This window comes from Neofelis nebulosa, chromosome 6 (genome assembly GCF_028018385.1).
Source record: "Neofelis nebulosa isolate mNeoNeb1 chromosome 6, mNeoNeb1.pri, whole genome shotgun sequence".
Lineage (NCBI taxonomy): Eukaryota > Metazoa > Chordata > Mammalia > Carnivora > Felidae > Neofelis > Neofelis nebulosa.
Genome location: NC_080787.1, coordinates 38,709,400 through 38,990,748, shown reverse-complemented (window position 1 = coordinate 38,990,748; position 281,349 = coordinate 38,709,400). Strand labels below are relative to the sequence as shown.

The 281,349-nt window shown below is 50.1% G+C and overlaps 7 protein-coding genes and 2 long non-coding RNA genes across 22 annotated transcripts in view; 4 read left to right on the top strand and 5 right to left on the bottom strand.

Annotated features, from left to right (window-relative positions):
• MTCH1 (mitochondrial carrier 1) overlaps window positions 1-15,689 on the top strand; it is an 18,659-nt gene extending 2,970 nt beyond the window's left edge. Inside the window, exons 2-12 of one of the 2 annotated variants that reach the window (XM_058733761.1) lie at window positions 1,182-1,266; window positions 5,323-5,429; window positions 5,970-6,047; window positions 6,428-6,485; window positions 6,833-6,884; window positions 8,448-8,507; window positions 10,924-11,017; window positions 13,114-13,161; window positions 13,363-13,430; window positions 13,710-13,785; window positions 14,848-15,689. In XM_058733761.1, the coding sequence (XP_058589744.1) occupies window positions 1,182-1,266; window positions 5,323-5,429; window positions 5,970-6,047; window positions 6,428-6,485; window positions 6,833-6,884; window positions 8,448-8,507; window positions 10,924-11,017; window positions 13,114-13,161; window positions 13,363-13,430; window positions 13,710-13,785; window positions 14,848-14,919 (798 nt within the window). In that variant the 3' untranslated portion in view covers window positions 14,920-15,689. Of the gene's footprint in view, window positions 1-1,181; window positions 1,267-5,322; window positions 5,430-5,969; window positions 6,048-6,427; window positions 6,486-6,832; window positions 6,885-8,447; window positions 8,508-10,923; window positions 11,069-13,113; window positions 13,162-13,362; window positions 13,431-13,709; window positions 13,786-14,847 lie in introns of both variants that reach the window. The other variant, XM_058733760.1, reaches the window with a different exon arrangement.
• A 5,901-nt stretch (window positions 15,690-21,590) lies between these two features.
• Window positions 21,591-31,602, bottom strand: PI16 (peptidase inhibitor 16). Of its 2 annotated transcripts, none has more exons than XM_058733758.1 (7): window positions 31,304-31,602; window positions 26,965-27,186; window positions 24,787-24,896; window positions 24,428-24,516; window positions 22,862-23,539; window positions 22,511-22,650; window positions 21,591-22,179 (listed from the first exon to the last, which is right to left on the bottom strand). In XM_058733758.1, the coding sequence occupies exons 1-6, from the start codon at window positions 31,463-31,465 to the stop codon at window positions 22,529-22,531; spliced, it is 1,383 nt and encodes a 460-aa protein (XP_058589741.1). In that variant the 5' UTR covers window positions 31,466-31,602; the 3' UTR covers window positions 21,591-22,179; window positions 22,511-22,528. The 2 variants fall into 2 exon arrangements, with proteins under 2 accessions (XP_058589741.1, XP_058589742.1); XM_058733759.1 differs by having other exon boundaries at window positions 21,591-22,064.
• Window positions 31,603-40,567: 8,965 nt separating this feature from the next.
• LOC131514129 (uncharacterized) lies at window positions 40,568-46,153 on the bottom strand. Its single transcript, XR_009262948.1, has 3 exons — window positions 42,734-46,153; window positions 42,023-42,167; window positions 40,568-41,926 (listed from the first exon to the last, which is right to left on the bottom strand). It is a non-coding gene; the product is annotated as an uncharacterized LOC131514129 (long non-coding RNA).
• An 11,828-nt stretch (window positions 46,154-57,981) lies between these two features.
• C6H6orf89 (chromosome 6 C6orf89 homolog) lies at window positions 57,982-103,511 on the bottom strand. Of its 8 annotated transcripts, none has more exons than XM_058733756.1 (10): window positions 103,361-103,511; window positions 92,282-92,365; window positions 87,848-88,010; window positions 86,564-86,771; window positions 85,665-85,878; window positions 71,144-71,298; window positions 70,877-71,016; window positions 69,580-69,709; window positions 66,390-66,537; window positions 57,982-63,354 (listed from the first exon to the last, which is right to left on the bottom strand). In XM_058733756.1, the coding sequence occupies exons 4-10, from the start codon at window positions 86,750-86,752 to the stop codon at window positions 63,260-63,262; spliced, it is 1,071 nt and encodes a 356-aa protein (XP_058589739.1). In that variant the 5' UTR covers window positions 86,753-86,771; window positions 87,848-88,010; window positions 92,282-92,365; window positions 103,361-103,511; the 3' UTR covers window positions 57,982-63,259. The 8 variants fall into 8 exon arrangements, with proteins under 8 accessions (XP_058589739.1, XP_058589738.1, XP_058589733.1 ...); XM_058733755.1 differs by lacking the exon at window positions 103,361-103,511 and adding an exon at window positions 96,396-96,561; XM_058733750.1 differs by lacking the exon at window positions 87,848-88,010.
• On the top strand, window positions 67,855-76,692 carry LOC131514128 (uncharacterized). The gene is made up of 4 exons (XR_009262947.1): window positions 67,855-68,101; window positions 69,597-69,651; window positions 70,286-70,390; window positions 75,814-76,692. It is a non-coding gene; the product is annotated as an uncharacterized LOC131514128 (long non-coding RNA).
• A 7,420-nt stretch (window positions 103,512-110,931) lies between the features above and the next one.
• PPIL1 (peptidylprolyl isomerase like 1) lies at window positions 110,932-131,018 on the top strand. The gene is made up of 4 exons (XM_058733747.1): window positions 110,932-111,243; window positions 114,254-114,408; window positions 128,930-128,998; window positions 129,600-131,018. Exons 1-4 carry the CDS (start codon window positions 111,188-111,190, stop codon window positions 129,818-129,820), a joined length of 501 nt encoding a protein of 166 aa, XP_058589730.1. The 5' UTR covers window positions 110,932-111,187; the 3' UTR covers window positions 129,821-131,018.
• Window positions 131,019-143,733: 12,715 nt separating this feature from the next.
• CPNE5 (copine 5) lies at window positions 143,734-238,789 on the top strand. 5 transcript variants are annotated; one of them, XM_058733743.1, is made up of 22 exons: window positions 143,734-143,872; window positions 158,794-158,834; window positions 159,603-159,649; window positions 185,600-185,703; window positions 187,077-187,116; window positions 187,334-187,410; window positions 188,382-188,441; window positions 190,502-190,549; window positions 190,849-190,912; window positions 202,681-202,784; window positions 207,699-207,803; window positions 215,997-216,038; window positions 218,096-218,171; window positions 223,385-223,438; window positions 226,627-226,688; window positions 231,531-231,577; window positions 233,137-233,318; window positions 234,163-234,290; window positions 234,524-234,626; window positions 235,256-235,313; window positions 235,759-235,832; window positions 237,049-238,789. In XM_058733743.1, exons 1-22 carry the CDS (start codon window positions 143,778-143,780, stop codon window positions 237,265-237,267), a joined length of 1,830 nt encoding a protein of 609 aa, XP_058589726.1. In that variant the 5' UTR covers window positions 143,734-143,777; the 3' UTR covers window positions 237,268-238,789. The 5 variants fall into 5 exon arrangements, with proteins under 5 accessions (XP_058589726.1, XP_058589725.1, XP_058589727.1 ...); XM_058733742.1 differs by having other exon boundaries at window positions 190,499-190,549; XM_058733744.1 differs by lacking the exon at window positions 190,502-190,549.
• Window positions 238,790-241,397: 2,608 nt separating this feature from the next.
• Window positions 241,398-242,999, bottom strand: LOC131515399 (galanin receptor type 1-like). The gene has a single exon (XM_058736144.1). It carries the CDS (start codon window positions 242,499-242,501, stop codon window positions 241,398-241,400), a length of 1,104 nt encoding a protein of 367 aa, XP_058592127.1. The 5' UTR covers window positions 242,502-242,999.
• Window positions 243,000-246,896: 3,897 nt separating this feature from the next.
• RAB44 (RAB44, member RAS oncogene family) lies at window positions 246,897-280,947 on the bottom strand. The gene is made up of 14 exons (XM_058733741.1): window positions 280,855-280,947; window positions 276,341-276,558; window positions 265,911-266,022; window positions 264,752-264,920; window positions 263,377-263,523; window positions 262,632-262,722; window positions 262,131-262,226; window positions 260,133-260,320; window positions 258,086-259,560; window positions 254,036-254,117; window positions 252,747-252,861; window positions 251,595-251,696; window positions 249,072-249,148; window positions 246,897-247,123 (listed from the first exon to the last, which is right to left on the bottom strand). The coding sequence occupies exons 2-14, from the start codon at window positions 276,545-276,547 to the stop codon at window positions 247,033-247,035; spliced, it is 2,952 nt and encodes a 983-aa protein (XP_058589724.1). The 5' UTR covers window positions 276,548-276,558; window positions 280,855-280,947; the 3' UTR covers window positions 246,897-247,032.
• Between the last annotated feature and the right edge of the window lie 402 nt (window positions 280,948-281,349).

Here is a 281,349-nt window from a genome sequence, read left to right as displayed (position 1 = left end):
GCTGGAATTTGTTTTTTAAAGAAGGTCACCGTCGTGGAGGGTTTTTCATCTATAGTCCGTAATCTCTCCGGTAGCTCAAAATCACATCGACAGGGGACAGCCAGAACTTTCAAAAACACTTGACTAAGGTGAAGAAGGGAGGAAATTAGCCTAGGAAAGCCCTGGAAGCATACCTAGTCCAGTTTTTAAGACAGAACATCCCAACTCTGCCATTCCTGCTCCCTTCCTCATCCTAAAGGAGCTGCTGTGGTGCAGGGGCTTGGCTGGCCTCCTTTGAGGGTCACGGCTTGTGTCCTGGAAGGGGCCTTCTCCTATTCCACTCAGGTGCTGGTCTCCCAGGCACCTTGCTTTCTCCCTGACAGCAGAGTCTCTCTCCTCATCAGTTGGCAGCATAATAAATGGCCTCACCCTTCAGGAGAGAGACCCCACCTCCTCAAAGGTGTGTGGGTGGCTATGTCCTTCCCTCCCCCCAGCACCCCCCATCGTGCCATGAGTTTAATGGCTACTGTCATCATAACCTGCATCTATACAGCAAGAATTATGATAGCCCTACAGAAATGAGGGGGGTCATTCTGTCACAGGGCCATGAAGTGATCAAGATTAGAATACAGATGAGGAATTGTTTGAGGAGCAGCCGAGTTTGGAGGTAACAGTTTGCTCGGCCTGGGAGCGAGAGCGACTGATTTGTCAGCGTCTGTGTTGGGTGCAGAAAGGAACCTGAGTGTGGGCCGCACTCTGGGGTGGAGCTGAGCTGTCCTGAAGTTCAGGACCGAGGCGGGGGTGGGATGTGTTTTGGAGTTGGCACACTGGGGATTGAGGTTGGACTGAAGTTTTAGCCCAGAGATGGGACTTAACTGAGATTTATTCTGAGATGAGTGCAGGGTTTGAAGCACACAAAAACACTGGAAATGTCTGGCATTTGAAGGTGAGAATGTTGGGGGATGGGGTGACTTGGATTATGGTAGGGGGTAGGGATCTGGGACTATACGCTTCCGTTCATTGGGAGCTTACGTGATGCTGACGGTTCTAGATTCTGATGACGTTTCTGGTATGTTTTGCTGGGGAAACCAGCAAGAGCAGCATTGGAATTTGTAGAAGAGGCAGAGGCCTGGGGTATGAGAAGCGGTGAGCCGGACCAGCCGTAGAATCTGACCTTGCTTTTGTATTTGTTGATTCTGAAGGTGGGTCATGAGCCGATGCCCCCCACCATCGGGACCAATGTGCTGGGGAGGAAGGTCCTCTATCTGCCCAGCTTCTTCACCTATGGTGAGTGTGCTTTCCAGGCAGGAGGGCCCGCGCCGACAAAAAAAAGCGCGTCACACGTCACAGGGGGAGCAGGCCCAGCTGGCCCCGGGAACACACAGGACAGCGCGACACCCATGCTCAGAACTGGCGGGGATCAAAGAGTGACCAGAGGCAGCAGGGTTGCTGGGGCAGGAGCAGGTGAACAATGCAGCTTTGGGCCAACTACTCTGCCAGCAGCTGCCAGCCGTCAGCCCAGGCAGCAGGAGGGGCCGGGCCAGGACACTGGTCCCTGTCATCCCTGCCGCTCCAAGTTGTGCCTGGAAGTGTTGGGGGGGAGGGGTCCGGGGAGGTTTCCTTTTGATTTCTGAGCAGTCTGGGCTGTTACCAGTTTTCCTGCTTTCCTTTTAGTCCAGCAGGAGGCCTGTCGGGGGCTTCCTGGGTTCTTTTCCTTCTTCCTCCTCTTTCCCCTGCATCCCTCAGGCCGTGGACCCCACTCAGGCACCTCCACACAGGGGGCACAGGGCCGCCAGCACACGCTGCATTGCGCTTCACGTCTGGCATGCCCCGACCCGCTGCACGAGCTCGGGCAGATCGCTTCACTGCTCTGGCCTTGTGCTTCTAGTCTGCAAAGCTGTGTCTGCTTCTTCATCCGGGCCCCTCAGGCAAGCAGCCCCCAGCCCCCTCCCCGGCTCTGCTGCCTGGGAGGTCTGTCCACCAGCGGCCCGCCACACTGGAGCTTGTCCAATGCCACCTGAGCCCACCTGGCCGCCTCCACTGCTCGTCGCCAGACCCCCAGGTGCCAGCTGGCCAAAAGCCTTTCAAACCCATTATCGCTGCCTCTCTCCCAGTCCCTACCCTCCTTAGACTTCTTTAAATGTGCCCTTGCTTCTCCATGTTCCCAGCCGGCTGATACCCTCAGGCTCCCTCCACTTCGGCTCTTCTTTCTTGTTTGGTTAGTCTAGAATGTTCTCTGAAAATCTTTTTCTAATTAATTAACTAATTATATATTTTTAAGCATTTATTTATTTTTGAGAGACAGACACAGCGCATGAGCAGGGGAGGGGCAGAGAGAGAGGGAGACACAGAATCCGAAGCAGGCTCCAGGCTCTGAGCTGTCAGCACAGAGCCCGACGCGGGGCTCGAACTCACAGATGGCGAGATCATGACCTGAGCTGCAGTCAGACGCTTAACCGACTGAGCCACCCAGGCACCCCACCTTTCTTTGTGTGTGTTTTGAGAGAGAGAGAGACAGCTTGAGTGTGCATGCGCGTGTGAACGGGAAGGGGCAGAGAAAGAGGGGAACAGAGGATCCGAAGCAGGGCCTGCGCTGACAGCAGAGAGCCAGATGTGGGGCTCCAACTCAGTGTGAGAGTACGACCTGAGCCGAAGTCAGATGCTCAACCGACTGAGCCACCCAGGCGCCCCTGAAAATCTTGCTGCTGAATAACCTGTGGTTTTGCCTCCTGTCACCTTTTTTAAATTTCACACACTCTTGGCAGAATCTGATGTCCTGTTTCTCTTCCATTTTTGCCACCATGACATTGAGTAGTCTAGGGCCAGGCAGAACATATCATTTTGTGGGGAAGTGTGTCCGTATTTGTTTTTATTTAAAAACCGTCAGTGAAGGGGGGAGGGAGAAGGCCCAGAAGTAGGCACAGGAAAGCCAGTGTACAAAGCTAACACTGGGTTTGTGGCCCCTCCATTGTGGCCTCTACGCACGCTCTAGCCGAATGAGGGACCCCAGGTCAGAGCCCAGACTGTCTCTACTTGTGTCACACAGTCATTCCCGGAAGGTCTCACGGTAGAGGGGTCTTGACCCACATTTTGCCTCTTGCAGAGATGAGCAGAGCTCTGAGGTGCCCCTGCTCACGCCGCGTGTGTAAATGTTGTTTCAGTCCAGATGTTGTAAACAGATGCCCGTTAGGCCGCTTTAGACACCCTGCCTGCTCTCCCGTCAGGGAGGGGGCTCAGCTGTCTGCATGTCTAGATGCTGTCTGGACAACATCTACTCCTCCCCATGTCATGTTGGAAAGTGCCATAGATGTCGTGACATTCTTTGGTGTAACAATGAAATTCCTGGGGCGCCTGGGTGGCTCAGTCGGTTAAGCGTCCAACTTCGGCTCAGGTCATGATCTCACTGTCCGTGGGTTCGAGCCCCGCGTCAGGCTCTGTGCTGACAGCTCAGAGCCTGGAGCCTGTTTCAGATTCTGTGTCTCCCTCTTTCTCTGCCCCTCCCCTGTTCATGCTCTCTCTCTCTCTGTCTCAAAAATAAATAAATGTTAAAAAAATTAAAAAAACAAAACAAAACAAAACAAAAAAAACAGTGAAATTCCTGGAGAGAAACCATGGCATGACGGAGCCCCTGGCCGGCTGTGGGACCTTCTGGGCCCACAAAGGCCCCTGGAGGAATTTTTGCCTGCCTTCCTCTGCTCTGAGAAACAGGAGTTCCTGCTCCTTTTTTACTGGTGGGCAGGTCAGCTAGAAAGAGGTTAAGTGACTCACTCATGATCCCTCTAAGACTTTTTCCTACCTGGCTCTCTCTTGCTGGCTGGAGCTCCCCTCCCTCAAAATAAACCTTTCTTCCCGTGGTTCACTCTGAAGCAGGGCACCCTGCTGTGTCACCCAGTGTCCTGTCCCCTCCTACTCTTCTCTTTCCAGTCCCACCCCTATCTCAGGAAGCTAAATATGCAGGGAACAGGTGCTCCCGGCCCCACCATGAGCCCTTTCTAGCAGCGACATTGAAATGCTGGGTTGGCAGACATGTTGCAGTGGAGAGAAAGGTGCATTTGCCGGTTCCTGCCACTGCGTGGTGCTAAGGAGCTGAAGTCAGGTCTGGAAGGGGAGCACAGTGAGAGAAAGTTCTGCTAGCTTCTAGGTATGCAGGTTTAAAAAAAAAAAATGATCGTAGTTTAAAAGTTGATACTAAAATAATGACACATTGGAGCCCCTGGCTAGCTCAGTCAGTAGAGCATGTGACTCTTGATCTTGAGGTTGTAAGTTCGAGTCCCACGTTGGGTATAGAGATTACTTAAAAACATAAAATCCCGGAGCGCCTGGGTGGCTCAGTAGGTTAAGCCTCTAGCTCTTGGTTTCAGCTCAGGTCATGATCTCACAGTTCGTGAGTTCAAGCCCCGTGGCCGGCTTCATGCTGACAGTGCAGAGCCTGCTTGGATTCTCTCTCTCCCTCTCTCTGCCCCTCCCCTGTTCGTGCTCGCTCGCTCTCTTTCAAAGTAAATAAAAAACTTAAAAAAAAATAATGAAACATTAAGAGAGGTATCCTTTTAGAGATCCTAATGAAAAAACACTGATTCATACAGGTAGGGTCTACCTTCCCTGACTGCTTAAGTTTTTTCTCTAGAATAGTTCATTGGTGCCTGTTACTTCTCCACTAGCTATGTTGTTTCCCCACCTCATCCCCTGCTGTGAGTCATACATGCTAACAGGTACTAAGGTGGGGCCTGGGTGCAGCACAGGGTAAGGGTGGTCCTCTTCCTGGTATGCTCAGGGGACATTCTTGAGCCTTTCTTCTGGGAGTTTTTCCTTTTTCCTCCCTTAGGTTGCAAACTTCATCATTGCCTGCGGGCACTCTTTTTCCTTTTTTTCTCTCCCCCAAGAAAAACTGTTTCTTAATTAATGATTTAGTCATCTCTACACGCAGTGTGGGGCTCGAACTCACAACCCCTAGATCAGAAGTCGCATGTGCCTCCAACTGAGCCAGCCAGGCGCCCCAAGAGAAACATTTCCTTTTATAAGCAACAGAATTGGTTTGTGGGTTGTAGCAGTTAAGTTGCTGAGTTGAAACACTAGCTGAGTTTGCCAAGTCGATTTTTCAAACTTAAAACAAAAATTTGTGACTTTGGCAAAAATACATTTTGAAGGTTTTACAAAAAGAAATGGGCTAGAGAAGACTCTGGGGTTGGGGCCTGATTGCTTGTGGGCTTTGGACAGCTGCCCCCTTCCGTGACCCAAGTCAGCATGTGCTGAGGGACAGGCTGCATCTGGTCTGGGTGTGACTGTGACCGGGGGTGGGTCTGTCGGGGCAGGGGATGTGACACTGCCACCTCTGCTTTCTTGTAGCCAAGTACATCGTGCAGGTGGATGGGAAGATAGGGCTGTTCCGAGGCCTGAGCCCCCGACTGATGTCCAATGCCCTCTCCACTGTGACCCGGGGCAGTATGAAGAAGGTGAGCCTGGGGGGCAAAGCCAGGATCGGTTGCCTGAGGTTCTCCCCAAGCTCCCTGGTGGCCCCAGAGGCAGCCATGTGCACTGGTCCGGTTTCTCCTTTCCCAGGGGACACCCAGGCGCCATAGCCAGGCTCCAGACCCTGGTGCGTCAACACCTCCTTGATTGGGAAGTTTCCCGTCCCTATTCCTCCCGCTTTCCCCCAGCTGTGACAAGCTGTGACCGCAGGTCGGGGGAGAGGGGTCCCCTCCCCCACCCCCGCCAAGCTCCAGCCCTGGGGTTACCAGAGGTGAACCTAGCTGCAGGGAAAATAGTAGGAGCTGATTCCTGCCATTCCTGTCCCTTAAGAGTTACATTGAGGAGGCATAGCTGAACTTTGCTTTTGGCAAAGTTTTTTGGGTTTGGGGGGTTTTGTTCTTGTTTTTAATTAAGTAAGCTTTATGCCCAACCGTGGACTAGAACCCACGACCCTGAGATCAAGAGTCACATGCTCCACCGACTGCGTCAGCCGGGCGCCCCACTCCTTTGTTTTTGTACCTCAGGTTTTCCCTCCGGATGAGATCGAGCAGGTCTCCAACAAGGACGACATGAAGACTTCCCTGAAGAAAGTGGTGAAGGAGGTGGGCATCTGGGGTCGGAGAGGGACAGGCCCCGGAGGGGAGTCTGATTGTTTCTCACTGCCGAGTTGGACAGGTCATTGAAGAGACAGGGTTGGCTCTTCACTCCGCATGGGTAGGGTGGGACATGGAAGGAGCCCCGGCACGGCCACTGCAAGGAATCCCAGAAAGCCTGTCAGCCATCATGGGGCCTGGCCTGAGACCCAGCCGCACCCCTGGGCGGAGGAAATGGGGGGTGGGTGACAGGTGGGGCTATCCGAGGTAGACTGGCCCCATCGGGGGCTGTGGGATCCCAGTTTGTCCATTGTAAGAGCTTGTGTTCCCCTTGAGGGCCCATTCGAGAGAGAGGCCAGACCAAGCCCCTGCCCTCTGCTCTCTTCCAGACCTCCTACGAGATGATGATGCAGTGCGTGTCCCGCATGCTGGCCCACCCCCTGCACGGTGAGCCACCCCTTTGGAGACTGCCTCTCACCTGTGGGATAAGCCCTTGTGGACTGAAGCCGGCGGCGGTAGAGCCCTGGGAAGCGTAGTGGGGTGGGGTGTTCCCCCGGAACCGCACTGAGGAGAGATGGGCGGGGAGTCCTGGCCACAGGGAGCAGGGGCCCTTCCCGGGCAAGAAGAAATGGGATGCTGTGGTCACGGGGTACGACGGGGAAATCCCAGAGGCCCTCCTCCCCTGCTGCGCTCTGACACAGGCCTTGGGCAGCGGCCGCTGCACCGGGCACCCCACAGCTGGGTGCCCCGGGTTTTGGCCACGACATTACCTGCGTGTGTTTCTTTTTCCTCAGTCATCTCAATGCGCTGCATGGTCCAGTTTGTGGGACGGGAGGCCAAGTACAGGTGGGTAATTCTTCCCGGACTGGCAGGAGTGGTCCTGTCACCCTTCAGAGTCTGCCAGGACAGGCCGTGCTGGGGTCAGTTGCTGTCCCTTCTCTACTCTCGTTCTAACGTGCTAGCTTCAGAGGAACATGGCAGTGGGCGGCCATCGACAGTGTCCAGGGGCGTTTTCTCCCCTCCATCCCATGTCCGGGGCTGCCCTGCAGAGGGGTGAGTGGGAGTGGAGTTGGCTTGGACCGTGCCACCTGGGACTGCACTGGGGTTCCATCCTGGACCCCCTAGTTCTGCCCTAACCATTTCTCCAGCTCTCACAGCTCTGCTGACTTGTAGGTCTTTTCATCTTCTGCTAAGAGGCAGTTCCACCCTGTGGGCGGGGGCCCACTCCCTTGCTTGCTTACCGAATACCTCCTGGCATCTGCCGGGCCCGCAGTGAGCTCAGTGCCGTGGGGGCAGAGCTGTGTGGGCAGAGCTCTTCCCCGGGACGGTTATGCCCTCCTGTCCTCCTTGCCCCGCGAAACCCCGTGGAGGACAGCAGGCAGATCCTAGAGGCACGTGGCAGGAGGACACATCTCTGTTACCCTTCCCAAGACTCTTCTCTCCTGGCTTCAGTTGTTTCCGGCAGCTGTCCTGTGGGGCCGCTTCCCCAGGCAGCTCGGCTGCCATGGCCTCATTTGAGGTTCACTAATGGGAGGTTGGCCCATTCTCCCAAAATGAAACCGCGAGGTTGGTAGACACGACCATGAGGGGATGGTCTGGCTCAGAGCCCCAGTGGCCAAGAAGAAGGGCTGGGGGCCTGGCAGGGCTGGGTGACTTGGGAGCAACCTCGGCTCCCATCGTCTCTCTGTTAAACTTCCCCTGCCACTTAGGCTTTGTAGGGCCTCTGCTCAGGATAGGCCACTTCGCGTTGCGAGCCACAAGTCGTAGAGATTGCTCTTAAGCCTGCTTTGCGGCTCTTAAGCCTGCTTTGCGTTTCATACCTGACGCCAGCCTGTCCTTTGATCTCCAAGCGCCTGCTGGGGAGGGCCAGGTGACTTTTCCCAGGCTGCATCGGGGCCTTCTGCTACAGGACCTTCTGCCTCAGGTTCCTTCTCTGCCCTCTGGGCAGGTGGTTCCCCGCTCGCCACCCCTCCTGCTCTCACGCTGTCGGGCATGTAGTCTTCTCCGCTGGAAGGCTGCTGAGCCAGGGATAGGCACTAGGGCCAGGCAGGAGAAGGTCCCGTTACCTTTGCAGCAGCCCAGACTGGAGGCCAATTCCCAAATTCCAGATCCACAGCAGGCAGTAGTAGAGAACCGTTAGGCTCCTATCCTGGGGTGAGTGGGTTTCCCATCCCCGTGAACTGTGTCAGTGCCCCTCACTCCTAGACGAGAGCTCTCTCTAATCTTCTCCACTTGGTTTCTGCCTGGTAACACAGAATCTCCTCTCTGCATCCCAGCCCGGACTGGATGGCTTTGAGCAGGGATGGTGGGCTCTCCTCTCCTCTCCCCCTCCCCCCCCCCCACCCCCCAGGGGTGGTCTTCTCCACAGTGACTGGGTGACCTCGTACCCCTGTCTTGCCTTCTTCACAGCGGCGTGCTGAGCTCCATCGGGAAGATTTTCAAAGAGGAGGGGCTGCTGGGATTCTTTGTGTACGTGAGTTTCTGTACCCCATAGCTGGCCACGTGGCGTGGCTCTACTAACAGACACATTCTCAACCTCCCAGGCTGTAGCTGCCAGGCTCAGACTAACCACTGGGCTCCGTCCTGCCTGCATAGCTGCATTCTGGCTCCGTGCAGCCCTGGGGCTCGCGTGAGCCAAGGATTGTCAGGACCGATGCCGTCCCGCCCTTTGCAGATCACGGCTCACACAGAAATGGTACTGCGTGTCCCGCACGCTGCGGAGAGGGACTGACGGGCCCCTCCCCCAGACCCCGTCCATTTGCCCTGAGGCCGATCTTCAGGAGCCAGGGCACTCTATCTAGGGTATTCCACATGACAATCCATACTTCTGGCTTCTCCTGAAAAGTCGGGAAACCCGGCTCTGCTGAGCCTGTGTTTGTGCGGAGCGGCCAGAGGCAGGGCACGTGATCTCCCGAGGACCGCGGATCCCTGCCCTCCTCGCTGTCTTGCCTCCGCCTTAGTTCACATGCAAAAGAGAAAGACCAAAAAGACTATGTCCAGACAGAATAAACCACAAGCAGACCCAAGAGCCAAGCCTGACATGTGGCTTTTGTTTGGCCTTGTTAAGACTTTGGCAGTGACATACGTGTCTAAGCACGGAGTCCTCTGTTCATTGTGGCTTTATAGTTGGTCAGGAGTTTTTATGCAGGATCTCTCATGTAACCAAGAGACGACCATGTAGGTGCGTGTGTGTGTGTGTGTGTGTGTGTGTGCGCGCGCATATGTAATATATAATAAATGGTTCTCACCAGGGGGTGATTTTTGCCTCCAGGGGACATTGGTCATGTCTGGAGACATCTTTTGCTTGTCACAGTTGGCATCTAGTGGGTAGAGGCCAGGGATGCTGCTAAAATAAACATCCTGCAACGCAGAGATCGGCCCCCCAAGACAAAGAATTATTTGTCCCTAAGTGTCAATAGTGCCAAGATTGAAAAACCTTGATCTATACACACACTCACACACTCCTATATTCAGGTGTGTGTGTGTGTAAGTAAAATGAATATTTGATTGTGTGACTGGTACATCAGACCGTAAAACTACATGGCCCCACCTCTGGCTGTTTTCATACTCACTCTGTGGTCCTCTTCTGGTGTGTGAAGAGCTTCTGACACAACACACGCTTGCTCATTGGGTTCTTCTGTTTATCACATATTTGCAGACCAGGTGATACATATGTGTTACAGGACTGAGGAGGCACCAAAGCTTATGTGAGTGGTTAGTCTGAGCACAGGTTGGGGCAGCAAGATTGCAGATGGCATTCTTGAAGTTCATTTTAGTCACATCCCTTCAATATACATTTTTTTGAGCTTTGCAAATATTTTTTGAAACATTAAAAACATTTTTTTAGTGTTTATTTTTGAGAGAGAGACAGACAGACCGTGAGCAGGGGTGGGGCAAAGAGAGAGGAAGACACAAAATCCGAAGCAGGCTCCAGGCTCCCAGCTGTCAGCACTGAGCCTGATATGGGGCTCGAACCCACGGACCGTGAGATCATGACCTGAGCCAAAACCGAGTCAGATGCTTAACTGACTGAGCCACCTAGGTGTCCCTGTCTTTTTTTTTTTTTTAACTTGTTTTTTTTTTTTTAACGTGTTTGCATGTTTAGATATTAAGGACATTATTTCAAAATATTTGAAAAGCTTGGATTCGAGCCCCACGTCAGGCTCTGTGCTGATATCACAGAGCCTGCTTGGGATTCTCTCTCTTTCCTTCTCTCTCTGCTCCTCTCCTCACATTCGCATGTACATGCACTCTCTCTCTCAAAGTAAATAAATAAACATTAAAAAAAAAAACCCCACAAATAGCACACAGGACCTATTGATCTCAATCTGGCTTTTTGCCCTCTGCACCGTATCTTAGGGACCTTCCATCGCGTTTTGTAGAGCTGTTTAATTCTAAAGGCCATCATTTTAACTGTCAGTCCTCTTTGCAAAAGCTTGTATGGAATGGCTTCAATGGAACATTCTAGGGGTGAAGACAACAGACGCATGGAACAGAGTGTTTTGTGAGAGTTGATTAGGTAAAGAGGCCAGGAGAAAACTATCAATGTGTAGACCCTGTTTCATAATCTGCATATGAAAATCCCAGATTTAGCAACATTCACATCTTGAGGCCGGGCCTCTGTAGTTTGAAAACCACTTGTGAGACCGCAGACTTACTGGCATCAGATGTGGTGTGTGACACCCCCACGGAGAAAAGCACACTGCCTTCCTGGCGTGGGTAGCCACTGGCCCACATGGCCCCTGCAGGCTGTTGTCCTGAGGCGGTACTTTTGGCTATGCTGAAGTTTTCAGCTTGGAACATCCCTGCCTCCTTCCTGGGCGTGGAGCCCCCAAGAAATGTTCCCCTCCCTCCCCTGCTCATCTTTGCTCACCTTGTTTTTTAGCGGCTTAATCCCTCACCTCCTTGGAGATGTGGTTTTCTTGTGGGGCTGTAACCTGCTGGCCCACTTCATCAATGCCTACCTGGTGGATGACAGCGTGAGTGACACCCCAGGGGGGCTGGGAAACGACCAGAATCCAGGTTCCCAGGTTGGTTGGAACAAGGACTTGTCAATCTTTCCGTGTACCGCTGATGCCCAGGGTCAGGGGCAGACTCGAGGACTCTGGGATCTGAGCACCAAGGTCCTGAGGGCTAGGGATTCTCTGGGGAGTGGCCTAAGAGGGCCTCTCATTGTCCCGGGGGCAGCTTTGCTTCTGGGGAGAGTGGGCTCCAGAGAGGAGATTCAAGATCCGCAACCAGACCTGGAGGAGTTCGTGGAATGCATGTCCTTGGGCAGTTTTAGAAATAAAACGGATCCCAGCTTATCCGAGGAAATGATCCAAGTAGGAATCAGGAAATCAGGACACAGACCAGCTAATAACCCTCTACCTTTTGCTTCAGGTTTCATGCTTAATGTTCACTCTTTTGTGAACATTATGGTATTTGATCCCAACAGCACCCCATTTGTGAAAGGAACAGGGCAGGTGTAATGTCCCATTTTACTGGTAGAGAAGTTGAGACCCAAAGATTGAGAGGCTCTCCAGAGGCACTCGGCTAGGACTCAGCAGGGCCGGGACTGGGTCTTTCCCTGTGCTCGGCTGAGGGTGCTTCCTCCCGCCTCGAGGTTTTTTTACTTCGGCTAGGAAGTATACCTTATAGGCACACCCCACTCTTTTGTTAGCAGTGGTCCATACAGCCTGGTCTGCACAGACCTCAGCAGGCTAGGTCAAGCATGAGGAGGCTTTGATCCTTGTAAAAGGCACTTGTTTCAGAAAGGTGTCTGGGGACCTGGTGGGTTGACAGGTTCTGCCTGAACCAGGTTGAGCTGGGGAGCAGTGATGGGCAGGTAGCCAGACACGCTAAGAGCAGGGATTGCCAGCCCCAGGAGGATAGGCGGGCTGGGGGCCTGTCTGTCAGAACCACCTCGTGGTGGGGGTGGGGGTTCATAGCCTGCATATGTCTGTGTCTGGGCATGTGTCGTGTGGTGAAGAATGTCCCGCCCCAGCTGAGAGCCTCTGCTCAGGGAAACCAGGGCTGGCCTTGGGTAGGTGAGTCTCGCTGGCCTTTCAGCGTAAGCAGGTTCCTAAAGCTCCCTGGAGGCCAGCTCCCACTTGCAGTCAGAGTGGCACACACCCAGGGCCCTGCCCTTTCTCAGGGCCTTGGGGAGAGGGCGGGCGGCGTGTTGCTGCTGTCACGTGCAGAGCAAGGCGGGGACAGCCGGGGCATCTTAGTGGGGGGAGGGGTGGCCCACAGCTGGAGGGTTTCCCCTGAGTCCAGGTGGGCGGGTGTTTGACCAGGGGCTGCCGCACTTACCACCAGCACAGGCAGTCACCAGCGTCGCGGAAAGGGCTTTGCGAGCGCTCTTCTGCATGTGGCTTAAAGGCCAAGGCGAGGTTGCCTGTGAGGCAGCAGCGCAAGCCTCCGTCTGGGGTTACTGGGCATCCGCCTGACAGGATGGCCACGCCCCAGGAAGCCGAGGCACAGGTAGTCACCCTTCCTAGCGAGGGGCCATCCCCTGGACAAAGAATTCAGATGTTGGGGCTCGGAAGGGGGTGAGACTTTGCTAAGGTGGGAGGGTAGCAGTAGGCTTCGAGTTCCCCCTCGCCTTTTGCTGCAGGACCAGGATTCTGTGTCTGGGGAGTTCGGGGGGGTGTCTGTCTTTTCGTCCACCTGCTGACCACCGACTGTGTGCCAAGCCCTGGACACTGATCGAGGCAGACCCAGGCCACGCCCTTGGAACTCACGGCTCGTTGGGGTACACAGGCCAGTGGCCAGTGATCCCGTTTACGTGGCCTGCACCTGTGCTCACCATCCCTGGTGGGCTCTCCAAAGCCTTGTCAGTCCACTTACCCCACTTCTGTCTCTCAGAGCTGCCCTTGGCTCTGACTACAAGGCCACGGAAGCCACCGGCGGGCCCTAAAAGGGAACACTGTGCAGCAGTGTGCGAGGAATCGAGCCCAGAGGGTGTGTGAGGCCGGTGTGCGGGGTGAGGTGGGGGGGCCGCAGACCAGGTAGCATGGGGCGAGGGTGCTTGTCTGAAGTCTGCATCCCGAGGTACCTGTAGCAAACCGGTCTCCCTTTCTTGTCCCTCCAGTTCAGCCAGGCCCTGGCCATCCGAAGCTATACCAAATTTGTGATGGGGGTAAGTCGAGCCAGCTGCTCAGCCCGCTGCCCTTTCCGCTGCCCTGTGGGCCTGGGTTGGGCTTAGGAAGCCAGCTCTAATGGTGGCTGGAGGCAGGCCTGGGTGTAGGGTGTGGGGACAGCGTGTCCTCGCTCCCTGGGCCGGGGTACGGGCTGGTGGCGGTGGTGGGGTCGCTGCCATTCATGTCTCCCCGGATCTCAGATTGCGGTGAGCATGCTGACCTACCCCTTCCTGCTGGTCGGTGACCTCATGGCTGTGAACAACTGCGGGTAGGTGTGCACCCCTCCCCCCGGCACCCTGCCAGGACCGTGGGGGGTGGCGGTCCAGCTGAGTCTGTCCGGTGCTCTGCTTTCTCCCGACTGCTCTGTGTGTAGGCTGGGCCCCCGGTATCCTGGCATCCTCCGGGATTCACTGCCCCCCTTGGGGATGAATCTGGGATTCAGGAGGTGGGTGGTGGCAGCTCCGGGCCACCCCTTGAGACCTCCTGTCCCTTGGCTGATCCGTCTCCTGTTGTTCAGTGGGGCTGACGTGCTCTCCTTCCTGGGCAGGCTGCAGGCCGGGCTCCCCCCGTATTCCCCCGTGTTCAAATCTTGGATCCACTGCTGGAAATACCTGAGTGTGCAGGTAGGCAAAGCTCCTAACAGAGGAGGTTCCCCCCACTCTTCCCCCACGTCAATCAGGTGAGACGGTTTTGTGGACTCGACGCTGCGTGGGAAGACAAGGGATCGTCCTGGGGTCCGGTGTTGTCAGTAGGGAGGATAAAGAACGGAGACCTTTGGCGTAAGGCATCTTCGTTAAATTTTCACTTTATTTTAGAAAAGATGTGAGGTCATTAGATCTGAATTTGCTTATAGATTTTACATTAGACACCGTCTCCTTTTCTTCCTCAACTTTTAAAGACTCATACTGTGAGGGAGCCCATGGGGTAGGTGGTGAACCTGAAGCCCAGGACCTTAGACCTCGAGTAACACGGCTGACAACGCAGCGGCCAGGAGCACTTCTGACGAGCAGCTGCTGTGTCCAAGGCTGACCCCTCCCTTCTGTGGGTCATCCCTGGTGTCCAGGAGAACCTGAGGCTTGAACTGGGCCATGCGGCGAGGGTGCCCGTCTTGGGATTTCATGTTCTCTGCCCAGGCATCCTCTTGCTGGGCTGCAGCCCTTGGGCCCAGAGGTCAAGGATCCAGGTGTCTGGCTCAGGGCAGATCCTTGCCTTTTCCTAGCCTTGGTTTGCCTCAAAGCAAAGTGGGGCAGCAGTCTGGGGAAGAGCCGGCACACTGACAGGCCTCAGGATCGAGAAGAGGACAGGTGGGAGGAAGCAAGGGAGCAAGAGACACAGTTCTTCCCAGCGGCTCCCATCAGGTCTACGTCACATCCCATGGGCATTAGGGAGTCCCCGAAGTGTCTGAAGCCAGAGGGCAGCGAGTCTCCTCTATGGGGGTTTCCTGCTGAGTAGCCCCAGCGACATTGGACACCCTGTGACGTGAGGCAGTCCGATCCCTCGTGCCTCAGCACGTGGCATATTCTGACACTGCCCTCTAGGATTGCAAGCCTGCGCCCTCCACCCCTGCCTGACCCTGGGGTCTCTGAGCTGCTGGACCCTCTCTTGTCCCCTGCTGGCCTTGCTCAGGGGCAGGATGAGAAGCTTGGTGGCCCCTTTCACTGACCTGACTGTTGCTTCCAATCCAGGGCCAGCTTTTCCGTGGCTCCAGCTTGCTTTTCCGCCGGGTGTCCTCAGGATCGTGTTTTGCCCTGGAGTAACCTGAATCGCCTGAAAAAACATGCTGCGTCAGCCTGGCCACCGGGGGTGGGGCCTGACCGTGTCGGGCACCTGTCAGATGAGTCCAACCCAACAACACCTAGATGTGCTCCAGCCAGCTGGGCTTCGGTTTCCGTATTTACCGTGCGTCTGTCCAGAAGTGGGGGTTGGGTGGGGGTGAGGCTGCACCCAGTGGATTGGTTACCTGTTAGGTCCGGGGAGGGTGGGGCAGGCCTAGGGCATTCGGGCAAAATCCCCTTCCTTCGCTCACGTGCCAAGTCTGCCTTGTGAAGGGGGCCAGAGAATGGCTAGTGGAGGCCCAGGTAGGATGGGAAAAGGCTCACGGGGTCAGCTCCCACCCCCCCACTCATACCCTCGTCCGCCCCAGCCTCATCCTGCGCCTCAGCTGGGAGCGTTGCCCCCCCTGCTTTGTAAATACGGCGGGATCCGCTTTCATGAGGCCGCCATCATGTCTAGGCCTGTGCGAGAAAGCCCTTGCCACGTTCTGCCTTCGTTCTTCTCAACACTACTTTTCTGATGCCGAGGCGGGCACCTTCTGAATGGGAAATCATGTGACTGCTCAGAGTGTGTCTCCCTCATCAAATGCTCGTCGGTTTAATGGTGATGCCTCACATGCAGGATCTGGTTACCTGTGCAGTTGTGAACACCCAGAAGTTAGGCAGGTCAGTGTCTCTCGTACTATTCGGTTTAAAAGTTCCCGGTAAGATTTGACCTTTTCTCCCTCAAATAAATGTATCGGTGGTGATTTGGAGTTTTGTGGAGAGTCCGTTCTTTTTAATTTCTTTAATTTTTATTTACTTTTGAGAGAGTGTGAGCAGGGGAGGGGCAGAGAGAGAGCGGGACACAGAACCCGAAGCAGGCTCCAGGCTCTGAGCTGTCAGCACAGAGCCCGACGTGGGACTCGAACTCACGAACGGTGAGATCCTGACCTGAGCCGAAGTTGGACACTTAAGCCATCGCCTGGAGAGGCCCTCCCGGCTTCAGAAAATGTTCCACCCAAACCCCTGTCGCCTCAGCACGGTTTGCGGATGACATTCTTGGGTTTTATCAAGAGTCATTTGGCGTGGTTACAGCAGAAGGGGTAGACACGGGCCCAGCTAAAGCACCAAGCTCTGTTTTCTCTGGTAAAGGCGGATCTCCCTTCAGTTTGTCTGCCCGGTGCTGGGGTTTATAAACCCCCAAAACTTACAAATGGAACCTGCTGGCCTCTGGGGACCATGGGCTTCCATCTGATGGGGCTTGAATACCAGCTGAGTTCCCCGAGTGTTTCTCTGCCCTTGTTCTAGAGGACTGGTTTCAGAGAGTTGGGGTCTGGTGACCGTGGTCCTGCTTCTCACAGGGACGGGAAGGCCCCTGGGATGCTTTTGTAGAACTGGTTTTCCCCAGTGGTCTAGTAACAGTTGTCTTGCAGGCAGTTTGCTTTATGTATCCCTGTTCCCCAGGAATTCAGGAGCATGCCCGTGTGGGTGTCCTGTAAATGTCCGGTGGCTGAGGCCACTGAGGTCTCTTACTCCCTTCAGACTGCTAAAGCGGCAGGGAAGGGGAGCACAGCGGGCCAGGCCTTGCTGGCACCATTTCCTTCCAGAGAAGGAAGGCCCTTCAGAGGCACGTCTGCCTTGTGGCACGTCACCTGTCTCCAGCCCGGTGTGGTTTCCCCCCATGACACTGACCACTGTCGCGGGGTGACTTTTCTTCCTGTCGCTTCACCTTCAGCTCCTGTGTTTGCATTGATTACCTCCTAAGGCCCCTGTGGATTTAGGGGCGCTTGGACTTGGGCATTTCAGGGCCCAGACTACATTTCCCAGGCTGTCTTCTGCACCCAGAAACAGCAAGAAAATCCCCCTGGGATGCTCGGTCTCAGGTTTTAGGTGGGCAAAGTACAGGTTCTGCCCCTCCTGTTTTTCAGGTCAGTATTCAGATGTAGGTGTTTTGTATGTTAACTTTGTTTACTCTGTTCCGTGTTTGAAGGCTAACGTCTCACCCACCATCCGAGCCCCTGGTATTTCCCTGTCCGTCCTGGAAACTAAAGTGCGACCAGGTTTTTAGCTGAGAAAGGAGATTGGGTTGGATTGGGGCACAGCTGGGCTGTCAGCAAGAGGAGGGGTGACAGGGAGTTAGTCTCCATCCTCCCCTCCTGGGAAACCTAATTCTGAAGGACAAAACCGGGAAGTCCTCTGCTAGGCGTCCCGAAAGGCCTGAGTTGGTAGTGGTGGCCTGTGCTGGGTCCTACCAGAGCCCTCGTTGCTTTACCGGTCCCCAGATGCCTGGGGCCGTGCAGCATAGTGCTGGAGCAGAGTACTCCCCACTCCGCAGAGGCCTGGAGGCCGCAGAGTGCCAGTCAAACTTCCTGTCATGACAAAAACATTCAGAAACCTTAGAACTTCCTCACCCTGATAAATGGCATCTATGAAAAACCCATCATTAACATTAGACTGAATGGTGAGAAACCTAACGTTTTCCCTCGACGCTCAGGAAAGACAAGGATGTCTGTCTTGCCATTACTCAACATTGTACTGGAGGGTCCAGCCAGGGCAAGCAGGAAAGTGAATTAAAAGTTATCTGGGGGGCACTTGGGTGGTTCAGTGTCCAACTCTTGATTTCGGCTCAGGCCATGATCTCACAATTCATGAGCCCTGTGTCGGGCTCTGTGCTGACAGCATGGAGCCTGCTTGGGATTCTTGCTTTCCCTCTCTCTGCCCCTCTCAACCTCAAGTGCTCTTTCCCTCTCTCTCTCTCTCTCTCTCTCTCTCTCTCTCTCTCTCAAAATAAACTTTAAAAAATAAAGTTATTTGGGTTAGAAAGAAAGAAGTAAAACTATGTCTGTAGACAACATGATCTCGTACATAGAAAATCCTAAAGAATCCACCAAAAATACATATAAACACTTAAGTGTTTAAACACATAGAAATAACATAATTCGGCAAGGGTACAGGTTATAAAATTGATACACAAAAATCACTCATACTCCTTTACACACACAGTTGAAGAAAGTGAGAATGAAATTAATAAACAATTTCATTTATAATAGCATCAAAAATAATAAAATGCTTATGAATAAGTTTTACCAAAAAACCGTACAATTTATACTTTGAAAATTACAGAACATTGTTGAACAAAAGTAAAGACCTTAAGTGGAAAGACAGCCCATGTTCATGGATTGGAAAACTTAGATGGCAGATTACACAATCCCTATCAAAATCTCAGACGACTTTGCAGAAATTTGACAAGCCGAAACTAAAATTCATGTGGAAATTCAAGGGATCCAGAACAGCCTAAGCAATCTTGAAAAAGAACAAAATTGGAGGGCTCATTTTGCAGTTTCAAAACTTACTACAAAGCTATGGTAACCAAGATAGTGTGGTACTGGCATAAGATAGACATATAGATCAATGGAATAGAATCGAGGGTCCAGAAATAAACATTTACATTTAAGGTCATTTGGTTTTGGACAAAGGCAACAAGACAATTAAACGGAAGAAGAATCGTCTTCCACGAAAAGTGCTTGGACAACCGGATGTTCACATGCATGAGAACGAAGTTGGACTCCCACCTCACACCACATAGAAAAATTAACTCAAAATGGATCAAAGGCTTAAATATAAGAATTGAAACTATAGGGGCGCCTGGGTGGCTCAGTTAAGCGTCCGACTTTGGCTCAGGTCATGATCTCGCGGTCCCTCAGTTTGAGACCCGCATCGGGCCCTGTGCTGACAGCTCAGACCTGGAGCCTGTTTCAGATTCTGTGTCTCCCTCTCTCTGACCCTCCCCCGTTCATGCTCTGCCTCTCTCTATCTCAAAAATCAATAAACGTTTAAAAAAAAATTTTTTTTTAAATTGAAACTATAAAACTCTTAGAAAAAGACATAGGCATAAATCTTTGTGACCATTTAGGTAATGATTTCTCAAATATAACACCAAAAAACAGCAACAACAAAAAAAATAGATAAATTGGATATCATCACAATAAAAACTTGTGTTCAAAGAACATCCTAAAGAAAAATTGAAAAGACAACTCACAGAATGAGAGAGAATGTTTTAAAATTGTATATCTGGTAAGGGACTTATCTAGACTGTGTAATTCCAATAGGGGCATTCTGGTGGCTCAGTCGGTTGAGCATGTGACCTCCTGGTTTGTGAGTCCGAGGCCCACCTAGGGCTCTGTGCTGACTGTGCAGAGCCTGCTTGGGATTCTCTGTCTCTGCCTCTCTCCGGCTCACCCACGTGCGGCTGTCTCCCTCTCTCTCTCTCTCAAAAATAAGTAAACATAAAAAAAAAAAAAAAAAGAATTGGGGCGCCTGGGTGGCTTAGTCGGTTGAGCGTCCGACTTCGGCTCAGGTCTGTGAGTTCGAGCCCCGCGTCAGGCTCTGTGCCGACAGCTCGGAGCCTGGAGCCTGTTTCGGATTCTGTGTCTCCCTCTCTTTCTGACCCTCCCCCGTTCATGCTCTGTGTCTGTCTCAAAAAAATAAATAAACGTTGAAAAAAAATTAAAAAAAAATTTCTACAACTCAATAATAAAGACTTGAATAGATCTCTCTCCAGAGCTAAATGGCCAATAAGCACCTGGAAAGATGCTTGGCATTATTAGCCATCAGGGAAATCAAAATCAAAACCACAATAAGATACTGCTTCACACTCACTAGGATTGCTATAATTTTAAAAAGATAACAAGTGTTGGCAAAGACGTGGAGAAATGGAAACCCTTGTTGCTGATGCAAATGTGAAATGGCGTGGCCGCTTCGGAAAGCTATCCGGCAGTTCCTAAAAAAAAGTTAGAGTGGGGCGCCTGGGTGGCGCAGTCGGTTAAGCGTCCGACTTCAGCCAGGTCACAATCTCGCGGTCCGTGAGTTCGAGCCCCGCGTCAGGCTCTGGGCTGATGGCTCGGAGCCTGGAGCCTGCTTCCGATTCTGTGTCTCCCTCTCTCTCCGCCCCTCCCCCGTTCATGCTCTGTCTCTCTCTGTCCCAAAAATAAATTAAAAAAAAAAAAAAAAAAAAAAAAAACGTTGAAAAAAAAAAAAGTTAGAGTGACCACGTGACCCGCAGTTACCTACCATACGATACTGCTCCTAGATAGATACCCAAGAGAAATGAGAACATACATCCACACAAAAACTTCTACACGCATGTTGATAGCAACATCAAAATAGCCCCAAACTGGAAACAACCCAAATGTCCACCAACTGACAAATGGATAAATGAAAGGTGTTCTATTCTAGGGGATATCACTGGGTGATAAAAAGGAATGAAGTAACTGCTTCATGCCACCACATGGATAAATCTTGAAAATGTGTTACGTGAAAGAAGCCAGACCAAAAAAAAGGCCACCTGTGTGTGATTCCAGTTACACAAAATGTCAGAACAGACCAATCCAGAGACAGTGGATTAGTGGTGGCTTAGGACCTGGGGTGTGGGGCTTCTTTTTGGGGTGATGAGAACGTTCTAAAATGTTCTGATGGTTGCACCACCCTGTGAGTAAAAACCACTGAGTGGTCACTTTAAATGGGTGAATTTTATATGAGTTATATATAGTTATTTTAGAACACACACGACGGAGAGGGACAGGGGAGAGAGAATCCCAAGCAGGTTCCACACTCAGCACGGAGCCTGATGCGAGACTTGATCCCCCGACCCTGGGATCATGACCTGAGCCAAAATCAAGTGTCAAGACGCTCAGCTGACGGAGTCACCCAGGCGCCCCTATATGAGTTATGTCTTAATTTATATCTTTAAGATATCTTAATATATTGTATCATATATACATGTACACATACACATAAATACGACCATATAATATATATTTACAGTCACCACACAGCCTGACTTGTATGCTTCCTGTTTTAACTGCTCACACTCGACAGGCGCTCTCCCCCTCCCCACCAGCCCCTGCTTGATCCCAAGCTGCCCTGTCACCTGCTGCTAGCCGCACCTCCCCACCCCCCCACATTTGCGCTTTCCTGCCGGACAGCGCTCTGCACAGTCCTGCCGTTGTCCCCTGGGGGAATGTGGCTGAGACTCCAGAACCCTTTCTTGGGATTCCTCCAGGCACCGAGGGCTGGCAAAGCCTTCCGATCTTGTGTGCCAGACGGGCCTGGGCGACAGCACCCTGCAAAGAGGTTGTATGCCACTCCTTGCTTCTGGGTCTAAAACCCAACTAGCCTCCACTGGTGACTCCTGGAGCTGGGGGATCCAGCCCCTTGGCCCTTTCTCCTTCCCGCAGGCTGCCTGAAGATGTGAGTTGTGGAGGGGGATGGTTTTTATTTTTAAAAAAATTTTTTTTTTCAACATTTATTTATTTTTGGGACAGAGAGAGACAGAGCATGAACAGGGGAGGGGCAGAGAGAGAGGGAGACACAGAATTGGAAACAGGCTCCAGGCCCCGAGCCATCAACCCAGAGCCTGACGCGGGGCTCGAACCCACGGACCGCGAGATCGTGACCTGGCTGAAGTCGGACGCCCAACCGACTGCGCCACCCAGGTGCCCCGGGGATGGTTTTTAGGAAGGAAAAGAAAGACGCCCCGAAGGACTGGATGGTGTGTGTGGGGACAGGAGGTGTGGGAGAAGGAACCGTTGCCAGTGGTTGGGAGGGGAACCTCCTCAGGGCCTCTCAGAGAGCCCTCCTTTTGCCCTCCACCCCTCACAAGCACAGACACTCGGTATTCTTACACAGGCTTTTATTCAGGAGTCAGGGGCTGCTTCCCTTCCCTGGTCCCTGCCTGCTCCCCCCCCCCCCCCATAGAACCCCATTCAGGTGGGGCTTGTCCTTCATCTGCCCCTCACAAACTCCCCTCCGGGGCTACACCAGCAAGTAGGGGGAGGGGGCGCTCAGGAAGAACCCCCTACCTGCAGAGGCAGACAGTTCTGGCAGGGCCGGTGGGCAGGGATCTCTCTTCAACCCCCACCCAGACCCAGGATTGAGGTGGGAGGGGCAGGAGGGGTCCAGGCAGGGGGTGCAGTCATAGGTGGCAACCTGAACTCATAGCCAACCAGGACTCGCACCCGAAAGGCATCTGTGGATGAGGCGTGCCCTGCAGCCTTTCCCTTCCAGAAGGCCTTCAGCCAAGAAGCGTCTTGTTTGGGGGTGGGGGACAGGGTGGGGGAAATGGCAGGAGGACAGCTGATCTCTTCACCCTGGGAAGGCAGAAGGTCTTCCTGGAAACAGTCTCAGACTCAGATGGCTTAAAGAAGAAGCCAGGGGACTAGGAGGGGTCAAGGGGTCTCTGGGAAGCACCGATATCTTCTGTCCCTGAAAGAGCAGAGACGTGACCACAGGACAACGGGAGAATGGGCACAAGTGGCCGCAGGAACACTGCCCAGCACGGTCTGCAGCTAGCTAAGGGGAGACCCCCACAGAGGCAGAGGCACTCCTGGGGCAGAGCCAGGAGTTGGCCTTAGGCCTCCCGAGAGCACAAGGTTACTGGCTTGGCGTCTGGCCAGAAGCTGGGGTCAAGGCTGGGGGGCCGGGGGGGTGGCTACTGGGCCACAGAGCAGGACCTTCCCAGGAAACTGTGGCCTCTTGCTTGGAGAAAGACCATCTGGAGCGGGCACAAGGCCAGGGTCCCCCCACCAGGCCTTGCCTTTGAGTGATGACCCCTTCAGAAGATTCCAGCCAGCACCAGCAGAGGCAGGAGCAGCAGCCCCAGAAGGGGGCCCCAGATGTGACCAGGGCCCGACTTCAGCCCTGACTTGATGCTAGGCTTTTCAGGGCCCTCTGCGCCTGTGGGGAGGGAGAGGGCCTCAGCCTGGAGACAGCTCTGCCCGACCTCCCACCCTCCCTGCCAGGCGTGCAAGCGGGGGCCCAGCAGCCAGGGAGGAAGCTCTGACTCAGAGGGTGCATGCCCCGCTATGGCCATAACACCCATGCTGGGGGCAGGGCGCCGACATTCCAGAGGAAGACGGGGAAGTGGGACGAACACTACAGGTCTTACCTGGCAAAGATGACTGCAGGGCCAGGGTTCGCCCACCCACGGCATTAGAGGTGGCAGAGGTATTGGGGGAGTTAGACAGGGACTTGGAGGAGGTGTGCCCCACGTGGTCCAATGTGGCCGGCAGCCCACCTGTCTTGTCCTGGACTGGAGAAACTGAGGCCAAGACCTCACTGGAAGGAGACAACTCGGCCTCGGCCTTGCCTGCTTTCTGGGAGTGGGGTCGTGGCTCCCGTGTCCCTGTCAAGAACATCTTGGGGTGCAGAGAACTCTCTGGGGTCTTGGGGGGCATTCTTGTCCTGCTGGCCTCTTTGTCTGCCAATTGGGAGATGGGATCATTGGTCGATTTGGGGAAGGTTGCTGGCCCCTCATCCAAGGCAAAGGGGCTGTGAGTTGCCAAAAAGGAAGGGACCTCAGTTGTTAAGGAAGGTGGAGCCTCTGTTGCCATGGAGAGGGAATCTTCCGTTGCTAAGGGAGACGGGGCCTTGGTTTCTACAGCCGGAAGAGCCTTGGTTGCCAGGGGGCCCGAGACCTCTGTTACCAAGGAGGATGGATTTTCCGTTGCCACGGAAGAAGGGATACCGCTTTTCCTAGAACTTGAAGCTTCCGTTGCCAGGGAAGATGGGGCCTCAGTTACCAGGTAAGGCAAATCCTGAGCCTCCTCCGGGTCTCTGATGAGTTCTGATAAGAAACAAGGCTTTGGCATTAGTGCTGTGGCAGGACCCTGTGTCCGGAGCCCCCCGGCAATCAAGATGAGGCGACCAAATGTCTGACGATGACACACAAACACATCCTCTCCAGCGACTATGTCCTTCATTCATAATAAATGATACTTATTTTAAAAATATTTTTAAATTTTTTTAAGGTTTATTCATTTTTCAGAGACAGAGAGACAGAGCGTGAGCGGGGGAGGGGCAGAGAGAGAGGGAGACACAGCATCAGAAGCAGGCTCCAGGCTCTGAGCTGTCAGCACAGAGCCTGAGGCGGGGCTCGATCTCACAAACTGAGAGATCATGACCTGAGCCGAAGTCGGGACACTTAACCGACGGAGCCACCCAGGCCCCTAAATGATACTTTTTTATAACCTCGTTGTCTTATTATGACGTTGTAACAGTGGCTTCTCCATCCTCCTCCTCCAAATCCTCTCCGCGCTCACACAATCACTTTTTCAGGGGACTCTCCAGCTAGGTGCCTGTGCCCGACGCAGGCCGGGTCCCTTCAAGTCCACGCCCACCGTCGGGCTCCGCCCACATGGGGGGAACATTTCCCTCTGGTCACGCCCACCTCGCCCGGCGCTCGGGAGCCGCCGGACTCTCCTCTACCCTCCACTTGGGGGGTTGAAAACCGGTCACTTTGAATGACAGGGGGCCAAAGTGGCTGAGCAAGGAAGGCGAATTGGGCTTGGGAACCCGCATAGGGTGGGCCCGCCAAGGGCCCCCGGAGGTCGCATCCCGCCAGGCCCCTCCCCCTGACCGTGCACCTCTTGGAAGTCCCGGGAGGCTCTAGGACCGTCCTGTAGGCATCCCTTCCCTCCCCTTCTTTCTCCTCCCCACTTCACCCCCAACTCACCACAGAGGGAGTTCTCGCAGCGGTAGCCGGAGGGACACAGGGAGCACGGAGTCCCTTCCTGGTAGGGCCTCTTTCCCTTCACGTTCCCCCTGCGGGAGGCCAGGACTGTGCTGGGCGCGGGGGGCGGTCCCTACAAACCCCTGTCCTTATCCCTCATACACACACCTAGGCCGGTATTACCCCTGGGTCTTACTTGCTCCCAACTAACTTGCTGGGTCAATGAGAGCAGACTCCCATCGGTGCCCTCACAGCTCCCCCAAGGGCCCCAGATTGGCCCCCTCCCACTTTCTTAGACTGCCAACTCAACCCTCCCCTTGGCCCTGCTCATCCCCTACCCCCAGGACTCCCTGGGCACTCACGGAGGCTCATAGTTGCAAACCAGCAAATGGATATTGGTCTCCTCAACACCCTGGAGCTTCTCACAGAAGTGGGAGCCACAGCCAATCCTCTCTGTCTTGGCCCAGACCACCTGAAGGAGGGCAAACTCAACAGTTTAGTCTGGGTGGGATTGTCCCTAGCTAGTGTCTCTACACCAGTCTTCTATGGGTGGGGAGAAGAGGATCCCTACAACCTGTGAGATCCAAGTCTGAGGACGTGCAGCTTCAGGACAAAACTCTAAACAGGGATTTTGCTGGGTGGGGAGGGGAGGGGGCGGTGGTGTGGAATTTGTCCTGAACGATCTAGTTCCCCCTGCCAACCACACACATTGTTTGGACAGGCCTCTCTGAAAACTTTCCCTTTGTATATACCCTCATAAATTCTTCTTGTGCATTTTTTTTTTTTTGCAATTTCCTGTGCATTTTTTTTTAATTTTTTTTCAACGTTTTTTATTTATTTTTGGGACAGAGAGAGACAGAGCATGAACGGGGGAGGGGCAGAGAGAGAGGGAGACACAGAATCGGAAGCAGGCTCCAGGCTCCGAGCCATCAGCCCAGAGCCTGACGCGGGGCTCGAACTCACGGACCGCGAGATCGTGACCTGGCTGAAGTCGGACGCTTAACCGACTGCGCCACCCAGGCGCCCCTCCTGTGCATTTTAAACAGGGTACATGCAAAGGAATGAATCTCAAATGGGAGAATCTTGGATATCAATAACAAGCAAAATCCAAGAAACAGAAGAAGCCATTTTGGAAGCAGAGCTTCCCCCAAATCACAAGTAAGCAGGGATCTGCTCTGCTGTTTCTAAGTCTGGGCCCCCTACCTGCTAGAAGGAATTCTGTCTTAAGTATAAAATTTTTAAATTCAAAACTTTCGGGCACTGCCATGGGCTGAGACCAGCAGCCTCCCCTTGTTTCTAGGCCCACTCTGCTCGGGAGTCGCTCAAATGGAGGCCAGTTTTTGCTCTGAGATCTAGCTCTGGCTATTATCCTACACACAACCCCAGGATTGGGGTTGTTCTACTTAAGTCAGCTGAAGGTACCAGTATGGAGCATCCCCCAAGCAGAAATGACCCCAGAGTTCATGTGCACTCAGCCCTGGAGAACATGGGGCTGGAGGTGGAGCAGCCCCACTCCCGCTGGGCACTGATGGTAATCCTTGCAGGAAGATCCCGCGTGCGCACGCGCGCGTGAGCTGTCGCGCGCGCGCGCTCATGCTGGGGGTAAGGGAAGTGTGAGAAATTGCAGGGGACAGAGGGAAGGGAACCAGGGAGGGTTGCTGGGCACTTACAACCTCTCCATCTGGGTGGATGATACTAGGATTCCCTTCCCTAAAGAGTAGCACTAAAAATACCACTCAAAAGAAGCCCTGGAAAGTGGAATTCGTGGATATGGGTGGGAAGATGTTTATTTAAAAAAAAAAATTGTCATGGTATTGTTTGAACAATGAGCATTGGGTGGAGAAAATAAGAACTCAAGAACACTAATGTTAATTCCTCTACACACCCATACACACACCCCTACAGTACCCCCACCCAACACCTCTTATCTGCAAACTCCAACTTTCAAAGTGCAGTGAGAACCCTGACGTAAGCAAAATGTGACTGTGAGGAGCAGGAAATGCTCTCGGAGTCTCCCTGGAACCTTCGCTCAGTGACGATTTGCTCTCATTTACACATAGTTTTAAAAGCAGAAGAAAAGTTAAACACACACAATAGTCTATTTGCTTTATCGGTCCCTGGCAGAGTAGAAGCAGCAACTTAGACGCTATGAGAAATGACAGAAGAGGGACAATGAGACAGAAGACCGCGGGCACAAACAGCCCTGCCTAACTTAGGTCGGACAGGACCGCTTAGACGTCGATCAGGATTGCCTAGAATAATTACCCTCCACGAAACTGGCTCTGCGACACTTAACTTAGGTCACCTCAGTCCGGGGAGGACGGGAGGGGCCACATAGATTTTCAAACGACTAGTGGGTTTTGGAGTCAACTGAAAATGGTTTAGGCAGTTTAAGAAGCGGACTCCCAGGCGGTGAAGGGACAGGTGGCCTCTGCCCCGCCCCGCCCCGCCCGCTGCTCGTAAGCCCCGCCCACTAGTCATGTAGCCCCGCCCAGTGCTCTTGTGGCCCGCCCCCGCCCACCAGCCCCGCGGCTTCGCACCTGCGTGTAGTGGCCGCACATCTGGCCCTGGTCGCAGGTGGCTGCGCTGAGGTTGTAGTGTTCGCGCTCGTGGTGCCACTCCTCCATGGCCAGCGGCACGTCCAAGCCCTCGTCCGTGATGGCAAACAGGTTCTCCCCGCGCCGCCCGCGCTCCTTGTTGTGGCCCCACACGCACTTCTGCGCGTAGGCCTTGGCGAAGGCGGCCAGCTCCTCGTCCCACCTCTGCGGGGCAGGTCGGAGAGGGAGGTGAGGAACGCCTTGGGCTCGGTGGAGGTGGGAGAGGGTTGCGGGAGAGAGAGGTGAGGATACCCACAATTCTGGGAATCAGAGAAGAAGGTTGAAGGTGTCCTGGGGGCCTCTGGGGGCCGGAGACCCTCCCCTCCTCCAGGGTGACTCTTGGCCAAGATCAGGAACAGGTCTGTGCTCCTGGCAGGCTTCTGTGGGGGTGGGGGTGGGGGATGGGAGGGTGCCACCCCAGGCCATGGAGTGAGCTAAGCTTGGGACCATTTACCAGCTGTGTGATTTTAGACAGAGTGCCTGACCTTTCTGAAGTCTCGTGGTGCTTTGGGAGGAATAAATGAGATGATGTTTGTGACACTGTTGTTATTAATTAATATTAATATCCTCCTGTGTGAAAGGTGGCGGCTGTGCCCTGCCTACCTCCCAGGACTGTCTGCCTGCTCTGAAGACCACAGAACGTCCAGTGAGATGTTCAAGGGCTGCACTGTTGATCCAGCCCCTCCCAACCCCTCACCCTCCCACCATAAATATGATACTCCCCTCTCAGGTCCCACTCTCCCCTTGGGGTCGCCCAGCCTCCATGGCTTTACCAGCTCTAGGCTTCCCTCCCAAGGGCTATTCCCAGGTGCTCTCAACTCTCGTCAACTGACAACCCCTTTCCCCAAGAAAATTAAGTGTCCCTGTGTGACCCTTACGGAGAGGCCTAGTTTCAGAGCCTTGGTGTCTCAAGGAGCTGTCAGATCCCAACGTCCCGTCCTTCAGGCGGGACTTCAGGTGAGGCAGCGGGAGGGGGCATTTTAGGTTAAGGGACCTCTGAGTTCTCTGGGTCCCCAGCCAGGAGGACAGGCCCAGTGTGGGTGGGAAGACGGATTAACAAAGGATTGAGGAGGAAGGCCTGGATCCCATTAAACTTTGTCCTTGGCCTCTCCTAGAAATGGATGGCCTGGCGGCAACTCCTGTTCCACCCTCTGGGGGCCCAGCCAGCTGTGGGAGCCAGACGGCCTGTAAAGTGTCAAGAGCTTGGGCGACCCTGAGAGGAGTGGGGGATGGGGCTCCTCACCCACACAAGGTTCTCAGGAGCAGCTGCCTGCGCCGGGGGGGGGGAGGAGGGGTGGTCACACTGGACTGGGACCCCCCCACTTTGTGACTATGGGTGAATCCCTTTCCCTCCCTGGGTGTTTTTGTCCCAAATCACTGGTCCCGGAGCGTCTTCAGACTCTGGGAGTAAGTAAGGGCAGGTAGGGAGAGGGAAAGGGCAAGGTACGGGGAACCTGGATCTGGGTGTCTGGGATGATGTGCAGGGCTCCAGACTAAACTGCGACCTCCTTCAGGGTATGTCACCCCAGTGTCTGGCACAGTGCTGGCTCATAGCAGGTGCTCGATACGCATGTGTCAACTGTTGATGACTGAGACAGACCCTGCTGAAAAGCGGTCTCCCTACTGAGCCCGGCTGTGATTCCTGTTCGGGCTGGCTGCGTGGAGTTCTGCCAGTAGAGTCGTTCCTGTGGGTCTCAGGTCTTCTCAGTCTTCCAGAGACCCCCGTGGGTATTTGAGAGTCACGGCACCCACCCACATTGGACACATGGTCACCATCTGAAAGCAAGTCCGTTCATTCATCCACTCATTCAACACACAGTCTTGGGCACTGTACCAGCCTGGAGGTGAGAGCAAGGACCTAGAAGCCCAAGTTCACATTGTCATAAACTGGTGATTGGGCCACCGTGTGCTAAATGACACATATGCAATGGGTACTATAGAGGCACCAAAGAGGGCCATTAAGAGGAGACACTAAGCTAAGTGATAAAACTGAGGCATTGGTCAGGTGGACGGGGAAAGACATCTGAACCGAGGCACAGCACAAGCAAAGGCATAGAAGTGAGATACAACGTTTTGGCTGGGGAAGGAGAAGCTGTTGAGGTTACTGAGGGAAAAACTGAGCAGGAGAGGAGGCTGGAGGTGTAAGCAGGGGTCAGACACACAGAGAGAGCCTTCTCAGGAGCTGGAGGTCTATCCCGAGGCGGTCAGGAGCCAGTGGGAGCCATTGAAGGGTTTTGAGCAAGGTCAGGTCCCTGTGCTGGATTGTTCATTCTGGAAGCAGAGGCCGGAGGCTGGGGGAGCAGGCCGAGACTGTTTTAGGAGCCCTTGGGAGAAGTAATGAAACACTGGATCAGGGTTGTAGGAAGGAATGAGGATGGGGAAGTAGGGTTCAAGGAAAATTGAACCCTCTGGGAGGTAAAAGCGGTGATGATTAGATGTGGACGCTCAGGGAGAGAAAGGCGTCCATGATAACTGCCACCTGCGTCATCCTGGATTCATTCCCTCTTTGGTTAATCTAACACTTATGAGCCCTTACTGTGTGCCACATGCTGTTCTAAGTGCTTTATAAATATTCACTCATTTGATCCTGGCAACCGTCTTACAAGGGACTTGCTATGTAGTCATCATCTTCAATTTACAGATGAGGAAACTGAGACACAGAGAGGTTAAGGCACTTGGCCAAGGTCGCACAGCTAATACATGGCAGAATCAAGGTTTGAACCAGGCCATCTGTCTCCAGAGTTTCTGTATATACCGCGTGCTGAGGTCGAGCCTGAGCCTTGTCCCAAATTTATCCCGGTGTCCCAGGCCATCCCCTCCTCCCATCACTTCGCACCAGACAGCACCGTATCCCCTGAATATCCAAACTGCTTTCCAGAATGTGGCCCCACCCCAAGGTCCACCTCTGTCCGCAAAGCAGCTCCTGGCTTGGGTAGCCAACAAGACTGTAGGGCATCAGGGATCTACAGACGGAGAAACTGAGGCTCAACAATGAGTTCCAGGCCTCAATCAGGGAGCTACTGACAGAGCAGGTGCCAGCCTCCCGTGCTCCTCATCTATCGTCTGCAGTTCCTGGTTGCCAGGCCGACAGGGGTTGAATGGTCCTGCTGTGTGCATTTCTAGAGGCCTTCCTTGACCTCTGTCATACATCATCCCATCTGACCCTCAGGGTAGGAATTGCCAGTCCCAAGTGATAGATCAGGAAATGGAAGCCTTTGAAGGTAGAGGGACCGGTCCAGAATCACTTCGCCAGATTGAACGGAGGAATTAGAACTCCAGTCTCGGACCCTCAGGCTCACTGCTCTCTTCCCCAGGTGTGACCTTGCTCTGGGCCACTAACTGTGGCGTCCCTGGACACTGCCCAGGAATCCTCCAGGTTGGCCCGGAGGACGGCCAGTTCAGCCCTCAGGGAGGGCAGGAAGGGGGTGAATTTCTGATTTTATCTTTTTTCATCTTGAGCATAAACACCCTGCCTTCTGACCCTACCATCAAATAACTCTCCCTCTCGACAGAGGTTACTGCCACCCAAAATCTGGCTTCCATCATCTATAGGAACGTCCCTGTATGCTGACAATATTTGCATGTGTCCCCACCAATATACAATAGTATTTTTTACATGTTTAAAACCTTCTGTAAGTATGGCCTACTGTATGTATATATATATATATTTTAGATTTCATCCCCTCCCAGTGTTATATCTGTGAGATTCACTCCATGTTGATATATATGTAGCTCTAATTAGGATCCCATTTTACAGATGAAAAGCTGAGGGTCCCTACCAGTTTAAGGGACCCAAATCGCGGGTCTTGTTGCGTGACCGAGACAGGATTTGAACTGTGTGATCCGGACTGCTTCCGGCTCCTGTTCTCACCCACCTCCGTAGACCATCCCTCCTCCCTAGGTGCTGGGGCCCTTCCTGCTGCCCTTGTTCCTCCTCTCATTGTATTAGGAACTTCCTGTGTTCCCCCAATCAGGGGCACCTGCATTTTAGGAAGTGCTGGGAAGGAGTCACTGGAGTGGGAAGCTGGGGCTCCCAGGTCTGGCTCTACCGGCTGTGGGACCTGCAAGCCCTGCTGAGCCTCAGTTTCCTGATCTGTATAATGGGGCTGCCTCTGGGGACCTGTGAATTGCATAGTATCAGGAATTCTGTCACTGACCAGAGAGATGAGTCTCTGAGGGAGCTTCAACCCGGGGGTGGGAGGCATTGGGGGGGTCCTGGCTCAGCGCCCCTTCGGTCTGGGCAGGCGAACGCTGCCCCCCCCCCCCCCCTCGCCGCACTCACCATTTGCAGCATGTCAGCGGCGGGTGGGGACGCCTGGGCCCGGTAGAGGTTGTGCAGCTCCACCATCACGCGTTTCTCATCATCACTGAGGGCGCCGGCGGGGCCCGTGGTGGCCGCCAGCAGCAGCAGCAGCAGCAGCAGCAGACTGCCGGAGCTGTGCATGGTGGCCAGTCCTCTCCGCCTCTCCCGGCCAGGGGTCTGGCGGCCGGATTTAAAGTCCTCCCCACGCAAGCACCACCCTGGCTGGAGCGGCGGGAGGGGCTGTCTGCAGGGCCGGCCCGGCTCACACAGTGTCTCTGGGAGGGCTGGGTGCTTGGGTCCTGACCAGAGCTGAGTCCACTCCCGGCATTTATCTCCCCTCGGAGTCCTTGGCAACAGCCTCCTTTCTCCCGTAACAGGGGCTCAGGCCAAGAGCTCTGTGCGGTCCACAGTCCCTCCTGAGTTGTGGAAAGGTCCCCCCCGGGGGGGCAAAATAGAGCAACCCAAGTCACACCCACTGGGCGCCCGAGGACAAGCAAGAGGAAGAAAACCACACGGACCCCGTCCCTGAGGATTGGGGAAGATGAGGAAACTCTATTTGACTTACGGGAGCACGGAGGAAGCCAAGATGTGTTCGGTAAAAGGAACGGGCCAACCGAAGCCTAAATCTTGACTCTGCTCCTCTGCCAGCTGAACTGTTGGCAGTTTTGTCAATTGAATCAGTGGCCGTAATAGTACCTAACTCATCGGGCTGGAAGGAGGATTAAATGAGATCAAATGTATGTGAAGCATCCAGTAGAGTATCTGGCACACAGTAGCCCTCAGTAACCGTAGCCAACGATTACTCATATGGCACGGCCTTGACCAGCCCCCAGCCCCATGGCGGGGTGGGAGTGGGGTGGGGGGTGGGTGGGCAGGACTCCTGCCCACGAGAGAAGAGACTGAGGTGTTCCCACTCTGGCTGTATCCTGGAATTGCGCTTTTCACTAGGGAGCAATGTTGGCTTCTGTGTGCCTGTTGAATGCATGTGCTTGAGGTGCTCATTTGGAAGTGGGATGTTGGGACCTTTCCTGCTCTGAATATCGAGAAAATACAATGTGTCTGTTTTTGAAATCAAGAGAGAGCAGAAAAGCAGAGGCATGACTGAGCTGATGCAGCAGGAGTTGGGGTGGGGGTGGGGGGTGGGGAATTGGAGGGGAAATGGGCCCGGTGGCCAAGCACTTTGATGGTAATGACCATGCAGGGGCAGGGACCAAGGTCTTGGCCTTCCTGAGGCAGGAATCTGGAACCAGTACTCTTGAGTTCAGCTGGGATTCTTTTTTTTTTTTTTTTTTTTTTTAATATTTTTAATGTTTATTTATTTTTGAGAGACAGAGTGCGAGTGGCGGAAGGGCAGAGAGAGAGGGAGACACAGAACTCAAAGTGGGCTCCAGGCTCCGCGCTGTCAGCACAGAGCCGGGTGCGGGGCTGAAACTCACAAGCCGTGAGATCATGACCTGAGCCGAAATTGGACGCTTAACTGACTGGGCCACCCAGGTGCCCCTCAGCTGGGCTTCTTAAAGGCTGCCCTCTCAGGGAATGGGGACCTAGAAAAAGTCTACTCTTTGGCATTGGAAGATGTCAAGAAAACCTGTTACTGCTCAGGTCTCTGGGTAAAAACAAAAGCAAAAACAAACACAAGTTGGATCACACACACAGACACACATACCTGTTAGAACTAATATAGGAACTCAGCAAAGCTGTAAGATACAAAAACAACACACAAAACAAGTGGTATTTCTATACACTAACAATGAATAACCCAAAAGGAAATTAAGAAAACAATTCATTCATAATAACAATAAATAGAATGAAATTAGAGTAAACCTAACCAAGGAGGCAACATACTTGTACATTTATTTATTTATTTATTTATTAAATTAATGTTTATTTATTTTTGAGACAGGGAGAGACAGAGCATGAACAGGGGAGGGTCAGAGAGAGGGAGACACAGAATCTGAAGTAGGCTCCAGGCTCTGAGCTGTCAGCACAGAGCCCGACGCGGGGCTAGAACTCACGGACCGCGACATCATGACCCGAGCCGAAGTCGGCCCCTTAACCGACTGAGCCACCCAGGCGCCCCAGACTTGTACATTTAAAACCACAAAACACTGGGGTGCCCAGGTGGCTCAGTTGGTTAAGTGTCTGACTCTTGATCCCAGGTCATGATCCCAGGGTTGTGGGCTCGAGCCCTGCATCGGGCTCTGCACTGAGCATGGAGCCTGCTTAAGATTCTCTCTCTCTTTCCCTCTGCTCCTCTCCCCCACTCATGTGCATGCTCTCTCTTCCCCTTCTCGCTAAAACAAAACAAAACTAACAAACAAAAACTACAAAACATTGCTGAAAGAAATTAGAGAAGACATGAATAGGTGAAAAGATATCCCATGTTCATGGATTATAAGTTTTAATACTAAAAGCAATTTATAGAGTGCAATCCCTATCAAAATCCCAATGATGATATTTGCAGAAATAAAAAAACCCATCCCCCATATGATTCTAAAATCATATGTAATCTCAAAGGACTCCAAATAGCCAAAGCAATCTTGAAAAAGAAAAACATAAAGTTGGAGGTCTCACATTTCCTGATTTTTAAATTTACTTCAAAGCTACAGTAATCAAAACAGTGTGGCATTGGCATAAACACAGACATGTAGACCAATGGAGTAGAATACAGATCCCAGAATAAACTCTTGCATATATGATCAAATGATTTTTGACAAGAATGCCAAGACCATTTAATGGAGAAGGGATAGTCTTTTCAACAGGTTGTGTGGGAAAAACTGGATATCCACATGAAAAAGAATGACGTTGGACCCTTACTTTGCCCCATATACAAAAGTAAAAATAATCAACTCAAAATGGATCAAACACCTACTCGTAAGAGCTAAAACTACAAAACAAGAGAAGAAAACATGGGGGGAAACTTCATGACATTGGATTTGGCAAGGATTTTTTGGGTGTGACACCAAAATATAGGCAACAAAAGAAAATATAGATGAATTTCATCTCAAAGAATGAAATAAACACAGTGAAAAGGCAACCCATGGAAGGGAAGGAAATATTATCAAATCTTATACCTGATAAGGGATTAATATATATTTAAAAACTCCTACAATTCAAGAACAAAGCAACCCAAAATTTCTGATTAAAAAATGAACATAGGATTTGAATAGACATTTCTCCAAAGATATACAGGTGAGCCAAAAGCACATGAAAAGATGCTCAATGTCTAGTCATTAGGGAAATGCAAGTCAAAACCACAACGATGGGGCACCTGGGTGGCTCAGTCGGTTAAGCATCCAACTCTTAGTTTTGGCTAAGGTCATGATCTCATGGTTCTTGAGATGGAGTCCCACGTCGGGCTTTGGGATGACAGCACAGAGCCTGCTTGGGATTTCTCTCTCTCCTTCTCTCTCTGCCATTCTCTCTCTGCTGCTTTCCCACTTGTGTGTGCATGCCTGCGCTCTTTCTCTCTCTAAATAAATAGTTAAATAAACTGAAACACACACACACACACACACACACAATGAGATATCACTTCACACCCATTAGGATGGCTGTTATAACAACAAAACAACACTCCTCTGAAAATACCAAGTGCTGGCAAAGATACAGTGAAATCGGAACGCTTGGGCATTGCTCCTGACAATGTAAAATGGTGCAGCCACGTGGAAGACAGTATGGTGGTTACCCAGAAAAACGAAACAGAATAACATTATGATCCAACAATTCCACTTCTGAGTATATATCCAAAAGAATTTAAAGCAGAGATTTGAACAGATATTGGCACATCAGTGTTCATAGCAACGCTATTCACGACAGTTAAAAGATGGAAACAACCCAAATGCCCATCAAAGAACAACCAATAAACAAAATGTGGTATATACATACAATGAAATATTATCCAGCCTTAAAAAGGAAGGATATCTATTGGGCACCTGGGGGCTCAATCAGCTAAGCCTCCGACTCAATCTCAACTCAGGTCTTGATCTCAGAGTCGTGAGTTCAAGCCCTTTGTCGGGCTCCATACTGGGTGTGGGGCCGACTTAAAAAAAAAAACAAAAGGGGCGCCTGGGTGGCTTGGTTGGTTAAACGTCCGACTTCGGCTCAGGTCATGATCTCATGGTCCGTGGGTTCGAGCTCCGCGTCGGGCTCTGTGCTGACAGCTCAGAGCCTGGAGCCTGTTTCAGATTCTGTGTCTCCCTCTCTCTCTGACCCTCCCCCATTCATGCTCTGTCTCTCTCTGTCTCAAAAATAAATAAACGTTAAAAAAAAATTTTAAAAACAAGACAAAACAAAACAAAAGGAGTGGATGAACCTTGAAGACATTCTGCTAAGTGAAATAAGCCAGACACAAAAAGATAACTATTGTATGATTCCACTTATATGAGGGACATAGACTAGTCAAATTCATAGAGACAGAAAGTAGAACAGTAGTTTCCAGCGGCCAGGAGGAGAGGGAAATGAAGAGTTATTTTTTTAATGCATACAGTTTCAGTTTGGCAAGATGAAAAGGTTCTGAAACTGGATGTGGTGATAGTTGCAGAGTGTGTGAATGTGCTTTAATGCCACTGAACTGCACACATGAAAATGGGCAAGAGTAAACTTTGTTATGTTATGTGTATTTTACCACAAACAAAACTTGGTATTTTATTTAATTTATTTAGTTTTTATTTTTTTTAAACGTTTTTTATTTATTTTTGAGACAGAGAGAGACAGAACATGAACGGGGCAGGGGCAGAGAGAGAGGGAGACACAGAATCGGAAGCAGGCTCCAGGCTCTGAGCCATCAGCCCAGAGCCCAACTCACAGGGGGCTTGAACTCACAGACCGTGAGATCGTGACCTGAGCTGAAGTCGGACGCTTAACCAACTGAGCCACCCAGGCGCCCTATTTTTTAAAGTTTATTTATTTATTTTAAGAAAGAGAGTGTGAGTGCGTGTGAGGGGAAGGGGAGAGAGAGAGAGAGAGAGAGAGAGAGAGAGAGAGAGAGAGAGAGAATCCTAAGCAGCACAGAGCCCAACGCAGGGCTCAATCTCACAAACCCGTGAGATCATGATGTGACCCAAAATCAAGAGTCGAACGCTTAACTTAGGTGCCCCAAAACTTAGGAATTCTTAAACTGGTCCAAAGGAGGATGGATATTGAGTAGTGGTGGTGGTGGTGGGAGTGGTCTTAGCAGAAATAAGGGAAAATCATGTCTGGAGGGAGCTTTCACAACCCAGGCCACTTGGGTCATCCACGAGGGAAAACAAACCCCCACTTTAGCGCACAATCAGAAATTATAAAACACACAGGGAACTGAGCTATGGTGAGCAGCAGCATGCAACACAAATGGGAGGGTTTCTGTCCCCCAAATTTAAGATAATAGAACAGTCTGGAAGACTTTCAAATAGCTATGCTTAAGATGATTAAGGAAATAAATAGGTTGCTGGAAAAAGGAGAAGCCAGGTTTAGGAAGTAGAGTGGAGCGTGAGAATTTGAAGAGTTGAGGAAAGTGGGTCAGTCTGTCGGGAGGAGGAGGGAGTGGAGGAGAGAAGGGTATGAATCACCAGATTCCACCACAGCCCAGCCCGAAAGGCAGCTCTCCCAAGGGGCTTAGCTGATAAAGCTGTGAGATGGTATCTTTCCTCTAGGGACAGGAGAATGTGGCAAGTCCCTGAAAGCTGCTTGGGCTTGAGATAGAAATAAGGGGACTTAGAAGAAAACTTCCCAGGGAGTAAAGTGCTGAAGACCCCGCCTGGGAGGGGCTGGACAGAAGTGGGAAGGACACAGTTCTCAGACACTGCCTGGGTGGAAGCAGGCACCACACTCGGGCTGCCCTGTGTGACAGGGAAAAACAGCTTTGTATTCGTTCACTCGTCATTCATTCATTCATTCATTCAACAAAGATTTGCAGCGTTTCCCCACTGTGCCAGGTGCTGAGCTGCGTGAGAAAGATAGACCCAGTCCCCACTGTCATGACGCAGGAGATGCACCAGGAAACATGGATAGTGTTGTGGGTAAGAGTGTGGGGCTTTCCAGGTCGGTGACCTTGGGCAAGCTATTCCCCTGCTTGTTAGCCTCAGTTTCCTCATCTGTATATTGGGTTTAGAACAGAACCTACCCCATAGGATGTTTGTCAGCATTAAGTGAGTTAATACATGGGCTTAGGATAGTGCCTCACACATTCTAAGTGCTCATTGAGTTAGCCAATATGAAAGTATCTATTATTATTATTATTATTATTACAGGTGGGAGAATTAACAGGGCCTCAAGTTGTAGCAGGAAAAAAAATACAGCAGCCTACCCTGCCTTTTCCCCTGAGCAGCTGCATGGGGAGGACACGGGGGCAGGGGCGCTGGTGTGAGTTGCGGGGGGGTGAGGGGGGGCGAGGGGGACAGAAAAAGAGGAGCCTGATTTGCTGGAGAGGGGAGGTTGAGATGGGAACAAGGGCTGGGAGGCTGACCACGGCCAGTCTCAGTGTCTGGGGACAAGGGCGTGCCGCTCGAAAGCCCCATTCTGCAGGTGCACATTCCCAAGTGGTTCTCGGAGTCCCTGCCACGTGGGCGATCTCATTTATTCAGAGGACAGCTCTGAGGTGGGTCTCAAAATCACCGCACACAAGGGACCTTGCTCAGAGAGATAATGTCCTTACAAGTGGGGGGCGGGACCAGAGCCTGGGACCTGCCGCTAGGGGGAGCTGAAGAGCGGGAGAGCAGGAGAGTCAGAGGCTGAGGGCCAGCAGCCAGGAGAGCAGAGTGAAGACAGGAGGTGAAGTTCCAGGAAGTGGATAGGGAAGGAGAGGGGGTGGGAGAGGTGACAGAATCAGGCACGTGGAGGATTGGCTGCGGTGTACATCAGCTGTGTTTTTATCTATAAACCATGATTGGGAGGAAATACGTATTTTCTTCATTGCTTTTAAGTTTTCATTAATATAAGAGGGAGGGAGCCAAAGCACAAGAGACTCTTAAAAACTGAGAACAAACTGAGGGTTGATGGGGGGTGGGAGGGGGGGAGGGTGGGTGATGGGCATTGAGGAGGGCACCTGTTGGGATGAGCACTGGGTGGTGTATGGAACCCAATTTGACAATAAATTTCATATTAAAAAAAAGTAAATAAATACCAAACTGTTAGCTCTGTATGGCTAACTTGTGGACAGAATATCAAGCACTTTCTCAAGGGAATATTAGAAATATAAAGAATATTGTTCTAAGATAGCATCATTTAGACTTCTTTATGGAATCGATTGAGTTTCCACTGTTCTAAACTTGATGGAGGAAATCTTTCCCGGTAGGTGGCTAACACTTGTCCGGTATGTTAAAAAAAAAAATTTTTTTTAACGTTTATTTATTTTTGAGACAGAGACAGAGCATGAATGGGGGAGGGTCAGAGAGAGGGAGACACAGAATCTGAAAGAGGCTCCAGGCTCTGAGTTGTCAGCACAGAGCCCGACGCGGGGACCGCGAGATCATGACCTGAGCTGAAGTCGGACGCTTAACTGACCGAGCCACCCAGGCGCCCTGTTGTCTGGCATGTTTTAAAAGGAAGTCTATGTGTCTCCTGTCACCTGGGCTTATTTCACCAAAGAGAAAATAGTTGTGAGCTAACCTTTGGAAAACCTCTAGATTTCTATTTCTTTTCCAAGGAGTGTTCCGCTGTTTGTGAAAAGGAAAACTAAAGAGCCCAAGTCACTTATGTGTTTTAAATAAATAAATAAGTAAATAAAATAAATCAAAAATTTTTTTCATTAATATAAATTTATACATATATTTATTTCTAAGTAGAAATGTATATAAATATACATTTATTATTATTTCTTTATTATTATGGGGTTATTATCTACACATATTTTATTTTTAAAATTTTTTTTTTCAACGTTTTTTATTTATTTTTGGACAGAGAGAGACAGAGCATGAACGGGGGAGGGGCAGAGAGAGAGGGAGACACAGAATCGGAAACAGGCTCCAGGCTCCGAGCCATCAGCCCAGAGCCTGACGCGGGGCTCGAACTCACGGACCGCAAGATCGTGACCTGGCTGAAGTCGGACGCTTAACCGACTGCGCCACCCAGGCGCCCCTATCTACACATATTTTAAATCAAGTTTCATTTCATATAGCAGTGTCACTCCACCACGAAAAAGTTAAGCCAAAGAGGGGGAAAAAATTCCACCTCTAGTATTTTCTTTTTATCTCTGAGCAGGTGATACTCAAAGTGTGGTCCATGGCCTGATGCCATGGTGCCAGATGTTCGTTACAGCTCGTCAGCACAACACATGCAGAAGACAAGAGTGAGCATTGAGAAGCTCCTACAGCAGTGTAGTTGTTCTATGCCTGTGGAATCTGTGATTTTTTTTTTTTGAAGTTTATTTATTTTTGAGAACGAGACCGTGTAAGGCTGCGTGGGGGAGGGGCAGAGGGAGAGGGAGAGAGAGATCCTAAGGGGAGCGGCGAGCCCAGTGCGGGGCTTGAACACACGAACCATGAGAACATGACTCGAGCCTAAATCAAGAGTTGGACACTTAATGGACTGAGGCTCCTAGGCGCCCCTGGAATTTGTGATTTAAAAATCGGGGCTTGTGGGGCATGTGGGTGGCTCATTTGGTTAAGTGTCCAACCCTTGATCTTGGCTCAGGTCTTGATCACATGGTTGTGAGTTCAAGCTCCTCTTTGGGCTCCATGTGTGAAGCCTATTTAAAAAAAAAAGAAAAAAACTAAAGTAAAAATTGGGGCTTGTATTTTGTATATCTTTTTTATTTCATTTTTCTTTTTAAAAAAATATTTATTTATTTATTTATTTATTTTGAGTGGGGGTGGAGAGAGAGGGAATCTCAAGCAAGGCTCCACAACGTCAGCGCAGAGCCCAACATGGGGCTCGATCTCACAAACCTTGAGATCATGATCTGAGCCAATATCGAGACTCAGGTGCTTCTCTGTCTGAGCCACCCCCAGGGGCCCCCATTTCATTTTCTAATAATTTTTATCTGGAAATAATCATAGACTCAAAAGAGTCACAACAAGAACATAGAGTTCCATGAATCCTTTGCCTAGATCCCCCTAATGGTGACACCTTCTATAACTGTGGCACTATATCAAAGCCAGGAAATTGATGTTAGTACAGTACAGTTAACTGAATTACAGACTTTAGTCAGATGTCACTTATCTGTGAATGTGTGTACGTGTCTGTGTGGGTAGTTCTGTGCAACTTGATCTGCTGGTGAGGCCTCAGTGAGGATCTCATTTGCATTTCCTTTTTTTTTTTTTTTTAATTTTTAAAGTTTATTTATTTATTACTTGTGAGAGAGAGAGAGAGCACGAGTCGGGTAGGGGCAGAGAGCGGAAGAGAGAGAATCCCAAGTGGGCTCTGTGCTATCCGAGCAGAGCCCGACCCGGGGCTCGAAATTACAAACCGTGAGATCATGACCTGAGCTGAAACTAAGAGTCGGACTGAGCCACCCAGATGCCCCCTCATTTGCATTTCCTGGTGGATAATGATAGCGAACATGATTTTATGTGCTTCCTTGCCATCCTCTTTGGTAAAGGGTCTGTTCGTGTGTCCAATGCCCATTTCCAGCTTGGATTGGTTTGGGTTTTTTCACTGTTGGATTTTGAGAGTTTTTAAAAGTATCGGTCATTTGATAGATGTGTGTTTGGCATTTGTTTTTATGGTATTTCACCAAACTGTTGGTTCGTGGTGGACTGGAAATTTTACAAAAACAAACTGGTCCTTCACCTGGGATGGTTTGAGAAGCACAGCCTTGGTATGTTTCCCTTCTCTTTCCTTAAGGCAACAGCACACATACAGTGTTGCCTCCTGACGTTTCCCCCCAGATAATTTGCTGTAAATAATTTCTCCAGCTTGCTTTGTATCTTTATGATTACCATTTTCAGTGTTTGCAAAATATGCTGGAGAAGGACCGCGCTGCAGCTTACCCAGTCAGGTGTCACGGTGAGACCACTGGGGGACTCAGGGACAGCTGCAAGCGACTCACCTTTGGGCACGGGGCTTTTTCTTATTTATTTATCTTTATACATAACTGTTTGTTTTGTTTTAATTTTTTAAATGTTTCTTTATTTTTGAGAGAGAGAGTGACGGAGTGTGAGTTGGGGAAGGGCAGAGAGAGAGGGAGATACAGAATCCAAAGCAGGCTCCAGGCTCCGAGCCGGCAGCACAGGGCCCTACACGGGGCTCGAACAGACGAGCCATGAGATCATGACCTGAGCTGAAGTTGGATGCTGAACTGACTTGAGCCACCCAGGCGCCTCTTTTTCTTAGATTTTGGATGTTATTTTTTAGTTCTCATTCTCACCAGCGTAGCTTGGCTTGCTCTTTTATTAGCATTCCGGGTGCTGGTTGCCACATTCCTTATCTGCATGAAAACAAAAGGTCCCTGGTGCTGAATGGAAATTCCCCTGGGAGCATGGCTTTCATAGTCCCAGCCACCAGACGGTACAGCAAGAGCAGAACTTTACCTTCGTTTCATCCCAGTGGCTCCAAAGCAGGGGTAGCAGTCGGTGAGAAAGACACAGATCCTTTGAAAGGACAGACATGCGCCTCAAAGAGCATCAGGGAACCGTGTACTAAGGGTCAAAGCCAGCCTGCTCAAAATGCTGAAAATGGATGGTCCTGAATAAGGGGATCACAGAGAAGATGCCAGGCCTCCTTCCCTCACACCCAATCTGATTTATGCCCCTCCCCCTGCACCCCAGGCCACCCGCTCACCTGGAAACCGCCGTCCTGGTTTTTCAGACCCGTGTTTTGGGCAACTGCCAACACGCTATCTCCTTTCCTTCTCCTCCTTCTGGTCCTGAATCAAAGAGTCGCCCCTCTTCTGGTCTCCCTCATCTTGCTCCTCACTCTCTTCAGCCTGAAGCAAGGGATGTGACATCTGCAGCTTGTCACGAACCCCCCCGGGCAGATTCACCCGAGCCCCTCCAAGGCCCCTCTACCTAGTGCTGTTGGGAAGTGAACTGAGTCAGGAATGGCTCCATCCAAAGTCAAGTCTCTACTGCCATTATGGTGCTTTTGTGGGGTGGCGTGGGGGGGCAGCTCTGGAAGCCAATTTCATCCCCCCGTACTTTCCCAGCTTGTGGAATAACTTCCTGCCTTTGCCTCCCCTTACCCCCAAATCCTGGGCCCTCACACCTCCTTCCCGTCATTCTGCCACAAACTAAAAATGATACCTCTGTGTGGAAACCCTTAGCGTTCTTTCTTTCTGAAGCAGTTTCGAGGACCCTTCTCCTCAGTCTTCCCCCTAAGATGGTGGGGAGTGTGGGTGTCCCCGGGGAAGGGAGTCACCACAGAAGGGCCACCTGGCTCCTGGGAGCCGGTGGGTCTGAATTCCTGAGGGCACGGGCCTCATCACCTAGAACCCACAGTATCTGCACCTCTAGGACTCTCTGGGAAGCCCACCTTCTTCATACGATGAGTTACCTTTGTGATTCTGGGTCCTGCCTACAGAAAGACAGGGCTCAGGAGGCACCTGGGTGGCTCACTTGGTTGAATGTCTGACTTTTGGTTTCAGCTCAGGTCATGATCTCGTGGTTTTTGGAATGGAGCCCCACATCAGGTTCCACAATGACAGCACGGAGCCTGCTTGGGATTCTCTTTCCCTCTCTCTCTGCTCCTCCCCTGCTTGTATGTGCTTTCTCTCTCTCTCTCAAAATAAATAAATAAACATAAAAAATGATAATAAATAAAAACAGACATTTGAATGACCGAATTCACTTAAAAATAATGGCAGGGGTACCTGGGTGGCTCAGTCAGTTGGGCATCCGACATCGGCTCAGGTCATGATCTCACAGCTTGTGGGTTCGAACCCCGCGTCAGGCTCTGTGCTGACAGCTCAGAGCCTGGAGCCTGTTTCGGATTCTGTGTCTCCCTCTCTCTCTGCCCTTCCCCCACTTGCACACGCATGCACTCTCTCTCTCTCTCTCTCTCAAAAATAAACATTAAAAAAATAAGAATGGCAGTCTCAAAACTTGCCTCTACAGATAGGACTGATATGTTAAATATAGTGCCCGCCCCCGTGTGAGGGCAGAAGCAGGTCGGAGCCACCCAGGCTCTAATCTTGTCATTCACTAGCTGGGCAAGTCATTTACCCCTCAAACCTCACTTCATGCGTACGTAAATGAGATAACACGAACCTCAGAGAATTTCTGGGGAGATTCAACAAAATGAAGGCCAGGGCACCTGGGTGGCTCAGTCTGTTAAGCATCTGACTTCGGCTCAGGTCATGATCTCATGGTTTGTGAGCTCCAGCCCCGTTTTGGGTGACCCCAATTCTCTCTCTCTCTCTCTCCCTCTCACTCACTTGTACTCTCTGTCTCTCTCTCAAAAACAAATAGTAAAACAAACAAACAAACAAACAAATAAATAAAATGAAGGCCAAACACTTGGCACTTGGTAAACAGGAACTGTTTTGAATAGGTGGAAAGAGGCAGGAGTTTCCCAAGGGCTGAATGGGATCTGCTACTCTCCTGGTCTGAAGTTGCATGGCTCAGGGAATGGAGGCTGGGGGCTCTGAGGAGAGGGCATCACCCCCAGGAGGGGACCACAGTGTATTACCCCAAAGAGGAAAGCTTAGCTGCCTAGCTGACACCGAATATTAACCCGGCCCCAGCTTTTTGCAAGACTCACAGAGGCTTCCTCTCTGTGCCCCCCCCGCCCCCCCCCCCCCAAAAAAAACCCAAGCTCAGCCAATTCCCAAAGCTTATGGCTGGGAGCCCTCGGCCTCAGCAGGGGTGGCGTCTGGCCCAGACCTCTCCTGGTCTGCTGGCTTCTTGGTGCAGAAAATTCCTGATGGAGCACAGCTGTCCCAGGCCTCCCCAGGACTCTAATGGGACATAAGTGGCCCTCTTTGATGCTGCTGACCTTTCTGTCCCACGTGTCTTCAGTCAACTAGGACCTGTCAGCTTAGGGTGACTTGGGCCCAGTTCTATGCTGAATTCCTTCTCGTGAATATGCATGCACCCTTAGCTTAAAACTTCCACTGTTCTGGATCCATAGTGCTTTGGGACACGTCCCCGGTGTCCTCCCAACTTTTGCAAGTAAAACCCTTCCTTTTCCCACTCTTTGGCTTGGTTGTGTCTCTGCGCTTCACACCCACCAAGAAGGGGATCCAACTTGGGGGACCGTATTTTGGATACCCGGTTAGGACATAACCCTTTGGGGTCCTCCAGCTCTCAACAGGTGACAGACACGGTAGGCAGCTCACCGAGGTCATGCCGTCTGTGTTGCTGGGGAACCTGCGGGGAACGGCATAGGAGAATTCCTCTTGGCACCTAATTTGTTAGGTACTTGCAACTCGACTCACTGAATGGAGTCAGTGTTCACTCTGGACATCTTTTATTATTATTATTGTCATTATTATTGTTGTTGTTTATTTCTGAGAGAGAGACAGAGAGACAGAGCATGAGCAGGGGAGGGGCAGAGAGAGAGGGAGGCACAGAATTCAAAACAGCCTCCAGGCTGTGAGCTGTCAGCACAGAGCCCAACGCAGGGCTCCAACTCACGAACTGTGAGATCATGACCTGAGCTGAAGTCGGCCACTTAACCGACCGAATCACCCAGGTGCCCCGAGTGTACACTTTTAAATTATCAACTGGGAGAGCTTACCTACCAGCTTTCTGGAGAATGGAATTTTCAGTGTGCTGAGAGCAGCAAGTCTGTGTCTCCACTAACCCTTATTATAGACCTCTTGGCAGCTGGAGACAAATTCTTTGCAGAGATCCAAGGATATGGGGAACCAGACATCAATCCTGTCAGACCACCTGCTAGGGTGCCTCCTGGGTTACTGGAAGCCTTTTGGGTATACCCCAATGACAAAGAAAACTTGTGTTCTTTTGTAATACTGCCTGGCCTCCGTACCAACTAGGAGACCAGGAGAAGAAGCCAGGAAATGGCTTGTTAAATTATAATACCATACTTCAGTTAGACCTATTTTGTAAGGAGGAAGAGCGATGGGATGAGATCCGTTATGTACAAGGCGTTATGGCCCTCCACAAGAATAAGGGACTACAGAAGAAAGGTGGGTTTAAGCCTATCCAACTACCTAACCCAAAGGGTAAGACCATGCTCTTTTGGAGGGACCCCCGAAGACCCCATAGACTTCCCTTTGCCCCAAAGATCCTTTGCCCTGAAGTCCCCAGCCCTCAGCCCCATCTGCAACTCTGTCCCCTCCAGATCCTGAGTCTCTGCCAGATCCACCCTATTTCCTCTCCAGACCCATCTAAACTGCCCCTACCTTTACTCAGATTAGGGAGACTAACAGCAGACTCCCTGTGTGCAGCCCCCCAACTACTATGCATGGTAACCCTTTTTCTTTAAGTTTATTTATTTTTGAGAGACAGAGACAGCAGAGGAAGGGTAGTGGAGGGGCAAAGAGAGAGGGAGAAAGAATCTGAAGCAGGCTCCGTGCTGATTTGGAGCTCAAACTCAGGAACCATGCGTGAGATCATGACCTGAGCTGAAACCAAGAGTCAGATGCTTAACTGACTGAGCCAACCAGGTGTCCCATCTACTGGAGGTTTATAATATGACTTCCCTAGGACCCATATCCCTAAATTGGGCCCATTCCTAGCCACTGCCTTAAACAGGTCAGGAGTCTAATCCCTGACTAAGAGGGACTTGGATTTTAAGTCCAAGCAACCCTATAATAGATGGGAATGGTCTTGGGCATACTATCTGTAGGGGCCTTTCCTGGTTCACTGAGATCCCAGAACTAGAAAAGTCAATCAAAAATATGTCCATTCTTGGGTGGATCAGTCAGTTAAGTGTCTGACTCTTGGTATCAGCTCAGGCCTTGATGTCAGGGTTGTGAGCTCAAGCCCCACATTGGGCTCTATGCCCAGTATGGAGCCTACTCAAAAAAAGAAAAATATATATGTATATAATGTTATATATATATATACACACACACACACATATGAATATATATATGAATACATATATATACATATATGAATATATATATGAATACATATATATACATATATGAATATATATGAATACATATATATACATATATGAATATATATATGAATACATATATATACATATATATATATATGTATTCATATATATATTCAACAATCTTGGAAAGCAACAGTAGTGGCAATAGAATATGAGGAAACTGACCTCAATGCTCTGGCTGAGGTCGTATCAAAAAACAGGAGGGTCCTAAGTGTCCTAACGGCCAAGGCAGGGGGTCCCTGTGGTCTCCAGGAGATGAATGTGGTTTCTACATTAATACCTCTAACCAAGTTGAAGAAAGCCTAGAGGTCATAAAAAGAACTATAGAAATATTAGGAAAACACTGGACCTGGGACTCAATCTTTAACAGTCTACTTGGGGGATGGTTTTCATGGTTATGACCTTTGATGGAGCCCCTGTTAACCCTTGCTCTACTTATATTGTTTGGCCCATGCATCTTCAGACTCCTGGTAAACTTTGTCACAAATTCAGCTTGTTCTGTGACAGCAGTCCCCACCTTTAGGAAACACCTTTAAGGAGAACAAAACTTGTTTAGCTTTAAGGAGAGTTCCACTCTTCTAGCTGGGGAGACCACACACCCATTCTTGGCAGGAAGCAGCTACAGAAAAATGACCTTCGACCTATACCCCTCAAGAATGAGGAGGGAGATATCGCAAGGGGGGATTTTGTAGGCAGATAGGATTAGGGGTCCCCAGAAAAAGAAAGACAAGACATCGCAAGAGAAGTCATTTTAGGCCCCCAGACATTTAAAAAAAATTTTTTTTTAATGTTTATTTATGAGAGAGAGAGAGAGAGAGAGAAAGCAAGCGTAAGCAGGGGAGGGGCAGAGAGAGAGGGAGACACAGAATCTGAAGCAAGCTCCAGGCTCTGAGCTGTCAGCACAGAGCCTGATATGGGGCTCAAATTCATGAGCCATGAGATCATGACTGGAGTCGAAGTCCGGCTTTCAACCGACTGAGCCACCCAGGTGCCCTGACAGTGTTTCTATAAACTTAAGAAAAGTGGTGGTAGAGAACACTGGCTGGGTTCTTCCACTCCTGCTCAGCTGTGGGCCTCAACTTCCTCCTGTATCCATGAAAAATGAGGGGGGTAGTCAAAGAATCTTTTGGATTTGGTCTAGCTCTGCCCTTGGTGATTTTGAAGATGGTTCTGCTTCTTTTTTTTTTTTTTTTAAGCTTATTTATTTTGATAGAGAGAGAGAACAAGCGAGCACATGAGTTGGGGAGGGGCAGAGAGAGAGGGAGACAGGGATCCCAGGCAGGTTCCACGCTGTCAGTGCACAGAGCTTGATGTGGAGCTCAAGCTCACAAACAGTGAGGTCATGACCTGAGCCAAAATCAAGAGTCAGATGCTCAACTGACTGAGCCACCCAGGTGCCCTTGAAGATGGCTCTTGAGGCTGGAGGAGTCTTGCCCACAGTGGAGGGGAGAACGTGCAGTATGTACCTGCTCTGTGCAGGGACAGAGCTGGGCACTTCACTCACATGGTCTCAGGTACCTTTATATTGACCCTCTGAAGATAAGATTAGCCACACTGAACGATGAGGAAACCAAAACCAGGGAGGTTATTGGAACTTTCTAGTCACTGCAGTAGCAAACCAAAACCGGGAGTCCTACTGAGGTCTCTGGCTCCTGAGTTCCCAGCCCTTCCACTCCAAGGGACAGCTTTCCGAGGGGTGAGGAAGCCCAGGGTATGTGCCTGGGTGGTTGGAAAGGAAGGGCTATTAATCTATTGGTTTTTAGATTAATGCTGTGTTTTCTTGTATATACTAGGTTTTCGTTAATTTAGTTTTCAGTACTTTCTTTTGGGGGGTGGTGGGAAATTAGTTTTTTTTTTTAATTTTTTTTTTTTTACGTTTATTTATTTTTGAGACAGGGAGAGACAGAGCATGAACGGGGGAGGGTCAGAGAGAGGGAGACACAGAATCTGAAACAGGCTCCAGGCTCTGAGCTGTCAGCACAGAGCCCGACGCGGGGCTCGAACTCACGGACCGCGAGATCGTGACCTGAGCCGAAGTCGGCTGCTTAACCGACTGAGCCACCCAGGCGCCCCAGTTTTTTTTTTTTTAAACAAGAAAATGGAATATGGTAGGTAGTTAAGAAAATATGAGTTCCTGACAGTCTCAGCTCTAGCTGGTGAGGAGAGTCCTCAGTTATGAAAGAGCAAAGATGAGGCTTTTGTAGCAAGTACTAAATAGGTTGTGTAAATCAATACTTTGTTAATACGATAAAATGTTGACATTTGTTAAATTTTAGTGGTGGGGACAGATGCTGTTGGAATGGAGAATGTACCCAGATGATACGGAAGCAAACAACAGACCTGGCCAGAGCTGCGACATTAAGCACACAAGACATTGAAAAAAAAAGGCATGGTAGTTACACAAATATATGCAAAACAAAAAACAAAAAACAAAAAAACCAGGAGAGGAACATGTGTATTTAACTGATGAAAACCAAGTCTAGAAGAAAATGTCACCCAAAGAACAGAAAAAAAAAAAAAAAAAAAGCCCCAATAGCATTCTGAGCTATAGAAAAATTAACACCATGCTTTCGAGAAAGTAAGCAAAGATAAACTGACAGGATGAGATAAGGGAACAAACACTTTGACAAAACTAGTGCATCAGAAACTGGATATGGCTGGAGAAAAAATAAATTGATCTAGAGGGAAAGCTTGAGAGAATTATGGGAAATGAGAAAAAAAGACAAGTGTTAAACAGAGAGAACACTATAGTTATAAAAGATCAAGACAATGAGGGGCACCTGGGTGGCTCAATCAGTTGTGTCTGACTCTTGATTTTGGCTCAGGTCATGATCTCATGGTTGTGGGATCAAGCCCTGTGTCAGGCTCTGTGAGACCATGCAGAGCCTGCTTAGGAGTCTCTGTCTCCTTCTCTGCCCCGTCTCTCCACTTGCTCTCACTCTCTCTCTAAAAAAAAAAAAAAAAAAAAATCAAAATCAAGACAATGAAACAAAGGAATAAACAGAGTCTGAAACAAAAACCCAACAAATGGAAAAGAAAAAGTATTCATAAAGAACATACAAGTTGTTAAGAGACTGGATCCGAAGAGTTCTCACCACAAAGAGAAATTGTTTTTTTTTTTTTTTCTTTTTACGGCATATACAGGAGATGATGGGTATGAAATTAACCTACTGTGGCAAGGGTTTCACAATATCTGTAGATCAAACCATCATGCTGGACACCTTAAATTTCTACAGTGATGTGTATCAATTAGCTCTCAATAAGACTGGAAGGAAAAAAAATACACAGCATCTTCTCCCCAAAGAAGCATGGAACTGCTGCTCAAAAGAGCACACTTTGTTCCAGGGAACACTAACAGATAACAAGAAAGAATTTTTCAACCATACAGATTAAAAGGGGGCTCTTAGGCTGGTCTGTCTGGTCCCTACCAGCAGACAATGCTGCTATGTGACAACAGTGAAATGTCTCCAAAGTTCTGAATAAAGGACAGTGTGATGCAAGAATGTTTTACTCGGCCAAGTTGCATTCAAGTAGAAAAACCACGGAAACATTCTCAAACACAGAAAGTGCAGCATTCATGAGCCATCCTTGAGGAACTTGATGATGCAATTTAGCCAATTAAGGGTTTGAAAACAATTCAGGAATGAAAAGGTGACAGTAAAAGTACTGGTGGTGAGTCACAAATCAGCTTAAATATACGATGAGGTCTAGGGGCGCCTGGGTGGCGCAGTCGGTTAAGCGTCCGACTTCAGCCAGGTCACGATCTCGCGGTCCGTGAGTTCGAGCCCCGCGTCAGGCTCTGGCCTGATGGCTCGGAGCCTGGAGCCTGGAGCCTGTTTCCGATTCTGTGTCTCCCTCTCTCTCTGCCCCTCCCCCGTTCATGCTCTGTCTCTCTCTGTCCCAAAAATAAATTTAAAATGTTGAAAAAAAAAAAATATATACGATGAGGTCTAAATAACTTTGAGAATTAAGGTTCCTGAGCAGAAGGCAATGCACAGATTTTCATAATGTCAGTATAGGTAAGATTAACACAAATTGAGAAGCTAAGAGATAAGGCGACAGAAAAAGCAAGCGGTTTGCTCATCTTCAGAGCCTTGAACCATGCCAGCTAAAAAGAAAGCCTTATTAAGAATAATTCTAGTTTAGGGGCGCCTGGGTGGCGCAGTCGGTTAAGCGTCCGACTTCAGCCAGGTCACGATCTCGCGGTCCGTGAGTTCGAGCCCCGCGTCAGGCTCTGGCCTGATGGCTCGGAGCCTGGAGCCTGTTTCCGATTCTGTGTCTCCCTCTCTCTCTGCCCCTCCCCCGTTCATGCTCTGTCTCTCTCTGTCCCAAAAATAAATTTAAAATGTTGAAAAAAAAAAATATATATACGATGAGGTCTAAATAACTTTGAGAATTAAGGTTCCTGAGCAGAAGGCAATGCACAGATTTTCATAATGTCAGTATAGGTAAGATTAACACAAATTGAGAAGCTAAGAGATAAGGCGACAGAAAAAGCAAGCGGTTTGCTCATCTTCAGAGCCTTGAACCATGCCAGCTAAAAAGAAAGCCTTATTGGGGCGCCTGGGTGGCGCAGTCGGTTAAGCGTCCGACTTCAGCCAGGTCACGATCTCACGGTCCGTGAGTTCGAGCCCCGCGTCAGGCTCTGGGCTGATGGCTCAGAGCCTGGAGCCTGTTTCCGATTCTGTGTCTCCCTCTCTCTCTGTCCCTCCCCCGTTCATGCTCTGTCTCTCTCTGTCCCAAAAAATAAAATAAACGTTGAAAAAAAAAAAAAATTTAAAAGAAAGCCTTATTAAGAATAATTCTAGTTTAGGGGCGCCTGGGTGGCGCAGTCGGTTAAGCGTCCGACTTCAGCCAGGTCACGATCTCGCGGTCCGTGAGTTCGAGCCCCGCGTCAGGCTCTGGGCTGATGGCTCGGAGCCTGGAGCCTGTTTCTGATTCTGTGTCTCCCTCTCTCTCTGCCCCTCCCCCGTTCATGCTCTGTCTCTCTCTGTCCCAAAAATAAATAAATTAAAAAAAAAAAAAAAAGAATAATTCTAGTTTAGGGGCACCTGGGTGGCTCAGTTGGTTAAGCGACCAACTCTTGGTTTCAGCTCAGGTCATGATCTCACAGTTTCATGAGTTCGAGCCCCACGTCGGGCTCTGTGCTGGCAGCATGGAGCCTGCTTGGGATTCTCTCTCTCTGCTCTTTCCCCACTTGCACTCTCTCAAATAAATAAAACTTTAAAAAAAATGGCACAATGTCACTTAAAAAAAAAAGAAGAAGAATTCTAGTTTGTTTGTTTAGTGAGCTCTACACCCAAGCTGGGGCTCAAACTCATAACCCTGAGATCAAGAGTTGCATGCTCAAGCAACTGAGCCATCCAGATGCCCCAGAATAATTCCAGTTCCTTTTATTTATTTATTTATTTATTTATTTATTTATTTATTTATTTTATGTTTACTTATTTATTTTGAAAAAGAGAAAGAGCAGGGGAGGGGCAGAGAGACAGGGAGAGACAGAATCCCAAGCAGGCTCTGTGCTAACAGCATGGGGCTCAAACTCACGAACCCATGAGATCATGACCTAAGCCGATATTGAGAGCTGGATGCTTAACTGATTGAGTCACCCAGGCACCCCATAATTACAGTTTCTTAATGTTTCTTATGATCTTAACCTCAGAGTTCTTTTAGGGACTGAGTTCACACACACATACACACATACATATATACATATATACACATAAAACATATATATAGATATATAGATATAGATATGGGGTTTGTTGCTTGTTTTTGTTTTTGTTTTACAGGGAAGAAATGCCTATTTCAGTTTTTCTTCTGTTAGATTCACATAAAATTGCTCTCTTTTATTTTTTAAATAGCATGACTAATTCAATTTTAATAAAAGCATTTCTATCTCACCTAGCTATGCTAGAATACTGCTCACCTCATGTCATTAATTATCTCTGGGTGGAGATTTTCATAAGATCACCCAAATTCTCTTCAATTCTTTATAAGAATGCATCATTTTTACAAAAATAATAAAGTCTTTATTCTGGAAAAAATAAGACTGGTGAAATATCTGTCTTCAACATGGTGTCTGGAGGCTTGTCAGTTTGATTTACTAGGAAAGCCTACAGGACATGTGTCATGTTGGAAGAATGTGCACAAGAAACTGGAATCCAGACTGAGCAAAAGAAAGGACATATCAAAATTCACAAATATTATCACGGGATAGGAATTATAACTTCGAATTAACAGCAACCCGGATGCAACTTGATCTACAGATTCCACACAACCCCAATTAAAATTTCAGCAAGTTGTTTCGTGGATATCGGCAAATGATTCTAAAGGTGGGTTTTTTTTTCTTTTTAAATACTTTTTAAAGTAACCTCAACACCCAACATGGGGCTTGAACCCACAACCCTGAGACCAAGAGTTGTGTGTTCCACCAACTGAGCCAGCCAGGCGCCCGAGATTCTAAAGTTTATATGGAGAGGCAAAGAACCCAGAATGGCCAACACAGTATCGAGGAGAAGAACAAAGTCAGAGAACTGACATCACCCGACTTCAAGACTTACTATAAAGTTGCAGGGATCAAAACAGTGTGGTATTGGCAAAAGAATAAGACAAAAGTGGGGTGTCTGGTGGCTCAGTTAAGTGTCCGACTCTTGGTTTTGACTCAGGTCATGATCTCACTGTTCGTGAATTCAAGACCCGCATGGGCTCTGTGCTGACAATGTGGAGCCTGCATGGGATTCTCTCTCTCCCTCTCTCTCTGCTCTTCCCGCACTGTCTCTCTGTCTCAAAATAAATAGATAAGCTTTAAAAAAATGAAAAAAAAAAAAAAGAATAAGACAAAAGATCGATAGAATACAACAGAGAGCCCAGAAAGAGACCCACATAAATACAAGCAACTGGTCATTGACAAAGGAGCAAAGATAATATAGTAAAGTGAAGGTAATTTTTTCAGCAAATGGTGCTATTAAAATAACTGGATGTCCACATGAAGAAAGAAAGAAAGAAAGAAAGAAAGAAAGAAAGAAAGAAAGAAAGAGAAAGAAATCTAGACTCAGACCTACACTCTTCATAAAATGCAAAACTATACAACTCCTAGAAGATAACATATGAGAAAATCTAGATGACCTAGGTTATGGTGAGGACCCTGGGTACAACACCCCAGAGGCATGATCCATGAAAGACACAATTGAGAAGCTAGATTTTATTAAAACATAAAACTTCTGTAGTACGCAAGACAGTGTCAAGGGAATGAGAAGACAAACCACTGAATGGGAGAAAATATCTCTAAAAGATACAACTGATCAAGGACTGTTATCCAAAATATACCAAGAACTCTTAAAACTTAAGAATGAGAAAACGAACAACCTGATTACAAAATAGCCAAAGGCCCGAACAGACACCCCAGAGAAGAGGTTACACAGGTGGGAAGTAAGCATATGTCACAGAGAATTGCAAATTAAAACAACAATGAGATTTCACGACCCAACTATTAGAATGGCCAAAATCCAGGACATGGACAACACCAAAAGCTGGTGAGGGTGTGTTGTAACAGGAACTGTCATTCATTACTTGTGGGAAGGCAAAATGGTACAGTCATTTTGGAAACGTTTGGCAGTTTCTTACAAAACTAAACATTATTCTTGCCATATGATCCATCCGTCATGCTTCTTTGGGTATTTATCCAACAGAATTGAAAACTATGTTTATACAGGGGCACCTGGGTGGCTCAGTCAGTTAAATGACTGACTTCAGTTCAGGTCATGATCTCACAGTTTGTGGGTTTGAGCCCTGCATCAGGCTCTGTGCTGACAGCTCAGAGCCTGGAGCCTGCTTCAGATTCTGTGTCTCTTTCTCTCTCTCTGCTTCTCCCCCATTCGTGCTGTGTGTGTGTGTCTCTCTCTCTGTCAAAAATAAATATTAAAAAAAAAAAAAAAAAGAAGCGGTGTCTAGGTGACTCAGTTGGTTAAGTGTCCGACTTTGGTTCAGGTCATGATCTTGTGGTTCATGAGTTTGAGCCTTGTGTCAGGCTGTGCTGACAGCTCAGAGCCTGGAGCCTGCTTCGGATTCTGTCTCCCTCTCTCTCTGCCCCTCCCCTGCTCGCACTCTGTCTCTTTCTCAAAAATAAACATTTCTTAAAAAATCAAAAAAGAAAAAAAAACTATGTCCGTGCAAAATGATGCACACAAGATGTTTATAGTAGCTTTGTTCATAATTGCCAAAACTTGGAGGCAACCAAGATGTCTTTCAGTAGCTGAGTGGACAAATAGACAATGGTATACGCAGACCACGGATAATTGTTCAGCACTAAAAAGAAATGAACTAGGGGTGCCTGGTTTGTTCAGTCAGTTAAGTGTCTGACTTCAGCTCAGGTAGTGATCTCGCAGTTGGTGGGTTCAAGCCCCGCATTGGGCTCTCCGCTGTCAGCACAGAGCCCAGTTCAGATCCTCTCTCCCCTTCTCTCTCTCTGCCCATCTCCATTTGTGCTGTCTCAAAATAAATAAACTTGGGGTGCCTGGGTGGCTCAGTCGGTTAAGCGTCCGACTTCGGCTCAGGTCATGATTTTGTGGTGAGTTTGAGCCCCACGTCGGGCTCTGTGCTGACAGCTCAGAGCCTGGAGCCTGTTTCAGATTCTGCGTCTCCCTCTCTCTCTGACCCTCCCCCGTTCATGCTCTGTCTCTGTCTCAAAAATAAATAAACGTTAAAAAAATTTTTTTGAAAAAAAGATAAATAAAAATAAATAAATAAACTTAAAAAAAAAAGAGCTATCAAGCCATGAAAAGACATGTAAGAAACTTAAATGCATATTTCTAAGTGAAAGAAATCAATTTGAAAACGTTGGGGCGCCTGGGTGGCTCAGTGGGTTGAGTCTGACGTCGGCTCAGGTCATGATCTCACAGTTTGTGAGTATGAGCCCCACATTGGGCTCTGTGCGGACAGCTCAGAGCCTGGAGCCTGCTTCGGATTCTGTTTCCCTCTCTCTCTGCCCCTCCCGCAGCTCGCGTGCTCTCTCTCTCCCAAAAATAAATAAACATTAAAAAAGAAAAGAAAAGAAATAGGCTGCCTGACATTCTGGAAAAGGCAAAACTATGGAGACAACTATCTGACATTCTGGAAAAGGCAAAACTATGGAGACAGCAAAAAGACCAGTGGTTGCCAGGGATTAGTTAGCAGGGAGGGAGGGATGAATAGGCAGAGCCTAGCGGATTTTTAGGGTGGTGAAACTATTCTGTATGATACTATAGTGGTGGAGACATGTTATTATACATTTGTCCAAACCCACAGAGTGTGTAACACCAAGAGAACCCTAGTGTGAACTATGGACTTTGGGGATAATGAGGTGTCAATGTAGGTTTGATTCCATCAGTAGTGGGGGAGGTTGTGTTGGTGGGGTGGGGGGCGGTCAGAGGGTGTATGGGAACTCTTTCTGCTCAATTTTGTTGTGAACCTGAAAGTGCTCTAAAAAAATAAAAGTTTTTTAATAAAAATAAAAATAAAAAAAAAGAAAGAAAAGAAAGAAAGAAGAAGAAAAACCAGCCTGGATGTTTCCAGGAATTACAGATGGTTCCGTAGGGGCGAGGCACAGTAACTGAAGAGGGGAAGCAAAGGTCAGGAGTGGAATGTGCTGGAGGGGTTGGCCGGGACGTACCCTGTGGGGAATGGAGCATCACTGGGGAGTGCTGAGCAAGGGCGTACGGGGGCAGGTGCCGTAGCAAGGGCACCGTGGCAGCCCTGTGGGTGAACTGAGATGGCAGATATACCCACGAAACAGGCAACGACTGGCAGAGTCTAGGCGTGGAGCGGCAAGGCTCTAAACCAGGACAGGACATGCAACAGGGAGGCAGAACTCTCTAGAGCTTGGTCCTGATCAGAAGCAGAGGCCGAGAGAAAAGACAGGAGCTCTCTGAGGCTGCCACAGTCGTTCTGGACACAGTGAACTAGAGGCACTTTGGGAGACAACTGGGGGAACGAGCTTGCGACACTTGGGTTTACAAAACTAGGGCTCGGGCGAGAAGCGTGGGCGGGGAATGTAGGGTGGAGGTGACTCGGCCCTGGGTGGAAGGGAAGGCACAGAGCCGAGGCCTTGCAGGGAGAGGGCGGAGGGTCGGTAGGAGAGACCAAAGTTTCAGAGTCAGGTGGAAGAAAGCAAATTCTACACAGGAGACAGAAGTGGAAAAGAGGAGGTTCAGGAAGGGAGTAGTGAGTCTCACAGAAGCCAAGGGAAGCAGACGTTCTCCACGAGTGTCAAGTGCTACAGAGAAAGAAGGGCACTGAAACCTGGTGACTTTGTCACCTTTTCACATGAGATCAAGCCCTGGCCCTTTTCTTGTTGAACTCCAGCTTCTGAGTAGGCAAATGAATAGTACCGTGGAATGGGTTGAGATTCGAATTTTTGAAGAATATGCATTAGCCGGAGCAAAGAAGGATGAATGTTCTTGTTTTAAAACAAGTATTTTTGTTTTTTTTTTTAATTTTTGGGACAGAGAGAGACAGAGCATGAACGGGGGAGGGGCAGAGAGAGAGGGAGACACAGAATCGGAAACAGGCTCCAGGCTCCGAGCCATCAGCCCAGAGCCTGATGCGGGGCTCGAACTCACGGACCGCGAGATCGTGACCTGGCTGAAGTCGGACGCCCAACCGACTGCGCCACCCAGGCGCCCCCAAGTATTTTTGTTTTTAAAAAATCTTTTTTTTATTTATTGAGAGAGAGAGGGAGAGGGAGAGAGCACGTGCGAGTGGGGGAGAGAGAGAATCCCAAGCAGGTTCCATGCTCAGGCACCCCAAAACAAGCGTTTCTAAAATGAACTCTAAGCTTCTTGACTTAGAATCCAAACAGTCATTAAACAGGACAACTTTATTACCATCGGTAAGAGAACAATGGAATAAACGGGGGCGTCCACACCTTGGAGCATCAACCGTTAAATAGGAAGGCTTGGAGCTACACCAGGGGACTTCAAGAGAACTCTGTGAGGTACTGAGTAAGAAAAGTGACAGACACGTGCCTGGAATACAGTCACATTTTAGATAAAGCAAGGACAAGAATCTTGATTCAGGATTATGATTAGAGAGCATGGAGGAAGCCATGGAAACACGCGCACGGTTGTGTATATGTTACACAGACCTGATCAGGGAAGGGGGCGAGTCACATGGGGGAGAGGAAAAAGTCTCTAGCAAGCAACCAAGGAAAGATAGGACACTAAGCAGTATATAGGAAACAGTTCTATTTATGCATTTATATAAAACTGTGTAGATAAAAAAGACATTACCAAAAAGAAATTACCACACCAAAATGACTTAACTCAAACGTGCACCGAGTAAACAGAGGGCTGAGAGTGGCCCTCATCAGTGGCAGCTGGCTCACGTGGGCCAGCAAGAGGCCTGGCTGTCCCCCTGTGAGGACCGAGGACATCCACAGGTGAGGCGACACTATGATGACATCCGGCCCATGTGCAGCCAGCCGGGGAGACAGAAAAGGGCATGCGGGGTCTCATTTGAATTCTGGGCGAAGTGCAGGGATGTGGAGAAAAGAGGAGTCTTGTAAAGCTGGGAGAGAATTTTAGGGAGGACCAAGGCCGGGGCGGCGGGGCGGGGGGAACAAGTGACCAGGCCCCTGGGGCCTGCCTCATGAGTAGGATGTGGCTAGAGGTCTCCTCAGTTATGGGACAAGAGAGAACTGGAAATTTAAGAATGACACCGAGTACAGGACAGTTTTTATCAACCAACATACACACTTTTAATTGCAAAAGTAAAAACTTTCATTACATAAAACTTTAATTTACATACATTCTTTACACAGTGGAAGTCGTACGAGTTTGCAGCACATTAAGTTACTGTCAACATTCTGCACTGGACACATTTTAGAACAGCTCACACTATTCGGAGCACGTGTGCTTGGGACAGGTGTCCATCTGCCTCTGGCTGCCAGGACCTTCCCCGGTTCCCCGAAGATGCACGGCAGCTGTCCTGCCTACCTCCGCCCCCCATCTGGTCCCCCAGCCTCAGTGTCTGTTGCTGCCTCTTCCACGGGAGGAAGCGGGGAGAGAGACCACAGCTAGCTTCTGAGGGTGAAACTGTAGCAAGAAGTTTGGAGGGGAAGTTGCCTGTCATGAGACTAGGGGTTCCTGGGGATGCCATGTATCTGTCTGATCCTGTCACTGATTCTTGTGCATAAGTGAGAATTTGTTCCTAAGAGGGCCAAAAGTGCCCCAAGGGGCTGGAATTTGAAGGCTGGGACACTGCTGGTCTTTGAGTAAAGGTGGCTTCACAGGATGACCTCACCTACCCCACAGAGGTGTTGTGAGGAAATGAGGGCAATCAAGCTTGGCACAGAGCTGAGGTCTGGACTCCCCGGATTCTGTCGGAAACTCTAGACTGGTTTCCCTTCTCTACACAGGTGCTTGCAGCTGGGGCTCACGGTTGGATTCATGCCGCCGACAGACGTGCTAAGTGCAAGAGAAACGGTCGGGTCAGCCCCAGGCCTCCACTAGGAGTTACATAACATTTCTTCTCTCCACCATTCTGAAAAGCTCTGGACATTTCCCAGTCTCCGGAGAGAGGAAGATGACAGATGTATTTAGCTCTAATGCTTAAATTATGCAGGGCAGGGAAACCAGACACTAAGGGACCTGGACATCAGACAAGCTGGCTGGAGGACCTCTCACCAAGGCCAGCACTGCGTCCAAGGGTGGGCCCGACTTGGGTGTGGCGCACAACAGGGAGAGCACCTGTCCATCTTCTTGGAGATGCTTTTGTGGAAGAAGCCGCTGGACATTGGGAGGCTGGGGGTGAGGAAGCCAGGGAGACGCACGCTGATGGCGACACAGCATGCTCCCAGAGCCTCCTGGTTTTCCTTTGCTATAGGGCTATCTCTATAAGCACCGGCACTTTCCTAGCCTCCTGGCCCTGGCACCATCAGCTCTGTGCATAATATGAACAGCTCCAAACATGGAGAGAATCTCAGTCTAGAATGCCATCTAAAGCACATCTGTGGCATGGCCTTCCTTTGACCAATTTTAGTGCGTGATGGGTCACCGCTGAAAGTTAATGAGCAAAGAGTTGTGAACTCAGGAGAGTTTCTCCCCCATCACTAGGAGAGCTCAAAAGCCTAAAAGACCCCTCCGATTAATAACGGATTCTCAAAAGGTAGCCAAGGTTGCCTCTCTCCATGCAACCAGACAGGCAGCTTTCTCTTTCCCCTACAACTTGGGCTTCTCCTGTGGGCAAGGATTAGATAAGAAGGGAACATGTGCTCTGGGGTTTTGAATGTTCATCGTGGAAGCCACTGGTTAAGAAGCAACTCATTCCCGACTATATTAGAATGACTGAGGCCGTCACCTGCAGCTAAGGAACTTTTGATTTTTATAAAAATAATTGTTCCTCCACAGAGGTCTATGCTGGAATTTGGGAGAAGGGAACAGAAACGAGAACTGAAAAACAAGTGAGGTAAACTCTAAGGGGACCCACAACTGGAATTGGGCAGAGTCCCTCTTCTGGTCACACATCTGGAAACATGTGGGGATGGGAAAATGGCTGGACACAGTTGTGTTCCAGCCACACTCACTCTTAAAGAGTTTTCAAACAGGGAGGGAAAAAGTGAAAGGATTTTTATAAAAGTCATCTGGTTAAACTCTCTCCTCTTCCATTTCTGTCCAAGACAGTTTTGAAAACAAACCCTGAAGAGTTCCCGGCTTGCTGACCCCCTCCCTCAGTCCTCCTCCCCAATGGGGGCACACCCGAGACAATTAAACCCACATCTTCATTCTTGGGCACCACACTGTGCTGAAGCAGGAAAATAATACACTGCAAAACCAACTACCTATTGGCCAGCAGTTAACTGGTCTGAGCCCTAGTTGTCTGCAGGACTGAGTAACGACTAAAGGAGATCACGTATATGGAGACACTCTTAGGATGGACTGGGCAAATGTTACTCCTTTCTCTCAGAAAATGAGCCCAAATCTGCTCACTTCCTAGACTGTTTTGTTTTTCACCAAATAAGTAGATTCTGTTTTGTTTCGTGTTTTTAAAGATTTCATTTTTCAATAACCTCTACACCCAACATGGGACTCAAACTTACAAACCCTGAGACCAAGAGTCTCACTCTCCACTGACTGAGCCAGCCAGGCACTCCCTAGATTTCTGTTTTCATAAACCGTATTATTTTACTTCCGCTCTTCCCTAAAACAAGTTGGAGATAAGGGAAGAAGATAAGTTCTGCCTCTTTCTATAAGCCTGAACCAGTACAGCGTCTTGTCAATACTGGACTCCTCTGGACCTCAGGACATCTGGAGGTAAGCGCTTCAGACTGCTGCCAAAGCAACCTTCCTCCCCACAGAGCTGATCTGGGGATCCAAGTCTCTACTCTGGGAACCTACAAGAAAGCGAACCTAACCCATGTGCGGAGGTCACCACTGTGTCACCTCTCAGTAACCACTCAACAAACTTGCGAGTCCCTGCGGTTTTGTACTTACTGTGGTGGTGGAGGCGGGGGGTTGGTTAGGTGGCCCCACCATGCCTCCCTACCCTTCTTCCTCATCTTGATGACCCTTTTTCGCGCACCAGGTCATGTGGAAGGACTTGTGCTGCTTCCGTTGGGGAGCTGGGGGTGGGGGTGGGCGAGCAGCACCCTCACACAAAGCCTTGGGGAGAGACGGACTGGCTGGCCACTGCGGGTCATTCCTGTAGGAAGCCGTTCCTGTACCCTGCTTATCAGAATTGCCTTGAGGATAAGGCCAATTACTTCTATGTATCCAGTAATTAAGAGCAGAAAACCCTCTGTGGAAAATTTCCTAACAGAAATCTACCCTCAGTTCTGAACTGGGTAGACTTTAAGTAATATGAGTCGGAAATGCATGAAAAGTCTCAGCTTATCTGCGGCTACACCATTTTTTGTTGAGCTCGACAGCTCAGGGGCTTGGGGGACTCCCCAGGGGACACTTCAGAAGAGCGACACATGCAAGAGCGACAAGAAGAAAACTTTTCCTAGTCTTTAAAGTTTTGAGTTGAAGTGGGTATTTTATGAACATTCGTGGTGTGAAGGGCAGGTGGGAAATGGGGAAGGAACACGGGGTGATTCAAAACGACAAAACAGAAATCTTAACCATCAAGATAGTTTCTTTTTCTACTAAGGAACCCTCTCTTTTGTTAACCCGAGGGGCCTAATTTAAGAAAACTCTAAAGAACTTGTTTACATATAAGCCTTCTCCATGCGCAGCAGGGGTAAGGACACTGCAAAGGCTCTAAAAGCTTGCGCAAAGCTGGCCTTGAAATGATCCCTCTGATTTCAAACCTCTTAAATCATAACGGCTTAGCAGCATGACTTTAATATGGACAAAAAATTTTGTTTTTCCCGCATTAACCCACACAAGGCGCGGACTTGTTTAAGAAAAAATTCCCTCAGGTACCATTCATCCTAGTTTCATTTAAGTCCGTGGAGGCAGAGTATTTCCACCCTGAGCTCTGTGAACCATGCTTCTCCTTTACAAGCTCACAAACCAGCCCCTCAGGGACTTGATGATCCCCACTGCTGCTCATGAGAGGTGCTGAGAGAGGGCCCAGGGACATCCTTGGAGGTGCAGGGGTACGTCCAAGGATGAAGGGGACCCCGCAAGGAGTCACACATTCTGCCCTCACCACCGCCTGCCATTAACCCTGTCACGGACACCTGGATTCATCTGATTTCTGCAATTCGGAACCAGGAGCCACAGTGTGGTTTTTTCCTTCAGCTGGGTGATGGCATAGGGCCAGAGGCCAGGTATCTAGCAGCATCAATAAAAGAATAAAGGGGGGGGGGTAAAAAAAAGGAAGAAAACTATGTCCTCATTTACACCATTTGGTTAATACACACTAAAAGCACTTGGAGAAAACAGTGAGCATAGTGAACCACCCAACTGAAAGAACATAGCTTTATACTGTTACAAATAATAAAAATACCTCACCTTGTTTCCCAAGTACAAAGAGAGAAATTTTGAGACAGAGGATCCCACAGTCGCACACCCAGCTGGCAAACACGTGGGGTCTGGAGCTCCTTCCCCAACCACATTACAACATCAGCTTGACACATCTGTAAAACATCTTCCCTGCGGAAAGTTGGACCCTAAAGATCAAACCCGGGGAGGTGCCCTCTCCCCAGGCCAGCGCTCTAACTCATCCCCTCTGAAGACACTTGGTAAAAGCGACCCAGCTGACAGAAGCAGTGCTGCCTCAGCAATAAAGGGCTCTGCCGAGGGAGGACCAGGAGTCCAGCTTCTGAGAAACCATCCAGATAGGCGAGCGGGAAGGGAAGGGAAGGGAGCTGGGGGTGGGGGCTGGGGGGAGGGGGGGCCGGCATGAGAACCTGATGAGATGGAGGAAAGTATTACCTCGGCAATTACCATTTCAATTATAATCAGACTCCAACCTGACGTCACTGAGACTCCAAGGGCCATGGACACTGGGAAGGCAGTGCATCTCTTGAGTGCAATGACATTACTTAATCTTGGTTCTAGATTCCATTCTGCTTGGGAAACTGCAACAGCTTCTTTAATTGACCATGGCTTTCCATAAAAGTATCGGGTGGTGTGGCCAGGAAGACAGGACAAGCAGGCCCACCACCTCGTAAGGGATGGCCCTGAAGTCAGGACCTGCTGGCTACCCTCTCTGTGGCCAGGGAGCCAGCAGAGGGGATCACACCACGTAAGTAAGGGAAGGCATCAGCCCTGTTTCCTGCCTGAGGGGCAGCCTCAAGGCTGCGGTTCCAGAAGGTGTGGAAGAGCCCAGTCTCTCACAGACAGGTACCAGCAAAATCCCGGGGCCAAGCAGGGAGGCTGGAAGAGTCGGGAGGGCCAGGCTCTGGCCATTGCCTCCAGCATACAGCTGGCTCATACACGCATGCATAGGGCAGATAACTAAGTAACCTTAGAAAGTGGTTTCCTCGTTTCTGTTTTTATTTCTCCCCTTTCGATCTGGTCTTTGGACCTCAAAGTTGTTCCTCTGTACAGTTCTTGTTTCCTATAGTTCTGAGAGGGTGGTTCCATCACAGATGACCAAAGGCTGGACCCCTCTGGCTGTAACGTAGACCTTCCAGTGGGTGGCACCGGCATAGCCTTGAAGGGAAACAGCAACAGGAAAGCAGGTGAATGGCAGGGACTGGGCACACCTGTGGGCACGAACAAGGCAGGTCTGCCTGGCATAAATATGCCGTTATTGGTCCTCTCTGTAACCGGATGTCCAATGGGAGCCACTACGAACCCGAGTGCTTCATCACCACCACTCACCTGGCTAACTATGACTCACAACTCAGCAGATTTACAAAAGCAAGATGCTCTAGATGAGGCTGGTGCTGGGCATCAATTCTCAGACCCATCTCATCTCTCTTGGCAAGAAGATACGATGAGTTCTGAGGGAAGTAGGACCCCCCCATCCAAGTCTCCTAATGTTATCGGTCACATGGCCTCATTATAGAACATCCAGAATCGCTCAGACCAGCGCTTCCTAAACTGTGTTCTGCAAATAGTAACACGCTGTTAGGATAGTCCAATGGGTTCCATGGTCAAGGAAGTTTGAGAAACACTAGGTTCCTCTAAGGCTTCTGGAGACTTCTGTACACTAATGTGCACTAGGTAATCACAAGACAGGCAGTTCCCCAAATCAACTGATCCAACAGCCCTATTTGCCAAGGGCTTTTCTAAGGGGCTCCTGTTCCCATCCCTAGGGTCATCAGTGATCTGAAGAACTGTTTAGGAAACACTGACCCTACACTATTTGAGTGGAGTAGGAAGGTAGACTTAAAAGCTTTAAAAACTTGGAACACTTCAATAAACTCCTGATGGAAAATTTTCTAGAGTGCGACATACCTTACCCATCATTAAATTGAGAGCACTGAATAGAATTTAACCTCTACTTAGTGACTCAAGAAAGGCCACTATGGGGGTGCGTGAGTGGCTCGGTCGGTTAAGCGTCCGACTTCGGCTCAGATCATGGTCTTGTGGTCCGTGAGTTTGAGCCCCGCATCTGTGCTTGCTTTGGATTCTGTGTCTCCCTCTCTCGCTGCCCCTCCCTCGCTCATACTGTCTCTTTTTCTCAAAAATAAACATTAAAAAAATTAAAAAAAGAAAAAAAGAAAGAAAGAAAGGCCACTATGGCAGTGACTCATCAACCACGGCAGGTAGGTGATGAAGCATTCTTGAAAATGCTTCTCATCACAGGTTTTCTGGTGATGTGTATTCCTGTCCCCTTCGTGTCTGCCTTCAGAGGACAATGCTTACTTCGGCAAAAACCATAGAACCCACTTGTCACAGTGCCATTCTTTAGGGCCCCCCAAAATGCTAGAGCTGCCATCTGTCCTACAAGCACTGAATTATTCTCCTTTGCTGTCAGGGTCCGCTTCCTGTGCTCATCTGTAACTGTGGCAGCCGCAGCCATCGCTTCTATTTCTGCCACTGCTTCAGAAGCTCACTGTCCTCCCCAGCCCGCCCTACCCCGTTCTTCTCCCAGACCTGCCCTCTCCCTCTTGTTGTAGTCAGTTCCCCATCCCTTCTCCACGTTGCTGTCCTGCGGCTGGCCTTTCATGCCCACAGGGCTCCTTTCCTTCTCGTCAGCAAGCCAGCCAGTCACAGCCCGGCAGGTTATCATGCCCCGGATTTTCGGCTTTTCATCACTATTCCCACCAGCCTTTGATGCTCAAAGCTTCTTTGATCACTGCCACCCATCCATTTATTCCCTCTAATTCTTTAATTGGCATTCTAGAGGTTTGTGAGATCCAGGAACCTAAAATTTGGATAACTAAGGTGTTTCTGTAGTTGTCTGAACTGTCTGGCATTTGCAGAACATAAGACAGAGACTTTTTCAAGCATAACTACGCACTCTCAAGCCCAAATGCCATCCATACAGGCTTGTGCAATAGACATGCCTCATGGAAGGGTCACTCTGCTACAGGAAAATAGCTTCAAAAACAATTTCTACACAAAAATTCTCTTCTTTGCAGTAATTCCCAGGGGCCAGGCCAGCTGTGCTCCATTATCAGTTAACGCTTAATTTGTGCATGATTTTCATTTCTACATTGAAATAAGTTATGTAACATGGATTAAAGCCTGTCATGGTTTGCAGTCTGTATCCTACTTCCAAATGGGTGAAAGGTTTCCAGGGACTGGGGTCTTCTAAAGAGGTAAAATTAAAAGAAATCAATTGGAAAACCAGTCTGGGCTCTGTCAGGGACCCTAAGCTTCCCCCTAGGCTTTGTGAGGCAGGAAAAACACAGAGGGCAATAGTGATACTTACTATCTGCTTCCGCCAAGAAAACTCTACTGTCAAACTGATTGCTACGGACAGCAGTTGATTCAAACTTGCTTCCTTGGAAAGGATTTTTAGAATATAATGCACAGAATAAGCCACAGTTGGGAAATCATGGAGCCAACGGTGAGTCATGACTGTGAGGCTATGACTTGGCAGTGGGACCCACACGGAAGGGAATATTTCCTCATGGGGTCATTGCCCTTACATACTGCTCGCACTGTGTTATTAGCAAAAGAGACACAGAGAGGGTTTCCTCAAATCTAGAATTGTACCTCCCCTGGCCTGCCCCTGGTGAAGGAGACACTTAAAGCTTGATGCTTTGCCTAGGTGATGGGAGGAACTTGGGATGGTCACCTCTCCTCTCTGGGTCTCAATCTCTCCTCATCTGTAAAATAAAGGATTGCTCTAAAGATTTGCTTCTTTTTTTTTAATGTTTATTTTTGAGAGAGCATGAGTGGAGGAGGGGCAGAGAGAGAGGGAGACAGAGGGTCTGAAGGGGGCCCTGCACTCTCGGCAGGGCTCAAACTCACGAACCGTGAGATCATGACGTGAGCTGCAGTTGGACGCTCAACCGACCAAGTCACCCAGGTGCCCCTAAACATTTTCTATAATGCCTTCTAACTTGAAGTTTCTAAGACCAATGGAACACATCGCACATTCTAAATATATATAAATCGAGGCCCTTCTCTGCTACATTTCCTTATTAGTTGTTCTACCGAGCATAAATACTGACTCTGTCCATAAAGGAATGCTCTTTTTGACTCTATTTAATTGAAGCTTTCTGAAGGCAATATTTAATTCTTAGAATATTTTCTGAGTTAAAAACTACAAAGATCCTGAAACTGACCTTGCCCCTGGGGGCCCCACCTACCAATATCCCCTGGCTCTAGCGGCATCGCCACGGACTGGCAGTGTCTTCGGCACTGGGAGGGAGGGATGAGCTGCAACATGGCCTCGCCGCTGCCAATGATAAATAGGTCATGCATTCTATGCATCTGGAGAGGAAAAAAAAAAAAAAAAACAACAAGGAAGAAGAGGAAGGAAAAGGAAACAAAATAAAACCCAGTGGCATGGGAGATGAACGTACACAAATCTGTCTATATATGGCTCTGAGTTTCATACCAGCCTAAGCAACAAAGAAAACAGAACCAATAACACAATTCGCGATTATGTCCGAAAGACAAAAACAAACTAGTTTCTCCTAAGCATGGCATCTCCTGATCTTGAGACCAGGGTGAAATCTCTTCTGTGGGTTCTCATAAAGAGACATCCTCAACAAATAGCCCGAATGTAGATCTGGCACGAGCTTCGTAATTCATGACTACTTCTAGCCACAGCTCCAAAGCAGGCTAAAGGCAAATCATCTCAGTGCAATTTAACAGAAGTCTAGCAGAGGCCAACACATAGTGGTCTAAGTATACAGTCTTCTGAGGGTCTGGTGTGAGCCAGATTTTAATTTTTTTTATTTTTCTAATATTTATTTATTTTTGAGAGAGACACACAGAGTGTGAGTGGGGGAGGGGCAGAGACAGAGGGGGACACAGAATCCGAAGCAGGCTCCAGGCCCCAAGCTGTCAGCACAGAGCCCGACGCGGGGCTCGAACTCACGAACTGTGAGACCATGACCTGAGGCAAAGTTGGACGCTTAACCAACTGAGCCACCCAGGTACTCCAGCCGGATTTTTTTAGAGAAACAGACAGTCTGCATACCCTTTGGGCAACGTAGTATCATTTCTAGGATATTATTTCTTACTGCCAGAGTTTTGATGAGAATTGAACAGCAGGAAGTTCAAGTTCACTCTTTCGGGCAAGACCTAGGTAAGCAGATCTATCCTGCTACTGACTAAAAAGTAGTGACAGTAAGATTGGCCTCAGAGTTTGAATACCAAGGAGACAACTGGGCTATGCACGCCCACAGGTAACTACTGCACCGTGAGGGATACCACTGCCTCCAATAGGCATTAAGGGCAACCTGCTGTCTCCCAGGAACAGCTGCGAAGGTGGCGTTGGGGTAGGCAGGGAGTAGGGACAAAGGGAGAAGCTGACCTTGCTCAGGCTCCTCTTCCTACCTAGATGGTGACAGAAAACCTTCAGGACCTCCCCTCCCTGTCCCCTCCAGGAACAGCCTTTCTGTGTCCGCATAGCACAAGGGTCCTAAGTCTGACTCCCTGGGCCGTGTCCTGATTTTCTCTTCACCACTTGGGCTTCCAGAGGTTTGGTTTTAGCTCCATCTTCTTGTGTCTCCAACCCTGGGCTCTCTGTTGCTCTCAGAGCAGGCCGTGGCCACGACTCCGTTTCCATGGCAACACTAGAGCCATTCAACTGCCACTGTCATGACAGAAGGAAGACTAACTAAGGAGGACTACTGGCTTGCAAATGACTGGCAGAAGCCCTGACATCTGCGGTCTTGAAGAAATTCCAGAAGACCAAAACCAAGTGGATGTATCTCTTTTTCATACAGGCCCGAGAGGGGGCAGAACCAGGTTCCTCCCCACCCAGGATGGGAAGAAATGGACACCAGGATGGAGCAGGCCAGCCCTGGGCAACACCGTGGACTGGGTGAGGTGGGCCTTGGAGCCCTTCACGTCTTTCCCCAGTGCCTCGCCTCTTACAATCAGACCCCACTTCTCATCTTCTATCCCAAGGTTGCCTCTGGGATCCCAGGCGCACAGACATGTGACTTTACCAGGGTCTAGGGGCCCAGGGATGTGGACAACAGGGCGGAGTAACGAGGCTGAAGAAAAAGGAGAGCCTGGGCCAGGGCGGGGAGCAGATGCTCTAAGAAACCAGACTCTCAGGATTTTTGCCTATTTGGACCACTCCCCTTCCCAAAACATGCTTGCGAACCACAAGATGACTCTGATAGGCGTCTGAGTAACTTAGTATTTACCCTGTTGGCGGGGTTCCTCGGAGTCCCTGTTAAGCAGACTGGTGAAATTAACTTCAGATTCAAGTGGGAAAACCAAGATAAAGATAAAAGCTTTCGCCCCGAATTGTATCATAATTATGAAGATGAACTCATACTGGGGCCCGGAGTTCTAGCTGGGGACAGCAGAATAAACGTCTTTAAAATCTGAGGCAAGATCCCAGCACCTCCACCCTACTGCTGGCAGACAGAAGTTCTCACTCCTAGACAAAATGATTGTTTTTATAGGCTTTGAAATTCCTTTAACACGATTCAGCAAATCTGGAGCCAAACAATAGTATTGGGAGGTTGAAAACACAACCCGGAGTTGGTAGGGGTCACAGTTTGGGAAATTTCATCCTTTTAATTCTTCCAAACCAATCCAAACTCAAAAACGGTCCTCAGGAATGAGACTCAACAAAAGGGCAATTCAGAGAAAAGTAAACAGACACAACTCAGAACGGCTTTTACCCAGTCCACTCGCCCCAGAGGGGTAAAAGTGGGCTCTGGGTACTTGGCCATGGACTGAGCAAGAAGTGTTGCCACCCAAACTAGTCTGCCTGCCTTGGCCACGTGCCCATCAACCCTTTTGTCCCCAAACCTCTCAAGCTTCCTGCTTAGCTAGTTCTCTACCTGAAGTTTCTCATTTGTTTATTTCTGGGGAAAGCCAACCTGGGAATTGGGTGGGTAGAGCCCTCCTATTAACTTCCTGTGTCCTTGGGCAAATCATTTACTCTCTCTGGGGCTCAGTGTCCCTAGCCACAAAATGAGTAAGTTGGGGCATTCATTTACGGTTTGCCTGCTTTACACTTTGAGGTAGGGAACTCAGACTAACTGCATGCTTGGGTCCTTTCAAATTTTAGGATTCTACTTCCTAATGTAGAAAAGTAGCTTGCCCCCAAGTGTCTAGAGCAGGAAACAGATCTGCAAGGTAACTAGACTTTAAGCATGCCTTCATAACAGGGCAGGCCACACCAGGTCCCCTGGCAAGCAATAGGCGGAGAACTTCAGGTCATGTGGATGTCCCTTCAAGTCACCCTGAGTTGACACGTAGGGAAGGAAGGGAGTATGACATCAGCCCAGGGGCTAAGTGAGGAAAAGCCTCGACCCAAGTCCTCTCAAAATGTCCTACCTTACTACCCACAATAGGTTCCGGTTGAAGAAGGAAGCACTTTTTTATGGAGGCATCTTTTGGAAATGGCAGGTAGGTGAAAACAGGAAAAAGCTCACGTAAAATGTGTGATCTGTTTAGAGGTCTTCTCCTGTAAAAGTTTGGAAGAGACAGAAGTAATTCAGCTGGGCAAGCCGGCCTCTATCTCCATGACTAACAGAGCTAAGCACGGTGGGAAAACTGTGGGCGGTGGGTAATGAGGGAAAAATATCAGGACAATATCTTAAGTATCAGGTTCATGAGGAACAGTCATGCCAAATCAATTACTGTGACATGCACAAGCACACACACAACTCCACAGCCACGATTTGTACGTGTGGGTGGGATGTTTATAAAATCCAGCTAAAACAACATATAGAGGAAGGAAATAAACGGTCCATTCATTCTATCTTGGAAAAGAGACTGAAGTAACAGGCCAGGCGGGAGAACAGAAGGGAGGAGGAACGGGCAAAAATCATGAACCTAAGGCACTGTGGCATGCGGTGGGAAGCCTGACTAGTTAAAGTGAGTATTCAATCATGCAAATCAATGCATAAGTAAGAAATCAAATAAAGGTTTAAGAAAGACAAAAGCATTGAGAAATTATCTAACAAAAAGGTCCAAAAAAAGCCATTTTAATTCTCTTTTGGAATGGTTCTAGATGGAAACTGGCTTTCTTTTCTTCTAGACAGAAACCTTCACCCCAAAAAACAGACCATGTCTTCTATAGGACACAGGAAGAAATGGGAAGACAGACCTGTGTTTCAATCCTGCCTGGGTGACCTTAAGCAAGGTACTTAACCTCTCTGACCCCCACTTTTCTGATCTGAAAATGACAATGATAATTCCTACTTCCTAGAGCTATTATGAGCATCACCAATGAGCAACAGGCACTAACCACCATCCCACACTGCCTGGCACAAACAAGGTGCCAGGACATGAAGCTTCCCTTCCATTCTTCAGGCTTTCTCGTTAGCCCTCCGATGCTCAGGAGGCATTCTGCGTAAAAACATGCGCAGAGATAAACTGTGATGCTATTAGGCAATGTCAGTGTCCACTCGTGGTGACAGCCCTTTCGAGGCACCTCTTCGACTTCATCCTCTTTATCTCCCATCACTGGTTTTTCAACAACGAGCTCCTGAGTATTGTCTGACTCGAAGAGGGTACTGTAGAGTGTTTACACAATGCGGGGCATGGGAGGGTCTCAGGGGTACTGTTTGGACCTTCAGTCTGCCCCCTTGCCACCACACGCAGACAAAGTGCCCTGTCCCGCACTCACCATGGATAAGGAAATGGGAGCCACCGCTCAGGAAGGCAGCGCCACCACTTGGTGAAAAGCCCTTCGGGGAAGCCCTCCGCCACCTCGGGGTACTGGCACAAAAAATGCTGAAGCTCCTCTGGCAGCAAGAGCTGGCCCGTCTTGACAAGGTGGACAAGAGCGAGACAAAATAACACAGAATTACTTATCAGGAATGTCACAGAGCTTGCTGCCTTCTGGGCATCGAACAGATCATCTGTCAGGGGGAGAAGCGCGTTCCTTGCTCACCTTGATCACCAGAGGATGGAGTCTCTCAAATTTCTTCGGGGTGTCTTCCAGGAGCATCACCTTGAGGGGTAATTTCTGAGCACAGCCACTGCAGTTGGCAGGGATGGGGTCCGACTCATTCTGCTCACAACTGTTTGCCCACCAAGAGTCAAAGTCTGCGACAGGAAGGGAAGTGGAGAAGGCAGATACAGGAAGAACACAGCGGGTAAATCTAGTAGCCTCAGCAGTGAAAGCAAAAAGGAGAGATATAATAGTAATTTTTAAAAGCTAACAATGATAAGTACTGGTGACCTCTGAAAAGATACATATGAAATAGGTAGCCTCTGAGGAAGGGGCAGAGGGCACAGGGGATGGGGTAGGAAGGAGAGGTTATGTTCTTCTTTATAATCTTCTATACTTTACAGAAAATATTTTTTTAACACGTATATGTATCTCCTAAGTCAAAGCAGCAACGTCGACCAGTTGGTATATTCAGTGACGTGGGGCTGGAGAGGTAAATCTTCCACTGTTTTCTAACCCGTGACCCAAGCGTCTGAAAGTCTACAGCACTTGGGGGAGGGGCCGGCAAAGGTCCCATCATCAGTGATGAGCCCCACTGCGTGTCTTCTCCAAGTGGAGGCCAGGATGACTCTGGGAAAGGGAGAGCAAGAAAAGGGTGCAGAGAGAAGGGATGGAGAGGAGACGGGACATTTCAGGGGCCCATCTCTGGAGCGAAGTGAGTTGCATGTGCCCATCAGACAGTGCTCTGTCCCGGCTCAGAAGTGGGTAAGGGCTACTAACCATGGTTTCTACCCCTCCAAGGGCTGCAGGTTGGTCAGCAAGGGAAGAAGGGCCCACCAGCCCCTGATGTGAGTGCTAGTTGCCTGCCCACCCCCTATCCCTGGCTGGTCCTTCTCTGAAGGGTTGGCTCCCTCTTTACACATCCCTTCTCAGTTTCCCTCCCTTCCTCCTCCCTCCCTCTGACACTGTTCTGTTGATAGTGTTATTGCATTATTTCTTGTTTGTGTTCTGTTCCACTCTGGGTTTCATCTGTGTTCTTGGAGATTGTTCTTATGATAAACTCTAGTTTGGATCCAAAATGCTTTCACCAGATGGTTTCTGATTAAAACCCAATGGAAACCGAATCGGGAGAAAGCCTAGAACAAAAGATAAACAGACCACCAAATGGGGCTGAAATGAAATCAATTCTCTGAACCAATAAACACACTTGGAAAATGACTCTTAACCAGAAAACATTTGCTGTGGCCGGCAGCAAGGGCTTTTTCCATGTTTTCTTAAGGCAGTAGTAGCAGGGCGGAGGAAATCCCCACCAGGGAAGGACTGTGTTTGTTCTCAGCACGTCTCCTGAGGACCCTCCAAACACCCTCCATCTCCTGCAGACAGATCCTGTGTTCCTTGAGGAGGCTGTCACCTCCCCTCCTCACCTGCCTTAATTGTGGACAGACTGTCACAGCCAGGAGACAATGCTGCACCCTTAAGCCTGCCAGGGGCCTCCAAGGACACCCGGGAACCCTTCAATGGCACCTGTTTTGGTGGCACACTGAGGCTGCAAAGTTATCCTTATTTTTCCTTCTGGAATATTTTCAAATGTTCCTGATTAGAGGTCAAATATGAATTCCTGCCTAAATACAAGAACTTTGGGTAATGGACATACAGTGAGGCATAAATAATCTAAACATGTTATACTTATACAGCATTTCAGTTTCCAAAATCCTCACGAGGGAGAGGGAAGGAAGGGGAAAGTGCCAGGCCCGGTGCTGGTCACCATCGCGTGCTGTATCATTTACCTGTTGCTGTAGAATTACTGAGGAGGCAGCGCTATTCTCCATTTACAGATGAGCAAACAGAGAGTGACAGGAGACAGGCGCTAACCATGAGTTCCCAACTGGGGAAGAGCACAGAGGGGGCGGCAGGGGAAACGAGAAAAGTAGCTGCGGAGGAAGGCCATGATGCAGGCTTCCAGGGCATGAAGCACATCTGACTCTGAGCAAAACAAGGAACCATCAAAGGCCTTGGGCAGGGATTTCCTGATGCTTTAGGAAGGTTATTCTGGATTGTGACTAGAGTGAGAAGAGACAGGCTGGGCAGAGGACGACTGGGTTTTACTTTGTTTTTGTCTTTTTGGCGGTGGGTGGGGTGGCGGAACTTGTCCTGTGATGAGAGGTGAAATAGAATGAGGTAAACTGAGGCAGCAAAGACAAAATCTACAGATCTAAGCAGTACTGCAAAGGGGCACCTGGGTGGCTCAGTCAGTTAAGCGTCTAACTTTAGCTCAGGTCATGATCTTGCGGTTTGTGAGTTCAAGCCCTGCATCGGGCTCTGTGCTGACAGCTCAGAGCCTGGAACCTGCTTTGGATTCTGTCTCCCTCTCTCTCTGTCCCTCACCTGCTCGCACTGTCTCTGTCTCTCTCAAGAATAAACGTTTTTATTAAAAATAAAATAAAATAAGATAAAATAAGGTAAAAATAAAATAAAATAAAATAAAATAAAATAAAATAAATAAAATAAAATATAAGCAGTGCTACAAGAATGCCTCTGCAGCCGAGACTGCCTGAATGCACCTCGTCTAAGAGAGCCCGGACACAGGAGACGCCAGACACCTGCAGATTCATTATGACATTTTTCTGCGGTCATGCGTCATATTCTGACGGAATCAGTTAGGTATGGCAATCTCCCCAGGAGATAAGAGTCATGTGTCAGGAGAAAGGGGGCATCTTCTCTCAATTTATAAAGGTGCCTCAAGAGCTAGCAGTGAGCAGTTCTGAACCTCAGAGCACAGACACATTATTTTAACTGTAACTTAGTTAATTTCAGTTTTATTCTGAACTTTAGATATTCTTGGGATTTCCAGGTAGAGATGCTTTCAGAAGCAGGTGGAAGAAGAAAACCCTGGGAAGAAAAATCAGGAAAGAAAAAGAAAGAATAGAGTACTAAAAAGTGGACTCAATAAGGTGGCAGAATATAAGACATTCACATCCAGACACAGGAACATCAATTACTTCTTACTCTCTTGGCCACAGTCATTTAAAAATTGGAACGGGGGGCGCCTGGGTGGCTCAGTCGGTTAAGCGTCTGACTTCGGCTCAGGTCATGATCTCGCAGTTCGTGAGTTCGAGCCCCATGTCAGGCTCTGTGCTGACGGCTCGGAGCCTGGAGCCTGTTTCAGATTCTGTGTCTCGCTTTCTCTCTGCCCCTCCCCTGCTCATGCTCTGTCTCTCTCTGTCTCAAAAATAAATAAACATTAAAAAAAAAAAATTGGAACGGAAAATGGCCTCTTTCGCAACCAGCAATAAATTTAACAAGAAGGGCATAACATAAGACCTGAATAAATAAACATATCATACCGCGATCTTGGGCAGGAAGGCTAAATACTACAAAGACGCCAAGTCTACCCAAAAGTATATTCAATAGAACTTGGATAGGTTCCCACCAGAGTTTGCTTCTGATGAAGGTAGGAGTAGGGTGAGGCTGTGACAATCTCATTCTGAAGTTCATCTACAAGAGTAAATGTATAAGAACAGGCAATAATCCATTCCCTGCCCCAAGTAACTCTGGAAATAAGTTAAGGGCCAGAAGGCATTCTAGGTAATACAAATGAATTACAAAGTATGGTCACTGCTTAAAATCTATAGAGGACACCCCCCGCAGGCACAGATACCATTAAAGAATACATTAAGAGGGTGCCTGGGTGGCTCAGTCCGTTAAGCATCTGACTTCAGGTCGATCTCGCAGTCCGTGGGTTCAAGCCCCACATCGGGCTCCATGCTGACAGTTTGGAGCCTGGAGCCTGCTTTGGATTCTGTGTCCACCTCTCTCTCTGCCCCTCCCCAGCTTACCCTCTGTCTCTGTCTCTCAAAAATGAATAAACTTAAAAAAAAAACAATTAAAAAAAAAGAATACATTAAGAGCCTCATATGATACACCTCAGGCAGATGGTGGACCTGAGGACCCTCACCCCTCACTGCTCATGAGTCACTGGACGGCTCGAGCCTCTCTCCATGCTGGGCATAAAGAAGGCAAAACTGGAGGGAAAGAGCATTATTTTATTTCTCCATGTAGATAAAACATTAAAAAAAAAAAAAAAAAGGCGCCTGGGTGGCCCCATCGGTTGAGTGACCAACTTCAGCTCAGGTCATGATCTCACAGTTTGTGAGTTCAAGCCCCGCGTCAGGCTCTGTGCTGACAGCTCGGAGCCTGGACCCTGCTTCAGATTCTGTGTGTCCTCCCCTCTCTGCCCCTCCCCCAGTCATGCTCTGTCTCTGTCTCAGAAATAAATAAACATTAAAAAAAATTAAAAAAAAAAAACCAGCTTTATTGAGGTTTAATTCCCAGACCATAAAATTCATTCATTTAAAGTGTACAATTCATTGGCTTTTAGTATATTCACACAGTTGAATAACTATCACCATTATCTAATTATAAAACATTTTTATTACCCTAAAAAGAAACCCCATGCCTATTAGTAGACACTTCCCATTCTAACCCCCCTGCCGCCAGCCCTAGGCAACTACTCATCTTTTAGTGTCCATGCATTTGCATATCCTGATATCTCAAATAAATGGAATTGTACAATATAGGGTCTTTTTTGTCTGGCTTCTTTAATTTAGCATGTTTTCTGGGTTCATCCATGTTACAGTGCATATCAAATGTTCTTTCCTTTCTATTGTCAGGTAATATTCCATTACGTGGATATACTACATTTTGCCTATTCATTCATATGTTGCTGGACATTTCTACTTTGGGGCTACTACGGACAATGCTTCTATGAACATTTGCATACAAGTTTTTGTGTGGACATGTGTTTCCAATTCTGCTGTGTACACACCTAGGAGTGGAATTACTAGGTCACTTAATAACTCTGTGTTGAATTTTCCAAGGAACTGCCAAACTTTTCCAAAGCAGCTGCGCTAGTTTACATTCCCATTATCTGCGTATCTTTTTTTTGGAGAAATGTCTACTCAAATCTTTTGCCCATTTTCAATTGGCTTATTCGTCTAATATCGTATGGTAAGAGTTGTAGACAATAAAGTGTTGAATAAGAAAAAAAATGAGGAAGTTGCGCTACTAAGTATAAAAACGTATAGCAGCATCCTAGAAAGCTACTGTGATTCAGAAAGTACCGTCAATCCTCATTATTTACAGACTCTGATCTGTGAACCTGCCTACAGTCTCTGAAATTTATTTGTAACCCCAATCAATTCCTGTGGTGATGCAGAGGGGCGAACTCCAGCTGAGGTGGAAGGAGACAACACTCTACCTTTTTGCTTCACCTTCGAACTGTAAACGAGTGTCCTTTTGGCTACTTGGTGCCACGGTTTTCGCATTCTTATTGTGGTTTTGCAGTTCAGAATGGCTCCCAAGGATGCTGTGTGTTTGTGGGGACGGGGTATATGGGAACTCTCTGCACTTTCTACTTAACTTTGCTATGAACCCAAAACTCAACAAATAGTTCACTAATTAAAAAATGGTCTCGGAGCACAGTGCTAAAGTACTCTTTAGTGCTCCTAAGTGCAAACAGGCTGTGATGTGCCTTCCAGGGAAAATACATGTGTTGGGTAAGCTTTGTTTAGGCAGGAGTTATAGTGCTTGTTGACGTGAATTCAGTGTTAATGAATCAACAATATATATTAAATAAGGTATCTTTAAACAAAAATATACATAAAACAAAGTCAGGTATTCATCACTTGATGAAAATGTGCCCAGAGACTCTCAGGAACCTAACTCTGATTTTCCCTAGGGGCAATGGGTCAGTAATTAGTAATTACTAATTAGTAACTAGTGCAAACACTAATTCAGTGTCTGCAGGGACTTCATAAAACATAACTACAGAAAATAATGAGAATTGACTGTATCTTCTTATAAAGCAACAGAAAGTTTGCATAGACTTTATGAAACATAACTATTGCAAATAATAAGAACTATGTTCTTGTAAAGTAACAGACAAAAAGTTTAATAACACAGAATAAAGAATGCAGTAACAAATCCAGCACAGACACACACACACACACACACACACACACACACACACACACGTGAGAATATCTGATTTGTGATAAAGGTCAATTTCAATTCAGTGAAGAAAGGATGAATGCAATAAATGATGTTGGGACAATTCACAGTAATTCACAGAAAAATAAATATAAATGGTCTACAAAACATATGAAAAGATATCCAACTGCAATAATAGTAAAAAAAAATACATCTTAAAATAAGATACCATTCTTCAGTTTTCTAACTGGCAAAACAGTGACAATATCCAGTCCTGGTGAGCAACATACTGTTAATGAAAGTTGGTATAAGTTTATGAAGACAATCTGGGTGGTATTTATTAAAATTGAAAATGCCCTTTAACCCAGCTATTCTACTTCTAAGAATCTATTACAGGAATAATAGTATATGTATATATGGGGGCACCTGGGTGGCTCAATCAGTTAAGCATCCAACTTCGGCTCAGGTCATGATCTCAGTTTGTGAGTTTGAGCCCTGCATCAGGCTCTCTGCTGTCAGCACAGAGCCTGCTTCAGATCCTCTGTCCTCCTCACTCTCTGCCCCTCCCCCATTTGCATGCACACTCTCAAAAATAAATTTAAAAAAACTTTTTAAAGGTACGTATATATGAATGTCCCAGGTGCATTTTATAACAGCAAAAAAACAAAAAACCAAAAAACTAGAAATTTAAATTATGGAACAGTCACAGAATGGAATAGTATAAGATCCTGAAAAATGTGTGTACTGGGTTGAATAGTGTCCCTCTCAAATTCAAGTCTTTCTGGAACCTCAGAACGTGACCACAATTGAAAACAGAATCTTTGCAGATGTAACCAATTAAGATGAAGTCGTACTGAAGTAGAATGGGCCTTAAACCTAATCTGAATGGTATCCGTATGAGAAGGTAAGAGGATACAAAAGACATATGGAGGAAAGATGGCCATGTAAAGATGGCCGCAGAGACTGGGGTTCTGCTATCATGGCCAGGGGATACCAAGGATTTCTGGCAATCACCAGAAGCAGGCAAAGAAGAATCTTCCCTAGAGGTAGTACAGTCTTACTGAGATCTTGATTTAGGGGAGAGAGGCAGAGGGAGAAAGAGAGAATCCTAAGTAGGCTCCAAGCCCAGCATAGAGTCCAACACGGGGCTTGATCCCTGGGATCATGACCTGAGCAGAAAACAAGAGCCAGATGCTCAACCAATTGAGCTATCCAGGCACCCCAGATTTACTGTTGTTTTAAGCCACCCAACTTCTGGTAGTAGCTGGAAGTATTTACGCAAGCTACATAAGACCTTTCTCTATGTGTGCGTGTGTACCCAAAAGTATATCTATCTGTACAGCCATGGAAAAACTCAGAAGGATGTGTATCAAATTATTACCAGGGGTTGGTTTGGTGGAGGAGTTAAAGGGATCAAGAGAAATTTTACTTTATTAAAAGTGTATTTTTAAACATAAAAATCTTATACCTTTTTATTGTCTTTGTATGGGTTTTATGTATTTTTCAAATAGAAATGTCTTTGGAGGCCATGAAAACTTATGAAATGGAGGGTTCAGTCATCTTAAGAAGGCAGGCCTCTGGAGAGGTACTCTACAGGAGCAGAGACACTGGCCAGGCTGGCGTCCAGCAAAGGAAGAGGGGAAGTAATGAGGAAAAGGGATCACTGGAATGGGGTAACTTATGCCACCCTTCGGAACTAGGGGAGCCAATCTTCAAAAGGAAGAGCTACTTTTGATTTCTCTACAGCCCTGAGATCACCAAGGTGGATAAAGAAAGTGTTTATATTTTGGTGGGAAGGGACTGGGGAATCGCCAGGCAGTGAACTGTCTGGGTGTGTATGGGGTGTATGGTCGGGGTGCTTCCTCCCCTTCCCACAAAATGCCCCAAAAAGGAGGAGTACCCAGACTTCCAACTTGGCCTCTATCTTTCCAGATAGGATGGCTTCACCTGATATGTTCGCTATACAATCGGCTGGAACCATGATAGCACAAAGTGAGCAAAATCCCATCCTGGAAAATAGCCAGCAGCACAGAGCAGACCATTCCATGCCACTCCAGGACAGAGCTCTTCTCCGGCCACCTTACCTGCTGCATGTGCCTTCTTTCCAGCCTTCCCTCTCTTTCTATCCACTCTTCCTGCAGCAGCAGACAGAAAGGCCCATGGAAGTTGGATGGTAACTTCCTAACTTTCTTTTAATGTCCAAGGTTTCTTTGCTCCAAAAAAAACCTCCTTATAATAGCTATTTTAAATTTTAAAAAAGTGTGACAGAGAAGTGAAACCCCACATATTACACACATACACTGGAATATTACTCAGTTATAAAAAAAGAATGAGATCTTGCCATTTGAAACAACATGGGTGGACCAAGAGGGTACTGTGGCTAAGTGAAATTAAGTCAGACAGACAAAGATGAATACTATATGATTTCATTTACATGTGGAATCAAAAAAAAAAAGGGGGGTGACTGGGTGGCTCAGTCAGTTGAGCGTCCGACTTCGGCTCAGGTCATGATCTCACGGTTCGTGAGTTCGAGCCCCCGTCGGGCTCTGTGCTGACAGCTCAGAGCCTGGAGCCTGCTTCAGCCTCTGTGTCTCGCTCTCTCTCTGCCGCTCCCCTGCTCATGCTCTGTCTCAAAAATAAATTTAAAAAATTAAAAAAAATTTTTAAAAACAGGCAGCAAGAGACTCAAAAAAACAGAACAAACTGATGGTTGCCAGAAGGAAGGGGGATAAGAGGAATGGGCAAAATGGGTAAAGGGGGCTGAGATACAGGGTTCCAGTTATGGAATGAGTAAGTCATGAGGATGAAAGGTAAAGCATAGGGGATACAGTCAGTTGTACTGTATTAGCCTTGTGTGGTGATAGATGGCAGCTACACTTGTGGTGAGCACAGCATAAAGTGCAGACTTGTCCAATAACTATGTTGTACACCTGAAACTAACGTAACACTGTAGATCAATTATACTTCAACTTTAAATTTTTTTAATGTTTATTTATTTTTTGAGAGAGAGACAGACAGCATGAGCAGGGGAGGGGCAGGGAAAGAGGGAAACACAGAATCTGAAGCAGGCTCCAGGCTCTGAGCTGTCAGCACAGATCCCGACGTGGGGCTCGAACCTGAGCCGTGAGACCGTGACCCGAGCTGAAGTCGGATGCTTAACAGACTGAGCCACCCAGGTGCCCCTATACTTCTATTTTAAAAAATGGACTCTAGAGGCACCTGGGTGGCTCTGTCGGGGTCCGACTCTTGATTTCAGCTCAAGTCATGATCTCACGGTTCATGAGATAGAGCCTTGCACTGGGGTCCATGCTGACAGTGCAGAGCCTGCTTGGAATCCTCTCTCTCTGCCCCACCCCTGCTCACAGATGTGTGTTCTCTCTCAAATAAACTTAAAAAAAAAAAAAAAAATATATATATATATATGTATGTATACATGTACGTGTGTGTGTATGTATGTATGTGTGTGTGTGTGTGTATATATATATATATATATATATATATATATATATATATATTTAAGTGGACTCTAAACGTGAGACTTTAGGTTAGTCAACCCCCTTGCATATCAAGTTTCCTCATCTTTGGAAGGGACAGAAAAACGGTAACTACCTCTGTAATTGTTGTAAGGACTGAGAAAATACACAACATAGTACATGGCACAGTGCCTCCTACACAGTAAGTGCTTGACATATTTGTTATCATCACCTCAAATTTTATTTGCAAATAAAATAGTAGGGCATTTTCTGAGGTCCAAGCAGTTCATCTTTGGGCACTAGCCTAGACTCTGCTTTGGTCCTCAGTTCTAAGTCATTGAATGATCTACTCCTAAAACCACTTGATATTGCTGGATCGACTCCAACCTTCCCTTGAAAGGTCATGGATATGTAAAGTTCCAATTATGCAGCAGAGATACAGAGATACACTTTTCCATTGTATATGAGACTATCTCAGACCTCCTCAGCATCAATGGGTGTCATAATTAAAAATTATAAATGCCTAGGGGCGCCTGGCTGGCTTAGTCGATAAAGCATGAGACTCCTGATCACAAGGTTGTGAGTTCAAGCCCTGTGTGGGATGTAGAGATTACTTAAAAATAAGATCTTTCAAAAAAAATTCTTCTTTAACGTTTATTTAGTTTTGAGAGCGAGAGACAGAAACAGAGTGTGAGCAGGGGAGGGGCAGAGAGAGAGGGAGACACAGAATCGGAAGCAGGCTCCAGGCTCTGAGCTGTCAGCACACAGCCCGAAGCGGGGCTTGAACCCACGAACCGTGAGATCATGACCGAGCCAAAGTCAGACGCTCGATCGACTGAGCCACCCAGGTGCCCCAAAAATAAAACCTTAAAAAAAAAATTACTGATGTCCCAAGTAAACAAATTGGGCCTAACATGCAGGAGCCTGGCTTGGCTGAGGGCAAAGATAGCAGACAGTGAGTGTGGTGTGATGGAGAGAACACCATACTAGAATTAAGAAATAAAGGTTCAAGTGCCAGTGAGGCATTTTTAGCTGGGTGAACAAGTTACTTCACCTTTCCTGTCCTCAATTCCCTCTTTACAAAACAAGGCTATGTACTAGATCAGTGCTAAAGTTCCTCTTTAGCTCTAAGACTCAGTGATTCCATGGAAGGATGAAAGCCAAGAGGATGGCTGGTAGGATCAAAGTGGACATAAAGATATGAGGTCGGGACTGGGGGGCCTAAGAATGTGACCGTGAAGGGAAAACTATGGGTTAATCAGATAAAGGATTAAGTCAAACAAGTCACACATTACCCATAAGGCTGTAGACTGGGAAGATGAGCTGGGCGGAATGCCTAGGAAAAGACTAGTTCAGGAAAATTCTAAAGGGCCAGAGCCCGGAGGATGGTTTATCTTCGGACATGCAATGCCAGCCAGAAAAACCTTGCTCTGGGCACCAAGGAGTGGAAAGGAGGCATCTGGTGAGCTGAGAGAGAGCACAGAACTCCCAAATCAAACTAAAAGCTAGATTCTGTGGGTATAGTGTATAGCGACACCCTACTCACAGCAGAGGCTAAGAGCTCAGACTGCGAGGATAGGATGGGTTTGAATCATGGTTCCATGACTTAGTAGCCTTAGGACCTCGGGCAAGTGACATAATGTCACTGTCCCTTGGTGTCTCCATCCTTAAAACGGGCATACAACCAGAACTTCCCTCCCAGGGATAATGTAAAGATTAAATGAAGCAATATATGGAAAGCCCTTAGAGCGGGGCCTGGCATCTGGTAAGTACTAAATAAGTGTCAGCTTATTTATTTTCTGCTGCAGAGTGGGAGGCTGACGTGAGTCACTATGGAGTCCCTCCATTCTTCTCATCAAGAGAATTCAGGAGCAGGGTTTCCTACCCAAGGCTGAAACCTAGAAAAAGAACCCCACCTCTGCTGCCTCTTGTTCCCTGGGTGGAGTCAAGAGGAGAAACTACCAGAGGTCAGGTATTCACCATTGCTCCCAGTGCCCTCGGTCATTCCCAAGGCGCCACTGCAAGGAGTGTCAGATGATCCAGGGGCCTTTGACAGGCCAGCCCTTAGGAAACAATATGCTTGAGAGCTTTCCTTTAGGGAGCTGAATCTGCCATGCCATGTTCCCTCTACATTTACTTCAAAGGTACTGCCAAGTAATTCTAACTAAAAGGCAGTTGTTCATTGGTACCATGATATCAGGAAGGATAATTTTTTTTTTTCCTTTTCTAGCCCTCTTACAGGCCCAGCAGTTCCTATTTCTTGTACCTAATTCTCCTCCGTATGTTTCTATTTATCCCTTATATTATTATGCATTCTTCAGTTTCCTTCCAAATGCTATGCAAAATGCTATTAGTTGTACATGCCCACAGCTTCCCAGAATGATCACACACAAGAATATATGGTGCATCGATATCCACACTGGTAAGTAAAAGCAGCACTTTAATAGTCAACAACATTAAAGAGCTAAAAACCACACCCTTCCAATGCTCTCTCCTTACAACTGAGCTCCAAGAATTCAGTTGCCACCTGCAAGGCAAAATACTCATTTGGAGTGAACCCAATAGTTAGGCTTATTGACAAGACACGAAGGTTTCTTGAATTATTAGACTCTGATTTACAGAATGAGCAATAGTGGTCCATCAACTGTCACTTCCTAACTCAATAGCCTAAGGAAATTTCCCTTACAGGACAGGGAGAAACAGAGTAACCGCCATCAATTTGGTCCTAAAAACTGCTGACTTGATCTCTATGTGCCAAAGGGCAGAAGATGCCTTTAGGGAGGCAGTGAGAGGAAGACAGGAAAGGAGGCTGATGCGTTGATGCGTGTGAGGTGTGAGGAAGGAGCATCAGGCTGGCCTGACAAGTTTCTCTGGGTCTTTCCCCCATGTGCTCTGGACCTTTCTGACAGAGGAGTTGGAAACATCACTTTTTTTTTTTTTTTTAAGCTTTGTTGATGACATTTCAAAAATAGAAGGAAATTATATCTGGAATTAAAAACTCTATACATATGAGCTAACTAAAAAAAAAAAAAAAAAAACAAAAACCAAAAAAACCTCACAAGGCTTTTTGCTTTACAATGTTCCCTTCCTCTGATTTTAGCATAATTTTGAAAATCTTTCCATAATTTCCTCAAGTGTACAAAAATAGCTTTCAAAGGAGACTCAATACAAGGGATTTTTATGACTGATTAGATCTTGGCTTAAGGAGTGACATTATAAAGGTGCCTGGGTGGTTCAGTTGGTTAAGCGCCTGACTCTTGATTTGGGCTCAGGTCATGATCTCATGGTCGAGGGATGAAGCCCCATGTCAGGCTTTGCACTGGGCTTGGAGCTTGCTTAAGATTCTCTCTCTCTATCCGTCCCCAGCTTGAGCTCCCTTCCCCTCTCTCTCTCATACTCTCAAAAAAAAAAAAAAAAAAAAAAAAAAAAGTTAAAAAAGAGAAAAGAGTAACATTATAAAGTGTAGCTTCCACTAGGAAAATTTTTCTGAAGGCAACATTGAGGAGAAAGCATGCTTCCTAAACAGTTTAGATTCCAGTTATGTTGGAATCTAAAGGTTTCAGAACAGTTACACAAACACTCCCATAATACACTTCTGAAATTAATTTCCATATTCCTTTATCCGGGCAAATAAGATGAATACCACCAAAATAATAAAATGCAGGGCACCTGGGTGGCTCAGCTGGTTAAGCACCTGACTCTTGACTTTGGCTCAGGTCATAATCTCACAGTTCATGAGTTTGAGCCCCACATCAGGCTCCGCACTCACAGTGTAGAGCCTGCTTGGGATTCTTTCTCTCCCCCTCTCTCTACATCTCCTCAGCTCAAGGTCTCTCTCAAAATAAATAAACTTAAAAAAAAAAAATAAAATAAAATGCCCTCTGTTATTTCTCAAAAAGCAAATTTCAGGGGCACCTGGATGGCTCAGTCAGTTAAACGTCCAACTTCAGCTCAGGTCATGATCTCGAGGTTCATGGATTCAAGTCCCACATTGGGCTCTGTGCTGACAGCTCAGAGCCTGGAGCCTGCTTCCGATTCTGTGTCTCCCTCTCTCTCTGCCCCTCCCCCACTCGTACTCTGTCTCTCAAAAATAAACATTAAAAAAAAAAAGGTAAATTTCAAGTCTTATCACACGTTACAATCTTCGCAAAAGGAAACTCCTCAAATGGTATGTCAGACCAGAAATTCCTGTGCTCCCACTGATACACTGTTACTAAATTTAAATGTTTCTTAAATTCAACTTATCGGCAAAACTGCACACTTAGGAGCACTAAGCATACCGTGAGGCAGAGAAAACACTATACTGAAAGAGTAAGACAAAGTGGGACAAAAACCCAGCCCAACAAGCTAAGGACTATTCGAGGATCTGGTTAAAAGCAAGCTGGACTCAGATGTTTTCAATAAATCAATAGCTATTTATTAAAATATCTATTATGGATAGGGATCACAGGAGAGAAAAGGGTAGAATAAGATACACTGAAATTTTCCTTATAAACAAAAATACTCATCCCCACCATGTGTGCTTTGGAATCAAGGGGTTTGCATTTGGCTCCCCCAGGAGTGTTTTTCTGGCAAGTTTCTTAATCTCTCTGAGCCTCAGTTCCTCAATCTGCAAGACAGGGACAACAAACCAAAAACAAAAAAACAAAACCCAAAAAAACCCCTATCAAATAGAGTTTTAGTGGGGACTGAATTAAATAAGACAAAATTGAGGGGTGTCTGGGTGGCTCAGGTCGGCTGAATGTCCGACTTCAGTGCAGGTCATGATCTCACAGTTTGTGAGTTCGAGCCCCGCGTTGGGCTCTGTGCTGACAGTTCAGAACCTGGAGCCTGCTTTGGATTCTGTGTCTTTCTGTGTCTGTCTGTCTGTCTGTCTGTCTCTCTCTCTCTCCCCCTCCCCACTCAAGCTCATTCTCTCTCTTTCAAAAATAAAAACAAAAAAAAATTTTTTAAAGACAAAAGTGGGAAAGTGTCTCTCATTAGATGTCAGTACATGTTATTTCCTTTCCCATCATACACTGTCAAGAACACCGTGTAAGTAGTAAAATGCAGGATTCTACCTGGAAAGGGTCTGTCTTCATCACCCCCATGCAGAGGAACTCCCTTATTTTCTGGCATATACTTCTTGGTAATGGGCAAGGACATCAGCCGAATGTGATGGATGAGTGAGCGCCAGGTGTGAGCTCCAGAAAGCACCGGTTCAGGTGGTAATGGGCTGAAAGGTTGAATCACAAAGTAGGCAGTGAGCAAGATTAATCCCAGGGTTACAAGGACCTATAAGGGAAGACAGGAGAAGGATTAATAATTGTCCCAGCAAACAAAATACTTTAATGCCAAGAAAAAAAAGAAACAAAACAAACCAAAAACCCCAGCCTCTTCCATTATTTTCACTATGCCTTAGGAACTAATCCATTTTCATAAACAAGCCATTTGCATTCATTTTTTAAACCTTTTATAGTTTCATTTTTTAAATTTATTTTATTTATATTTTATTTTTTTTAATATAATTTATTGCCAAATTGGCTACATTCACTCCTGAATGAAATACATTTAAAGTTTGAGAACTATGAGAACTGCAAGGCTCACCAACCTTCTTCTTTTTTTTTTTTTCTTTTTTAAGTAGGTTCTATGCCCAGAGTGGGACCTGAACTCACGACCCGGAGATCAAGAGTTGCATGCTCCACCAACTGAGCCATTCAGCACCAGGCTTCTATGGGGCTATGTCCTCCATTAAAAAGTATACACAAATACAGTTTAATTATAAATATATAGCTTTCATCATGGATATTTAACAAAATGGGTCAAATTTCCTAGTAACTCATGGTAACAAGAGCAAAGGCCAACTTATTCATAGGAAAACTAAGGTTAGATGGTAGAACAGTCAACAGTAAAATTTGGGGAGAAAGTTGAAGAGTTTGTGCTCTGTTTAAGGAATCTCCAAGTCAAAACACGTTTTTACCTTATACATGGCTATAAGGAGAGGATACTGGGGTGGTCCCCTCTGAGGTTCATTCTTTTCCAGCAGCTGTCTGATAAATTTTTCAATTGCCTTCTCTGACATGCCACATTGATGGCCTGTCTGTCTCACCAAATCAACAGTCTCTGAAAGTTTGTCATAAATGCTGAGCTCATTGGCAGCAAGATCCATGTCTTCCAATACAAAATCCCTGAGAGAAAGAAAGTAAATGTAAAAAGAAAGATGGTTTCTTTAAAATACCTTCTTCCTCCAAGTTACTTCCTTTATTTTTTTTTAATTTTTTAATGTTTTATTTATTTTTGAGAGAGAGAGAAAGAGCGAGCAAGCAAGCAGGTGAGGGGCAGAGAGAGACGGAGACACAGAATCCGAAGCAGGCTCCAGACTCTGAGCCGTCAGCACAGAGCCCCACGCGGGGCTCGAGCTCACAAACTGTGAGATCGTGACCTGAGCTGAAGTCAGACACTTAACCAAAGCTGAGCCACTCAGGCACCCCTCAAAGTTACTTCACTTAGAACAGAGCTTCATGGGAAGGACCTGTTTTCCCCAATCCACTGCAAGCCAATGCTTTTGTAGAACATAACGAATGTCTAGATTAGGTCAAGTTAGTACTACACAGCTTTTAAGTGTTCCTTAATTGTGGGCTAGTAACACAGTTTACTGGTTCACAGACACTTTGAGGAGCACTAGTCTACAGCACAATAAATCCCTAATGGGACTCTGAAACACTAGTGCCAACCAAAAGGATTATTGAAACCAATCACAGGTGGTCTGCTACTGGTAATTTACTTAAAAAGAAATGCAATATGGAGTGTTGTTGATCCATTATTTCTTTGCATTTGTATTAGATACACCTTTTAGCAACAGAGGAGGAACTAAGCACTGCAAGATTTACTATGGGGAACGTACTGACACGTTTTGCTACTGGCAGAGCAAGAATTTCAGGCAACACAAAAACCATGGCACTGGGACTGTTCAGACCTTGCAGGCTAGAGTCCTCATACTTTTCTGCAAATATAGTTTTAGACAATAAAGAGCATTTTACTTGTATTTCATATACTTGAAAGACCTAAGATCTTTAACTAATTTCAAAATTCAATTTGTTCTCATAGTTACTTTAAAGCCAAATTGTTTCACAGCGGCCACAGAAGAAAAGGTAGAAACTAAAGTGGCAGAGTAGAATACTCTCTTGTAACATTTGTAACATGCAATCAAATCGTTCTTTTTAAAAAATGCTTGTGTTATAAGACAACATCTTCTGTCACTTACCAAAGGAAAAACAGTGCTTGGGATTTATGCTCTTTTATTGGTCTCTTTTTCCCTTACATGTAGAAGTCGTCTTATTTCATATATGTCACGCCCAAAGTGCTTCTAACCCCAGAAAGCACTGACGTGGAACAACTCTATTTTTTCAGTAAGGAGATGCTGCCACCTGTAGAGCCAAGGACAACGGTCTTGCAGCTCCTGCAGCTCCGTGGAGAAGAGCAAGCACCTCAGCCTATCTCCCCTTCCAGCAGCACCTCCTGATACTGACGGTTTGGTCCCTGGTAGGGCTATTAACCCTTTAGTTCACTAGTTCTTAAGTGTGCCTCCACACTGGAGTCACCAGAATTTTTAATGAATGCTCATACCAGGGCCTCAACCCAAACCAATTAAATAAAACAGTATTGGATTTCCAATGGTGAATTAACAGGCAGGTAATCTAGACTGAGGAATTGGTTGGGGAGGGGCGGGAACCGCCACACGCTAAAAGGCTAAATCCCTTCCCCAAACTCTTTGCTCTTGCTCAGACTGTGTTTTCCCTAGGCCACATAGGCTTTCATTTCAAGGTTCAGATAAAAGGATGGTGTCAACTCTATTTAAAAATGTGTATTTTCGGGGCACCTGCGTGGCTCCGTCGGTTAAGCGGCCGACTTCGGCTCAGGTCATGATCTCGCGGTCCGTGAGTTCGAGCCCCGCGTCGGGCTCTGTGCTGACAGCTCAGAGCCTGGAGCCTGTTTCAGATTCTGTGTCTCCCTCTCTCTGACCCTCCCCCGTTCATGCTCTCTCTCTCTGTCTCAAAAATAAATAAACGTTAAAAAAAAAATTAAAAAAATAAATAAATAAAAATGTGTATTTTCAACAAATGGTGCTGGGACAACTAGATATCCACATGCAAAAGAATGAAGTAGGACCCTTCCTTCTACCATACACAAAAATTAACTCAACATGTATCAAACACATACGAGCTAAAACTATAAACTCTTGGAAGAAAACACAGGGGAAAAAGTCTTCATGACCCTCCATTAGGCAATGGCTTCTGAGATACGGCGCCAAAAGCAAGAGCAGAAAAAGAAAAAATAAATTGGACTACATTAAAAATTAACAATTTTTGTGCTACAAATGGTAACTTTTAGGAAAGTGAAATGACAACCCATAGAATGGGGGGAAATATACGTAAACTCTATTTCTGATAAGAGTTCTAGTCCCACGTTGGGCTACGCACTGAGAGTGCAGAGCCTGCCTGGGATTCTGTCTCTCCCTCTCTCTCTACCCCTCCCGTGCTCTCTCTCTCTCTTGCACTCTCAAAATAAATAAATAAACTTAAAAAAAAAGTCAGATAATAAGTTGGGAGATATTGAGCATCTGGAACTCCTGTACACTGCTGGTGGGAATATAAAATGGTGCAGCTGCTTTGGAAAACAGCTGGACAGTTTCTCAAAAACTTAAGCAGGGTTACCATATGATCCAGCAATTCCACTTGTTAAGTATGAACTCAAGAGAATTTATTTTTTTAAAAAAAATTTTTTTTTTAATGTTTTTTATTATTTATTTTTGGGACAGAGAGAGACAGAGCATGAATGGGCGGGAGAGGGGCAGAGAGAGAGGGAGACACAGAATCCGAAACAGGCTCCAGGCTCCGAGCCATCAGCCCAGAGCCTGACGCGGGGCTCGAACTCACGGACCGCGAGATCGTGACCTGGCTGAAGTCGGACGCTCAACCGACTGCGCCACCCAGGCGCCCTGAACTCAAGAGAATTTAAAACATGTTTCTGCACAAAAATTTGTACATGGATATCCAAGCATTATTCATAATAGCTCAAAAATAAAGCGATCCAAATGTCCATGAACTACTAAATGGATGGATAAAATGTAGTATATCCATACAATAGAATATGATTGAATAAAAAGGAATAAAGTATGGATATCAACAACATAGGTGAACCTTGAAAACCTTAAGCTAAGTGGGAGACAGTCAAAAAAGATGACATGTTGTAAGACTGTATTAATAAAATGTAGGGGCGCCTGGGTGGCGCAGTCGGTTAAGCGTCCGACTTCGGCCAGGTCACGATCTCGCGGTCCGTGAGTTCGAGCCCCGCGTCAGGCTCTGGGCTGATGGCTCGGAGCCTGGGGCCTGTTTCCGATTCTGTGTCTCCCTCTCTCTGCCCCTCCCCCGTTCATGCTCTGTCTCTCTCTGTCCCAAAAATAAATAAAAAACGTTGAAAAAAAAAAATAAATAAAATGCAAAAAGTTAATAATAGAGGCAATCCATAGAGACAGGAAGTAGATTAATTAGTGGTTATGCAGACACAGAGTGGAGAAGAATGGGAACTGACTGTCGGTAGATCCAAGGGTTTCTTTCTAGAGTGACAGAAATGTTCAAAACTTAAATTGTGGTGACAGTTGCACAACTTTGTGAATGTACTAAAAAACACTGAATTGTACGTTTCAAACAGGTGGATTTTATGGCATATAAATTAAATTTCAGTAAAGATGTTTTTAAAATGTGTATTTATAGGACCTACAGCTCAGGGGTTAGAGCACTGGTCTTGTACAATGTATTTTTATAGAATTTGAACTTACCCCTGCTATGGCATTTATTAAACTATGCTGTTATGATTTTGGCTAAGTCACTTGGTCTATTTCCTCACCTAAAAAAATAAAGGGACTGAACTAAGAGGTTTTCAAAGTCCCCTCTAGCTCTAAAATTTTAAGGGCATTGGAAGGCTTTGGGAAGTAGAAAAACTTCAATTCACTAGAAACTAAAGACTTCTGTCCAATTACATTGAATGACCACTTCCAGTTGTGCCATCCTAAATGCAGGCACCGTGCTAAGCACACAAGAAACATGATCTTAGTAAATCATCACAGCAATCCCAAAAGGTAGGTGTGATTTTTTTTTATTAAGTTTTTAATTTTAATTCCAGTATAGTTAACATACAGTATTCTATTAATTTCAGGTATACAATATAGTGATTCAACAATTCTGTACATTACCCAGCGCTCATCATGGTAAGTGGACTCTTAATCCCCTTTACCTATTTCACCCATTCCCCCCACTTCCACCAACCTCCCCTTGGGCAACCACCAGTTTGTTCTCTATAGTTAAGAGCCTTTTTTTTTGGTTTGTCTCTTTGCTTTTTGTTTTGCCAAAAGGTAGATGTGATTAATCCCATTTCACAGATGTTGAAAGTAAGGCTCAGAAAGGTTCCATAACTTGCCAGGATGTGGAGTCAAGTGTGCCTGACTTCCAAGTTGATGCTTTTAACCTTTATGCATGCTGCCTCCCTTACCAAGTATTTTCCTATTCTGAGCTGGCAGTTTGGAAACCACAACACCATGCCCCTCAATTATCACAAATGACTGGCTGAGAACTGGACAAGTGATCAACTACAATGATTCCTGGAAAAAGAATAAAGCGATAACTTATTACAACATTTTTCACATCTTGATTTTGTGACTAGTGATTCCAGAGATAGCATTTTTTCCTGTTGAAATTAACAAAGATATTCCAAGCAAGCAAGCAAGCAAGCAAGCGAGGATAATGTTTGTTCAAAAAAACTACAATAAATTACCCAACGACATCCAGTCAAAATCCACTAAAACTCATTAAAGGACTAGAAAAGAGAGCAGGGAGAATTCTGGAAAGGATTCCAGTAAAAAATTCTGAAAAGTATTGGAAGGTGGGGTACGTGTAGGTAATCCCTCAGGCAGAAGAGAACATCATATTGGTGGGCCTTTAGGAGAACCGTGAAGGGAACAGAAGTACAAGTGAGGTTCAAAAGAAAATCAACTATCACCATTTCTGATGACTACTTCACAACCTTTGTAAATCTCTGCCTACTTTCAGGACACATAAAAACCTCACTAAACCCCCAGTTTTTATCACAAAAACAACAGTTTTTGGTTTTCTTTTTTTTTTTGGTAATTGAAGTATACAATGGTATTACGATACTGACTATATTTTTGCAAGCTGTACATCCTTTCTCCTTGAGATTTTGACATATTTCCAAAGTTACTGGAAGGGTCTTTACCAATAACTTCATAAAGTTTCTAAGAGCACGTGGGGATCTTCATAATAAGCCCTCTTTCTGGCTTTCGTTAGACAAGTGGTCCTCAACTGGGGGCAATTCTGGACAGGGACATTTGGAAAGTCTGGAGACATTTTGATGGTCACATTTGAGGGGTACTGGCATCTAGTAGATATGATGTCAATTAAGCACACACAAAAAATCTTGTCCCTTTGGGTTGGGATTTCATACCAGCAAAGCAGCTCCCTTGCTGAGATTTGAAAGCCTTCAACACAACGATTTGTATTAAAAACAAAAAACAAAAAACCACACACACACACAAAACAAAAAAAACCTCAAACACAAAGTCATGGCTTAGCATCAAGTATGAGGGCACTGACTGAAATCAGCTGAGCAAAGGCAATTCCTTTACCTCCAGAAAGAAAGAAGATCCAACTCTAGCAGGAATGAGCTTTGCCACAGAGGGAAGTTCCAAAGAGTGAGCTTGACTCTTAACCTGCAAGGGCACAGGCAGGGTCACTAGCAGAATTATAAAAATCAAGGTATCATGCACCACCCTAGACATCCTGACTTGCCAGAATCTCTGGGAGTGGGAGCCTGGTGCAGAAGTATTCAAACTCTTCCCTGATGAGAAAAGGCACACTCCCAAATGGGAGACACTGCTCTAGAACAGCCGTTCAACTAGGGGTGATTCTGCTCCTCAGGGGACATTTGGCAATGTCTGAGACATTTCTGACTGTCAAAACTGGAGGGGCACTACTGGCATCCAGTGGGTGAAGACTAAACATCCCACAACAAAGAACTGTCCCGTTGAAAATGTTAAGAGTGCTGAGGTGAAAAAATTCTGCTTTCAAGGGAGGCCAGGGTGGAGGCAAGGGGGGGGGGGGGGGGCGATAAGCCAGGAGGCTGTTCACTTCTGAAGGAGCATCTCAGGAATAGAAGGAAGCCACTGACAGCTCTGATGAGATGTTCTCCACAATTCCTTCTGTGTCTCAGTCTAGGAAAAAAACAGGACAGAGGCATAACCGATAGGATGACTCTAACAGAACTTACAATAAAAGTTTGTTTACTGCAGAAAACAGGTTAAGAGGTCCAACTAAATGCGAACCTCTCCTTTGTCCTGTTTAATACAGAACTTCTTTATGGTTATAAATATGTCCTAAACACTGATTTGACAGTGAACACCTGGAGGTGCTCAGCTTTCCAAACTAAACAGCTGTGCCAGCTAGGCAAGTCTAAGATGCAAAATAGATGCATCTAGCTACACAAAAAGGGGTGGGCGCCTTGGGGGCTCAGAAGGTCGACTCTTGAATTTGGCTCAGGTCATGATCCCAGGGTCATGGGACTGAGCCCCAAGGTGCGGTCCGTGCTGAGCATGGAGCCTGCTAAAGATTTTCTCTCTCTCTCCCTCTGCCCCTCTCCCCTGCTTGCATGCTCTCTCTCTAGAATAAATAAACGTTATTTCTACCTGCTTGTATCCTCATCTTTTCCAGTTTCTATCATTAAAAAAAAAAAAAAAATCCTTTCTCTCTAGAATTCCAGTGCTCGTGTTCTCCCTCCAGAGCCAAGTTCCTTAAAAAAAGAAAAGAAAAAAAAAAAAAAGGCATCACTTCACCTTCGTGTTTCTAAGGTCTCCATGTCTTTATTAACCACTCAAATCACATTTCTGCCCCCCTCACACCACTAATATAGCTCTCAGGTCACCAATGGCTCTCTACATGCCAAGTCAAAAGGACGTTTTCTCAATTACTACCTTAACTGACCTCTCCACAGAAGTTCCTGTTGCCAGCCATTTCCTCCCTCAAGTGCTCTCAAACCTTAGCATAATTCTCTTTTCTCAGAGACCATACCCCGAATGCTGGTATTCGTCACAGTTGTCCTTGATCTTCTCATTCCCTCCCTGGCTTTAACTACCAGCTATTAGTGATTTCCAAATCTCTTCTCCAGTCTAAAACCCTCCAGAACTCCAGACCCATCCATCTATCTATATACCAGACACTCTGGCAGAAATTTCCTTCTGTTCCCTATATGCAATGTGCCCATAACTGACTTATTATTCCTGCCCCCCCACCCCCGCAACCCATTTCTCCTACTGTATTGTTTTGTAATTAATGGAAACACCAGTTCTCCATATTTAAAACCCCTCCTTTTTCATCACCACTAATGAACCAATCACTAAATCCTCGATTCTACTCCCTGTATAGTTCCCACATTCATCATCTCCTTTTTAGCTCTACATTAATGGTAGTCAAGGCTCTCAACATCTGTCCCGTGGACCATCACAAAGATAAATTTAATCTCTATACTGCCAGTTCTCCTTCTCCTCTCTGATCCATCCTCAACTCGCCCCACAAATTATTTTTCTGAAACAAATCAGCTAATGTTACTTGTCTATTTAAAGCAACTTCCTTGAATCCCCATGTCCTGCTGTGGAACAATTTAGCAAGGTGGTTAAGAAGGCAAATGGACTTGGAAAAAGCTAAATACAAACACTAATTGTTTGTGAATCTTCCACTACTGTATAGTCATGAGACAGTACTTAATCTAAGCCTCTGAGTTTTCATCATTTTATAAAATGGGGATAATTGTGTCTTTCCAACACTGCTGTGAAGGGATTACGAGATGATGAATGTAAAACATTTGTCCCAATACCCAAATTTAAGACTTGGTAATTTTAATAAGACGAAGTTCAAATTACTTAGCTTCCCATTATGACCTGGTCACTGCCTACCTGTTCAGTCTCATTTCCTATTCCTTCCTCACGTTCTTCACTGCCATCCCATTTTACGTCTTTTTGCTTTTGTACAAACAATTGTCTCTGCCCACCATGGGGAAAAGCCCCCATGCTCTTCCAATCAGTGAACTCCTTATTCCAGCCTTGATGTTTGTCCTCTGAACCCTAAACACAACTCTGATCACTTTGTATTATATTTATTTCCATGTCTCCTCACACTAAATTGTTCCTTGTGTTAAAAAGAAAACCACAGGCCCAAAATGGTGTCACTTAGGTTAGGGCCCCAAGTGAGCAAACCAAGACTTAACATCTAACTGCAGTTTCAAATCCCTTGGAAATGTGACTTTACCCAGCCAACATGGAATTTCCTGGTCAGTGCTAGAACATTTACTGATAAACCCCATTCCCCCTTAGAATGACCTTGCCTAAAAAACCGGCAATGCCTAAAAAAAATAATTTCCTTTACTTCACTCTCTACCTTGAAAAGCCTTTCCTTTCCTGTAGCCCTTTAGGAGCTCCTCTCTACTTGTCAGATGGGATGCTGCCTGATTCATGATTTAATTACAGCAATTAGATGTTCAAAATTTACTCGTTTGAATTTTTTGTTATTTAACACTTGAAAGCAGAGATAAGTGGAGAAAATATCAGAAGAAACTAACAACAGACATGGAAATTCACCTCAGAGTCATGGAACCTGATCAGTATCGTCTGAACAAATTTATACAAAGGAACTGATCATTCTGTTCTCAAACTAATTTAACTAATGGTTGGTTTATTTTACCATTTATTCTTCTTATTTTTAAAAATACATCAACCTAAGGAGGGTTTAGGTGAGAATAGGAACCTCTCATTTAGAGAATCTCTGTGGTGTTGCCAGGTAGCTTGTTAGAGGAACAGGGATTAAAACTGGATCTTGAAAATTGTTTTGGTTCAAAGCAGAAAGAGCCTAACATGGACACTCTTTGGTATGCGAGTTGGACTAAGTGAACTTTAGTCAAACTTCAACGTAGCAAAGTTGAATTTAGGTTAAAGGATGTTGTTCCTTAGAGAGAAATTGTGATAAACCCTGAACACACGATTTCATTAAGGGAGAAATGCCCATAGAGGATTCCACCATGGAAACAACCAGATGAGCAACCTGAAAAAGTCAGAATAGTTAAGCATCCGGGAGTAGTTTCTATTATCAAGCGATGACTAAATACTTTAAATATACTCGCAAATACCAAGGCTATACGAGCTCTTAAATAGGAAAACCTGTGACCAGCAAGGTTAGTGGTCTTAGGAACACTAGGCAGGAGATTTTTGTAGCAAATGGTGATTACAAACACCCCATTATCGGGTCAATAAATCAAGTCATATAACTCTGAAATCCTACATGCTGTTTATCGCATACAAGTCCACACTTTATTAGAAAAAGACGTTTCGAAGGGGGGCGGGGAATCAACTCAACATACTAAAAAATTAGGAATTTTGTCAAAAGGGCAGTGAAATCTAGACTTCGCTAGCACCGATGGTGTTCTGGACACTGCTGTGACACCTGCGAAACAAGCCCCAACAGGGTCGACCTCGCTTTGCTCGACCCCGCGGAGCCAAGGAAAAGACGTCTTAAGGGAGTCGATCCTGGGGGAGCTGCCGGCGGTGCTGTCAATCTGCGAAACCCCAGAGGCTCAGAAAAGAGGTTCGCTCAAGGGCAAGAGGAAAAGGGCCGCGCGAGGGTGTCACGGACGGGAGCGGCGGTGAGGCTGTCACAGGGCGGCCTCCCCCCTCCCGGCCTCGGGCCCCAGTCACTCACAAGCGGGGCCCGCGCCCCCTCGGGCTCCTCCCGCCTCGGGGACTTCAGCCTCCGGGCGAGGAGGGTAAGCCGCCAACCTCCTACTTCCGGGCGCGCAACCCGGAAGCAACTCCCATGCCACAGGCGAGGCCGCGCGTGCTAGGGTAGCTCCTTCCTCACGCCTCGCGCTTGCGTCAGAAACAGAACCGGCGACTTGGCCGCGCGCGAGCGCGCGAAGTCCCGCGAGCTCTGGAGAGTGCGGGTTCCTGCTCCCCCTGGCGTCAGGTTCCTCCTGCTCGTCCCCTTTCAGGCCTTACCAGGGTCTGTCCTCTTCCGCGCTCGCGCGGATTTAGCAGGTGAACTGATTCATCCAACGGCCTTTGATTGCCCCCCCCCCCTACTCCGTGCCAGGCAGCGTGTTAGGCATTAAGGAGTGGGAAGGACAGGTAATGGAGGGCAGGCCCTTACCTGTGGGAGCTTAGTTTTAATGAGAGAAAGACAACAAACATTTGGTTTCCAACTTTCCGGGCTAGCGGAGCAAGGACAGCAGGTGCAGAGCATGCGTTCTCCTCTTCAACCTCTGTCCCAGGGTAACCTGGCTTTATAAGGCATTTGTATTACAGGTTCTGCGCCCCCTGGTGGGGAGTGACGCCGTGACAGTTCCCCTTGTAGGAACCTTGTAGGGTCAAAGTTCTCCTCCACAGGTAGGTGGCGTCTCCCCAAAGATGTGAGGCAGCTTCCATTAGAGACCGCCTCCTGCATGGCTCAAGACCCTCCTTAGAAAAAACTGTATCCTCGGTGACTCCTCAACCCGCGTCTCTTCCATTATGACCGTGTACTGGTGGTTTAATAAACCACTTCTTGCTTGGTACCTCCCTTCTGTCGTTATTCGAGCGCGGATCCTCCCATAAATCTTTCGAGGGGAATCCAAGAACCGAGACTTCCACTGACACCATGCAAGCTTTCCGCAGTAACATCTTTTGGTGCCGCGACTCCGACTGCCCAAGGTAAGACAGTCCTCACCCCGTTGAGGCTAGAGGATCCCTATCTGATTTACTTTCTCGGAGGTCAGCTCTCACTCAGTCTGCAATTTGGCCACTACTGTTACTGTCTGTAGTTCTTCCTCTCCTAAACCACTTCTGCCATCACTCTCACAAAGTCTGTGCCCCTCAAACCCCGAGGACGTGTTGTATATATGTGAAAGCCTCTCCGTCTGCTGGGCCGGTCCATTTTCATACTCATTCAATCTCCTGGATGATTCATCTAACCAGTAGTTCTCCCTCTGTGTTGTTGCCTCAAATCACACCTTCTTACGTGTTTCCCTCCCCTTCCCTTTCCGGAAAGATGGTCTCAATCAGCCTCTGATACTTAAATCCAAGGTGGGTACATGATAATCACAGTCTCCAGCGGGAGTTTATTTCTAAGAGGGTAAGGGCAAATCTTTGTGTCTATTCCAACTCCTCGAGTTAATACTTTTGAGAGGAAATCTACTCCTGAAAACATTGTTGCACTATATGCTAACTAATTTGGATGTAAATTTAAAAAAACAAACAAACAAAAAAACCTGAGAGGAGCCTGGGATGAAATCTGGAAATGGAACCACATAGATGTTGAAGGCTGGGGCATACATCCTGGCACTCAGGGACTCATTAGAGGTTATAAAATATACCAGATCCCTCCCTCATGGGCACCTCAATTTGGGGGAGGCAAGTAAAGAAAGGACAGGCTGCAATAATACTAATTTGGGCTGTGCGCCTCACCTGAGGGGACATCCTTGAAGGGTCGTTCTTCAAAGGAGGTAGAAAGGCCACCTCTCCTCTTGATACACAACATTCCAAGGGGACACTCTTGGAATACTGTGTCTACTTCTTCCCCTTCTCTTTGCTATTCCCTTACATATGGGAAACCCGATGGCAGTTCCCGGGGTTCACCACTGGGATGCATCCTCACTAACTGGGATAAGTTTGACCCCCAACCTTTAAAGAGGAAAAGGCTCATCTTTTTCTGCAATACAGCATGGCCCCAATATAAACTAAGAGATGGGGCAACAGGGCCCTACAATTGGACACTGGATTATAACACCATCTTAAACTAGACCTATTTTGTATAGACCAGACAAAGTGGTCTCAGTTCCCTTAGGTCCAAGCCTTTATGTTAAACAAACCTCACGCTTTTCAAAACCTGCAAAATTCAGCTGTCCACTTTAGATTTCCTCACAGGCCTAAGTCCTAAGTCCCCTCCCCCACCACCAGAGGAGGCTTCCCCAAGCCCCACCAAATCCTACCATAGCCCAAAATGATGATCCATTGCCCCATATCCAAGACCACCAACACTGTCAAGTCCTAACAAGCCCCTTCCAATTCTGTGTCTCCTCCAGGAAATAGTTGAGCCAACCAGAACCACCATGTGGGTCCAAACTCCCTTCTTTATGAGTGATCTCCAACAAATCCAGAAGGACTTGGGAGATTTTTCCTAGGACCTTGACAGTTACATGTCAGGACTTCAGGGTTTTATACTAACTTTTGATTTGTCCTGGAAGGACATAGTGCTCATTCTCAATCAGACTCTCTCCAAGGCAGACTGAGATAGAATTGGGGAGCCCACCATCTAATCTGGGGATAAACTTCATAGTTCCAGTGCAAGGTATCTGGCAGATAACATGGCAGTTCCAATAACAGATCCTCATTGGAACTATGACACTGCACAAGAGCAATGGTCCCAAGACCATCTTATAATCTGTCTAACAAATGGAATGTCAAGATGCCAGTCAAAGCCAATTAATTATATAACAAGCTGGCTTTCATAAACCAGGAAAAGGAAGAAAACCCCACAACCTTTATGGAAAGACTGAGAGAGACTTCAGCTAAACATACTCTTGATCCCAGATGAGAGGCTGGTCTTACAGTTCTTAATGGTCGACTCATCACTCAGGCCACCCCAGATATTAGGAGGAAGCTCCAAAAATTATCCCTAGGGCCAGACATCCCAAGCTCTGAACTCCTTAAGGTGGTCAATTTTGTGTTCTATGGCCAGGACCAGGAGAAGGAAAAAAAAGGGAAAAGAAAAAACATAAGGATCAGAGACAGGCTCAACTCCTGGTGGCCTTGCAATGCCAGCCATCACCCCAGGGTCACCCCCTCAAAAGGGAGACACCAAAAGGAGCCTGCTACCATTTCAAAAAGGAGGGACACTGGAGAGATGTCTGTTCCTTAAGCTCCCTAATATGGCCTGTCCTAATGTCCTCAAACAGGACACTGAGAGACTGCCCCACTAATGGGACAATCAGGGGTTCAGCATCCCTTCAAGCTGTCACCACCATGGATTGAGGCAACCTATGGCACCAATGGGCTCCTCCACTCACTGTTTCCCTCATTGTGACAGAGCCCAGGGTGACCCCTTGACATGGCAGGTAGGACAATTTTCTCTTGGACATGGGAACCACTTACTCTGTCTTATCCTCCTTTACGGTAAGCTTTCCTTCAACTCCTGTCTGGTTATGGGAGTGAAGAGCCTACCAACAAAGCTAACCTAACATTCATATATTCTTGGGACTCAGTCAGTGCCTTTGAGAGGCTCTATGGGAAAAACAGGTCCTACTAAAGCCAGCCCACTCAAACCCAACATCCCTGGTCCAACCAGGAGATAAGGTCCTAATTAAAACCTGGATAGATTGAGCTCCTGGATCCCAACAAACGCCTTTATGGAAGGGACCCTATACTGTTCTTTTATCCACCCCTACAACCATCAAGGTCCCAGGAATCTCCAGCTGGATCCATCTCTCCCGAGCCAAGCCTGCTGTGACCTCTAACAAAGAGGACAACCCTGATACCTCTGAGTATACCGGTGAGCCACTGGAAGACCTCAAACTGCTCTTCAAAAACGGGCCATCTCAGATAAATCCTAAAATCCTCTATTCTGTTATGTCCAATACCTTAGTGTAGTCCTGCAGGGGGACTTCCAAGACTATACCCTTAAAGAAATCCGTAGGTATGGTACCTCTTTGATCACAAGCCACTTCTGCCTCATGCTGCCCCGTAGCCCCCCTCACTTAATACTGCTCAACGCTATCTCAACAACACCAATTCTAATTCCTCTTGCTGGATATGTGTGGGACCCCACTTAGCCATTGTAACTCCCGCACCTGCTTCATTGTGGGCCACCACCAATAACCCCATTAGTTTCACCTATACCCGTCTCTGGGTACCAACATGGACCTCCCAGCCCCACGTAAGTGCAAGAAACTTCCAAAGAAAGGTCATGGAACACAGCACAAAAATCCTAAATGCTCAGGGGCCTCGCCCAACACCTGCTATTTGGGGACTGTTATATACTCAACTTAAACTCTCTAATATGACCTTCCCAATCTGTGTTAGTACTAACCCAACATCTGGGACCCCAGTGGGTTTTATTCCCTTGTCTCCCTGCCTTTATAATTTCAACCTAACTTCGGCACGTGAGTCATTCTTTTGGGAAAGTGTTTCTGATTGCTACTTTAACACTGTTAAAGAGGAGCTTTTGATAAGGATCCCAGAACATATGTTCCAGGAGTTTTTCCAGCAGGGGACAAGGCTGTTAATAAGGTGTATTGAAGAAGAAGGAGGTTATCTGGGCTGACGGGTGGCCCTGACAATATTGAGACATGGAGGACCAAGGACGGGGGGTGATGGTGACCTTTGGGGGAAGGTTAAGAGTGGGTCTTTTAAGGGTCACCTAGGTGGCTCAGTTGATTAAGCGTCTCACTTCTGCTCAAGTCATGATCTCATGGTTCCTGGGCTCAAGACCCACATCAGGCTCTGTGCTGACAGCTCAGAGCCTGGAGCCTGACTCGATTCTGTGTCTCCCTCTCTCTCTGCCCCTCCCCTGCTCACACTCTCTCTCTCTCTCTCAAAAACAAACTTAAAAAAAAATTAAAAGAGTGGGTCTTTTAACGGTGTTAAAGTAGCAATGCAACTCTACAACATCTAGTCATGACCTCTTTGCCCACCTTCATATTGGCTTTGGTCCTCTTTAGGGCCACTGCTGGCCCTAGGGGAGCCCCTTTTGAAAGTGCCTTTATTTTCTGTTCTAACCAAGGTTCACCTGTGTCCTCAGAAGGGACTCTATTTTTGGAACTCAAGCATATGTGACCCTTTCAGATGGTTGGAAGGGCACTTGTTCTTTGGCCTGGTTAGTTCCAGATGTATCCCTCATAGGAGTTACTCAAAGAGTTTCCCTCTCTATGGTAACTGAAACACCCATATCCAAGCAGGAGGTCCTTACACTCCTCTTGCTAGGGGCTCTCCTAGGGAGCAGCCTTATGACTGGCCACAGGGATCACGAGGACTGTCCTCCACTCTCTCAAGAATTAGGCAAATCCATTCAAGAAACTATGTAAGTCTTGGCAACCTTAGGCCACCAACTCAACTCACTGGCAGGTAGGACAATTAATTTTCTTTTAGACACGGGAGCCACCTACTCTGTCTTAACCTCCTTTACAGGTAAGCTTTCCTTCAACTCCAGTCTGGTTGTCCTGGTGGTCACTCTCAGGGGTAGTCCTCCAAAATCGAAGGGCATTAGATAGCTCACTTTAGCCCAAAGGGGCACATTAGTCCAGGAAGAATGTTGCTTTTATGTCCATCAGTCAGGTTATTCAAGAAAGTATCAAAAGACTTCAAACGCAAGCCCATCGTCTCCTATCAGCAAGCACATCCACCATCTCCCTATCCTGGGGTCTTATGTCATGGATACTTCCCTTCATGGGACCTTTCCTTTGCGTGATCCTTTTGCTTTTTGAACCATGTCTTCTTAATCTTATAACTAAGTTCATCTCCTCTTGTGGTAGACAAGACCAACTTCACCTCTTACTGCAACAAGGATATCAGCCCCTTTCAAGAAAACATCAAGACTACTATAGCCCCTGGACTGGAGTGGTCAAACCTTCTGAGACCAGGACACAAGCCCTACTCCACCCTATAACCTCATACCACCTCCTCATGGCCCAGACAGATATCAAAGAGTGAAACCCTAATGAAAACACTGCCTGTTCAGTAGGAAGCAGCTACAGAAGCTTGACTTTGGTCCTCAACCTGAAAGATTTCAGAGCCCCAAGTCCTTGAAGGGGAAATAACAGAGTAGGCACTTGGTTAGCTATGAGCTGGAGGCAGGGAAGGCCATAAACAGGTTACATTTAGAGACCTGAGGGCAAAAGGTTCCCAACTTTCCAGGGCTCTAAGACCCAGAGCAGCAGGTACAAGGCTTGTGCTTCTAACTCTTCTGCCCCAGAGTAACCCTAGACTTCATTACAATGCATTTGCATTAGTTTGCCATCCCCGTTGGGAAACGGACATGACAGTTTCCCGAGACAGTTTCGACAGGAACCTTGCAGGGTCAAAGTTCCCCCTACCGGTAGGAGTGAAAAAACAACTGTAGCCTCGGGGCAGTCGCCAACTCCAGGCCTGCCCACTCCATCCTGAAAGTGTACTGCCCTTTAAAAAACTGCTTTGTGCTTGCTACCTTCCTTCTCACGGTCTTTATGCCAGTGCGGATCCTCGTGTAAATCTTTTGTGGGGAATTCAAAAACCGAGACTTCCACTGACACAAGGCAAGCTTCCACGGGTAACAATTAATAAAAGGTGTTTCGAAGGGGGGCCAGGAATCTACTCCATATACCAAAAGATGAAGAATGTTGTCAAAAGAGCAGTGAAATCTAGACTTCGCTAGCACCGATGGTGTTCTGAACACTGCTGTGACACCTGCGAAACAAGCCCTCACAGGGTCGACCTTGCTTTGCTCGGCCCCGCGGAGCCAAGGAAAAGACGTCTTATGGGAGTCGATCCTGGGGGAGCTGCCGGCGGTGCTGTCAATCTGCGAAACCCCAGAGGTTCAGAAAAGAGGTTTGCGCAAGGGCAAGAGGAAAAGGGCCGCGCGAGGGTGTCACGGACGGGAGCGGCGGTGAGGCTGTCACAGGGCGGCCTCCCCCCTCCCGGCCTCGGGCCCCAGTCACTCACATGCGGGGCCCGCGCCCCCTCGGGCTCCTCCCGCCTCGGGGACTTCAGCCTCCGGGCGAGGAGGGTAAGCCGCCAACTTCCTGCTTCCGGGCGCGCAACCCGGAAGCAACTCCCATGCCACAGGCGAGGCCGCGCGTGCTAGGGCAGCTCCTTCCTCACGCCTCGCGCTTGCGTCAGAAACAGAACCCGCGACTTGGCCGCGCGCACGCGCGCGCGCGAAGTTCCGCGAGATCTGGAGAGTGCGGGTTCCTGCTCCCCCTGGCGTCAGGTTCTTCCTGCTCGGCCCACTTGAGTCTTTACCGGGGTCTGTCCTCTTCCGCGCTCGCGCGGATTCAGCAGCTGAACTGATTCATCCAACAACCTTTGATTGGGCCCCCCCTTACTCCGTGCCAGGCAGCGTGTTAGGCATTAAGGAGTGGGAAGGATAGGTAACGGAGGGCAGGCCCTTACTTCTGGGAGCTCTTAGTCTAAAAGAAAGACAAGCAAACAAATCATACAAATAAACACACAGCCCACTCATAAATATTTATTGGAGCTTACTCTGTGTGAGACATTGCCAAACTCTTTTATGTTTGTGAAACCAATTCAACAACCCTATCATATAAATAGTCCCTATAGGGGCGCCTGGGTGGCGCAGTCGGTTAAGCGTCCGACTTCAGCCAGATCACGATCTCGCGGTCTGTGAGTTCCAGCCCCGCGTCAGGCTCTGGGCTGATGGCTCGGAGCCTGGAGCCTGTTTCCGATTCTGTGTCTCCCTCTCTCTCTGCCCCTCCCCCGTTCATGCTCTGTCTCTCTCTGTCCCAAAAATAAATTAAAAACGTTGAAAAAAAAATTTAAATAGTCTCTATAGGGGCCAAAAGGCAGGCCACCCAAAGACGGACACTTTGGCATTTTGGCATGATGATTATTTTGAATTAAAAGCAACCAAGAGGCACCTGGCTGGTTCAGTTGATAAAGCTTGCAACTCTTGATCTCAGGGTGGTGAGTACAAGCCCCACATTGGGCGTGAAGTCTACTTTAAAAAAATAAAAGCAATAAAAACACAGCAGATTTAGGAAAAGCTCTCTACCTACCCCCTCAACTGCCTGCCTATACCAGAAAGAACTATTAATAGAGATCCCTCTTTACCTAAGAAATTTATAGGGCGATCTTTGTTTTGCAAACATCTGTCGCCTTACTACTAATAGAACAAGGCCTTCCTCTCCTTTGTATTCCCAAGTTCTGCCCCTCTCCTTAGCTCAGGATGTCTCATGTTGGCTATCTTTGGAATTTCGTGTGTGTGTGTGTGTGTGTGTGTATGCGTGTGCATTCTCCACATTTATGAAACTAAATTTGATTTTCTCTTGTTATTCTGTCTCATGTCAGTTTGGTTCTTTGTCCAGCTGGAAGGACCTTGAAATGCAGACGAAATTCTTCCTCCCTGAAAATTTATCCTCATACCAACCAAACTGAGGTTTATGGAAAGTTTAACTTGCTCAAGATTACACAAAGAGTAGTGGGGTCACAATTAGAACCCAGGCTACTTATTTTGCCCAGTCCTTAGTGCCAAGATCCTAACTTTTCTGCTAGAGACCTGCCATCAAAATGCTACTGGGTTCATACTAATAAAGCTAACTACAAAGGCAGTGTGATACTGATGCAGGAATAGGCAAACCAATTGTGCAGAATAAAGAGACCAAAATGAGAACCACACACATATATATACACTTGCTTTATGACAAAGAGGTACAACTGAGGACTGAGGAAAGGATAATGTTATCAATAAATAGTTCTGGGTCGGTTATATATACATATAGGAAAAAATGAAACTTAACTCCAACCTCACACCATACACCAAAATAAATTCTATGTGTATTATAGCTCTATATGAAAAAAAATTGAAACAATAAAACTTTAGAGTAGCTCTGTCCAATACTGCCATGCAAGTGACTAGTGAGTACTTAAATGTGGCTAGTCAGAATTGAGATGTTCTGTAAAAGATAAATTGATACAGTTTACCATACTAAAATTAGACACCGGAGCACCTGAGTGGCTCACTTGGCTAAGCATCCAACTTTGGCTCATGTCATGATCTCTTGGCTTGTGAGTTCAAGCCCCATGTCAGGCTCTCTGCTGTCAGCATGGAGCCCACTTCAGTTCCTATCTCCCTCTCTTTCTGCCCCTACCCGGCTCATGCTTTCCCTCTGTCTCAAAAATAAATAAAAACATCAAAAAAATTAAATTAGAAACCACCTCTCATCATCAAAAGATACAAGGTACTGGGGCCTGGGTGGCTCAGTCTGTTGAGCGTCCAACTTCAGCTCAAGTCATGATCTCGCGGTCTGTGAGTTTGAGCCCTGCATCAGGCTCTGTGCTGACAGCTCAGAGCCTGGAGCCTGCTTCAGATTCTGTCTCCTCTTTCTGCCCCTCCCCCACTTATGCTCTGTCTCTCTCTGTCAAAAATAAATAAACATTAAAAAAAAAAAAAAGACACAAGGCAGGGCTTGATCTCACGACTGTGAGATCTTGACTTGAGCTAAAATCAACAGTCACTCAACCAACTGAGCCACCCAAGTGCCCCAGAAGAAACAATCTATAAAAAAATTTTTTAATGTTTTTTTAATTTATTTTTGAGACAGAGAGAGACAGAGCATGAACAGGGGAGGGGCAGAGAGAGGGAGACACAGAATCTGAAACAGGCTCCAGGCTCTGAGCTGTCAGCACAGAGCCCGACGCGGGGCTCGAACTCATGGGCCGCGAGATCGTGACCTGAGCTGAAGTCGGCCGCTCAACCGACTGAGCCACCCAGGTGCCCCTAAACAATCTTTAAAGATCAGTTTGGCATAGCCAGAAAGAGCTTGAATGCTAACACTTTGACCTGTGGGCAGTGGCGAGCCACTGAAGGTTTTTGAGTGGGGTTGTGATGGGATCAGAGTTCTGTTACGGCCATATAAATCCCGTGGGATGGACGAAGGCTAGATTGGAGGAGGAAAAATTAACTTTGGAAAGTTCAAGGGAAAAATAACTTTGATGGTCTAGGTAAAAGGAATGGAAGAACGAGAATCTGCTCAAGGAAGATTTCCCAGGTACAACAAATCAGGTTGTAGAAAGGTTCAGGGGAGGAAGGCAGGGGAAAGGCTTGGGCTCCAGCCCACACTAAATCCTGTGGGCCCTGCAGCTTGTCGCCTCCTCCTGTTGGTCACTCAGAGCCCTCCACTCTAAAACCTGGCTGGTGAGAGAAGAGCTCATGAATGTGAAAGTGCTTGGCAATCTGGAATGTGTGTGGGGATGTAGCTGAAAGAGGGTGAGGAATCAAAAGATGTGTGATGACTAGGACAACAGTGACTGGGGCACAGGAGGAGGAACGGTTTGGGGGAGAGGATAGGGACGGAAATGATGGATAAACATACTCATTTCTTTAGTCTGGGCTTCTGTTGGCATTTAGAAAAACCCTTGAGAAGGTTTCCAGGTAGTAACACTCTGTGCCACAGAATTAATTGCTTGTGGTGACTTAGCTCCGCCCAGCCACTGGAGGCTCTCTCTGTTCAGGTTCCAGCCTGGACCAGGCCCTGTGGGAATGCTGAACTGAACCGAACTTGGACGTGGTCCCTAATGTGGGCTCTTATCAATCTACTTGGAGAGAAGAGAATGTGCACAAGCGGCTAGACAACAATGAAAGGTGGCAGAGGACTAAAGACCAAGAAGGGAGAAAGGGAGAGAACCTACTCGCAGACAGGAAGAGAGGATTTCTGAAGAAGTTGGGACCCAGGCATGGGCAAGGTTTGGGAAGCATTGCAAGGAAAGGGAATGGCCTGAGCAAAGGCCCAGAAAGTGGAAATGTAGGTGGCACATTTAAGGCATGGATGAAATGGTAGGAAATCAGGCTGGGGAAGTCAGGGTGAAGGCCCTTCAAGCCCAGGCCAAGTGGTTTGGGACTTTATTTAGTTAGTTTTTATAAATTATTTTTTAAATGTTTATTTATTTATTTATTATTTATTTTGAGAGAGAGCACACAGGGAAGGGGCAGAGAGAGAGAGAGAGAGAGAGAGAGAGAGAGAGAGAATCCTAAGCAGGCTCTGTGCTGACAGCATAGACGGGGGGGGGGGGGGGGGGGCGGCGCTTGATCCCATGAACCCTGAGATCATGACCTGAGCTTGCAATCAAGCTTAACCAACTCAGTCCCCAGGCGCCCTGGGGACTTTAACAGGCCAAGGGAAACCATTTCACATTTCTTGGCAACGTGACATACAAGATATCTTGGGAGGAAAGCTTTGGCTGGTGTGTGTGTAGGATGCATTAGTGGGGAAAAGCCAAAAGGCAAGGAACCCCCACAAGGGGGCTTCTAAAATAAGCCTGGTGTTAAAATAAGCCTGGTAATTTGGGAAAAAAGAATTGATAAGTCTTGATGATGTATCACTTACAGGGAGCAGAGAGAAAGAGGATGATCTTCAAGTTTCTAGCCCCCAAAATGATGTTTCTGTAAGAGTTTATAATTTTGTTTTTAATAAAGCACATTTATTAAGAAGACAAATTAAGCTTAACAGAATAGATGAAGTAAATACAAGGCACTCAGAGTAATTTAAGGTGGACTATTAGTTATACTCAGAAATCTCTGTTAATTCCTCCCTGAAGTCACCCAATGTTCTCTTGGGGACAAAAGGCCAACAAATACAGAGTCTCTTGGGGAAGGATTTTGGAATGAGACAAAAAGACACTGACTTATTCTTGTGTAAAACTCCAATGCATCCTCACTGTGCCCTAAGGCACCCAAAATAGATAGTAAGGAACTACATGAGATCCAGAGAAAGGTAACTCAAATAGCAATAGACAGAATGAACCAATGATAAAGACTTTTCTGTCCAGCTCAAGGGTCATAAAGAGGACATGAACACGAGACTGCAGAAAGTGTAAAATTTATTATACCTTATCTTAGCCCAGCACTCATCAGCGTAAAATGTAGTTCTCTGCCCATTATTAATTCAACAAAACCTGAACACCCTATTGTTGCATCCACACGACTCCTGAAACAGAATGCTACGGGCACCAGTGACGGTCACAACAAAGTTTATTACAATGAGAGGCAAGGCCGACCTATCGGGACCAACACTCTTGATAAGAGTGTGGCCCCGGGGGCGCCTGGGTGGCGCAGTCGGTTGAGCGTCCGACTTCAGCCAGGTCACGATCTCGCGGTCCGTGAGTTCGAGCCCCGCGTCAGGCTCTGGGCTGATGGCTCGGAGCCTGGAGCCTGTTTCCGATTCTGTGTCTCCCTCTCTCTCTGCCCCTCCCCTGTTCATGCTCTGTCTCTCTCTGTCCAAAAAAAAAAAAAAAAAAGTGCGGCCCCGAACAGCCGGGGGACAGAGTTTTTATAACCAATCACATTGTTTTATCATCACCTGGGAACAAAACAAAGAAACAGGTTCCAGATGAGTTAACAGTTGCCTAATGAGGTGTTTACTTTAGACTTTCTGCCTCTAAGTTGCAACCAGTGGATCTCCTTGACCCTGCCTCTGATGCTCTTTTCTTTGAACTTTTGTTTCCTTAATTGGTGAAGCCTAATTTACAAGGGTATGAGGCGTAGGTTACCAGAGCAAAGCAAGGCTGTTATCTCTTAACCTTCAGTGTCAACACAAAGCTGTTATTTTTCAAGCTAAGCATTAGCCCTACACTACAATTTAACCCTTACACTATTCTCAGTACTCTGCGAGAAAGGCACAGAAATGGAGAGGCCCAGCCTGCTCACTGTCTAGTTGATCTCTACAACACCGTATAGCCTTATTCCTACCTGACAATTAAGGGAACTAGGATTGAACTAACTATACGCAGACACTCACAGCTGTGATACTGAACAAGTCACTTAATCTTTGTAAGGCTCAGTTTCCTTAAAGTAAAAAGGGTATAGTAACATCAACTTCATGGAGTTTTGAAGATTAAGTGGATCACTGAAATAGTAATTAGTAAAAATGCATCATACACAAAAAATAGTTTGCAAACTGGAAGCACTCAAACCGAACATGGAATGAGGTTCGGAGGTATATCGTTATGAAGCAGCTTATCTGGTGAGGAGATAGTGTGGCTTTTTACTCTTCCGATATTTTATAATATTAGAATTTCCTAGGGATAGGGATGGGTTAAAAGTAGTTACTTCATGGGTGCCTGGGTGGCTCAGTTGGTTAAGCGTCTGACTCTTGATTTCAGCTTGTGAGATCGAGCCCCACATCCGGCTCAGCACTGATAGTGCAGAGCCTGATTGGGATTCTCTCTTCCCCTTCTCCCCTGGTGCACTCTCCCTTTCTCTCTCAAAATAAACTTAAAAAAAAAATAGTGGGGCACCTGGGTGACTCCGTCGGTTAAGCGTCCAACTCTTGATTTCATGATCTCACAGTTCATGGGTTTGAGCCCCACATCAGGCTCTGTGCTGACAGTGTAAAATATTTTTTAAATATTTTAAAAAGTTTTAAAAAGAGTAGTTACTTCATATCAATTTTGAGAACAGTTTAAGTTTTGTTTTTGATTTTCAGAGGCATTAACAAGAAGTGGCCCAAGTTTCGCTTATTTTACAGAACAAGCTAAATTAAGGTTTGCCTATATGACTAAACTGGTTTGCCTGCTCAGGAAATTTTCAAGTCTGGTCTCCATTTGTGTTTGATTTTAACAAGGTGAAAGTACACCATAGTTCTTAGCTCGATGCCTGACATAAAGTAAGAACTCATTTAGCCATCGTTATTTTTTTTTTAATTTTTTAAAACTTTATTAACATTTATTTACTTTTGAGAGACAGAGCACAAGCGGGGGAGGGGCAGAGAGAGAGGGAGACACAGAATCCGAAGCAGGCTCCAGGCTCTGAGCTGTCAGTCAGCACAGAGCTCGACTTGGGGCTGGAACTTGTGAACCACGACATCATGACCTGAGTTGAAGTCTGACGTTTAACTGAGTCACCCAGGCGCCCCGTAGCCATCATTATTAACCAGTGTGCAAAGCATCTACAACATTTACTTACCCCATTTCTTTCTCCTCCTCCCTCCAAACCTTGCAGGGCCTCTACTTTGCTTCTCTTTGACCCTGAACAAACCTCCCTAACAACCTTCTGTCCCATATATCCCAGCCAGTCACTCTAAGCCTTGCGTTAGCCCTCATCTCTTTGATCTTCATTCTCATCTCTCTCCCTTTCCTTCTTTCTCATTTTCTTCCTGACCCTTTTCCTCTCTCTGTCCCAGACTCTTTGCTCTACTTTTTGGAGTCTTAAGGCTCAGGTTTGCTGTATGGCTAGAGACAAATGAACAAGTCATTTAACTGCTGGGTCTCGGTTTTCACATCTGAAAAATGGGAACAATAATATCTACTTTACAGGATTGCTCTGTGGAGTAGATAATAAAATGTAAGTGCTATGTAAATTGTACAGGGCCTTACAAAGGTCAGATACTGGCACCTCTCATTTCTATTCCCTTTCATTCTACTCTCTTTCAAGTCCCAGCCCCTTTGTGGAACTAAAACTTCTTCCGATGGAAAATTAGGACATAACTCCAATCGGAGTGCAGATTTTCTGGTTCTTCCCGCCTTCCCCGCCTAAACGAACCAATCAGAGCTACGGGAGAGTGTCGCACTCTTCGCTTGGAGACCACCCCCTACAATGGAGCTTGCGCTTTTCTCCGTCTCTGCAGCCGTTCTGTTTTTGCTTCACATACCAGCTTCTCCGCCTTGGAAGTGGGGTCCTTCTTCCTTGTCTCAACTCCCCAAATCTTGCCATAGCAAGGGTTGAACGGCAAGGACCGGAAGTGTGCGCAGCAGCGGCGGGTCCCCAGGCATCGACACCGGAAGTAGCAAGTGCTGCTGGATTGCGCGCGCTGCGCTATGGCGGCGATCCCCCCAGACTCCTGGCAGCCGCCCAATGTGTACTTGGAGACCAGGTGAGAGGTGTCGGGCCTCGGGGCTGGGCTGGCGGTGGCGACGCGGACCCCCGGCTTTGCCGCGGGGCTGGGTTCCGGGTACGCTCCCCCGGGAGGCCGGCCTCCACGTGGAGAAGCGTAGAGCGGCGGCCGTAAGGGCAGCTTGAGCGCTGAGTGGGGACCGCCACCTCCCGCGTCCGAGCTCCACACTGGGTCTCCCTGAGACCTCAGCGACAGTGGCCTGGTTGCCCTCCTCCCACCCGGTGGTTCATTCATTCATTCAACTAGCGTGTGTTGAGGTTGCAAGCCAGCGACGTTGGATCTGGAATCAGGTTAGAGGTGCCTATGGGGCGCCTGGGTGGCTCAGTCGGTTGAGTGTCGGACTTCGGCTCAGGTCGTGATCTCACAGTTCTTGCGTTCGAGCCCCGCATCAGGCTCTGTGCTGACAGCGCAGAGCCTGTAACCTACTTCAGAATCTGTGTCTCCCTCTCTCTCTGCCCCTCCCCACTTGTGCGTGTGTGCACTCTCTCTCAAAAATAAATAAACATTTAAAAAAAAAAAAAGGTGCCTAAGACACACACCGCTTTTGAATTTCAGAGTTGCGGTCATCTAGGTGGGGCTTGTTTATACAGCTGTTATAGTAACTACTAATGTTGTAAGCAGTTTAGTTGCATTAAACTATTAGAAAGGCACAGGGAGAGACACATTTCCCCCAGTATCAAAGAGTGCTATAACTGAGCACTAACTAGCGAGTGCCATGCCCCTGACATATAGCATCTCATATAGTTTAATCCACTTAATACCCACATGGGTATTATTCCACCTTCTCTCCAGTTTTAGCAGGAGAAATGCCAGACTTTACAGATGAAATGATTTGACCAGACTCATACAGCAAGTAAGTCGGGAAACCTCATTTGGAGCCTGGTCCGGCTGCCTCACATGCTAGGTTCTTTAGCTCCATTCATTCCACTGCCTCTTTGGAAGAAGTCCAAAGTGATCTTAAGAAGGTAGTACAAATAACCTAAGTCACTTCTTACTTCTACAACACTGTAAAATTAAAGCATGGTAGCCTGACATTCAAGATTATTATTTTTTTCATCTGGCCTTTGCCTTCCCTCTCTGGCTGCATCTTCTGCCATTCCCACATCAGTAGCCAAGGACCAGTTACTTTTTTTCTATTTTCTGCTCTTGCTCGTGCTGTTTCCCCCCGGAGCACAGTTCTCAGATGCTGCTTTTGCTCCCTGGTCATCTTCCCCACCACCAAAATCCTACTTCAGGCCCCAACGTGAAAGCAATTTTTGAATTCACCTGTTCACGTTTTTTTAAGTTACAAAATAAATCAAAATTTAAATCCAAGCAGTGTAAAAGTATATAGAGTAAGTGAAAGCCACCTCTTCCTGTAAAAACAGTAAATAGTTTGTTGGATGGCCTTCCACATCTTTCTCTGCGAACATCTAAACATCTCTTTTGTGTTGTTTCTTTTATCTTTTTGTTGTTGTTTTCTTATTTTGAAAGAAGGAGGCAGCAAGTGAGGGAGGGACAGAGAGAGGGAGAGACAGAATCCCAAGCAGGCTCTGTGCTGTCAGCGTAGAGCCTGACGTGGGGCTTGAACTCACAGACTGTGAGATCATGACCTGAGTCAAGATCAGGAGTCAGAGGCTTAACCGACTGAGCCAGATGCCCGTCTCTTTTATGTTGTTTCTTAAAAACAAAATCATGTGATCATACTGTATATATGTTATATATATATGTTTTTTTCTGTAATTTGCTTCTGTTTCACTTGCTAATACAGCTGCCCATAGTGTGGATATTTTGTATTTTAGTCACTTCTTTGAAGGACACTTAAGTTGCCTCTTGTTTTTTGTTATGACAAATACTGACATGAATATCCTTCCACATACTGTGTCCTTTAGCAGCATGTTTGTGAGTTTTGTTATAGAATACTTAGAAGTTGAAATTGCTCTCAAAAGGTATGTTGATTTCATAACTGTATAGGTATTTCCTGATTGCCATTCCAAAAAGTTATTCCCTGTATTTAAAAAATATGCACCAGAATATAAGCTCCATGAGGGAAAAAACCGCCTAAAACCATGCCTTACACAGAGTAGGTGTCGATCCCTGCTGAATTGTTAGTAGGGGATGAATTGCTGGTAGAAGGGCTTTTTTTAGAGAGCTATGTTCTAGCATATACCACATATATATATTTATAGAATGCTTATGCTGTGCTTGGCACTGGCTATCCAAACTATACATAGTTGCCTCAATTTTCACATTGTTGGAGCTTAAGATCTAGGTGAGTGATGGAGTAGAGGAGAGGGGAAGGCACCTAAGTCTTTTACTTTTTTCCTGAGCAGTACTTGGGGGGCGGGGGGAGGTAGAGGGGAAGGGCTCATTCCATTTGATAGGTATAGAGATGTGAAGTAATCAGGTTTTGCATTTGTTGCACCCTCTCTTAAATACACACAAACTGTACCTTTTTTTCCCATTAAAATTTTTACGAATAGTTAATATATTTACATGGTTCAAAAATACAAAAGTTTAAAAAAAAATACTCATTAAAAACCATCCTGTTTCCCATTTGTCAAATTTCTACTCCTACCCAGAAACTTATGCATGTTTAAATAAATACAAATTCCTGATATAATAATACCTTCTTTTTAAAAAATGACAAATTAAGTATTAAGTGAAATTTTTTTCCAAATTGAGGGTTGGTTATACTGGTTTCCCATGATCAGTGACTTTTTTTTTTTTTTTTTAATATATAAGGCTAGTTTGAATTTTTAGTTGTCCACAGTTATTTTGTTTACAAAAAGTACCAGAAGTTCCAATGTGTTTTACTCAAAGAAGATACCTGTGTTTTTATTATTTACATTGTGATGTTTTCCTTTGCTGAGCATGAGATCTGATGTTTATTACAATTTCATGACTTACATAAGTTTGAAAATAAAGAGTCCTGGATCAGTCCCATAATATTCCTGTTTGCTGTGACCTTGTTCTTGACTAGAACTCTACTGTCCTCCCCCTCCTGCAGCATGGGAATCATTGTGCTGGAGTTGTACTGGAAGCATGCTCCAAAGACCTGTAAGAATTTTGCAGAGTTGGCACGTCGAGGTTACTACAATGGCACCAAATTCCACAGAATCATCAAAGACTTCATGATCCAGGGAGGTGACCCAACGGGGACAGGTATAGTTAAGCCGATGTTAGTTGTTTGTTTTTTTAATTTTAGAGCAAGCAGGGGAGAGGGGCAGAGGGAGAGAGGGAATCCTTTTTTTCTTTTTTAATGTTTATTTATTTTTGAGAGAGAGAAAGAGACAGAGTGTGAGCAGGGGAGGCTCGGGGACAGAGAGATACATAATCCAAAGCAGGCTCCAGGCCCCTAACTGTCAGCACAGAGCCCGATGCGGGGCTTGAACTCACAAACCGTGCGATCATGACCTGAGCTAAAGGTGGATGCTCAACTGAGCCACCCAGGTGACTGAGAGAGATTCTTAAGTAGGCTCCATGCTCAGTGTGGAGCCCAATGTGGGACTCGATCCCACGACCCTGGGGATCCTGTGACCCTCAGGGATCATGACCTGAGCTGAAATCAAGAGTCCGACACTCAACTGACTGAGCCACCCAGGCGCCCCAAGCCAACATTAGTTGAATTCAGTGAAATAGGGCAGGCTGAGAGAGGAGCATGTGTGGAGGGAAAAATCAAGAATTTGGTTTTGGTTTTAGACATTACATTTGAAATAGTTGTCAGGTCTTCATTTAGAGGTGTTGAATAAGTGAAGGGATAGGAGTATGGAGTTCATGGAGGGATCTGGGATGGAGGTATGAATTTGGGAGTTACTGTCATTTAGATGGGATTTATTAGTGAAATTGGTGCATGCTAACGTGAGTTTCAAGGCCCCTTGCTTCTCAGTCTGCATTTTCTCTCTGCTAATTTCTGCTCCTGCTTTTTTTGCCTTTAAATAAGTTCAATAATCTTTGTGCCAGTCTTTTCTTAATCTTGTTCTTCTTTGTCATTTTCAGTTGTTCTCTATCTATCCTTTATAACCAGAGGTATTCAATGTTTTTAATGTATATGGACACATTTAAAAATACAGAAGATATAGGAAACTAGACAAAAGAACACGAAGATCATTTATACATATACTTCTTAAAGATTTCTTTTTTTCTTTTTTTCTTTTTTCAAGTTTATTTATTTATTTTGAGAGAGCACAGGTAAGAGAGCACAGGAGAGGCAGAGAGAGATGGAGAGAGAATCCCAGGCAGGTTCCCCACTGTTAATGCAGAGCCTGATGTGGGGCTTGAACTCACAAACCATGAGATCAAGACTTGAACTGAAACCAAGAGTCAGATGCTTAACTGACAGAACCAGCCAGGTGCCCCCTTCCTAAAGATTTCTAGCCACTATTAATTATTCCCACAATATCCACTTCTCAGAAACAATTGATGTTAACTGTTGGTGGACATTATTCTAGAAATCTTTCTTTTCAGATACCTAGTTAAAAAGATGGATGAATGGATGGATCACTAGCTAAATAGAGATGATTTCAAGACAATAGACTATGTCATGCATGTTATTGTTTTGAAAACAAAAAAAAAAACATTTAATTTTGTATATACTTAACAAAAATTGATTTCCTGTTATGAAAGGTGAGGCAGTCAGTACTTAAATTTTTACCCATTCCTGTTGTTTAGAAAAAAACTCAGTTTTGCCTGCATTCTGTGATGGGAAAAACCTAGTTCTTTCCTCCTGTGTTTTTCTCCCGCATGTCTCCCTTACTGCTAACACAGATCACTTCACTTCTGACACAAATGTATTTAGGTTTATCACCCCCCCCCCCCCCCCCCGCCTCGGCCGACAAGCAATTCTATGACACCAAGTGAGTGTCTTAGATTAACTCAGTTCCCACAAGTTAAGGCCCAGTCCCCACAAGATTGCCCCTCTTCCCCTGGCCCCCCTTTAGTCACAAGCCTAGGTTCCAATAACCCCCTCCTTGGGGTCCCTTAATTTGCCAGAGCAGCTCACAGAACTCATGAAGACGTTTACCAGTTTATTAAAGGACATGATGAAGGATACAGATGAACAGCTAGATGAAGAGATGGACAGGGTGAGGTCTGGGAGGGTCCCCAGGGCAGGAGCTTCTGTTCCTGTGGAATTAGGGTACGTCACCATCCAGGGACGTGTTTGCCCACCTGGAATCTCTCTGAACCCTATAGTATTGGGATTTTATGGAGGCTTCTTCATGTAGACATGACCAATCGTTATCTCCACTTCAGCCCCTTTCCCTTCTCTGAAGAAGCAGGGGTAGGGGGATGGGAGGCTGAAAATTCCATGCTTCTAGTCATGGCTTGGTCTTTCTGGGGACCAGTCGCCATCCAGGAGTCCACCTGCCTCATTAGAACAAAAGATGCTCCTAATGCTCTTATCACTTAGGAATTTCAAAGGGTTTTAAAAGCCCAATTTCAAGGACAGGTCAAAGACCAAATGTTAGAACAAGAGCTGCCCCTAATATTTTTATCATGTAGGAAATTACAAGAGTTTAGGAGCTCTGTGCCTGGAACTGGGGACAGAGATATATACACATCTATATCTCTTCTGTTACCTCACACCTACACTCCTCCCTCCCTTGCTCTCAATTTTTGTCATTAGTTTTATTTTTCATCAGGGCACATTTTCCATTCAGTGCCTGATTCCCTCAGCTACAGTATGGGTTCTACATTTCAGAGGGTTCAGTGTTTACCCCTAGGCTTTTCTGTTCACAAGTGCTGGAGGGCAGAATTTCCTGCTGAGTGGTTTGTATTGCAGGCGCTGGAGGGTGTTACATTTTTTTAAATTCCATCATGTTAGAATTTGAAAAAGACCGTGACTGGGTATTCTGTTTTTGGGCCACGCTCATTCCCTCAGATTTTTTTAGACAGGTCTGTTCTGTTGACTTCTGGTTGTAAACATGGCTTTGGAGAATATGGAGGCCAGATTTACTCCTTCCTTCAGCTCTGGAGAAGTGTTTTGATTTGTATTTGTGAATATTTTCTCTGTCACTTGCTCTGATTTCCTAGTTCCAGAAACTAGTTATTCTTTGTTTTATGACCTTTGCTTTTCACATATGTTACATTACTTTTATTTTTAAATTTTTATATGTTTATTTAGTTATTAAGAATCTTTTTTTTTTTTTTAATGTTTATTCATTTTTGAGAGGGGGAGATAGGGAGGGGGACAGAGGATCCAAAGCAGCCTCTGCGCTGACAGCAGTGAGCCCAGTGTGGGGCTCAAACTCATGAACTGTGAGATCAGGACCTGAGCTGAAGTCAGATGCTCAACTGAATAGGCCACCCAGGCTCCCCTATTTATTTTGAGAGAGCGAGAGCGTGAGCACATGGGAGCATGCGTGCAGGGGAGGGGCAGAGAGAGGGAGAGAGAGAATCTCAAGCAGGCTCCACACTTAGCGCGGAGCCAGAAGCGAGGCTCAATCCCATGACTGTGAGATTATGACCTGAGCCGAAATCAAGAGTCAGATCCTTAACCGATTGAGCCACCCAGGCGCCCCTATTAGATTTCGAGTGTGTGAAGTGATGTCTTTCTGTTTTGTCTTGCATCCACTGAGATAATCTTAGACCTTTACTCTGTGCCTTATTCAACTTGTGGTCATGTCTGTTCTGTCCTTTACTGCTCTGATTGATTTATTAGCACTGTATTGGTGTTATTGGGCTCTCAATCTGTTTCCATAGCTCTGCAGTCATTTCACTTTTTTTGTTGATTTATTATCTTGTCTTTGAGCTTTTGTTTTATTGGATTCTTATTTCTATTGAAGCATCTGTAGCTTGAGACAGCTGCGGAGAAGCCCTTGGACTATGTTTTCTCCCAGACTGAGTTCCTGAGGTGTTTTTTCTCTCTCTTTTTTTTTAAATTTTTTAAGTGTTTATTTAATTTTTGAGAGAGAGAGAGAGACAGCGTGTGAATGGGGGAGAGGCAGAGAGAGGGAGACACAGAATCTGAAGCAGACTCCAGGCTTCGAGCTGTCAGTATAGAGCCCGACACGGGGCTCGAACTCACAAACTGTGAGATCATGACCTGAGCCGAAGTCCGACGCCCAACCGACTGAGCCACCCAGGCGCCCCATGAGGTGTTTTTTCTCTTACAACCCTTCCTTTTTTTCTCTCCTTCCATTTGTTATAATACGTTTGCATAGTTTCTGTGCCACTTCTTTTCATCTTATCTATGCTTAATGTATGTCGGCACTGATGCTGTTTGTACTTTTTATTTGTTCAGATACAGTACAAGTGGATCCTCTTTGTCATTGTCCTTCCCATTCCAGATGCTAGGTTGCTTTCTCTCCATTCTGTTCTGGCCTGATGAGGTAGTGGGAGAGCTAATGCTGAGTGAGCACCTTACGTGAGGGCCAGCCTCTGTTCTGTTTCCCCAGCCTCTAGTAAAGCCCTCTCCCTGGAGACCTCTCCCCCAACCCTGGACTCTGGGTAGTCCCCTGAGAACAGCTGTAGTGGAGGAGAAGGATCCTCCTGCCCTTTTTCATTCATAGCTGGGTCTCTATAACAGGAGAGATTGATAGAAAAGCATACAGATTTGTTTGTTCTAAGTTTTGATGACACCGGAGCCTTGATAAAGAATTGAAGACCCATGGGCTCAGTTGGTTGAGTGTTTGGCTTGATTATTTCGGCTCAGGTCATGACCTCAGGGTCATGGGATTGAGCCCTACATTGGGTTCCATGCTGAACATGGAGCCTGCTTAAGATTCTCTCTCTCCTGGGGAGCCTGAGTGGCTCAGTCAGTTAAGCTTCCGACTTCGGCTCAGGTCGTGATCTCACGGTTCATGGGTTCGAACCCCGCATCGGGCTATGTGCTGACAGCTCAGCTCCTGGAGCCTGCTTCAGATTCTGTGTCTCCCTCTCTCTCTGCCTTTCCCCTGTTCATGCTCTCTGTCTGTCTCTCAAAAATAAATAAATGTAAAAAAAAAAAAAAAAAAAAAGATTCTCTCCCTCCTTCTCCACCTCCCTCCCTCCCTTTGCCCCTCTCCCCTGCTTGTGCTCGCTCTCACTTTCTCTAAAAAAAAAAAAAAAAAAAAAAAGGACCTGAAGAAATGGTTATACTTGAGTGTTTTTGTGCTGGGTTTGACAGTGTTGTGCTAGGGTGGTTTCATTGTTTGAGTGTTCTGTGCTAGAGTGGAAACTTGTGAGAAAACATGCTAGGACGAAAGGGGTCTGAACTGAATGTAGTAAACATCAAGGCTTGTTCGTTCAGCTTCCTCTTGGGGTCCTTCTGTCTTAGAAATGGGATGTTCTTTTCCCCAGGTATAATGAGGGCACCTTTCACATGAGGGTCTTAGGACCTACTCCAAGGGAACGTCACAGTGTCCTTCTTGTACCTGATGTCTCTCAAATTCCTTCAATTTGAAATATTCAGTGTGCCCAAGTGCCATATTTTGGGGTAGCTTGTCCTGAACCCCAGCATGGCCCGGTGCCCCCCCGCTTCCCCAAGGCGGCCATGGCTGGTGGCCTGCCATGCCGCTGCTGAGCCCCCCTGTGGTATGCACAGGCTTCTGTCTTCAGGGACTTCTCTTCAGTTTTTTCAGGGTTGCTTACCCACTTCTTCTGTTGGCTTCTCAAAATTGGAGGCTATTTGTAAGAATTCTCTGGGTTCCACACTCTCTTTCCTGCTTACTACTTTTAGGGAGTGCAGGCAGAAGAATCTCTCTTTCCTTGGCTTACTCTTCTCAGCATTTTTGTACTAAGTTTCTTTCCTTTTTCTTTGGTTGATGCTGGTGAATTTGGGGCTTGGAAAAAAGTGGAATTTTTTTTTGTCTGTTTCATCAGGTATGGAGGGAGTCTAAGCCTCCCTCACTCCTCTTTCTTTATCTGAAAGTGTCCTGTCAGCACTTTGCTGTACTTTCCTGTCTTCTTCCTCTCTCTTGTTACGAGATAAAATTTTAATTCATAACGCCAGTGAACTGAGAGAGTCCATGATAAATGTACAAGAATTGGAAGTGACTCAGATGTGAGTTGTTCATGTCAGAGCTTCCCTATATTTCTGTAATTGCTCTGCAATCCTTCATAATGTCACATTTCCATGATGCAATTTTAATGAAATGGAATCACTCAAAAGATTTCCAAGTAATTGCTTCCAGCCTCAAGTGTAATGAATGATTGAGCTGGTAGGTCTGTGGTAGAAGGCAAACAAGGTGAGGCCCTCCTGGGTCACTAATATGAACTGCTAGCTGATCAGGCGACATGTTTTTTGCTAAATATCTCAGGTGAACAGCATGACGCATCCTGGGCTCTTCAGCAAGTCGATGTACTATTTCTGTCCCTCCCTGTTCCTTGGTCTGGCTACTCTGGAACTAACTATCCTTTCCACAGTCTTTCTTAAGCACCTTTGCCTGGTGTTTTCTCAATTCAGATACCTTTGAATTCCTGCTGCGTTTATTTATTAAGTTTTATTCATTTATTTTGAGAGAGAGAGCATAAGTTGGGGAGGGGCAGGGAGAGAGGGAGAGAGAGAATCCCAAGCAAGCTCTGCATCGTCAGTGCAGAGTCCGATGCGGGGCTCGAACCCACGATCGGTGAGATCATGGCCTGAGCTGAACTCAAGAGTCGGACGTTTAACCCACCGAGCCACCCCGGCACCCCACTTGCATCATTTTAAACTATTTTTCCTCTTTAAAATTTTATGCTGGCTTTTTCCTTAGCTGTCTTTTTTATCTGCTTCTACTAACTTCTTCCCTTCCTCTCCTCCCTGTAAGACGTGGCATCCTGTCAGGCTCTTCCTTTCGCTCTTCACGCTCTGCAGTTAGCCTCGCCGTGCTCACCAGCTGGCGTGATCCCGGTGATTAATTGCATGCTGATTACGCTGCACATCGCCCTCCCTCTGACTCCTCGTCTCCTTTTGGTAGCCCCAGGAACATCTGAAATCTAACCTTGGAACAGCCAGCTCATTGTTAATTGTATTCATTTGGTGAATATCTGCTCAGAGTCTGCTGGGTATCCTGTGCTGTTCCAAGTCCTGTGAAGAGACTTAAGCAGTGGAAGCCGAGGCATTTTCTTTTACTTACAGCTCTCCCTCCTCTGCCAGGAAGACAAGATGGTTCTTACAACAAACAACAATAGAGGTGTGCCTGGGCGGCTCCGTCGGTTAAGTGTCTGACTTTTGATTTTGGCTCAGGTCGTGATTCCAGGGTCGTGGGATAAAGCCTTGTGTTGGGCTCTGCGTTGAGCATGGAACCTGCTTAGGATTCTCTCTCTCTCTCTGCCCTTCCATCTGCTCTCATTCTCTCTCTCAATCTTAAAAAGGAAAAGAAAAGAAAAGAAACATCTATAAGGTAATATAATATGCAAATTTATGGTGGTACACTCTGGGTTATATATATGACATAGGTTGGAATAATTCATAATAAGAGAAAAAGTACAGTGGAGTGGAATTAGCATGGATAGAGGCATATTGTGAGGTGGGCCTTGAAAGAAATGTAGACTTTTAACTCTTAGGAGGACAGGGAAAGGCATTCTAGATTTAGGAAGAAGAATGAGTAGAGTAGAGGCACAAGTGACAGAGACGTGTTGAGTGTGAAGGAGAGCGCAGCACCCCAGATGTTGTGTCTCACATGCTGGACCAGCCACCTCTCCATGTCCAGGACAAATGTGTACAATGTGATCTCTGAGGTCCTTGAACTGCATGTTTAGGGGACAGTTAAGGAGCTGTTAGGGACAGAGTGCACAGAGTAGTTAGAGATAGCATGGTGGATAAGATCAGACCAGTTCACGGAGACTCCCAGACAGGAGTTCAGATTTGATCTAATATTATTCTGGAACTATTTTGGGACTCTTGAGTCTGGGATAAGAAAAGTAAGTGAGGAAATTTAATTCAGCCATGGTAGATGGCAAGGTCATGGAGTGTGGGATGAACAGGGTCGTAGAGCCTGGTGGGCTTGGGGTTGAATCTTGGCTTCACTTGAACTTACTAAATGTAGACGAGTTGTGTAAGCTCGTTGAGTCGTCTTATCTATACATGCAGAGTGTGGTTGTGTTCACCTCATGGAGTTGTTGTGAGTCGTAAATGAGCCGATGTTTGTAAAATGGTGAGTACAGTCTTGACCCAAAATAGGAGCTTTAAAAAATGTTATTCTTTATTTTGATTGTTAACTTACTTAACAAACATCTTTTGGACCTCCTGCCATATTCCAGGCATGTTCTACGAGCTGGGGATACAATAGTAAATTAAGGAAGCCCTGGTGAAGTTCTCATTCTAGTGGGAGAGACAGTGAACAGCTAAGTACATAATACACTATCACCATCATGACAAATGATGTGCAGAAAATGCTGTAGTAAGGGGGTAGAGCAGGAATTCTCAGCCTTGGCACTGTTGACGTTTGGGGCTGGATAATTCTTTGCTTAGAGGACTGTCTGTGCATTGTAGGCTCTTCAGCTGCATCTCTGACCTCTCCCTGCTAGAAGCTAGTAGACCCTTCAGTGTGACAGCCAAAAATGTCTCTACACATTGTCTGATGTCCCTAATGGGGAAATTCACCCTCAGTTGAGAACCACAGGAGTCACGGAGGTGTTATTTTGGATAGCGGGATTAGGGAAGACCTCATTGGTAAGATGCATTTGAGCAGAGCTCTGAATGAAGTGAAGTAGTGAGCCTGAGACTGTCAGGGGCAAGGACACCACAGAGGGAATAGCGATCAGAGGCCTTAGACCAGAGGATGCTTGGCAAGAAATAGCACAGACCAAGTGGCTAGGGCAGGTGAGTGGGGGGAAGAGTGACAGAAGATGACTTTGGAAGGTAGCAGGACACCAGGTCATGGAGTCTCATAAGTGGTGAAGACTTTGGATTTTGTCCTAAGCGTGATGAAATGTCACCAGAGGGTTTGGAGCAGAGGACTGCCATGATGAGGCTTGTTTTAAAAGGGTCCCCCTGACTTCCATGTGGAGAACCAGCTGGCTTGGAAAAGAGGAGACAAGGCTAGAAGCAAGGAGACCAATTGGAAGCTTGTGAAGTTTATCAAAGCTAGAGTTTTTTGTATTTGGCCTAGGGTGATAGTGGTTCTGTCGGTTCTGATCCTCTGGGAAGCAGATGCTAAGACAGAGTTAGACATTCAAGAGCTTGATGGGAGTAACGCCTGTGAAAGTTAAAGGGGCAAGAGAGCAGTGGTTGGAAGGGGAGGTCTTCACACATCAGTGCAGGTCTAACATATAAAAAAGGACAGGGGGCAGAGGAGAAGGAGCCAGTAGGGGAAGGGGAGGAGTCACCACCAGTAAGGTGGGATTTTTAGAAGGGTGACATCAACTGTCAGATGCTGCTCACAGAGCAAGCAAGGTGAGGCCTGAGGATTGGCCATTGGATTTAATGACGTGATGGTCACTGATGACCTTGGCAAGAGCCATTGTAATGGAGCGGTCAGGGCTCAAGTCTGATTGGAGCGCATTTAGAGGCAGGAGAGGAAGCCAAGACACCAAGTGTTGCCAGCTTTTTTGAGGAGTTTTTCTGTGAAGGGGCGCAGAGGAATAGGGATACTTGGAGCGTTATGTTTAATTTTTAAGACCTTTTTTTTTCCTTTTTTTCTTTTTCTTTGTTTTTTTTTTTTTTTTTTTTGCTGATAGGCCTGGTCTACTAGAAAGAAAAAAATGGTACAGCAGAGGGAGGAATTGTAGTTGCAAAGTTCCATAACGGTAAATGGGCTCCATTAGGTACATGGTGGTGGGATAGTCACAAGAACGGTTTATTAACGAGGGAAGAAGGAAGGGAAATGGGTGGAGATGTGGGAAGGGGAGTGGATTTGGTGGTGAGAGCACGTGAAAGTTCTCTGCCTTTTTTGTCATTGAAATAAGCAGAGTTACACTCAGAGCAAGGAGCAGTGAGGGAGTGGTGGAGGTTTGCCGATTGAGGAACTGCAAAAACCCATGCAGTCTGACTCCTAAGGTGAAGTATTAATCACTACCCTACAGTTGCCTCTCACAGGAAAATGCCCAGGTTGTCTCCGTTAAAGATAGCTCAGGGGCGCCTGGGTGGCTCAGTCAGTTAAGCGTCCAACTTCGGCTCCGGTCATGATCTCACAGTCTGTGAGTTCAAGCCCCGCATCAGGCTCTGTGCTGACAGCTCAGAGTCTGGAGCCTGCTTCGGATTCTATGTCTCCCTCTCTCTCTGCCCCTCCCCTGCTCGTGCTCTGTCTCTCTGTGTCTCAAAATAAATAAAAACATTAAAAAAAAAAAAAAAAAGATAGCTGATCATCGCTGATAATACAGTGTTTGCTCCATGCTTTACACTGCGTGGTTTCTGTGCATGATCTTACTTAGTTCCTGTAACAGTCTTAGGAGACAGAAGTACGACAGAAGTACTTCTACTATTCCATTTTTCAGACAAGGAAACTGAGGCTTTGAGAGGGTAAATATCTTCCTTAAGGCTACACGGCCAGTTGGTGGTGGAGTTGGAATGGAAATCTGGATCTCTCTGGCCCCAGAGGCAAGTGAGGAAGACAGGACTCCTAAGACCCGTAAAGCTTCTTGGAGAGATGTAGCATTGTTTCCCACGTTAGATCTGGTATCTGGCATTTGCCCTGGTAATCCAACAGCAGCAGCTCCACCTGTTAGTTCCCTCTTCCAAAGACTGTTACTAACAGTGATTGTATCAATTTGGAATGCTTTTGGCTGCACATAACAGAAAACTGCACCGGCTTAAACAAAGAGAGCTTTTGTTTTTCTCGCATAAGAAAATGTCTGAAGGTAAGCAGTTGTAGGCCTTGGTTCACCTGCCCAACAGAGTTGTCAGGGACCCAAGCTTACTATATCTTTCCATTCCATCATTGTTAGTGTGTTGGCCTTGGATCTCAGACTTGTCTTATGGCTGCAATATGGCTGCTGCTGCTCCTGACATCACCTCTGCTTTCAAAAAAGGGAGATGGGGAAAGAGCTATGGGTGAAAGACAAAGGAGCGTGTTTTTCTCCCTTTTTATTAGGAAAGTTCTAGCTTTCCCAGAAACTCTACTCAGCAGGCTTCTGTTTGTATCAGTAAGTCCGAACCAGATCATCTGACTACCCCTAGCTGCAAAAGGCACTGGTCAGTACCTGCTTCTCCTGTCCCTGAGGTTGAAGTAGGCCATGGAGAAGGGGTTAGAGAAAGTTAGAAATGCTCAGAGAACAGCTAACCTGCTGTTAGATGCTGTCTTGCCAGAAAAGAGGTTTTGATGGGTTTGGTCAGTTGCCTTCTGGAGTCAGGTGCCCCAGGCAGAGCTTTCATGTAGGCCTCTTCATGGGTCCCTGGCTCACCTGTACTGCCTTGGGACTGGTCCCAAAAGGGGCTGTGGCATGGGAGCGATGGGGTAAGTAGCACCAAGTATGGTCATCTTTGAAACCACCGTGTCTTAGATGCCGCTCCAGTTCATCGTGGGAGTTTTCTGCCAGGCAGTGAGCAAGAAGAGACATCGGAGGGGTCTTGGGGAGAAGGAAATATTTTTTTAAAGCAGAAGATCATAAAGAAAAAGATTGAGGGATTTCAACTGCGAAAAATTCTGTGCAGCAGAAGATCCCATCAAAAGAGTGATAAAATTTCGTCCACCGGAAGAAAGTATTTGCAAAAGCATTAACTGACCAAGGATTAGTATCCAAAATATTAATCCTAATAATATACAAATCATATATATATATATGAATTATATATATTATATATATGAATTATATACATATTTTTATATATATGAATGTCAAACCACTTAGTAGATAAGTGGCTGTTCACAGAGGAGGAAAGCTAAATAGCCAGTAAACGTGGTGTTATGCACACCTTCAAGGAAATGCAGATTAAAGCCCAAGAGATCAGACACCTCTCAGACTGAGGAATGTTAGAAAGTCTGGCTAAAGCACCTAGAGCAGTAAGAGTGAGCACTGTGGGTGGGAGTGCACATTGGGGCCGCTTCTGGCAAGCTGTTGGAAGAAATCTGGTAATGGGGAAATACTCAAACCGTGACCCTGCCTGTCCATGAGGTGTTGTCCCTAAGAGCTCCCGCACTTGTCTGAGAGAGGCGTAAGAATGATTACTGCAGCATGGTTTACAACAGCAGAAACAGGAGAAGGATCCCAGACACCCATCGACATGAGGAAAGGTAAGATTGGTGTTACAATCGCACAGTTGGAACGAATACTACAGAGAGCCGCATGGAACAAAATGGATAAATATGGCGAACAAAGAAAAGCTAATTGCAGAAGAATACATAGAGTATAATACTATTTATATAAACCGAAAAATATGCACAGCAGCAATGCATTTTTTTAGGGTGCATACTTAGGTAGTAAAAAGGAGAAAGCACGGAAGGGACAGACTCCTGGCCAGCATAATGGCTACCTGAGAGGAAAACGTGATTCTTTGAAGTAGTTGTTAGCTGGCGGGGAGGTGGGTGCAGAGGGCAGGGAGTGTGTGTGCATGGTGTCTTTGACTGGATTGACCACACTCTTCCTGAGCGAGGGTGCAGTTTGTCTCATTATTCCTTGTCTCTTTTGTACATCTGAGATATTAAATACCTTGAATAAATGTTGAAGAGAAGGGACAGAAGAGTAAAAGAGCGTCCAGAATACAGAGTTTACAAAACAGATCAGTGCCTGTCGCCATTGTATCTGTACTAGACTCGGCACACAGCAAAGTTTTGACTGCAAAGCTTCCAGATTGTCAGCTTTATAAGTGATCGTTGGCATCTGGGTACCCTGCTCTGCACTGGAAAACTCTTTAATCGTGGCTGTCCCCCTACCGTCTCTCCCCTATTCCACATGCCCAAAGGAATGTTTTGATTGGAATTCTTTGTCTTTCTGACATTTTGTTGCAAACCCTACTGGGTTGAATTAGATTATGAAAAGATAACATATTGTGTGTAAATGGTGCTGTGGAGCCCCACACTAGTTGCAACTGGTCAGACTATGCCTGGTGAGTACCGAGGGGCCCCCGTGCTCTTTCCTCTCCTCTCCTTCTAATGACTTAACCCCCGGGCTTCATGTGTGACTCTTGACTGGCCCATCCCTTAACCCTCTTGTTCTTGGTGCCATTTATGTGATGGCTTTCGGTTCCTAGAGGGCAGGGGCCCTGAGGTTTCATCCTGGAAGCCCCCGGCTTGCAGGGATCCCACTTCCAAGGCCCAGCCTGCGACGAACAGCCCGCTACTGAACTTCGCCCTCCGTTTGCTCACTCAAGCCCTGGATTTAGGGCTTGACCACAGTTTGCGCCCATGGCCCTCTCTTTCATAGTCAGCCCTAGCACTAACCACCCCCTCTGCCCCCAGCCTCAGGTAGGAACCTTGACTCTGTAGTCTGAGATAATATATTGGTTACATGATTGCTCTTGAGAAGTAAACTGACAGGTTGGAATTTTTGGAACACATTTTTATAAAGTCTGGTATTTGGGTACTTTCCCAGAAGCATAGGTAGCCTGGGCCGGGTGGGAGGTTTCCCTGAGTCTGTTAGGATTCACTCCCATTCTTCTTTGCGTGAGAAGTGTTTTCTTCCAGCACCGGGGGCTATGGTAGGCTGTCTGTGGTGGAACATTCTAAGTACTGCAAGGGATTTTCACCATGGAAACACCTTAGCTGGCCCCTGGGGCCTGGGAGGAACATGGTGCGTTAACATCCTACTTTCATCGCAGGCTGTAAGAGGAGGTGAGCTCCCTGTGTCTGGGCTGTTTTCTGGCTGCCAGGCAAGCAGAGTAAGCTGATGAACCCAATGTTCACTTTGTTCCAGGCTGTTTTGTCTTCGTTGGTCAACTTGGAGAAACCAGAGTAATTCACAAGTAATATTTTTTTGCTAAATAGTTGATGAGGCGAGTTGCCTCCTATTAGGACATTTTTTTTCCTTTGGGAACACCATATTTATTGTATCATTTTGCTCTAAGAACAGAACCTGGGTGCCAGCGCCACACTCTCGTGGACATAATATAAATAGCGTAAGGTGGTGATGTTGCTAGCAAAGCGTTCCTAATCTCACGTCTCTTCATAATCTCCTTAGTGATGCACGACCTCTCCTCTCCACGGACTCTGCCTGCTGTGATATTCCTTTCTGCCACATTGCCACTTTCCACTCTGTTTTCCTTAAGCTGGAGATCTTTGACTTAAATGAATGTTACTTTCCTTCATCTAGGTTCAGGACGGCGAGTAGCTCTTTAAGTCTTGTGCCATCTCTGGTCCATTAAACACGGCTGCCTACAGTTCTGAGTTGGTAGGCCACAGAGGCCTGTCGAAGCTCAGCAGGGAGGAATGTTGCTTGATCAGCAATGTCTGTGATGGGCACCGGGTTAAGGCTTGGGGCGCTCCTGTCTAAAATACTCATAAAAAAGTTAAAAATTAAGAAATCTCTTAATCCATCAAATTATAAATGGTAGTTAAACTGTAGATAGTTAGGTTATAGGGGACTTTAATGTCCTATTGATAATGTTCTATGCTTTCTGCATATTTGACAGTGAACACGTATTACTTTAATAACCAGGAAAAAAACACTCTTGGTGTTATTTTGAAAAGAAACCTCTTACCTGAATGAAACCAGTGATCCGAATGTGCTGTGTCTGTGCTTGATCCTGCTGCTGGGCTACGTAGTTGCAGTATACTTAGCAGGGGCCAGGTGTGCTCACTGCTCTTTCCTTTTGTATACTCCGAAGAATCTTTTGACCCTGAACCATAATTCTTGCCGTGAGGTAGAGCGTGGGACTAGCTGACTGGCTTCTTGTCTTCTAATCTGGCAGGTCGAGGTGGTGCATCTATCTACGGCAAGCAGTTTGAAGATGAACTTCATCCAGACTTGAAATTCACGGGTAAGTAAAGAGTCTGGCCGGACTGGGTAGGAAGAGGGAGAGGACTTTAAAAGCTTGCCCTTGCCTGTGATCCAGGGCGCATGCCTGACACCGTGGTGTGGTGCCATGCCGCTGCCCAGCTACGGCGCCACAAAGAGCCGTGGTGGATTAGAGAAGATGACGCCTCTCTCAGGGTCCTGAGCAATTCACAGTGCTGGCCTGAGTGTTCTAGCCTCTAATTGTTGAATGTTGCTGTCATAAACTGGGAGTTATATTTATATACTATGTGTCTGTAGTTCTGCACTATAACTAAAGTCTGCTTTCCTCAGAGAAGGAGGAGACCTGGCTGGGATTTGGAGGGGAATCAGGAACATGGCCCAGCAGTTGGTGGGGATCATCATGGACAGAGAAGCTGGGGAGTAGGCAAAGACCAGGAAGATGAGGTTGTTGGGGTAGTGCAGTGATGGCCTTTGGTGCAAAGGCGGAGAGCCTGCCCTGAGGGCAAGATTGTTGGGGTCACGTGGTTGAGGACAGAGGCCAGAACAAAGTCTGGGATGGTGTAACACGCTCCAGGCTGGAGCTTTGGGGGTTATTCATACTCTTTCTTCCTTTTTCCCACCAGGGGCCGGAATTCTCGCAATGGCCAATGCGGGGCCAGACACCAACGGCAGCCAATTTTTTGTGACCCTAGCCCCTACCCAGTGGCTTGATGGCAAACACACCATTTTCGGCCGTGTGTGCCAGGGTATAGGAATGGTGAATCGAGTAGGAATGGTGGAAACGAACTCCCAGGACCGCCCTGTGGATGATGTGAAGATCATTAAGGCATACCCTTCTGGGTAGGCTTGCTGCTTTCTTGGGCACACTCAGGTCCTCTGAGATGGCCTCGGTGAACCAGCTTCCAGATGACCTAGAATGACACATACTTAAACTTCATTTTGGCCTTGCAAATCACAGAGCTAAGGAGACCTAGGGTCTTGGGTGAGTTAGAGATGGAAGCATATTTTTATTTTCTTTTATTTAAATAATTTTTCTAAATTTTATTTTTGAGAGAGAGCACGCTCACAAGTGCGGGAGAGGGGCAGAGGGAGGGAGAGAGAGAGAATCCCAGGCAAGGTCCACACTCAGCGCAGAGCCCAACGTAGGGCTCGATACAATGAACCTGGGATTGTGACCTGAGCCAGAATCAAGATTTGGACGCTCAACCACTGAGCCACCCAGGCGCCCCGGAAGTATATTTTAATAGGATGCTTCTTTTCTCTTCCCCCGGTGCCTCTGTTGACAGAGCATTCACAGAAATGCTCATAAGTAGTCATTCACGGGGAACTGCCTATTGCAAATGAGCCCCTCCTTGGTTGTGTCTGTTCTGATACACTTGGAACAAAATGCAGCCGGCTCTGTCATTTCGTGGTGCCTAACCAAACTTCTTCCTGCAGAGATTTATATTCTGGCCTACACCGCAGTCTTCGGTGGCTGACAGCCACAGAATTCAAAACCAAGTAGTGTCTATCAGCCTTCTTAACTCCATGCACACCCTATTTCAGTCTCCTACATTTGTTCTTCCAGGGAATGTATGCATCTCTATATATATTTTCCCTCTCAAAACCAGAACATCAACACTGCTGTTTCTGACACTTAGACATCCCACGCAAAGCCACGTTGGATTTTTGCCAAATGAAAAATGCATCCAACAATCAAGTTTCTAAGAAGGTGTCAAGTGGGGAATGATAATGTGTAATAGTCGAGAAAGGAATTTATTAAAAGCAAACAGAAACACTGACCATTTTTTCCCCAGGAAGGAGTAGAACTCTGTAGTGAGCATAAGGGTAGACTATGAATTCTCCTTAAAAAGCAGTATTGTCATGAAGGAGAGGCACCACTTAAGTTTTTTTTAACCTAGGACTAGAGAAACTGGATAAGGGATTTTACATGTTTTTTAAATCTTTCTGATTTTTTTTAATGGGGGGTGGTAACAGAAAGGAAGTCGCCATCTATGCAATACATAGAAACTTCCAAAATAAAGTGCCACTGATGGTTGAAATTGCTTCTGGGCTCTGATTTTAAAGACCATATGAAGTTTTAACAGCCATTTTAACTTGTGAACCATCTCAAGTAGGATTGTAGGGCTCATCTTCAACATTTCACATTTTGGGTTTGTGGGTCTCCAGTGGACTTCTATTCAGGAGCAGGGCGGACTTTAAAAAGGCAGTATCTAAGAAAGAATTTAAGTGATATCCACTGGCATTTCTGAGTGAGGGGGAATTGTGTAGATTAGCCAGGTGGATGTGCTGAGAGACCTAAAGCATCCCTTGAACTTGCGGGAAACCCACCTTTATGTTGTTACGGACCCAGAGGTGGTATGTAGTGTGGCTTCCTTAAATTGGCAGCTGCTTGATTGAAGAGGGGATTGTAGCTTTAATCTTCTTCCTTGTCATTCCATAAATTTTGGAAATGATGGGTTACTTTAGGGAATGACCAAAAAGTTGTATTCCTCAAGCCTTCCCCACCTTCAGCCTCTTTCTCCATGCTTCTCTTTCTTTCCTCTCAACAACAAAAAAGCAAAACCCAACAACAAACTATGTAAATGACTTTATTAACTTTTCAGAGATGGTGTTGGGCAAAGTACTGTTCTAGACTCTGGGGAAGTAGAAACTTCTTTTGCCCTGAACTGGGCAGACATCATTGGACCCACCTCTAAGAGCAAAGAATAAGACATCCATCCACTTAACCTCCCCGAATTACAATCCTGAGAATGCCCGTTTTCACCCAGGTCGTGGGAGTGGTGGAAATGTACCATCACTGCTCAGAGAAGGAAAGAAGGGCCTGAGTACAGTGCACTTGGCATGCTTTACCATACACAAGAATAACCGGGAGCCTGCCAGAAAGCAAGTTGGGATTCAGCATCTGTCCAGAGAGTCTGTATTTCTGTCCAGCTCCCAGGAGATGGTGACTGCTGGTCCAGACATCACACTTTGAGTAGTGACATCCCAGAGGTCACGTTTGTCCAACATGACAGTGGGGGCGGGGGAGATTTTCCTAAGCGTGGGACAGTCCGCACCATAACCTGATCTGCCTCCCCGACCAGTGGTGGCCTTGGAAGAGTGAAGAGATTCAAAGCACAGGATGAGCTTTAACTGCTTCTGGCTTTGGCTGCTGAGATTAAGCTTGTAGAAACAGTGCCCTTCTGCCTTTTATTCCCACTTTACTACACCGGACATCAGACCATGGTGTGTGGCACTGAGTCCCCGTGTGGGCACCAGCGTGGGTAAGATGCGGTATAGGTTGTAGACATCACAGAAAATGCAGGGGAGAGGTCTTCAGCAAATACGACATTGAAGAAAAAGGGCTCTGAAACCAGATTGCTGTTCAGATCCCAGCTTCGCCATTTTGCAGTGGTGCGAAGGACAAGTTCCCTAAGTTCTCTGTGCCTTAGTTTCCTCCACCATAAAATGAGGATAATAGCCCTGGCCTCATAGGGTTGTGAAGATTTAAATGAGCTAGAACAGGTCATCTGAAAAAGCACCAGCATTTAGAAAACAGCTACAGTTATTACCACTGGCCCTCAAAGCCACCACACCCCTCTCCTACCTCTTGTACAGCTTCTCCCTCCCACTGGGCTAGCCTCAGAGAAAAGGTTTTGTCTTATTCCCCGCTGGGAGCCCCCTCAGCACCTTATGCAATTCTTTGAAGTTATTGCTAAATGAATCAAATTTAGAATTGTTCTCTGTCAGGAAAAGATTAAGATCCATTCGCTGAAATAGCTTCACCGCATCTCCAAACCCAGATTTTAGCTGGTATGGCAGCAAAACCTTTCCACTAAGCCCTCTGGAAGTCCTCAGCTTGATTTATTTTTGGATTGTGTCTCCAGAATATGTCAAAATAGCTTTCCCCGCATAAGGGAAATGATTCCTACCCCCAGATCCTCGAGCCAATCTGAGACGTCACTGTGGCCCCTTCTGGCACCACATTCTTGCAACGTGTGGAGGAGGAAACATTGAAAAGCACATTTGTTTGAGTGGTGGAGTTTACTGCCTACAAAGTGCTTTGTGGCCTCAGAGCCTTGTTGCCTATAGGAGTAGGTTACTTACTCTAGGTAAATACCAGGATAGGGATTTTCCAGCAACATTCTTTTGCAGATAAGAGAGAAGCAAAGTGCAGGGGAAGAGAACATGTTAGGGTCTCACTCGAAGGTTGGCTTGGTCTGATTTTAGAAATTGGATCCTCCTTTGTTCTTCCAAATGGGTAATTCACGATCCCTAACCGCATCTGAAACCACAGGTAGCCAGTTGGGGGCAAAGTTTGTGGACAGAGAGATATGAAGCTTTTGTGTGACCTTTGGTGAAGCCCTTTACTTCCGGAAGTTGGTTTCCTTATTCATCAAGCGAAAATTAGAAGTAGTCCCCTGTTAGCCCCAAATTTCTGAATCTAGGTCATTCTGAGAAGATAGCTTCGGTTGCCAAGTTTCCATTTAGCATGCTGTTTTGGAAGTTCGCCACTAGAGGCCGCTGTGAATACAGTTTAGCCTTGCTTCGGAAGGAAAGGCCTACCCATGCCTTTCGCGATTTTACTAAGCCAGGCCTGCCACCCCTTGGATATGGTAAACCAGCAACTATTCAGACTGCAAGAGGCCAGAATTGAGATGTCAGCCTGGCACTAAGTCTATCTGTTGGTACGTGCCGACCAACCCTCTTTCCTGTCTACTGGACTAGATGGAAGAGAAGCCCACTGTGCATGGTAAGATTGGCTGAGTCCTTGTGACCACAGGGCCCAGTTCTATAGCATGCCTCATTAAAAAGAGCTAGTTCCCTCTAATATTCAAGCTTTACTGTTGAATTCGTTCATTTAGCAAGTAATCCTTGTACCATTTTTTTTTAAATTTTCTTTTTTTAGTGAATATTCATTTTTGAGAGAGACTGTGCAAGCAGGGGAGGGCCAGAGAGAGGGAGACACAGAATTCGAAGCAGGCTCCAGGTTTCGAGCTGTCAGCACAGAGCCCGACACTAGGCTCAAACTCATGAACCGTGAGATCATGGCCTGAGCCAAAGTTGGACATTTAACCAACTGAGCCACCCAGGTGCCCCCTGGTACCCCTTTTATGCCCAGTAACAGCAAATATTTTCAAAGAATCAGAAAGTCAACCAGAAGGAAGCTTGAAATGAAGTTACCATTGCCCTTGTTCCATGCTCTGTGGAAGCTTCTTATTTGTATTTTTCTCTTAATTCCCCAAATCAACCTCTAAGGTTGCAAACTGGAGACCAAAGGTAAGTAGCACAAAGCCTTGTCCAGAGTCAAGGAATGGATAGGATACCCGGTCCAGGGTTGCATGGCTAGTAAAAGGCCAGGGCTCGGACTTGAACTTGGGAACTTCTGATCCCAAGTTCAGCCCATTTATCTCCACTTTTGGCATACAGGGGAGGAAGATGACCAACAGATAAAGAGAATGATCTAGTGGCAGGGAAGGGGTTGGATCCTGAATCTCTCGCTGGCCTGACCAATCTGCTGCTGCGTCCTAGGGTGTCCCCAAGCGGGGCTGGCTGGGAGGCTCCGGGCTTAGCTGTCTCGAAGTTCCTTCCCAGCAGCCTGAACCAGGCCTGTGGAGGCACAGCAGGAGGGAAGGGAGTGGGGAGGGAACACAAATGACCCTAATCAGTGTGTTTATTGGATCATAACTGTATTAGCCTCACAACTCAGCGAATCTCACAGAAATCACTTTCCTCTCCATGAGGATTTAGCCACAGTTCCATTAAAAGCTGCTGGCCCACGTGTACCTGTGAGGAAGCTCTTGTACAGCAGAAGCAGCGGGGGAGGAAGGAGAGGCAATATTTCTACTTCCTCATTACGCTGACAGGGAAAATGGCCATTTCACATTCACTGGATAAGAAAAGCCCCCAAAGGAAAGGGAATCCAAGGTTCACATTGTCTTTTTGGCAACATTCAGCTCTAAGAAGATGTTCTCTTTGTGCCTCCCTTTTTGAAAGCATTTGTGATGCTGTTTAAGATAAAACAAGAGTCGGGAAGGATCTTGTGTTTGGGGAACATACCAGGTGCCAGACGCTTTACACGTATTATTCCCTTGAAACTCTCTAAAGGCCTATGAACGAGGCCTCGTGATGTCCCATTCACAGGTGCATCCATTTCATGGGTGAAGGCTCCACTCAGTTGGCTGGGCCTTGGCGGGGCTGAGCTTCAAGCTGGGGGTCTGTGCTCTCCCTCTGCCATACCCCAGACTCCCATAGTGACAGCATTTACCTTTGTTCCCTCCTTGCACTCACAAAAATATAGAGACTGGTTTTCACGCGGGCCAGTGTGTGACCGTGGCAGCGTCCTTCCCCAAGCCTCCATCTGTGGAACGAGGGGCCCAGACTAAACCCGCTCTGGTCTAAACTCCGATGATTTGATGAAGGTATTTTTCTCGCCCAGTAGCTTCCAGCACGTCCTTATCTAATTAGAATCTCAAACCAAACTTGGGGGGATGGTGGTATGGGTATTATTCCCATTTTTAAAGCTAGGGCTACTTGAGAGGCAGAAATGCAGTGAGGGGTTCAAGGTCACAGCATGAATGGAGAACCCGGCACTCTGCCTCCAGCCCCCAGGCATGCACGCAGGCTGTCAGCAGCAGCTCTGGGAGCCTGACATCTGAGCCTCACCCTGGCTCCTGATAGAATTATCAGCGAACTGGGGAACACATACTTCCCGTAATCAGGGCAACTTTTCTTAGCCAGGGGTGGAGGAGGCAAGATGTGAAGTGTGTCTGATGAGCTGCTCTTCCAGTGCAGGGTCTAGAATGAATAAAACCCAGGGAAATCATGGCAGACAGCTGGAGATTCAAGCAGGCGAGCTCCAGGGGCAGGGCCACTGGGACTTTAGCTCCTGCACAAAGCCAGTCTCATGGCATTTTGTGCACGTTTCAGTCTTCAGCAGCCAGGCAGGCAAACGCGGGCAGCTTGGCATGAAAATTAATTTAGACCTTAAAAGAAGTGTTTCATCTTCAGTGGCTTTTCAGGCTGCCCCATTACAGGTGCAGCAAAGGGAGATGTGAGGGAGCAGTGGTGACAGAGGACCTGAGGGCTTGGGTGAAACCACAGCCTTGTACCCAATGGCCTCAGGTAGGGAGGGGCAGAGAGTCCTGAGGCCGAGGCAGACCCTCACAGCAGCTCGGACAGGGGAGAAAGGAGAGGGGTTTCTGGGAATAGAATCAGCTGAGGCCAGCCAGGTAAAAATCCAGCTACTCTGACCCTCACCCAGGCCTGAGCCTGCCAATCGGGAATGTGACAAGCGTGTTGGTGGGAGGCTGGGCCTTCAGGGAGGGACATAGTTTGCTTTTCAGCTTGTGAAGAAATGTGAGGATTCACTCTCCATTTCCCAAGATGCTCAAGCAAGAGGAAATCAGCTTACATCAAGTGGAGACAGTTCAAGAGGCCCAGGAGCAGACTGGCTGGCTGGTCATAATGTATTCAAATGCAATTAAGTCCAGTGAAAAGAAGGAGGGAGGCTGAGGCCCAGGAAAGGCCACACTGTGGAGGACCAAAGTCAAGGCCTTCAGGGCACGTCCCCTGCTAGTGGGGAGAGGAGAAAAAAAATCTACCTAAGAGAACAGTTTTGGAGGTTCAGTGGAAGGACAGGTTGGAAGGACCTTGGCTTTTATTGTGGAAGGCCCAGAGACGGCACATTTGTGTTTCTCAATCAACAGAAAGTCAAAGGGACCCATGTCTTACCTGAAGGAGCCGAGGTGAGAGCAGATCCCTGAGACTCCTTCTAACCAGAGCTCCTGTTAATTTTTTTTTTTTTTTTTTTTTATCTCTAGTTTCTGTTTATTGGCAGAACAGCCTTGGGCAAATCTCTTTCCCTCTCAAGGACTCAGTTCCAGATCTGTAAAGTCTGGGTAAGTTGAATTATCTTGAAAGTAAGCAGCAGTGAGCTTTCTAATATCGCAACTAACAATACCAAGTTTAGGGGCGCCTGGGGGGCTCAGTCGGTTAAGGGTCTCACTTCGGCTCAGATCATGATCTCGTGGTTTGTGGGTTTGGGCCCCGCATCAGGCTCTGCACTGGTGGTGTGGAGCCTGCTTGGGATTCTGTCTCCCTCTCCCTCTGCCCCTCCCCCACTTGTGCTTGCTCGCGCGCGCTCTCTCTCTCTCTCTCTCTCTCTCAAAATAAATAAACTTAAAAACAAAAATAATGCCAAGCTAAATACTGTATTAAATATGGGGGCACTGGTGACAGACAGTAATATCTACCCTGGACAAAGTGAGAAGTGGAAGGGTCAAGCCCCCGAGCATAGATCATATGGTGCAGACCAGTGAGGGGCTGGAGACCTGGGCTATGCTGGCGGACATTGAGGTTCCCGGTTGAGGCCCTGAGTGAGGACTAGAAGGAGGCGGCTTGGTGTTGGGCAAAGGGGCTTTGGATCCACACAGTCCTGGGTTTGCATCCTAAGGTCGTTTACCTGTGTGAGCTCAGACAAGTTGGGGTACTGAACTACTTCAGACCTCGGTTTCCTTATCTGTAAAATGGAGCAGATGATGCCCATTATTCTACAGATTTCTAGAACGTTAATTCAAAGTGATTGCTCCAACCCCACCGGACAAGCTTTTGAGGAGACAGGGTCTCCCTTATCTCTATATCCCTGGTAACCAACTAGTCTAGCTCGTTTGGGCAGCTAGTTTGGCACGGGGGCTTATTTGCCAAATGGGACAGTAGCATCATGGAATTAGTGTGAGGGTTAAATATGTGACAGATGTTAAATTCTCACCACGGTGCCTATTACATGGCAGGTTCTCTGTAAAAAAACAAATATATAAATTCCTTCCCTTCTCTGTGCTACTACTGGTCAAGGGGCCCAGAGATTCTCGATCTGACAGTTGTCAAACAGTTTAACAACTGAATTCATCATAGATGCTCAATAAATGTTTGCTGGACAGAAGGCAAGATGTGCATCGTGGGGAAGACCCAGGCCCTGTTTGGGACTTCTTGGTGGAAGTCCGGGGTTCTTCATGAATGAGTCGATGTTTCAGAGGGAAGGGGCAGACTTTTCCTTTAGTCATCTGACCGACTGAGCCCCTGCAATGTGCCAGGCACCGTCTTAGCGGTGGGAAGTCCTTGCCTGCATAAAACTTACATCCCGGTGGGAAGCAGACAAGGATAATGCTATAAGGGAAAATAAAGAGGACCGGGGGACGAGAGTGACGAGGCACTGTGTTAGGTAGTGTGGCCAGGAAAGCTTCCATGCAGAGGGGGCATTTGGGCAGATACCTGACAGACTGGGCTGAGGGAACAGCAGGTAGAAAGGTCCTGAGACAGGAGTCGCAGGGCCAATGAGGAGGTCGGTGTGGCTGGCATGGGGTCAGTGAGGGGAAGAGACAGATGAGATGAAGTCAGAGAGGTCACAGGGGTGGGGCCCACAGCCTCGTAAGTCCTTTCACCACAGAGTGAGATGGGAGCCAGGGGGGAGCTCCAGCAGAGCGCCGCAACTTGACTTTGGTTTCCGGTGCCTCTGTGAAGATTCTGGTCGCCAAACTGTAAGGGCTGGGAGGCTCCCCTCACTTGGAAAATCATGAGTGGCTGGAAGGAAGAAGAGAGCAGAAGTGAGAGAGGAAGCTAGTGCCCACTGGGCCGCCGCAGACCCCAGGGCAGGGAAGCGTGGGAGGAGTGGATCCTAGGGCAAGAGAGGCTGCTGGGCTGGCAGCAGGAGGGCCTGGGGCTTCTCTTTGCCCATGGACCCAGTTAGCTGGCGCTACGATCTGGGGAGAAGTGGGAGGGAGGGGCGGTGCGGGGTTCTGGTTGGGATAGTAGGGCACCCGGCTGGAAGACTGTCACCCTCTAGGAGGAAAGGGGACGAGAGGTGTGGAGAGCTCTGTGTCCGGCTTTAGCGTCCTCCTCTACTCCGGCAGAGCATGGCTTCTCCCCACACCTCCCAGGCAGGTCCTCACTGCTCTTGGGTACCTGACCTTGCTGTTACTGGTGGAGTTCCTTATCAAGGGAAGAGTTCAGGTGACCTTGAATGCAGCGTTCGCCCTCCCTACGCTTCTTAGTAAAAGAAGGGGTTTAACTAGATGGTCTCCAACCAAGCCCCTTCTAGCATTTCTATTAATGGATGGAATCAGACACTACATCTCTCCCACCTCCTTACTGCCATGTGGTTTCAGGTTTCTGCCATGCCCTCTATCTTTCCTTTTCTCTCCAGGGCTGCCATGTGTGGTGGTGGAGGGTGTTCACTGCACAAGGACACCCAGCCAAGGGAGTAAGTAGAGGCTCAGACCCGCCCATGCCCTGCTTAACAAGCCACGTCCCCTGTCTGGCTCAGGGTTTCATTTACCCAGAGTGAAGAACACATTTTTCTAGTCTGTCCCTGTCCCATGCAGAGTCCTTCTTCTGCTCTTCTGGGTCCCTGTTCTCCGACCATCACCAGTCTCCACCAGGGCAAATCTGAGGGCGGCATTTACACGAAGTGTACTGAGAGGGTGGACAGCAGCTGCCTCCCCTGTGAGGAACTCTGCCTCCTAAACCCCGTGGTGCTTTTCCTCTCCTTATCAATGCTGCGAGTTGCCTCTCGAAATTGCTCTGCCGTCATTAACACCGCGGATTAGGTCAGACGAGCGCGTGTGTGCAGTCTTAGATGGCAAAGGCAAAGCGCTGATGCTGATTATTCTAGATCTTCTGGGCATGGCCCATTCCGTGCTCACGGTTCTTAATCAGAGGGACGCGCGTCGGTTACGTGGCCGGGTGGGCCAGGGCCGTGGCTGGTTCTGATGTGGCTGCCAGGCCCAGACAACACGTCTGCAGCACCTGCCGGCCTGCTGGCATCACAAGTGACCTCAGTAGAAGAAATGGCCCATCGGATGGCATGCCTGCTGGCTGCTTTTGAACCATCAGCAATTCATTCGAGCAAGGACTATGAGCATTTTGCCCTGGGCCTGAACACCAAGTTTTGTGTTCTGGGGCTCACTCTGTTGGCCATGTGGCTGAGGGGTATCTTCCAGACCACCACTCCTGAAGTGCTCCCTTCTGAAAAGCTTCTGGAGGAGGAGGAGGAGGCCAAGACCTGTGGCCTTGCATCATGGCCCCCCACCTCCTGGCCTCCTGTTCTACCCCCACCACCTTCACCCTAGGCTCCAGCCCACACCGTGGTCTCCCTCCGGCCCTTGATCGTGCTGGTTCCCTGCCAGGAGCGCCCGCTTAGCCTTGTCCTGCAGGCAGAAGCTCGTCATCTGTGGCAGCTGCTGTCCCGGCGATGCCCTGACCTTTACCACTTCAGTATGTTCCAGTCCCACATCCGGATGCCAGCACCTGCATTTCTTTGCCTGGAGCTTTCTCTGGCCTCTGGAACCTGCATGTGCCACTCTGTGCTGGGCAGAGGCCAGAAGTGCCAGGGAATTCCCCCCCCCCCCAAACAGGAACCCCCAGCCACTAACAAAAGTTGGTGTATACACACCCCTGCTCTCTCACCCCTGTGGCGGGCTAAGTCCGGGGCGTGTTCTGCCAGAGCTCCTCAGTGCGAATGAGCCCTAGCTGCCCGGTGATAACCGGCTTGAGAAACCACCCAGGACTGCCCACTTACCTGTCTTCCTTCCGCGCTCCCCACAGCGTTTTCCTTCGTCTCCCAAATAAACTACTCACATTCAAATCTTTCTCTCCGGGTCTGCTTCTAGAGGAACCAAACAGACATCATCTTCAATGCCCTTCTCAAGATCACCTCCTTTTTGCAGTTTCCCCTGACCCTCCCTTGTTTCCACTTTTGAGGCAAAACTGTTGGCCACTCTTTGCTTTTAAAATGTTTATTTTGGGGGGGGGGGGGCGCCTGGGTGGCTCAGTCCGTTGAGCGTCTGACTTCGGCTCAGGTCATGATCTCGCGGTCTGTGAGTTCGAGCCCCGTGTGGGGCTCTGTGCTGACAGCTCAGAGCCTGGAACCTGCTTCGGATTCTGTGTCTCCCTCTTTCTCTGCCCCTCCCCTGCTCATGCTCTGTCTCTCTCTCTCTCTCTCTCTCTCTCTCTCTGTCAAAAATAAATAAACATTAAAAAATGTTTATTTATTTTTGACAGAGAGAGAGAGAGAGAGAGAGAGAGAGAGAGAGAGAGCACAAATGGGAGGGGCGGGGTGGGGTGGGGAGACACAGAATCTGTAGCAGGCTCCCATCTGTCAGCACAGGAACTGTGAGATCATGACCTGAGCCGAAGTCAGATGCTCAACCACTCAACGGCTTGAGCCACCCAGGCACTCCTGGCTACTCTTTTCTCTTCCAAGGGCCTTTATACCTACCTCAGCAGCACTCCTCAAGTCTCACTGGGGTTTGTCTGTACCATCTGTCTGCATGTCCTGGGGCCCCTATTAACCTGAGGATTCTGTGGGGACAAAGTCTTTTTTTTTTTAGTTTATTTATTTATTTTTGAGAGAGAGAGTGCAGGAAGGGGCAGAGAGAGAGAATCCCAAGCCGGCTCTGCGCCTTAGTTTTAATGTTTACCATAAAACATTACCATACCAGTTTTGTGGTATGGGTATAATATTTCAAAATTTAAAAAAATTTCAAAAAAAAATTTTTTTTTCAAAAAAAAAGAATCATGGTGTCTAGCTCAGGGTAGGCTCTTTGAAAATAGAATGGTGGTTATCAAGAAGTTTCCCAAATGGCCCCAGCAGTGCGCCAGTCACACAGTAGGTACTCAGTAAATGCTGGTGGAATGAATGGATAACGGTCCACAAGCAGGTTTGCAGCACTGTCTGGGAGAGGTATGGGGGGATGGGAGGGTGGTGGGCAGAGAAATTTCAAGCCCAGTATTGCATCCCTCAGGAAAGGAGGCTGGGATTATTCTCTGGGGAGGTAGGGCTAAGGGTCAATCCAGGAGTGGGGCCCTCAGACCCCAGTGTGCCCCACTGCCATGGGAGTCCCAGCGCCTCTGCCCCTTGGTGTCAGTCCCAGGTGGCAGAAGGAGTCCAGCCGAACTGACGTACGGGTAAACGAAAACACTTAACCTAGGCCAAGGAATGTGTTCTTATACTCATCTTTGACTTTGGCTGTATCTGATGTTCTGGGAATCGACTTCAAACAATCTCTGGACTTGCCAGTTAAGGCCCGGCTTGCCAACGGCATGCCCCCCCAGAGGGCGTGACTTTTCTGCGTCCAGCCTTCTGGGCCTCCCCCAGCCCTCCCCCCCGCCCCCCCCCCCCGCCCCCGCACGGTATCCGGTGGTGGGCGTAGAAAAGTGGGCTCCATCTCTGCAAAGCTTTGACAGAGGCTGAGGAGGGCCTGCGGGGGATTTTCCGGAGTCTCAGTGCAGCAATCTATGCGGGCAGCCCTAGGGAGATGCCACAGCTCACAGTCCTGGCGACCCCTGGTCTGGAAGGGCCAGGCTGAGGCAGGGTGGGGCCCGTCCAGCCCTGAAGACATGAAGGGGTTGGTTCAGGAGGGGTGCCACCTGAGAGGTGCCTCAACTGTCCCCACTCTCCCAGGACAGGGATCAGAACCCTGCACACAGCAGGCGCCTACTCAGCGCTGGCTGGATAGGAGCCCAGGGAGCCCCGGCCACCCTCGCAGTCTGGTGGAGGAAGCTTCTAGACCCCAGGGGCTGGCTCAGCTACGTGGTCACGACGGGCCGGGGATGGGGAGGGCGCTGGCGTGTGGCTTAGGTGGCTGACTCGGTGTGGCCAGAGGAGGATGGGGGAGCGCCCAAGCACCGACCCTGCCTGGTCCTAACGACCCTCCTTAGGAAACCCAGGAGGCCCCTCCGGGCACCGGGGTCGCCCCCACACACCTCCGCAAGAGATGTGATGCTGTTTATAGACTGACGCGCGGCCCCCGGTGGGGCGCACCCTCAGCAGAGAGCTCCCCCAGCCTTTTGCGGGAGGATGTCTCTTTTGCGCACGTCACTCCCACCCAGCCCGGCGTAGACCCTTCTCAAACAGACGCCCGGCGGTTCACAAAACCCTCTCCCTCTTCCAGCAGGAAACCCCTGAGGGGGGAGGGGGTGGGCGCGGAAGGAGACGCACACGGCCCCGACCGTCTCTGGCTCACCCCCCACCCCCCAGGCTGCCAGCATCTGGAGCCGCGTCCCCACGCCCGCCACGCGCGCACACACGCACACACACAGACTCACGCTCGCACGGACACACTCACACCCGCGCGCAGACCCCGCCCGCGGCCCCGCCCCGGCCCCTGCGGGCGCCCCCTCCGGCGCGCGCGGACCCGGCACGCAGCCCGCCCCGGCCGGCGGGAGGCGGCGGCTTCGGGCAGATTTGATTTTCCCGCAGCCCGGGCGCCCCGGAGCCCCAGCCGGAGCCGAGGAGGTGGCGCGCGCAGCCGGGTCCCCGGCCCCGCTGCCGCCCGCGCCGAGACCCAGCGAGGGGCGGCGCAGCCCGGGCGCTCCCGGCGTCCGGCCACCCCCGCGCCCGAGCCGGCCCCCCACGCCCCTCTCCCTCTCCCTCACCCCTTCTGTTCCCCACCCGAAGCCGCACGCTCCTCTCCCCAAACCCCTCTCCACGACTCCGCGCGTGCCTCCCGGTGCCCTCTCCCCGCGCCCCTCCGCCTCTCTCCGCTGCACCCCAGCTCCCTGGGCACCTCGCCCCTCTCCGCTGCCCCCGCCCCGGCCTCCTCGTCGCGTCACCTGCACCCCCTCCTCTACCCGCGGCCCCCGCTCCCTCCGCCCCCCTTCCCTCTCTCACTTCCCACGCCCCCTCTTCGCGCTCCTCTCTCCTCCCTTTGCCGCCCAGCGCCGGCTCCGGAGTTGGGGGAGAGCCCAGGGTTTCAGTCGCTTTGGAGGAGGCGTGAATCGCGCAGGGATTGACTAATTTGGGGTGGGGGGCGCGGTAGGCGATGGAGCAGCCTGAGGACATGGCGTCGCTGAGCGAGTTCGACTCCTTGGCGGGCAGCATCCCGGCCACCAAGGTGGAGATCACCGTGTCCTGCAGGTGAGCCGCCCGCTGGCCGGGTCCCCCTGCCCCGCCCCTGGACCCGGAGCCCCGCGGCTCCTGCCGTGCGGACCCTCTACCCTCGCGCGCCCCCTTTCAGAGTGTCCTTGCCTCCAGGATGCCCCCCGTGCGTGTCCAGCAGGAGCCCCTGCCCAGCCACGGGTGATGACCGCGGAATGGGGGGAAGCCAGGCTTGGGGTCCTATCTCGGAAAGTTTGCACTCCAGGCTGTTGCTGAGAAGAGATGTGAAGACACAGGAACAGGGGTCCGGGCGCCCGAAGCAGGAGAGGGAGGTAATGAAAGGCTATCCCGGGGTCTTGGCACAGGTTATTGCCGATCAACTCTTGTCCAAATGATGAAGTGAGTGATTTTGCCCCATCCTCCCCAGGAATACCCAGCCTCCGCCTTCTCTGTTCTTTTCTCTCTTCTCTCTGCTCCTTTGCCCCAATATCCTCCTCTCCACCCCACCCACCCACTACCCTAGACCCCAGGGTTTGAAGCTTTTCTTCATCTCCAACAACAGAACCGGCGGAAAAGGATCAGATTGATTCATTCAATCAATGGATAACTGAGCTATGGATAACTGCTAACAACTTAAAGTGGCACCATTAAAATAAACAATAACTTAGGTACACAAAATCTTAAGCCAAAGGACTAGGACAGCGAGTGTGGAATTTTAGAGTCCAGCAGGGGAGGGGAGGTGTGTTTTTATGGGCTACCACCCCCAAATCCTCAGTCATGTCACACAGACTTTGGGGGTAACTTCTCCATCCGAGAGCTGGGTCTCTCCCAGTTTCTTCCAGGCAGTATGGGGTACCAGTGGAGAAGGGGGATTCTTCTCTAATGGAGTCATCATCCTGTGGCTGGCCTAGGGTCACTGCCTGGCTGGGCTGTGAGGGGTACTGTGGCCCCGGGCATAGCCCACCTTGACATTCCCCTGGATTTGCTGTTCCTCCTACCCTAGATGATGCTACCCAATAGCATTTCCGCGGTCCTGGCTGTGCCCTTGTTCCAAATCACCCACTCCGTTTTCATCCAGGCCCCTCTCTGGTCAGACCCTTCCCTCACCCTCGTGGCCTCTCAACTCTCATTTCCACAGTTGTGGCCCTGGGGGCCCTGTAGCCAGACCAGAGAGCTGGGCTGAGGTGCGGGAAGGGGAGGGACTGGGATTTGAGGGTGTGTAGGAGGGAGGGCCCGTGAGGTGGAGCATAGCCCCCCCTCCCATGCCAGGCCCTTCCTGGGTCTCCTGTGATAACGCCCACATGTCTCCCCGTGGTCCCGCACATCGCTGTCAGAATTCTCTCCTGACTCCATTTGCATCTTGCCATCGCTCTGCTGGGAGATTCCTGATGGCCCATTAGCTCCAGTCTCACCTCCTCAGCCATCAATAGTTGCCACAGCCTGCCTTTCCTTCCCTGCGGAGCACACATCCCTGCGCCTGACGCTCCCTCCCAGCTTGTCAGGCTTGTGTCAGGGCTGTCTCCAGATCCTTGTCACCACCGGGCTCTGAGCAGCCTATTCCCCATCCTGAATTCACCCCTCTTTCATCTCTGCCAGTTCATGTCCCCCCATCCTGAAAAGCCTGTTCTCATGCCCCCCACTTGCAGCCCTCCTGCTCACCCATGAGACACCCAGTCCGAATCACACAGTCTTCTGTGTCCCCTGGGTCCTGGGTACTCAGCCTGGCCCAAGGGGTCACTCACATACCGAGCACTCCACCTCTGAAGCCATCTCAGGTGTGTAGGCTCCACCCCTCCTCCCCCAAAGCAACTGTCTAAGCATTTGAGGACGGGGATCCCCACCCTGGCTCAGACCTACGAACCCTCTACTCCAGTGGAGAGGAGAGGAGGCAGAGGGCACGTGGCACTGTGGCTTTGGAGTCAGACACCTTGAAACCGACTCAGCTCCACCCTTTGGGGCATGCTTTTCGCCTCTATCACCCCCGTTGGTCAAGTACAAACAACGAAACCTGTATTGGAGAAATCTTATTTGCTGAGGTAGCGCCTCTGCTTAGAGGAGTGGTTGGCATGCATGTTGCACATACGTAACAAATGCGGTTGGAAGAATTACGGGAGTAGAGGATGGGGACGCACCCAGCACCTACTTTGCACTTGCTTGGCACATAGTCGGTGCTCAATAAGTAGGTACGATGATTACTGTGAGGCAGCAGCACTTGGCCCCTCCTGTTTGCTCTCGGAAAGCGGAGGGGTCCAAAGGACTCAAGGTTTTTGCCTAAGAAATACCCGGGGATCCCCCTGAGTTCCTGGGGGATGTGGTTTGGGATCGGCCCTGGCATCTCAAGGGATGTGATCCATCAGCCCGACTCAGGCCCTGCTCCTGGTCTGAAAGCCACCCAGAGGGTGGGGCCTGGTGCCGGTAGGAAGGATGAGGAGGCAGGAGTCACCTGGAACAGAGGGGAGGCCAAAAACCAGTCTGGGTGGACTTGGAGTTGTAAATCCATCTTTACCTCCAGCAGGTCCAAATATCTAGGTTCTAGAAGAAGGAGAGAGAGAAGGGAAAAGGGGAGGTGGGAGAAGAGGAGCAGAGGGAGGAGGGAGAGCTGCACAGAATGGCTTTCTCCAGCATATTCTAGACTCCATGGTCATAAGTCTTCCTCCCCAGTATCCCGTGGTCGGCACTGACTGGGTCCCAGGAGAGGAGGTTAAGGGATGTCCTGCGCTGAGCATCTAGGTGACCCCTTCTGGTGGGCAGGGACAGGAAGGCAGGCAGAGGGGTTGGTGGGGTGAGAACTTCGGGGGGCTTTGAGAATGGGCAGCTCAGGTTGAGGGGCCTGGTATTTCAGGGAACTGGAAACTAACATCCCTGGGATCCAGTTCCCTTCCAGCTCCGCCCTGCTCCTTAGGAAGGTCCCAGCCAACCCTGCAGCCCCAGGAGCTCTCTGCTCTTGCCTGGGAAAGACCTGATGCCCTGCCACGCCTCTCCTAGGGCACTGCTAGCTGAGCAGAGCTGCCTGGTCCAGGGGCACGTCTGACCCCCTGCACAGGACCACCATGGAGGCCTAGCCAAGCCTCCACTGAAGGCACATGACACTGTGAGATGGACGTATTTGGGTCTCTCCGCTTTGGGTGGTGTATCCCTTGGGCTGATCTATGGTCTACGCGCAAACAATTGTTTTCACTGACTTTAGTAAACTCAGGTTCAAATATTATAAAGCTTCTGGTCATTTGGCTCAATGGTTAGGAACATCAACTGTGGGATCTGTCTGCCTGGGTTCAAATCCCAGCTCTATCCTTGTGACGTTGCATAAACTACTTAACCTGTGCCTCTGTTTTCTCATCTGTAAAAGGTGTGCACTGATTCTTATCACAGTTATGAGGGTGAGGTGGATTAGTCCATGAATAGTAATTGATTTGCCTAGTATTTGACACATGAGTAAATAAACATTTGCCTTTCTAGTTGGATCCCAGGGTTTGTGTGGGTCCTGGAGATCTGATCCATGGAGAGATTTTTATTCACCCCTCCCCGCCTCAGCTTTACTGAGATAGATTTGACATACTGTGTACATTTAGAGATTCTGAAGGGTTGTTTTGGGGGTAAGTAGAGGAGATGGTTTGTGGGACCAGATACCGGAAGACGTTGTAGAAAACGTGAGCCGCAAGCTTCTCCTTCCTCTGATGGTCTGTTGCAGACCTTTCCTGACGATTAGCCTCCCTGCAGACCCATTCCAAACTCAGCTATCTTGTGTCCCATTCCCCACAATCCTCACTACTTTTGAGGTCTCTCTGTGCAGGGATCCGGACCAGTGTGTTAGAAAGAGCGATTTGCATTTTTTATGTAACAGGAAACCTTTGCACTTCCACAGGGTCCTGCGGGAAGAAGGAATGCACAGTTTCACACGGTGGGGCTCTTGGAGCCCATAGGGAAGACAAGGAGGGGAGAATCCAGAAGGCAGACAGTTTGCTTGGCCAGGCTGGAATCTCTCAAGCAGCGGCCGGGCCCCTGCCAGCGGGTGGGGTTGGAGGGCAGTTGCTGTCTCTGCCCCGAAGATGTTTTCTGCTGTCTGTTCAAGTTGGCGTTTTGCTGCCGAGCCCTGAGAGGCAGCCTAGCTCAGGAGCTGTGCCCTGGACCTCTCTCGGAAGGGGTGTGAATGGGCTCTGAATGCTTTCTTCTGACAGGCGCTGGGAAGGCAGCTCTGGGGAAGGAGGAGCCTGGGGGCAACGTGGCAGCTGTCAAGGCCAGTGTTAGGAAAAAGATTACTCCCAGGCGCTTGGTAGTGGAGCCAGGGGAATGAGTGGAAATTACTGAGTGCTTACTACGTGCTAGGCACTTCACATCTGTATTAGGCTGAACCGTATGCAGTGGCCTGTATTCTGCTGTTTTCGATCGACTCAAGCAGCCATTTGGTTCAAACTAAGATCATGATGTTAATTTTCGGTGGCTGCATGACGAATTACCGCGCGCCCAGCGGCTTACGACAACAGCCGTTTATTTTCTGGCAGTTTCTGTAGGTCAGATGCTTAGGCATATAGCGCACCTGGCCCCTCTGCCCAGGGTCTCGCCACGCTGAAATCAAGGTGTCTGCAGGGGCTATGATCTCATCTGAGGCTCGGGGCCTAAGCCAAGCTCATTTAGATGGTTGGCAGAATCCAGTTCCTCGAAGCTGTGGGATTAAAGTCCTGTTTTCTTGCTGGCTCATGGATCAGGAGGGTTCTCAGCTCCTAGAGGCCGCCCTCAGGTCCTAGCTGTGTGGACCTGTCACAACATGGCGGGTCCCTTCTTGGGAGTCAGCAGGAAGGTCTCTTCCCCAGTCAGCCATGACAGAGTCTTACGGAAAGTAGCAGTGATCGCCGGCATGAGTATCGTCATATTTCCAGGTCCCACCCACACTCAAGGGGAGGGGATTATGCAGGCTTGTTCACCAGGGGGCAGGACTCTTGGGGACCATCTTCGATTTCTGCCATCGCAATTACTGTATCCTTTTAACCTTGCAACAATCCTATAAGGTATTCAGAAGTAGTTTCCCTTTTTGCTGATTAGGAAATCAGAGCTCAGAGAGGTTAAGGGACCTGCCCAAAAGGTTTCAGTTAGCACATTTTGGAGAATGGGATCCAAATCCAGTTTCCTCAGACTTCAGAACCTTGAGGGCTTCTTGAGGTTGGGGATTGGGGTCTCCATGAGGGTCATCGTAGGGGCCTGGGTGCCAACCATAGTAGATGTCACCAAGGAGTACGTGCTCTCTCTCCAGGGATGGGAGAGGCCTTCCTTACTCTAGAATGCCTCTGGCTCTGGGAGGCAAACCCAGAATGGGAGGAATCTCCAGGGAGCAGAGACCAGAGAGAGTCATGGGATGGCAGTGAGCTTTCCATGGCATCCAGACCATATGGTGGTAGCTTCCATTCCTCCTCTCCCAGCCCACAGTTCTTGCTTGGACCCAAGGCCATTGCTGGAGATGACTTACCATTGGGAAGAGAGGGTGGGAGGAGGTAAGGGGAATAAGGCTGGAAAGCTTTGGAGCACAGAGGAGTCAGGTTCAGCTAGGAATGTTTCAGCTATGGATAACAGAAAATCTGGTAGTGGCTCAAACCCCAAATATATATATTTTTTGTCAGATCACAGTGAGTCTGGAGGTAGGTTATCGCAGTGCAGGTTTGTCACCTCACTTTGCTACCAAGAACCCAGCTATCTTTCTACTCTGCTGCCATCCAAATGGTGGACCTCCTTGTTACAAAATGGCTGCACCTGTTCCAGGCATCACAACCACATCCAAAGATAGGAAGCAAAGCATGGGGCCAAAGGCCTCTGTTTCACAAGTTCTTTTATCTGAAAAACACAATCCTTCCCCAAATCTCACCAGCCTTCCCCTTCTATTTCAGTGGCTAAAGCTATGTCTCATGTCCTCCTCTAGAGGACTAGCATATTAGTTAGCATGGGCTGCCATAACCAAATACTATAGACTGGGTGGTTTAAACAACAGAAATTTATTTCCCACCATTGAGGATGTTAGTCTGAGATCAGCATAGTTGGGTTCTGGGGAGGACTTTCTTCCTGACTTCAGATGGCCACCTTCTCACTGTGTTCTCACGTGGCAGAGAAAGAGAGAGCAAGCTCTCTGGTGTCTTTTCTCATAAGGACACTAATCCCATCACGAGGGCCCCACCCCCATAACCCTAATTACCATCCGAAGGCCAATCTCCAAATACCATCACATTGAGGATTAGTGTTTCAATATATACATTTTAGGAGGTACACAATTCAGTTGATAGCAACAAGGGATAAGAATCTACCTTCTAGGATTCCGGGTGTTTCTATCAGATACCTCAACCATTGTGGATTCTGTTAGCAGGAGGAGAGTGAGGAATGCTTGCTGGGTGGACAGCCATGACCTCTGCCACAGGAGGCTTTCCAAGTGATCCATATGTTACCTGAGTTCCCTGGGGGTACTTGGAGTTTGGTATCTCTGAGGACTAGCTCCTTAGATTTTCCTGCAGTCAGGGGACAGCCTGTGTTAGGTGACTGGGGACTGATTCTCCAAGCACAGCTTGGCCAGATCCCTGACTATCTCTGTTCTTGACAGTTTCCTGGGCAAGAAAAAACAAAAAACAAAAAACAAAAAACAACCCTGAAAACTTAGTGTGATAAGTTGGCAAACCTTCCTGGGCAAAACATTGCAAGATGGCTCTGTCCTCTAATACTGCTCACTTCTGGTGGCCCAGCATAGTGCCTGCAGGTCCCAATAGGAGAGCTTTATGCCTTTGGATCTTGAAGAATCCTGGGCAGGACACTGAAAGTCAATGCGGTTCCTGGCTTACCCTCTCCACAATCTCAGCCAGCTCAGTTAAGATCTCTAGCCTCAGTCTTTCCATCTGTTAAATGGGGAGAAATATTGGTCCTGTCCACATTCTATAAGATTGTTATAAAGACAAACGAGATTATATTTGTGAAGTTCTGTATAAACTGGGATGTACTAAATAAAATTAATAATGGTAATAAGTACCAATAACTGAACACTACTGATACATTCATTTGTTCAACAATTGGTACTGATCCTCATTTGCTATTGAGTCTGAATAGTTTTTGTTTATTTTATTTTGAGAGAGAGAGAGAGAGGCCAGGGGGAGGGGCAGAGAGAGGGGGGTAGGGAAAGAATCCCAAGCAAGCTCCGTGCTGTCAGCACAGAGCCCGATGCAGGGCTCATTTCCACAAACCGTGAGATCACCCAAAACCAGGAGTCAGACACTTAACCACGGAGCCACCCAGGTACCTCGAGTCTTCAGAGTTTGAAGTGCTGAGGATATAGTGGTGAACAAGATAGACAAACTCTCTCGTTGAACTCACAGTGATCTGTGTGTGAGGGGGTGGGGAGGGGGATTATAACAAATATATACATTTTTTTATTAAGCCAGTAATGTCTGATAGAGATAGGTGTTCTGCAAATAAGTCTGTGGTTGTTGGGGACACTACAGACAGGATGAGCGGGTAACATCGAGCTGAGAGCCAAAGGATGAGAAAGCCAACTGGGGAAGAAACCGTAGGGAAGGTGATTCAGAGGGGGAGAACGGCAAGTGCAAAGGCCCGATGGCAGAAGAGACCTTGGTATGCTCTCAAAACTGCAGAGAGGCCAGTGTAGCTGGAGCGGTGTGGGAGATGGGGAGGGAAGAAAGCCGAGCTTAGAGGGGAAATGGGGGATGTGGGTCACGGCCTTGTGACCAGCGCGAAGGGGTTGGGTATTTTAACAGCACCTGGCGGGGGGGGGGGGGGGGGGGTCGGGTGGTTAACCGGGAGTAATGTGATCTGATACATTTTCTAAAAAAACTTTTCTCTGGTTGCTGTGACGACGGGGGCAGGGACTGAAGCACACTGCTAGGCAGGAAGCTACTGCCACATCCGAGTGAGCGAGCGAGAGACAATGCTGATGGTGGTGTGGGGTTTGGAGTGTGTTTTTGAAGTAGAAACGGTTAAGACTTGATGAATAGGACTGGTGGGGGCATAAGGGAGCGAGGAGTCAACGTGCTTCCTGCCTTCCTATTTTAAGCTATTGGTTTCACAACTGCAGAAGGCAGGTATGTGACCCCATACGCAGATGAGGAAACTGAGGGTCAGTAGCTTGTCCAGAGTCACAGAACTACCACGTGGCCGTGTGGAGATTCCAGCGTGGCTGCCTCTGAGGCCAGAACTCAGGCTCTCTTCCTTTGGCCACACAGCATGGGAGGGACAATTATTGCAGTAATTAATAATAGTCATAATAATAATGCAAACAGCCCCAGGAAGGAGAGCTCTTTAAGCCGTGTGCAAATTGCTTTTTAGACCTTGGTGAGGTGGCTTGGCAGGGAAACAGTGCACGCGGGTGAGGAGCGGGATCTTAAAGGGGGAGATGGGCAAGTGCCAAGGGCTGGGTGCCAATATCCCTTTCTTCCCCAGCTCCCTCCTCTTCTTTTCTTGGATTCCTTCTGCGTGTGTGGACGGAGAGCAGGGCAGGAGGAGACAGAAAGCCCTCCAGTTCTCTCCAGCCATTCCTTTGGAAGCAGCCCTGCTGAGAGCCAAGCAGGACACAGGGGAGAGTGAGAAGGGGAGGGGGCGCTGCTGGCCAGGATGGGGTTTGGGGTGGCCCTGGGTTTGGAAATGCAGACACTCCCCGTGGCACCTGTAGCTGGGTTTGGGCGTCAGACTTCAAGCTCAGCGTGTTCCCTGGCAAGTTGGGTGACACTGGGCACCTCTGTCAGCCCCAGCACCCTGGCCTCTAGAAGGAGGCCACGTCCACTTCCTGGCATTTGATACGTAGGGTGAATAGGGTGTCACAGGTTAAGCACTCGGAGCAGACTGTCTCTGTGATTAATGTCTGCCAGCTCCCACCCTCTTCGCCTGCCTGGGGTGTGGGCCAGATGTTTGGGGTCGAATGGCTCCGCAGAGAAATGGGGTGTTGCTGGCAGGCTCTTCGGGGCCAGGGATCTCTGGATCTTCTCGAGATTCCTGTTTCTCCCCGATGGTGGCTCACGTGTCCCCAGTCTGCTCTCCGTAAGGAAGGCCGTGCAGCCGTATTGGGCAGTGGTGAGCAGGCAGGGGCTCAAAGTCCTGCTGCAGCCCGTTTAGGGGGGCAGAGCATGAGGCGTCCCTAGAGATCCTACTTCATTCTCCACAGGCCTTTAGCGAGCACCCATTGAACTCCAGGCACCGAATTGCAGCTTACTACAACGTTAGACACTCTTCTAACTGTTTTGCATCTATGAGCTCTGTTAATTCTCAGAAAATCCCAAGGAGAGAGGGACTCTTATTATCCCTACTTTACAGATGGGGATACTGAGGCACCGGGAGGTTAAGTGAGGTCATCCACCTAGTAAAGGGCAGAACTGAGTTTTGGACTGAGCGGTGAAGCTCCACATCTGCTCTCTGTGCTCCCCACCTCTTGCCAGACGTTGGAAGGATGCTTAGGGAGAGTTGCTGGGGAAAAGATGAACCAGGTTTTTGTAACTCTTTTAGCCTCAGGAACCTCTTTGGGAATCTGATGACAGCTCTCCAAAAAGAATGCATCCAAATGTACCAATATGCCACGTTTTCCTTCCAGTTTCAGGGGGTCCGTGGGGACCCCTGGTCCAGGAAAAGCTGAGGGTGAGTGCTCTTAATGTGTTTCCCACTATGCCGTAGCTGGAGTCATTGCTCAGAGCATCTATACAGCATTTTTGGGCTTCGCTTAGAGACAACCAGGGATGTGTGATGGTCAGTTTACCCAGCAACTCAGCTCAAGAGCAAATGTGTCTCCCCCTCAGACTGGGGCTCCCTGAGACAGGGCTGTGTCTCCCCTCAGACTTGGACTCCCTAAGGCAAGGCTATGTCTCCCCATCAGACTGGGGTTCCTGAGAACAAGGCTGTGTCTCCCTCCCCTCAGACTGGGACCTCCTGAGGGCAGGTTGTATTTCCCCTCCTTAGCCTGGGGCGCTCTGAGGGCAGGACTATGTCTCCCCCCTCAGACTGGGGCTCCCCAAAGGCAGGGCTGTGTCTCCCCCCCTCAGATTGGAGCTCCCCGAAGGCAGGACTATGTCTCCCCCCCCCTCAAACTGGGGCTCCCTGAAGGCAGGGCTGTGTCTCCCCCCTCAGACTGGGTATCCCTGAGGACAGGGCTGTATCTCCTCCTCTCTCTGACTGGAGAGTCCCAGCCTATACTCCCTACTGTTTTAAGTCTCACAGATGGGAGGGTGGCTCCCGTCTTTGGCACCAGGTAAGAGGTCCTATTTCCGCCCTTTCAGTGCTCTCTCCCTTTGCTGGGGCTTTGGAGACTTCTGACCTCACCACTCAGTGCATAGTTGTTTTTTCTGGCTGCCACCGAGAATCGAAAACGATTCCTTGGGGGAGAGGAGGGAGGAAAGGGGCCCTGGGCTCCTTCCCCAGCCTTGATTTCAGGAACAAAAGAAGCTAAACTCCAGGCTGCTGTGCGGGCAGCTGAAGGGTTTTATGCTGTTTTGGGGAAAAAACACCTTTTGCCTGTTGGAAAGAATTTCTCTTTGAGCTCTCCCAAGACAGAAGGTGGAGAAAAAGCACTTATGGTCTGGTGTGGCCGAGCCCTGTGGTCGGGGCCCTGCTTCAGGCCAGACCTGGTCTCCTTCCACCCTGCTTCTCACTGCTTCTCACCGGCTGTGTCTGTGGGCAAGTCAGTCACTGTCCCTCAGCCTGCGAGTCCTCGGTGCCTCGGGGTGAGGGTCACGTGACAGCTTTCAAGCTCTGTGTCTGTGTACATGGTTGCGGTGGGGGAAGCTGAGGCCCTAAAGACCCCAGTGTGCCAACATGCAGTGTTTGGAGTGCTGCCATCAGAAACATGGTGTGTGGATGTGGGTGTGTGTGGTGGGGAAGATAGTTGAAACATGACTTCCAGGAGCCCATCCAGACCAGCAGAAACCGGGCTCTGGGCCTAGGGCCCAAGAATCTGCCTTTTTACAAGAGGGGGCAGGGGTGAGTCCCAGGAAATGAGAGGCTCATGGCTTGTGTGGGGAAGCCACCATTTCAGGGCCATAAGAGTAGGCTCAGCGGGCCCTGAGGCTTCTGTTAGGACAGGCCCTTGGGGTCAGGCACAGATAGGGGCAATTGTGGATGATGTAAGGGATCAGAGAGGGGTGTAGGGTGCAGGGACTTAGGCAAAGGGGCAGAGGGGCCTTAAGCTGAGTGGGAGGGAAGGTGGGGAGGCCAAGGAGGGGCCTGAGGCTGGGGTGAGTGGGGTTCCTGTTAGCCAGTAGGAGATTCAACACATACAATGGGGTGCTGGGAGTATATGTGTTGGGGGTGGGCTTCCTTGGTCAGGTGAGGGCGGAGGTGGCTCGTGTCGCCCATCCTGTGTCTCTCTTTTTCACCAAATGAACCTGAACACCCGCCAGGAGAGTGGCCGCTCTGTTCAGCCCTGAGCCAATGATGACTGACCCTCTGAGCAGCCTCACTAGGCCCAGGTGCTCCAGCGCAGTCCTGAGGGAGGAACCAGTTTAGCCCTACTTTATAAGTGGGGACATTGAGACACAAGGAAGGCAAGAAACTTGTCCAGAGCTGGAATGTGAACCCCGCTTGTCTGCCTGCCGCCCATGCACTTAACCACTAGGCCGTACAGCTAAAAGAGAGTCTAGGGGCCAGTCCTGACTGAGCAGATGCCATGCGGGTGGGAGACAAGAGCCTTACCCATGTGGCCATTCCTCTTGGTCTTCCTTCATCCAAATTTGCCAGCATCCTGCTCTGAGTCACATGCTGGGCTGGCCTGCAGCAGAGGTGGGGTCCCTAGCATGGAGGAGCACCCAGCCAGTGTGGGAGATAGATGTGTCCCTCATTTTGCAGCCCAGGGTGTGCTGAGTATGGACATGGGGCCCTACAAGTCAGGGGCTGCACACTACAGGCCCAAGAGAGCTCTGGGGAGGGGAGAGGAGATGGTTGTTGGTCAGTGCCTGTTCAGGGAAGGCAAAATCAAGGACGGATAAGAATTGGACAAGGGTTTCGTCATCCTTGGGTGTCCAGGTCAGGCTAACCCAAGCCCCAGGGCTCCGTGAGAGTCCAGAGGTTACAGGGCAGGGAGCCACTGAAGCTACATGACTGGTTCTATTTCTCAGTCTAGGTGGGAACATGGGCAGAGCCACCTCTGTCTCTGTCTCTGTGTCCTTCCTTTTCTGTCTCTATTTCTCTGTATCTTTTTGTCTCTCTGTCTCTCCGTCTCTGTCTGTCTGTCACACACGCATGCACACACACAGACACACACACACACACACACACACAGACACACATGCTGAAATCCATCATCTCACTAGCCTAGATGTGACAAAACCTGAGTTCCAGACCCAAGCTTGGAGGAGACCCAGACCTTAGAGAAATGAGATGTCCTTTCTCAGAGTCTCATATTCCTGATTTATAAAGGAATTGGAAAAGGTGACCTCAGGTCCCTTCTAGCTTGAACATTCTAAGGTTTTGTGCAATTATAGAATTTCATTATGGAATTCAAAGATAAATTCCAGCACTCTCTTTAATAATGTCCTGCCCCCCCCCCAACCCTCTTTATTACTCCTCACCACGCCTCATGTTCTGCCCACTGTAGAGTCTCATCTTTGGTGTGAAGGCATTTTGCCCTTTGCTGAAATCAAGATAGACCCTTCTGCACACTGCAGGAGGAGGTGGTCAGCCCACGTTGGTGTGGATGCATGTACTTAAAAGTGATGTCTTACCTGTACTCCCCCTGCCCCCTTCAGGGCTGCCTTTCATCATTTCATCTGGTGCTCACTGCGGTGGGCTGGGAGGTTTATCAGATGATGTCCAAAGTGACAGCTGTCCCCAAGCAGATCTGGTGCAGGAGTGGTGGAGGCCAGCAGAGGGGGTGTGGGTGTGGGTGGCGGCCTTTAGGGAAGAGGCCCCTGAATGAAGGCTGGAACAGAGGGTGGGGATCTGGGGATCCCTCTCTCAAGGGCATCTCTGGGAGTCTTGGGGATTCATGAGCGTGATCTGGGGCCTCCCCAGCAGCAGGGGTGCCATGTGCTGGCACCTGGTTGCCACTGCATCTGTCCATTCATCAGCTGGTCTTTGGCTCCCACCTCCCACCTCTGGCATTGACTGTGGGGTCAAATTGCCCAGATAGACTGTCACTCCTGATGGCTTTGGTGACAGTGACCCAGGGTAAGGCCTTCTGCTAGATCTTTCTGGCTCTACCACTGCCTATTCCCTGCAGCTCCTTGGGTTTCATTCTCCCCTCCTAGGAGAAGACGGAACAGATGACCCAGAGGGCTCCATATTCTGACAGTTGGAGTTGGGGGTCAGGAAGCCACACGGACCGGTGTCTATTGTTTCTCCTTTCTGAGAAAGGAGTTCATGGAAGGAGTGGAGGGACAGGGTGAGAAGACCCCTGGGGACATCTGGAAGGGAGGTGGGACAAGGCTAAGATGGCTGGCAAGGCCAGAGTTTACTTTATTTATTTTATAATGTTTTATTTATCGTCGAGACGGCGCTAGTGGGGGAGGGGTGGCGAGAGGGGGACAGAAGATCTGAGGCAGGCTCTGTGCTGACAGCAACGAGGCCGATGTGGGGCTTGAACTCAGGAATCACGAGATCATGACCTGAGCTGAAGTCGGACGTTCAACCGACTGAGCCACCCAGGCGCCCCGGGCAGGCTTACTTTAGGGTAGTGTAGGAAGGAACAGTAGCTTGCAGAGGCAGGAGGGCTCACAGAAGTCTTCCAGGGGTGGGGGTGGGAGCCCTTACACGAGTCAACAAGGTCTTTGATGAGGGGGTCGCCCACTGGGCTTCTGGGACTCGGTCCCACTGGAGACTTGGGAGCACGCCTGGGATCTGCCTGGCATTGGGGGGTGGGGAGAGCAATGAAGAACTGGGTATTTACCCCCAAGTCCTGCCCATCATCGGTTGAGGGCTGACCTGGGGAGCATACACTTCCTGGTAATTTGCAGCTGGCTTGCCAGAGAAGGCCCTTGGGAGAGAAGCAGATGCCGGAGGAAACTGTGGGTGTGTACAGGAGCTAGAAGGGCTGAGGAGATAGATAGGGTAAGGCATCTGCAATCTTCAGGACTGGTTCTATTGTCTCCATTGTACAGGTGAGGAAACAGAGGCTCAGAGAAGCCGAGTCACGTCCCAGCCAGAAACTGAGTTTCCAGTGGGCTGTGTTGCTTCCTGACAGCAGCAGGTCACTATGGAATGAGGGACACAGATGTTCAGGACATACCCTTGCCTGATCCTTCTATGCCTCCGCTTCCGCATCTGTCCGATGGGATGATGCCTACCCGGTACTGACCTCGCAGGGCAGCGTGTGAATTGGGAGCGAATTTACAGGACACTTAGCATCCATCACTGGGGTTCAAGAGCGTGTGATAGCACGGAAGCGGGGCAGGAGGGGCTCGCCACCCGTTCAGGACCTCTCGGTCCCCAGATGTGTCCATCGTCCTGCTGTAGTGCCTTCAAGTCTGATTATCAGGGCCATGTGTTAGCTTCCGGGGACCCTGTTCAAATGAGTCTGTATCCCATGGCTCCAAGTATCATTAATCTATCGGCATAGATGGGAGGGTTGAATAAACTGGCTGTAACTAGAGCCCTCAGAGAATGGGACACAAGGTGGCTAAGTTTTGTTTGCTGGATTTTACTTTATTTATTTATTTGAGGTAGGTGACAGGAGAATTCCTGGAACAGGCTAAGACATTGGGCAGAGTGAGGTTTGGCTCAAGAGTGAGGTCCTGCGGGATCCAGGGTACCCAGAGCGTGTGTGGCTGGTTGGGGTGGGAGGTGGGGAGCCCCGCTCCTTAGGAGGCTGAGCTGAGGGACCTCCAGGGCCCGCCCGCCCTTTGCCGGTTTTAATGAGCACCTAATGATCTTGTCCTGAAGGAGCCGTCTTCTCTTCCGGTTTTGCCTGCAGCGGGCCTGAGGCAGCCTCTGCGTCTCACATCGGCCTGAATCCCCTGAGAGCCTCCTCTCTGGCTGTGCTAACTTGTCTTCTCTCCCCACTCTTTCAGGAACCTTTTGGACAAAGACATGTTTTCCAAGTCCGACCCACGTAAGTCCTGCTCTGACAATAATAACAGTAACAACAACAGCAACGACATTCCGACCGATTGCGGCGGCCGACCCTGGAGCCCTTCCTGCGTGCTATGTGCCAGGCACCACTCCGGGTGCATCCAGGCTGTTTAGTGTTTTACTGATACTGTCTGGAGGAGAACTGGAGAGTCTGACCCTTCCCAGCCTGCAGGAACTGGTGAAGATTCAACACAACCAAGGGGGTTGGCAGGGATCGGGGTGTCTGAGGCCAGGAGTTCTTGGTCCCAGGGAAACCGGTACATTTTAGAGCCCCAACTGGCTGTGGTCTGGGGCGGGGAGGGGCGGGGATGAGCGCTGATTTTGCAGTCCAGGGAGCTAGCCCTGAGCAATGCCAGTCAACTGTATGATCTCAGACAGGTCATTGGCCGCCTCTGAGCCGCAGTGTGCCCATCAGTGAGGTGGAGCTGGTGATGGTACAAGGCCTCATGAGACTGCCTTGGGGTCTGAAAGGATGTAGATGTCCTCTCCCGTCTCTGCGACTCAGTCCTCCATGTGCCCTCCATCACGTTCTGGCCTAACCTCCTCCAAAAGGGTGCCTCTCCCAGACACGCTTATGTTCTAGGCCCCTTCTCCAAGCTGACCGCCCCCACCCCGGCTCCAGACGTAAACGGTGCGACCCAGGTCAGAGTCTCCTGAGATGCCTCCCCCTCCAGAGCTGTCCCCATCCGGGGCCCCCACCTTCCTCTTGGCCTGGGGTCTTAACCCTGTTTTTCTCCTTTCCCCACAGTATGTGTCATGTATACTCAAGGGATGGAGAACAAGCAGTGGCGGGAGGTAGGTGGCCCCTTGCCCACCCTGGAAACATTGCCTGGCCCTCATTATGTGTCTGTTTGTCTAACTCTGGAGACATCCCACCCGATGTGTTTGGGAGCGCAACATCTGAGCCCCTGGGAAGGATAGCAAGGCTTGAAGAGCATGGAGTTTTGTCCCTGCTATGGCAAGAAGAAACATGGTGGAGGGAAAAGTTCCTGCCCTCTGTGTGCCAGTCTGAGGGAGAGACAGCCCTGCCCTCAAGGAGCCCCAGTCTGAGAGGGAGACACAGCCCTGCCCTCAAGGAGCCCCGGTCTGAGGGGGGAGACACAGCCCTGACTCAGCAAACCCCATTCTGAAGGAGGAGACACAGCCCTGCCCTCAGGGAGTCCGGTGTGAGGGGGGAGACACAGACCTGCCCCCAAGCAGCCCCAGTCTGAGGGGGAGACACAGCCCTGCCCCCAGGGAGCCCCAGTCTGAGGGGGAGACACAGCCCTGCCCTCAGGGAGTCCAGTCTGAGGAGAGAGACACAGCCCTGCCCTCAGGGAGCCCCAGTCTGAGGGGGAGACACAGCCCTGCCCCCAGGGAGCCCCAGTCTGAGGGGAAGACACAGCCCTGCCCCTAGGGAGCCCCAGTCTGAGGGGGAGACACAGCCCTGTCCTCAGGGAGCCCCAGTCTGCGGGGGAGACAGAGGGAATCCAGGCCCAATAAGAAAGAAAGATCTTGTGTGGTGGCCTAAGATGTGGATATAGCAGCTGGCGCCATGTCTCATCTACACCAGCCTTCCCTTGGTTTCTGACCAATGTGATCGTTCGGTTAGGTGATTGCCTTGCTTGGAAACCTTCAGTGACTCTTCTCTGCTTTGAATCAAGTCCCAACTCTTTAGTCTGCCTTCCAAGCTCTGCCAAGAACCTGGGGAGTCCCTCCTGGACGACAGGGCCAGAATGAGAATAGCCAGTAAAAGCCTCAGTAACTCAGACTTGATTAACAAACCTCCTTCCTTGTCGGGTTGGCCAGAGCGTCACCTGCCCTGCTTCCTACCCCTGCCCCCGTGTGGGGCAGGAGCAAGTGGCCGAAGGGGGTGAATTTTATCCATAAAATGTGTGGGAAGTATTTCCACAGGGGCTGGGCTAAACTGTACCTTTTTCGCCCTCTCTGAGACCCTAAGCCAATTACAGTGTAAACCAGATTGCTGGGGGAACGTTTAGCCTACTTAAGTGAACTAATTACTTTTGAGGCCTTTTGGCCGAGCTTCACAGAAAGCAGCAATGTGTTAATGTCGTAGTGATTCATTCAGGAAAAGTCTGGACGGGCCTCTTCCTAAGGGCACTGCTCTGCTAGCGATTAATTACATTCAGTAATTGAGACGTGTCTCCATTTGGGTCAGGGTCCCTGACTGTCCACCTTGTATCGTTATCCCCTCACCCTCAGGTGGAGCAGAGGAAAGGTGGGAGGCCTTGGTGTCAGGTACCCCTGTGCTTTGTTCCTGGCTCCAGCCCTTTCTGGAGGCGGGATCTGGAGCAAGTTGCTTACCCTTTCTGTGCCTCAGTTTCTACATCTGTAATATGGGGATAACACCTACCTGGTAAGCCTGTGGTGAGAGCGGGTGAAACAAGGTGGGGATGTAATGTGCCTGGTGGGTAGTCATTGCTCAGTAAATACCCTTGTATGGCATCATTCAGAGTGGTCAGAGCCACCCGGTCCCTCCCCCGTCGGGTAATATTTGCATCGGTAAGCATTTATGTGTCCCAGGCAACCTATCAGGTGCAGTGGGGAAAGAGGGAGATGGTCAAAAAAATAGAGCCTCACCAAAAGCTGGAACTATGGAGTTTGCAGCCTGGAAGGGGAGATTCACATGTGTGAATAATCCTAACAGAGGAAACGGTGACAGAAAAAAGTATCAGTGGGAATAAAGTGGGAGTTCAGAGGACAGAGAGAGTTACAGCCAGGACACCATGTTTAGCTACAGCACTTTTTTTATTTTTTAAAGATTTATTTATTTTTTGAGAGAGACAGCACAAATGGGGAAGGGGCAGAGAGAGAGAGATGGACAGAAGATCCGAAGTGGGCTCCGTGCTGATAGCACAGAGCCGGATGCAGGGCTCAAACTCATGAACTGCGAGATCATGACCTGGGTGGAAGTTGGATGCTCAACTGACTGAGCCACCCAGGCGCCCCTAGCGAAAGCACTTTGATGGCTCATTGGACTTTCATTTATTTAAAAAAATTATTTAAATGTTTGTTTATTTTTGAGAGAGTGTGAGCGGGGGAGGGGCAGAGAGCGAGGGAGACACAGAATCGGAAGCGGACTCCAAGCGCTGAGCTGTCAGCACAGAGCCCGACGTGGGGCTCGAACCCACGAACCGCGAGATCATGACCTGAGCCGAAGTCGGACGCCCAACCGGCTGAGCCACCCAGATTCCCCTAGCTAAAGCACTTTGCTAGCTCATTGGACTTTTTTTTTTTTTTTAATTTTTTTTTTTTAACGTTTATTTACTTTTGAGACAGAGAGAGACAGAGAATGAACGGGGGAGGGTCAGAGAGAGAGAGGGAGACACAGAATCTGAAACAGGCTCCAGGCTCTGAGCCATCAGCACAGAGCCCGACGCGGGGCTCGAACTCACGGACCGTGAGATTGTGACCTGAGCTGAAGTCGGACACTTAACCGACTGAGCCACCCAGGCGCCCCTCATTGGACTTTTAAAAATCCAGTGTGACTAAACACAAGCCATCGGGCTAAGGGGTGCATGCCATAGAGCAGAGGAGAACATGGGTCAGAAGGAACTTCCAGATCATCCGCTCCACCCCCTCATTCTATAGAGAGGGACAGGCCTGGCCTCAGGTGGTGGAGGCAGGGCACTAGGCCCCAGTGCGGTGGGAGCACCCACCTGGAGGAGCAGGGTTTCACGGAAGCTGGGGGACATGGCACAAGGGCCCAGCAGCAAAGATGGCGGTAGAAGGGAAGGCACAGCGGGAGGCCGGAATGAGCAGGTCAGTCCAGGTCCTGGGCAGCTGGAGGAGCTAATAAGGGGCTGTTTATAAAGGAGTCCTCAGGGTTTAGGGAAACCAGCGAGGGGTGACGAATCATGAGGCTGGCAAGAGCAGAAAGCTGTTACTACTAAAGGCCTGAGGAGGTAAGGGGACGCAGAACCCCAGGGGGACTTCCTAGGAGGAGCGGGGGCCCCGGGCAACCTCACTCTCTTTCCACCCTCTGCTCTCCTGCCAGTGCCTCCCCGCCCCGGCCCCCGGTGTCACCCCACTGGAAGACCTAGGGTAGGGGACTGTTGACGCAGTCCACACAGGTCTGCCTCCCGGGCACAGAGCAGGGTGGCCAAGAGAGTGGATCCAGAGGGGCAAAGGGAGACAGTCCAGAATGGACAGCGAGCAGATGAGCGAGGCTGGCAAAGTACAGGAAGAGGCAACTCAGGGAGCTCATGGCGGTCAGGCTGGGGACAGCTGGGGTCACGGGGTCAGAATGTCAGAGCAGGAGGGTCCCTAGAGATCAAGGAGGCCGCCCCATGGACAATCAACACCATACCCAGCCTTCAGGGGTGATGGCGGCAGAGTTCAGCCAGCTGGGTACCCCTAGGACACAGGCTTCAAGCTATTGCTGGAGAAGGGGAGACGCACTCAGACATACTGAGGCCCTATTTCTTTGCCTAATTCTCTCTGTGACCCACAGAGGAAAGTATCAGGAATGGGAAATTTATTTTTTTTTTTTTTAATTTTTTTTTTTCAACGTTTATTTATTTTTGGGACAGAGAGAGACAGAGCATGAACGGGGGAGGGACAGAGAGAGAGGGAGACACAGAATCGGAAACAGGCTCCAGGCTCCGAGCCATCAGCCCAGAGCCTGACGCGGGGCTCGAACTCACGGACCGCGAGATCGTGACCTGGCTGAAGCCGGACGCTTAACCGACTGCGCCACCCAGGCGCCCCAGGAATGGGAAATTTAAAGAAACATCCAGATCCATCTCTGAAGCTGCCCCCGGGATGGCAGACTGCTTTTGTTCATAAACAGGAACCGATTCCCACCTGTTAGTTCATTGCAAAACGTCTGTTAGTGGAACCTCGGCCGGGAGGTAATCATCCAGTGACCAAGAGGAGTCAAGCGCAGGCACAGCAGTCTCTCCAGGCAGGGTCCAGACCCCGGGTTCCCACAAGGCTGCGGAAGGATGAAAGCTGTTCTCTCAGCCCCTGGCTGCCGGGTTTCAGCTGATTCTAACCGTTTGGGTCATTTCAATGCCTTCTGAGAAAGCTCCATCTTCCAGAACCTAAATCTGTCAATGCATTTTATGAAAATTGACTCCAGATTGAGCACTACTTGCATCAGAGTTTGCCAGGGCCTTCTGGCTGTCCCAGGGAAGGCAGGATGACCAGGTAGGAAGGGTCCCAGAAACATTCTCACCGGGAGGAGGGACGTCATAGGGAGCGCCTCTTAGTTCCCCATTTAAAACGTGTGTGATCAGGTGATCCCTGCCCCTCACTTGCCAGGCAGCTGTCCTGGCCAAGGGCCCCTTGGAGAGGAGGAGATGGTATTATAGAATCTTAGGGTGTCCCGCTGATCGAACCACACCGCCTGTGGGGCATGAGCTCTGGCGGCCACACCCACACATCCCTGCCAGAGCGCTATTTTTGAGCAACCTCAGTTCCTGGAACATTTCACGCTGGCTGGGAATGACAGTTCATCTCTAAATGTCAACAAGCATGTGTGGATACCTACTGTGTGCCAGGGTAGATTGCTGGGGACACAAAGGGGGCATGAGACAACTCTGTCTACAACCAGAGAAGCTCATTTTCTTAATTTTTTTAAAATGTTTATTTATTTTTGAGACAGAGAGAGACAGAGCATGAATGGGGGAGGGTCAGAGAGAGAGGGAGACACAGAATCGGAAGCAGGCTCCAGGCTCTGAGCTGTCAGCACAGAGCCCGACGCAGGGCTCGAACTCACGGATGGTGAGATCATGACCTGAGCCAAAGTTGGATGCTTAACCGACTGAGCCACCCAGGCGCCCCTCTTAATTGCTTTTTTTTAAAATTTTTTTTTAACGTTTTTTATTCAGTTTTGAGAGACAGAGAGAGACACAACACTAGCGGGGGAAGGACAGAGAGAGGGAGACACAGAATCCGAAGCAGGCTCCAGGCTCTGAGCAGTCAGCACAGAGCCCAACGTGGAGCTCGAACCCACAAACCATGAGATCATGACCTGAGCTGAAGTCAGGTGCTCAACTGAATGAGCCACCCAGGCGCCCCTCTTAATTTTTTTTTTAATGTTTATTTCTGAGACAGAGAGAGACAGAGCATGAGTGGGGGAGGGGCAGAGAGAGAGGGAGACACAGAATCCGAAGCAGGCTCCAGGCTCCAAGCTGTCAGCACAGACCCCCGACATGGGGCTCAAACTCACAAACCGTGAGATCATGACCTGAGCCGAAGTCGGTCGCTCAACGGACTGAGCCACCCAGGCACCCCTAGAAGCCCATTTTCGATTCAGGAAGGTATAGCAATAATGACAGTAATAGCAATAAGAATGTTAACAGCAAACACATCTATAACAGTGCTGCACGGAGCACAGTTCTAAGTATTTAGCAACTAAATCCTCACAACAACCCCATGCAGAAGGTATTATTACTATTATTATTATTGGCCCATTTCACAGAGGAGGAAACTGAAGCACAGAGTTTAAATGTGAAAGTAACTTCTAGAACATGACGTTGTAAAAACTATAATAGTTATATATAAAGGGCAGAATTCCACTCATCCCAAATTCGACCCTCCTTAGATGCACACAATAAGTTGATTTTCTCTTCCATGTGCTCTTTCTCTCAGTATCGGAGGACAGCTCAATATTTTGGGCAGATTTAGAATGTGACCATTTCTATCCGTACTTCCTCTTTCTATCACTGTCTTGTGTCCCTTTTCCAGTCTGGACACACTCCCTGGAACACGTGTCCATTCATCAGTGTTCTTCCCAGAGTGGGTGTCCTGCTGCACCCACTTAACTTATCTAGTCCAGAGCATCATGGGTGTGCTCCCTCCTCACTGGGGCTTGAACTAGACGGTCATGCTCCTGCCTCAGGTCCCTGATTCTGTGTCTGTTTCTGAGGGTCGTACATCTGTCGTGCTGTCTAGTATTTCACCGGCCTTTCTGGCAGGTGTTTCTGACTTATTTCACCTTGAGTGTGGGGCTTCTGTGTCTTTTTCACACGAACTGCTCTCCAGACAGGATTCCCCCAGCTCAGACTTCGCGATTGAATTTTTGAACCTCAGTGTGAGAGTTTACATTTATCTTCATTTATTCAGTAGATTTGTCATTTGATAGGTTCAGTCTGTTGTATGGCTGTGAAGATCATGTTGAATTACGATCGTGCATTCAGCATCTTGATTTGGTCAAGATCAAGGTCCTGGGTTGGCTGCCATTGCTGTCCACACGAACGATGCGGGGTTGAACGGGATAGAGCGTTGTGGTCCTCCCCTGGAGACCTTTTCCCAGATTGACCTCGTTTCTCTAGTTGCTTTTTGAGGTAGGCTGTTCAGCCACCAAGGATCTGCATAATCTGGTTATAATCCATCCCATGTTTCTAGATCTGTTTTCTAAGTGCTTCGTGAATAACAGTCCAGTGCCTAGTCAGACGAGGCTCTGAACTTGACGTCTGGAACCCTGCATTCCCATCTCCACTCTGAGATTTCTGACTATGTGACCTGGGCGAGATCTTTATCTTCTTAGTCTCAGCTTACTCATCTGTCAAATGGGGCCAGGAGTCTTTCTTCGAAGGACCAGCTAACATCACACTTGTGCAGATGCCTCAAAATATCAACTGCAGTGTGCCATTGCCCAACTTGAGCGCCCAGGCGCTCTGTCATAGTGGAAACAGCTATATTTGGAGACCCTGTGGACTAAGTCCCCTCCTCAGCCTAGAACCCCAGGACCCAGTTGGCTCCAAGGAGTGAGGGCTTCCAGGAAGAGAAGGGCTTATAGGGAAACATGTCAACCTTGTATGGGAAGGGTCCTTCATCAGGAGGGGCTCTTCCAGGAAAGGGTGGACCCAGGGGGGCCTTCATCATGGTGTCGAGCCCAGACAGCATTGTAGCATCCTACACTGGCAACCCCCTGCCCCGCTGATGCCTTTGTTCCCTTGGTGTTTGTCCGGGGGTGTCTCCTCTTAGTCTGCCCACAAAACCCTGATTCTCTAAGTGGTGGCCTGTCTGGCTCCTGCCCCCTTGCACAGCCCCATCATCTTCTCTGGCTCTGGCCTTGAAGGTCATCCCCTTGCTCGCCCCTGGCAGCCAGCACTTTTTCTCTCCCCTTTAGCTCCTTCTGAACAGAAAGGGGCTTTTTTTCCTGGTTCCAATGGCTCTTAAAATCACGGTTCAGGAATTCACCTGTTTCCCAAGCCTCTGAAACAAAACATCAACCTTTTTTTTTTTTTTTTAACATAGTGGGTTTTTTTTTTTTTAAGTTTATGTATTTATTTTGAGAGAGAGAGAGAGAGAGAGTGCCAGGGAGGGGCAGGGAGAGAAGAGGGGAGAGAGGGAGAGGGAGGGGGAGAGAGAGAGAGAATGCCAGGGAGGGGCAGGGAGAGAGGAGAGAGAGAGAGAGAGAGAGAATCCCAAGCAGTCTCCGCACCGTCAGCACAGAGCCCGATGCGGGGCTCGAACTCACGAACTGTGAGATCATGACCTGAGCCGAAATCAAGAGTCGGATGCCACCGACTGAGCCATCCGGGTGCCCCAAAGCATCATCAACTTCTCAGCCTGGAGTTAGAGCCTCTCCCACTCGGACTACCCTAAAAAATGGCTGTAAGAGAGGAACTGCCACTGAGGAAGCCCCTGCCGTGTGCTCTGCTGGCTCACCTCTAATGCTGCAACCACCCGTGAGGAGATCCTATCGGCCCACGTCCCTGATGGGAAACTGAGGCTGGAAAAGTTGAAGTGGCTCGTGCAAGGCCACTCTGTTAATCGGTGGAGGCTTGGGATTCAAATGTGCTGTGAAGCCACCTAACCCCGGATATCTGTCCGCAGCTGTCAGGCCTTTGGGGCAGGTGCCAGCAGCCTCCCACGGTCAGAGGTGGGTGCAGGCACAGCTCTGCTTCCACACAACCTCGACACCGGAGCCTACGCAACCATGAAAGCAGGACTCGGGCTGATTTCTGCCACATGCACCAGCATGCTAAGGGGAACCATATGGATTTGCAGTTTGAAAATCTGAAAAGAAAAAAAAAAAAAAAGTTGGCAATTTCATATAGTCTAATGGTTACATGAGACTCTAATCTAATATTAGCATGCGGCCCCCTGTTCACCTGCTTGTCCTTATAAGCTCAGTGAGGTTCCAGGACCTGCTTTTGCCTGAAAGGTTCACTGGAGGCAGGCGGAGAGACGACGCTCCAGCACTGGTGAGGGTCGGGCAGCCTCCGCTGGCAGGCGAGCCCGGACGGCGTCAGAAGCCCAGGCCCACCCCCAAGGCGTGAGGTCCCGGCCGTGCGGCACTGCAAACCATTCATGTGTCTCTCCACACCTTCCCGTTGGCTCTGAAAAATGACTGCCAACTTCCCTTTGTTAATAGGGGTCCTCTGGTGCCTGGGAGATCCTGTATCTGAGGTGAGGCCTCCTAGTTAGGGCTTCTCAAATGTAACCTCCACTCCTGGGATGGATGAAACGCACTCAAAAAAAATAATTTCACGGGCACGTGGGTGGCTCAGTCAGTTAAGCATCTGGCTTTGGCTCAGGCCATGATCTCATGGTTCGTGAGTTCGAGCCCCACATCGGACTCTCTGCTGTCAGCACAGAGCCTGCTTGGGATCCTCTGTCCACCTGTCTCTGTCCCTCCTTGGCTCGCTTTCTCTCTCTCTCTCTCTCTCTCTCTCTCAAAATAAATACGTTAATTTAAAAACTTAAAAAAAAATTTAGGGGCGCCTGGGTGGCTCAGCCAGTTAAGCGTCCAACTCTTGGTTTTGGCTCAGGTCATAATCTCGTGGTCGTGAGATCCAGCCCCACGTTGGGCTTTGGGCTGGGCGCAGAGCCTGTTTAATAAGTCTCTCTCCTTCTCCCTCTCCCCTCCCCTGCTTGGGGAGTACTCTCTCCCAAAAAATAATAACAATTTTAAATAACATATTATTGACAGGAGAACAAAAGCCAAGCTGTTTGACTCCAAGCTTTTCCCACCCTACCTCACAGCATGTTACCCGCCTTCTTCCATAGCTCCGTCCCTCCTCTTGCATCCAGACATTCAGAGCACCCTCCCCACCCACCCCCACCCCCAGTCTGGTGTACTTCCCACCCTCCTGCTGTTCCTCCAAAGGAAATCCTCCAGCCACGCCCATGCCTTTATGCAACTCTGGTCCACCTTTGGCTCTCTCTGAGCTCCCCAGGCACCCCTATCCCAGCAGCCAAGATTGCACCCCAGCAACTCTGATTGTTTAAAGTACTCAAAGAATCAGCCAAGATGTATGGAAAATCTGCTATGTCACAGCAGGCCTCCTTTAAGAAGTGCCTGGCGTGTGCCCAGCATCACATCTTATACTTGTCCTTAATCCTTATAATGACTCTGCAGGCAGGTACAGATTATCTCCAGACTTCAAAGAGGTGACAGAACTTAGCCCAGGTGACGTGGCTAGGAAACCAGGGCTCTGTCCCTGCGGAACCACAGAGGAAGATGGTGTCATGGGCAGTTCTTGGGTTTGTGTCAGGACCTTGGTACTTAGAGCTGTGTGGCCTTGTCCTAGACGCTTATTCTCTTTGGGCCTCAGTTTTCTTAACTGTGAGATGGACAATTTACTCGTTGGATTATCTAAGGATTAGAGAGAACATGAAGTAAGCTGGAGGAGTCACATGGGCCCTTGGTCAAAGGTAGCTCTTGTTATAGTATCACTGATGGGCTCTGGGTGTCAGGCAATGTACCAGGCAGTTTAGGTGCTTTATCTCAAGTAACCCATTCTATAGATAGCAGTGGGGAGGCCAAGAGAAGGGAAATGACTCGAGTAAGGGACTGTGATATCATCCAGGGCGCAAAGCAGTAGCTGGGAGGTTCCTGCCCTCAGAGACCGTTTACGGAGCTGGGGAGACCAGACAGACGTGGAAGGACTTAAAAGCCTTGTGTTCTTCATCTCGATGGGAGCATTGGAACAGATCCTCTCAGAGGCCCCAAGTTCCAGACCACAACTAGGCCAGGATCCACCCAAGTAGTTTGGGCGTGAGTTCTCAGTGCTTCACAGCAGGGAGAGATCCAGGAGGGCTGGGAAGGCTTCTAGGGGGAGGTGGCACCAGACCTGGGACTGAAAGATAGTGGAAAGAAGAAAGAGCATTCCAGGAAGGGGGTTTGCCTTTAGCAAAGCCTGGTGGGAATGTCCCGTGTGTTTGTGAACTAGCCTTGGTCTGGCTGTGGCCCAGGCTGTGTTAGAGAGAGGTGAGAGATGAGCTGAGGAAGGGAGGGCAGTGCCCCATTGGGAACCCTGTTGGGAGTACAAGGTCTGATCGGTTTCCAAAGAGTCAGCAGTCAGTGAACAACCATTTATTGATTGAGCACCTACTATATGCCACACACTGGTCCAGGCACATGGTGGAGAAGAAGACAGGCAGAGTCCTTACTCTGGAGAGGCTTAGTGTAATCAGCAAAGAAACTGGACAATTTCAGGTATTGATTGATAAGTGCTGTGAAAAAGATAAAACAGCATAATGAGAGAGTGACCAGGGAGGAGGGGACTGCTTTTGTTAGGGGGCCAAGGGAGTCCTTTCTGGTGACTTGAATCGAGTGCTAAGTGTTGCCATGCATAAGTCTGGGAGGGAGTGTTCTAGGTAGGGGGTACAGCAGGTGCAAAGGCCCTGAGGTAGGAACAAACTCACTGCACTCAAAGGACAAAAAGAAGGCCAGTATAGTTTGAGTGCTGTGAACAATGAAGACAGTGGGCGGTATGGTTGCAGAGGTCTACAGGGGCAAGTCCTATAGGGCTTTATAGGCCATGTAGGAGTTCAGACACTGCTCTGAGTGTGAGGGGAAGCTCTTTGAGGGTTTTGAGCAGGATAGTGATGCAGCCCCATTTATGTTTCAGAAAGACAGCTCTGGCCACTGTGTGCAGAGCAGATTGTGGGGGAAAGGACAGAGACAGGAAGACAGTTTTCAGTCTTGTGGAGTACAGGGATGAGACGGGAGTGGGCAAGGGCAGTGGGGATCCAGTTTGTCCGATGGTCAAGAGTTTAAATGTGAAATGAAATGACCCTTTGCCACCACGCTGTGAGCCCAATTTGGGATGTCTGATGACCAGCGTGGGACCTGGTCCCAGTCACATGACATAGACCTTTATCAAAAGATTTAAAGTAATGAATGGTCATTATTACTGCTAAGCCCTAAAGCAGGAGACAAGCCTCTCTAGGAGCTGGACTCCAAGGCAAGCATGGGGTTGGCTTTCTGGACTCACCCGTTTTTTGCTTTGTTTTTGTTTTGTTTTAATGTTTTAATTTATTTTTTAGTGCAAGCAAGGGAGGGGCAGAGAGAGAGGGAGACAGAGGATCCAAAGCAGGCTCTGCACTGACAGCAGAGAGCCCAATGTGGGGCTCGAACTCACGAACCATGAGATCATGACCTGAGCCAAAGTTGGACACTTAACTGAATGAGTCACCCAGGTGCCCCGGACTCATTTTTGCAGAGAGGAGTCTGCCTCTGCAAAGAAAGGTCCCTCTTGAGCCTCGGGTCCCGTGGGCAACCTTTAATGGCCTTTGCTCTTGCCACGCAGCTGAATTTTCAGGGCCCTCACTTGCCATCAGTGGGAGCAGGCAGTCTGGGACGAAAACCTGCCTTTGGGGACTAGATGGGTCATGGGCACTGCTCACTGTCTCAGGGTTAGGGCTTTAGAACCTGCCTTGGCACAGCAAGGTACTGTCACCATGTCCCTTAAAATCCTGATTCTGTCACTTCCCTGAAAGTCTCTGAGTTTTAGTTTTTTCCATCAGTAAATGGGATCCTGATGCCTGCTGGTTGGGTTGTGGTGTGGACGTAATGACTGAATCGCTCATCACAGTCCCTGGCTGCGCTCAATACTTGTAAATATTGTTATGCAATACTGTTAGACAAAGCTGGGTGGAGGGTCTGCCCTCTGTCCTGCTGCTCCCTCAGTAGGAGGGCGAATGACATTCCTGTGGCCTGTGCGGTTTCTACATCAGCAGCACCCCGTTATCCCCCTTGGCCCTCAGCACACCCCAGATGAGGGGGCAGAGGCACAGAGGGGTCCCCGTTTCGCCCAGTGACTCAGCCAGAGAGTGGTGGAGCTGAGGTGTGAGGTGGTCTTCTGAGTCCTCCCATCTGGCCAGGCCTCTGTCAGAGTGGGCTTTTCGAACTTCAGGGTTTGATGTGAATTTGTGCGTGGCTCCTGCCTCCCCTTCCCCTGCTCAGCCAGAGACGTTTTGTTAGTTCCGTGTAATACGGTAGACAGGAGCCCAAGATTTCACTTGAAGAGAGTTTGCTTTCTAACTCTGGGGGTTGCTAAACCCTGAGGTTCTAGTCCGGATCTTTTGGCGGCCGAGAAACCTATTTACTCTTCAGTGTCAGTGTCCCGGTGCATTTTACAGTTGTGGCGGAACTGTTGAGAGTGTGGGCTCCGAAGTCAGGGTGACTGGGTCCAAATCCGGGCCACCACCTTCCCAGCTGGGGCTCTTAGGCAAGTGCCTCGGTGCACAAGCCTGCTGTGAGGATGAAAGGAGCTAATTCATGTAAAGCGCCTGGCAAGAGAAAATGCTCAATAACGGCTCCTTAGAAGTCCTGAAGGGAGGAACCCCTGCTTCACCTGGGGGAAAGAACCATTGATGGTATCATTGTAGACACCCTGATGCCATTTGGCAGGAGCTATAGGGTGCTCTAGGGGACAGGTGCCTTTAGGGCGGGGCTTGCTGAGGGCCCTCCCCCCACAGGCTGCAGCCAGACCCAGGGCTTCCTGCCCAGGCAAGACCAGGGCGCAGGCTGGTGGAGAGTGTTTTGCCAGCAGCTTGGCAGCTAGGCTCATTGGTAAAAGGGCCATTCCCTCCAGGAACTGGGACTTTTTAACAGATTATCTGGAACAGTGGCTAATTAGGAACTAAGCCTTTTGTCAGGAAGTCTTTCATTATGAGCTTGGCCGATGCTGGTGTCTGGGGCCAGAGAGGGAAACTTCTCCGTCCAGGCCTGGGCAACGGGGAAGGCCTTTGGAGCCTCGGGTCTCCTCGCTCACCTCTGCCCTTCCACACCCAGAGGCCTTAACAGAACAGGAAGTGATCTGGAAGGCCATCAGGCCACAGAAGTTTCACCCTGTAGTTTAGGCAAGCCCCTTCCTCTCTTGGGGCCTGGTTTTCCTCAAGAGGGTGGCCACAGAATCCTGGACTCCTCCAGTGAGGGAACCTCAGAGAGCTTTCCAGACTGAAGATGATGTGGGCCTGGCATGGAACCAGGTCCTTTGTGCTCCTGCTGGAAACCCAGGCCCTCCTTCCTCGTGCCCAGACCTCAGGCCATTCTTTTCTCCAGCCCCGGGCACCCGCTCGGGCCCCATTCCCAGCACCGAGCACACCCCTTTTTCCGATTTCTATTTGAGTCAGAGAGCTTTCTGGCCTCTAATTTTAATCCCGGTGAACATGATTCATGAGGGGCCGGGGCTGGGCTCTGCCACAGGGCTTTTAGAATCCCCAATTAAGGAGCCATCAATTATATATGAAAATTATAGGGGAGCTCCGACTGGGAAAGGGTGGGCAGCTTCGAGGTGGAGAGCCGTCTGTCAGCTCTGGCCTCCTTCTGTCCCGGCCAGCACAGCCACCGGGGGCTTTGCAGCTGGGGGGAGGTCTCCGGAGCTCCATCCAGCTGTAATTTGTAAAAAGGCAAGAGCTGCTTAAATCCGGGGCTGTGAAGATTGTTCAGGCTTGCAGAACCACCCACTCATTACTGAGGCAGGGGACCGCGGTAAACATCATGGGACACAGTGGCTCCATCACTCCTGGGAGCCCTGGTCCTCCCTCTCCTCTCCACCGCTGGGTGCCTCTGGGAGGTCCTTCTGGCCTCCTGGAGCCCCGTTCTCTCGTCTGTAAAATGGGGGTGACAATCATAATGTCTCCATGGGGTCAGTGGGGGGGGGGAGTTAAATGAGATCACGGAAGTGATTTGAAGATGAGGAGTCACGATACAAAGCAAGAGGAGGAGGAGGATTTGATGGGAGGAAGACCTGAGAGAAACCTGAGAGAGGAGGCGTTGACAGGCTTCTTGGAGGACAGGGCACTGCTCCAGGCTGGAGCTGACCTGACCTGGGCTCTGGTCACAGCCTTTTGCCTCATTAGCTGTGTGACCTCTGTCAGAGCACACCGCCCGCTTCTCTGCCTGTCTTTTCTCATTGGTTGAGAGGATTTGGTTCCTTCCAGCTCTAAAATCTTCAGCTTCCAGGTCAACTTGTTTATCAACAAATGTTTATGGAAATCATAGGAGGGACCAGGAGTATGCGGGTGGGGGGTGGGGTGTAGTCTCTGGGAGTTGGAAGTGTGGGTAGGAGGTGAGCAGAAGAATAGGTCGGGGACACTCACCTGGGCCATGTGACCTAGAGCCCCCCAACCCACAGGAAGAGTCAACAAGGTGGAAGAGAGAGCAAGCATTAAAGGACTCAAGGAAAATAAGAGGAGTCAAGGCTGGATAGGACACAGTCCAAGCCCCATTCACAGTATTAACCTCTTATTGGTTAGTGACTATATCAATTCCTTATTTAAAAAAAAAAAAAAAATTTTTTTTTTTAACGTTTATTTATTTTTGGGACAGAGAGAGACAGAGCATGAACGGGGGAGGGTCAGAGAGAGAGGGAGAGACAGAATCCGAAACAGGCTCCGGGCTCCGAGCGGTCAGCCCAGAGCCCGACGCGGGGCTCGAACTCACGGACCGCGGGATCACGACCTGAGCCGAAGTCGGACGCTCAACCGACTGAGCCACCCAGGCGCCCCTATCAATTCCTTATTGATTTGGAGCACAGACTGCCGGGGTTCGAGTCCTGTGTCTCCTACCCACCAGTTGTACGACCTTGGGCATCTGTAAGATGGAGATAATAGTAAGGGAGACAAAATGTGGAAAACACCTAGCGCCCGACTGACTTTAGGGCTACGTGAGGGTTATTGTCAGTACTGAAGGTCAACTGTGCTGCAGACCTTCTAGGTAAGGCTTCATGCACATTCCCTTCTGTCCTTCCCTTGGAGAAGGAATGAGTTGCTGTCTTAGCAGTGGGGAAATGCACCCTCTGAGGGGCGATTCTAGGTAGTCTCCTGTAAATAATAAGAAACAGAACTCTGGCCAGTGGGGGTCCTAAACCCATGGCCTGGCTACCTCTGTACGCCACCATGGCTCCATAGCCCTGGCCCCCAGTGCCCCCCAACCATGGGCATTTGCAGGGGCTTGCAGGTGGTTTGTGAGGGAGGAGGGGATCAGACTTTAGAAATCTAGAAGCAACAGAGAAAAGAGCCTCTTCCCAGGCTGCCTTGCTTTGTACCTCCTAGCTTGGTAGTCCGTGTGTCTGAGCAGGGTTAGTGAGGGTCAAGAACTCTCCTCCCCTCCCCACCCTCACTAAGCAGCCTCCTAGCCTGAGGGGTCCTTCTGCCGTGCCTTCCCAGCCAGCGGCAGGAGAGCGAATTTTCTTCTCCAGGCCCGGGTCTCTAAGCAAACCTTCCTCGTTCTACTGCCTTTTTTTTTTTCTAGCAAAGGCCTTGGCATTTAAGTTTGTGGGATGCCCACGGGGAGGCCAGAGCCTAGAACTTAACAGAGTAGCTGCTGGGTAAGAGCAAAGGGGCAGCCCTGCATTTCTCCCTCAGCCTTGCCCGCGTGTGGAACATGTCTGGAGAGAAACCGCTCAGAGCCCGGGCCTCTCGGGCGTGGAAGGTGAGGAGGCAGTGTTAGCAGTTAGGGCTGGCAACAGCTCAGAGAAGAGGCTGAGTTCAGAGACTCGGGAGGTACACACTTCCTGGGTGACTGGGCCAGGCTTCGGGATTTAGGAAGGACCAGAGTGTGGAATCACTAATTTACAGAGCTCATTTTATGTCCCAGGCTGCCTTCTAAGTACATTACATAAACCATATCGTGTAAGCCTCCGACAGCCCTGCAATGTGTGGCTAAGTTGTCATTTTGCAGAAGAGTAAACCAAAACACAGTGGGGCAAAGGGATTTCTTCTAGGTCACACAGCCACTGAGGAGCAAAGCCAGATTTGGACCCAGGAAGCCTGGCTCCAGACTCTGCTCTATTTACTTCGCTTATTTGCTGCCTCACTTCCTGCCATGTGTGGGAAACCCTAAGATCTGTCTTCAAAGGTAGAATCAGAGGTTCTTAAAGCCTTCTGAAGACATGCTTTCCCTTTAGGAAACTAATGAAAACCACAGCTCCTCTACCCAGAAAACGCAGACATGTACAGACAGACATTTGCTTTCAATTTCAGGGTGTCACAAACCCACTTAGAGCTGACTAAAAGCCTCAAACTGTGTCTCTAATCTGGTAGGTGTTCTTCCCCACCTGGGCCTCATTCTGGCAACTGTGCGGATGGGGCCAGGATGGCCACTTTCTGCCAAGTGGAGGAGGCTGGGGTGGGAGCCCCGATCCCCGAGAGTTCCCACGGGGGTCCTTAGGTGGGACCGCAGTGCTGAGCCCCTGCATCCCAGAAGGCTGTCATCCCAGCTGCATGGGTGGGAGTCGCGTCCTTTGTTGGTGACATGAGTGTTAACACAGTGTTTCAGCAGAAGGAATGGGGTGGGGACTTGGTTTATGTTCAGTTGAGTTGGAAATTGTATGTGTATGAAGGTGTTTGTGAGAGAGAGACTAGATCAGTCAGGGCAGCAGCAGGAGAGAGAGTTTACTCGGTTCGTTGAACTCAAGAGAGAGAGGTAATGGATTTCTTTCAAAGGTATGGGTGAGGTTGAGGAAACCCATAAGGGTAGGGCAGCTCCCAGGGCCCAGCCACAGCAGAAAGCTGTTCTCACCGCAGGCTTGAGGGGTAGTGAGAGGAGATTGAGCGGCAGATCATGGTTGGGGGGTGGGGGGTGAGGTGGGGAGCAGCCCCTCCCAGAACTGTGGTGCAGAGGCTGGGCCAGAGTGGGAAGAAATAACCCCATGTCTCTCTCCACCTATGTCCCATCTGCTAGGGCCTCCCATTGGCCAAACCCAACTGAAAGCCACAGGGCAAGGGAACCAGGGCAATGGGCTTCAAAAGGGAAAGGATCCCCTGGAGTGTAGAGCAGGACAGAGAAGGAGCTGGGTGGGGTGGGGTGGGGTCGGGTGGGGGCAGCAGGGAATAAGCCGCCAAATCAGTCCACGCCTAACTGCCAGCCCTATGCCCCCCTGGAGGTCAGGAGGCCCAGGTCTTGACAGAAGATCACCCCCTCCTGGCCTCATAGCTGGCTGCAGAACGGAAAGACCTTACTTGCCTGACCGGGGTTCTCAATCCCAGCCTCGCAGTGGCCCTTGCAGTTTGCTGGGACAGCTGCCCACCCGCCCCCGTAACTCTCAACTTCTGTGTGTAGCAGAGCCCCGGGGAGCCATTTAATTTAGTTCTCAAAGAAGGTTTAAGTCTGCCTTCCCTTTGAGGGTCTCACTGGAACTGATGATATGTAATTAATGCTGCTTAATTGATATTCTTGGGGCTTAGTCATAGAGGTTTTAGGAGCCCTTGGGAGCATCTTTTGTGGCATGTCAGGAGCTTTTCCCGCTGGGTTTTGTTGCCAGGGACAAGAAGTGAGCTTTTCAGAGGGCGAATACCCTAATTTCCAGGTTTCTTACTTGTTTGTACTTTCTCTTTCTTTCTCCCTTACTGGGAGACTATTCCAGGCTTTGGGGCCCACGGAGGTCCCCCTCACCTTTCTTTCAGATTGCTCAGCCCCTTCCCCAGTTTCACACCGTGCCCTACCCAGTCCACACTTGCCCTTGTCTCATGGGGAACAGTTCTCCAAGACCCTCTGCATGAGAATCACTTGGTAAAACCAAGATTTCGAGGTTTGCCTTCAGCTTTGTTCATCAGAGAAATCCCATGTCCACTGGTGTTTGGGGGCCTGTGCCCCAGGTTGTGAGCAATGTGAGATACTGCCTGCCATCTGCAGAGCCTGGAGTGTAGACAGAGGAGTTCAGAATGGACCGAGGGAGGGACAGGGAGCTGGAAGAGTGTTCAGGGCTGGGTTGGCTCTGATTATGGTTGGCGAGGGGTTAACCCATTCTCCCCTTCTCCCCCAAGCAGGATTTGCCATATGTCATTCAGACTGTATGCTTTGGGGCACCTGGGTGGCTTAGTCAGTTAAGCGTCCGACTTCGGTTCACGGTTCGTGGGTTCAAGCCCCATATCGGCCTCTGTGCTGACAGCTTGGAGCCTGGAGCCTGCTTTGGATTCTGTGTCTCCCTCCCTCTTTCTCTGCCCCTCCCCCACGCTTGCTCGTGCTGTCTCTCTCTCTCTCTCTCTCAAAAATGAATAAACATTTTTAAAAAGTTAAAAAAAAAAAAAAAAAAGACTATATGCTTTCATGTGGTTCCCACTGCTCGGTGCTAATACCTCATCTGTCCAAGTCCCTTGTGGCTTGGAAACAGTAATTCTGTGTGGAAGGAAATACAACCAAATTGAATTTTTTTTATACATCAGTTAGGTTGTTTCCTAGTGTCATTAATAGGTGTGTAAATTGGGCCTGACAGAGACCTGGTTGCTTCTTGGATGTTCAAAACCCAAGTTTTCCCTTTTTTCCCCCCTTTGTTATTAGCCAAAGTAATGAAGGCTATAAAACATCTTTAGTAAATCCCTGGGTTGTAGATTTCACAGTTGTTTGTGACTGGCATATGTTAATTACCCCTGTGTGCTGGAAATTCATCACTGCCCAGCCTGGCTCTCTTGCCCCCTCTCCTGTGCTAGGAAATCTCGGGGGTCCTTGGAGTCCTGCTCCAAGTCCTGTTTCCGGGGGAACTCCATTTTCTTCTCTGGCAGAGATCACTCTCCAGGGAATTCCCCTCGAGTGAAGCTTCAAGTGCCATTTTCAAAGCAGCGCCTGTCATCTTCCCTAATGGGTGTTTTCCTTGCATCTCTGCGGAGAGTCGGGTGAGGAGAGAGACCGCACCAAGGCTTGTTCCTTCTGGACTGGGGTTCGTCTAAAATTCAGCCAGAGGGATTTTTTTTTTACCGTGTTTGGGAGAGCAGTACATTGAGGAGGTGGCAGAGCCCTTTCTGAAAGGAGGATTCTCTCACACCTGGGTGTGAGAGAAATTTTCCTTTTGTCTGAAGACTAGAGGTATTAACAATTAGAAAGAGCACAAGAGGAAAATGCAGCAGTTCTCTTGGAACGAGGATTATACATTGTAAGATGGTTATTGAATTTTAGGGGATGCAGCAGGAGCCCAGTCTTACTCACCTCTGTGCCCTCGCCATTGCCTTGCACACAGTGGGGATTTTATAAATACTTGTGAAGTAAACCTCATCTTTATTTGGTTTTCATCGTACTTGAGGAGGCCTGTTAGATGTTAGATGAAGTAAAAATATAATGGGTTTTGGATTAGACATACCTGCGTTTAGGTCCCAGGTCTGCCTAGCTGTGTGATCTTGGGCAAGGTACTTAACCTCTCTGATTCTCTCACTTGCAAAATGGGTAGTAACTGATGGGGGTTTTTATGAGAACTGAATGAGATAACGATCCACTTGATCTGTTGAGCATTCAGAAGGGGCTCAGTCAAGGTTAGTTTTCTTCCTTCCTCCATCAGTGGTTCTGAACTCCAACTGCACTTTAGAATCACCTAGGAAACTGAAAAAAAACAGTTGTTTAGGCCCCACCCATTGAGATCGGGTTTCATAGGTCTGTGTGGGGGGCTTTGAGCTTTTTAAAAAAGCTCCTGTTAAAGGATACATTTTTTAAAAAGGTAAAAGCATGACTCCCATGCAAATATAAAATGAACACATGGTAAAGATTTATTTAACTTGTTAATTAAATGAGGGAACCAGTAAGATGTTACAACTGGTTCAGATGACTCAAACAACACACCTACTGTTGACCCTGAACAACACAAGTTTGAACTTTGCTGATCCACTTATATGCAAATTTTTTTCAATAAATACAGTATAGTACTATAAATGTATTTTCTTTTCCTTATGACTTTCTTTTTTTTGTTAAAAATTTTTTTTTAACGTTTATTTATTTTTGAGACAGAGAGAGACAGAACATGAATGGGGGAGGGTCAGAGAGAGGGAGACACAGAATCTGAAACAGGCTCCAGGCTCTGAGCTGTCAGCACAGAGCCCGACGCGGGGCTCGAACTCACGGACCGCGAGATCATGAGTTGGCCGCTTAACCGACTGAGCCACCCAGGTGCCCCTCCTTATGACTTTCTTAATAACATTTTTTTTCTCTAGCTTGCTTTATTGTAAGAATACAGTGTGTAATATATATAACATAACAAAATATGTGTTAATCAACTCTTTTTTGTTATCAGTAAGGCTTCTGGTCAATAGTAGGCTATTAACCACTGGGTGTTGTATGGAAACCAATTTGACAATAAATTTCATATATTGAAAAAATAAATAAATAAATAAATAAAATACATCAAAAAAAATAGTAGGCTATTAAGTTTTGGGGGAGTCAAAAGTTATATGTGGATTTTTGACTGTGTGTGGAGGTCAGCTCCCCTAACTCCGTTGTTCAAGGGTCAGCTGTATACAGGCAATCGGGAATGCTGAAATTAATTTATAAACAGATGCAAAATTGGTCAGTATCCACAGGATAATAATCAAATAATTATATTCCACTGAAAAAAAATTATTTACATTTCTACACATAAGAAAAATTTGTAAAAAAAAAAAAACAAGCAGGGGGTATGGGTGGCTCAGTCAGTTAAGCATCCAACTACTTTTTTTCTTTTCAAATTTTTATTTAAGTTCTAGTTAGTTAACATACAGTGCAATATTGGTTTAAGGAGTAGCATTCAGTCATTTATCACTTACAACACCCAGCACTCATCACAAATGCCCTCCTTACTACCCATTACCCATATGAATTTTTTTTTAACGTTTTATTTATTTTTGAGACAGGGAGAGACAGAGCATGAACAGGGGAGGGTCAGAGAGAGGGAGACACAGAATCTGAAACAGGCTCCAGGCTCTGAGCTGTCAGCACAGAGCCCGACGTGGGGCTCAAACTCACAGACTGCGAGATCACGACCTGAGCCGAAGTCGGCTGCTTAACCGACTGAGCCACCCAGGCGCCCCCCCATTACCCATATAGCCCATCCCCCACTCACCTCCCTCCGTCAATTCTCAGTTTGTTCTCTATCTTCAGCAGTCTCTCATGGTTTGTTTCCCTTTCTCTTTTTCCCCCCTCCCATATGTTCATCTGTTTTGTTTCTTAAATTCCACATAGTAGTGAAATCATATGGTATTTGTCTTTCTCTGACTAATTTCGCTTAGCATAATACCCACTAGCTCCATCCACGTGGCTGCAAATGGCAAGATTTCATCCTTTTTGATGAATAATATTCCGTCATACATATATATATATATATATATATATATATATATGCTTTCCTTATCTATTGGTAGATAGATATTCCATCCTTTATGATATATGTGTGTATATATATATATACGTATACACACACACACACACACACACACACACATACATACCATACCTTCTTTATCTATTCATCAGTCAGTGGACATTTGGGCTCTATCCCTAGTTTGGCTATTGTTGATATTGCTGCTATAAACATTGGGGTACATGTACCCCTTCAAATCTGTTTTTCTTTTTATATCCTTTGGATAAATACTTAGTGGTGAAGTTGCTGGATGGTAGGGTAGTTCTATTTTTAACTTTTTGAGGAACCTCCATACTGTTGTCTAGAGTGGCCACACCAGTTTGCATTCCTGCCAAAAATGCAAGACGGTTCCTCTTTCTCTGCATCCTCGCCAACACCTGTTGTTTCTTGTGTTGTTAATATTAGTTATTCTGACTGATACGAGGTGGTATCTCATAGTGGCTTTAGTTTGTATTTCCCTGATAATGAGTGATGTCGAACATCTTTTCATGTGTCTGTTTGCCATCTGGATGTCTTGTTTTTGGAAAAGTGTCTATTCCTGTCTTCTGCCTATTTCTTAACTGGATTATTTGTTTTTTGGGTGTTGACTTTGATAGATTCATTATAGATTTTGGATGCTAACCCTTTATCAGCTATGTCATTTGCAAATATCTTCTCCTATTCTGTAGGCCGCCTCTTAGTTTTGTTGATTATTTCCTTTACTGTGCAGAAGTTTTTTTTTATCTTGATGAGGTCCCAGTAGTTCATTTTTGCTTCTGTTTCCTTTGCCCCCGGAGACGTGTCTAGGAAGAAGTTGCTCCAGCCAAGGTCAAGGAGGTCGTTACCTGTGTTCTTCTGTAGGATTTTGATGGTTTCCTGTCATTTAGGTCTTTCATCCATTTTGAATTTATTTTTGTGTCTGGTGTAAGAAAGGGGTCCGGTCTCATTCTTTGGCATGTCGCTGTCCAGTTTTCCCAACACCATTTGTTGAAGAGACTGTCATTTTTCCATCAGATATTCTTTCTTGGTTTGTCAAAGATTAGTCGACCATAGAGTTGTGGGAAGCGTCCAACTCTTGATCTCAGCTCAGGTCTTGATCTCAGGGTCATGAGTTCACGGGCTTCACTCTGGGCTAGAAGCCTACTTGAAAAAGAAAAAAAAGAATCCTTTGCACTCTGCTTCCTTCCAGCAGTTTACAGAGTTGTAAAATAGCTCAACAATAATGAAAGGTGCAGATCTCTATGAAGTCCGATACCTGGACCAGTATGTGAAGCAGGACACCCAGTAATCTGCTTTTTTGTAGATTTCACTATCCTTCACACCTCCATGGTGCTTCTGGTGTGCAGGCAGGGGACTGTCGTAGACGTTTGTATGTAGCTCTGTTAGCGCTGTTGTCACATGGTGTTGTAGTTGTCCCACCTGTGATAGAGAAGTCCTTAAGTGAAGGGTTCATGCTCCCTTAGTAGCTCAGCACCCAGCACACTGTCCGGCCTATGAAAAGTGCTTAAAAACTGTTGAATCAGTAATTGACTTAGATGATACCCCCAAGAAGTAAGGAGACTGGAGCTTTGAAAAGCTCCGATGAAGTCCCACAATTAGCTTGTGATAAGGTTGGGACTGAAACCCGCTCATCCATTCCCTCACTCAACCTTCCTTCCTTCCACAATTCCTGAGTACCTACTGTGTACCAGTCGCTGGGAGCAGTTATGAGTCTTTGCCCTCCCAAGGGATTTCATGTGTAGCACAATGTGGCTTAGAGAGCATGGGACGGAATGCCTAGCTTGTGACTTGACCTCAGCGATGACTAGTTGTGAAACCCTGGACAAAAGGCTTAGCTTTTCTGTGCTTGTGTTTTCCCATCTATAAAATGGGGAAGCCTACCATAAAAGGACTAAATAAGGTAAAACGGTGCAAAATATTTAACTCAGTTCCTGGGGCTGTTAATCATCTGCGACTATGAGCCTGTGACTGTGTTAGACAACGTCAGGTCCTGGGCTGCAAAGATGAGGAGAGCTTGGATCCTCCGCTGTTCGAGAAGCTCAATCTAGTAGGGTAGAAACAGCCTCAGTAGATCATTATCAGGGGACATGGTAAGTGCAGCAAGAGGGGTGTGAAGGGAATTATGGGAGCACAGGGGAGGGCTTGGGAGTTGGAGAACAGGACTTCCCGGGAGCCGAGTCTTCAAACATTAGGAATGTTCGCACTTAGTGGACCCACTAGGAGGCTGCTGTGGAAGTTGAGGTAAGAAAATGGTAAGCCCAGACCAAGACCACAACAGAGGAAACGAAGACAGAGGGATAGGAGAGAGACTTAGCAGGTGGACTTGACAGGGAATGAGGGCAAGAAGGTTCCAAATCTAGTGCTCTCAGCTGAACCCACACTGCCTTAGATGGGGGTTCTCTTTGCAGCTTTCTAACTTAATTCAGGGCAGAAGTGAGTGCTGGGGTAGATCCTACATAACGGGGCCTTGCCCACCTCACGGGAGAGGGGCCCAGGTACTGGCATTATTCTGGATTGCAGAGCCCCATTAAGGAGGACTAGTATTCAGGATTAATTTTTTATTTTGGCAGTTACTACCCAATTTGAAAAAACATGTTTATGTATTCAGAAATATTAGCGACTGGGGCACCTGGGTAGCTCAGTCGGTTAAGCGTCCGACTTCGGCTCAGGTCGTGATCTCACGGTTCGTGAGTTCGAGCCCTAAGTCAGGCTTTGTGCTGACAGCTCAGAGCCTGGAGCCTGCTTCAGATTCTGTGTCTCCCTCTCTCTCTGCCCATCCCCCACCCTCATTCTGTGTCTTGCTCTCAAAATAAACATTAAAAATTTTTTTAAAAAAAGAAATATTAGCAACTTATTTAAAATATTTATTGTGCACCTGTCTGTCTTGTTCACTTTGTGGAATATCCCGCCTTCCCTTCAGGAAGGATATAGTACAGTGCTTTTATGCTTTATCTTTTAGTCCCACGTCGCTTTTGTGAAACAAAATCTCACCAGAAATGTCCAGTGTGTTGAACAGACGTAAGAGTGAGCTGTTTTGATGGAACAGATGGCCTGGAACTATGTCCACACTGCCTTCCTCCATTCTGCAGGGAGACTCCAAGGAGCTCAGGGCCCTGTGTACAAAGGTCTAGCCCAGTGGTTGTCAAAGGGAGGTCCCCGCACCAGCAGCACAGTTTGAGAGATGCAGAGTCTCAGGCCTCACCCTAAATCTATTGAATCAAAACCTCTGGGAGTGAGACCTACAATCCATCCTTTAACAAACCCTCCAAGTGATCTGATGCCCAGAAATGGGAGTGACTTGCCTTATGTCATTTGGGGAGTTCAGGGGGATTCAATTGTTGAGTGCCTAATGTGTGTAAAGTTGTAGAGTGTATGCTGTAGGGGATACCAAGAGTTACATCAATGCATTAGTTATCTGTTGCCGTGTAACAAATTAGCCCAGAGTTTCGCAACTTCAATAACAGGGTCATGAATCTGGGTGCAGCTTTGTGGGTTCCTTTACCTCAGGGTCTCTCACAAGGCTACAGTCAAGGTGTGGGCCAGGGCCTCGGTCATCTCAAGATTCTGCTGGGGCAGGGTCCACTTCTAAGTTCACTCAGTCGCTGTTGGTAAGATTCAGATCCTTACAGGTGGGTGGGCTGACAGCCTGGTTCCTCACTGGCTGTTGGCCTAAGGTTGCCCTCAATTCCTTGCCACACGGGCCTCTCCAAAGGGCAGCTGGCTTCCTCAAAGTGAGCAAGCAAATGAGAGCGAGAGAGGGGGTGCCCAAGACAGAAGTCATAGTTGTTTGTAACATTTTGGGAGTGGCTTGTGCTCCATTCTGTTCATGAAATGAGTCGTGAAGTCTAGCCCACCCTGAAGAGGAGGGGATTATTCAAGGGCAGGAGGTGGGGGATCTTCCAAGATACCACCATCCCTTCTTCTGCCCTTTCGTTTACAATTGTGGCATCAGATACGTACACGCCTAACTGTGGAATCGGTCAGAGAAGGACCGTGGTCATAGGGGTGAGCACAAGTTCAGTGGTGGTTCAGAGAAAAGTAAAAGTCTCTGAGAGGAAGAATCAGGAAGGCTTCTTGGAGGACGCAGCATTATCAAAGGACCTTGAAGAAATGGAGGATATGCCTCTGGCACAAAGGGGAAGCCCAGGTGGAGGACAGAGCATAGGCAAAGGCAGTGAGGTGGGGAAGTGAAGGGCCCGCTCAGGTGTCCAGGTATCAAAACCTTACAACTTGGGTGGAGCCTGGCTAGAGGTAAGGAGAATAAAGCTGACAGTGGAGATTGGACCCATAGGGTGGATGGTTTCCATTGTTAGAGATGGAAGAGGTCTCACCCTTGCTGGGGGGTGGGGATGGGGGCCATGAGGTGGGATAGGCATGGCTTCCATTACTGCTGGGGCCAGGACTGAGGGGCTCTGAGCTCAGTGCTCTCCCCTGCCCCACCAGCCTGGCCCTGAGGTCCATGCCCCGTTTTCTCTTGCAGTTCGGACGCACTGAAGTCATTGACAACACACTCAATCCTGACTTTGTGCGCAAATTCATCGTGGATTACTTCTTTGAGGAGAAGCAGAACCTCCGTTTTGACTTGTAAGTGAAAGATGGTGCTGAGGCTGGGGCTTGGGGAGGAACCACTGACGGGAGGTGGGACTGTAGGACCCGGGTTGGTAGCAGCTCCTCTTATCAGAGAAGGGGAGGGGCCGATGATAGTAGAGGGAGCTCAGGGTTGGCCTGGAATAAAAGTGACGATTAGCTGAAGTCTAGCCCCGCCTCCATCAGGAGATGGAAAAGAGGTGAGGAGAGAGAACAGAGGCTCCCCACCGTTTGTCTCAGCTACGTGGGGGGCCCTGAACAAGCCCTGACTCTAGGGGCCAGTTGAGGAAAGCTCTTGGGGGCAAGCTCTAACTCCACCTCCAGAGAGCCTTTTTCTCCCCAGCTGCCAGGGCGGTCCCCATTGACCACTCCCTCTGTCAGAGCTTGTTTGAGGAGAGGGTACCCCCCAGTCTCCCCTCCTGCAGAGGTAACCTGGCTGATGGGGCTCAGAGCATGTGCATGTGTCTCACAAAGGAGCCGAGTGCCCCTCTGCTGAGGTTAAAGATGATGACAGGAGGAACATTGTTTTGTTGTTTTTCCAAGGCGTGGGGTGGTTAGAAAGGACCGTGTCGCAGAGAATTGTGGACAGGGTGGACAGAAAGGGGGTTGGGGGCTTGAAGGAGCAAAGGAAAAAAAAATACAGTGGAAGGAAATGACTTTTCAGGGACTGATGGAGGGCTTGCAGCCCATTGTCGAGAAGTCACCATTTGGGGACATTTTGGAGAGAGAAGGTGCTTGGGGTAGGGGGAGCACGAGAATGAGTGCCCTCAGCAGAAGGCATCTGGGCCTGGATGGCCTGGTGACTGGAGAAGAGGGCTGCAGGTATGGCTCCGGATAAAGGGAGGTACCCAGCTGCAGGGAAGAGGTGAAGGTGTTGAATGCATCCCTCGTTCTTGAGTGACAAGACCCAAGGTCAGGCTGGGCCCCCCTGAGCAAGGTGACGCAGTCGGGGAAGGTCAAAGGCCAGGTCCTGAGCTCGTTTCAAGGGCAGCCGAGCCTCAGCTGGGAAGATGGGAGAACAGGCAGCGAAGGGCAAGGTGGCCCAGTCACCTGTGAACCAGCCAGGGCTGCAGAGCAAGTTTGTTTTCCTTTTTCAGTCTTTAAGGAGGTGTGACATGTATATAAGAGTCCATTCCATGATGCCCTTTTAGATGTTCACACTCATGTAACCACCACCCAGATCAAGAGACAGAACACGTCCAGCACCCCACGGGGCTCCCACGTGCGCCTCCCAGCCATTACTCCCAGGGGTAACCACTGTGTCAGAGACTGGTTTTTGGAGTACAGGGGTCCTGGCTTGGCTCAGGGGCCCCAGCAGTTCTGGGCAGGATGCCCCAGCTATCTTCACCATCTCTGTGCGTCCCATGCAGATACGACGTCGACTCGAAGAGCCCTGATTTATCCAAACACGTGAGTTTTGCCAGCGACTGCCCAGAGGTTCTGAACATCTCTTAAATGCCAAGGTCTGGGTCGGCCTCGGACTTCACCGTGACACAGACTGTGTGTCTGATGCTGCCACCTGTCATTTCAGAGCCCTCGTACTTCTAGGGATGGGGTGATGGAGGAGGTGGGGTGGCTGTGGGCAGGGTGGGCGACACTGTTTTTTTTCTGTTCCCCGGGTATGCAGGATTTTCTGGGCCAAGCCTTCTGCACCCTCGGAGAGATTGTGGGGTCCCCTGGGAGCCGCCTGGAGAAGCCCCTCACGTAAGTGTAAAGGGGTGGGGGGCCTGCCTGGGTTGCTTCCCCAGAGATGGGCCAACTTTCCAGCCTCCCTTGGCTCGGGGTAGGGGCAAAGCAGTCAGCCAGTCATGCAGGCTGAGGAGGAGTAAGGAGACCAGGTTTGGGGGGCTCTGAAGTTTATGGAATTTGGGGCCCCCAGAGTGAGGTATGTGTCTGTCCCTCCCAGCCCCCAACTGCCTGGGTCTAATTCCCATTTGTCATTCGGGTCTGTTTCCTCCCTCCTGTCACCCAGCCCACCTTTGGGGAGGCGCGCCCTCTGCGGGGATTGAGGAGGACCTCAGCAGGAGATGGCTGGGGAGGCCAGCCTTGAGGGCAGGCAGGATCCTGGAGACGATGGGTTGGTGAAGGAGGGGCACCTGTTTCCCCCACTGAAGGTTTCAAATGCTTCATTCTCCCCAGTGAGACCCACGCACAGCTCCCCTTCACTGGGCATCTCCTCTGGGCCAGACCATAATCAGCTTCTCTGATCTCGCAAGATTCACTCGGCAGGTCTCCCCATTTCACGGTTCACACACTGAGGCTCAAAGAAGTGGAACAGTGGTCCTCAAACTGTGGCAGGCTTGTCGTCAGGAGGGCTTGTTAAAGCACAGATTGCTGGGCTCCACCCCCCACCCCCACCCCCACCCCCAAGTTCCGATCCAGCAAGTCTGGGGTGGAGCCTGAGAATTTACATCTCTAACACGTTCCCCGGGGGATGCTGCTGGTGCTGGTCCGGAGAGCGCACTTTGAGAACCCCTGCGGGGCGGTCGCCCAGGACTTCACAACAGGGCTGGGGAGGAAGACCTCTCCTTCCTCTGGCCCATGGCTTTTGTTCCTGCTTTGACGTTTGATCCGAATAGAAACCTGTCTCCAAGAATTCCGATGCCAAGTGCTGTGGCCTCTCAGGACGAGGGTACTTGGCTCATGGCATGCTCTCTCTTCCTCTCTCTCCACAGGATAGGAGCATTCAGCCTGAATTCCAGGACAGGCAAACCCATGCCAGCTGTGTCCAATGGGTAGGTCAGCAGACATCTTTGGTCCTGGAGTCCTCAGACATCCAGCCAGCTCTGCAGAGGGAGCCTCAGAGTCCAGGCCCGGTCCCTGCCCCCACCACCGTGCACGCAGCCCTGGCCAAGGGGAGAGAGGAGCCTGGGTCCCTCCTGCAGGATGTGGGTGCTTTGGGCCACTCTGCAGCCAGCCCCTCCCCCATCCAGACCTGAGCTCCAGCATCCCCAGGCCCAGTGGCCCATGGGACTTCAGGGAGCAGGGTGGGGATCAGAGGTAGGGGCTGCTTCCGGTGGCCACCAGGGACTGGACACATTCTCTTCCTCTCTCCCTGGCCTGGTTTCTTCGGCCTGTCACCTCTTGCCCTTCTCCCCTTCCTCTTTCCCTCCCTTCTCTTTATCTCCTTACTCCACTTCCCCTCCATGCTCCCACTGCTGGATGTCTGCCTCTTCATGGAGAAGATTCTGCTAAATCCTCACTTTTTCTATTTGCTCACCAGCTGTGGTGGGCCAGCCCCATTCCCCTGGCCTCCACCCTGACCATCCGCTTTTGGCCGGCTTCCTGCAACTGTGTGCAACAGAGACCCTCCCTCCCCACTCTTTGCCTGTCCCCTCTCCTGGTTGGAGGGAAGGTCCTCACCTGAAGGTGTTGGGGGGCAGGATAGGGGATATCTGCCTGCGGGAGCAGCCTGGAGGTGCCTCAGACACCTGAGCATTTTGGCCCAGTCAGCAGAGCTCCACTGGCCTTGCTGAGAGCTCCCAGGAGCTGGGGTCCCAGCAGCTGCACCGGCCACCAGAGCAGCTGGATATGGGACAGGGGCTCTAGGGGGCCCAGGGTGCTCATGGCCCAGGAAGGGTGTGGATGCTAATTTACAAGGAGAGTATGGAAGCAGCAGTTGGAGAGGGAACAGGAGTCAGGGAGAAGAGCAGAGAGGGAGGGCCAGAAAGGCAGAGAGAAAGGAAGGCCAAGCAGGTGGGAGTGGGTTGGGTCTGGAGGGGAGGGAAGGGAAGGTGGGAAATAGGAGAGGGGCCCGGAGGCAGAGGGAGAAACACTGGCGGAAGAGGCTGGTGTGAGGACTCTGTCTCCCTGGGCAGACACGTATCAGTCCCGGGGAGGGCCAGACCGGGGCTGGGGAGGTGCTTTGGGGGCACTCCCCACGTCTAGGGGGACAGGCTGGCAGGCCCTGCCACCCATCTGTGATGGGAGCCTCCAGATGTGGCCCCTGCTCTGCTCACCTGATTTGGAGAGCTCTGGGCTGTCCCCACCTCTGGGGCCAGCTCCCCTGCCTCCTCTACTTGAGAGCCCCTCCCTCCGAAAGCTGGCACTGGGGAGAGTTCCATCAGTGGTTCTCAAAGTGGGTTCTGCGGACAGCGTGCTGCTGCTCCCGAGGCTGGCCTGAGGGGTGGGGCTGGATTTTCTCAGCTTTGCAACTTTGTAAAGGAAAGGGGGCGGGGAGGGAAATGATACGCACTGTGTGTGCATGTTGGTCATAATGGAGGCTACAAACACACTCATTTTTAGGGGCTAGGAAAGGGAGGCTCAGAGAGGTGCAGGCATGAGTCCAAAGTCACACAGCTGCTGGACAACGTAACATTTTTTTCTCCCTCCCAGTGGCCCCTGGCTACACTGGGGGCCCCCACCCCCAGGTTCATCCCAAACACTGGAGTGGGATGGGCTGGTGCCTGGGGGAGGGGTCCTTCCTGACCTAGGGAAGAGGTGGTACAGGTCCCCTGGGTGAAGGCCCACCCTGGGAACTCATCCTCCTGGAAGGGATTCTTCGAGTGGGCCAACTTCAGGTCCTGGTTGCCCCCTCACTGAGTTGCTGCATGAATGGCCAGGAGCTCTCTTCTCTGGAGAGACCCCAGCTGAGGAGTTCAAGGGGAGGTAGCCGTGGGAGAGAGCCTGGACAAGCTGCCCCAAGAGCATTCCAGCCCTTCTGCTTAACTCCCCCTTGCTGCTCTCCCTCCCATGATAAATCGGAGTGGTTCAGAGCTGAAATGTCCCGGGACTCTGGGGGTCAGCTGGGTGCAGGGTGGGGTGGCTGGCCCACGAGGTCTTTTGCCCACAGAAGTGGTCTTTGGATGGAAAGTTTGAGAACCACTGGTCTGGAAGCCTCCGGGTGAGTCTGGATGCTTTTCCACTTCTAGGACTTTCATTGCAGACACTACCCTTGGTGGGGCTCTGGGCTCTCTGGGAGCAGGGGGCGGGGCAGCTCCACGTCTGGGGGCCTGGCCCAGGAAGCAGTGCACTAGGCCACACTGCCACATGGATTTCAAGAGACTCTGTCTCCCCAGGGGCTTTGGGCAGGTCTGCTGGGTGGGGGAGGAGGGAGGGTGAGGAGGTCTGATTCGGGGAGTGTTCAGGCTTGTGTGTCTGTCTTTGTCTGGCTCTCCATTCTTTCATCTTCTCCTCTCCCAGTGGTGTCCCAGGGAAGAAATGTGGCACCATCATCCTGTCCGCCGAGGAGCTGAGCAACTGTAGGGTGAGTGGCAGAGGGGCTCCAGGACGGGACCTGGTGGGGGCAGAGGTGGAGCAGTGACAGAGGGCAGGCTGCTCTCCCTGTGACCCCCGGGCCACGCGTGTCTTTGGAAGGTATCTGGGGGAAGGCAGGGCTCCTCAGTTTGACCTGGCGGTCACAGAATTCTGTAACATCAGAGCTAGCCCGTGAACTGTGAGATCGTGACCTGAGCCAAAACCAAGAGTCGGACGCTTAACCGACTGAACCACCCAGGCGCCCCGGTGCCTTCTCCTTTATAGCAGAGCGCACTGAGGCCCAGAGGGGGAAGGAACTCGTCCACAGTTAGCAGCAGAGCCAGACTGGCCCTGGCCCCTGCCCTCCACGCCGGGGCTCCTCCATTCCCCATCATGGTCACCTCTCACATGTCTTTGAACCAAGACTGCTTTGGCTCCAGGACTGGCAGAGAGGGGCTTTTTCCGTCGTGGAGCCTGGGGGCTTGGGATGTCGTTGTCATATTGCGCTTTTAGCTCTGGAGTAGGGTGACGCCCTGCACGGGGTCGAGGGAGTGAGGGTGTATGGTTGGGGGGTGTGTGTTGCGAAGCTAGAGTCTGCCATCGCAGGCGGCCCTTGGTTTTGCTCCTTCTGTGGGACCGTGGAGAAGCAGGAGGTGGGGACAGCTGAAGGGGTAGCTGAGCACACCAACAAGGGGCTCAGGGGACTCGATGGCTAAAAATAATGGCGAAACATAGTGATGATGATAGTTACTACTTGTCAGGGGAGGGGCATTTTTGCCTAAGTTATCACTGCTCCTGACAACAATCCGAAGAGGTGGGTACTGTTCTTGTTCCCATTTTATGAATGAAGAAATTGAGGCTCCGGGAAACGGAGTCATCTGTTCAAGGACGGGAAATGGTAGAGTCACAGTTCTAACCCAGGTCAACCCGATTCTAAAACCTGGGCTCGTTCCCAGGCTTGCATGCCTCTTAGGTTCATTAGAAGCCACAGGTGGGAATGGGGTGGGTCCCGGGGAGAGAAGGAAGAGGTGGCCACGGAGTGTGAACACAGGACCAAGCCTGGGGTAACCTGGGAACCCGAGTTCACATAGGGCTCAGGTTAGAGGGTGTGGGAGGCCGGAGGAGAAACAGGATTTTCTGACCTTCCTGGGAAATCAGTGCAACTATGATATTTGTTAGCTATAAATATTTGCCTTATTAGAAAATAAAGTTGAGCGATTAAGAAGCTATATGTTAATTCGCTTAACAATGACAACATAAATAACAACTTTTTCTGAAAAATAACTACCTTTTCCAAAACAAGAGTCATTTAGTGAGAAGAGCAGCCTTGTTTTGCATTTTTGTAAATATCTTGAATGTCAGGCTGAACAGAAGAGAGTTAGAGTCTCATATTTGCTTCTGCAGTCAATCTGTTGTGTATCACTGCTAGGTAAATTCTAGAAAACTCCATGTCTTAGCATTATTATGAAAAGAGTTTTGGCCTCATGGACCACCTCCTGAGGGTTCCTGGTCCATACTTTGAGAACTGCTGCTGTGGAGGTATAAATTGTTAGCCAAGATTAATTGAGCAATTATACTGAGCCACACCCTGTGCTAAACGGTTTACATGTATCGACTTCTTTTAAAATTTTTTTTTTTTAACGTTTATTTGTTTTTGAGACAGAGAGAGACAGAGCATGAACGGGGGAGGGGCAGAGAGAGAGGGAGACACAGAATCCGAAGCAGGCTCCAGGCTCTGAGCCATCAGCCCAGAGCCCGACGCGGGGCTCAAACTCGCGGACAGCGAGATCGTGACCTGAGCTGAAGTCGGACGCTTAACTGACTGCGCCACCCAGGCGCCCCTGTATCGACTTCTTAATGTGTATTAGTGTGATGTGTGATGTAATACTGTAAGTAGTGTGATGTATTACATAATATCTGCTATATTACAGTTTTTCTTTTCCAGAGAGGTTAAATGACCTGCCCAGGGTCACAGAGCCACTGGGTAGGAGAGATTTGAACCCAGGCAGTCTGGTTCTAGAGCCAGGGTCTTTAAACACCAGGCTGTGGGGTTCCAAACTCTGCTTTCAGGGGCCTCCCGTTGGAGAATAAGACACAGAATTGATAGGCCAGGGCAGTGTAGCGATGACCAAATCGACTGCTAGGCCACTGCTCGTTCTGGCTCGTCTAAGTGTCTGTTAACCTCAGTGGGTCTGGAGGAATTTAGCAGCAGGACCACACCCCCTCTGGTATACAGCCCCAGCAGAGGGCCTGGTGTGCGGTGGCCAGTCCTGCAGGATGGATCAGGAGGAATCTGTAACCGAATAAAAGCACAGACCAAACGTTTAGCAGCGGACCGCGAGGAAAACTACAAATGTGTATGCTGACCATCCGGAAGTCACCGGCGTTCAGGCAAGGGAGAGAGAACACAGCCGACATTACAGGAGAGCTGTTGAAGCTCCCCGAGCCTCAGCTTCTCCATCTGTATGTCGGGGCTGATAGAGGTGTCTCGAGGATTAAAGGGGCTCATGGAGGCGGCTCTGCCTAACTGGTGCCTGGGAAGGATGGAATCTGAATTCCTTGAAGCCTAAATTCCATTTGCCCTCAAGCTTCCAGCTCAGCTGGTGATTTCCTCCCTAGCTTATAATTAAATAAGGTAATACGAGTGAAAGTGCTTTGGAAATTCTAAAGCCCTAGACAATGCTGGGTGCTGTCATTGGTCTAGTTTTCCGGGATTGGCAAACAATCTGCCTTTTAGTATCTATTAGGCGCCTCCCTGTTCCTTGCTCCTTCCCCACCTTCCCTCCAGGGGTGGCCACAGTTTCCTTGATTTAAGCTGTTCCCAAGGCAAGGAGGTGGGGGGTGGGCTCCCTCCCTTCCTCTTGAGATTGTCAGCTCCTTTTCTTTCGGGGCGTCTTTGGCTGAGTTCTGTCTTTCCCTAGAATACTTACAAGGAAAAGAGACTAATTCCCAGCATCTGGCTGAATGAAAATAATTACATCTGAGCTGCTTTGCTTCTGTGGCTCCAGCTCGGCATTCAGTAGGAGGATCGAAGGAAGAGGGTGGAGTCTGAGAGGTTTTTTTTTTGTTTTTTTTTTTTTCCAACCAGAGCAGGGCTTTCTGCTCAAGCGAATGTGTTCTGCTAAGTAGTCGGTTGGTGTAGACGGGTGGGGACTAGCAAAGGACTCCAGTGGGTCACCAGCGTGCTTTGATAGGTTACGGAAAAGCTTTCCTTATCTAGAATTTAAACAAGAAAGTTGCAACAATGGGAATTTGATCCCAAATACTATTCAGTCATACTGGATGTTGACAACGATGAGCTTAAGCTCCTGAAGGGCCTCTGAATCACCAAAGACTTAATTATGTTCAGCAGTAAAACTATTATTATTCTGTGTAATACTGACCAACATTTGCATAGCCCTCACAATTGACCAAGATCCTCATGATTATAGTCTATTTGGTCCTCACCACAGGGCTGGGAGGTGGGTAGGAGGTGAGTGCCTCCAGTTCACAGGTGCAGAGAGGTTGAAGTGACAGCTTAAGATTGCTAGGCAGAGAGGGGCACCTGGGTGGCTCAGTCGGTTCAGCGTCGGACTTAGGCTTAGGTCATGATCTCACCGCTTGTGAGTTCGAGCTCCGCGTCAGGTTCTGTGCTGACAGCTCAGAGCCTGGAGCTTGCTTTTAGATTCAGTCTCCCTCTCTGCCTGTCCCTGGCTCGCACTCTGTCTCTCAAAAATAAATAAACATTAAGAAAGTTTTTTTTAAAAAAAAGATTGCTCGGCTGTGGACCCCTAGTCCTCAGGGAGTAGTTCCCTCAGCCACGGTGCAGTCATGAGCTTTATGGTGCATGAAACAGGGGTGGGCTTTGTGATCTTTGTGGGGCCAGTAGCTTTCAGCAGGCATGGTGAGTGGCTGGGCTTCTAAAGAGAGCTGGGGGGGGTGTTGTGGACGCACAGGTTGGGCAGCTCCTGGCCCTCCCCTTCCCAGATCCTCAGCTACCCTTACGCCTGCCAGACACCCAGACCTGCTTTGCCGCGGACCCCGGGGGTCCTGGCCAGATAGCACGTCTTCACTGCCTCCCTGTCAGGTTCCTGTACACACTGGAGAGAGTGTGGCTCCCCTCTCACAAGCCTCGGGAGTCAAAGCTTCTCACTGCAGCTGCCCCACGAGGCCCCCCACCCCTTAGGTATCACTAGCCCGCTCACGTGTTCATTCATTTTTTTCAGCAAACATGGTTTGGCTCAGTCCTTGCCACCACCCCAGAGTTTCCAGTTTAGTGCGAGAGACAGAAATGTCAACCAGCAATCACACTACAGCAGTAGTCCTTAATTCATCAGACCCATTGCCTCTTTTTTATTTAAAAAAAAAATTTTTTTTAACGTTTATTTATTTTTGAGACAGGGAGAGACAGCATGAACGGGGGAGGGTCAGAGAGAGAGGGAGACACAGAATCTGAAACAGGCTCCAGGCTCTGAGCTGTCAGCACAGAGCCTGACACGGGGCTTGAACTCACGGACTGTGAGATCATGACCTGAGCCGAAGTCGGATGCCCAACCGACTGAGCCACCCAGGCGCCGCCCATTGCCTCTTTTTTAATAGAAAGCATTTTACAGCACTCTTTACTATCCTGAAGAAAAATCCATGGATAATACCATATAATATGCCAAAATACACACAGGTGAAGGAATAAGCCCTTACAGCTACCTTGAAGAAGATGGCAAGGAAAGCAGCTTGTGTAAAGGCCCTGGGGCAAGGAGACAGTGATGAGTGATGTCAGAGAGGTGAGGGTGTAGGTGGGAGTGGGTGGGAAGTGGGGGGGGGGAGGACCTTGTAGCAGAGCCCTTTAGCAGTTTTGAATCTTGATAAAGTCAGAACTCTCACTGTTCTGAGGACAGATACCAGGGAGAGCCCAGTGTCTCCATGTGGGAGCCTAGGGGAGAGTCCTGGGAGGAAGGGAGAGAGATAAGAAGAAAGAGGTTAGGTGAAGTGGGGGGAAGTGGTGAAGCTTTTCTGAGACTCAGAAGTATGCAGGTTGGTATTTAGGAAAGATGCATGTTATGGCTAGCACGGATATAAGTGTCCTGCAGGCTCCAGGTTCCACACTGTCAGCACGGAGCCCAACGTGGGGCTCAAACCCATGAACCGTGAGATCATGACCTGAGCTGAAGTTGGAGGCTTAACCCACTGAGCCACCCAGGCACCCCTTTTATAATTAGTAGAATATGGTATTCAGATTTATTTTCCCATATCATTAGATATTTTTTGAAAACATGGATTTAATAGCTATATATTGTTCCTCTATTATATGGATGAGCCATAATTTATTAAATCTATTGTCTTCTAGGAAAAAATGTAATTAATACTGCCCTGAACATCCTCCTAGCCAAATAATCCCATTTTTCTTTTGAGCTTTTGTTGATGGATTTTGGTTAGTATCCCAGGCACATAGTCTCCATGAGTGGGAGGGAAAACAGTCAATCTGGGGTTTTCAGCTTCTGAATGACCAAATCAACAGATGTACAACTGATTAGATTGTTTGGGAAGTCCGCTATTAAGACAGCAGAGAAAAAACAGCTTGACCCCATGTGGTTGTTACAGTCAACGTGTAAAGACAGACCCAATCTCTTAGACCAACGTCTACACCCACCATCTATATTTCAATCAATTCTAGCCTATGTGGTCTTTGCGGACATCCCAGAACACCTGTGCCCTGGGTCCCTGCTTCTGTAGTCTTATCCCGGCAGCCTGGGGTTCCGGGCCCTTCTGTGAATGTGGAAGCCCTCTCAGAGGTCACTGCGTACAGAATGACTCTTGACTCTGAGTTGTGTTCCCTCCTGCTGGAGTGCTGAATTTCAGAGTTGTAGCTAATGATTCTTTTTCCTTTTAATTGATGTCTTCTCTTTTTTGGACTAAAAAAGACAATGTACAAGTTCCAGGGAATTTGTAAAACCCAGCCAACTTTGTGGAGAAAACAATAAATGTCACCATGGTTCCACCATCCATTTAAAAGTACTTTTTGGGGGGGGGGGGCACCTGGGTGACTCAATCAGTTACGCATTCGACTCTTGATTTCAGCTCAGTCATGATCTTAGTTCGTGGGATCAAGCCCCACATCAGGCTCTGTGCTGACAGTGCAGAACCTGCTTGGGATTCTCTCTCTCCCTCTCTCTCTTCCCCTTCCCCACTCACACACACTCTCTCAAAATAAATAAATAAGTAAACTTTTAAAAAAGCTATAAAACTACTTTTTAGGGTGTAGTATGTGAGCAAAGTGGCTAAGAACTTGGGCTCTGGATCTAGACTAAATGCCACTGCTTACTAGCTGTGTGACTGTGGGTAAGTTACTTGACTTTTCTGTGCCTCCGTTTATTCATTTGTAAAATGGCTTTATTTAAATCGTTGGTGTTTTATTATGGATTTTTGCACTGACATTGATTTTTAAAGGTGTCACATTATATCTTTATTTTGATTACTGAGATTCGGGGCGCCTTTTAAATTTTGTACTCGCCTTACTCTCTTGTTCTGATCCTGGAGCATGCCAGCAAGACCCGGTTTTCTTTTCTCCCCTCCAGGGTGTTGCTACCCTCTCCCAGTCTTCAGCCCACCTGCTGACCTCTGGGCCTGACCTCTGACCTGCAAGGCCTCTCTGGGTCGGAGGGCTAGCGCTAGAGTGGGCCAGGCCACCCTGGAGAGAAAGGCTGTTTGCTGTAGTCTCCCAAGCAGCCTGATTAACATGCGGAAAGATGCAAATTGAGGCAATCCTGCTGTTTTAGAAGAACTTAATATGTTTTTTTAAAAAGATAGGGCGAAAAGGCAGAAATTGCAGGAAATTATATATTGCAGGAGTTGTTTATCTTCTGCACACTTGATTCCAGAGATGCTTCTGGTTTGGGAACAGCGTTTCTTGCGCTCAGAGAGCCCCACCCTCCAGCTGAAGCTATCAAACAGAGGGACCTCTGACCATGGCCGGAATTCATTGCTTCCTAGTCCTGCTGGCTCAGTCCCAACTGTTGCCACTTCCCAGCCTCTTCCTGGGGTCCATTCACTAACCCACATTTAAGGGGAGCAGTCAAAGCCTTGTTCATATGATATGACTGTTGACATAACTCAGAGCCGCCTTCCGAACTAGGGTCCCCAGACCAGGACAGTTCCTTGTCTCCAGGACTCCCTGGGGCAGGCTCACCCATGAGGGAAGAAGCTTGCTTTCGTTACAGCCTAGAAATCTCACTGAAGGTCTGTTGTATCCCTGTGGATTCGACAATGGCACAGCAGTACCCATAACCTTAATGGGCTTTTGGTGATTGTTTCTGGGTCTAGATTGTGTTAGGGATGGCAGGGCAGGTTGAGCGACAAAATGAGCCGCCAGCAAAACCTGTATTTGTCATCAGCAGGGGAATGAGGTGTGGCTCCCTGGAAATTTTTCCAGTTTTTTAGAGCCAGCTGATTTTTAGAGCCAGTCTTGTCTTTTCTTTTTTTCTTTTCTTTTCTTTTCTCTTTTCTTTTCTCCTGTTAGTAGCTGTGTGGCTTCCGGCAAGGGTGTTAACCTCTCTGGGCCTCAGTTTCCTCATCTTTTTTTTTTTTTTTTTTTTTTTAATTTTTTTTTTTTTCATCATTTTTTATTTATTTTTGGGACAGAGAGAGACAGAGCATGAACGGGGGAGGGGCAGAGAGAGGGAGACACAGAATCGGAAACAGGCTCCAGGCTCCGAGCCATCAGCCCAGAGCCTGACGCGGGGCTCGAACTCACGGACCGCGAGATCGTGACCTGGCTGAAGTCGGACGCTTAACCGACTGCGCCACCCAGGCGCCCCTCAGTTTCCTCATCTTTAAAATGGGACTGATAATGGCATCTACCTCATTGGGGCGGTTGAGAGGATTCAACGAATTAAAATGAGTTAGTCACCGTAAAAACAGTGCTTGGCACGTCCACCTGAGGTCGACCCATGTGGTATTGCCATTTTTGTAGGTAGGCAGTTTCATAGGGTCTGGCCCAGTGGGGGATGGCATTCCACAAGTGTTGGCCCCTGTTCTTGCAGCTGCTCCGTGCTAGGCACTGTGGGCTGGTATTTGACATATGCCATTTGCCTCAGTCTTCCTGACAGGCTCACAGGGGGCGTTATTACTCTGTTTTTCCAGAGGAGAACACCAAGGCTTAGGTTAAGTTGCTTGTCAGAGGCTGCTGAGCTGATAGGTCGCAGAAGTGGTTTCCAGCCAGGTGGCCTTGACTCCCCTGTACTATTCTCTGTGTCAGGTGTTGTGCCGGGGCCAGGGGCCCTCCCAGGGGAGCACTGAATGGTCCTGGAAGTTACGATAATTAAGTTCTGCACTGATTTTGTCCTCATATTCCTGCCCCCCTTCCTGATCTTGCAGGGCCTTGAAGGTTCTCCTAGGAAGCAAAAGGAAGAGCTCTTTCTCCTGGATTTTTTGGTTTGGCTGTTGCCAGTATATGTGTGTACTTTAGAGTCAACCGGGGCAGGTTGCTGTGTGTGGCTTGCCTGTGTTCATTCAGGTGCAGGTGTCCTATAGGTGACCTCTGATTGTGTGGAATCACATCTGGAGATACGACCAAACTGTATCCCGGGGAAGCCGGTGGAGGGGTTTTGGATTCCCAGACTGTCCCCTGGGTGCCAGCCTTCCCCACTGCCACCCCTGTCCCAGTGTGCTCCCTGTAGCATTCACACGGAAGCCTAAATTGCCCTGCGTTAAAGGACAGTGTAGTCATCCTGTCCAGCATGTCACTTTACAGATGAGGAAACTGAGGCTTAGACACCAGAACTATGGGCGCCTTGCTGGGCTATCTCTACTCTGTCCTCAGCAGAATCTGAGAGGTCAGTGTTTTCTTTTTTTTTTTTTTAATTTATTTACTTAGAGCGAGAGCGTGCTAGCTGGGGAGGGGCAGAGAGAGAGGGAGAGAGAGAGCATCCCAAGCAGGCTCCACACTGCCAGTGCAGAGCCCGATGTAGGGCTGGAACTCATGAGCCATGAGATCGTGACCTGAGCTGAAATCTAGAGTCAGAAGCTTAACCGACTGAGCCACCCAGGTGCCCCAAGAGGTCAGTATTTTCTGATGCCACTGCCCGCTGCCTCCGTGAGGAGGAGCCAGCGCTGGCTTCATGGGCCTATGATCTGTGCAGTCACACAGGGCCTAAGTTCGGTTTAATGCCCCGCTGTCACATTTTCCCTTTCCACTGGGCCCCACAGATTATATAGCCAGTGCTGGGAGGAGCCCACCTGGTCCTAAGCCGCCTCCTTTTTCTAGCCCATGGGATAGAACTCCCCAGGGAGGCATTTAAAATGCTTCCTCCATCCAGCATGGGGTGGGATTGAAACTTTCTCCTACAGTGACTATAGGGGACAGACTTAGAAGGCTAGAGATCTTTTTGGGAGGCTGAGAGGGAATGCCCTGAAGTCTACCTGCCTCGGTTACCCTCTGTGTGACTGTGGGCCTATGACAGCCTTTAAAAGCCTCAGTGTCCTCATCCGTAACATGGGGAGAATAGTGGAGTTACTTCATATGGTCTTTATGAGGATTCAATACAATAACGTATGTAAAGAGAAGGCTTAACACAGTGACTTGCATACAGTAAGTGCTCAATAAGTCAGCCATTCTCTTATTCCAGGTCTGAAGTCCTAGGTTTCTCTGGAGGCTCTAGGATTCCTGGGACTGCTAGGCCTTGCAAGCCCCCAGTCCAGCTCCTTCTTCCTCTCGGGTCAGTCTTGAAGAGGACGATGAAAGCCGTCCTTACCCGCACACCTCTGTGCCCTGGCTGCTGTGTGCCTCAGCACTGCCCCTCCTCAGAGCCTCCCTTTAGTGGGTACTTCCGTCCCAGATTAACCAGAGGCCAGCCCCTCCCTGCCCCTTCCCCGACCCCGACCCCGGAGTCCAAAGAAACCAGGGAAGAGGGCCTCACAGCTGGAACGTGCTCCCTCTCAGCGTAGTGGTACACCGGAAGAGGCCTGACTTTGCAGCCAGTTCATACGTGCTGAATTACACTCTGCTGGTTGCCAGCTGGTGATCTTGGGCAGGTCAGCTTCTTCTGCCCCAGCTTCCTCATTTATAAAAAAGCAACAAAGGATTACTTCTCGGGCTAAAGGTGATAAGGAACTCAGTGACTTGGCTACACGTATGTATCTAATGTTTGTTGAATGAATGAATCAGTGAGTGAGTGAGTGAGTGAGTGAGTGAGTGAGTGAACGGATGCTCTGTGTTTGCTATTGTCAGCTGTCCTTGAAGGGAGGCATTTGGGGTGGGGTGGGGCAGAGACAGAGGCCACATATGTTGTGTGTGCAAGGAGGGCAAGTGTCCAAATAGCCCTAAGAGCTTACACGTACATGGCATCTAGTGTGCACCGTATATATCCTGTTTTCAGCAGTACACTCACATTAACTCACTTCAGCCTCACAACAAGCCTATGAGGTAGGCATTGCCAGTACCCTATTTTACAGATGAGGAACTGAGTGCAGAAAGGGTGATTAACTTGCCCTAGGTCACACAGCTAGAAAGGGTTGGAACTGAAGCAGGCGGTCTGGCTCCAGTGACCATATTCTTAACCATTATACCACCACCTTCTCCCTACCAAACCTTGTGACCATGCCCTTCAAACTTGTGGGAGGTTGCCTTTTCAGCTCTGCCACCATTTTGGTCCTCACTGGGCTGTGGGGCTGAGCTCAAGAGACCCTCTTCCCCACTGAGAGGAAGGGGGCAGCGTGAGAGTTAGGTGACTTCCCCACAGGCCCTAGCCCTTGAGGGCAGGCCAGGCCCAAAGGACTAGAAGACAAAGCTCCGAGCTCTGGCCAGTTGGCAGGAGATTTGTCGGGATGCAGAGATTTCAGGTTGAAGAGGCCACAGGGGGATGGGTGGAGAGAAGGACATGGGGGCATTTCTGCCCAGTGCCCTGTCAGCCATGGCAGACTGAGGGGCTTGGGGTCACGTGAGGGGAGGGATCCAGCAGTCCTCAGCAGGGCCTGGATACCTTCTTTGTGCTCTTGAGCTGAGTATTGGGTCAGCCAGGGCCATGAACGACCCGGGGAGTCAGAAACCCAGGGCTCTGCCTGGTGAACTTGGGGGAGTCGCTCCCTGCTCTGAGCCCTAGACTCCTCAGCTGTAAAATGGGCCATATCTACCTTCGAGAGTTGGGTGGGCCTCTCCTGGGTTAGTGGGTGTGAAAGCAATGCCTCATCTAGGCTGTCCTCCAGGAGCCACACAGGGTGTGAGAGAATGAGGCAGTATGGACAGAGTGAGGGCTTTGAAGTTGGCAGACCAAGTTCAGAGTAGCCTTGAGGCTGGCCGTTTCACCTCTCTGAGCCCCCTGGTAAAATAGTAATAAAGCGACGTGCGCGTTAACATGGACGTGACTGCTTCTCTGCTAAGTGCTTTGCAATTTGGCCCTCACGACGGTGCTTTGAGGTCTGTACTTTCGTCAGCCCTGTGTTACAGAAGGGAAGCTGAGGCTCTGAGAGCTTGCCTCCCTTGTTTGAGGGCACACAGCTAGAAAGTGGCAGAGCCAGAATTCAGACCGGGGCAGCTGGCTCCAGAATGCACCTGCTTCACACACCCCCCGGCTGCTCCATTAGACCTGCCCGGTGGGGTTTGAGGATGAAATGAGACCGTCCAGAGTGTTAGCCCAGGGCCTGGCCCTTGGTTGGTGCAGGGCAAATGTAACATGCTGTCCTTTCTAACCAGCCTGGTGCTCAGAATCCTCCTATTTTCCAGGGCCGTGGGGCTGTGTTTCCACAGGGATTGGGGCACCTTCCAGCCTACTCCTGCCTCACACCCCTGTTCTCTCTCCCTCTCACCAGGATGTAGCCACCATGCAGTTCTGTGCCAACAAGCTGGACAAGAAAGATTTCTTTGGGAAGTCCGACCCCTTCTTGGTGTTTTATAGAAGCAACGAGGATGGAACGTAAGTTCTCTAACAGCACTTCACCCCCTTTCGGGAATCAGGGATGGAGGGGTGTGGTGACCCACCAGGCAAGAGGGCTTGGGCCCGCCTCTTCCCAGTGCTGCCCTGGGGCTCCTGCTCAGGGTGGAAGTCTGGGGCTCCTGGGTGGTGCCCTGACACGTGGTAGGGACTGGTGTGTGTGTAGGGGTAAGGGGTGGGGACAGCTTCCAAGCCAGCAGTGCCCTTCTGAGGGGCTCAGCAATGGTGGGTGCTAGGTACGTTGGAGGTGAGGGGAGTGGGCAAAAACAGGGCTAAGCTGGGAAAAAGGAGCTCCTGTAACAGCCCTTTCTTCTTCCACACAGATCAGTGCCTATCTCTAGCCCACCCCGTCTCCACCCGCAGCCGTCTCGACACCCTACTACCACCTGTGCCCCCCACCCAATTACCAGACGCTCAGCCTGGCAAATCTGAACCCTTTTACCTGCCCAGCCCCACACCTTGCCACAGGCTTCATTCAAAACCGCACACGTCTTCAAAGCCCCCATTTCCTCCTCTCCTCTCCCTAATCTAGAAGCCACCCACAATATGACAGAAACACACACAACACACTGGCAAATGTAGGTCAGCCATGCACACAGATGCACAGATTCTAGGTTGAGGGTCTGGGGACCTCGGTGCCCCCCACCAACTCGCTGTGTGACCTGGGGCAACTTATGCCCCCTCTCTGGGCCTATATTCTCATCAGTAAAATGAACCAGTTGGATTAGGAGGTCTCCATGGTCTCTTTAAGCAGTCCAGCTCTGGGAGGCTGTGGCCACTCACAGCTGGGATTCTGCAGAACCAGGAAGCGATGGGGCCAGGGAGGTTAATTAGAGAAATGCTGCTGGAGAAGGGGAACTTGGAAGCAGGTTTTAAAGGAGGGGAAGAAAATGGGTCCTTGGGGGAGGAGCGGGGAAGAATAATAGGGTAGAGAAAATGCAAGTAAATGCAAAGCAGGTATGCTCTGAGCAGGGGACAGAGAGGCGTCCACCAAGTTCCCCTAGATTCTGAAACTCTGGGGGGGGTGTGTGTGTGTGTGTGTGTGTGTGTGTGTGCGCGCGCGCGCGCGTGTGCGCGCGCGCGCGCTGGGGGGCAGGGAGTAGCAGGAGGAGGTGTGTTTCAGTTCGAGGGGAAAACCGATTTTAAAACCTGAAGGAACAAAACAAGGGAAATTAGGTATGATCATTTGCATAACAAAAGGAGTCTTTGTCTCACCGAAGGACTCCCAGCAGGATTTCTTTAAATAATTCTTGTTGACTTTGACTTGACTTGAGGGAGGGAAGAAAAGCGCCCAGTGATGCTCTGGGCGCCCACGGAAAGAAAATGTCCCCACAGGTCCCCTCCAGAGAGGCGATGCCTGGCCAGGCCAGGTCTGTCTCTGAGGTGAAGGCCAGCCGGCCGGGAGAGAGGGATTTTGGTTTGGGAGCAGGAGAGGGGTGTGTTGCAAAGTGTTTGCCAGTGATTGTTCTAGAAGAGCCTGTGTAGGATGGGTGGGGAGGGGGCAGGGAAGAGGGAGAGACTCGTGACTGACACCGCGAACAGGTGGGAGGTGCTGAGCGCAGGCGAGCCTTGCTGTGGAAATGCAGGGAGGAAGCGGGGAGGGGAGGACCTCACTAGGCAGGACTTGGGTGGCCACTGACGGCAGAGCCCCCCTCCTCCCCAGTAGTGGAGCTGTGGGGAACCCAGAGTGTTAAAGATGGCAAAGGAGCTGGTCAGATGGGGGAGGCGATGGGAGTTTATCTGGGGGCGACTTTTGCTTGAAGCATGGGGGCTGGAGCTGTCTTGGAGGAGATGCTCAGGGCAGCTCAGGAAACCCACCCAGAAGCCCCTGAATGGTGGGCCAGCCTGCGGGCACAGGTTGAGGCTGAACTGGTGCAAGCCGGGTTTGAGGAGAGAGGAGAAGACGGCCCCAGTTAGGAAGAGGACAGGAGGAAGGTCAGTGAGGGACCCCAGGGAGTGGAATGTCATGCCTGCCTCCCCAGGAGGGAAGGGGAAGGAGGCACCCACAGAGCACCCCCTGTGCTCTGGCCCATGTGCAGCCTGGCCTGCCTCGTTCAGTCCCAGTCTCTCCTCTGGGATCTAGAACGTGATGGAGAGCCGGGCTGTGCCAGCCCGCCTGCTGTGTAACTTTAGGCAAGTCTCTTAACCCACGGAACTTTCTGGGAGGGTGGAAATGTTCTGTGTCTGGCTATCCAGTACAGTCTCCAGTAGCTACATGTAGCTGTTGAATATGTGAAAATGTGAAACGGGGCTAGTGTGACTGAGGAACTGGGTTTTTGATTGAATGGAGGTTACTTTAAAGGTCAGTAGCCCCGTGGGGCTACCATGTTGGAATGTGCAACTGTAACGTCCACAGCTCAGTTTCTCCGTATGCGCAGTGGGGATAATCATCACTCCTCCCTCACAGGGTTACTTTGAGGACCAAATGAGTTAATGTAAATGGAACAGGGCCTGGCAGTGGTAGCTACTGTTTTCTCCCCATTTTACAATGAAGGGGAAGCTCAGAGAGAGAGAGTCACTTGCCCTGGGCTGCACAGCTAGTTGAAGTGGCCCTGGGACTGGAGCCTCGCCTGTCTGGCCCCGTGGCTCCTGCTCTCCCACACCACGTCCTGAGTGTAGGCCCGTCTGTCAGAGTGAATGGAGTTGAGTCATGACGGGATTGCAGGGACCGTGGCCACACTGAGACCTGGCCCCCCAGGGCAAGGGCAGCGGGGAGTCAAGGGGTCTGTGGATTTGGTGGTGAGGGGCCCCGGGGGACCTTAGAGAAAGCAGTTTCAGACAAGAGTCTGAAGCAGAAAACAGGACTACACAGGGCTCGGGGAGAAGCATGTAGGGAGGAAATCGGGCTCATAGCTCAGAAGACTGGGTCAAGAAACTGGCTGTCAGGGGATAGGAGACAGAGAAGTCAGCGGGTCCAGAAAGATGGAGGGGCTGGGAGGCTCCACAGCAGGGCAGCAGGCCGGTGTCACGGCTCCAGGTAGGAGGCCTCTGGAGCCCGGCCAGGGCTTCTGCACCCTGGAACCTCCCTCCCTTCACCGCCCAGCTGCTGCACCTGATTCTCCCCCAACCCTTTCCTCTTCCTGCCTTACCTACCTGCCCCAGCTTGGGCAGCCATGGTCCCTCCTGTCCCCGTCGCCCCTGTTCCTGTCCTCGTCACCAGCTCCGGGGTGTGTGGGGAGGTCTCCCACATGTATCTCTACTCTCCAGTGGGCGGGCGAGAAGGAGCAGAGAAACGCTGAGCCGCGGTGACAGGAATGACATTTTGACTTGAAAATTGCCAGAGAAGAAATGGCACAGGCTGTGTGGGCATGGGTGGGGCCCAGGCACTTTCCGGGGTGACCTTTCCAGGCTGGGAGGGGGCTGGGGTGGATGCTGGGAAGTGTCAGGGGGACAGCCTCTGCTCCCAGCTCCACCCTGGCTCCTGGCTGCCCCTCCAGGTGGTGGGGCAGGCTTCTGGGATAGGGCCAGCAGGCGTGGCATGGGGAGTGGGCAGGGATGCTGGATTGGAGCCCAGCGGGATAAGCCAATTCAACACTTTTAGTTTGCAAAGCAGGCTCATGGATTCAGACTGGAAGAGCCTAAAGTGTCTTAGAGATTGTCTAAGCCAGGGGCCTTACATTCACTGCCTTGAATGCCAGTGAAATCTGTGGAAACTCTCCTCTGAGACATACAGATATTCGTTAGTTCGTTCCAAAAAAAATATTTAGTGAACACTTACTAAGTGCCAGGCACTGTTCTGAGCACTGGAGATACACCAGTGATCAAAGAAGACAAAACGCTTGCCTTTACAGGACTTACATTTTAGTGCTAGACCGTACAATAAATAAGGAGGTACACAGACTATGTCAAATGTCAAACAGTAACAGGTGAAAAAGAAAAAAAAGCATGGAAGGGGTCTAGGGGATGTCGGAGTCAGGGGACCAGGAGCTGTAAATTTGATATATGGTGCTCAGGGCAAGTGCTCATGTCAGAGGGGTGACATTTGAGTAAAGACCTAAAGGAAGTGAGGAGGCAAGCCATGAACATGGAGATCTGGGACAGTGTTCCAGGAGGGGGACAGCAAGCAGATGAGAGTCACCCACCCCATTTCCCCCAATTCCAGGGGTTCACAAACCCTGAAATCCCATCCACAGGTCCTTCCATGGGTCTCAGATGAAGAATGGCTGATAGCAGCCAACTCCCTGAGTTCACAGGGGAGGGTTCTGCTAGCTCAAAGTCACACAGGGTGGGGGGAGGGGGGAGGAAGGGCAGAACCCCTATCTCCTGATGCTGTGCACCTGCTCCCTCAAACATCACCAAGAGGGGCACCTGGGTGGCTCGGTGGGTTAAGCATCTGACTCACGATCTCAGCTCAGGTCTTGATCTCAGGATCGTGAGTTCAAGCCCCACTTTGGGCTCTGTACTGGACATAAAGCCTACCTAAACAACCAAACCAAAAAACATCACCAAGAACTGGCCATCTAGTTGGGGGGCCTGGGGGGCTCAGTTGGTTAAGTGTCAGACTTCGGCTCAGGTCATGGTTTCGCAGTTCATGAGTTCTAGCCCCCCCCCCCCCCCCCCCCCACCGCCCATCGGGCTCTGTGCTGACAGCTCGGAGCCTGGAACCCGCTTCAGAGTCTGTGTCTCCCTTTCTCTCTGCCCCTCCCCAGCCCGTGCTCGCGCGCTCTCTCTCTCTCAAAAATAAAATAAACGTTAGAAAGAATAAAATAAAAAAAGAAAGAAGTGGCCATCTAGTTCCTGGCTGGATGCTGCTAGTGACAGGTGGCTCATCACCTCATGCAGCTGTAGTTTCCACCGTCTGGCATCCGCAGAGCCTCTTGGGTTGTGGCCCCTCTGTTGACCTGGATTCTGCCTCCCTCGATTCGGGCCTGACACCTTCCCTCTTTTCTTCACCAGCTTCACCATCTGCCACAAGACCGAGGTCATGAAGAACACCCTAAACCCAGTCTGGCAAACTTTCTCCATTCCTGTGAGAGCACTCTGCAACGGGGACTATGACCGGTGAGATGAGAAAATGTCCCTCCCCAGCGCAGGCGCAGGCGCAGGTGCAGGCTGCCCAGGCAGTATGGGCGGAGCCTCCTGGAGCTGCACTGTCCCTGCCTCTCACCTCCCTGGGCAGTGTCTGCCTTTATCTCCTCCCAGGCCTCCCTCTCCACCCTCCCCCACCGCTGTCTGCCCTCCCCTCCCCCGCGTTGGTGAAGACCTCCCCAGGATGGGGGATTGGGATTCCCTGGGGGCCCCAGCCCTTGTGGGTGTTGGGGGTCCTGGCCTGGAGCTCTGCAGCCTGTGTCTCCATGATTTCCAGCGGAGGGGCAAGTGGGAGCAGGTTGGGGCTCTAGATGCAGGCTGAGGTGGCCGGGGGCCCCCACCAGCCCCAACTCCTTGCAGATGGAATCTGGGGAATCAGCATCCCAAGATAAATGGGGGGTGGGGGGCTGGGGCGGAGTACAGAGAACTCGTGAAACTTTTTTGATGTGACAGCTTACTCTTATGACACGTCCACTATCGCCATCACCCTTTAGAGTGTAGACTGTTGGGCGTAGGTCCCGGGTACGCGGCTTCTAATCCTGGCTCTGTGACTTAAAAGCCTTGGCACCCTGGGCAAACTTTGACCTGTCTGAGCTTCAGTTTCCTTATCTGTAAAATGGGTTTTAAATGGCTACCTACCTGCCTTAAAGGGCTGCTCAGAAGCGCCACAAGCAGGCTCTGGTGTGCATAAAATACCAAACCTGGCATTTTGTCCACAAGCGTTTGTAGACTTCCTACCATGCACCAGGCACTGTGCGCTAGATGCTGGGAAATCCGCAGGGAACAAAACGCATAGTCTTCACCCTTTGCCCAACCTTGTGGAGTTTACATTCTCGCGGGGGAGGCAGACATTAATCCAATAATCACACAGAGAAACATGTAATTACAAACTGTGGTAAGTGCCGGGGAGTGGGGTGGGGGTGGGGGTAGAAGCTGGAAGCTGGAAGCTGGTATCGGTCTGTGTTAAGTCATGAGAACCCAGCCTGGTTTCCTGGTGATTGCTGTTGCTGGGGGATGAGCTGGCAGGGGGTTCACAGGCAGGGCTGCCTGGGCAGCCTTGAGGAGGCCGGGCCTCTGCTGGCCACTTCGACAGGAATACTGGGGTGTCAGACACCTTCGGGGCATCCTGGGCGATGGCATTGGCGTGGGCTCCCTGGGACCCTGCTCGCAGTGGCTTCCTACTGGGTAGGTGTGGTGGGATGGAGAGTGAATGACAAGGTGGATGGCCTTCAGACACCCCTGTCTTCCTCCAGGAAGCCCTCAAGATTGCCTTACTAGGTTGCTGATCCAGGAGATGAAGTGGCTCCTTTTCCTGCCTCTTTGTTGGGAACAGAACAGCCACAATCTGCTCCAAAGGCTGTCACTGAGCACCTCCAGAGGCAGTCACAGAGGCTGGCTCCACTATGCCAGCAGCTGTGTGGCACTCAGGGGAATATAAATGTAGCCACGTTTCCATCTTGAGGGAACTCGAAGTCTGACCACAGGGAGTTCAGATGTGTGCACATCTGCATTTTAGATAGCTAAATAATTGTGCAAAATAAGACCGGAGACAAAGATAGGCATTCCAGCCAAATGAACCCCTGGTATGTGTCTGACCGGGTCCTGAGGCTTCTGGGGTGCTGGGGGCTGGGAGGACGGTCTGGTTGGAGCAGCAGGGTGAAAAGGAGGCTTAGGGAAGGCTGGGAGGAGCTGGGGGGTATTGGTTCCTGGAAGAATGGTTGAGATGACAGGAAAAGGGAGGGGAAATTCAAGGCTGAGGGATGGGAGAGCCTGGCAGGTCAAGTTGCACAGGGTGGGAGGAATTGAGACCTCTGGCTCCTCTGCCCAGAGGCTGTTGGGGGTCCAGCTGACCCCCCCCCCCCCCACAGCCCTGCACCCTCAGAACCCAACCTCGTCGGGGACAGTGAGGAGGGCAGCCGGGCTCAGAGGCCTGGGGTCACTGTGCAGCCACTGGAGGAGGTGAGGGTGTGGCGGAGGGTGCAGATGGTGGGGAACACCCCCACAGGCCCCCATTTCCCCCTCCCAGGCTGAGCCCCAGACCAGTTTCCTTGCAGAATGGCCAGGCAGCTGGGTCCCCCTCCACAGCCAGGAACAGATTGACCGTGAAATGAAGTGACTGATGGTAGTGTTAATGGAGGGGCCAGGCATGTCACGCTGGCCTGGAAACCGAGCAGGCCTGTCTGCTGCTCTGCTCCAGGGTGACCTATGTACCCAACAGCCACTCGGGAGGTGCAAATGTCCGGGAGGCCCTCTCAGGGGAGGAAGGGGAGGGGTTTGTGCAAGAAAACAAAGCCCCTTTTCCTCTTCCGTCTGAGGTACCTCTTGAAGCCTCACAAGAACACATTCAGTTTGATCTAACAGCCTTGTTTTCCAAGCCAGCCGGCACCGGGCACCAGGTTGGGTGCCGTGGGCATTCTGAGCGTCAGACCCAAGTCTCCCTGTTAGGTTGCTCCCAGGCCAGAATGGGAGGCAGACAGGTAATAATAATAATAATAATAATAATAATAATAATAATGATAGCAAGGCTCCTGTAGCACCTCCGTGGTAATTTATGTCTATGAACTAATTTAATTCTCCCAACGATTAGTATTTCCCCTGAAAAAGGTGCTAATACTATCCACCTTTTACAGGTAAAGGAACGGAGGCCAGAGAGGTGAAGTAGCTTCCCCGGTGTCTTACTGCCAGTCAGTGGTGGAATTAGGATTTGGAACCAGGCAGGCTGGCTAGAGAACCCGTGTTCTCAACCTTCAATCTGCTGCCAGATGTCTGAGACGGGTGTGAGCGGGGTACGTTTGGAGGAGGGCTCGCCCAGGGACTTGGGGCAGATCTGCTTTGAGCCTGGAGGTGGAAGAAAGACTCAAAAGCCTTGACATCTGCCCAGATCAGGGGGTGAAAGGGAAGTCAAGGTCATTAGTGTTTGGAGCTGGGGTCAAGAGACAGAAATGGAAGTGTGACAGGGAGCCAGGGTGAGGGGCTGTGGGACAGGCACAGCGATGCTCTGCCAAGGGGACAGGGGGGACAGAGAGCTGGCAGAGGTGGGGTGCCCAAGGCCTCCGTACAGGTTGGAAGCAGGAGAAAGAAGTGGAGATGGTCAGAGAGGTAGCAGGGCACGCAGGGAGGGCGGCTGTGAGCAGGGCGCTGAGAGGGGAGAATCCAAACGGGAGTTATCAACTCCTATCATGAAAAAGAGGGCAGGAGGATGAGAACCAGGGATCTGTGAGAAAGGATCGTTTTCCTGCCATGATGGGAGTTGGGGGTGGGGGGTGGAAATGAGTTAAGATTGCTGAGTCTTTCAGACATGGGCCAAATTGTGTCCTAATTGGTTTGAATGCATTCTCTTATTTTGTGCATTTAAATCGCGCTAGTAACCCAGAAGTTGGGTACTAGTGACACGCCCATTTCACAGATGGGGAAACAGAGGCCTGGAGCTTCTGTATCTTGCCAAAACAAGGAGAAGGGACATTTCTCTTCTCCAGAAGTCGCCTCTGGCTTGCCCTCCGGTTTGGGGTTCCCCTGCCTTTGCTGTGTCTCCAGGCCAAACCCACGCGAGCCAGCTGAGCACAGTTGGAATCAGGGGAGCTGGCCTCCAGATCAGAGCAAGTCCAGCCCTCCAGTGGAGTGAAGTGGGTGATGACAAGAAGCACTTCCCCTGCCTTTCCTGAAGTCCCCCTACTCTCTCCTTGAACCTTCTGTGATTTGAGGATTTAGTCCCCTTAAGCCAGATTGCCCTGGTTGGGATGCTGTCACTCACTCACTCACACCTTAATGTTGAATGAGTGGATTTTTAAGAGGGTCGGTTGTCCTGGGTCCTCATCTGGGGAGAGGATTCCCCAGAATCGGGGGCTCTCACCTCATAGAAGCTTCATGTGCTTCTGCCAGCCTGCTGGAGAAGGGAAGTGCTTCTCCTCTGAACCCCGCCACATGCCGAGGGACCCAGCCACTACATGTGCCCTGGGTTGGGAGAGTTCTTTCCTCCCCAGCTCGCACGTGCAGAAACTGAACTGCGACAGAAGAGGTTAGGGCCCTGGCGTATGGCTGGGGTTGCATGGAGCGCTGCCATCCGGTCTCGCTGCCTGCTCAGTGAGGCCTGACACCCCCTCTTCTTGGCCTAGAAGCCTCTAGGACTGTTGACTGGGGGGCTGACTCAATCAGGCGAGGGGACCTGTCAGCCCAGTACCTCTTCCTGCCCCGGGAGACGCTCATTAGGAGGCAGACCTGCACCTCTGCCGGGGCGGGGGCAGGGGGGTGGGGTAGACTATGCTGCCCGTGTGCCAGTGGTGTGTCAAGAGGGGGACCTGCGGCCTTTGCCAGCGTCCCTCATCCCTGAGGCCCTGCTGAGGCTCACACACACCCAGCTCTGCAGAGCCGCCTTGTGACCTGGGGAAAGCCACACACCCTGGGCTTCCCTTTGTGATTTTGTGGAAGGAGGGGATTGTTACTGGGTGGTAACTTCTCGGAGTTGTTAGATCGTAGTTGGGCAATGGGCATTGAATAATATTTATGTTCCCTACCATATGCTAGGCTCTGTTCTAGAAGCTGAAGATACGTCGGTGAACAAAACACACAAAAATCCCTAGTGTCGTGGGGCTGATATTTTCATGGTGAATAGGGGATTGTTTGGGAGACAGGGTCTTGGACAAAAGGCTGGGGTGTTTTAGATGGAACAGAACAACACATGTCCAGTGCTGGTGTGAATGATGCGGGAATGACATAGTTGACTCCTCACAGCACTCCAAAGTGGGTACGATGATCCCATTTGACAGAGGGGTAAACAGAGTCCCTGAGGGGTAGGCCAGTTGCACAGGGCTACACAGCTGGTACCTGGAGGAACTGGGACTGACCCAGAGCCTGCAGCCTTCTCTGGCCACCTCACTGCCTCTCAGATTAGGGGCTCCGTGTTCTGAGCCTTAAATGTCAAATAAGACGTTCATTCCGTGGGTAGCAGAGGCCCATTTCACTGTCCTGTACCCAGGAGCTCCTTCTCTATTGTGCGGTCCCCAGAAATCACAGTTGGTCTGATATGAGCCTTTATTAGGCCTGTGCTAAGGGGTTGGAGCCAAGGCCCGCAGCCCACAAGTGGCACACGAGGTGACCCAGGGCAGCCCAGCCAGGGCTGGACAGTGACAGAACTGTCCATAGAGTAGTCAGAGCCATGTCTGGCTTCTGCCTCTGCCTTCCCCTGTCTTGGGTGCCGTTTCTCTCACCTCCTTCTCCCCCAGTGCTGGAGGCTGCAGTCTCTGAGCTAATCTGACCCCCTAAGCTGCAGCCATCCCTAGAACCCTCAGCTGAGGCCGGGGTGGGTTTACACAGGAATCCACACTCCAAGTGGTCTTTACCTCGGCTGCAGTGTCACATTCCCCAAGGAGCTTTTAACAATCCCCCTGCCCAGGCCGTACCCCAGACCAAATGATTCTGAACCTCTGGGGTGAGGCATTGGCCTCAGGATTGCTAATGCTCGCCAGGGATCCGGTATGCAACCAGGTTGGAAAATCAGTGCTCTCATCTGGAGAAGGTCAGTGGTTCTGGAGCACATTCCAATCAACCAGGGGACTGACCAAAGCTACCTGTGCCCGAGTACTATCCAGACCAATTGAATCAGGCCCTGTGGCCCTGGGAGTTTTAAAGAAAAGCTCCCCAGTGATTTTTTTTTTGGGTATCCAAGGCTGTGGCTGTAACTGAGGTCCTCCTACAGCCTCTGAGCATGTGGCTGTCACTGATCGAGTCGCCTGAGAGGCTGGTGTTGGTGACCAGCACTCCTCCCTGGGGTTCCTGAATGTCCCCTACAGAGCTGCATGGCTCTGGGAAGGACTGGGGGACTTTGGCATTGTGAGGCAGGGTCCTGGCTCTGACCCTCACCCGCTCTGTGACCCTGAGCACATCACTGGGAGCTCTTAGGGCTCAGTTTCCCCATCCGAATATGAGGGGGCTGGAGGTTATCACTCCAGAACATGCACAGCAGAGGCGCTAGGGAAACCTTTAAACTAGATCCCGGGGCACTGCCCAGAGCTGCCAAGAACTGGACCTGGGGCTGTGTGTGTCTGGTGATCTGCCAGGTGGCCTGGCTTGGATGCCACGAAGGTCATGTCCAGCCTTGTCGTTCCAGGAATTGGAAGTGGCAGAGCCCAGGCACCCAGGCATGGGTGTCCCTGATTTAAATAAATTTCATATGAAAAACTATCCAAGGGGCGCCTGGGTGGCTCAGTCGGTTAAGCGGCCGACTTCAGCTCAGGTCATGATCTCGAGGTCCGTGAGTTCAAGCCCCGCGTCGGGCTCTGTGCTGACTGCTCAGAGCCTGGAGCCTGTTTCAGATTCTGTGTCTCCCTCTCTCTGACCCTCCCCCGTTCATGCTCTGTCTCTCTCTGTCTCAAAAATAAATAAACGTTAAAAAAAAAAATTTTTTTTTAAATAAAAAATAAAGAAAGAAAGAAAAACTATCCAAGTGTGGCCAAATGCCCAAGTGAGGAGGACGAGGCATTTTTTCCTTTTTTTTTTTTTTTTAATGTTTATTTATCTATTTTTGAGAGAGAGGGAGGGAGAACACACGGGGAGGGCAGAGGCAGGGAGAAAGAATCCCAAGCAGGCTCTGTGCTGTCAGCACAGAGCCCGATGCCCCAGCTCCGTCTCACAAACCGTGAAATTGTGACGCAAGCCCAAACCAAGAGTCGGGTGCTTAACCGACTGAGCCACCCAGGTGCCCCAGGAAGAGGCATGTTTATAGAGACCCATCTGTGTGCCAGGCGGGGTTTGCCGACTTGCTTTGCAGCTGTTCTGCAAGGCTGCTGTTGTCCCTCCTTGAAGATGATGGTCTGTGGCTCAGAGAGGTTCAGTGACATCCCCAGGTCCCACAGCATCTGAGTCTGCACCCCAGCCTCTTTCCTCTCTTTCCAGCTCATCAGCTACCTTCAGGAGCCTAGATTTTTTTTTTTTTTTCTTTCCACACAATTCACCTCAGAGAGACATAGTTTTTTTGTTTTTCACAAGAATTTAGAGGGTTCCTTTAAATGGTGGGCTTCTGTGCCTGCCCCATTTTACATTTTGGTAACAAAAATCCGGTTGGTGCACAACCTACAAGACGTTTCCTCATTGGGAACAGTTATGTGCCCTGTTGCAGGCGGATCGGCACCCCGCCCCGGGGGCCGTGAAGGCGCATCTGAAGGGGGATAGCGCCTCCTGCTGGGCGCTGCGCAGTCCCGAGGCCTACTCCTCGCAGACCCGAGGAGATGGGCTGCGGCCATGGGCGAGATGATGAGATGTTAATAGAAGACGGGCCCAGGCACGGGTCTGTGCGAGCCCCACTTAGGACTGAAGGCTGGAGACCCCGGCTCCCCACGCCTCTCCCGCCTCCCCGGACCCTGACCCTGCAGTGGGACCCTGGCAGCTCCCCCCCCCTCGTCCCTGCCTGCGCGTCCCTGGAGGACCACTGGCACCAAGGGTTAACCCGCAGCCCTCCACCTCCCTCCTCCCACCTCTGGTCTGCTAGCCTGTTGCCATGGAAACGAGCTAAAAATAAAATGGGCTCCCAAAGCCCAGCCCCATGCACAGGAGTCAAAACAAACTAATTAAAGCAGCCAGGCTAAAATGTGAAGATAATTACACCCTCACTCAGGAGCCAGTCGTCGCAATGGAAAAGCTCAGCAGGCCATCCCCCAGTCAGGGGCTCTGGGTCCTTCCCTGCTGGGCTGGCTCCCCACCACTCAGACTCCTCAGACCCAGGGGTCCCACCACACACACCTGCAGTCTTGTCGCCCCCTCCCCAGGAGAGCCCAGACTGGTTAGGCCTGAGATCTGGGAGCGCCTCGCTCCCGCCACAACAGCCCCGCCCCTGATAAATTCCCAGTATGGCTTCATCCTGGGACCTGTGTCCCTTCTGGGGTGGCCAAGGAGAAGGTGGGGTGAACTGAAGTCTGCAGCTGTTTTTCCACATTCTCCCTGAAACTTGGGGGAGTCCCTACACAGCTTTCGGGTTGCCACTGTCCCTAAGACCTTAGCCAAAAGGCCTCAAGATAGTTCCTTTGTCTCTTGGGCTGCTACCTCTCCAGTGAGGGCAGCTGGAGCCTAGTGGGGGGCCCTGTATCCCCTTCTGGCCCAGGAGCAGGGGAAGGGCCCCGTTCAGGCCCCACAGGTGCTGGGTCAAGTTCATCCCACCACGGGCCCTTTGCCTTGCAGGACCATCAAGGTGGAGGTGTACGACTGGGATCGCGATGGCAGGTAAGCAGGCAGAAGGACAAAAGGTGAGCAGGGATGGGGACAGCTCTGGGGGCGAGAGGGTCTTCCCGTGGGAGGTCCCCCAGCTCCAGTGGCTTGTCCCTGCCCAGCTCCACTGAAGCACCAGAGGCTCTGTGACCTGCATGACAGGTTCCAGGGGCATAAGAGGCCTCTTTTCCCAAAATAGCTGCCTAGCGGCTGGCCAGTGACTAAAATCTCCTTACATTTGGGAGAATTAGGATTTTCTGAAATGTGCATATCCTAATGTACAGAAACTAGCAACCCCCGAGCGACCCCCCGAGCATTCATGGATGTGTTCTCTGTGTGAGGCTAAGCACACAGAGGCCCGGGTGACCGGGCACAGAAGACAAGCTCAGCCCTCAGAGACTCCCCAGAATCCAGGCCCTGAGGGAGTCGGCTTTGGGAAGTGTAAGCTTTTTATTTTTTTTAAGTTTATTTATTTTGAGACACAGAGCAGGGGAGGGGCAGAGAGAGCAGGAGAGAGAGAATCCCAAGCAGGCTCCGCATTGTCAGCAGACAGCCCGACTCATGAACCGTGAGATCATGACCTGAGCTGAAACCAAGAAGTATGCTTACCGACTGAGCCACCCGGGCGCCCCGGGAAATGCAAGCTTTGACACACTTGAATGGTCTCCAGAGCCACGAAGCAGTACCTGAGTAGGGCCAAGCCTGGCCAGTAGGGTGGCACTTTCTAGTCGGGTTTGGGGAGGTCAGTGCCCTCCCTGTCTGTGAATGTGCTCCCAGGGAGCAGCCTCACTGGGAATTCACAGATGAGGACCAGAAGGGGCCTCCTGTGGCTGTAGTCCAGAAACCTCACTGGCTCCTACTTGTCTGTTGGACCAAAGCCAAATACGCCCTGACGTTTGTGACTTCTCCATTCTGTGGGACTGCCAGGGGCGTTGCAGAGGCCCGTACTCCTTATCGATGCCTGTCAAGTCTGCGACGTGGATAGGAGGTACTGTAAAGGGCTGCGCAGACAGCTCTAAGTTAGGCCCTGGCCGGGCCAAGTAGCTCACCTTTCCCCAAGGCCTTCCAAGAGAGGACACCAGTGCCCCAGCACCTGTAAACTCGCTCTGTCCCCCTGTCCTCCCCTCTTCAACCACATCACAGGCACGTCAGCTCCATGTCTCCACCCATGATTTACTTCATCTTACCCGGGAGCTCCCCATATTTCTCCTTCACTGGGGAAAACTGGGGACAACCACCAGATGCCGTAGAGGCCTGCCATTGAGGAGCTCATGGTCTGAATGCAGAGAGCTATAAATACGTAGTCAAAATACAGTGTGGACTCAAGGCAGAGCCAGGCCCCGGGGACACGCCTTGGGCCTCACTCCCCGGAAGGCACTCCAGGTTCCCTCTACCAGGGACAGTGACAGTGGAGGCAGTCCCAGGAGGTGTGGCCGCCGCAGAAAACACCTCCAGCTGCCTGGGTGGACGTAGCGTAAATGGCCTTTTCAAAAAGTGTTATTGGGAAAATGTCCAAATACGCAGAAAGACAGGCGAGTTTAATGAATGCTTTTAAGCCTATCATCTGAATTTTACAAGTGTTACATGTTGCCACATTTGCTTTATCTGTGTTTTGCTGATGTAGTTTAAATTACAGACATCAAGGCGTTTTTACCCCTAAATATCTCATTGAGAACGTCTAAAAAATAAGGACCTTTTTCTACATAACTGCGAATGCCATTATCACACCTGACGCATGGAACAATCATTCTTGAATACCATCGAATATTCGTTTCATATTTAAATTTCTCCAGTTGTCCTCAAAATCCCTTGCACGGCTGTCTTGTTCCGACAAGAACCCGAGTCCCGTCGTCCGGGGCCCTGCACTTTGCTAGGTGACCACTGGGTTTCCCGCCCCATGGGTGACCCTGGACACTTCCCCAGGGACCCAGCTTCTCTGCTGGCATGCGCCCCTGCAGAAGGGCCCCAAGCAGAATGGGGAGCCAGGGGAAGGGATGTGGGAGGCGGGGAGGTGGGCAGAGGCAAGGCGTGGCCTGGGCCGCTTGGTCTCAGCGGCAGCCCTTCCCTTGCAGCCACGACTTCATCGGGGAGTTCACTACCAGCTACCGGGAGCTGGCCCGTGGGCAGAGCCAGTTCAACATCTACGAGGTGAGGTGGGCGCCCTGGGGGCTGGGGTCTGCTCTGATAATACATGACTCCCAGACATTGAGGACTCCAGGGGGCCATGTGTGGGGCTGGGGTATTTGCACGCTCTCCCGGGAGGTGGGTGTTATTGTCCCATTTTACAGTTAAGGAGCCTAAGTCTCGGAGAAGTTGGGGAATTTGCCCAAAGACATGCGGTTCAGTAAGTGGAAAATCAAAAGGCAAACAGTGTTGACGTGTCTGGCTCCAAATCACTGAGTAGCAGTTGGAGCCTGCTGGCCAGGGAGAGGGGACAGCTGTGGAGAGGCCTCCACAGAGTACTTCCAACAAGGTGGGAGGTAGGGGTGCGGGTGGGGCGGTGGGGGGGGGGGGGACATTACCAGAAGTCTCTGAGGCCTGAGACCCAAGGTCCTGAGTTCAAGGTGGCCCTCTGCCTTCAAACAGACCAGTCTCAGGGCCTGCTGAATATCTTACCTTTTCTGGAAGGAAAGAGTCAGAGGAACGGGAGTCAGGATCCCTCCACCGGGACCTGGAGAACCTGGGACAAGGCCCCCAGTCTTTCGGGAGATGATAGTGTTTGCCCTTAAAGGACACTTTCCGCTGCTGAGCCTTTGTGTGTGGGTGTGCTCGCCCTCCCGGGATGCTCTCCCACCTTCCAAATCTGGCCGAGTTCCACCTCCTCTGGTGGCCTTCCCAGCCACTCCGGCCTCATGCTTCCTCCCTGGGAACTTCATCCTTCCTCCCTGGGAACTTCATGCACGGTTCATGCTAGACCAGCTTAACTGCAGATACTTATAACCCTAATAACCACTGGGGTCCCTACCCTGATGCTACCACGTCCTAGCTATGTGACCTGGGCTAAGTTCCTGAACCACTCTGCGCCATGCATACTGAGAATTAAATAAGTCACTAGACCAGTGCCTGGCCCCTAGTGAGCATTGTTATTATTACATCACTGCTGTCTTCCAGCATCATCTGTTGAGCGTCTGTGTGCCAAGAGATTTACATTTCACCACGGCCCTACAGTTGGGCTCTCTCCTCACATTAGCAGCCACTCAGCTAGCGAAGTTGAAGAACAGGCCTTGACTTCCTTCGCTGAGTCTGAATCGCTCCACACTTTCTTCACTCCCTCCCCCTGTGTCTGGGTTCTGAGTGGGCAGGTCTCGTGTTCCAGTTAGACAGAAGCTCCCTAAGGGCAGGCCAGGTGACAGCCCTTTCTGTGGCCTCCTGTCGTGTTGGCCCTGGGCAGCGCTGGGCACCCAGCAGGTGCTGATGATCCGTGCACACACTGAACTCCCTTGAACGAGGCCATTGTGAAGATAGAGCGTGGGTGAATTTCTTTGAAAGGGCTCTGATCCTCACAGTTAATTGCTTTGTTTTCCGCATCAGCCAAGGGAAGGGCTGTCTTTGTTCCCCCACCAGGCAGAGAGAAGCAGGCCCCATCCTTTCCTTCTCTGGCTTCCTTTAAGGAGATTTTTTAGGGAAGTGAAGGGAAGGGATTACATCTTTGGGAGTTTGGCTTTTAAGGGTGCTTGACAGGCTCTGAAGAGGCCATGATCTCTCAAGCTCAAAGCAGACAAGGTTGGGTTGACTTGTTTTCCCCATCAGAAACACCATCAGGTAGAAAGGGAATTCAACTCTGGCAGGGCTTGCAGTATGGCGCGGGGGTCACTGAAAGGCCTTTCTAGAGTCCAAATTGTCTGAAGGGAAAACAGGCTTCTGTCAGGAAAGACCCTTCTCCTGGGCCCCGGCCTCACCCTGGGTGTCTGACTCCTATGTCCAGCTGTCTGCTGGCCACTCCTCAGACTCAGCCTTCCCAAACTGAAGGCCTCTCCACAGCTGTCCCCTCTCCCTGGCCAGCAGGCTCCAACTCCTGGGCGGTCGTCATGGGGGGCACCTCGGGAGTCACCCTTGACACCTCTTGCCCCTCACCCCACATGCGGTCCACAACTGAATCCTACCACCTACACATTCTGACATTTGTTCCCTCCATTCCCATTCACCTCCACCGCCATGATCTCCCCCGCGTGGGGGGCTTTGCAACGGCCCCCTAACGGCCTTCCCACCTCCTACCGTCCTCCACTCAGTAATCCAAGGGCTCCTCCAAAATGGCAATCTGACCACCTCACTGCCCTCCTTAACCCTTGGCTGTGCATCCCCCCTACTGCCTCAGCCCGGTTCATGCAGAGGAGTGGGGAGGAGGTTCCGAAAGACGCCCTCACCCCAGCTGAGAGTCTGCAGGGCCCTTGACCCACAGGGTAGAGTCCAAGCTCCTCCACACCCCAGCAGCCTGCAATCCGCAACCAGTGGGCGTGCGTAAGTAAACTCACATATCCCACCCCTAGGAGGCCCTGGGGTCTTGCTCCTTCCCTCCTGCCTTCGGCCACTGTCAGCCCCATTATGCTGTCCAAGGCTCTCTGAACCGCCCTGCTGGCTCAGCCTCTGTGCTTCACTCCATGGTGCCTCCCCTGGGGCTCCCTTAGCTTTTCTTCACTTGGTTGGGTCTGTGGATCTTTGGAGACTCCCTTTGGGTATTATTCCTCCTCCAGGAAGCCTTCTCTGCCTGCACACGCACTCCACCCCCAAAGTCTGAAGTAAATACCTCTCCTCGGTGCTCCTATGCACCCCCCACCCCCTGGCTATTACCTGTTTGTCAAGCTTCCTGTCCCCTCAAGGACCATGACGTCCTCAAGGGTGGGGGCAGTGTCTCACTCCCTATTCCCAAAGCTGGCACAGCTCCTGGCCCCTGAGAGCCATTCAGGGACTTGCCTGCACAGGAGGGCCCACCCCAGACTTGCCCTGGGGGGCCGTCGGGACCCTGGGGGTGTGAAGAGAGGGAGAGGAGAAGGCGGAGAATTCCAGCCTGGGAGTTGGGAGATTCCCTGGCTGGCCCCCAGGGGGCGATGGTCCCCCACGTGGAACTTCAGGGTGCAGCCATTTAGGGCCGGAAAGGTTGGTACCGTGGGGTGAGGGTGGGGTGCTGGGAGGGCACGAAACCTCAGAATAAACAGGGCGTTTCTTCAGTGCCCACTTCACATGAGGATCTGAGAACAAAACATTGCTTTAATATTAAAACAGTTATAATTAGAGAGTGGAAATGTGGAATACAGGCTAATTTAAAGGTAACCCAGAAGACTTCAAAGAAATGTGCTTGTGGCCAGGTCCTTGGGCGACACCCAGCCCCCCAGGAGTCCATGTTTATTCTCCTCAGCTGGGAAGAGACTTTGGAATAAAAGTTTGAGGTGTATTCAGTTCTAAAAGTTCCACACCCTTATGGGACAGATTGAGAAACTGAGGCACAGTGCAGGGTTGGAGCTGGCCTACTACATGGTTTTCCCGTGAATGTGTCTGTGACCAACACATCATCCGAGTGGCCTTCGTACCTGTGGAGGCTCTGAGGTTGTCATGGGCTCTCTCCCCAGGCTCGCAAATTTCCACCTGCAGAGCTGTGGCCAGCCTTCCCACCTGAACTTCCCACCTGGGACCAGCTCTTCCTTCCTTCTGTGTCTACCTGGTCAACCCTGACCCCTTTCCTGCTCCCGCAGCCATGCCCCGGGCCCAAGACCTGTGTTGACTTCTTGACAATGCTGTTTTGCCATAGCTCTCTACCTGTTCCAGCAACCCGCTCATGACCTCTCACCTGGACTAGTGGGGGCGGTAGTGGTCATAGTAATAAAAATTAATAGCAGCTAACACTTATATAGTATTTACTACATTGTGGACCATGTCCTAAACACTTTGCTTGTATTGACCTATTTAATCGTCATACCTTTCTATAAGGTAGGTACTTTTTATTCCCATTTTATAGATGAGGAAACTGAAACCCAGGGACGTTAAGTAACTTGCCTACGGTCACACAGCCAGTAGGTGGCAGAACCAAGAGGGTAAACGTACCCCTGATGTCTCTCCTTCTCCCCTCCCCTCCCCTTCCAGCATCCTAGAACCTGTGATCTTGCCCCTGCTAGTTTAGAAGTCATCAGACATTTAGCTTGGCCCCTCTAGGCTCTCTGCCAGCCAGCCCAGTTTACTCTTCCACTCTGTGGCCCTGCAGTCAAACTGGACCCCAGTTCTGTGCCTGCCCCCTGCCTCCCCCCACCCCCTGCAACTATCTCCTCTGACTGGAATGCCCTCCCTCCGTCTCCCCGTGCCCCAAACCCTTCCTGTCCTCAGCACCTGCCTTCAACACCACCTGTCCCGGGGAGCCTTACTGATGCTGGACCTAGAACAGTCCTTCTTTCCTCCAACTCCCTTCACGTTTCTGGCTCCCCTTTTTGGTATCTCTAGTCCTGTATCTCCCTAGGATGTATCTTTCTCCAATTGGAGTGAAGGTTCTAGAAGAGAAACTGGTATCCCCCACTCCCCCCCCCCCGAAGTATTTGTGAAGGAATGTGTTTGTATTTGTTATCAAGGTGACACCCAGGTAGGCAGGAAGGCGGGCTGAGGGCTGGAACCTAGTTTCCAGTTTGATCACTACCCAGAGCAGCTGTGTGACCTTAGGCAAGTCACTGTCCCTGCACCTTCATTTCCTTATCTCCAGAAATGGATAGCAGCTCTCATTCCGACAGAAGAGGTCTCTGCTAAAGACAGAGCTGGCCATCCCTGGGGAGATGGGGGGGGGGGTGATTTTTTTTTTTTTTTTTTTTTTTTTTTTTAGCATCTACTAAATATGCCCCTAGGTCTGTGATATATTCTCTGATGACAGGTCTGGTTTGGAATGAGAGCTTTCACATGAAGAACAGTTAAGGAAATTCTAACTGCAGTGTTGGGGGCAGGGGGAGCCTCAAAGGCCTCTGGGCAGCAGTAGGGCTGGATCTCAGGGAGGGGGAATTGGTGGAGGAAGGAGGGGAAGGCATTTGGGGTGAGGGGAGCAGCCTGAGCCAACACACAAGGGCAGGCACAGACAGGGCCCCTTTGCAACATCGAACCTCCTTTGGCTGCTTTGGGTGGAGGGCGTGTTTGGGAGAGCAGTGGGGAAGAAGATGAAATAAATATTATTCCTGTTGTGTTTGGTCGTGGAACACTGGGTCTAATCAGGAAGCCCGCGCGTATAAATCTAAATGCCAATCTCTCATAAAACCTCCCGGGACCCTCCCCTCCCCTGGACCCCGCATTCTGCTGGCTGGGGCTGGGGCCACACTCGGGTCGTTAGAAGCTCTGGGGGCCCAGCCCTGACTGCTTGGAAACACTCCTTCTTATCCTGTGACTGTTTTCTCTTGCAGGTGGTAAACCCCAAAAAGAAAATGAAGAAAAAGAAATATGTGAATTCTGGCACAGTGAGTGGCACCCGCCGCCGCCCCCCCCCTGCTCCCACCCCCGCCGTCCCCTGCAGCCAGGCATAGACATCCTGAGGTCCAAGCTAGGTCTGGTGTCAGGAGGTGCGCATGTCTGCGAGGTGGGCTTGTGCAGAGTGTGGGAACCAGACGTGGGGCGTTGGGGGTGGGGAGGGGTGGGGCCGATGGAGCCTCCCCCTGTGGGGAGATAGGAGATGTAAATGTAGATGGTGTAGGCCATACCTGTGACACAGAATGAGAAATTCCCATGGGGACTTCCTGTAGAAAGGAAGCAGAAAAGGAGTAGAGGCCCTTGCTGTGGGAAATTCCCCACCCCGGTGCTTTTTCATAGGTTGTTTCCTTGAGAGGCAGACATTACCATCCCTTTGTCGTAAAAGAGGAAACCAAGGCTGCAGGCAGGGAAGTGACTCGCCCAAGGTCACAGAGGCAGAAAGTCACAACCAAGGTCGTAGCTAGAGATGGCAATGAGCCCAATAGTTAAACTGAGCGCTGGCAGCTGGCACTGCCCCTGTTTACCACGACTATCCTAGGATCACACTAGCCCCGTGGCTTCCGGGGGCTGATCTTCAGGACATTCATGCATTTATCCAACAAATGTTTACTGAGCACTGTCATGTTCTAGGCGTGAGGGATACAGCTGGGAACAAGACAGACTCAAATCTTTGCCCTTCTGTTACTTATATTTTAGTGGGGGAGACAGAAAACAAATTATATATATGCACACATACATGTATCTGTATTTGTCCTGTGGTTTTGAGTGCTGTAGAAAAAAGTATACAAAAGGTAAAGCGTTGGGGAATGCCAGAGACACGATAACTATTTGATGTCAAGTAATTCAAGAAAGCTTTTCTCTGAGGAGGTGATATTAGAGCAGAGATTCAAAGAAGGGGAGGGAGCAAGTATTGAGGATATTGGGGAAAGAGAATTCTAGCTGTAGGGATCAGCATGTACAAAGGCCCTGAGGCGGAGCCCACAGTGCACTTCTAGAACAAGCCAGCATCTTTGCCCTGCAGATACATTCAAGATTTGTACCCTTCGTGTCCCTCTGTGCTATAGATGTCCACAGCCCCATCTGCAAATGCAGCCACACTTAGTCATTAGAGTTAAGCAAACTGCACCTCCAGACCCAGAAGAGGTCCTAGTCAGGGAGCTCCGGGGTTCCTCTGAGGAACCTTATTTTCTCCATCTGTAAAATGGGGCAAATAAATCATCCCTGCCCGGCTTACTGCGCTGGGTGGCTGTGACAGACAGATGGAGACGCAGGCCTGCAAACTGCAAATTACTCTGCTCATTCAAAGGGGACTGATTGTAACTGTTTCTCAGTCAGGAGAATGTTGGAGTAATATTTCCTTTGTCCAAAGCTGCAGTGTGTCTGCTGCAGGCTGTCAGCATTGGGGGCAGGATCATTCTTCATGTCCCAGGACCTCCCTGTGCGTTGTGGGGTGCTTAGCACCCCTGGTCTCAGCCATGGCTACCAGTAGAGCCCCAGGCATTGGCAGAGCCCCAGAACTTTCCTACACATTCCCATGCCGCTAGGGGAGGCAGCACCTTCCCCAGCTGAGAAATCTCAGAGGTACTGCTAAAAAAAAAAAAAAAGTTTGAAAACCATCGATCTCGTTCCGTTTTCTCAGAGATAAGGAAACTGAGGCCCAGAGAGGGGACATGATTTGTTTCAGGTCAGTCTTCACCATAACAAATCAGTCAGGGTCCAGGATGCTTATTAAAATGCCCGTGCCCTGTCCAGTTCTCTGGGGTTCCATTTCAGGAGGCCCGGGAACCCGTGTACAGGGCTTCTCATACTTAATTTCCTGTGTGCAGAATCTTCGGGGGATCTTGTTAATGTGCCACGAATCTGCATGTCTGCATTCTAAGCAGCATCAAGGTGCTACTGCTGCTGCTTCTGGTCCAGGGACCACACTCTGAGCAACAAAGTCCCGGGGTGAATCCGTATGGTCAGGCAGGTTAGGGAGCTGCCTCAGCCCAGAGCCTTGTGGGGGGCAGTGGCGTTCAACCCCGGCTGTCGGTTAGACTCATGTGAGGAGCTACAGAAAGATCCAGGGCAAGAGCCCTACCCCCAAAACAGATGTAATTGGTTTGGGGGTCCCCACCCAGGCTGCAAGATGATCATTGGTCATCTGGTGACCGCTGGCCAGGGTAGAGGCCACTGCCATGGTCCACTGCTAGCGAAAGGAGGCTTCGTCCGTCCGGGTGTCTGACACCATAACCACAGCAGGTAGGGGTCTCCAAGGCCCGGCTCAGCACCCACAGACCTTCCCATTATTTGGGCTGATGTCAAGCAGAGGCCCTCCCTGGCCTACCCAGAGAGTTGGTCACGATAGCAGAATCTGCACCAGTAGGGGCTTCCCCAAATTCTAGGGTAGAGTTCTCTGGCACAGGTGATAGGTCCCCTGCCCCAGTCTTGCCTCATTTAATTGGTTTTGGCAGCCAGGCTTTCACTTGTCTCCATGATCCTAAATCATTATTGTAGCGAGGTGCCAGGGAGCTGCCTGTCTTGGCCGAGCTGATGCCAAAGCCGCCAGGAAGCATAGGTCGAAAGGCATCTGCTCTGAAGGGGGGCCCCCCGTCAGGTACCTCCAGGGAAAGAACAGGCTGCTTATGAGGGTCTCAGGGCTGAGAAGGCAGGGATCACGAGACACCAGAGGGATGAGTCGGACAAGTAAGGTTTAAGATAAGCGCAGACCAAAGAGAGGTGCTTTAGGTCGACAGTTAGCAGGACATGGAAGGGTGGAGCTAGTCGGCTTTGGCAGGTTTTCAGGCCTGTGTCAGGAAGACCCCCTTGCCCTCCACACTCCACATCGGTGTCCACTTAGGGGAAACTCGTGCTCTTGGCTTGACCCCTGTGCCCCAGTGACAGAGGCAGGGCCCGCCTAGGATGCAGTTTGGCATCAAGGTCAAGAGTGCAGGCTCTGGAGTCAGACCGACCTGGGTTCCAGTCTCACTCAGCCGTGTCCTGGGCAGATGGCATGACCTCTTTGAAGCCAGTTTCCTTGGCTATAAAATGGGACCACAGCTGCACTTCTAGGGTCGTTGTGGGTACTGTATGCAGTGGGGTCTGCAGAAGTGGCCTGCTGTGTGCCCCCTGACTCTCAGCGAACCGTCTCCCCCCAACCCTGGGCTCCCCGCTGACCAAGCTGCCTTTTGTTTTCAAGGTCACGCTGCTTTCCTTTGCGGTGGAGTCCGAGTGCACATTTCTTGACTACATCAAAGGAGGGTGAGAAGAGATCCAGCCCGGTTTCTTTGGCTTCAGGGAGAGGAAGGGGGCCCCACCCATCGACATGAGCAGCTCTAGCCCCACGCTGGCCTCTTTGAGGCCCCAGACGTAGCCTGTGAGCCCTGAGCAAACGCCCATTTCTGGCCTCAAACAACTCGCCCGGAGCCGTGCATGTCCCTGGATCCTGAGTGGCCGGAGACGAGGCTCCTGAGCTGTGGAGGCTCCAGACTGGGTCACATCAGGTTCCCTTGCAGGGATGGGATCCGGAGGTGGTAGGGACTCCGTGACAAAGAGAACTAAGGGCTTAGGGAGGCGGTGGAAAGAGCCCTGGACTAGGAGTTAGGAGGCCCAGGCTCTCGGCCCTTCTTAGCCACTTGCTAATTTAGCCCCATTACTTTGGGCAGGTCGCTTTCCCTCCCTTCATATCAGTTTCCTCCTTTACACACACAGAAGTTGGAGTCAAGTGAATTCTAATGGTCCTTCCTTCTCTGAGCTGCTGATACCTGGTCTTTCGGGGAGGCTGGGGGCGGGGGGGGGGAGGGCAATGATTAACCTGCCCAGTGTCATCAAGGACATACAAGGGACAGGAGGTATTGGGGGCTGAGCCATCAGATGGTCCCAGGTGGTCAGACACGAGTGTAAGAAGCAGAAAGAGCCAGAGGGGTTGGCATCCAGGCCGAGGCAGGCAGGGAAGCCTGGAGGCTCCAGCCAACAGCTTGCGGAAAGAGAGTCTGACTCCAAGGTGAGGTTAGTGTGCTCCCTGCCAGAACAGGTGCCAGGTCAGGGTGTGGGAAGCCGAGAGCCCACAGGTGCTGGCAGGTGAGTGACTACACCTGTCTGGAAAGAAGACAGGGCAGGTGCCAAAGGCTCATCCCAGCCAAGTGGGCACTTGGCTGCCGGGCTCTCCAGGGCAGAGGGAAAAGTCAGGCCCTGGGAAGCCACACTTACTCTCCCATGACACCACTCCCTGTCGCCTTGAAACTGGTTTCAAGGTTGCGAGCTCTCCTACCCACTGAGCACACACCTGCCTGCGGTCACCCAGAGGGCCCCCCCCCCCCCCCGCTACCCCCCGCCCCTGCCTCTCCTCTGAGCCTACTCCAGACCCTGCCCTTGCTCCCATCCCCCATCAAAACTGCCCTGTTCTCTATCCCATCAAGCATTCCATGGCACCTGCTAATTCTCAAGCAGTCCACATCCTGTTTCTCCTCATTTGCATAGTGCCCCCAATTTACAGAGCACAGTGGGCAGGGTGAGGATGATTATCTCCCATTTTACATAACTTGCCCGTGGCCACACGCCCAGCCAGCAGCAGGGTTCCTCTGGCGCCACATGCTGCATTTCTTCCACAGTAATGAATAATCGTGGCCCTGCCTGCCTCACAGCTACCAGGTGGGGTGTGATGCAGGCGGAGACAGTGGAGTTAAAGGGTTGGGTGCCGCGATGCCTCATGGAGGAGCCCTCAGAGGCTGCTGGCGCCTCCCTGGCCCTCCCCCACACCTCTCTCCGCCCTCCCCAGAGACTTGAGCCAGAGAGCTGGCTCCAGGGAGCGAGAGCTCCAGGTACGTGTCCAGGCAGGCAGCCGATGGATGCTCTTGTCCCGGGATCTTCTCTGGACCTGGAGAGAGGGATTGGCCACCTCTGCCCGGTGTCAGAGGGAGCTGCTTGCTCAGCAGCCTGCCTTCTGCCCTGCTCTGCCCTTAGGCGGGAGAGGCGAGCCCGCAGGGAGCAGCTGTCCCCTAAATGTACCTGCTTTCCAGCCCCTTCCTTCACTGAGTCTTTCAGAACCCAGAGCAGGGGAAGACCAGTTAAGGAATGAGGCTTGCCTCTCCCCTCATCCTTATTTGGAAGAGCCGGGCCGGTGGGTGTCGCTCAGCTGTGGTCCCATAGACCAGAACTACCCTCCCAATAGTGGCCCTGGGAGCAGAGCTCTTACCCTCCAAGTGTCTCCCTTCCTCTAACAAAGACACGATCTGTCTATTCCCCAGTGAGAAATGACCACAAAGAGGTGAATAGGGTAGGTCAACTGCTATAACACATAATCCTGTGACCTCAAGGCTTAATACAAACAACGGTTTATTTTTCATTCATGGGATGGCAGGGATGGGTGAGACGCTCTACAGTCAGTGAGGGACCCAGGCTCTTGCCTCCTGGTGGCTGCATCTCTCGCAGACGTTGGAGTCCACTGGATGCTGTGCCTCCAGGCACCAGACGAGGGGAAAGAGCGTGGGCTGGACCGTCTCTGGCCAGCAGACCCTGGCTTGGGTCTCCTGCTAACCGTGTCCTTCATCCTTCCTAGGGGACGATGGTCCCGTGAGCAGCAGCTCATCTGTGGTCAGGTGGGGAGAGGCCTTTGGCTTCTGAGAGGTGCCGTCTGCTAAATGCAGATGAAGTGAGCCCTGCCCCATCTTACATCACCCCAACTGGGACCCACCAGAAGGGTGTCCCCAGGTGTGATCCCAGAACCCTGTCTTCAGAATCCATCCCTGGATGAGGGCAGGGAATGTCTGTTGAGGGAATGTCTGTTGAAGAAGCAGATTCTGGGGCCCCATCTCAGACCCAAATGAACTGGTATCCTTTGGAGTGGGGCCCTGGGACCTTCTTCTTAAACAAATTCCCCTGGTGACTCTGTGGTCACTAGAACCATGAGACTAGATGTTATCAGGGGTTCACGTCATGTCAGCTTTGTTCTTTAATTTTTTTTTTTAACGTTTATTTATTATTGAGAGGCAGACACAGAGTGTGAGCAGGGGAGGGGCAGAGAGAGAGGGAGACACAGAATCTGAAACAGGCTCCAGGCTCCAAGCGGTCAGCACAGAGCCTGATGCGGGGCTCGAACTCAAAAACTGTGAGATCGTGACCTGAGCTGAAGCCCGACGCTTAACTGACTGAGCCACCCAGACGCCCCTTGTCGGCTTTGTTCTGTCAGCATCTAGCACAGAACCTAGAACAGCCAAACCCTCCGAAAGCTTCCCCCTGAATCTGAAGCCTCAAAACCAAACCTTTTATTACAGAAAAATTCCAAATACATGCAAAAGTAGAGAGAAGGCGTAATGAAATCCCAAGTACCCTTCACCCAGATTCAGCAGTTACCAACTGCTGGCCAGCCTTGTTCCATGCATGCTTCCTTTCACCCAGTTAGTTTAATTTAAATGTTTATTTTTGAGAGAGAGAGAGAGAGAGCAGGGGAAGGGCAGAGAGAGAGGGGGGACAGAGGGTCTGAAGTGGCTCTACACCAACAGCAGTGAGCCTGATGTGGGGCTCCAGCTCACAAACTGGGAGATCATGACCCGAGCTGAAGTCAGACCCTCAACCAACTGAGCCATCCAGGCGCCCCTCATCCAATTATTTTGAAGCAAATCTCAGACATCATATTTCATTCCCCCAAATACTTCAGGATATAGCTCTAAAATACAAGGACTTTTTTTTTAGACAGAGAGAGACAGAGAATGAGCAGGGGAGGGGCAGAGAGACAGGGAAACACAGAATCCGAAGCAGGTTCCAGGTTCTGAGCTGTCAGCACAGAGCCTAATGCGGGGCTCGAACCCACGGACTGTGAGATCATGACCTGAGCTGAAGTTGGATGCTTAACCGACTGAGCCACCCAGGCACCCCTAAAATTTAAAGACTTTCTTTTTTTTAATAAAAGAAATTAGATTTTATTTATATTTACTTTTTAATGTTTATTTTTGAGAGAGAGAGAGGAGAGAGATTACAAGTGGAGGAGGGGTAGAGACAGAGAGGGAGACAGAATCTGAAGCAGGCTCCAAGCTGTTAGCAGAGAGCCCGACGTGGGGTTCAAACCCACGAATCTGTGAGATCATGACCTGAGCTGAAGTCGGATGCTTAACCGACTGAGCCACCCAGGCGTCCCTATTTTATTTTTTTAAAAGATTTCATTTTTAAGCAATCTCTACACCCAACGTGGGGCTCGAACTTACAACCCCAACATCAAGAGTTGCATGCTCTACCGACTGAGCCAGCCAGGGGCCCCAAGAACTTTCTCTTTGTAAAATGTACCCATAATACCATAATTACACCTACAAATCAAACAGTTCCTTAATACCAAAGACCTTTTCAGTGTGTGAATTTCCCCCGTTGTCTTACTTAATTGGCTTGTTTGAATCAGAAATCCAGGTAAGATCAATATATTGTGATTGGTCCGTTTGTCCCTTAATTCTCTTTTTATCTGTTGATTCCCCCAAGTACCTGAGGCTTTGCTGAAACAGATTCCTGCTCCCTGCCAAGGGATTCTGATTCATGAGGTCTGCAGGGGCCCTGGACTCCTCACTGCTGCCCCCAGACTGACTTTTCTGGCTGCATCCCCCTGCTGTCATTTAACATGTTCTTCTGTCCCTTGTATTTCCTGTAAACAACTGGGAGATCTGGAAGTTCAGTAGGATTCACGTTCCAGCTTTTGGCAAGGCAGCATCATAAGTGGGGTGTTGTTCTTCCCTCAGACATGCACAATATCTCTGTCTCTCTTTTTTTGTCAAGTAAGCGTGAACCCCGAATCTGACTCCAAATTTGAACCAGAAACACAGTGGGACCCTACTTCACCTAACTCAGGCGGGCCCAGGTGCAGGGTTGGGAGAATAAATAAGTCATCGTCACCAGGTGTCCACATGGAAAGGAATCATCCTCAAAGAACTTTCGCACTGCCTACCTCTTATACTCACAACAATCCTCTGGGGGGAGGCTGTGGCTGGCATTACTATCCCTGTTTTCCAGAGCTGGAAGACAAGGGACTCCACCAAAGCCACATGCCTGGCAAGCCGTGGGGCTGGGGTGGAAGCCAGATTGCCACCTGTCCAGTTAACTCCCCTGCTCCTCTTCCTTTTTTAGGACCCAGATCAACTTCACGGTGGCCATCGATTTCACGGCCTCCAATGGTGAGTGGGGGATGGGCAGAGGAGCTGGCATGGGGCTGGGGCTGGAAAGGGATGGGGGGCACTTTTCAGAGCTGTGGTAGTTGGCCCTAGCTGGGAGCCAGATCTCCCATATTCTCTGGCCTCATCCTCACCAAAAAGAAGGTACTTAAGCCTGGAGAGCCAAAGTATAATCAAAATGGCGAAGGCATCCCCAGACTGGACCACGGTCTAATAAATCTGGGCTCTGGACCTATGTGCCCTGAGGCACAGCCTTGCCCTTGAGGGCACCCAGTCTTCCTGCAAAGTTAGGGCAGTGCTACTCTGGGCCCACAAACAGCACATGGAGAAAAAGTGTTTCCTCACGGGATTAAATCTCACATCCTTTGTGCAGGCCAACTTTCAGGCCGAGCAGAGCTCTGTGGTCCTCAGCGAGGGCAGGAGCCCCAGTTCCCACCCTCGCTGGGCCTGTCCCAGCTCCCTTCCCTCCTCTGACCTTCTCCAGGGTTGGGCTATGACCGAGTCACCAGGAACAATCAGTGCCCCACTTTACACTGTTAGAAACTTCACAACCTTCCTTGGAGTCTGGACCTCCATTAGCGGTGCTCAGTGCCCATTTCCGTGTCTGTCAGAAGGAGCCCAGGTTTTGGACTCCTCAGGTGGGCCCTAGCATCCTAGAGTGGTAGGAAGTCAGAGCTGGAAGGGGCCTTGTCATTACAATGAGGGGAGTTCCAGTAACACATCACGACTCCTCACACCAATCCCAGGAGGTGAGACTATTATCCCCACTCTACGCACGAGGAACTGAGGCTGAGAGGTTAAGGAACCATCCACGAGCACACAGATAGAGACAGGATCTATACCTTGGCAGTCTATGCCAGAGTGCCCCTCATTAATAAACAAGTAAAATGCGGGCATTGTCAGTGGTGACAAGGGCTGTGGAGAAAATGTAAGCAGGAAGAGGGACAGGGAGCGTTGGGGGAGGCTGTAATTTTCAGGAGTCTGCTCAGGAAGACCACACACCATGTACACATTTATAGAAAAGTGTCCCAGAGGGAACCACCATTGCAGAGGCTCTGAGGTGGGGATGGTAAGGGGCCAGGCCTGAGTGGGTGACAGGAGGGGGTGCCAGGGGTGGCAGGAGGCCAGGAGGGAGGTAAGCGGAGGCCAGACCCCGTGGGGCCTGTGGGCACCCCCCGCCCCGGTTGGGACTGGGTGGGATAGGAGCATGGAAGCATTTGGAGGAGAGAAGAGGCATGATCTAGCTGCCTGGGGTTTGACAGGCTCGTCTGGCTGGACGGCAGGCCCCAGGGCAGAGGCCGAGAGCTGGGCTGGGCTGCTGCCGTCCTGCAGGCGAGTGGCTGGTGGTGTCACAGAGCTGGGGACAGTAGATGGGATTCTGCATATATTTTGAAGGTTTAGCAACCAGGAGTTACTAAAGGATTGAAGGTGTGGCAAGAGAGAAAGGAGTCAAGGATAAATAAATCAAATTAGGGGTGCCTTGGGCACCCCCCCACTGCATTCTGAGCCCGGGGTGCTTGGAGTGTCGACACCAGCAAATGTTCCCGTGTCCCGTGTTGCAGGGAACCCCTCGCAGTCCACGTCCCTGCACTACATGAGCCCCTACCAGCTGAACGCCTATGCACTGGCGCTGACTGCCGTCGGGGAGATCATCCAGCACTATGACAGCGACAAGATGTTCCCTGCCCTTGGCTTCGGGGCCAAGCTACCCCCTGATGGAAGGGTGTCCCACGAGTTCCCGCTGGTAGGAGGTCCTGGGAGGACAGGCTGAGGGCCCACCAGGCTCGGGGCGTGGAGACGAGCCTGGGGCAAGGGGACATCCGTGCAGCCCTTGGGCGGGGGGGTGGGGGGGCGGTAAGCTGCCTGCTGTGTGTAGGGGGGCTTGTAGCAGGGCCTCCAGAAGCCCACTCCCCAGCTGGCTCACCAGCATCTCCCCTCCATGTCTGATGCCACCCGCAGTGGGGTCTGCCCTCTTTTTTCTGACAAGACCCGAGTAGAGGTGGAGTAGAGACGTGGCCGAACTACCCCCACCAAAACCCCAGAAATCAGGGTAAAAGCGGTGTGCGTTGGGTATGGGCAACTACAGGTAATTCCAGAAACTCCCCGAGTTAGTGCTGCGATGGGGGACCTGAGGGATGCTTTCTCAGGCCACCTTCTCTCCCTCCCTCCCACGAGCTGGGGACGCTCAATTGTGCCAGGCACAGGACACGGGAGGACAGGTTAGTTGGCTGGCCCTTCCAGAGCCACTCAGACCCTGCAGTCATTTTAGGACGGAGTGGTTTGCCCCGGGGGCCCCCCCGAGGGAAGCAGCCAGGGCTCTCGTGGAGGGGGTGCCGCCTGAGCAGGCACAAAGAGTGGTGCAAGGGGCGGGTCGGAACCCTGCTCACCCAGAGCACGTGTTGCCCTGGGGCTCCCTCCTCTTCCCCTACCCCCCACCAGAGAAGAGTCTAGGAGATCTCAGACCTGCTGGCCTCCCCCTCCCTGGCTGTACGTTACCCCCGCCCCGCCCCCAGCAGAGCACCTGGCTGCCCTCCTTCCCACTCCTCCGTCCTTCCTGAGCTCAACCTCCCCATCCCCGGTGCCCCCAGAACGGCAACCAGGAGAACCCCTCCTGCTGCGGCATCGATGGCATCCTGGAGGCCTACCACCACAGCCTGCGCACGGTGCAGCTCTACGGCCCAACCAACTTCGCCCCTGTGGTCACCCACGTGGCCAGGTGAGTGCCGGGGCCACTGGACGCCCATCCCAACATCTTCACACGGCCTTCGTGCCCACCCCTGTCCTCTTGGGAAGGTGGGAGGAGGTGTCTCTTCCCGTCGACCCGCCTTTCAGAGAGCTCTGACCCTAAAGAGACTCCCCTCCGGCTAAAGGCTTGTCCCCACCAAAGCGTGGGGGGCGGGGAGGGACACCGAGCGGGCCAGACAGATAGCAGCCCCCACCCCACCCCAGGACCGCGGCCGCAGTGCAGGATGGCTCTCAGTACTCGGTGCTGCTGATCATCACGGACGGGGTCATCTCGGACATGGCACAGACTAAGGAGGCTATCGTCAATGTGAGCTGGGGGGGGGGGGGGGTGGGGAAGGGGGAGGAAAATGGGGGTGGGGGGCATGTCTTCCCGCTGCTTCAGAGGAACCCTTGGGACGAGGCTTTCCACGCAGTGGGGTTTGGGGGGCGGAGGGGGCACCGGCTGATGAAGGGTCCTACCGATGACCTCTGCACCCACCCTAGATGGTCCACTCCCTCTAGATGCCTATGGTTCCCTTATTAGCCCATCTCTAGGACTGCTGCCCCAGACCCCAGCCCAGCCTGGCCAGGTCCAGCGAGAGCCCAGAATGGGGGAGGCCCAGGAACATGGCTCCCCCTACTGGGTGTTCTCCCTGTATAAGGGACTCCCACCCCAGCTGGCACTCCTAGTTGCCCACATAAAAGATGTCCCACTTGGTGGCCCAGGGACAGAAGCGGGGATGGGGGTGTCTCATAGAAGCAGACCTGTGACCCATTTCACCCTCTCGACCCTCTCTTCCTTTCTGGGGCCTCACCTTGGTTTCCCTTTGTCTGTGTCCTTCCGCCTCCCCCCTTTTCTGTGTTTCTGCGTGTCTCCATCCTTCTGTTCCATTTCTTCTCTTTTCCTTCTGTCTTCTGTTGACCCACCCCTTTCCGCCCCTACCCATGATCTCCCAGGCTGCCAAACTGCCCATGTCCATCATCATCATTGGCGTGGGCCAGGCGGAGTTCGACGGTAAGTCCCCATCCCCCCAGGTATTCCCCCAGAGGCTTCAGGCCCTTGGGAATGACCCTTCCCTAAAGAGTGAGAGCTCATGGGTGGGTGTGACTGTCTGGGTGAGCACAGGGTGTAAGGGTGTGTTTGTTTGCACAGGGAAGGGTGTGTCCGGCTGTGTACCCATCCCAAGGCTGTGGGGAGGAGGCCCAGTCACTCCTCCCTCCTCCAACCCTGGGAGCTTGGGGAGGGTGGGGGAGCTGGAACACTGGGCTAGAAGCCAGGGGTTCACCTGGTTGGGCTCCTCCTGTCTCCTGGCCTCAGTTTCCTCATCTCTAACATGGGGATCTGGTCTGACGGTCTCTGTCTTGGATTGGCCTGGGATTGGAGGACAAGTTCCACTGGTGTGCCAGGCCCAGGTGCCCACCATTAACTCACCCCACCCCCAATGCCTCTCCTCACACAGCCATGGTGGAGCTGGATGGTGATGATGTGCGGATCTCCTCCCGGGGGAAGCTGGCAGAACGGGACATTGTCCAGGTGAAACCCAAATCCTGCCTGCTCCAAGGAAGATGCAAGAGCCCCTCTAGCCAGGCTGGCCTTATACACCCCCCTTTTAGAGACTTCTCTAGAAAGGGGCCCTGGAGAGAGCCCCAGAGTGGCCTGGCCACCGGAGAAGGGAGCGGGAATCAGTGCTTGGGTCACACTTCTCCGCCAGCTGGACCCCTCTCTCCCATGTCTGAGACTCACCCCTAATGTTGTTACCCCGACCAGAATGCTCTGCCAGTGCTCTCCCTGAGCCCCCACGTCTCCCTGGCCTCCTGCATGCAGAGCACTCACACTTGATATTTGCACCTTCCGTTGTCTTCTGCTGGGCCGCCTTTCCAGTGGGAGGGCAAACCCTTGAAGGGGGGGCGGTGTCTATAGTGTTGCTGCGGCCCTCTCCGCCCTCTCCGAGAACGGGCAGTGCTTGCTTAATTGAAGCCCTGTCTGAACATCCCATGTAGGATGGCAGATGTAATGAGCAGACAGGTCTTTGTCCTCAGGGTGTCCCTGCCCAGTCAAGCCTCAGAATGCACCTTAGTAAGCACTTCTGTCTGTGAATCTCCTGCAGACTGAGTCCCTAGTGTTTAGGAGATTGGGAATAAAAACTGACATTCTCCAGAACCCCTGGATTAAAAAGAAAAGAAAAAAAAGGAGGGGATGGAGGAGGGTTCATCCCAGGGGTAGAGAGCAAAGAGAGGAGGCTAGACCTCAGAGCAGGGGCAATCTGGGAGGGGGGACCCTTGCATAGAAAGGCCTAGAGCCAGGAATGCGCTGAGGCATTCAAGGGGTGGTGAGGGGCTCAAGGGGCCTGGGAGGAAGCCAGAGGGGCGGGACTTTAGGTGTCAGCGCGAGAGAGAGAAGAGAAGTGGAGCCAAAGAGAGAGAGGTGGGGGGAGATGGGAAGGCCCGCTCTTACAAGCCAAGGGGCTCAGTCAGCGTTTCCTGAGCACCGGCTAAATCCCTGTGTTGGTGCCAGGACTTCAGAGATTAAGTGCTCTTGCTTGGTGATGTATCCTGGCATGAGGTAGATGCTCAGTACGAATCTGTTGAGTGAATGAGAGAACAGGGGCTATGAGAATTCACCACCATGGGGAGGGGGTGAGTGCAGAGGGCCGCGGCTGAGGAGGAATAGGACAGGAACCCAGGCCTGGAGATGTGGGGGCTGTGGTCCAGCTGGAGACCCTGCCTGACCCTGCCTTTCCTCTGGCCAGTTCGTGCCCTTCAGGGACTACGTGGACCGCACTGGCAACCACGTGCTGAGCATGGCCCGCCTGGCCCGCGATGTGCTGGCCGAGATCCCTGACCAGCTGGTGTCCTACATGAAGTCACAGGGCATCCGCCCGCGCCCCCCGCCTGCGGCCCCAGAGCCCTCGCCCCCACAGTCCCCAGCCCGCACGCCCCCTGCTTCCCCCCTGCACACACACATCTGAGCCCTCTTCCCGAAGAAGTCCCCTGGCCTGTGGCGGGTTGGCTGGGGCCCGGGGAGGCCAGTGGAAGTGTAGGCGGGGTCTCCAATTTGCCCCGCCCAGCGGGGGGGAAGTATAGGCGGGGTCTCTTGCAATTTGCCCCGCCCAGCCTTTGTAACATGTGTGCCTGGGAGGCCAGCAGGAGGCGGGGCCTCTGAAGACTCCTCTCTAATTTCCTAGCCTTATGGCCCAACCCAGGGAATTGGGAGGGTACAGGTGGTGGAGGTGAGGTTCTGGGCCCCTGCCCTTCTCATTTCCCCCTGATACCTGGTTCTGGCCCAGCCAGGAAGGTGTTAACAGTGAGGAGAATTGAGGTCCCCCTCGGCCCACCTGGCAATCCCGTCTGCTCCTATATGGCCGTGAAGCCTGGACTGGGCCTCCCTCCTCCTGTGGTGTCTATTTCTATACCTGGCCCCTGCCCTCCTACCCCAGTATCTATCCCATCCCTATTTCCAGTGAACCCTGTGAGGCTGTTGGGTTTGCAGGGATGCCTGAACATGTGACCCTTCCCAGGGACACCTGCATGCTCTGGGAGCCCTGTGGACCCATGCAGGGGAGGCTGTGAGGGGAGGCCGTAGGCCGCATGGTGGGCTAGGAATGGAGGCCTTTTGGGCACGGGGTCCTTTCTGGTGCCTCTCAAGCCCAGAAGGACATGGTTTTAGATACACAGATCCACAGGCCTTTCCTTGGTGTAGACCCACGGGCATCTCTACAGCTGACTTCTGATTCCAGGCATCCCCTCCTCTTGCCAGAGCTGCCTGGGGCCCCTGGAGCCTAGGCCTCTGCTACCCCCCTGGAGGCCTTGGAAGGAGCAGTCCAGCCCCAGCACTCCTACACTGCCCCTCTGACCCACGGGGATAAGAGATAGAGGTCCTGGGTTCAAGCCCTGCCTCTAGCTGCCGCCCGTGGGAACCCAAGCAAGGCCCTCCTGCCTTCTGGGTCTCAGTTTCCACATCTGTAAGTCAAGGGGGTTGACCAGATGGTCCCGGATTTACCTTCAGCTCTGATGTCCTGAGAGTCCATTCATGCCACGCCCAGCTCCCCCCATCCCACTCCTTAGCAGTGCGACCCCTTACCCCAGGCCGTCTTGGCCCTTGGGGTCACCTTGTTCCATCCTGTCACCCCAGATCCACCTGAGTCCTTCAGCCTTGGGCTCTGGTGTCTGAGCCCAAGCTCCTGCCCCTGCTGTGGGGAAGGTGAGACAGGTGATCTCACCCCTGGGCCCAACCAGCTGCCCAGCCTTGGTCATGCATGCCAGCCCCTCCTGCAGAATGAGGCTCCGAGGCCCACTGCACATCCCATGCCTGGGCGCCACCCCCTCTCCCCCCCCCCCCCCCCCCCGCGCCCGTCTGCTGCCCAATGCCGCTTCCCTCCCTGTCATGCATGATGGTGGTGTTTCTATGCTGTCTGGTCCTGTGCCCGTCTCTGAGACAGTCTCTGTGTGGAATTTGCCTTAAACTGGAGTAAATTTGGTTCTTTTACTAAAGTTTCTTGTTTTCCTTTCCCTGTGAAAAATAGAAAATATATTGCTGTTCGACAGAGTCCAGGTTCTCCTCTCCATCTTTCTTCCATTTTGTTTAATGAAGATTTACTGAGCAACTGCTATGTGCCAGGGTCTGTGCTGGGCACTCAGGATGCGGCAATGAACAAAACACAGGCCCCGTCTCCACATGGAGCTTACAACAAACACATAAATAAGACAGGAATACCCAGTAAGCACTTAAATAGGTAGATAACTTAATTTCAGGTGGTGATAAGAGTTACAAAGACAAAGAACAGAAAATAAGGGGCTAGAGAGGGACAGGGTGATATTTTAATGAGGTGGTTAGGGAGAGCCTCTCTGAGGAAGTGAAGGTTGAAATGAGCCCTAAGGAAATGAGAGAAGGAGGCACGATGGTATCCAAGGCCAAGTAGAAGGAACAGCAAGTGCAAAGGCCCTGAGGCAAGAGCATACTTCATGTGAAGGACAGCAGGGAGGCTTGTGTGATTGGAACTGAATTAAGTGAGGAAATAGTTCAGGAGGTGAGATCAGGGGGGTGAAGAATCCAAAGTGCATAGGGCCTTGTGGGCCGTGGTTAGGGCTTTAGCATTACTCTTGAGTGAAATGGAGTCAGGAGGTGAGAGAGGTGAATAACATGATCAGATTATTCTCAAAAACAGGTGGGTCAGTTTATTACATTTGATCACCCACTGACTCGTCCCTCAACAAGTATTTACCTAGCACTCACGCCAGGCCCCGCTCAAGTTTGGAAACACTGATTCACACACAGTTGTACCCTCAGAGGGCAGCCCCTGCCCTCCGTGTCCCTCTTCATCTATCAACCCCTGTGGCCATCAGAGCCCAGGATCGCAGGGAAAGGGGACTGCTCCCCTCCTCTGGGCAAGCTCACTCTCAGATTAGCCCTCCAGCCAGCCATTCCCAATCTGCACATCACAAGAAATTTGGGACTAATTATACCAAAGTTGGGGACTTACTTCTTATGATTTTATAGTAAATTAGAGCTGATTCATGGCTGTCCCTATAATTAGATCACCCTCTGACTTGCATTCCGATATGCTTGGAGTGGGAACCGGGTGGGGTCATAGCTTGGGAAGAGGGAAGTTCCCATAACCAGTGACCCATTTTGCCTCACCTTGGACATCTGTGGGAAAGCATCAAGCAGAGATGCCCACCTGGCAGGGGAATCAAGTCTCAGAGCCACTGCCCAAGGGGGGCCAAGTGCATCTTTACTGAGCTTGACACTGTAGCTTCTCTCCTGGGTTATTTCTCAAGGTATGGCCCATGAAACATTGGTTTTTTGGCATGGATTTTGGGGAACTGCCTACTCTGAGCCCCTCTCAGAGAATCCCAGTGGCCTTTGGGGCATTCAAGGCTCTGATAAGTCCTGCAGCAAAGAGACCAGTTTAACTTGGTTCAATCCGGTGTTTCCAAAGCTTTTTGACCATGGAGTCAGAGAGAGAGAGAGTGTGTGTGTGTGTTTAGCTGTAACACTGTTACCAAGCAGAAAACGTTGAACATTATTAGGGCTTTAAGTAGAGATCACCTCCCTGGTTCCACCACTAACACAGAAGACTGAGGCCTGCTACCAGGAGGCCAGAGGCAGGGCATGGAGTTTGGGAGCTTCTCAGAGGAGGTTGGGTAGGAGAGGTGGGGACCTTTCATTTCTCTGGAGAGAGGAAGGAAACCACAGAGAAGAAAGGAGGGCGTTCAGAAAGTCACGGCACAAAGGTTGACTTTGTGCTCCCTTGTGGGGCTGAGAGGTGTGTGTGACTGAGCTAGGAGAGGGCAGGCAGAGGAGGGAGAGGCAGCTGAAAGGCTCTCCTGGCCTCTGGGCTCCCACCCCGGGTGCAGCTGTCTTCCCTCCTCACCCCTATTTGCTCCACAGGCCCTCAGGATTAAGGACCCTGGACTGTCATTCCCCAGGTCATTCCCCTCCACACTTCTGCCTTTGGAAGTCCCTTTACCGATCTCTTGTCCACCCCCCTCAAGTGCCCCTGAATTAGTAAAAATAAAATTATGATGATAATAATCGCGATGACCAACACTCATATGCGCTTATGAAGCAGCAGGTGTTCTGAGCACTCTATGTGTGTTACGAGTATCTTTAAATTTTTTTTTTCAACGTTTTTTATTTATTTTTGGGACAGAGCGAGACAGAGAATGAACGGGGGAGGGGCAGAGAGAGAGGGAGACACAGAATCGGAAACAGGCTCCAGGCTCCGAGCCGTCAGCCCAGAGCCCGACGCGGGGCTCGAACTCACGGACCGCGAGATCGCGACCTGGCTGAAGTCGGACGCTCAACCGACTGCGCCACCCAGGCGCCCCACGAGTATCTTTATAACAACCCTGTGAAGAAGGTGCTACCATCATCCCACTTTCCAGATGAGAAGACGGAGCCCTGGAGAGGTTAAGGGACTTGTTCAGGGTCACACCACTAGAAAGTAGTAGAGCCTACGGGTATCTGAGTCCCAAGGTGGAATGGGAGCATTCCTAGTTGCCATTTTGGTTGTTGTCTCACCTTTGCTGGGCCACCTGCCCTCTCTGGATCTCAGGGTCCCCACTGGTAAAATGGAGGGGACCGGCTCTAACGTTGCTAAGGGTCTTCCCATCTCTCTTGACTCTCAGCCCTCCCGTCAGCCTGTCTTCTCAGAGCCTCGCCAGACCCCAGAGGCCTCCCGGGACCTGGGTTGAGGCCAGGCTGGATGCTCTCCATCACCATACCGGCCCCGCCCACGCCCGCAGGGTGCCTGGCTGCCCTTGGCCTGCAGAAGAGGTCCCTGAGCCCTGCCCGGAAGGGGCGGGAGAGGTAGAAGCAGAGGATGGGGCTGACCGCACAGTTGGAATAGGCCAGGATGGTGCAGAGGCTGGACGCCACGAAAGCCACCGGCGTGGTAGGCAGGCCGCCCACAGCTGCCACGTAGCCCAGCACAGAGCAGGGCCCCCACATCAGCACGAAGACCACCAGCACCACAAGGATGAGCCCTGCGTTCTCCTGGTGCTCCCGGACGCTCTCCCCGCTGGGGCCACGGGGCCGTGTCCGCAGGAGCCAGCCCACGTGGCCGAAAGAGCAGCCCAGCCCCAGCGTACAAGGCAGGAAGGCCAGGGCTCCCAGCAGGCTGAAGTAGCAGGAGGCCTGGGCAGGGCTCAGGAGCAAGAGGCAGGCCGGGGCCCCCACGGCCCCCTCCTCCACGACCACCCTCTGGAACAGCCAGGTAGGCAATGACGCAGTGAGGCCCAGGACCCACGCGGCCCCACAGAGCAGCAGGCGGGCGCCCCGGCCAGACGGGAGGGCCACGTCGGGCCAGGCCACGGCCACGTGGCGCAGAAGAGCCGTGGCCACCATGCTGTAGAAGGTACAGAACATGGTGGCGTTGTTGGTGGCCTGGCTGGCAGTGCAGAGGACGGGGCCCAGCCACCAGTGGGGCCGCAGGAAGCTGAGCAGCAGCACGGGCACCACGCAGGCCAGGAAGAGCAGGTCGGACAGCGTGATGTTCACCATGAGGCTGTTGGTCAGGGCGAGGAGCGGACGGGGGGCGCCTGAGGCCCGGCCCACCACCACCAGCATGAGCCCGTTGGCTACCAGCCCCGCCAGCAGGATGAGGCCGCAGACTCCAGCAAAGATGAGACGGAGCGGTCGCTCAGGTGTGGCTGTGAGCCCGGAGGTGAACGTGGCGTTGGGCTCCAGCCTAGGCTCCATCCTCCTGCTCCACACACACAAGGACAGTGTAGAAACCGGCCTGAGGGCCGTGTCCCTCTTCCCCTGCTGAGCGCCCCTCCTTTCCCAGAGCCCTGCATCCAGGGGGCCCCCTTGGCATGCATCGGTCCCCTGAGACCTCACAACAGCCTGATGGGACGGGCTCGGTCTACACCGTGGGCTCAAGTCCCGACTCTGCTACGCTGTAGCTCCATGACTTTGGGAAGTTACCTAATGTTTCCCTACCTCAGTTTCCTCAACTGTAGAGAAGTAAGGAAATAAGATAAAACCGATGTCAACAGTAACTGTTACAAAAGGGTAATTTTCATGCTCCTCTTTTTAACTTATTTCTAAAACTTCTGCGGGGATGGGGCGCCTGGGTGGCTCAGTCGGTTAAGCATCCGACTCTCGGTTTCGGCTGAGGTCATGATCTCACAGTTCATGAGTTCAAGCCCCACACCGGGCTCTGCGCTGACAGCATGGAGCCTGCTTGGGATTCTCTCTCTCTCTCCCCCCCACCACCCCCACCCCACCCCGCTCTCTCTGCCTCTCTCCCGCTCAGGCTCTCTCTCTTTCTCAAAATAAATAAATAAACTTTAAAAATATGAATAAATAAAATTTCTGCAGGGAGTGCAAAACGAATTTGGGGGTGTGTGTGTGTCTGTGTATATGCACGTGCATGCACACACGTGCATATATATTTTTAAACAAAACCTTGCCTGCCTGTGAAACAGATTTTAATTCGAGGTTCAAGTAAGAAAGTGCATATGGAAGGGCTTTGAGAAGGTGTGAAGTCCCTGCCAGCGGTTCCCAAGCCTGTCTGTGCATGGGGATCACCTGAGGAGCTTCAAAAATACTAATGCGTGGGTCCCAGTGACAAGATTTCATTGATGTGGGCTTTTTTGAAAGATTCCAGATGACCCTACGGGGCGGACCAGCTTGGGAACGACCGCCTTTCTGTGGCTGTGCTGGGTACCCGGTGGGGGTGGGGGGAGGCACTGCTCCCCAGGTGTCGGATCTTCTCCCCCTCACCGCGTCCTACATGCTGAGAACATGGGGGGCCCCCGGAGCCAGGCTGGGAAACGGAGTCTAGACATCCCAGAGTCAGCCCAGGGGGGCTACTGTCTGCACCTGCCACCGTGCAGATCAGGCCGGGATCCCTAGCGTTCTTGGGAAGAGACTTGCCCATTAACTCAATAAATATGTCCTGAGTCTTTACCCTGAACCAGCTTCTAGGGATCCAGCAGCAAACGTGACAGCTCCGTGGGGTCCTGATTCTACTTTCCTTCCCCTTTTCTCCTACACTGGGGGCAGGGGGAGTCTGGAGAGACCCCTCTCTGGCTCGGAGCCGGGGGTCCCCTGAGCCCCTGCGGCAGAGCCCTGCCTGGGGGACTTGCTTGGCCTCTGGGGCCCGAGGGCAGCCGAGAAGAGACCTCAGGGGGGCCTGTGTGAATTCTGCCTCCAATACCACGCCACTGCAAGGTCTCAGGCTCCTTCCGGGAACTGTGGGTGAAGGAGGAACCGAGGGACCAGCCTCAGTCCCTAACTGCCCTGTCTTCCCTTTCTTCATTCACCCGGCCCAGGCCTGCTGCCAATGACAGAAGTGGAGACGAGGGGAGGGAAAGAAAGGGTCCAGGGCCCCGGCCCCGGCTCCACCTAAGCGTCCGTACCTTCCTAGGAGAAGCTCCGTAACTTCATGGCGACGCTTGTGGCCGCCAGAGCCTGGGTTCAAAACCCCCCTGCACCACCTGCTAGCCGTGTGGCTGCGGACAAGCGACTCATCCTCTGTGCCGCATTTTCCTTAGCTGTGAAGTGGGGATAATCACAAGCCCCATCTCACAAGGCTGATGTGAGGGTTGAATGGGGTGATACAAGCTAAGTGCTCGGAACAGTGCCTGGCGCGAAGTAGGAGCTTTGCAAATGACGCCTGTTCTGTTCCTGCCCACCCACCGTTCCAAAAATCTCTCTTCCCTGACACCTCTCTCCACACTCCAGTTTGTCCCCCTGCCCTCCCCTTCTCCCTCCACTGCCTGAGCCCCATCAGCCCAGTCCCACCCTCCTTTTCTTTTTTAAAAAAAATGTTTAAATGTTTATTTTTGAGAGAGAGAGAAAGAGCGAGGGAGGGGCAGAGAGAGGAGATAGAGAATCCGAAGCAGGCTCCAGGCTCTGAGCTGTCACAGAGCCTGACGCGGGGCTCGAACCACGGACCGCAAGATCATGACCTGAGCTGAAGCCTGACGCTTCCCGGACTGAGCCACCCCAGGCACCCTCACCCTCCTTTTCCTAACCAACCTCAAGCTAAGTTGTGACCAGCGCCTGCTTGGCGGACGTGCCCTGGGAACTCACCACTTGCCTGGATGCTCCCTCTGAAATCTACCTTGAGCCCCTCCTGCTGCTCTCCTTACCTGCCTCGTGCTGCTCTGAGGTTCCTGGGCCCTGCTTGCTGACCCGGAGCCCTCTGACACCAGGAAAGGCTGGCGGCCCCTCCACAGCCCTGCTCGGCACAGAAGCTGGACCTAGCCAGAGAAAGCCAAGAGAAGGTTCTGGGCAGGTGTGTGGTCCCTTCTGGCACCCCACCTCTAGGGAACCTGAGCTGGCTGCCTCCAGCGGGGGCAGAGCTGAGATGAAAGGGGAAGGCCTGGGGGCTATTTCTGTACGGGGTCCCCCAGAGGACAGGGGCTCTATCCGCTCTCCTGGCTCCCCCAGGAATCACACCCTGCTTACCTGCCTCATTAACTCGCTGGCCTACCGGACAGAGACGTTGGTTCCTGCCAGGTCCCCAGGCCCCAGAGAGATCCATTAGCAACAGCAAGACCTGCCTCCCACCCTCATCCATGGGCACACATTACTCTTTCCAGCCCACCTCTCTCTGTCTGTCTGTCTGTCTGTCTTGGAACCTACTACAATCTAGAAACTTCTCAGAGCAGGGAGACACTTGTGGGCTGACGGAGAGGATCCAGGAAGAGAGAAGAGATTGGGGATAAGAAAGAATCCATAAGAGGGGCCAGGAAGAGAACTGCCTAGATCACAAAGTCATCCTGCATACTGTCTAGAGGTTGAATGGGGTCTGTTAAAGGCATTGGATCCAACCTTTAGCGGCTTCGGATGCCTGAACCTTTTCCACCTTGCCTCTTGCCAAGGGTCATCCAACTGCCACTTGTATGCCTTTATTGACAGAGAGCTCACTGCTGTGGAGGCATCCCTTTCAGAACCGAGCAGAGGGATGGGGGCCAAGATCGGAGACTGATTCGACCTGTAGGCAAGCTCTGTCTTCCACCTCCCGCCCTCGCTTCCTCTCCTGCAGGCTCTTGCTCTGTACCTCTTTCTCTTGGAACTGTCTCTGCTTGTCTCCCCCCACGGAACCGGGGTTTCCTTGGATTCAGCTGGGGAATTCACCAGGATTGAAGGATCACGAAGTTATCGTTACGCACCCTGCATCCTGCACACGCTGGCCTGCAGGACATGGTGGGTGTCATTGCGGTTAGCGGTAAGATGACGGGGACAACAACCACGACAAACATACGTGACAGGAGATAGTCCAACACTGAGGAGCCGTCTCCCTAAGATTCTCGAAACAAGCTCCTTAAGGGTACGGGAGACCGCAGCCCGGGGGGCTGTACCTTTCAGGAGGCAAATGTTGTGCAGTTCTGGGAATCCCTACAAAAGCTCCAAAGAGGAGCCCACGAGTGACCCGCGGCCAGTGTCTCTGCTGCTCCCCAGGCCCCACCAGCCACACCCCAGCTGGACCTCGAGAGCACCCAGAGACTGACGACTGAGGGCAGAGAGCTGCAGCAGGGGACATCTTGGCATTAGAGCAGGTGATCCTTGAATATGACCCCTTGGAGTCAGGTCTGGGGGAAGGGAAGTGGGGGAGGGGGGACAGGAGACAGGAGGAACAGGGCTTGTCAGGGGCCATCAGAACACTGCTCTTTCCCCAGACTCGGATTCTGCTCGGAAGGAACTCCATACTTGCAAACAGGGGTGAATGGGACAAGGTTCACCAGCTTTGGCAGGCACGAAACAGGGGGACTGCTTGAATAAAGAGTATTTTGTCATTAACAGGCTGTATCCGTTAGCAATCAGCCCCGAAGCAGGCTCCCAGGGAAGTTTCTCTCCCTCTCCTCAGCGTTTATTTTTCATTTTGATTACATAAAGAACACCGAATCATTGCAGAAGATCTGGAAATACAAATACATATAAAAAGGGAAATAACACCTCCGCACATTCACCCTGCAATTTTACCACCCAGAGATGTGTGCCCAAGAATGTGGTGTGCTTTCCTTCATTCATTTTTCTCGACTTTTCCTTTCTTTAAAGAGTTTTCACCACCATCACCTCAGCAAAGTCCTTCTTCAGAGTGCAAAGGGTGGCGTTAGTGCAGCCCTACCCTGGGATCCGAGTCCTGACCGGAGGAGGGGTTTTCCTGAACTTCCGAGCTGGCCGTCTCTGTCATTGCTGTGTCCAGGCAGGTGGGACAGGAGTCGAGGAACAGGAAACCCGAGGGGTGCCGTCCTGTCCTGGCTGGGCCAGATGGTCAGAAGCAGCAGACAGAGCTCTTGGAAGGCCTCTTGGGGGCCACCTCCACCAGGGAGTCCTTCAGACGGTCTTCCTGCATCTTGAGTGACCTGTGTGGCGACGCCAGACATCAGTCCTCTGTCTCACCTTGCCGGGGCAGCAGGGAGGGACCTGCGGGTGCAGCTGTGGGGCTGGGGGATTGCATCCCCTGAGTTACCTCTCTTCCCCCCCCTGCTCTGTTCCCGTCCTGCATTCCACACGGCACCGGAAAAATGGGGCCATAGAGACTCTTGCCCTCTATTTCCTGGCATCCTTTCCAGACTACTGTGTGCCAGGCTTGGTGCAAGGGACTTTGAATGGGACAGTGAAGCCGGCATGTCCTTGCCTTGAGTAGTAAGGGAGACAGAGAGGAGAAGGGGCTGTCAGAACCCAGGGATGGGGAAGCACGCCGAGGGACCTCACACCAGGTTCTCCAGGGATTTACGGAGGAAGGAGGCAGCGTCAGAGCTGAGACCCAGCAGCGTACAAGCGTTCGCTGGCAGAAAAGCAGGGTGCATTCCAGGCAGGGGGCAAAGGCTCGGTGTCAAAAGAGAGCTGGGGATTGGGGAAATAAAAGAAGCTCATTGGTTCATTCACTTGCTCAGATTATATTTACTGTGTGGGGACCACTGCACTAACTCCCAAAGCCTAAAAGACTGACCGGCCCAGAAAGAAGCCTTGTAGGCAACAGGGGGTCAGGGCCCCCAGGGGCCTGGAAACCACATTCAGGAACCCGGGCTTCTGTTCTACAGCGGAGGGAATCCGTTGAGCAGTTTTGGATCAGAGGCCATCACAGTGTGATCGGGTGCATGGTTTGGCAAGCTCGCCCCGGTTGCTTTGTCAGAGAAGGGGCTTCCAGATCATCTGGCCTAGTACCCCGTCCGCCTTACCCATTTCATTCATTTCTTGGGCACCTAGTATGTGCTGGGCCCTGGGTGTGGAGGGAGGGGCTGAACAAAACAGACGCGGCCCTGCCCTCCTGGAGCTACAGTCTGGTGCAGGAGGCTGACAGCAACAAGGAAGCAGACAAATGCACCTGTGATTACGATTTGTCAAGAAGGGTTTTTGTTTTGTTTTGTTTGTTTTTTCAAAAAATTTTTTAATGTTTATTTATTTTTGAGACAGAGAGAGACAGAGCATGAACGGAGGAGGGTCAGAGAGAGAGGGAGACACAGAATCTGAAACAGGCTCCAGGCTCCGAGTCATCAGCCCAGAGCCCGATGCGGGGCTCGAACTCACGGACCTCGAGATCGTGACCTGAGCTGAAGTCGGCCGCTTAACCGACTGAGCCACCCAGGCTCCCCATGAAGGGTTTTTTTTTTTAAAGCTTGTTTATTTTGAGAGAGACGAGAGCACAAGCCGGGGAGGAGGAGGGTCAGAGAGAGGGGGAGAGAAAGAGAACTCCAAGCAGGCTCCCCGCTGTCAGCGCAGAGCCCGACACGGGGCCCGAACTCCCGAACTGCGAGATCACCACCTGAGCCAAAATCAAGAGTTGGATGCTTCACTGACTGAGTCACCCAGCTGCCCCAAGAAGGGCTTTGAAAGACACAAACAAGAGGACAGGGATCCAGAATAGTGGTGGGATGGGGAGTGGTCAGGGAGGGTCCCCCCCTAAACAGCTGGAGCTGAGTGAATGTGCACGTACACCCGCACACAGGGACAGGGGAGATGGCTCCGGAGATGAGGAAGGCCACTGCGAGGCATTGGGATTTTATTCTAAATCTAGTGGGAGTTACTAGAAGGCTGGGAGCAGGAAAGTGACTCTCTCTGTCCCACCACACTGAACAGAGGAGAAAGCCAAGGCTCAGACAGGGCACGTGAGACTTTTAGGAGGTGATGCAGTCAACAGTGTTGGTAGAACTGGCTTCGGACTCTCTGCACAGTGCTCTCTGTCCTTCCCCAGAGTGTGAGCCCTGTGTTGTCGCAGTGCTTCCTCAGAGTGGGACTTCCCTCCCTCAGGAGGGGTCTGGAGGCTGCCCAGCAGGCTCTCGGGGTGGGGAGGGGCGGGGTGGCACTCACCGGGCCAGGTTCATCATGGACTCCTGGATATTGTGACCTAGGGCGGCGCTGCACTCCCCAAAGGAGACTCCCAGCTCCTGCAGACAGACAGGGGTATGGGTGCCCTCGGGGAGCACACTGAGCATCCTGGTGGCCGCCCCCACCGCGAAAGCCCTGGCCATCAGACAGAGTCCCACCCAGTACGTCCCTAGGCCAACCACAACAAGCGAGGCAGCCCCTTCTCTGTGTGGCCACTGGTCCCAGCCCTGGTCCTGCCCACTGGCCCTCTCCACCCTGGCCAGCCACCATGCTAAAGATGCCACCCCAGAAACGTTCCAGAGCCCACAGAGCAATGGTGGAAAGCCCGTGTCCCAACTTGGAGAAATGTCCCTGGGGATATATTTTTTTTTTAATTTTTTTTTAATGTTTATTTATTCTTTTTTTTAATTAAATTTTTTTTAACGTTTATTTATTTTTGAGACAGAGCGAGACAGAGCATGAACGGGGGAGGGTCAGAGAGAGGGAGACACAGAATCTGAAACAGGCTCCAGGCTCTGAGCTGTCAGCACAGAGCCCGACGCGGGGCTCGAACTCACGGACCGCGAGATCGTGACCTGAGCCGAAGTAGGACGCTTAACCGACTGAGCCACCCAGGCGCCCCTAATGTTTATTTATTCTTGAGACAGAGAGAGACACAGCATGAGCAGGGAAGGGGCAGAGAGAGAGGGAGACACAGAATGTGAAGCAAGCTCCAGGCTCTGAGCTGTCAGTGCAGGGGCCCAAACCCAGGAACAGCGAAGTCATGACCTGAGCTGAAGTCAGACGGTCAACCAACTGAGCCACCCCGGTGCCCCCCTCCGGGGGCATTTTAAACCATTAGTTGTGTGGGGTTTTTTATTTCAAGAATATTCAACTGGGCGAAATACTGGAAAATACAGCATTCAAAAAGTATAAGTGCAGGGGCGCCTGGGTGGCTCAGTCGGTCGGGCGTCTGACTTTGGCTCAGGTCATGATCATGGTTCGTGAGCTCAAGCCCCACATCGGGCTCCCTGCCCCTCGCACAGAGCCCACTTGGGATCCTCTGTCCCACTCCCTCTCTGCCCTTCCCCTGCTCACACTCTCTCAAAAATGAATAAACGTTTCTAAAAATGTATAGGTGCAAAATATAAACCACTCCTGTTAGTGTTTGATATATATCTTTTCGCTCTGTTTTATTTTTTTTTAATTTTTTTAATGTTTATTTATTTTTGAGACAGAGAGAGACAGAGCATGAACAGGGGAGGGGCAGAGAGAGAGGGAGACACAGAATCCGAAAGAGGCTCCAGGCTCTGAGCTGTCAGCACAGAGCCCGACGCGGGGCTCGAACTCACGGACCGCGAGATCGTGACCTGAGCCGAAGTTGGACGCTTAACCGACTGAGCCACCCAGGTGCCCCTCGCTCTGTTTTATATAAACCTTTGGGGTAGGGTGGGCTCAAGGTCATTGTACTGTTGGATTAAACCATATGCAATGGCTAGTTTGACGGGGCCCCAGTCAAATATCAGCAACCTCACAGGATTCAGAAGACCAGCTGTTCTTTTGACTTCACGTTATATTGTAAGCATTTCCTCCACACCCTCAAATATTTTTTTCTGGGGCGGGATTCTTAATGGCAAATGCTAGCCTCTCCCATGAACCTCCACAATTTGACCACCACCCACTGCCAAATGTCTGTTCTTATAAATAATACTGTAAATAACATCCTCACGTAAACATTCTTGATTATACATTATACGCGGGTATCCATTACGCTATTCTCTTAGGGATTATTATTTCTGATTCTTTCCTCAGGATAAATTGCCAGAGGAGGAATTACCATGTCAAAGAGATGAGCCACTACATTTAAGAGGGAAAAATTCCCGCCAACTAGGAGCCACAGTGATGACCTCATGATTACCAGAAAAGAGAAGGGGAAGGAAATACAATATGGAAATGCCAAGAGGGTTTGTAGCAGAGGTGGGGCAAGGGGTGGGTTCTTTCTTCCTTCTCTATTATTCTCCAGAGTTTCTGGAATGTGGCCAAATTCTATTCGTAAATAAATAGTATCCACTGCCTGGTGGTGGGGCTTTTGATGCGCTCTCGCCAGAGGAGAATTTGAGTCCTAAGATAGAATAAATTAGAAGGAATGCTATGTTAATTAGAGACCAGAGAGAAAAGTAAGATTTGATTGGGAATTTTAAGTGAAGCTTTAAAAACCTTTCTTTACTCTGAAGATATTTTTGTGGGGGTCAGAATGCTGTGTGGAGAACTGCTAGTTCAACGTGAGGGTCAATGTCACGCCCACCATCACAGCTTCACGTTTGGGCCTAAGAACAGGGTAGGCCAGAGACAGAGGGGGCCAGGCCGCTGTCCACTCTGACCCGGCCTTTGGCAGGGCAGGGGCAGGGGCAGGAACGGGCAACGGGTCCTTCTCGGTTAGCCAGGCCGGGGTGACCTGTCCACTAACCTCCAGGGAGGGGTCTGCCCAGTCCAGGCTGGGTGAGGGCCTGATGCCCGGGTGCTCACCTGGGCCAGCTGCTGCCCGGCCTCGGTGGGCACCTGCCGTTTCTCCTCACAGTCCATCTTGTTTCCCAGGAGAAGCATGACCACCCCATCGGACCCTGAGTCCTGCACACAGAACACATTCCCTCAGCCACACGTGCTGGGTGCCTGCTATGCTGTGCCAGGCCCTGGGTGGACGCGGCCCCGCCCTCCAGGGAGCTGACTAAGCACACCCTGCCCCTCCCCCCCCCCCCCATGACCGCCTTTCCGGGTCACACCCACTCCACACCCTTCGGTGTGACAGTGAGTCAGCCCCTCCTCTCTGCCTACAAACTTGTCAGCCATTTTCCGAGGCCAGCCTCAAAAGTGCCTCCCCTAGCAGGCCTTCCAGGATTGTTCCCGCCCATGCCCTTCTCTTCCTGCCTGTGCTGAACAGCCCAGTGCTTGATTACACAGGCCGGCTTCACAGCAGAAGCTACTGCTGCTAAGCTTCTGTTTACTGAGTGCCTACTATATACCCAGCATTGTGCTAAAGGCAATGATGTCAGTTAATCCTAACAACTGTCTGAGAGAAGCTGGAAAATCGAAGTTCGGAGAAGCTGAGTCACTTGTCCAAGGCCACGGAGTTGGGGCAGGGTAGTTGGGATTCACACCTAGGTCCTGTCAGACCCAGAGCCCAGCCTCCTTCATACATCACCTTATCCTACTTCGTTGGCTTCTCTTCAACTAGACTAGAAACTCCCACAGAGAAGACAACACGTCTTCCTTCACACCCCTCTGCGGTGCCAGCCCATGCTGCAGAATTTCAGTATGTGCGCGTCAACTAAGCACACGGGGCAAGAACTAGAGACTGGTGGACGGACGACTTATCACTTAGACTGCCGCTACACTTGCATTATTTCCAGGTGTTAAGAAGACACCCCCAAGCTACTGCATATAGGAAAGAAATGTTCATAAGATAAAGGAAGTAGTTTGTTTTGGAGGCGGTACTATGTGGTTGTGGTTTCTTTGTGTGATGATGCCCCCGGCCCATCCAGCCACCCGCCCTCAGTGGGTCGCATCACCCACGAGTCTGCTGTGTCATTTGTAATCCTGGGAGAAAGGGGGGTGTGGGCAGGGTGCAAGTTCCCTCTTGGTTCCCCAAACTGGGGCCAACCCCAGCAGCCATCGGCTCACCTGGAGACAGTCCAGCCAGTGGCGCACGTGGGCAAAGCTCTCCTGGGAGGTGACGTCGTACATGAGTACCACTCCATCAGCCTTGCGGAGTAGCTGCCGAGTCACGCTGTGGTACCTGCCCAGACGGTCTGCGTGAGGCCAGGCCTGGGGGGCTGACCCCATGCCCTGGCCTCTCCAGGCCTTAGCTACTTCCTCTGCAAAGTGGGGCAAGGAGCCTCACCTGCTTCTAATTGCTTCCCAAACAGTTTTCCTTCTCACAGGGTAGTTCTCGTTGAATAGGTAACGGTTCTCATGGCTCAGACTTCAGAAGGTACCAGCCAGCACCCAGTGAAAAGTCTGACACCGCCCCCTCCCCACCACCACCCCCATCCTGCCGCCACTCAGTCTCCCTCCCCGGGGGCAGCCAGGGTTAGCAGTTTCCAGAGGGATTTTATGAACATACACAACTGTATATGTGCATACACGCACACACACGGTAAACACAGTGTGAAGTCCTCACTGTATTCGTTAATGCTCAGTAATCTGTACTTTGCTTTTTCAGTTCGTAAAAGGTCTTGGAGGTGTCTCCCCACGGGTGCACGGGGAGAACGCTCAATCTCTTTTGTGGCTTCATACTATTCTACATATTGGGTAGAATCAGCTGGGCCACCATTCCGGACGTTTTGGTCATTCCCGGTGTTTCACAACATAAGTGATGTTGTGAACGTGTCGAGACTACAGTCATGTATGAGTTGATCAGCAGAGTAAGTTTCTGGAAGCAGAGCTGCTGGGTCAAAGAAAATGTGGCTTTTTTTTTTTTTTTTTTTTTTTAAAGAGAGAGAGAGAGAAATAGCATGAGCGGGGGAGGGGGACAGAGGGGGAGGGAGAGAGGACGTGGGCTTTGATCCCATGACCCTGGGATCATGGCCTGAGCCGAAACCAAGAGTTAGACGCTCAGCCGAGGCACCCAGGCTCCCCAGAAACTATGCTTTTTAAGTTTCGATCGCTACTGCCTAACTGCAAAGGGGCAGGCTGGCGTTTTCAAAACAGGCGATGGGCAGCCGTCCCTGCAGGCCGTGCGTGGATGGCCCTGCCAGCTGCCCTGTCAGGCCAAGGGGCCCTTGGTTCACCTACCCCACCAGGCCTTGACTCACCTCTCCTTCCCCAGCCTCCTATATCCGTAGGGGCTGGATACCTTTCATGCACGTGGTTGCCTCTTGCCTACGTTAGACTCTTTGAGGTCAGGGCTGCCCTCCACCCCGCTGTACCTCAGCGGCCCTGACACCACGATTACAGACAGTGCCAGTTACCTCTCCTGGCCAGCCGTGTCCCAGAGCTGCAGCGCGAAGCACTTGTTGTCCACCAGCAGAGTTTTGACCCGAAAATCCACGCCTAGGACACACAGAGGGCATCAGGTCCGCTTCTAAGTTACCATCCAGGGCTTCCAGCCAAGACCTGTCCCCGGTACCAGCCCCTCGGGCTGCTGGGCTTCCCCTCGGCTCTCCAAATCCCATCCGTACACAAGGGCCCACGTCTGCCAAGAAGCCTCTCCTGACCACCTAGCCTGTGGGCTTCACTGCCCCCACCGCACTCCCACACCCTGGCGGTCAGTGCCAGTTCGAGGCACCTTGCATTGTTTCGACCTCTGTGAACATATCCGTCTTCCCACCTGTACAGCAATGTTTATTCCTCAGGTCCCTCAAGAAAACCAGTTTCATTATTTTATTTTTAGAATACTCCCTGTTTCGTTCCTAATTATGGAACAGACAGCAGGGTAGAAACAGACAGCCAAGGAGGGCGGAAGGAGCAATGCTGTCAGGGATGCCTGACTGTGAGCTGCCCGCCCTCAGCTGCTGGCTTTGTGACCCCAGGCAGGTCACTGTACCTCTCTGAGCCTCCCTTTCTCATCTGCAAGATGACAATTAATTTTTAAAAAATTTTTTTTAACGTTTATTTATTTTTGAGACAGAGAGAGAGAGCATGAACAGGGGAGGGTCAGAGAAAGAGGGAGACACAGAATCTGAAATAAGCTCCAGGCTCTGAGCTGTCAGCACAGAGCCCGAGGCGGGGCTTGAACTCACTGACCGCGAGATCGTGACCTGAGCCGAAGTCGGCCGCTTAACCGACTGAGCCACCCAGGCGCCCCATGCAAGATGACAATTTAAAAAGACCCGCACCGGGTGCCTGGCTGGCTCAGTTGGGAGAGCACACGGCTCTTGATCTCAGGGTCTTGAGTTCAAGCCCCACGTTGGGTGTAGAGCTCAATTAAGTAAATAAATATCTGTTAAAAAAAAAAAATGGTTTTAAAATAAAACAAAAGGACGCACATCACAGAGTGGTTGGGAGAATTAAATGACTTATGTTTGAGGTTCAGCCCAGTTTCCAGAGGGGGTTCTTGAGAGGTGATCATTTTCACCATTATTCTTTTTATTTTTAATGTTTGTTTATTTATTTTGAGAGAGAGCACGCATGAGCAGGGGAGGGTCAGAGAGAGTGGGAGAGAGAGAATCCCAAAAAGGCTCTGCACTGTCAGCGTAGAATCTGACGCGGGGCTCGAACACACGAACTGTGAGATCATGACCTGAGCTGAAGTCGGATGCTTAACCGAGGCACCCAGGCGCCCCTCATCACTATTCTCATCTCCCTGAACCCTAGCCCTTCAAATTTCCCAGGTCCACCCCTGCCGTGGTCATGCTTTCAGACCCTCTCTGTCCCTGGAGATAGAAGGTAAGAGTGAAATCCCGGGGAAGTGTAGAAAGTTTGAGGTGCACCTTCCTGCCAATCCCCACTTCCCAAGGAAATCCGGCAGAGTAGGGGGTGAGTGAGAGGGGCTTCTTTGTCCCTTTCCTACAGGGCCCACTGTAGGCCCCAGGCCAGCTCAGGAAAGGGGTGCCTCCTTATATCAGCCCTGAGCTAGTAGAGACTTTCCTCCGTCTCTTATGGTGACCTCCATGAACACCTGCTGCTCTCCCCGGAGGCAGTTAAAACCACGGACCACCTCCCTCCCCCCACTGCCCATGCTCTCCACAGGAAGTGACCACCTGGGAGACCTGACTGCAGAATGGTGATGCAGAAGTCTGTAGCATTTACTTCTCTTTTCTGTCCTCTTTCCTGAATGTTTTAGGAAGCCCAGGGTCTGCAGGAACCTCCGAGATTGTCTAATCCAACCCCCGGTGATAATATCCAGCTTCGGCTTAAATACCCACCGTGTAACCTACAAACGACTCTTTCGTAACCCCCCCCCCTCATTATCCCCACTGTTCTACCTCCCTGTCCATCCCCTCTTCAGTCCACCCATACGGCCCCCATACTGTCCCCCAAACATGCCGTTAAGAATAGAAGTTATCTCCTTCCCAAGGAATCTGCTATTTACATTAAGAGTATAACAATGACCTCTTTCCGAAGGAATCTCCCCAGGGAGAGAGTAATGCTGAACGCAGAAGAGGGTAAAACCCAGGAGAGGGTAGGGCATGTGCTTTGAAGGCAGGAGACTATGGCTATGAACTTTGGGCCCCAGCGAGGGCAGGAAAGTTAACCAGGTCTTCAATGATCTGTTTCCCTCATCTGTAAAATGGGGCTATGGAAAAGCCTGGCACAAATGCACATTCAGATATAACCCACTTGGCTCTGGCTCTGGGACTCCACCTAGCCCTGTTCTTCTGAGAGGGGGTGAGAATGGAAGAGGTGACGCTGAGTGGGGAAATGTTCAAGACTGGGGAAGCCAGAATCGTCCCCATGGATAATGAAGCCAGATGGATGGCAGCCACCAGGGGGCACCAAACCGCAGCTGGCCCTGGGACAGATTGGTCTCACCCACCTGGATCTCAGACACTCCCAAGCTGCCTAGCAGTGAGCGCAGGCTCGACCTGTCTTTTTACAATTTTGCAACCTGTGTTTTTCTTGATTGAATTCTGTGGGACCTTCTTATCACATAATAATGGAGGCAGATCATTTAATACAGGGAGGGCTTCTGTAAGGAATAAGGCATGTAAGACAGGCTTGGGCACTGTAGGTAGTCAGTAACCAATAACTTAGTGATTAATAACGGTGGCCTTGCAGACCCTGTGACCCCACTCAACATCAGACCAGGCCTGCTAGGAGTTCCCTACTCCCAAGGACGCTGCACTCTTAACTGGTTCCCCAGGTTAGGATTCTTAGAAAAAAGTTTGAGAACTTGTCTTAGAGCCTCTTGTGCATGAAGGCTGTCATTTACTCACTGGCCTGGCACTGGTCCCCAGACAGCCTGCACCCTGACTGACACGAACACATGGATCGCCCCCGTCTTTGTGCCTAAGTGGGTCTCCTCTTCATTCCTGAGCTTGCATTTCTGTGGCTCTATACGATGCCAAGTGGTCATATACCCTGACGTTTTTAGGTACAGGAGTCTTTGTGGTTGGGGACATTTCATTTGCAGGGGCCACTGAATTAGACATTAGCAAATATTTACTTACAATAATAACAATAAAAACAGGGGTGCCTGGGTGGTTCAGTCAGTTAAGCGCCAGACTTTGGCTCACGTCATGATCTCGCAGTTGGTGGGTTCGAGCCCTGCGTCGGGCTCTGTGCTGACAGCTCGGAGCCTGGAGCCTGCTTCGGATTCTGTCTCCCTCTCTCTCTGCCCCTCCCCCCCTCAAAAATAAATAAAAAACATTTTAAAAACTTAATAATAATAAAAAACTATTTATTGAGCACTTATGACATGCCAGATATTATTCTAAGACTTGACATGTACGGATGGAAGTAACCCTTACAACCATTCTAGGAAGTTAGCACTCTTGTCCCCATTATATGCAGATAAGGGTTTGGGAGCTCAGAGGGGTTAAATAACTTGCCCAAGTTCATACTGCTAGCCAGTGGCAGAGAGGGGATTTGAACTCAGGTACTAACTGACCCTACTCTAGAAATACATTCTGTGTAAAGTGTTCAACTTGCCCGAGACAACTTCCTGCCAGAGCTTGGCTAACTGGCCCGGGGGGTTGATCCTGAACAAATGTGAGTGCAGGGACCCCCGCAGTGGCCTGCCCACGGCCCATGTCGGGGGAGACTTGCTTGTTTTCACCATCAACCAGCATTGGCCCCTAAATTGCAGGGTGCTTTGTTGATGTGGCACATTATAAGCTCATCAGATCAATGCAGCAAAGCAAATTACCTATAATTAGAGATAATTAGTAAAATAGTAAGATTATGCCCACATAAAATAAAGTCTAATGCAGGGCCCGTGGCCAGGAGAACCTGCAGCTTCCCCGGAGACGGCTCTCTCTGGGCCTCCTCCAGCCCCTTGGCTCCGGGCCCTGGGTTTCCCCTCCCCCCAGCCTCCTCCCCCCTCTCCCCCGCACCCCCCGGCCCAGGTGGGCTCTTACCCACAGTAGCTGCCAGCCCAGGGGTGAAGGTGTTTTTGTGCAGCAGGTGTAGGAAGGATGTTTTGCCCACGTTTGAGTCTCCCAGGAAGACGATGTGAAAGAGGTAATCAGGGTTGGCTGGAAGCTCGTTGGCAGTGAGGGACCCTGAGGATGGGGTCAGCTCAGCCTCCTTGGAGTCACTTCCTGGGTCTTCAGGCCTGTTCTCTGCCTTTGGCTCCCTGGGTCGTAGGGAGCCTTGTTCTTCTGTATGAGCAGCTGTAGGTGAGGGCATGGGGTGGGTTTCCAGCTCAACCATGGTGGGGAGGTTCTGTGTGGGCTCCCGGGGCCCTGCTCCATCCCCGCGCTGAGCCCCTTCATGGGGAGAGTCCAGTGGAGGTGACTGTTTTCTAGAAGCAGGGGCCCCTGCTTCAGCCTGAGCCTGCGGTACATCATGTGGGCGAGGGGCAGGCAGACCGTCTTGCTGGGGGTGTTCTGAATACCCCGTTTTCAGGCCATGAGCCTCAGTGGACTGCCCTGAACTGAGGTCTAGGCTTCCTTGATCCACCTGTTTCCTTTCCTCGACCTTGGGCTCTTCTTCTAGACTCTTGCGGGAAAGGGTGGACAGGCCTTCTGGCCCGAGGACCTGGCTGTGAGCTTCTCTTGGCCCTCCAAGATGGCCCTCCTGCACACCAGGGCCCAGCTGGCCCTGCTCCAATCCCTCTGTGGGAGCCCGACCCACAGGCTCCGGATCCTGGGAGGGCTCAACCAGCCCCGGTGTGGGGGTTCCGGCTCCTGGGGACCCCAGTCCTGGCTCAGAGCCAGCAGCGTGTGGGTCCTGATGGAGGAGGGCCTCTCTCTGCCTGGGCGGCTTGACTGGGACAGGCCCGGGCTCTGGGCTCTTGTCATCTGAGTATGAGGCCTGGAGCTGTTCGCTGGGCCCAGCTGGGGCCTGGGGAGGAGAGGAGGTCACCGGGGGAGGGGGTGCATCCTCCAAAGGAATGAGCATTTTGAGTGCAGCTGCCACTAGGCTCCCTGACTCCTCACTCGGGGCCCCTGGGGAACTCCCGTGGAAGATGGTCTCGGGGCCGGGCCCTGACTCCTCCTTAGGTTCCAGGCTGTGAGGCTGGACAGGCTGCTCTGGACTGATGTCCTGCCCACCCACGTCCACTCCTTTCCCCTCCGTGGCCCTGGAGGGCGCCCCCGTGGGGCTCCTTGGAGCCCCATCCAGATCTGAAGGTGGCCCCTGACCAAACGGCAAAGAATGCAGCTCCGAGATGGAGATCTGCCTGACTACTCGGGGCGTCTGGGGGCCTGCCGGGGCTCTCGGGGTGGAGGGTGGGCTCCAGGAGAGCTGCAGGGCTCTGCGCGAGGAGGTGTTGAAGCTGTTCAGGAGCTGGTCCCAGTCATCCTCATCCCCAAACAGTCCAGGCAGGGGGGCCTCCTCTGAGGAGACTGCCTTGGTGTCTGGAGCTTTCTCCTCACCTGCCCTGGGGACACTAGAAAGGGTTTAGGAAGCTAAGGTCAGGAGAGGGGCACATAGATGTCATACCAACCCCGCTTACATGTCTCCCCATCGGTAACGCCTCACAGCTGGCCCCCCTCCCGGTCTCTTTCTACTCGGCAGTCCTTCTCACCCTGCACGCACCCCCTTCCTCCCCCTCAACCAATCCTGCCCATCCTTCAGGGCCTATATGAAGCCTCACCTCCTCCAGGAAGCCTCCCCTGACCATCCTGGCCCATCTCACTCCTCTGGACTGTAACAGGTAGAGTGAGTGCCTGTCTGGGATCCATTACCACACTAGACCGTGTGTGTGTGGGGGGGGGGGGGGGGTGGGTGGGTGTGTGAATCCCAGTTGTGTGACCTTGACACATGACTTTCCCCTCTCTGTGCCTTACTTTCCTTGTCTGAGAAGCGGGCATGAGAATGTCAGCCTGGCATGGTTGTTGTAAAGCTTAAGGAGGGAGATTCTGGGGGTGTTCTGGTGCTGACCAGAGCCTCAGAGAACTCCCTCACCTCTCTCAGGAAGCCCCTGGTCCCCACCTCAGCCCAGGGATGGCAGCTACTTGCCTTGGTTCCTCCTCCGTCTGCCAGGACACGTGGCCCCTGGCGGCATTCAGACGCCCCCTGGTCACCTGCAGTTGCTCCTGTGCCTCCTCCAGCCGCCCAGCCAGGTCACGCTCAGCCTCCCGAAGCTGCCGGTTCTCCGCGTTGGCCTCCTGATGTGTGCTGCTGAGGAACTGGACCTGGGCCTCCAGCTGCAGGAGGCGGGGTGTGAGGAGGGGAGAATCCCAGCTGCCTTCCAGGGCGAAAAACAGCCTCCAAAGGCCACTGTGGGGTACAGACCCCAGGCTTCTGGGTACAGACCCCAGGCTTCTGGAGACCGAGCTTAAACATAACATTGGAGGGGGACGCCCGGGTGGCTCAGGTGGTCGAGCGGCCGACTCTTGATTTTGGCTCAGGTCATAATCTCAGGGTTCGTGAGTTCGAGCCCCACATCGGGCTCTGTGCTGACAGTGTGGAGCCTGCTTGGGATTCTCCGTCTCCCTCTCATTCTGCTCCCTCCCCTGCGCGCTCTCTCTCTCCCTCAAAATAAATGAACTTAAAAAAAGACACACACACACAAAGGATTGGAGGGGGTTACCCCTTATTGGCCTAACAAACTCCATTACCTCCCACCCAGGAGAGACATTTGAATTGCTGGGGTAGGGAGGAGAGAGGGAATTGTATAAGGAACACACACTGCAGCACCACAAGGGCCTGCCACGTGAATGGGATCACACCCTCCTCTGCTCAAAGCTCTGTGATGGTTGCTCATCTCCGAACCCCATCTGGTCCGCTGGGAGCTCCCGAGCCAACAGCAAGTCACATGACTCAGAGATGGCACACAGCTGGAACACTCAGAGTGGAAGGTGAAACCTGCACCGGGGCATCCTGGGCCTTGCAGAGTCCCTCCCACCCCACTGGGTCTCGGGCCTCCCCCTTCGCTACTCTCCCCTCCCTCTGTCTGCTCCAGCCACAGGTCTCCCGGCTGCTCCTGGAACATTCATAGCACGTGTCTACCTCAGGACCTTTGCACTCGCTGTTCTCTGCCTGGACTGCACTTCCCCAGTCCAATCTCCTCCCTTGGCCGAAGGGGTCTGCCTCCATTTCCAAGGAGCAGCTGTTGTAGAGGCACCTGGAAATCAGCCCGTTGGGGAGGTGAGACCAGGTGACAGGGCCAGTCAAGGCAATGGTGGGAAAGGCTCTGGGAACAACTGTGATGTGTAAAGCACCTACTATGTGCCAGGCACCATGCCAGGCCCTTAGATATGGCGTCTGTTGTCATCCCAGCGGCCTTTTATTTATTTTTTAATTTTTTTTTAACGTTTTTATTTACTTTTGAGACAGAGAGAGACAGAACATGAACGGGGGAGGGTCAGAGAGAGAGGGAGACACAGAATCTGAAACAGGCTCCAGGCTCTGAGCGGTCAGCACAGAGCCCGACGCGGGGCTCGAACTCACGGACTGCGAGATCGTGACCTGAGCCGAAGTCGGACGCTTAACCGACCGAGCCACCCAGGCGCCCCTCAGCAGCCTTTTAGAGCAAGAGTTCTGATCTCCATTTCCGATGAGGAAACCAAGGCTCAGAGAGGTTAAAAACCTGCCCAAGGTCACTCAGCGGACAGTGGAGACAAAAGCTGAATACCACCCTGCCACTGAGCCTCTCCAACGTTGAGCTCTCACGTTTGCCCAGTGCTTTCCTGTTTCAAAGTGCTTTCCCATTTATTACCTCATTTGACAAAACTAGCCTGGGAGATGCAGTAGATGTGGCTATTCCCATTTTACAGATGGGGGAACTAAGGCCAAGACAAGCAAAGTTGTTGCCTCAGATTTGCATGGCTCTTAATTGCAATGGCAGGGATTTGAACCTGGGCCTTCCCAGCGGTCCCTCGGCACTGCCTGGCCTCATCTCAGCAAAGGGGGCCGCTCTTAAACGGGAGTCCAGCCAGCCCCATGAATTCTCAGGAGATGGGTGTCAGAGCCTGTGCTCAGAAATCGGGCTCCCGGGGAAGCGCTGTCACTCACCTCCCTCTGGCCCTCAGTCAGCCGCTGAAATTCACGCTCCTTGGCCTCCAGGACCTCCTGCATCTGGGAGCTGAAGGCCAGGCCCCGGGAGTCGCTCTGCAGAGCAGACAGGTTTCAGCCCCAGTGCTGCACACTCTAAGCCCCAGCAGGGCCGGGCCTCCCCACACTCCACCTCATCCAGGCCCCGGGCCTGGGTCCAGGACGCCCCAGCAGGGAGGGATCTCAGGACAACTTCCTTGACGCAGGCCTAGATGGTGGCCACAAGGAGACAGGCCCGGAGAGCGAGGCCTGGCAGAGATGGGCAGGGGGCTCAGGCACAGCTCTCCCCACCCACTCTCTTGGGAATGCCAGCCGGTTGGTGGGGTGGGGGGGGGGGGGCGGTGACAGGACCTACTCCCAGCAGCCTCCCCGCTGCCCCCACTGGCCGGTCTCTGGCCCCGCTACTCTCCCCAGCTTCGAGTCCAGGGCAGGGGGAAGGGGCGGGCTGCCAGGGGAGGCCACCTCGGCCTGCAGCTGCTGCTTCTCCCGGAGGATCTGCTGCTCCATTTCCTCATAGAGCTGTTGCACCTCTCGATGGTGATCAGAATCCCGCCTGGCAGGGGTGAGAGGCGGGCAGCATGTCAGCACCCCGGGACCCTGCTGCTGGCAGGGGTGGACTGGGCCTGGGTTTAGGGTCCATCCCACTGCTCACCTCAGGAGCCACTGACCCCTGCCACCCTGAGAGCAGTCATCCCAGTAATAGCCCCTGACCCACTCACCCCTGCCACCCCGAGAAGAGTCGTGCCAGTAACAGCCCCTGACCCGTATGCCCTTGACATCGGTCATCATGCTGACTCCTGTAACCATCACCAAGATGTTGGTTCCCCTGGCCCTGCCCCATGGTCCCTGTTGCCCCCCTCACTCCATCGCCGCTTCCCGCGTCACCATCCCCACCCCCAAACTCAGACTCCACGCCAAACCCAGGGTTGCCACGTGCGTCATAATCTACAAGAGCGATGTCCCTGGAGGTGGGTGCCACGGTGGCCCTGCACTGAGACACGCTTGCCATCCCCATCACTGCTGAGGCCCAGCTCTGTCCTCCTCACCAGGCCCCCCAAGCCAGCCCTTCTTCCAGCTCAGCTCTGCCCCCCACCAGCTCCCAGGCCCTGTGGTGAACCCCAGGCCTCTATGCTTCTGGAGCCGAGGGAATCCAATTCGCATTCAGCCAAACGGCAGAGAGCACGTACTCCGCACCAGCCCCACTCACTTCCGCAGGGTCAGCTCCAAAGCCTCTTTGTCGGCCTGTGCCTCCTGCAGGCGGCTGGTCATCCTGGCCAGAAAGCCCTCCAGGTTGCCTGCCAGCTGGGGCTCCTCCTGCCGCAGCTTCCCCCACAGCTGCCAGATCTCTGCCTGCCTGGGGAAGGGGGGTAGCCAGAGATTAGATATGAGGTGGGACCAGGAGGCAGGGGGCCCACTTCTCCATTTTAATGGCAACGCCCCAGGAGACCTCTTTACACCCTACCAGGTAAAATTCAAGTTCCCACCTCCTCCAGGAACCTTGGCCAGAACCTCTCCCTTCGTGAACCCCCACAGCCCTTCGTCTCTCCACGGTTTGGCGATGAATTATGGCATGGGGGGAGGGGGGACTCGGGGGCCTGACGGCCCAGGGCTTCCATTGCCTTCTCTCTTGTCCCGCTCTGTAGCTGTGTGACTTTGGTAACTCCCATGCCCTCTCTGGGCTTGTTGGTAAAATGGGGAGGCTGATACCTGCCCAGTAAGGTCGCTAGAGAATGAGACTTGCCCAGTGAAAGCATCAGCTTGGAGCCTGGCCCATGGCTGGCACTCGACAAATGCTGCTTTCACACAGATTTAATTAAGTCGTGAAGACAGATGCCGGAGGGCTGAGCCCAGGCCAAGCTGCCAAGTGGGCAGATGGCTCCCCACCACACCTGCCCTGCCAGCCTATACCCTAAGTCCCACGCTGCATGCCCCACCACTCCTGGCCCCACCTTCTGAGAGCCTGTCCTCACAGAGCCCCCTGAGTTAGGTAAACGGGCAACAGTTGTTCCCTTGCCGGCTCTAAGAGACCCAGTGGGACCTGGGAGACGTGAGAGAGGCAGGGTCCCCCTTCTCTGAGCATGAGTGAACCCCATGAGCCCAGGGGCTGAGACAGTTTGGAGAAAATCCCTCCCCATCTCTAAACCTGTCCAACCCAGGGCCTCACCGTACCTGAAACCGCTCCAATTGGGGGATCCTCTTTGTGGGTCAAGAAAGGCACCCTCAGTCGTGTTTTTAAGAATGTGAGTACCCTGGGGAGCCTGATACCCCCAACCCACCAATCCTGGGGAGCAATCATATAGGGCAGGACAGGGGGAGCGAGTGGTGGTGGGAGGGACTCCTCAAGAGCAGACACCCTCCACACGGGCTTCATTTAATCCCACAACTGCTCTTAAACTCACTGCAGCTGGGAAACAGAGGTCAAAGGTTAGGCCACTGGCCCACAGTCACACAGCTAACAAGTGGCCACACCAGGATTTGCACCCAGCTCTATCTGGCGGCCTCCCACCTTGACACCGAGTCCGGGTGAGTCCTCGCCCCCACAGACTGGCAGGGCCCGCCCCCACACACAGTGCCAGCCTTACTCGGGAAGTAAGTGGCCTGCCCCCAGCTGCTGTATGAATGCGAAGAACGCCTCCTTCTCCTCAGGGTCAGCCTCCTCCAGCACCGGGAGGCTGACGGCTGCAGATTCCCTCTTGGAGGGCACTGGCCTCTTTCTGCGGACCCCGTGGGTGCCGGAGCCGAAGACGTTCTCTGTGGGACAGAGGGGACAAAAGGCAGCAGAGTGGGGCTGGGCTCACCACCCCCCCACCCCCATCTCCCATCTTGCCCTGCTTCAGCCCTTGGGGAGATAACTGTATCTGCGTTGGTCACATTGATACAGGGCCATGTTCATACGTTCGTCCTATCAACCTTGGGAATCTACTTAAGCTATACTCCGCCCGTTTTACAACGTGTAAATGCAGATTCCTGGCCTCCCTCTCTGTTGTCCCCCAAACTTTTGGAGACTCAGCAGACCCGAGAACTCTGGATGGCTTTGCTGACATTTAAGGCCGAGCTGTGCTTTGCAGGGTCTCTGCGAGGACATCACACGTTCCATTCCCTGGGCTGGAAGGTATACCCCTATTGAGAAGATCAGCGGAAATAATGTACCCTGCCAGCCTTGGTCTCTTTAGGTCCTTTTGGGACTGTCTTGAGAATCAAGTGTTGGAGTAGTCCTGCCCAACGGGGACAAAGGGTCAGGGAAGTCCTCAACCACTAAATATCACCCTCTGCTGCTCCCTGAAATTCCCTTAACCAAAGCTTTCCTCAGGCAGAAACGAGGCTTGTGGTCCCAAGAATGGGGGTGTTTAACTTCTTGCTCAAGGGAAGCCTTTTTTTTGGGAGAACACAAGTGAGGCATCAGAAAGTAAGCCTGGAGGCCTCCCTAGAGGAGGGGGGGGGTGCTAAGGGGAGCCCCCAACCAATGAACTGCTTTCGCTGGTGGTAAAAGAAGTGAACAGGCCTCCTGGGTTAGAGTTTTAAGACGGAGCTCTGTCTTAAACCAGCTGCCTGCCCACACTGGCTTAGTATCCTCATCTCCAGAATAATCCATATTGTCATCCACGCCCTGAATTGCTCTCAGGTGTGTGGTGAGGTCCTCTATTGCCTTCCCTGTCGAGCCAGCCTCCCCGTACTGGGCACACTGCATGGGACTCCTGGCTGTGCAGCAAGTCCCCAGAGGCCCTCCCAGGACAGACATACTGAGCCCAGAGCTGAATTCTTCAAGGGAGAGGCGTCCCTTCTGCTCCACATCCACCCAGTCAAAGATCATCTCCAGCTCGTCCTCGCCACTCAGGAAGCTGAACTTGGCCACCTGCAAGGAAGAGGTAAATTGGGCGCTGTTCCCACTGGGGAAGACTCTGGGCCACCCTCAAGAAGAAGAGATGTTTGGGGACGTCTGTTCGACTCAGTCGATTGAGCATCCAACCGACTTCGTCTCAGGTCATGATCTCACGGTCGGTGGGTTCGAGCCCCGAATCGGGCTCTGTGCTGACTGCTCAGAGTCTGGAGCCTGCTTCGGAGTCTGTGTCTCCCTCTCTCTCTGCCCCTCCCCCACTCAGGCGTGTGTGTGTGTGTGTGTGTGTGTGTGTGTGTGTGCTCTCTCTCTCTCTCTCAAAAATGAATAAACATTTAAAAAAGTTTTTTTAATTAAAAAAAGAGGTGTTTGCCTTCAACCACTCCTACCTCCCCTCTCCCCAACTTTGGAGTCCCAGCCCCAACCTGTCCCATGGCGTACCCTTGAGGCTCCAGGACCCCACCCAAGACAGCACCCCCCCTCAGCACGGCCTTGACCTTCCTCCCCACTTTTTCCCTTTCTCCATCCAACATCAAAACTTATCTGTTCTGAGTCTCACCCTTTAGGATCCTAATAAAGGAGAGTAGCTAATCCTCCCCAGAATATGTTTATCGGTATCCAAAAGAATTATCTGGAATTTGAAAATAAGTCCGAAAGGTTGACAGCACGTTCTTTCAGCATTCCACAGGGGCAAAGGCCACCCAAGCATCTTCTAGACTATAGGAATGTACTTCATTTCCTCCCCTGGCACAGACTGGAGGTCCCAGACTAAATGAAGTCACACATTAACCTGTAGATTTTGTCCAGGAGAGATGTAAACAATATTCATCTGCTGGAACAGATAACCTCAAAGATTCATGGCCTGTTGTACATTAACCAGCTTTTAAAAATCGAACTCAGCCATCTCATTGTAACACTTCTTTGTTATTCAGCTTTTTAAATGCTCTTTCAACCATTCATAATATCTCTCATTAATTAATGAGCTAAATAGAGTCTTTGAGATGGCTTTATTTTATTTTTGCCCAAGGGTAATAATTTTATCTTTTTGAAAATTATATTTTAAGATTTTGGGAGGTTTCATGGAGATGCCCCAGTAAACTCAGATGTCAGAACCAAGCAACCTACGGTACTGGAGAGGTGCCTTTCATGGTCTCTGTGAACCCAAGCACTTTCTCTCTTGGCTCTTAGAGGGAATCCCATGTGTGACAGAACTTTAGGTTTGCTGACTCTGCTAAAAAAATTTTTAATATTTATTTATTTACTTATTTATTTATTTTGAGAGAGAGAGCATGAGAGGGGGATGAGCAGACAGGGAGGGAGACACAGAATCTGAAGCAGGCTCCAGCCTCTGAGCCATCAGCACAGAGCCTGATGCAGGGCTCAAACCCAAGAACCGTGAGATTATGACCTGAGCTGAAGTCAGATGTTTAACCAACTGAGCCACCCAGGTGCCCCATTGCTGTTTCTTATGTTGTTGTCTTCTTTTTGTTTTTTTTCCTCACTGATTTTGTGTTTTCATTTTTGGTGGCCGCCATGATGGGGAATTCAATTTTATGGACCAGCCATTGCTGATCTCTGTGGGACGCATGATAGAGACCTAGTGTCTATTGGTTTTGAGAGGCAGCAGAAAACCTGATTTGCTGATCTTTGGTGGTGGTGGTGATGGTGGTTTTTCTACGTGTGCTCCAAAGTGGCGAAGCATTTTGTACCCACTGGGAAGGAGAACAACTCTTTGAGATCTGGACAGGTGAGTTTCATGTGCCTGTGTTTACTTTTGACCTGTGGCCTGTGAGTTGTGGATATGAAGCCACTGTGTCTGTGTATCTATGTGTCTACATGTCTGTAATTCAGAAATACCTTTAACTCTTCTGTGAGTATGGAATATTTTTCTGCATCTGGAGGGTATTAATGACTTAGAGTACTATGTCTCTTACAGGGGTTCTGTGTTGATTGGTTTATAGAGACAAGTAAGTGTTTATATAAATCTAATTTCCCCCCAAATCACAGAAAATAAAGAAACTGAGCTTCTAATGCTTTAAATGTGCTAGATTAGGGGCACCTGGGTGGCTCAGTCGGTTAAGCGGCCGACTTCGGCTCAGGTCATGATCTCGCAGTCCGTGAGTTCGAGCCCCACGTCGGGCTCTGTGCTGACAGCTCAGAGCCTGGAGCCTGTTTCGGATTCTGTGTCTCCCTCTCTCTGACCCTCCCCCGTTCATGCTTTGTCTCTCTCTGTCTCAAAAAAAAAAAAAAAAAAAAAAAAAACGTTAAAAATAAAAAAATAAAAAATAAAAAAATAAATGTGCTAGATTAGGGGCGCCTGGGTGGCTCAGTCGGTTGAGCGGCCGACTTCAGCTCAGGTCATGATCTCGCGGTCCGTGAGGGCTGTGAGTTCAGGCCCCGCGTCGGGCTCTGGGCTGACAGCTCAGAGCCTGGAGCCTGTTTCGGATTCTGTGTCTCCCTCTCTCTGACCCTCCCCTGTTCATGCTCTGTCTCTCTCTGTCTCGAAGATAAATAAATATTAAAAAAAAAAAAATTAAAAAAAATAAATGTGCTAGATTAAACAAAACTTTTTTTTAATGTTCATTTTTGAGGGAGAGACAGAGCATGAGTGGGGGAGGGGCAGAGAGAGAGGGAGACACAGAATCTGAAGCAGGCTCCAGGCTCTGAGCTGTCAGCACAGAGCCCGACTTGGGGCTTGAAATCACCAACCTGAGATTATGACCTGAGTGAAAGTCGGATGCTCAACCAACTGAGCCAGTCAGGTGCCCCTGTGCTAGATTTTTTTTTAAATCCGTCTTAAAAGAAATTGCTAGCTCAGAAAGCTTTTAAAAAACCAAGTTAATGTAATTAATGTGGATCTTTGGCTAAATTAGATTGGTTTAATAATTTTGCTTATAAAATATAAATAATATCTGTGTTTTCTCTGCTTTATATTAAGTATCGTACAATTATACTTTCTACTTTTTATAAGATCTGGATTTCTTTTTTGTTTTTGTTTTTATTTATTTTTTTAACGTTTATTTATTTTTGAGACAGAGAGAGACAGAGCATGAATGGGGGAGGGTCAGAGAGAGAGAGACACAGAATCTGAAACAGGCTCCAGGCTCTGAGCTGTCAGCACAGAGCCCGACGCGGGGCTTGAACTCACGGACCGCGAGATCATGACCTGAGCCGAAGTCGGCCGCTTAACCGACTGAGCCACCCAGGCGCCCCTGGATTTCTTTTTTGTGAAGAAACTAGTTAATCTGAATTTTCCACATTTCTGATTATGTCTCACTAATCAAATAATCCAACATAATCCTCACATAATGTTTAAGATTATAAAAATGTAAATTTGGGTTCAACTAAATTGATTCATTACACAATTCCAAGATCCTTAGGTAACTTTAAAAACATGAATTAATATTAATTAATAAAGAATTTTAGGGGGTGCCTGAGTGGCTCAGTCTGTTAAGCATCCAACTCTTGATTTCAGCTCATGTCATGATCTCACAGATGGTGAGTTCGGGCTCAGTTCACTATTTCAAGCACTGCTTTGGGTTCTGCACTGACAATGCAGAGACTGCTTGGGATTCTCTCTCTTTCTTCCTCTCTCTCTGTCCCTCCCCCATCTCTTTCTCTCTCAAAGTAAATAAATAAACTTAGAAAAGAAAAGAAAAGAAAAGAAAAGAAAAGAAAAGAAAAGAAAAGAAAAGAAAAGAAAAGAATTTTTGGCTACCTGGACAGTTTCTGAGAAAAACTGAAACATTGGGGCACCTGGGTGACTCAGTCGGCTAAATGTCTTACTTTTGATTTTGGCTCAGGTCCTGATGCCACGGTCATGGGACTGAGCCCTATGTTGGGCTCTGTGCTGGGCGTGCAGCCTATTTAAGGTTCTCTCCCCTCTCCCTCTTGCCCCTCCCCCCCCCCCCACGCTCTCTCTTTCTTTTTCTCTCAAAAAAAAAAAAAAAGAGAGAGCAAGAAAAAGAAAAGCTAAAACATTGCTAAGCATGATTTTAAGTTTATATCCTTTTACTTCTTATTTTTATGTGCAAGAGAGCAGCTAGACCTTTGAGTCATGTTAATGAGTCAATTCATTCCTGCCACTTTAAATAGTTGTGCAGGGCAAAGCAGAGATTCAAGTAGATATTTGTACACCCAAGTTCACAGTGGCACTATTCACAATAGCCAAAAGATGGAAACAACACACGTGTCCATTGGGGGATGAACAGAAAGACAAAATGTGGTCTGTACATACAGTGGAATATTACTCAGCCTTAAAAAGGAAGGAAATTGTGACACATGCTATATATAACATGAATGAACATTAAAGACATCATGCTAAGTGAAAGAAGCCAGTCACAAAAAGACAAATATTGTATTTTTCCAGTTATACAAGGGACCCAGAGTGGTCCAATTCATGGAGACAGAAAGTAGAATGGGGACTTCTAGAGGATGGGGAGAAAGGAGAATGGGAATTAGGGTTTAATTGGGGCAGAGTTTCAGGGCGCCTAGGTGGCTCAGTCAGTTAAACGTCCAACTTTGACTTGGGTCATGATCTCACAGTTCATGGGTTCGAGCCCCACATCGGGCTCTGTGCTGACAGCTCAGACCCTGAAGCCTGCTTCGGAGTCTGTGTCTCCCTCTCTGTCTGCCTCTTCCCCTTGCGTTCTGTCTGTCTCTCTCTCTCTCTCTCAAAAATAAATAAATATTTTTAAAAATTAAAAAAAAAAGAAATCTTGCAATATTTGTTGCATGTAGATGAAAATCAAAACTGAGGGTATAAACTATAACAAAATCTGACATCAAATATGGCTTGGGTTAGGAGGGTGAAGGTTAAATTTAAAAGCAATATTTATTTATTTATTTATTTATTTATTTATTTAGCTATCTATCTATCTATTTATTTATTTATTTATTTATGGTTTGGGTTTAAAAAAGAGCATCATCAGAAGAACTACCAAATTAGAAGAGATGTTCAAGCTTTATGTAGGTAAAATGTCATTAATACACTATTTCAGAAACTTCATGCTTTATGGGAAGGCCCTGGAGATTTCTCAATGCCTTTGCAAGTGCTTATTTTCAGGGGGAGCACCGATCAAACCCTTATGAAATCATTATGTGCAGTATCCCAGCAAAGAACTTTACTCTCTTCTACTCTGATAATATTAGTTACTGTCATAAATAATTACAGCTTTTCAGTCTCGTTACCAAATAAGTTTCTGCTTTCCTATTTTGTCCTGGAGTCTCCGGTAAAATCTGCAGGCCACAAAGGACTGACCCAAAGACTTGTGGGAAAGAACTGCACCAGGTTCTATGCTCCTGATACCTCTGTTTCTGTTGTTTCACTTGGGTACAAGGATTCTGAGCTGACATTGGCCAACCCTCAGACTGAACTGGTGGACTGACAATTTCTAGGACACTTGAGTCCAGAAGCAGCCAGCTCACCCAAGATCCAGCAGGACAAGAATTAATTACATAGAACGAAGTGAATTGTTCAACTGAGGTTAGACATTTTAATGTTTGTTTATTTTTGAGACAGAGAGAAACGGAGTGTAAGCAGGGGAGGGGCAGAGAGAGAGACATACACACAGAATCCAAAGCAGGCTCCAGGCTTTAAGCTGACAGCACAGAGCCCAACGTGGGGCTGGAACTCACGGACCATGAGACCATGACCTGAGCCAAAGTTGCATGCTTAACTGACTGAGCCACCCAGGCTCCCCTGAAGTTAAACATTTTAAATGCTGTCTGAATCTCACTGACCCCCTCCTGTATCAGAAACCAACAATTTTACTGAACCTCCTTACTTTCCATGTTAACATAGTTATTTACACGGGTTCAATAAGAATCTGTCCTCCTTTCTGTTGGGATATAGCTGGATGAATCAATTGTGTAACTGATGAGTCATGTAGGAGAATGATTCTCATATAATCAGACATGACGAGTCCATTGTAAAGAACAGCCATGGAACCAATGTCTGCAACACCCTTCCAGAAACCTGGCCTGGAGCCAGTTGATAAAGAAAACCACTTTCGGGCAGGAGAGGGACCTTAGTAAAATTGGGAACCCCAAGGAGAAAGGAAACCCTTTGCATTTATAGGGGCTGCAGGTAAAAGGTGGTGGAGAGAGAGTCTTGGGTTTAGTTTCCTGACCTGAGGATAGACAATAGAGTGGCCAGCTTGACCCAGTCTGCCCCAGACTTTCCCAGTGTTAACACTGGAAGTCTCTCATCCCGGGTACCCCTCCAGTCCCAGGCAAACCGGGACAAACATTCACTCTACATAGAAGAGCAAATAACAGAGGTTTTAAATTTAAGGTTCTGCATGAAAATGTTTAGACAGAAGCTAAAATGGCTTAATGCCTTCGAAGTCTGGATTTGCAGAGCAAACTCAAGGATGCACGTGTTTCACTTACGGAAACCTAATGAGAATTGGCTTTTTTATATCGAGAATAAGCTTGGGAAATTATTTATCATCACAGAAAATCACCTGAATACTTGGAAACTTGGAAACAGGGCCGAAAGGTGGAGAGCATGTCGCTTCAAGCATTGTCTAGACTAGAGGAATGCACTCAGTCCATCTCATTGTTTATCTTTAATTAAAAGTCCCAGACGTGCTGAAGTTACTTGTTAACTTGTGGAGTTTTGCCCAGGAGAGATGAAAATAATTTTTGTCTAGTAGAACAGATAACCCCAAAGATTTACGGCCTGTGGGACATCAGCCATGTTAAAAATTGAACTCAGCAATCTTATCCTAACACTGTCCTGTCAGATTGCCTTTAAATACTGTATCCTAGCTTCTTACATACTTTTTGAGCCAGTCGTAACATCTTCCTGGCTCCTTCATTAATCAACAATAATAATTCATTAGATAAGAACTTTGATAAGTGTTGATTTTATATTTACTTGAAAGTCTATTTTTTATCTTTTTGAAAATTATATATACGTATATATATAATTTATGTATAAATATGTATTATGTATATATGTATATATGTATATATATATAATTTATGTATAAATTATATATATATGTATATATAATATATATTATATTATATATATTATATTATATATATTATAATGTATAATATATATACATATATATATAATATATACATATACATATAATATATATATCTTAAAATATATATAATTTATGTATAAATTATATATATACGTGTATATATATAATTTATGTATAAATTATATATATACGTGTATATATATAATTTATGTATAAATTATATATATATATTTTTTAACTGAATTATTCTAGGGAGTTGGCAGAGGCTCCCCTGAAAAAGTCTTATTAATTAATTAATTAATTAATAAGTCATCTCTGCACCCAACGTGGGGCTTGAACTTACAACCCTCAAGATCAAGAATCACATGCTCTACCGCTGAGCCAGCCAGGCTCCCCTGAAAATTATATTTTAACGTCAGCCATTTGTACCTTGTGGCCCTGAGGCTAGAACACAAGAAAGGTCAGTTTTGATGGGGGAAGGACAGAGTCTGGAGCATGGAACAGTGTCCGGAGGAGACGGGCAGAACCAGTGTGACTCCAGCAACCCACATGGGCCCCTTTGCAGAGAATGAGGAAAAACCAAAGAAGAATTGGCCAATGTTGGTCTAGGCCAGAGCCTCAGACTAGTTATTCGAACATACAACCATGGCCGATCTTATGTTTCATTGATGTTTACGGTCATCGATATGGTTTGACTTCCAGGACTCTGACTGCTCCCCAGGATAAACTTCCCTGCTCAATGGGCCCGAAATTCTATCACTTCCAAGTTCCTTCTTTGGCTTGAAGTCCTTTCCTTTGTTAAAATGCAAATGTTTCTGGAAGAGTGGCACACATAACGTCTTGTCAGTCATTTAGTTACACATTAGTATAAACAAATTCCTCACTTTTTCTGAAAGCAATTTTTATTTATTTATTTACTTGCCTCAGAAAACATGTGTATTTGTCAATGAACCCAGAGAACATTTTGGGAGGCAAACCATAAAAGACTCTTAAATACAGGGGCGCCTGGGTGGCTCAGTCGGTTAGGCGTCCAACTTCGGCTAGGGTCATGATCTTGCAGTCCATGAGTTCGAGCCCCACGTCGGGCTCTGTGCTGACAGTTCAGAGCCTGGAGCCTGCTTTGGATTCTGTGTCTCCCTCTCTCTCTACCCCTCCCCTGCTCACACTCTGTCTCTCTCTCTCTCTCTCTCTCTCTCTCAAAAATAAATTAACATTAAAAAATGAGAGAGAGGGGCGCCTGGGTGGCTCAGTCGGTTAAGCGGCCGACTTCAGCTCAGGTCACGATCTCCGGTCTGTGAGTTCGAGCCCCGCGTCGGGCTCTGTGCTGACAGCTTAGAGCCTGGAGCCTGTTTCAGATTCTGTGTCTCCCTCTCTCTCTGACCCTCCCCCATTCATGCTCTGTCTCTCTCTGTCTCAAAAATAAATAAACATTTAAAAAAAATGTTTAAAAAAAAAATGAGAGAGAGAGATTCTCTTAAATACAGAGAAGGAACTGAGGGTTGCTGGAGGGGTTTTGGGTGGGGGAATGGGCTATATGGGTGATGGGCCTTAAGGACGGCACTTGTTGGAATGAGCACTGGGTGTTGTGTAAGTGATGAATCGCTAAATTCTACTCCTGAAACCAATACTACACTGTATGTTAACTAACTCGAATCTAAAAAAAAAAAAAAAGGTAATAATTTGTGCCAGACACAAAAACATTAATGTTATCGTGTAACAAATGTGTTTTGCAGGCAACCAGCTCAAGTAAAACCAACAAAATGGAGAACATTTCTTTGCATACAAACATAAATACCTGATATATACATTGTGCTTTTTGCCCACTGGTCTTTATATTTTAATTAATTAATTAATTAATTTTTAATGGAAGCATCGTTGACACACAATGTTATATTACTTTCAGGTACACAACATAGTGATTTGACAAGTCCACATGTATATTGTGCTCACCAGCAGTGTAGACACCACCATTCAACACTATTACAATACCTTTTTTTTTTTTTTGAGACAGAGAGAGAGAGAGCGAGAGAGAGGGCATGAGCTGGGGAGAGGCAGAGAAAGAGAAGGAGAGAGAGAATCCCAAGCAGGGTCTGCACTGTCAGTGCAGAGCCCGATGTAGGGCTCGAACCCACAAACTGGGAGATCATCAGAACCTGAGCTGAAAGCAAGAGTTGGACGCTCAACCAACTGAGCCACCCAGACGTGCCTATGATACTCTTAACTGTATTCCCAATGCCTTACCTTTCATCCCCATGGCCTCCATAACTGGAAGCCTCTGTTCCCCACTTCCCATCCGTCTGTCCTTTTTTTTTTCAATGTTTGTTTATTTTTGGGAGACAGAGAGACAGACAGTGCCAGCTGGGGAGTGGCAGAGAGAGAGGGAGGCACAGAATCCGAAGCAGGCTCCAGGCTCCGAGCTGTCAGCACAGAGCCCGACACAGGTCTGGAACCCACAAACCGTGAGATCATGACCTGAGCCGAAGTCGGACACTTAACCAACTGAGCCACCCAGGTGCCCCTCGCCGGTCTTCTACTCACCTCCCCTCTGGCAACCAGTTTGTTCTATTTATGAGGCTATTTCTGCTTTTTGGTTGTTTGTTCATTTCTTTTGATTTTAATTCTACATATAAGTGAAATCATAGACTATTTGTCCTTCTCTGACTTATTTCACTTACTACAAAAACTTCTAGGTCCATCCATGTGGTCACAAATGAGAAGATCATTTTGTATGACTGAGTAATATTCTTTATATGTATATGCCACACCTTCCTTACCCATTCATCTGTCAATGGACACTTAGGTTGTTTCTATATCTTGGCTAATAATGCAGCAATGAACACAGGGGTACATATATCTTTCTGAACTGGTGCTTCTGTTTTCTTTGGGCAAATACCCAGTGGTTGAATTATTGGATTGTAGGGGTTTTTCTATTTCAAAATACTTGAGGCACCCCCATCCTGTTTGCCACAGTGGCTGCACCAATTGACATTCCCACCAACAGTGCACAAGAGTTCCTCTCTGAAAGCAAATTTTGGATGAGAGAGAGGACAAAGAACAGGCATGCCCTGTCTTCCTGGGATGGAAAGTCTCAGACGGCTACAGAAAAGGGATTCAGGGGGCACCTGGGTGGCTTAGTCAGTTAAGCGTCTGACTTCGGCTTGGGTCATGATATTGCGGTTCATGGGTTCAAGCCCTGCATCGGGCTCTGTGCTGTCAGTGAGGAGCCCGCTTTGGATCCTCTCCACCACCCCCCCCCTCAGAAATAAATAAACATTCTTTAAAAGGAAAGAAAGAAAGGGGATTCAGGGGATGAGCTAGGGACTCGGACTCACCGCCAGGTCCTCGCGGGTGACAAAGCCCCTCTCCTTGGCACCACAGTCCTGGAAGAAGGCTTGCAATTCGGCAGCCACCTGGGAGGACCAGGACTCTGGCTCTGAGGCCGCAGCAGCATCCAGGCTATCGGCTGCTTCTCTCATCTGCCGGCGGCGGCTGGAGCCCAGCTTGCGGCCTTTTCGGGAAACTCTCTGTTCACTCTCCATACTGCTTCGGCCTGGGGACAGAAGAATGGTGAGGGAGTACCGGGCTGCCGAACACAGTCACTCTGCTGAAAACCCTCTGGTGGCTCCTGGAGAAAAGACACCATGGCTGATGAAGCTGATTGGACCCCAGCTGGCCTCCCCAACTTCATGCCCCATCCCCAACCTCGTGGCCTCCAGCATGAAGCCTTTGCCCTTTCTGTTCCTTCTGCCTGGAATGTTCTTCCCCCAAGCTATCTATGTGGCCTCATCTCTTTCAGATGTTTGCTCCTGGAAAGTCTTCTCTGAGGCACCTGGGTGGCTCAGTCGGTTGGAAGTCCGACTCTTGATCTCAGCTTAGGTCTTAGTCTCAGAGTCATGGGTTCAAGCCCCACATTGGGTTCCTTGCTAGGCATGAAGCCTACTTTTAAAAAGAAAGAGGGGTGCCTGGGTGGCTCAGTCGGTTAAGCGTCCGACTTCAGCTCAGGTCATAATCTCACAGTCCGTGAGTTCGAGCCCCGCGTCAGGCTCTGTGCTGACAGCTCAGAGCCTGGAGCCTGCTTCAGATTCTGTGTCTCCCTCTCTGTCTGCCCCTCCCCTGCTCGCTCATGTGCTCTCTCTCTCCCTGTCAAAAATAAACATAAAAAAAATAAAAGCGTTGTCCAATTCATTAATTGGGGACCTCCCCACTGTCGCTGAAGGTCTGAGGTCAGTCAGTTGATGAGGATTTTGTCTAGGTGAAACCCCAAGGACAGAAGAGAGGGAGGCTGGAGTCTGAAAGGGGTGTAGTCTGAGCCTGCTCTGGGCAGGGCATAAGTCTGGGGCACATGAAACTGTATGGGGTGGGAGGAGCTTGATGTGCAGAGGCACGCTACCTCTGCCGGGCATGGGACTTGGGCCAAGTTCTAAAGGAGGCAGGTGGGATTTAGAAGCCGTGAACAGCATGTGCAGAGGAACTGAACAGCAGGAACAAGAAGGCCCCTCTGGGCTTTCTCTGCTGGGGTAAAAGGTCACAGACAGGCTGAGTGGAGGGGTCAGGGGACTCTGTCTCAGGGATGGGGGGCTTATTCCAGGGGTCCGGAGCCACTGGTCCAGCCTCCCTTTGGGCGTGTTCCCTCGCACGGGTTGCACAGGACTTGAATGAAGCAATTCCCCAGGCTGTGGAGCCCCCCAGACTTTAAAGGAAGTAGAGTCTGTCCCTCAATCTCTCTCCACCCACCCACCCCAGTCTTTCTCTTTCTTCCTGTGTGTTTTGTGTCTCCATCTGTTTCTCTCCAGCTTACTATCTTTGCCTCTCTCGGGGCCTTGCAAATCTGTTTCAGATGCAGTTTTAAGATCATAGATGAAAATCGCGGAGTCAGATCTGAGGCCCTTGCAAAAGCCAATTGTGCACGTCTCTTTCTAGCACAGTGGCTTGGGCTCAGCCACCGGGGGAGTACTTAAGCCATGTGAACCAGCAAATGCTACAAGTCAGGGCTCCCCACCCCACAGGACAGTTAGCAGTCTTCTCTGCCAAGAAGACTTCTTTCTGCCCAGACCCTTCCCAAGATCTAGCATGCGCTTGAGTGACAAGCATTTACTGAGCACCGACTGAATGCCAGCGCAAGGTAGCAGTCTTGCCACGATGCAGTGTTCCATTCGGTGAATTAGGAAGAGGTGCCCCTCCTCCTGGCAGTCCATCCCACCCTCTTGAATCATAGACATGGAAAAGGAGGCCCAAGAGAGGAAGTGACTTCCAGTCACAGTGCTTTGGAGTCAGAAAGACCTCTGCGTCTCCCAGTCCTGCCGCTTGCTAGCAGTGTGACCTAGGGCAAATCGCTTAACATTCCCATGTCTGTTTCCTTCTTTTTTCCACCCCCCCCCCCCCCCCGCCGTGTCTGTTTCCTTATTGGAACAAGGGACTGCTCTCTACCCCACAGGGTTGCCGTGAGGATTAGATATGATAATGCAAGTTGAAACACCACCTCCCATTCCCTGGCACAGCCCCCCTCCCTTTCTGGCTTTTTTTTCTCTTAGCACTTGTCACCTTCTCAGAATAGTCTTTTATTCACTTACTCTGTAAATTCTCCATCTCCTCTTACTGAAATGTAAGCCTCCCATGAGTTGAAAGTATGCTCTTTTGCTTACTGCTGTAACCTAATTACCCAGGGCCTCAAACAGTGTCTTGCATATAGTTGGCACTCAGCAAATACTTGTTGACTACATAGCCCACAATAAAGCACTCACAGCTGTGCCCAGCACACAGTGACTGCTGGGTGAAGGCGGCATTGACAATAGTGGTGATGATGCAGATGGGGGCAGAATTCCATTTGAGCCTCATAAAAGCCGAGTACTGTACAGATACAATTTATTCCCACTTGACATGTGAGGAAACCGAGGGAGGGGCGCTCTGAGAAGCAAGAGACCTGCCCAAGCCATGACGCCAGTAGTGGAACTAGCACAGGATCTACTGTGCTGGTTTGTGTGGGATGGGCTTCGCCCAAGGCCACTTCCTAGAAAGGCCCCTCCTTGGTGGGCCGAAGGGCCCCCTGGGGACCACGGATGCCTGATGCACATGCGTGAGACAAGGGCTTTGGAGCAGGGCCGAGTGGGCAGGCTTTGCCTGTAGGTGTGAGACTTGGAAACTCAAGCTGCACGTGGACTTCCGTTGATGGAGATAACACACAGGAGGCAGCAAGATAAGACTCTCAGTGGGGAAGCTTCTAGAACCAAAGCCCTGGGGGAAGAGTTTATAACAATACGGGTGCCACATTACTGAGTCTGTCAGGCTCCCGCAAGTAAAGGAAATGAGAATCCTAAAGCAAATTCCCTGTGGCCATATCCCAGGATACGGGATGCTCTTGACATCCCTTTCTGGGAGTTCCTGGTCGAACTGCGTCAGCGCAGCCCATTTCCAACAGTTCCCTGGCATTTGGTAAGAAGGCAGCACCTTCTGGACACCTCACCGGCTGCCACTCGGCCACAGCCCCAGCACTCAGTCCTTTCCCTGGAGGGCCTTTCCGAGGCACCACCCCCTGCCTGTCAGGAGGCCCCGGGATAGAAGCACAGCAGGTGCCCGACCACCAGCACCGCCTCAAAGTACGAACACCATCAGTCGCGGATGGCCAACTCTCCCTTCATGGCCTTGTAGCAACCCTAAAAACAGTCCGCACCCCCTTCGCGGCCAGGAACGACCCCTCAGAGATAGTGGGGTCACATGCACACACACTCCCTCCTCAGCCGGCTCCCACTCAGCCACTGCTGACCCCTCCTTCACGGGTCTCACAGGACATTCCTCACAGGTCTTTGGCGCGGATGAAGGTCCCTGGCCACTCGGAGTCACTCGGGTCAACACCCCTCAGACTCAGCCAGCGGGGACACCCCTCCATCCTCTGTCACATCCCCACCGCCATTATCGCTACCTCACACCCGTGTCAGTCAGAAGCCCCTCATGACCAGGAACATGCACACACACCCTCAGCCGTACCCCCTTTCCCCACATTCCTCGCCCAAGCAATCATACAAACGTGAAAGCCAAACTTGAGAGCAAACGGATCTCGCTCCCAGGCATCTATAGGAACCAGCTCTCCCCGCTGGGGGACTGGGTTAGGGGAGCAGGCACCACGAGCTTTGGGTCAGGGAGCAGAGAACCACATAAGAAAAATGGGGCGGGGGGCAGGCACCTGAGTGGCTCAGTTGGTTAAGTGTCCGGCTTCGGCTCAGGTCATGATCTCAGGGTCCATGGGTTCAAGCCCCGCATCGGGCTCTGTGCTGATAGCTCAGAGCCTGGAGCCTGCTTCCGAGTCTGTGTCTCCCTCTCTCTCTGCCCCTCCCCTGCTCATGCTCCGTCTCTCTCTCAAAAATAAAGAAACATTAAAAAAAAAAAAAAAGTAAAAAGAGAAATGGGATAAGCGACAGCTATCCTAAGCCTTCCCCAATTCCATCATTCTCTCACCAAAGGGGCAAGGAACTGGTTCTGCCCTTCACCCCACTTCAATAACTGAAAATAATAGTGAACCCAAATGTCCAGGTTGGTGGGTCTGAGAGACCATTGAACGCCTTGCTCTGGTCTACTCCCCCTCTCTCTTCCCCTCACTGACTTGTAGAGAAACCAAGGCTCTGAAAAGCCAGGTAACTTGCCCAAGGTCACACAGCCATCTAAGGTAGGCAATCTATCCCAGTCCCCTGCTCAAGGGCCCTAATTAGACCATGCAGAGAGTTCCCAATTCTCGAGAAAAGAGGGCTCAGATCTCTGCACCCTCGTCATAGGAGCCAGATGGGGACCACTGCTCCCTCTCCCCCCCACCACCCCTCCAAAAGAAAAGAAGCATTGCAACTCCAGTGGCTCCCACCTCTTAAAGGCTCCCAGTCGGGCACCCAGTGCTGGCCTCCTGGACCTGGTGACGAGGCAACCGCTGCCCCCCAGGAGCCCACGAGCTCTGGAACTGTTAACAGTCTTGTCTCTTGCTTAATCGTCCTTTCCGTTCCCCAGCAAGCCAATCTCCTGTGTTATCTACAGGACTTCCTGTAGAAGCGAGTACTGGCTGTCCTTTCATAATCTGGCCTGATACTCCCCAGGCCCCTCTCCCTAGAAGCTTAGAACTGTAGACCGCTGGAACTAGAGGGGAGGTCTTTCTAAGCAGAGGCTCTGAAGGGTGAGGTGGGCTGCTCAGGGTCACCCAGCTCTCAGTGGCAAAGCCAGGACTCGGACCCAAGTCTCTGGTTGCCAGGGTGATGCTATGCCTTAGAGTGTTGACGGGGCACATTATGGCTAAAGCTGGTATACAGACTGCCCCGGGGTACCTGTACACCGTGACTCAGTGTCTGCAAATACCGGGGGAGGCTTA

What these genes read in the sequence shown, in the direction of transcription:
- PI16 (XM_058733758.1), bottom strand. Translation starts at nt 31,465, where the DNA reads ATGCACAGCTCCGGCAGTCTGCTGCTGCTGCTGCTGCTGCTGCTGGCG. An exon ending in CTGCGAGAACTCCCTCTGTG is followed by an intron (nt 23,540 to 24,427) that starts GTGAGTTGGGGG and finishes GTTTCTTATCAG; the next exon opens with AACTCATCAGAGACCCGGAG. An exon ending in CCTGCAGTCATCTTTGCCAG is followed by an intron (nt 22,651 to 22,861) that starts GTAAGACCTGTA and finishes CCCTCCCCACAG; the next exon opens with GCGCAGAGGGCCCTGAAAAG.
- C6H6orf89 (XM_058733750.1), bottom strand. An exon ending in TCCTTATAGCCATGTATAAG is followed by an intron (nt 85,879 to 86,563) that starts GTAAAAACGTGT and finishes CTTCCCTTATAG; the next exon opens with GTCCTTGTAACCCTGGGATT. An exon ending in GTGGGGCCCCCAGGGGCAAG is followed by an intron (nt 63,355 to 66,389) that starts GTCAGTTTCAGG and finishes TTTCCCTTCAAG; the next exon opens with GCTATGCCGGTGCCACCCAC.
- PPIL1 (XM_058733747.1), top strand. Translation starts at nt 111,188, where the DNA reads ATGGCGGCGATCCCCCCAGACTCCTGGCAGCCGCCCAATGTGTACTTG. An exon ending in AATGTGTACTTGGAGACCAG is followed by an intron (nt 111,244 to 114,253) that starts GTGAGAGGTGTC and finishes CCCCTCCTGCAG; the next exon opens with CATGGGAATCATTGTGCTGG. An exon ending in AGGTGACCCAACGGGGACAG is followed by an intron (nt 114,409 to 128,929) that starts GTATAGTTAAGC and finishes CTAATCTGGCAG; the next exon opens with GTCGAGGTGGTGCATCTATC.
- CPNE5 (XM_058733742.1), top strand. Translation starts at nt 143,778, where the DNA reads ATGGAGCAGCCTGAGGACATGGCGTCGCTGAGCGAGTTCGACTCCTTG. An exon ending in GAGATCACCGTGTCCTGCAG is followed by an intron (nt 143,873 to 158,793) that starts GTGAGCCGCCCG and finishes CCACTCTTTCAG; the next exon opens with GAACCTTTTGGACAAAGACA. An exon ending in CTAAGGAGGCTATCGTCAAT is followed by an intron (nt 234,627 to 235,255) that starts GTGAGCTGGGGG and finishes ATGATCTCCCAG; the next exon opens with GCTGCCAAACTGCCCATGTC.
- LOC131515399 (XM_058736144.1), bottom strand. Translation starts at nt 242,501, where the DNA reads ATGGAGCCTAGGCTGGAGCCCAACGCCACGTTCACCTCCGGGCTCACA.
- RAB44 (XM_058733741.1), bottom strand. Translation starts at nt 276,547, where the DNA reads ATGGAGAGTGAACAGAGAGTTTCCCGAAAAGGCCGCAAGCTGGGCTCC. An exon ending in ACTGGCTGGACTGTCTCCAG is followed by an intron (nt 251,697 to 252,746) that starts GTGAGCCGATGG and finishes TTCTGTGTGCAG; the next exon opens with GACTCAGGGTCCGATGGGGT. An exon ending in CCGGGCAGCAGCTGGCCCAG is followed by an intron (nt 249,149 to 251,594) that starts GTGAGCACCCGG and finishes GTCTGTCTGCAG; the next exon opens with GAGCTGGGAGTCTCCTTTGG.